At 44.8% G+C, this 287339-nt stretch overlaps 7 protein-coding genes, 4 long non-coding RNA genes and 3 other non-coding genes across 18 annotated transcripts; 9 read left to right on the top strand and 5 right to left on the bottom strand.

Moving 5' to 3' along the window:
* Window positions 1-63585: 63585 nt before the first annotated feature.
* LOC137479820 (uncharacterized) lies at window positions 63586-69573 on the bottom strand. Of its 3 annotated transcripts, none has more exons than XR_011002542.1 (3): window positions 69434-69573; window positions 65147-65437; window positions 63586-63849 (listed from the first exon to the last, which is right to left on the bottom strand). It is a non-coding gene; the product is annotated as an uncharacterized lncRNA (long non-coding RNA). The 3 variants fall into 3 exon arrangements; XR_011002540.1 differs by lacking the exon at window positions 69434-69573 and adding an exon at window positions 65943-66133; XR_011002541.1 differs by lacking the exon at window positions 69434-69573 and adding an exon at window positions 65712-65936.
* A 30881-nt stretch (window positions 69574-100454) lies between these two features.
* Window positions 100455-124170, bottom strand: SENP5 (SUMO specific peptidase 5). The gene is made up of 10 exons (XM_068200419.1): window positions 124022-124170; window positions 116688-118261; window positions 113477-113582; window positions 113196-113343; window positions 112517-112564; window positions 110531-110608; window positions 107110-107247; window positions 105340-105423; window positions 103891-103941; window positions 100455-103800 (listed from the first exon to the last, which is right to left on the bottom strand). The coding sequence occupies exons 2-10, from the start codon at window positions 117637-117639 to the stop codon at window positions 103690-103692; spliced, it is 1716 nt and encodes a 571-aa protein (XP_068056520.1). The 5' UTR covers window positions 117640-118261; window positions 124022-124170; the 3' UTR covers window positions 100455-103689.
* Window positions 124171-124477: 307 nt separating this feature from the next.
* Window positions 124478-256328, bottom strand: LOC137479821 (uncharacterized). Its single transcript, XR_011002543.1, has 4 exons — window positions 251550-256328; window positions 132474-132590; window positions 130432-130570; window positions 124478-125028 (listed from the first exon to the last, which is right to left on the bottom strand). It is a non-coding gene; the product is annotated as an uncharacterized lncRNA (long non-coding RNA).
* LOC137479813 (uncharacterized) lies at window positions 174878-182095 on the top strand. Of its 2 annotated transcripts, none has more exons than XR_011002539.1 (3): window positions 174878-177046; window positions 178715-178842; window positions 181368-182095. It is a non-coding gene; the product is annotated as an uncharacterized lncRNA (long non-coding RNA). The 2 variants fall into 2 exon arrangements; XR_011002538.1 differs by lacking the exon at window positions 181368-182095 and having other exon boundaries at window positions 174878-175066; window positions 176264-177046; window positions 178715-181343.
* Window positions 185101-191495, top strand: AHSG (alpha 2-HS glycoprotein). The gene is made up of 7 exons (XM_068200416.1): window positions 185101-185378; window positions 186720-186830; window positions 187973-188057; window positions 188898-189061; window positions 189346-189459; window positions 190255-190335; window positions 191173-191495. Exons 1-7 carry the CDS (start codon window positions 185175-185177, stop codon window positions 191446-191448), a joined length of 1035 nt encoding a protein of 344 aa, XP_068056517.1. The 5' UTR covers window positions 185101-185174; the 3' UTR covers window positions 191449-191495.
* FETUB (fetuin B) lies at window positions 195479-205329 on the top strand. Its single transcript, XM_068200414.1, has 7 exons — window positions 195479-195790; window positions 200105-200215; window positions 201603-201690; window positions 202219-202385; window positions 203207-203320; window positions 204240-204323; window positions 204805-205329. The coding sequence occupies exons 1-7, from the start codon at window positions 195569-195571 to the stop codon at window positions 205219-205221; spliced, it is 1203 nt and encodes a 400-aa protein (XP_068056515.1). The 5' UTR covers window positions 195479-195568; the 3' UTR covers window positions 205222-205329.
* Window positions 214328-225144, top strand: HRG (histidine rich glycoprotein). Its single transcript, XM_068200424.1, has 9 exons — window positions 214328-214608; window positions 217531-217638; window positions 218609-218696; window positions 219203-219369; window positions 220997-221113; window positions 222651-222737; window positions 223360-224071; window positions 224117-224275; window positions 224321-225144. Exons 1-9 carry the CDS (start codon window positions 214411-214413, stop codon window positions 224872-224874), a joined length of 2190 nt encoding a protein of 729 aa, XP_068056525.1. The 5' UTR covers window positions 214328-214410; the 3' UTR covers window positions 224875-225144.
* On the top strand, window positions 227800-244344 carry KNG1 (kininogen 1). 2 transcript variants are annotated; one of them, XM_068200418.1, is made up of 11 exons: window positions 227810-228107; window positions 230968-231078; window positions 232001-232085; window positions 234309-234481; window positions 236170-236277; window positions 238375-238456; window positions 238957-239123; window positions 240558-240665; window positions 241643-241732; window positions 243208-243367; window positions 243716-244344. In XM_068200418.1, exons 1-11 carry the CDS (start codon window positions 227913-227915, stop codon window positions 243901-243903), a joined length of 1467 nt encoding a protein of 488 aa, XP_068056519.1. In that variant the 5' UTR covers window positions 227810-227912; the 3' UTR covers window positions 243904-244344. The 2 variants fall into 2 exon arrangements, with proteins under 2 accessions (XP_068056518.1, XP_068056519.1); XM_068200417.1 differs by having other exon boundaries at window positions 227800-228107; window positions 243208-244344.
* Window positions 241524-251542, bottom strand: LOC137479822 (uncharacterized). The gene is made up of 2 exons (XR_011002544.1): window positions 251267-251542; window positions 241524-242723 (listed from the first exon to the last, which is right to left on the bottom strand). It is a non-coding gene; the product is annotated as an uncharacterized lncRNA (long non-coding RNA).
* Window positions 256329-260284: 3956 nt separating the features above from the next.
* Window positions 260285-267294, top strand: EIF4A2 (eukaryotic translation initiation factor 4A2). The gene is made up of 11 exons (XM_068200421.1): window positions 260285-260399; window positions 261265-261310; window positions 261403-261535; window positions 261789-261928; window positions 263068-263236; window positions 263422-263531; window positions 263657-263800; window positions 264200-264337; window positions 264628-264717; window positions 264952-265031; window positions 266488-267294. Exons 1-11 carry the CDS (start codon window positions 260371-260373, stop codon window positions 266630-266632), a joined length of 1224 nt encoding a protein of 407 aa, XP_068056522.1. The 5' UTR covers window positions 260285-260370; the 3' UTR covers window positions 266633-267294.
* Window positions 261642-261712, top strand: LOC137480306 (small nucleolar RNA SNORD2). Its single transcript, XR_011002801.1, has one exon. It is a non-coding gene; the product is annotated as a small nucleolar RNA SNORD2 (small nucleolar RNA).
* LOC137480304 (small nucleolar RNA SNORA81) lies at window positions 263848-264028 on the top strand. Its single transcript, XR_011002799.1, has one exon. It is a non-coding gene; the product is annotated as a small nucleolar RNA SNORA81 (small nucleolar RNA).
* Window positions 264422-264549, top strand: LOC137480296 (small nucleolar RNA SNORA63). The gene has a single exon (XR_011002791.1). It is a non-coding gene; the product is annotated as a small nucleolar RNA SNORA63 (small nucleolar RNA).
* Window positions 266800-280327, bottom strand: RFC4 (replication factor C subunit 4). Its single transcript, XM_068200423.1, has 10 exons — window positions 280142-280327; window positions 279492-279570; window positions 275040-275119; window positions 273764-273883; window positions 272751-272894; window positions 272338-272458; window positions 271767-271892; window positions 270143-270223; window positions 269118-269234; window positions 266800-268385 (listed from the first exon to the last, which is right to left on the bottom strand). Exons 1-10 carry the CDS (start codon window positions 280264-280266, stop codon window positions 268290-268292), a joined length of 1089 nt encoding a protein of 362 aa, XP_068056524.1. The 5' UTR covers window positions 280267-280327; the 3' UTR covers window positions 266800-268289.
* Between the last annotated feature and the right edge of the window lie 7012 nt (window positions 280328-287339).

Raw genomic sequence — 287339 nt, 5'->3', positions numbered from 1 at the left:
CTTGTTCTGTCCCTTTTAACCCCCTGCAGTGAACCCCTGCTACCCCACCGCCCCTCTCCTGCAATCGCTGTCCACCAGGCATAGCTGGTTCTTTCTCTATCCCTTCCCTAATGCATCTGACAGCTGCTCCCTGCACTGGGCCAGGTTTCAGTTTCCCCACGCTGAGGTTTTCTTGCACAGTCTGTTGCAAAGCAAGAGCCAGGGCTGTCTCGGCCGGGTGGCAGCGATGCTCCCGGCCATGGCCCGGTTGCCAGGTGGGTCACCCTGCTGGCCCCTCGTGGACACTCACCAGGACACTGGGGACAGGAAGGAAAGAATAGAGTCGTAGGAATCCGATTATGAACTGAGCAATATCACGTGCGGAAGAGCCTGTGGGGAAGGGGCTTCCAGGGCTATTTTCACCCAACGAAAGTTGCAATTAATTTGCGGAGGAAGTCGCTCAGCATTAAGAAACCCTCCAGGCAGAGTCCAGACCCAGGGACACACATCCCATTATTTTCTCGTTTAAAAACCATCTCGGTGGTGAAGGGGGCTGCTCTCCCCAGGCTGGCGCTAACGGGGAGCCAGGGGGGAGATGGGGAAGGGGGGAGCTGGCTCTGGAGGGGCAGGCGTGTTTGGAGAGGGAGAGGGAGCTGAAATTAACCTTGGAAAGCATTCAAATTAGACTGTGTAATAAGAGACCCACTTCTCTGGGTAAATTTGTTAGGATTAGGGCTCACTGAGCTGTTGAGGAGAATTCAGCATGGCTCAGAGCCAGGACGAAATGAAGCTCCTGGCTTGGTCGGCTGCGGGAAAGTCCAGGCTAATGGGCTTTGGTTCAAACTTTGATAGGAAAAAAATCCAGGAACAAAGGCACTAATTCTTCCAAAAGCCCTAAAATCTCAGTTTATACATTTCTGTTTATATTCATTCATAATAGATATACACAGCTGTTCTTATCATTCATATTCAAATTCCATATGCATCCTTAGCAGTTAGTACTCCTGCCTCAAAAAGAAAAAAAAAAAAGTCACGTGGAAGATTAAAGAAAACTGAAAAACAACCTGTCTTGGGGTGTGAATTCTCCCAGCATCTGTGCCTGAGATCAGGTCCTTGCACTGGGGTCCAACCTTGGGACAGAGGAGGAACCCACTACCAGCATGGGCTGGACATTTTAGGGACTTATTTGAGTCTCTTTGCCACCTGCCACAGACCACCCATCTGCTGAGCTTTCTCTGCCCTGGACAGTGAGGTGGCTGCCTGGGGTTCACCCTGTGCCACCAGTCCTGGCACCCATCAGCATGCCCATGTCCTCCCCAGTGATATTCTGTAACTGGAGAGGAGGGAATGAGCCTGACCTGCTCCCCATGGCGGGGCATCTGTGCTTACACTGCCCTGGTTGAACAGAAGGGAACTTTTCCAAATTCCATGGTTATAAGCTAAAAAAACCCCAAACCAACCAAAACTAAATCTGTGATTTTATGTTATTTGGTCTTTTCTTCTAAAATTTTTTCTCTCACATTCCAGAGGATCTCTCCTTGCTTCCTTTAAAAATTATCCCTGGAGTAAGGAACAAAAGAAAAAAATACATTAAAATCTGGATATCTCACAGAATATTTGCATCATAAACCTTATTTTTTGATCCCTGGAATTTGCTCTTACAGACAAATCTAGTGCTGTTGAGTAAAGCTCATTAGTAAGAACTAACTGCTAGAATGAGCAGCAGGGACATAGATAGCACAGATACTTGGAAGTGTTGTCACTAGGTTTCAGAGTTAATCCTGCTGAGAAGTTCCCCTCTCAACTCGGAGCTGTTGTTCTGCACATCCATGACACTGCTATCGATTCTTAGGATTATTAGGGACGGCTGAGACTCCATCCCTCTGCAGTGGATGTAACCTGTGGTACCTCAACGCGGACGGCGGGAAGAGCAGCAGTGGCACTAGGCGGCTGCAACAGCCCCTGACCCTCCTCCTCCTCACCTCTGCGCAGCGCGCAGGTGAGATGCAGGTTCTGGCACGGCAGGGATGGGGCCTGAGCCGTCCTGGGCAGCTCTAACCCGTGTTCCAGAGCCAGGAGGGGGGTGACACGCCCTGCGGAGCAGCATGCTGCTGCTGTATTTACATTCCAGCGTGAATTAGCTTCTCCTCTGGTCTCTCAGGCGTCCTGTCCCCGTCCCCTCCTGCTGCGCGTTCCCCCGGCTGCCGCAGCCCCTCCGTCTGGTTGAAATATCCTTTAATCGGGAGCTCATGTCTTCCGGCCGCAGCAGAAGGGGAGCGGCAGCCTGGGGACCGGGGACAACGGGAGCACGCCCAGGCAGGGGCCGTGTACCCCGGTGCGGTACCCAGCACGGTCTGTAGGGCCTGGGAGTGCACAGCTCGCACCAGCGCCTTCCCCCGCGTCACCTTGCCACCCAGGGCACAGATTTAACATCTGCCCCCCACTCAGGCAGTGTTTGGGTGCCTGTGAGACGTGAGGCATCATCTGAGAAGAAAGATCCCCTGTGGGCTGCAGAAGGCCGGCCAGAGGAGTAGAAAGCAGGCTCACCCAGCCGTCTTTCATTTCATGAACAAACACATGAAGACCTGGAAGCAATAAATCCAGAGCCTGGACTACAAAACCAAACACGGCTTCAGCTCCCCCTCGGAATAGGAAAGTGGGAGGAAGAGGACAGCCACAAAGCCAGCTGAGGAGTACGGACACCGTGTCCTCTCCTGAAACCATCAAGATGCTTTAATGGGGCTGCTTCAGGGTGCTCTGGCCAAAAATGCATTCCCAAAAAGCTGTATGGGCTGGTTCTTTTGTGCTGTCAGTCACCGTGCCCCAGGGCTGCATAGAGTATTCTTGGAAGCAGCCGGGACTGACAGGTCCCAGGGTGAGCAGCTGTCCCTCACCGAGCTGGGAGCAACAGGAGCAGAGCCCAGGGGTGCAGGGGGTGCACTGGGAGGACAGGCACCCTCCGGGTGCACAGCATCACCCACACCCCACGCTCGAGGTGCCAGCTCGTGCAGCAGCCAGAGCCCCCTGGGGGGCAGTGGGTCCCATGTGCTGTGCCAGTGGGTGCTGTCCTGGCTGCTGCCCCGATGTGGGGCTGCCCTGGGGGTGCTGCTGTGGGAGGGGGCTGCCCTGAGCTGCTCTGTGAGCAGGGCACCCAGCCAGGCATTTTCCCGGCTGGGTGCTTCCTGTCCATGGGTGCAGCATGGCACCCGGTGGCCAGGATGACTCCCACCTCACGGTGCTCCCTGGAAAAACAGCTGGGAGCCACCAGACCCTATTGCTGTCAGGTCTCCCCAGTCCAGCTACCTCACTCCTGCTGCCAAGCCCCGCACTGTCCCCCTCCCATCTTGCACCAGGAGCTGAGCGTTTGTGTTGCTGGCCCTGCCAAGACCCTCGGGCTCACTGCCACCTGCCCATGCAGAGGGAAGGACAGGTGTGTGCCCAGGCTGTCAGCATTGCCCCCAAACCAAAAGAGCTCACTTTAGGCATCCCTGATTCCCATGTAGCTGGGGACATCCCACCCTGGAGACTCGGGGAGTCCTGCTCCCATCAGCCTGGAGACCCAGGGAAGAGGAGAAGAGGATGGAGAAGTGACAGCACAACCAATGGGCAATACAAGCCATTAGTGGGATCCCTTGCCAACTCTGCACTTCCCCATGGTCAACCTGCAGTAATCCCAGCTTTTCCCACATCCCTGCCAGGTACAAGGGCAGACTGGGTGCCCACCATCTCCCTCCCCAGGACTGCACTCACCTGACTCGATGATCTTACAGGTGATCTTCTCCAACCCAGATGCTTCTAAGATTCTATTACTTCCCCTGGCAGCCGGGGAAGCTGCAGCAGCATCGGAGCTGCCTTCTCCTTCCAGCATTCGGGCAAACTGCTATTTGTAAAACAAAGGTGAAAACATCAAATCAAATGGATGAGTCAGAGAAGTTCAAAAACTGGGGAGCGCGGGGAAGGGGAGAAGCAGAATCTCCATCTCCCCTCCCACCTGCCAGCAGGCAGCGAAGCAGGCAGGGGAACAGGCAGCACCTCGCCTGCTGGCAGCCCATCACGGCTTCAAAGCGGGCGCAGATCGGATCGAGCAGCAGCCAGGGATGCACCGAGCAAGCGCTTAGCGGGGAAAGGAGATGGCTCCGATAAGCCAACGTGTGAACTCCCAGGTTTAAATTAACTAATGACTTCAGATGCTGCCGATAGTCTGCAGGGGATGGGGAGGAGTGATTTATGGGAGAAGATTAAACAGACTAATTAGGCCAGCTTTACCACTTAGGAGTTACCCAGTCAGGCTGGGGGCTGTGCCAAGGAGGACCCACTGTGCCCCAGCCTTGTGAGAAAGAATCAGGAGCAACTCCAGGCTCCCCTCGGCCACCCTCCCCCCACCTCCCCAAAGCCACAGGTGCTCTGGCAGCCTCCTGACCCAGGAGCATCCCTGCATGAGTGCAGGAGATCCCACCATGCACCCCAGCACTCGCCCACAGCTGCCCACTCTCAGGTGCAGACATGGGAGACTTGTGGACTCTCTTCTGCTGCATGACCTGAACCTCCCCAGTGCTTCCCAACCACAACAGAGGGTCCAGGGTCTGCTTGACCCCCACTGCTGTATGGCCACAGGACCAGGCGCTAACATGGACAAGGCACCACAGCTGTCAGGTCTCTGGGGTGAAGTGCAAGGTCAACAGAACTCACACCAAGGTTTACAAATCCCAATTACATACATGCCAAGAATCAGTGATTTCCAGTGGTTGGGCAAGCACTGAGCTCAGCCTTATGCTGCACCGACTCACTGCTCTCACGTGTAAGGAGTTGCTGTGGTCTCCGCCAGGAGAGCTTTTTATCGCGTTATGGGAAAGCACTTGGAGCTTCCTTTTCCAGGAGCCCTGGATATAATAAAAAGGCCTCCTCAGGCTTCAAAGCAGGAGGATTTTCATTGCTTCCTGGGCCAAGAACAAAGCACCATTGATCACAGCCAATAGTTGTCTCTGTCCCTTGATGTGCATCAAGCATCCCGTTCTCAGGCTTGGAGGGCTCGGTTCACAGGGATGGAGACAGGTTCATCCACAGCCATTGCTCCGGACCAGGAACACTCTGAGACAGGTTTGCCCCCTTAAATCTTCCCAGTTTCACCATGAACTGCCAGGGTGGCCATGGGCAAGGCATGAGGAGTGCTGGTGGCCTGACCCCAGGGCTGGCATCACTTCCCCATCCACCCACTTGGTACCTGTGAGACAACAGAGCGCTGCTGGAGTGCATAACGTGGTTTTCAGCAGGGATTGAATGCATGACTGTGTAAATAACACAGAGGTACCATGAAAACAGCTGTTTCCACGTTAAAATGGAAATTTAACAGTGACAAGCAGGAGCTGCAGGGGATGCAGCATGGGCTTCCTCCAGGAACCCGCACAAGTCGCAGCTTGTGCTGGGGCACAAACTTCCCACCATGTCCAAAGCCCAGCTCTGGGGTGATTCTTGCCCAGAGCGGTTCAGGGAATTTCCTGCCCCTTGGCCTGGGGCACCCACAGAGAGCTGGAGCCCTGCTTTCAGCCTGCTGCCTCCAGCACTGTGACATGCCCGGGACAGACAGTTGGGAACATTTCCCAGATGCCTTTGGAGAAACAGGAGTTCCTTGTCACTGCTATCAGCATGAAGCTCTTGGGCCCTTCCCCTGCCCACGCTGGGTCTGGGATGGGTTTCCTGGAGCTCTTTGTCATCAGTGCATGGGGACTGGCTGGGGGGGGCTCTGCCTGGCTTGGTGCCACCAGTCTCATTGCTGGAAATGAGGTTTTGAGAGAAGAAATTTCTGATGTCCCCATGGCTCCTATGTGCAATGCAAAGAGCCAGGCCAAGCAAGGCTGTGGTGGTCTCATGAGCCCCTGCCTGCTCCCCATATCCTCTGCTGCCAGACCATGCTCTGTTTTAACCACCTCACCCTACTTCCCTTCATGTTTGTGCAGAGACGCAACAGTTCACATGGGAAAAAAAAGAAATAAAAAGTCAGAGGAAAAAGCCTGGGCCCATGATGTCCCACAAACACCGCACCATTGTGGCTACCTGTGAGCTGCTTAGCTGTGCACAACATCACTGGCAAGAAATGACTCACTGCACAATATTTTTGTTTCCCCAAACCATTAATGAATTATTTAGGCATCCCTAGCAGTTACATGGAGAATGATCAACTGCTGCTCGGTGCGGGCTGTCTCAATGCCTGCCAGGGAGCAGCTTTTGGGGAAAGCAGCCCCATTGTTGTGATGCTCCACGTGCCTGAGCAGAGGCATGGCACTGCAGAGCTCTCTGCGGTGCTGCCAGCAGGGCAAAGAACGTCATCTCTCCCTACAAAGGCTACATCCAGGAGTAGGAGCTTTGTTCCAGAGCTGGAAGAGTGAAGTTCACCTGCTCCGCCTCCCCCAGCCTTTTCTTCCCTGCGACGTGCTCCAGGCACCTGCCCAGTGCCAAAACCGTGGAGAAACTCGGCACTGATTTGTAATGTGTGAAGGTAATCCAGTGCTGGAGCAAACGGCTGCACTGAGTCACAGCAAACCTTGGCTACCTGCTAATGAACATGGGCCTGGGATGTCTGAAACCTGCAGAGAAAGCCCTGGCTGTGCAGACAGGAGAGCTCTGGCTGCTGCTGACTGCAGTCATGAAACTTCACGAGGGTGATGCCTATTCCTGACAAAACAGCCCCTGCCAACACACACACACACACACACACACACACACACACACACGCACGTGCTTTAAATGTCTCATTGACTCAGTGCAGCCTCCTGGAGCAAGGTATCACTTGAAATCCTGCACTAGCACTACCAGGCACAAACTGGAGGCTCCTGAACCTGGGCAAACACCAGGCAAGGAGATATTCCCAACTACTCCAAGAAATACCTGTAATCCTGCAGATAAATGCACCCAGTGTGGAGAAGTGAGGGGATAAAAGCACTCTCTAAGAAAACTTCAGAAGGACAAAAGTCCTTTCATAAAATCGCTCTTCCTTGTTGGAAAGGCACACGGTGAGGATGGACTGCTGCTGCTCTGAAGGTGAGCACTGCCTTGCCTGGTGCCTCACTGCTGAAAGATGTGGGAGCTAATGGGAGAACCAGGGAGCTGGTGCTGCCCTGCAGCACAGGAAGGCTGTAGGGCTCTCTGCCCTCTCGCTAAGGAAGAAGGCTATGTTTTAAGGCCAAAATCCCCAGTAAGGTATGGGAAGCCCTGATCCTGGATGTCTCTTTTCTGTCAGTATAGTCAACAGGCTACTGATGCCAGGGGAGACACTGGTCCTTAGGAATCACAAAGAAGCTCTTGGAGCTTTCAGCTCAACTGTAAAGCATCTTCTTCCCTTCCCTCTCTCACTCTCACACCCAGTTTACAACCTCTGCTACAAACTCATCTTTAGGCTCATCCTGGACAGGCTGGAGGCTGCATGGGTGTCTGGGTGGGGGTCAGCCACACCAGCCACCATGGATGTTGCCCCACAGCAGGGCCTGCATTCCTTCTGACAGCCCCCAGCCATGCATCTCTCCTAACAATTGCCTTCTCCCCTTTCTCCAGCTAAGCCCCCTGCATGGCCTCAATTACCGGCAAAAATTTTCACAGACCATGGCTGCTTATGCCCTTCTCAGACCTGGGGACCATCACCTGCTTCCAGCTCCTGAATGATGTCCAAATTCTCTTGCTCATGGTTTCACAGCTGTCTGATGTCTCAGCCATCCCCAGCACTCAATGAGCTCGGCACACTCCTGGCCCAAGGTCCCCAGTCAGTATTTTATCTTCTGAAGTACTTCCCCTGTGCTGAAGGATGGGGCAGAAAGAGCTGAGGTGTGCAGGTGAGGATGGATCTGGAATCCATGCAAGCCTGAGCCTGAGTATCAGTGCCTGGGTGCTCAGACACTGCAGTTTCCAGAGGAGAGTCCCCTCCCCAGGGAAATCACTCAGCCCACTTTGGCTGCTTCTAGATCTGGCAGAGCACCTCACCTGGGCTCGATGGTTTGGGCAGTTAGACCTTTTCCATACCCCACAACTCCCCTGGCACTGGTTCCTCTGATGTCTCAGCACTGAAAGCTGAGACCTGGAGGGAGAGACCCCCTGAAAATGAGAGGGAGTTTGCAGACATCACCGCAGCCCCAGCTTCCCCTCCCTCATCCCCAGCCCCACTGCGCGTCATGTGGCTCTCACCCGCAGCGGGGCCCCAGACCAGAGAAACACACGCTTTTTGTCAAGGCTGGTCTCCTCATGTTTATTTCCCTTTGCCGTGGGAGCAATTTCCCCTTCCCACACAGGCAGAGACGGCCGTGGCCGTATCAAACGCGGCCGTGGGGATGGGGCCAGCCCTACCCCTGGCAGAGCCAGGCAGGGACGCGGGGCCGTATCTCATCTGCTGGCATGCAGCACGCAGCGCCTGCAGGAAACATATGTCACTGCTTAAACAGATCGTGAAAGCTTCAATCACTTCCTTATGGCGGAGCCGGGCTGCATTCATACCAACAGCCAGCATCTCCTGCGCCCTTTCCTGTGAGTGAGAGCAGCCCTCGGCCCCGTGGGGTGCTCCCCTGCCTCGGCGCTCCCCTGTCCCATGGACAGCTCCACAGGGAGCTGTGAAACACCAGCCGGAAAAACAAACCGTCTCTTGTCAGCACCTTGTTACCTCCCTAAGATGCTCCCCTCTGCCTGCAAACCTGCCCTGCAGGAAACTCAGGGGTGGAGCTCTCCCCAAATTCACAGTCCACCCCCAGGCTCCCTCCAGCATACTCGCTGGGTGCACAGCTGCTGTGTTTGGGGCACCCTGCGCTTGCTGGCAGCACATGGCCAGAACCCAGAACAGTCTCACTGGTCCCCAACCCCTCACTGACCCTTGGGGCAGCCTTGGAGGAGTTCAGTGCATTTCATGGGCATCAGCTGTGCATGGAGTACGGGATCCCCCAGCGCTGCCTGTCCCCAAGGAGCTTCATACAAAGCTTTCCTGGGGTGTCTCTTGGAGCAATGTCCTTTGGAGGGATGTCAGTCACACTGCTCCAGTGATGGGATTCTGAAAGCTCCCAGTGTCAGTAAATCAGATGGCCACAGCTGGCCCCCAGGCCCCATCCCCTGCAGCAGGGTCCAGGGCTGCCCAGCGGGTCCCTCCTCCTGCAGCCGTGGGTGGGTGTCGGTGAGACGATGCATCATCACAGCGTCTCTACCCTTACGCTTGGTTTTCTCCCGTGGGCTGGAAGTTGCTTTTTTTGGAAGAGATGCAGGCAGGAAATCTCACGTGGGCTTTGGTGATGAGACTGGCGGCTGCAGTCATCCAAGCCTGGCAGAAGGAGATGTTGGCAGCTAGGCCAGCCTGGCCATGGGTGCTGTTGTGATGGCAGACTACTTGCCAAAGAGCTCCCCCGGATTCTCTGCTGCCACCCTACCTTGCCCAGGGGTTCCCCTGTTTCCCCCCATCTCCCTGCAGTCTCCAGCCACCTCTGCAACACCTCTTTCCTGGATGGAGGGGAAGACTTGACAATAACATCTTCCTTATGTGCCTGCAACAACAGCCAAAATCGTTGGCCTTTCCTGGGATTGCATTTCAGTCAAATGCCCACACCCTCACGAAAGGAAAGAGCAAGACAAGAGTGTTATTTCTACAAACACAAACACCCACAGAGCTCCTCGCCTGCTGGCGATGAGGGCACACAGGCTGGTGCCATGTCTGTGCAGCTCCCACCTCCCCACACTCTGCTCGCCAAGACTTCACCTGAAACAGCCAGTTTGCTTAGGACAGTCCTCCTGCCTCCCTGCTTGGAAGCAGCACCATTCCTGGAGCCTTGCCCGCTGATTGGATCCAGCTCCCTGCCGCGGGATCACGTTTGCTTACCCAAAGCACCTTCTTGCTTGTGAAGGACAAGAACCAAATCCCAGCTCGACCTCACCCGTGTGATCCGCCTGGGTGCCTCTGCTCCGGGACCATGCGCTGTGTTAGCAGCCCTGGTTCTGTCAGTATTGGCAAATCCAATCCCAGCCAGAGCGCGCCTCCTGCTCATTAAGGAAGGGAGTAGTACCTGACAGATCCCTCCCTACCCACCTCTGCAAGCCACCCTTGGGATGCTGTCCTCACTCAACCGCTGTGCAACACATGTGGCAGCAAACCCATCCCCTGTGTGGCCGCAGTCTTGCCTGAGAGACTGGAGCCACCACGGCTCTGCCAGATCCTGTGCCTGCCCCAGGCAAGAGGTGGGGTGGCTGCAGCCCTATTTCACTGCTGCACACCCATCCCCTACCCAGCAATCCTCAGGGTCGGGTTTGCCTCCCGACTCCTGCTGCTTTAATGGGGCAGCAGGAGTGGAGCAGCCACCTTCTCAGCAGAAAGCAGTTGGTGGAGGATTGTTCAAAGGCACAAGACAGTTCACATGGCCAGTTCCTGCCATGCTGATTGATGTTCCTGAGGAACACAACTTCAGTCCAGTTCATCTGCTCCCTTTTATTTCCAGCACCTGGGAGCCATCTCCCTGCCACAGCAATTCTTGTGTATCAGTATCAAGTGCTTGGCTACACAGCTAATTCGTACAAATTAAACCAATTTTAAGGGGAAGAGGAGGTGCAGTTTCACTCCCCATAAACATTTTGCTATGTGGTCTACAACCTGTTCAAACCACATAGCTCCTCATGGTTGTAAACAACTCCCAATTGCTGGTTCCCAGCCTGTGTCTCCAAAAACATTTTTGGGCCGGACCCTCCATCCCTCCCCATCTGCCCACAGCTCCAGTCCCTGGAATTTATCAATGCTTAAAAATATTTTACACATCCCTGTAAAATCACACACATTTAAAGCCAGTTAAGGCCTGAATTATGGTTTAAGATGTTGTCCAATTTGTAAGCATCATAAAAACCTGAAATAAGTTATCGCAGAAATAACCACAGGGAAAAATTACTGTCCCAACTCGCAGCTGGGGAGGCCGTGACCCTCGAGCAGGAGCAAGCAGCTCTTGCTGTGGCTAATGCAGCCAGTGAGTGGGAGAGCTGCCTGCACTTTTGGGGGAATCTATTTTAACCATCAGGTTTGCCATAACCCCGGGCAGCTTTTGGGCAGTCATTGCATAGCTCACCTTCTGCTACAAGAGCTTCATTTTAATCTGGGCACAAATTTGTTAACAGCACAGGAGAGCCCAGTCACACTTCACCAGGGAACTCCATAGGTGCTTGAGGGAGAGAGGGATGGGGAGTTCAGGGAGGTGGTGTCAGGACAATCCACTGATCCTGACCTGTTTTGCAGCATGGAAGGAAGCACAACTTCGCTGACAGTTTTTTTTTCCCCAAAAGTATTACCCAGTGAGTCATGCAGGAGGCAATTATGCCCATGCAAAAAACTTTCCTGCCAAACCATACCAAGGTTCAGTTTCATATTCTGTGTTTGGCCAACCTGGTAGGGGCTGGTGAAGGAGTCTGCAGACCCTCAGCAGCACTAAGCACCAGCAGGCACACAAAATGGCTTCTGCCTTTCAAGTCTCCAGTTCATCTCTGCAAGGGACCATTGCCCTCTGCTACATGACCATTTTCTCCACCTTGCTTCCTTTCCATACATCATCCTGCTACATCTTGATTTTCCTCTGAAATCCTCGTGTTTTTCCTGCCAATTTCCAGAGAGGGAAAGCCACCACAGAGTAGGATGCACCAGTGTTCCTCAGCACAGGAAGGCCTCACTGGGTTCCCAGTCACCCTGAGGGTCTCCAGTGACACATCTGGGCCATTGGCTTCCCACCACCTCCATGCTGGCTTTGAATATTATGGATGTGCACAAATGGTGGGCCACGAAATTAAAGTGCCCAGAGAAAGACACGGAGCAGGACCCATGCCTGAGAGCTGCTCCCCTGCATGGCGGGAGCAGCCGGACGCCTTCCCTGTGTTTTGCACTCCCATCTGTCTCCAATGGAAGGCAGGAGCCCAGCCTGGAACGTGCTGATTCTTTCCAGAGCTGCAAAACGAAGCTTTTTCATCCCAAGGACGCAGGCTGCTCTGCAAGCTGCCCTTCTGCCTCCCTAAACTCCTACCAGATTTCACACTGAGCCTTCAAAGGGAAGGAGCTGGAGCAGCATCCCCGGCAGGCAGCACAGTGGGGACTGGCCAGCTGAGCCCCCCAGGGTTTCCATGGGGCCACTGGTCCCCAGGGCAGGGCAACAAGTTCTCATGGCAGAAAGGTGTTAACGAAGGCCAAGCAAGCAGGCTGCGGCTCAGCTGCTGGCAGGGAATCAGAGAGCCCAGGTCTGTTTTGCTGCCAGGTTATCAGTGGATCCATCAAGGGATGCCTTCAAGACGCCAAATCTATCAGCTCTCCCATATGGATGCCATCCACACTGAGCCATTTCCTGCCTAATCGGTATCAGCCCTGCTCCTCCCTCCCCAAAAATTGCTCTTTACAGCCTGCTGCAACTCTACAAATATTTTTACAACAGGTAAAAAAGGCACGGAACGCATCCCCCCACCCCTTCCCCCCAAGCCTCCCTGGGGGCATTCTCTGTGCACCACCACAACAGGGATGCAGGTGCAGGATGAAATCCCTGGCGTCCAACATTACTTTGCACTCTGAATTCTCACTGTGGGTCTGCAAATGCCCCCGTGGGTGTTGAAGGCATTGCAGGTACCCAGGAATAGGGATGCAGGTGACAGGGGCTGGACAGGACCTCCCTGGGTGCCAGGGCAGAGCCCCAGCCAGGGAGTGCCTTATTTACCAGCAGAGAGGAGTTTACCTTGCGAAGGTTTCTGTGCCTGATAGCCTGGGATTATTTTGTCTTTCATGTGGTCTCTAATGAAAGGGAGTCTGGAGCAGATGCAGATTTGAAAGAAAAGAGGAGGAGAAAATTTCTTAGCATAGGGTTTCGGTTCCCCTGCCTATAAACAGTGCTGACAGCGAGAGGCGGCAGTGATAAACACGTCGATAAGAGCCCAGCTAGACAGGTAATCTGGCACAAAAGGTCTGTCTGGAGAAGTTTAGGCAAAAGTTGCCACACGCTGTTTAAAAAACACAAAACCTCAAGCCCTGGCCAGTGCAAGTGGTTGCACCAGGGAATTCCCCCAGCTGCTTGGGCACAGGGTACCCCCAGGTAGGAGGGGGGTTACCCCATTACTAAACATGGTTGGTTTTCCTGCCTGGCAGCTGTGGGAATTCCCAGCAGAGGGGTTGTTCCCAGCAAATGAACTTGGCGTTCCCTCCACAGCCCCAAAACCATCTCGCTTCCTTGTCTGATGAGCTGTCACATATCCTTAGAGTTAAATGTCTTCAGTGCGCAGTATTCAGGGAAATAATTCCTCCTGTTTAAAGATTCATAGGCATAGGTGTTGGAGAGAAAAACAGCAGTTTCCCTTCCTTGTGGTCAGGAATTTCTGTAGAGCAGGATTGTTTTTGATAACAATAAACAGCGTCTTGGCCCAAGGATCATCCCACTGATGATACCATTCCCAGGGTCACAGGAAAGGAACCATAAATCCTAAGGCCTTGAATAAGGAGTGTAAATGTTTTAAGGCAGAAGCAGCAGGTATAAATTGTGCAAAACTTTATAAAAGCCACAGAAAATACATCCCTGCCACACAAGCAGCATAAGCCTTACACAACAGCCAGGATGATTCACAGGAGTGGAGAGGCATGAATCACCCGAGGTGGGTGAAACAGGTTTTTACCCTGTACCTGTAATGCAGAGCCAGCCCAGCTCCGGCAGGGATCTTATCAGCCCATCCTGCTCCCTCGGCACTGCTGCGTGACTTGACTTGCCAGCACCGGCATCACCGGGGTGTGATGGGAAGAGCCAGGGCAGGCTAAGGTGTTGTAGGAGAGCCAAGGAGGGCTTTCTTTTAGACCACCTGATGCCTAGCAGGGATAGCAGAGAGATGCCCATTATTTTCAGGTGATAACAACGAAATATTTCTACAAAGAGCCGTGCCAAAGGAGCAGAAACGGTATGAGTCTGGCCAGCACAAAGCTTCTGAAGTTGAAAGTGAAATACCCGAAGGCTCTGATGGCTCTCACTTGCCAAGTGACCTGGCTGCTAACAAAAGAGCCAGTGAGGGAAATAGCCTGCTCTCTGGCAGGCATGGAGACACGACTCTCTTTAGGGCTGTGAGAACTGAATCGGTGGTTAGAGATGAAGGTGCTCATAAGAAGCTGAATTTTAAAACCTGTAAATTAACTAAGTGAGAAAGTAGCAAGCAGTCCTGGCTTCCTGAAAGGAGTTCATGCTATCTATTTGCTGGGATGCTTTCTTCCATTGTCAGGAGGGCAAACTAAGGAGAACTACTTGACATAGTATGTTTGGGGTTTCAAAGCTCTTTGACAAGGGTCCCTTACGAGAGACTATTAAGGGAATTAAAAGCCTGCAAAGCAAATGGAAAAAGTAACACTAATGGTTTGAAGCAAAGAGGCAAAACAGCATATATTAATGAGGGCTACCTTCCAGAAGGCTATGGTACCCATGGGGAGGCTCCCCAAGTTTTTGTGTCAATACCACGGGTGTTAAAGAGATGCCTTAATGATCTGGAAAAGGAGAATGAAAAATGTCATAAGAAAAACCTGGCAGAGGACCCAAACTGCACAGAGTGTTCGGAACAAGCGAAGGCTACAGGGAACTTCAAAAGGCCTGAAAAGAGCTTGATGGATGGGCCAGTCAATGGCGGATGAAATCCAAAGTAGACAAATGCATAGTCATGCACGCTGCGAGGAACAGGCCCCACTAATTCAAACAGAATGTTAAAGCACAAAGGAACAGGAGAGATAACAGGGGAAACACTCTGGTGCCAATACCTCCATCGATGGCACCCCCTCATAGAAATCCCTCTTGCAGTGGGATTAGAGGGTGCCATGCTCACCCCTGGGTGCTTCACTTTGGCAGAGGCACTTCTCAGCCCCACTTTCCCCTGAAGGAGCCCAGGGGCTGCACGGGCACGGAGGAACCCTACCCATGGTTAGGCACAGGGATGAGTACAGATGAACAAGGTCTGTCAGGTGAGGCTAAGCATCTCCTCTGTCAGGAGCTGCTGAGCAAGAGCCTGATTTTGTAGGCTGGGATTGCCCTTAGCGGGGGTCTCCTCATCTCCCAGGGGAAGAGCCCAATGAGGCCTGCCAGGAGTTTATCCAGCTGAATAACCTGACAGCACGGTAAGGTGAAATGCCATGTCACTGCCCCCCACAGGGATCAGCCATCCCAGAGGATAGCTGCTCTGAAGCAGGCTGGGAAGGTGGGAAGTCCCACGCGGAGCCCAGGTTCAGTGGGACCTGCCGGTCTGGTGAGGTCCACACGGTGCCTGCCCCCGATGCTGTCACTCTCCTGGGACTGGGCGAGCTGCTTCTTTGCTCAGCTGGGGATGGTCCCAGCTCCCTGCTTCTTCCCTCTCCCTGGTGCTGCCCAAACCAGCGAAGAGGAACTGTGGAGCTGGGGCTGGACTTCATCAGCATTAACAGGTCCCATCAGCGGGTGCTTGGAAGTGAAAAAGATCTAAGGTGCCTTTGAAAGAGATGCAGATGTTGAGAGGCATCAGTCACTGAACTGGGGACCACTGTGGGGCCAGGGGGTGGCCCCAGGGCTGCGGGACTGATGCCAGCAGGGTCCTAACAAGTGGCTTTGACACTTGAGACACCAGGCTTTGGTTGGAGCTTTGCTTTGAGAGCTGGCACTGCAGCTACAGCACTGGCTTTGGGGAGCTTCCCATCACAGGCTGGGGAAGGCAGAAAGCAATAAATAAAACACAAAACTGGACACCACTGGGCAGTCTGGGGTGAACAGGGACCTTGTGAGGAGCAGATGGAAAGACCTGGTGGCAACAGTGCCAAGGAAGTGACGCACACGCAGCCAGGAGCTGAGGAGGGAGTGCTCATCCCCACAGGGGAGAGTAAGCAAAGACCCAAACAGCCTCGCTGGGTTTTTCCCATCCATTCACAGCTTTGTCAATGGTTACTTTTCCGCAAATAAATTCAATATTTATTTCCAACAAGTGGCTGGTGGGAGGTAGAGGAAGGAAAGACACTTATTGAATAATTGCACAACCCTCAAGAAAAGCCATAAATTACCCAGCTCTGTCACTATAATTTCCAGCCAAAGTCCTAATGAATCTTTCCCAACAATAGTGTAAGGACAGGTCTGAGAATGTATTGAACCATCTAAGCACTTGGGTAAGCAAAGCAGAGGCATTAATAACCACCACGAGACAGCCCACACAGCAGCGGGGACAGAGCATCGTGGGCTGCCTTCACCCCACAGCCTCTGCCACAGCCTTTGCTGCCCCTTCACGAGGTGAGGGCAGCTCTGGGGGTCACCAGCCCAAAAGAGCAATTGGAGGCTCAAATAGTTCAAAGGTTTTGATAATTACAGGCAAGAAAACTCAACAGCAGGAAGGCATCACTAACAGAGGCTGGTGCCTGAGGTATGTCTATGGGTAGCAGAGCAGCGACAATTTTGCTGGTTTACCCTGTAGTTTTGGTCCACAAAGCAATAGAAGATGAGAGGTTTGTCCACACAATGAGTCATGTTTCACCTCCAGCCTTCAGCCTAGCACATTAATGTAAGAGCAGATAAAAAATACTGGCATATTTTTTTGCCAGACAATAGCAAAATACAATAAAAGCTGCTTCTGTGAATTGCTTTTCCAGGAAGTGTTTCTTAATTCAAACACATCTTTCTGTCTTTTCCCTCAAACTCTTCCTGCAACCAGCAGAAGGGAAGGTTAAAAAAATAATAAAAATGAAGTACTGGGTAGGATGGGCAAACCCCAGCTCTCACCAGGATTACAGCCACCCCCACAACTGGGGCACACCAGCACCCTGATGGCCAGAGCATCTTAAAACCCCACTGTGCTGTGTGCTTTCACTTCACGTTTCACTTCTGCACTTCAAATGCTGCTCCCACGGTAAGGATTTAGTGCTCCAGCCGCCCTCCACCATGGATCACGTAATGCCATCTCCAAACCACCAGCACAGCGCTCTGCAGTGCTCACAGGACCCCCGTTACTGACATCCGAGCACTCCACCAACAGTAATGGATCTCAGCCTGCAACCTCCAGCTGAAGCAGGGAAGAGTTATTACTCCAGTTTACAGAGGGGAAACCACGGCACAGCAGGGTTGGCTTGCCCAAATCCACGGTGAAATCTGTATTCAGGCAGGTGAGAGGGATGTGGTTTTCTGTCTCTTGGATTAGCATCTTAATACCAAATATGCTGTTTCCTTCCTATCCCCACCGATGGCCTTCTTCCACCAAGGCTTTGGCCTGCCCAGCCACACTGGAGCTTTCAATCCAGAGGGACATACCCCAGCCCCCACTCTGCTGCAGGGCACAGACTTCCCTGGGACCCCGGGGGGCAGCTGGGAAGGGGGTCCCACAGGAGACCACAGCCTCCCATGAGCAGACAGATTAATGTTTCAACTTGTCTCGTTGTGACATTTCCATCTGGTTTGACAAACTAAACATTTGAGTTTGCAAATGTCAAAGTATTTCCATCAAAAATGTCGGTGGTGAAATCTGACATTTCATAATCTCTTTTTTGTTCCCATTCTACGAACATTTTTGATATTTCAACTTTGTCTCGATTTGAGAGGGAAAACACATTGCAATTTTTAACCTGTTTAAGCATTTACATATTTGTAACCTAAGCCATTAGCTAGGTCCTGTGGGCTATTCCTGCCAGGAATAGACATTGATGGTGGCACTGGACAGTCCCTCCATGAACCTTGGTTATTTACAGAGGGGGTTCAGAGTCACAGCCCACAGCACGCTGGGAAGCAAGCATATGAAGTTTCCTCATTCTAGGCTCCAAGCTGCATCCAACCTACCCTTCACCTCCAACTTCTTGCTCAGCTTTTTCATGGGATCATGCTGAGCTCCATCTCCAGGGGCCTGGGCAAGAGGCTTCTCACCCCCTCCCGGTGCGTTGGTGGAAGACGGAGCAGGAGTCAATGCAGAAGAGCACGTACCGTACAGAAATCTATAGTCAGCTGCATTTTGATACAGTTCCCAAAGTACCTAATTATGCAGCTCGGATTTCTTCCTGCTCCTCATTCCAGCGATAGCTCAGCCTGAATCTTTATCAGGCCTTGGGGCTGCACAGACTGAAAGGAGACATTCGGCTCTCCCCTCTTCCCAGCAGGATGAGAGGGCAAAGGTAGAAGGGCAACACACTGCTCTTGTCAGATTTGCAGAATGCGATGTCAGGGAGCAGGCGTCTAAGTGCACATAACACCTAAATAAATGCCTGGCTTCCCCACGGTGCTTGGGCTCTGCCGGGGAAGGCTGGTGTGGAGCCAAGCAGGCAGCTGCAGCAGCACAGGAACACGCTCCGAGGGGGTCTTAGAGGGATTTGGGAGAGGGACAGCATGCATGAAAATTGCATCAGAGCAACAGCTAATTGCCAAGATTAACAGGCTCCAACAAGTGAAGGGTGAGCACTTGAAGTATGAAGTGTTGACTGAGATGCAAGTGTTACCCACAGAGCCAAGTGGGGATGTTGTGGAGAGGGGAAGAGCTATTTTTGAGTGGTGAGGGGGCTACACAGCCTCAGAGGGACTGAATGGCCGACTGCCCCTTACCCGTAGCAGGGTGTGTGGCTTTGGTGGGCAGATGTGAGGAAACACAGAAAACGAGACCATGTTCCTCCGCCGAGGGGTTTGCATATTGGAGTTTTCTCAAAGGTAGGGTCGAGGACAGGCAGCAGCACTGCCAAGGTGCCACTGGCTGTTGTCAACAGCATGTCCTCACCATTACATCCCAAGAAAGGCATAGGAATGATGTTTGCAATTAGAAACTCGTGACCTAACCGGAGAGGCTTGAGCCACCAGGAGCAAGCAGACAGCAGGGCACAGGTGGATGCCTGCTCTGGAAAACCAGAGCCAGCTGCAAGAAAAATAAATACAGCCAGCCAGCTCCAATGCTCAGCCAACCCAGGGACATACTAAGTGCACAGTCAGGGAGAGCTGTGGGGTGGCTGCAGGAATTGGACAGCTTATGAGATAAATGAACACCGTGGCCAGGAGAATTTGTTGGTGTTTAAATTCAGTGAGGATGGACACAGAGGTTCTCTGGCTTTGGCAGAAACACCTGGGACCGCACACCTAGCACAAGGCAGAGGCTGATGATGGTGTGTGCTGCAAAAGGAGAGGAAGTGCCTACAAGAATGCCACCATTGTCTCTGTGGATGAGGGGAGGGAAGAAGGACTGCTGGGGCAAGGGCTGCAGCCCAAATCTAGAAGCAGCTTTGCAGCAAGATATTGCCATGAGGAGAGAGGAGATGGATGGGAAGTGCCTGGGAGCGCTGGGCAGGCTGTAGAGCACACAACAGCCTTGCAGTGGCAAAGCTAGAGGCTTTGAAAATCCTTCTAAAGGAGTCAAGGGAAAAGCTGAGAAGGAAATACAGAAGGAAAACCCAAAGAAAAAGCTAAAAGGAGTGTCTTTGACCCCAACCACCCATAGTGAGAATGAAGAAAGTGCCTGGCTCCCTGCTGAGCTCCCAAGGATCATTTGAAGATAGAGGCTCAGCTGGCATGTGCTGTAAGTGGCTGATACTGCAGCAGGATCAGGAGAGCTGGGCATTAGTGACCTGCAGAAGAGTGGTGCCCACGTGAATTTGTGAATTTCCCAGAGGTGCAATGCAGAGAGCCATGCCAGTCTGTTGCAAAAAAACCAAAGAAAAGGGAATGGGAGACATCTGTGTTTGGCTTGGAAAGGCAGGAGTGCTGTGGAGGAGGAGAATGATGAGATTTGCACCAAGTCCTGGAGGAAATCAGTGTGGGAACTGGGAGCAACCCCTGTTTTCCCCAGCTGGCTGGTGGCAACTTACAAGCACTTTCCCCGAAACCAGGTTTGGGGCAGGCATGATTCACAAACTAGAGGGAGATAAACTTCTAACAAACATTATTTGCAAACGCATCATTCAGCCAGCCCTGTTTCTAGGTTACACAGCTGACAATTTTGCAATGCAGAAAGAGAAAAAAGATCAAAACCAGCCAACATGTCAAGGAACATAAGCCACAGAAGACAAAACACAGGAAAAAAAAAAAGAAAAAAAAAAAAAGAAAAATACCAGTTTTCAAAGAGAAAAGAGAAAGAAAACATTAAACCATGGGGTGCCTGGAGATCTCCACCAGAACCAGGCTTGTCTTCCTCTTTACCAGGGCTGGGAAGTCAGAGTTAAAGCGATGAAAACTTGCAAACTCTTTGGGGTTGGTTAATGTAGGGCAGTGAACATGGCGCACAGCATAATGAGGCCCCTGTCATGGCTGGGTCCTGCTGCAGGGGACAGCACTGCTCTCCCTGTGCCTGGCATGGGCATGTCCTGGACTATTCACATGCACAGCAAACGGTTTGAACACAGCTGAGGTGGAAAAGAAAATGCCTGAATATCACTGCAGATATTCCCCCAAATGCATCTATGCATAATGCAGCAGCATTCAAAACCCAAATAAAACATTATAGAATATATAAAGAGTGGGATAGAAAATAGTTTTATATAAAGCTGTCTTCACATCCAGTCTGGGGGCCTTTCCAAAAAGATACACTTCAGCCAAACAAATGATGGAGCTCGGTGCAGGGATAACCGGATGAGGTTTAATGGCCTGCAAGAGGCAGGAGGTCGGGCTAAGTGAGCTAATAGTTTCTCCTGGCCTTAAAGCCTATGAATGTATGAATAAATCAGGGGAATACTTGTTTAGTTCCAGCCTCCCAGCCTGCAAAGTTATGGTGCAGCAGGAGGGGAGGGAAATTAGAGACAGGCAGTGGACACAGCACTGGCATGAGGAAGGGGATGAGGGAGGTTCGGGGAGCGCAGCACTGGAAAAACCCAAAAGCCACAGATGAAGATGCTGTGTTCTGCACAACGTGGGACTGACATTGGAGCTGGTGGACAGAAGGATTTGCTGCAGTGAATTCCAGAAGTGAAAGGACAGCCAGGAAAGAGCAGCAGCTGCTGAGGCAGGAGGGAATTTGTGCCTTGGGCCATGATCAGCCCTGTGGCCAGTGAGACCAGGAGGAGATGCAAGATGGGAGCACAGGACACCAGAAGAGGTGGCACAAGTCCTCATTCCCTAATGCCCATAGACATAGTAAGAAATCCCTCTGCCAAATACCTTGCTCTGATGTGGGTTGGGGCTGAGAAATCCCAGAATAAACATGGTCAGTGAGGAGTTGGGAAGCACCAAAAGCAGGGCCATGTAGTGAGTGAAGCCTCAGAGATAGCAGCTGACCAGTGGAATAAGTTGGAACTTACTAAATGTTCCAGGGAATATGAAGGGCTTTTAAAGATGTTGGGGAAAAGAAGCACTAGAGAGACAGAAGGATAATAATAAATGAGAAAGGGACTGGAAGGAATGAAGAGCTTTAAAATGGCTGTTGTCGAATTGCTTTTTTAAATTGCTCTTTAAGGTGATAACTAAAGAGAAGAGGCATGGTCAATTAGGAACTAATGAAGACCTTGTAAATACACTTACTGATAAAAAGCACGTAAGGGAAGCCCTGACAAGCTTAATGTGCACAAATCAGCCAGGGTGAACAACACGCATTCTGAATTATTAAGGGAATTCACTAACGGACTTAGTGAGCCTCCGCCACTTTAAAACCCACCACCAGCACTGAAAATAAAATTGCAGCTGGCCAAATTCTGAGCTGGCGTAACAAATCAGTGAAGGACCGAGGGATGGGGGGCGGGGGGGATGGTGGGAACTGCCAGAGAAGGAAATAAACACAAACTAAATTTAAAAATAAAAAGAAAAGGAAGAGACTGGAAAAGGACACTGACAATTAGTAGCCAGGAAATTTGTTTCATCTTCCAGGCAAGGAATGCCAAAAAATTGGGGATTAAGGAAAAGGCATTTGATGCTCTCGAAGGAGAGCAAAGCCACAAGCAATGCCAAGGATGAATTTATTAAAGGACAAACTAGGGCGGTCAAAGCCGGTTGGTATTTTGCAGGGCTTTGCACCCTCTCTGGAGGCAGGCACTGGTGGATAAAGCCTGGCAGGACACACAGCATTTCATCCTGTGTCTCATAGACAGTTCCTGGAGAAATTAACTGGCTCCAAAGCAAGGCCAGCTTAGGAGCCTACATGGCACAGCGGCCAGTGGAGGAACCAGCACTAGGTTTAGCCTTGTTTGGGGTGAGCACTAATGATCGAGAAGATAAATGGCAAAGTAATTGCATTTGCAGATGATGCTTAATTAGGTCACACTGCAAACAGCAATAACACAACAGGAACTGGGAAGGTTTGAAATACAGGTGGAACTGGGCGAGTGATGAGCTTGGAAGGATGCAGGGACCTCAGGGAGAAGGTGTCTTCAATGTAGGTGGAGGGGAAGAGCTGGGAGACAACCCTGGAGCAGGAGGAGGCTGGAAACAGATTAGGTGGGATTTCTCAATGGATCTGTCCTGCACTCTCAGGGCTCTGAAAGTTGTTGGGGTCCCTCAAAATCATGAGTAGCATGGCAGGGTTTAGCCAGGCCTTTTGCAGCACAAGGAGCACAGAGCGAGTGTTATTTGGGAGAGCTGTCAGAGTGCTCACTCCTGGGGCACCTCTGCTTCTCATCCGCCTGATGGAAGCTGACGTTGCATGAACCTTTCCGAGCAAACTCAAATTATTTTAATTTCTAAATCCAAACAGCTCCAATTATATCATTTCCCCTGTGCGAAGCTGGGTAATGCTCTCCCTCTGCTTCCCTGGCAGGACTAAGGCAGCCCTGAGTGCAGGCAGTGCTGTGGCTCAGGGCTGGTTTGGGGGTGCCAGGAGCTCACACCCCTCCTGTTCAGGGATAGCTCAAGGGCCACATTGGGCCAAACTCCAGCTAGAAAAGTGAGATGGGGTGATGGTGAGGTGATTTAAATACAGAGGAGTCTCCAGGGTTCAGTATCAGAAAAAAAAAATTAAAAATCAGGCTTGTCAAAGAAATTAAAAATCTTATGCATGAATATTCCTATCCACAGCAGAACTCTTTGGTTTTCCGCCTTTTGCTCCACACAGAGCAGCCTCCCTTGGCAGGCTCAGGGAAGATTTCACCATAAGGATGAGCAACAAACCATTTGGCAGTTACGGAAATAAAGGGGTGGAAAAAGCAATTGAGGAAACACTTCCTAAAGAGCTCTGCTTAACTAATTAACTGAGTTTCTTCCTACACTAGCCTGTTCATCTCAACTTCAGTGCCATCCCTTTGCAAAGGGTATATTGCACTAGCACTTATATATCATAATTGCAATTATACACCTGCAGCTGCCTTTGGTATTTTTTTCCCCCAGAAGGAGCTGTCCCCCTTTTCTCCAAAATTGCTACTGCCTCAGTGCCCTTTTCTCACCATTGTTTGACCCACAGCCCATGCAGAGCAAGCAGAGCAATCCCTGGATGCAGTTTCTGCCTCTCCCTCCCAGGCTCCCATGGCTTTTTCCACCTCCACCCGCAAAAGCCCCATCGCGCCCAGCATCACCTCTTTCTCCTCCCTTCCCCTTGCTGCCTTCTCTTCCATCCCTCCCTGTGCTATTTTTACCGGGGTGCCAGGCTCTCTGCTTCCAGCAGCTCACAGAGACTTCTCCAGCTCAGCCCGGTCAAATTCCAGGCACATTCCTTGCACCTACACTCAACTTCCCAAGCTAGTGAGGGGTTTCTGCCGAGCCGCCCCCAGCCCAGCCCAGCCACGCAGTCCCAGCAAACCTGGTCTCACACAGACAAGCCACGCCGGCTCTGTCACGCACAGGAAAGGCTGGCGCAGCGGCCACCACCTCTGGCATCCCTCCCCCAGTCTTGCCCTCACTGCCCTTTAGCACCTTCGGTCCTGCTCCAGCATCACCTGGCTGCCGGCAGCCCCTGAGCCCCGCACCCTCAGCACCCATCTGCAACAGCTGGGGGCAAGGCAGGGGCTGAACTGCTCTTGCTCCCACCTGGAATCCTTTGCTCCAGGAACCGCAGCTCTTCGCCACCATCTCCCTTCCAGGCTCCACTAGTTTGCTGGAGCACCCGCAATCCCCCCTCCCCCTTAGCCCCTCCATTTCTGGTTTAAATTCCCAGCCCCTTATCACATTACAAAGTAACCGGGGCGCCTCTGCACTCCTCTAAGCTTAAACACCTTTTATTCTCATTAAAGGGGGCTGTGCTTCTCTCCTGCTTCTCTATCTCCCAGTTAAAAGCCAATTAATTACTGTTGACTTTCCCAGCAGATGTTCTCGCTTCGGCACTGGTCGGAAACGCGGTGATTTGTGAACCGCAGGGCTCCGGTGTGGAGGAGTGAGGGCCGGGACATGCAGGCCGGCAGGGAAAGGAGCCCTTCCTAGCCAGCCTGCCTTTTGAAAAGGGAGAGAGCATGGCTGTTTATGAGAAAGTCACTGGCTGTTTTTCTTGGAAAGAAGCAAAATCCTCAGATAGGGGTAAAATCCTGATTCCACAGAAAATGAAGCAGTGTGGATTTCAGTTGGGTCTGGTCAGAGGTTTATTTCCCCTTGTACAAGAAACCTCTCATAAATCACCGTTCTCTCCAAGGGCTTTTCAAAGCAGTGATGCAAAACAGAACTGCACTGTCCGCCAAAGGCTGGCCGGCCCCAAAGCGCAGGGAAGTGGAAAGTAAGGGGAGGCCATCTCCACTGTCCCATTGCTCTGCCCCTGCCGTGTCCCCACCACCCTGCATCTGTCCTTCCGCCCCTGCAGGCCACCAAATACCAGCCAAGGGAAGCAGGGATGAGGAACAAATGGATGCTGGGGGAATGAGATGGGGGACAGCGATGGATCAGAGGGAGGATGACCTGGCTGTGTGCTCCAAGGGAAGGGGCAACAGTGCTGGGTGACGGGGATAGCATTGCCATGGTGCGTACAGGAGCACTGCTGAGCATGGGCATCCCAATGGGCATGGCCACTCCTATGGGCATGGGCATCCTGCTGGGCGTCCCAGAAGAATTTAAAGGGCAAGGATGTCCCAGCATGAATGGACATCCTGTTGAGCAGGTGCTGGGGCTGGCATCTTCACCACTGCTGGGTGAGAAGAGTGCAGCACACTATTGCAGAGCGGGACACAGGGGTATGGATTCTCCGCCAACAGGGTGCATGTCAAAGGCACCTTTTTCTGAAAAAAAAATGCTGCTGAAAATACTTGCAAACAGTGAAGCTCCTGGGCTAACAGCCATGCAAATCCCCCTGATGATTACAGTGACTTTCTAATATCGACAGAAACCTCTGTGCTAATGAAATGCACTGAAGTTAAGCAGCCGTGGAAATGCCAGTGTAAAGGAGAAAGGCCACCAAACAGGCACTAATGGAAACCCAAATCCCCAGAACGAATGGGCTGTGATTGGAGAAGAAGGAAGGGAACAGAGGTCTCCTGTGTCATTCTCCCTGGACAGTTGTGTGACCTTCTCCAGCTTTGACTGCGTGGTGCCATTGTCCTCAGAAGAGGGGGGCTTCATGGGTTGGGGGTACCAGTGGATGGAAGGGAGCACTGGGGATGGAACCTGGGAAGATATGGAGCAGTTTATCCCTTTGTCCCTCAGTTCTGGCACTCTGAGGTGCTTGTCCTTCCTGGGGAGCCTCCAGTGGGAGCCTCCAGTATGGCTGGGAAGTGCTGTCTGTGGAGGAGGTACAGCTACTCACAGCCCTGCCTGGCCCTGACAGGCTGTTTCCCAATGAGCTTCAGGAAGAAAATGGGATTTCAGCTTTTCTTTTTCATGGTAAATGTTTCTGATTCCACCAGCGATGTGTTCACCTCTCAAGTTAATAGGCAATAAGCAAAGCCGTGCCATTCTTGTTAAGGAGACAGAAAGGGTTCCATTTAAGTGCAATGTGCGAGTGACAGAAGCTGGGATGGGAGAATACCCCGGGCCTCCTGGCAGTGGTCTGGGGAGCTGGGAAGGGTGGTTTGCATTTTCTCTGACAGCAGAGGTAGGCTGTGGGCATGGCTGGAATATACCAGCACTGAAAATAGGGATTTTTGTAATTTTGCTGTCAGCTCTGCCAGGTGTTTGAATTGAAAGTGACCTCAGACATGGGTCTTCCAAGCTGCTCCTTCCTGGTTATCAGGACAGACCAGGCACCCTCTCCCAGCCCCACTCTGCCCTGCATGCTGCCACTCTTTTCAAGTGCTGGATCAACACAGCCCAGCACTGTGCTGATGCTGTGAACCTCATCTTGGTGGAGAGAGGCAAGAAATAGGGACTGAACCCCTTCAGACATCATTCATCTTCCCGTGTGGGCTGCAAGGTGCGGGCGGTGCAGCAAACCAGGGGGCTCTGTGCTGCAAGTACATTTTCTGTTGAACACTTTCTACTAATTGCACTAAAAATGTCCCACTGAGATGAGGGTAAAGGCACCCAGGCAGTCAGCAAGGACATGCTCAAATCAACTCATAACAAAATCCCCATTGCTGATAGGGCTGTCTTTTTAAATAATAAGCACGGGATTCTTCTTGCTTTATAAAATTCCATTTAAATGAGAAATTGCAAAAGCTTTCTGGCTCCTTTGATCATTTTTGAGGGTCCTTTCCAGTGTGTGAGAGAGACAGTGACTTGAAGAAAAAGGGGACGGTGCTGAGTCAAGGGAGGTGCTCAGTGGGGTGGCTGCACTGGACTCTCCTCACATTTCCAAGGAGAAATCCCTCGGCCATGCACAGAGCGCTGCCTGCTATCACACACATTCCCAGAGCCCAGCACTGCTGGTGCAACTGGTCAGCTTTGGCTGGCCCTGATCCCTGGGACTAGCTGGTAAAAGGAAAGGAGATATACAGGGGTACCAGGGGACTGCTGGTGATTACATGTGATGTCTGTGTCACCTTGGAGGAACCTCTGCAGTTCGCTCAACAAAGTTGAAAAGTGTCAAAATTTGGGTCCCAGCCTTGGCTGAAGTCATGGGTGATGGGAATGGGGCAGCACACACAGAGGCTGGGTTTTTGCTGCCCAAAGCAATGTCGGCATTCCCACATCCCCACATCACTGGACATCACCCCAGGGAGCCCCCACTGCCAGGACCAGCCCTGGGCTGTGCCAGGCTCAGCACTGCTGAGGACGTACAATGTCACCACCAAAAGCCTTCTCATTGCTGCGGCATGTGAGGGATCAGTTTCCCTACAGCCACGCACGTCCTTTGGCTTAAACACCAAAGCCCTGGCAGGTAAAACTCTCTTTGTCTTTTGTCTTTTTATTGAAAGGCAGAATGCACAGGGGAGGGAACGGTAGCCGGGTGTGTTCTAATGAACCCTGATTTCTAGCAAAGCCTTTAATAGTATCTTGGTCTTGTGGTATCTTGCTTGAAAAATTAATTCAAATTGTTTTGGATATAAGCCTTTTCACAGGGCTGAGAACAAGCAGAAGGATCTGAAACAAAAGAGAACAATAATATCTTGAGCTGGAAGGTGCTGTTAAGACCCAGCAAGGATTGGTGTTAGGCCTGGTTTTATCTAACACCTTCAATTAATTATCTGGGAGAGGGAACAAACAGCACCTTAATTAAATCTTCAAATGACATTACAGTGAAAAGGTGTTAGACATTTACAGGGACGTGCAAAGTAGAAGGAGGTGGAGAGAGCCTGGCTGACTCAGTGATGCCATTTGGGAGTAGGACCTGGGGCAAGCTGCATTCTCTGGGCACTCCTTTCCCACCTCTGCCTCATGCTGCATCCACAGAGATGAATGTGGGAGAGACCTCAGCCTGCCAGCTCTGTCCCCAGCATCCTTTGACCCCCAGGTTCCTGTGTGAGCAGGTTTTGGTGCTGCCAAAATCATCGCCATGGAGTGGCACCCGCTCCTCCTGCCTGCTGCCCCCGTGGCTATGCTAACTCCAATCACACTGGACCACTGAGGACTTGCACCTCCTGTGGCTGCTTGAGCATCTTTGAAACTGTGTCTGGGCTGGGTCTGCTCAGAGGAAGGCCAAAACCCTTCAAGCAATCTGTTTGAGCTGGTGGAAACCAAGGGAACTTAGCAGAGGTGCACCTATGGTCTTAACTGGAAATGTCATGTTTGTTGAGAAAGAAACCAAACTAAGGAATTTCTGGACAAAAATGTTAGTTAACTAAAAATTGAGTTTCCAGAGGAAGTTACATAAACATATTGGGGAAATAAACACACAGAATATTTCCAAGAGAATTAAGAAGAGCCATAAGAATTTCAGTCTAGAAATGAGAAACTAATATTGTGAGCATAAAGATTTCAGTTCCTTTGCAGTTCATACATTTTATAACAGAAATCCAGACATCTAAAAACCAAAATAAAACACTCCAATAACAACCATAACTCTGACTCTCTCTTTTTCTTCTTTCCTGGCACCCAGACAATGGCTTAGAAATGCATCTCATAACTCGAGCTTGGCGCCGGAAGTGACTTCTATAAAGTGGGATAATTAAGCAAGAGTAACGTGTTATTTTAGAAATTACATCCTCGCCATAACATGCCAGAGGAGGATGCTGGGCGGCCGCGGGCTGCGACTGCTGCTGGATCCATGCTGGCACCCTCGGCACTGAAGCCCTCAGTCAGTGTTTGCAGGGGGGCGTTGCCAGAGGCTCAGGATGGTTGCAGCTAGCCCATTTGGGAAGAGGAGGTACTGCTTAAATTGTGTTTCACTCCCAGATTCTCGGCTGCTGGGGAGGCCAGAGGGGAGGCCAGAGGTCAAAGCAAGGCTGCTCCTGGCGGACTGATTAATTCAGGCTGCGAGGAGCGGGGCTGCAGTGCTCTGGGATGACAAGCATTGACATCTCCCGATGCCTTATCCTGCTGCACTAAAGCTGTGTTTTGCATCTTGTATCTTGCGTCAGATGTATTTGGTGCGGTGTGGCTAATAAACCAGCCGCTGGCAATTCCCACTCTCCTTTTCCACTCCAGCTTTTTTATTGCTGGGGCTGTTGTCCATCTTTTACATCCTGGTGTTTATTTTTCCCTATTGTTTAGATTAGCTTTAACTTCAGGTGGACGCCAGGCTTTTGTTCAGGAAAAAAACCACAATCCCTTGAGCAGCCAGATCTAACAACATCTTGCAAGCACCTCTAAATATTTCAGGGAGAGAGTCTGTCAGGGTTGCAGGGAACGTCTCTGATCTGCTCTCATTCATAGTTTAGCACATCCCTCGCCTCCTCCCACCTCCCCAAGTGATTGCGCCTGTGCTCAAACACACACGCACCTTCCTCATGCTGAAAACATGTCAGCAGCTTCCCGCGAGGAGCTGGGCCAGCCCGGGCTGCCAGCTCGGCTGCCCCGGCCCTGTGGGGGGGAGAGGAGCAAGAGGAGAACCGCTGCCTCCAATTAATCCTGAGCAAAGTCCCAGTGCAGCCAGAGAGAGCTCAGATTTATCTCCCGACTGCCTGACTTGGCTTCTCTCCCCCAAACATTTGGCAGCGGCGGCTCTGGCGCGGTGGCTGGTGGAAACCCACAAGGGTCCGCCGGCGCTGGAGCCGCTCCAAGGAACCTGCCGAGGGTCCCTATGGAGGGGTGGGACCCTCGGGGCACCCCAGCCAGGGGTGCCCGCGCTGCTGTGCTCTGCTCCCGTGGTGTGCTGCTGCCTCCTCTCTGACCCTCCCGCTGCCGCCGGCAGCTCCGCCGGTCACCGCGGGCGCACGGGAGCCCAGCCTTGGCTGGGACCCACGCCAGGCAGGAATGCCGCGGGGAAGGCAACCCGCAGCCAGTGCCTAGCAGAAAGGATGAGCCGGCTAGTTAAGGAGGTGTGAAAATAACATTTTGTTTCAGTTTGGTTTGTTTTTTCCCCTAGTCCTGTTAAAAGAAAAGATTGGTGAAATCCCTGCAGCCGGGACAGAGCCAGCCACGCTGGCAGATCCTCCAACTTTAGAGCGAGGATGGAGGCAAGTGGTGCCTGGGAGCGACGCCGAGATGCTGCTTAACCTTGGAGATGACCCATCTGCCCAGGCAGCTTCTTCCAGCCCCACTGTGTGGGCACGGAGGGATAAAAGGATTCATGCTGCCAGCACAGAGCAGTAAGTCACTGAAAAAAGAAAAGGAGAAGCAGCAAAGGCAGAGGAAGATCGGAAAAGGGGTGGAATAAGTCCTGAGAAGAAGGAAAGGTGAAGGAGAATTTGGGTTCAGTGCTGCCTGGGGAGGCCTGGCAGGCTGAGCAAACCCACAGCCTCCACTGCTCAATTCCCACTGCGCCAAGAGGAACAGGATATCGCACGTCATTTGTAAATAAACCCGCGGCATCAAAGGAGCCCTGGTCTCCCTGTGCACCCATCCCAGCCCGCCACTCCGGGGAGAGCACACCAGTGCTCCAGGGATGAAGCACAGGGAGGCATCAGGGCTTTTGGAGGCTTGTTTACCTTCTGCACAAGCTGGTGGCGTGCCAAGGGGGGATATCCAGGTGCCTGGAAAAGGGATGCATTTGAGGAGTGGGCGCAGATGTCTGCACTCCTGCAGCCCTGGGGAGTGGTCAGAAGCGGCCCCGCGGGGGTGCCAAGCCATGCGGTGATGGCTTCGGGAGGCGCTCTCAGGATGAGGACCCAGGACAAGAAGAAACTCGCGGGTGCCACACGACTTCTCCGGAGCCCTCCTGCCACCGCACCCGCCCAGGCGCGCGGGACCGCGCCGAGGGAATCAGAGCTGCCTCGGCTCTCCGACTTCAAAGCTGAGAGGGGAACATAATGATGTGCGAAACGCCGAGCTGCCAGCTCCCCGCGGCCGGCCCCACGCTTCCTTTGGAGTAAATAATGCCGTCTAACGAGATACTTTAATTGTGTCACGCTAATTCCACGAGAAAGGAGACAAGATTGAGCATGTGCGCAGTCACGGTGGGTGCAGGACCCCAGCCTACAATGTCCCCCTCCCCACGATGGCCCGGTCACAGCGGGGCTGCCTCATGATGCTCAGCCAGGGTGTGAGTGATAGAGACTGCTCCAGAGACGAGGGAGTGACCGGCAGAGTTCTGTGCAGGGAGTTCCGCGGCTCCAGGGCACCCTGGGATGCGCACGGGTGGGTGGTGGAGGGATGCCGTGTGCTGGCAGCACAAAGGGGTGAGGGAAGGTGCTATCCTACATCAGGACATGCCACGAGGGTCCTTGTGAGGGGCTGGCATGCTGGGAGCACTGCCAGCTTGGGAAGCTGTGTAGTGAAGCCAGAAAGTGTGAAAGGGATAGCCCGTGGCTTGAGTTTGTCTGGGCTCCGTGGGCGTTCCCGGTACAAAGATACAGCGTTGTCCTTGATCACAGCGCCTCAGGGAAGGATGCTATCGAGCTTTGCCTGCCACTGAAGCCCTGCTCAGATACCTCAAGGTCAACCCATGGGATGGCTGCAGGCAAACACCAGCTGGGAAAACCCCAGCAGCAGGACATGCTGTGCTCAGGGCACAGTCATGTCCCCAGTGATGGGCACGGATGCTCACAGACTGAGCAGGAATGTGAGCATCTTCCAGCTCCCAGCTCACATCCAACCTCATTCTTCCAAATCTCTTTCTTAAATGAGATTAGAAGAGCACGAAGAGCAGAAATGTGTACAAGGGGTAAACCAAGCCTGGGAAAATCCCCCAGCGAGCCTGAGCCTCATGGTAGGTTTTGCAGTGACAGTCCCCAGTTTCCATCTCCACAGCAACACTGATTGATCTGGAGGTGCTCCCTGTCCCCTTGCATGGGCGTGCACAGCACCACGATGCTTCTGGGTGGTTTGTGGCCACTGTTATTCCTGTGGATTAGCATTTTGTTATTGTCTGCAGGCAGCCTGACCCCAGTCCCCACACTGGGCTGCCAGCTGGGGCTCCTGGACCCTGAAGCCCTCAGGCGTGACTTCAGCCATTGGCCACATGTGAGGAGGTGCTGAGAAGCCAACACCTGTGCTTATGGTGCACCCAGTCACCCTGGCCACTGTAAGCTCTTTCCTGGACATAAACCCTTTGTTTTCAAGGCTGTTTTCTCACCAGAAGAATGAAATAAACCAATGATTAAAAGGAAAAGTAGGAAAATAAATTGCACCATGTGCAGTCGTTTGGACACCCCAGATGGCTTGTCAGCAGGGTTTGACTTTCAGGTCTACAGCACAGATGGCTCTGAAGCCGGGGAAGAGCTGCTACCCGTCGTGTGCGGCAGCCCCCAGCCCTCAGGGTGCTGCTCCTCGGAGGTCAGGGGCCGTGGTTCAGCACCAGGGTCTCATAAGTCCCACCATGGTGTGCTCAGAAGAGGCTCCACTCACTCAGTGGCTGTTGCACTGGATGGGTGATGCTGTGACAATGCCCTGGTGCACTGTCTCTTGTGCTGCTCTGTTTGCACCAGGTGATGCCAAAACATTTTGAGAGCAATTCAGCCAGGAACCACTCCAAGAGCAGGATGTGAGGGCTGACTTTGGGCAGGGAGCACGGTGTTGCTGAGGGGACATTGTGCCAGGAGAAGGCTGGAGCAGTCTGGGGAACCTCAGTGGCCAAGCTGGCCCTTTGCTCCACGCAGTAATGATGACACGGAGCCGTCCTCTTCTCCGTGAGCCTGCGGCCCTCAGAGCTCCCTTCCTCCTTTTCCTCACAGATATATGGTCTAATTTGGAACAGCAACTCCTTTCAGTGGAGGCTGCATCCGTCTCTGCCTGGAACTGGCAGACACATCAGCATGGTGGCATCAGCACGAGACAGTAGCAATAATCATTAGCACTGGGACTGAGGACTCTGTGCTGGCAGTGATGCAGCATTTCCATTAGGAGCCTCATACCACTCTATTACTATGGCATTAGCAGGAACAATGCTGCTGCAGCCCTGGGAATGGGAGAGGATGTTGGCTGTGGTGGGGCAGCGACTCTTCACCAAAACTTCCTGCTCTGCTCCCAGCCAGGATGCAGTGGCAATGCTTATGTCATCACCTGAGGGGAAATCTGTCCCCCATCACTGGTGGGTCACCCTGTCACACAGAGGGTCTGTCCCAGTGTTTTGGCACTTGGTTTTGTTTCCTTTTTTCCCCCCCATCTCTGGTTTTCATTGTAAAGCTCCAAACTTTACCCTCCACTTCCCTGTGTGCAACAACATTTCCAACTCTCCCCTCCTTGGAGACTCACGAAGGCTCCAGGAAGAGGGAGGTTTGTGATAAACAGATGGGAAATAAGGAAAATAGTCAAACAAAGAGAGGAATGAGAAGGAGAAGAGAACAAGGTGCAGATTCCTGGCCACTGGGGTAGGAGGGGGAAGCGGGTGGATTATTACGTTAGGAGCAGCTTCAAACTCCCAATTCTCAGGGCACGAAACCTGCACAATTTAAAGTAGTCAAAACAAACCCTTTGCCGCTATTTATACTGGGGCTGCCTGCAGGCGGCAAAACCTTGACTCCATATTCCAGGCCTAATAGATTCCAGGTGTTTTCCAATAAACTCCCCTCCTCCAGTGAGAAGACTGAATAAGCTCCAGGCACCTTTCATTCCCTCATCCCCCTCGGAGCAGCCAGAGGGAAGGGTCTGGCCCCCAGGGTGACCAACGCAGTGGGGCATTCCCTGCTTCCAGCCTTCACTGCTGAGGCTGGAAATACAGGCTGGGAGCCAGGGCTGATGCTGCAAAAGGGGGCTTTGCTGATTGAGGGGCACAGGGCAGCTCTGGGGGTCACCTCGCTGCAGCCTGGCTGGCTCCCAGGGTGATGGGAGGGGGTATTCCATGCAACAAGTAGGGAGTGGGAGATGGGCCTTGCAGAGGGGATGCTGTTCATGCCTGTTACATCCCCTTCTCCCCTCCCCACATCATTATGGATTGCCACGGGATGTCTGCTGCCTCTGAAGGGGGTCCAGCCCCATGGCCCTGCTGCACAGTGCTGCCCTCTGACACCTTCAGCTGCCAGGTCCAGGGTAAAGGCTCTGTCCTGGCAATGCCTCACCCTGGTGCTGGTCACAGAACACCCTGGGAAGCACCAGGGTTGCTGGGGAGAGAGTGCCCACCCGCATCCCTGCCTGCGGCCCCGCTCCTGAAGAATGCTTAGGTCCTGCAGAGCAGCAAAATCTGCTTTTTAAAGCAGCTGAGGAGAAGCAGTGCTAAGCCATGCTCAGCATCAGGCAATTAAGCTGGTGACAGGGCCTGGAACAGGCTGTGCATTCCCTCTGCTTTCCTGCTGCTCTCCCAGGATGCTGGGCACAGCCAGGCTTTCTCCCTGGTGGGCCCCCTGCACCCTCCCAGCCCACCACAGCACTCCTGGTAGCATCTGAGAGATCAGCACCTATTCCCTGTAAGCTAAGTGAGGTTCATTTGCAGCTCCCCAGGGAAAGGTGCAGGTCTGGCTAAAAATGTCCTGTTTCACAAGTTACTCAAGTGGAATAAAGCCTAACCCTGGTACTCATCAGATTTACCCAGCTCTCTGGCAGGAGGGTGCTGGGATGAGGATACAATGAGCCACAGAAATGCGCTGCAAACCCTGCTCCTGCCCCCTCCACCTCCAAAGAGGTGTGCATGAAGGAGCTGGGAACCGCTTTTGTTTTATTCATGTCTCAGAGCCAGCAAAGGCCACAGGCATTAGCACTGCATTGCACATGGCAAAGGAAATACCCCATCAGTTCCTTTAGTGTGTGGAGGAAATTAGACCTCAGCATTTGAGTGACACCCACAGATTTAAGGACCCTGTACCTGAAGGACCTGCAGCATTCCCTTGCTGCAGCAGATAATTCCTCTCCCCAAAAAATATTTGTGCCTGAATTCAATTTTTTCCTCCTCCTTTGAAACCTCCAGCTGCGGCATCCTGCTTTACCTGCTAAGCTGGAGAAGCCTCTGCTATCAGATATCTTTCCCTGGTGCAGCTCAGGTCTCCTCTCCTTTGATCAACTGATTGGGATCCTTAAATTTCTCACGGTAAGCAGGTCTTGGGGCTCAGCCCTGCCACGTATCTCAGCCTGTTTCTGATCTTGTTACTGTATTCCAATATCCTTTGCTGGAATGAGGTCACCAAAATGGGACCCCTGCTGCTTTCCCTCTTGCCTCCAAAGCAGCACCCACCATGTGTGCCCCACATCCCAGCCCAGTGGCACTGCCATCATCTCTGTGGGTGGGAACCCCACAGTTTCCAGGCTGTGCAGCATCTCCCACACCTGGAGACTGCCAGAGCATGGCTGAGGGCTGGAGCAGGAGCCTTGGCACCCTCTGGCAGCTCTTGTACCAGCAAGGTGTGTGCCTGCTTCCGAAACAACCCCTGGTCATTGCATTTAAGATCAGGATTGACTTTCCTCTTTTTATGTGCCAAATTAGCCAATCTGCAGGGAAGCAGAGCCAGAGCATCCAAGACTGTATGTAAGGGACAGGAGAGGGTCAGGATCTGGGGCTGGCACTTGCAAAAGGGAAGTTGCTCGCTCTCCTGAGAAGGAAAAGGGGAAGAGCTGAGCCCCTTGGAGTAATTTTAAATGAAAGAAATAAAAAGAAAGTGCGGCAGGAAAGACAAATAGTTTTCAGGCACTGTGTTGGCATTTTGGCCTAATGACTGATTAATCTAAAGCAGAGTCTCGTTACGGATTCCTGGATGTCGATTGGATCAGATCATTAATTCCAGCATTCACTGACCGTGATTAGAAATCCAAACTGGCAGAGCCTGTGGGGGAAGGATTAAAGACTTGGGCCAGGAGGAGGGAGTGAGGTAGTGGGAAATGGGAAGGCATGGTCATCCCTGTGATGGGGGGAATGCAGTGCTGTCACTGAAATAGCTGCTGCTGTTGTCCCAGCACTGATTTGCTTTGCAGCAGTGGGAAAGCATCTTTCTATTGGGAATGAAGACTGTCAAATGCAATTCCAGGAAATCTTGATTGTATCCCCCAGAAGTGGGGCCAGAGACACTCAGACGGGTCCAGTGCTGCTGCTCAGAGGAGGCACAGCCCCAGAGCGGTTGCCATCCGCTCTTCAGCTGTCGGATGTCAACTGATTAATTTTGCCTGGGATTAATTAAAGATCAGCCAGCGACCACTGTGCTGGTGGAGGGGGCCGTGGTGACCTCTTCACCACAGGCAGTAGTGGGAAGCTGGGGTCAGTGACCTCCTCCATGGACACAGCCACCGCTGGGCCGGGCTCTGACCCCGGCAGTGTTGACCCGATGGCTGCCTGAGTCACATTTCATCCTGCAGAGACCCGATGCCAGGGCGGTGTGCAGGAGCACAGCAGTGCATCACCCCCATGTTTCACCTGGACACTTCTTAGGGGTTTCCCTCCACCTCAGTACTGGGTTTATGGCAAGTATTTTGCAAAGCTCTGTGGCAGCAGGCTCTGATGCTTGGCCACGGTGGCTGCAAAGACAGGGGCAGGTTGTGCTGGTTGAGCTGAGCTTGCCATGAGTGGGCACTGCCAGGCAGGCGCAGGTCTGTCTCACTGGCAGGTCCATTGCCAAATCATCACCTAGTTCAGGAACTGAGAATACTGAATGGAGATGTTTTGGGGAATAAAAGAGGCTTAGGCAGAGTCAGTGGAACCTGAAGGAGGTGGAAGGCAGCTGTTTGAGCAAAAGCTGTAGTAAGATGTACTGCACTGGTATAAGGTCCCCATGGGAGAAGTGCAGGTGAAATCCTGCTTGCTCAGGGTTTCCTTGCCATGCCCTGTCATTCCCCTCTCGGTCCCAGTGGGAGGATGCATCCCCTCCGTGAGGAGCCGTGGGTCCTGGCGGGACGGGGGCGGATGCTCCTGCTGCGAGGGGGGGGGATGGCCATGGCAGCCGTCCCCGGGGCCACGCTGCACTTCATGGCTGGAGCTGCTCTCTTCGTGGGTGAAGCCACCCCAGCCAGGAGCTCGCCCAGCCTGCTCCTCCTCCTCGCTGCTCCGGGGGCGGATAATGATAGCCCTGTGTTGCATGTGGATGTGAGCGCCTGGGAGCTGCTGCGGGACAGCAGCTGGAAGGTGAATCACTACAAAAGCCGGTCCTGCTGTCCCCAGGAAGAGCTGAACACCTTTGCGGTGCTTCACAGGCACAGGAGGCTTGAGTGATCGTTTAGCACGAATGCGAGATGCACCTTCACTGTGGTCTCAGCAAAAGCATCCCTGCACCCATAGACAGCTCACCCGCTCCTGCTGCGGCAACAACGCGAGGGGCTCTGCTCTGCCCCGAGCACAGTGCTGGAGGTTGCAGCAGCAAACACAGGCTGCTTGAACCCGACCTACTGCAGCTCCCAGGACCCTGCATTCCCATTTCCCTCCCATACCCATCCTGCAGAGCAGCCTGCCTCACTGCTCCCAGCCATCCCAGGTAAGACCCATCTCCATCTAGGAAAATTTCCAAGCAGAACAACCTGGAGCCAAGGCAGAGGAAGGAGACTGTCTCCCAGGTCCCTGCCACTTGGTCTCAAGAGGTTCACAGTAAAAATGATTGCAGTGAAATGAGTTTCATGGCATCAGCCAAGCCATGGATGCTCAGGGACCCCCCTGACATGCACATGGGTCCAATTTAGTAAAGCCTCTCAGATTCCATAGGAGCAAACTGCAATGCTTCTGCAGCGCTTCCAGCACCAGAGACAGGATCCAATCTCCTTTCCCCCTCCAGCACTCTGTGCCCAGCTGAGAGGGGACAGCAGACACTGTGCATGGGTCCCCGGGTGGTTTCCTGAAGCAGGTAAATGGGTGGAGGGCCCACGCCGCCGGTGGTCCCCAGGCTGGCGGGGAGACGCTGCATGGGGCAGCAGTGAGGGGTATCACTTACAGCAGGCAGGCACACAGGGTGGCTTGGGGTTCTCTGCTCCTCCGCAGAGCAACCTCCGTACAGGAGAAAAATATGAAAAGAAGGGAAAGAAAAGAAAAAAAAAAATCTGCACCAGAGGGAAGATTTGCTTGGACTCCCCAGCTGGGACATTACCACTGCTATTGCAAGAGACCCCTGTCAGAGTTTTACAAAGAAAAACTACCAGGAGAAATACATAACCTTTTCTTAACATCGGCAGCTCAATTAACTAATGACAGCAAAGCATTCTCCAGTGTCACCAGCCCCACTGACTGTGAGGAGGTGGGGGGTGAGGGGGGCCACCTCATATTTATACAGCTGCGCCCGGCCTTTGGCTGGGGCTGGCTACTTACGTTTTATCTCTGGCGGGATCTCTCCTGCCTCCCGCACGCGTGCGCGCACACATGCTTCTGAGAAGTGAGTTCCACTCTGCACAAGAAGGTTAACAAATACCAGACTGCCTCTAAAAATACCTCCTCAATCGATGCCGAGCATAAGCCAGCCCAGAGTGCCAAAAGCTGCGAGAAAGGGCATTTGTTCCCCACAGGATCACCCGTTTCTGTCTCCCCTCTATGCTGCCAGAAGCTCGGGATCTGTCCCTGATGCCCATCCCATCTGGGTGCCTCTAAAAGGCTGGTCCCTCCCTTACTCTCTGGCGAAAACCTCCATATTAAATCATTTGTCTGTGTCAATTGATTCAATATTGAGACGAGACTTGTAGCCACTTGTATCTAAATAGAATCTAAATTGTTATTACGGCTCCATAGTCGCAGCTTCTCCAGCGCTGTCCCTCGTCTTGCCAGCTCCGCTCTGCTCTAATTGCCTTCAGCACGCTGAAAACATGAGCGCCTACAATTTGCAGGGAAGAAATTATCATCACATCTCCTTTCAGATCTCACTAAATGCTGTTGTGTTTATTCATTCACCCTGTGATTGCTCCCGGGGCAGAGAGCAGCAGGCAGGCTAATAGCAGGCAGATAGCGTGCACTTCTGATCAGAGGCCAAGAGGAACACGAGAGAAGAGGGAATCCCATCTCTGCACGTGCCACAGGGGCAGCCCCCAGCTGCCGGTGGCTGCGGTGTCCCCTGCCTGTCTCCATCCCACCTGCTGCACACCGGGGACAGCTGCTCTGGTGACACAGAGCCCTCCCTCACACTGGGTTGGGCATTGCACAGGGTGTGATGGGCACTGGGTCCTGCGAAGCTGGAGAGGCTGTGACTCTTCTAATGATGGGGAAACTGAAGCGGGGAGGGCAGTGGAGGTGGCTGGGGTGTGAGCTTTGTCGTGGGGAGCACTGCTCCCGAGGCGTCTCTGCGAGGCAAGTTATTGCCAGGGCTGAGCCAGGGTGGAAGCAGCACTGGCCACAGCCAGAACAGCTCGCTGGCCCGCTGGCTCTCCTGCCAGGCTTGGCAAGTGCCCACCGTGCTGGGCAGCTCTGGCAGCAGCCCCGAGAAGGGGCACGGGCCCAGGCTGCCCATAAATCACCAGCTGCATGTGTGTCCCTCGGCTCTGACCTGGGCGGGCCGAGATTAATGGACTATCCGTTTAACCCCACTAGCCCTTAACTAGCCGTGAAGCACAGGAACAGCTCACCAACAGCACCGGTGGGAACAGTCCCGCTCCGTGGGTGGCTGGGGCGGAGAGGATGAAGAGCGCCTCTTTTCTGGAGGAAAGCTGCCTGGGAAAGTCATTCTCTCCAAGCAGGGGGGAGCAGCTCTGCCGCTTCTCCCCTGTGCAGGACATTTTTCATAATTACAAGGAAGAGCTCAGTCACAACAGCTCGACACAGCTGCAGTTAATACCTTGCCTGCTGCTGGCTTTGCAGCCGGTCCCTGCTCCACCTTCCGTTAGAGAGATGGACGGAGGACAGGGCATCTCCCCACGCAGTGCTTCCCCCGCTGGCACTGCCAGCTGCGTGCCAAGAGCCTGGGCAGAGGGGTGGTGCCAGCCCCTGCAGTGGGATGCCACACAGGGCCCCACACGGCTGGGAGGAAGGCATGCAGCCTTCGAGGGGCAATAGAAAGGAAATGCACACGGCTCCATCCCCAGGCCCCAGAAACAAGGGGCAGCTCCCCGTCCCACCACTCCATCCTCCCTGCTGAGAGCCAGCTCGTCTGCTGCTGCCCAGCATCAGGGTGAGCGTGTTTGGGGTTTCCTACTGGTTCCACTCCTGGCTGCTTCTCCAGCCTGGCACTGGTCCCAGCAGCACCCAGAGACGGTGTCTGCACCACAGGAGGAGGCTGTGCAGCAGAATAAAGGCCCCAAGGCAGAGCCCCGACACCTTTGCCATCTCTGGTGGTGACAATGGTGCATCAGAGCCTTGGCTGCAGTGCTGGTGTTCAGAGCCTCCCTACCAAACTTGCCATTGTGCATTTTACAGCAGAAAAAGGGATGGGAGATCAGCCTGGTGTGTCCTCAGCCTCCCTCACCTGTCCTATGTAAGGTCACACTGTAAAGCCCAGGGCAGGGGACTCCTGGTTCTGTGTTGCACCATAAGCCCCTGAAAGAATGAACTGTTCTGCCTGCCCAGCCCAGTTCCTATCTCCTTCCACCATCAATCCACCCTGCACACCCATCCATCTGTGGCATTACCCCACACCATCAGGGATACCTGGGGCAGGGTACCGAGGCGTTTTCCCCATTTTCAGCCCACAGCCCTTTAACACCATTTTGGGGTTTTAAGGCAACTGCTTCTCGGGTGCAGATGCAGTGTCCTCATCAGGACCAGGGTCCTGTTCCTGAGGGGAGGAAGGCTGAGATACTGTGCTTTGTACTCTGCTCCATCTTCTTCTGCAGCCTTGGGAAGACCTGAGGGGTGATGGCAAGGCAGCATCACAGCCTCACCAGGACCTGCAGGTGTTGGCTCCCTTCTGTGGAAGCAGCGCTGGCCAGCTGAGAGTGGGAGTCAGATGTCCCCAAAACCGCAGTGCTCACTCTTTCAATATTGTTATACAGGAAAATGGAGAGTAAATATGGATGAATTCACTATTACCCGTGTGAGATAGGATGTCGTATATTCACACGGTTAAGTAAAAGAAAGTAAATGGAAATCTTTATCACTATAGACTGCTGAATATTAATAGTTATTGTTTGAGTTGCTGCAGCATGGAAAAGTCAATTATAACCTAAGTGTAAAAACGTCCTGAATTATAGATAAACTAGGCAAGGATAGAGACGAATCTTCACCACACAATTCAAAAACTGTGATAAAAGGAAAAAAAGAACTATGATAAGAACTTTAAAACAGTAGTTGTTGAAATGCACTGGACAATTCTTTATGTTAGTTAATGCTATGAATAAACCGGGATCCTGAAAGGGTTAAATGCCTGCATATTAAACACTTGCTTTATTTCTGCAGCCTACACAGAGACATGGGCAATGGAGGGGAACTAACATGTTTGCATCTTCAGCACAAAGCCTGAATTTTCCAAACAACTCAACCCCCACACTGAGGCCAGGGTTTCTCTGCACTCTTTGGATAACCAAAATGGTCAGGTTTTCCTGAGTTTTCAAGGACTGAGAGTTGAAAATGCAAGGACATGTGCCTTGGCAATGGCTGCTGGGCCCTGAGTTTGTGGGGAAACCTTGCCCTGGGTCCTCCCCCATCCCTCTGCTCTTGGTAAGACAGGGGCTGCCTTTGGGATACAGGAGGTCACTGACTCCGAGCCTGGGAGGTGAAACAGAGCTGCTGCAGCCCCAGTCCTTCCTCATGATCACACTTGTGAGATCACACCATGAGGTGCTCCCAAAGATACACCGTGGAGGCTGGACAGGGCTTGCTGCACCACACATCCCTTTTTGAGTGGGAATCAACCCATATTTCCTGCATTTATATCCAGAAGAGACATATGGATATCATTGGAAGATGACTTTACACCCCCTGGGGACAGCCTAAAGCTGGCAGAGGTCTGGCGAGGGGACGGTGTGACAGGAAGCTGTGCTCAGCACACTGGGGAAGAGGGGCTGCGATTCCCCACACCACTGCAGAGATGGAGACTGGTCCCTTGCAAGACGTCACCATCATTTTCCATGACTGTTCCTGGCAGTGTGCAGGCACAGGAGGAGGTCACACCTTCTTCAAGTCCCTCTGGATCTCGCATCATCCCAGTCTGCCCCGTTGATGGCAGTGGTTTTGGCTGGTGTCCTCCAACCCTGCAGCTGTGCTAATCAACCACTCACCCCACCTGAATTTCCGTAGCCACAGGGAAGCCTTTTGCCCCGAGATCTCGGATGCCTTTGTGGCAGGAAAAGAGGTGAAGCAGGCGATCCCTGCCCCCTTGAAGGGCCAGCATCCATTGATCGCCCAAAGCAGAGGCTTCTAAATCCCATTAGCTGCACTCGTCACTGCTCCCAGGCGGTGCCAAGTGACCCGTTAGAGCAGGGGTAATAACAGCAGATTTCCAGAGCGAGGAGGTTTGACCCTACACCAAAGGTGATGTGCTTCCTCTTCAGTAATTAACCCGTCCTGCTCCCACCCCTCGCAAATGCTGCGTCATTATTTTGCAATCTGGATCCTTCAAACGAGTATCTCCGCTCTCATCGGCATCATTTATCCCTGGAGGACAGTGCTGGAGTTCGTTGTATCGGCATTCACAGCTGAGAATCGCTTTCCTGGAGGAGCTGAGAGGGGCAGGCTGTCAGCCGCTTCCCCCTGCCCCGGGGGGAGGCTGAGCAGGACGAGCAGTGCTGCCCCTGTGCTGGGACTTGCTGTGCTGATCCCAGCGGGAATTACAGGCTCTCTCCCCGCTCCTCTGGCCGGAGCTGCTAGGCTCGGTGCTGCCTGTACCTTCTGCTGGCATTGATGAGGGACTTGAGGCTGCCTGCGTTCTTGTCTGAAGCAGAAATGGGGCAAAGCCTTGGCTCTGGACGGAGCGATCCAAAGCTGTGGCTGGTGGAAGTGAGGAACATTTCCCTCACCAGCCTCAGCCCAGCTCTCTGAGAGCCTCCCGTGAGAGAAGCCAAAGGATGCCGAGCCCTTGTTGTCATCCCGTCACCATCCTCGGCTCAGATCTGCTGCACATACCAAACCCCACTGCTGAGGTTGCACAACTATTTCCATTAGAAGCCATAATTAAGGTCAAAAACTATTTCTATTATAACCCTGCTTTGCTCACTCAGAGCTTCTTGAAAAATTCTCCTTTTGCTCTAATTTTTTCCATGCCCTGAGCCCAGAGGCAAATTGGGAGTTAATGTTTAAATTAAGCCTATTGAGGAGCATCTGAGAGAAGCAAGAAGTACACTGTCCTGCTCCGGAAAGAGCCTGCATCCCCAAACCAGCTCCATGTCTGGGTCTGGAGGGGGGGCATTGCTAGAGCTGAGTGGAGGAGAAGCTAATTAGTATTAAGCTTGATTAATATGGGTCCATTGTTTAGACACACCCCATAGAGCATTTATATTAATTCCACACTAGCACTGCGCTGTGACCCCATGCACCGTGCTCATGTGAGGATATTTGTGTAGTCTGAATATTAAAATAATTTCAAATTAAGGAAATCTTGGCCCCAGCCCAGTGGGCAGCAGCCCGAGTCCCCTGCCCATGTGGAGAGCTGACACCTCTGCTCAGCCCCGAGTACCATTTGCAGACAAAAGATGAGCCAGAACAGGAACAATTCAGCCTCAAAGCAGCCGTAAGTGTTTGGGTCTGGCAGATCACCTGCCGCAGGTCTTTCGGTGCTGCAGGGTGGGAGAAGGGCTGTTAGGAAGGTTACACGCTTCAGAAGCAGACATTTGGGGAGATCCTATCGCTTCTGCTTGCTGCAGCACAGGGGGGTTGTTGCAATTAGTGTAATTTCCTCTAGGAATCTAAGAAAACACCAGTTCTCAAATCTGCTGGAATTCCTACCCTTCCAGAAAGGCAGGTTAGCAGCAGCCAGCCGGCACCCCCAAACCACCTCTGCTCACAGACAGAATTTGTGACTCATTAAGGCAACAAATATGAACAAGATCAATATCACCGTCTTGAACAACTCTAGGTACGATTGGCACGAAAAAAAAAAATCATCTGATCCGAGCTGTGGGAGAGAAGAAACACTCTGGGGCAAGACCCTGCAAGTATTTTGCTGGTACCAGGCAGAGAGGCGGAGATGAGCTGGTGTAAAGGTGTAAGGGTGTTTTTTGGAGGAGGTCTCCGTTTCAAGGGTAGTTTCTCCTCCCAGAGAGGCTGCTCAGAGGTCTCGGGTTGTGTGCAGGGACCAGGAGCCGGGCAGACTGTTCTCGTGTGCTTTAATCCCCTCCGTCTGCTCGCCATACGGGCTGCTGCGGCCGGCCCCGGCAGGGAGAGGAATGCTTTTGTTAGCCCAGCGCACTTGGCAGCCGGGAGGGATCGCTGGAAAGCAAAGCGGGCACTTAACGAGCCGCGTCCTTCCATTATAATTAAAGTGAGACCCAGAAATCAAAGCTGTTATCTGCCTGCCTGCCTGCCAGGCGAGACGCTGCCCTCAGTTGCTGCCAAGCCGGGGTCCAAGCCGAACCCATAGGCTTTCTGCCCTAAGGAATGGCTGTGGACATGGGCCAGGGCTGCCAGCGAGCCACTGGCACCAGCTGGTTTAATTCACAGGTAACCCCAATCCAGCGCTGGAGAGCGGCCGCAGGGTGGAGAGAGACCTCCGGCTGTCAGGGATCGACAGGGACAAGCTCCCCCCCTTTTCCTCCCAAGATTTCAGGTGCTGGGTCACCTTCAGAAGGGAGGAAAGCCATGGTTTTTTGGCAGTGGTTCCCAGAAGAGAGGTGCAAGCCTGGCTGTTCACATGCTGTCTTGTCATTCCCCACGGCAGGGCAGTGGGGTGGGCAGGGGGATGCAGCTGAGCTTTACCCTGCTCAGCTCTGTCAGGGGAAGCCTGACAGCAAGTTTTCACCTCAATTGCCCTAGAAGTTATAGGATGCATAGGATGAGGAAAGGAGGGTTTTAGCAAGGAGGACCTTCCCTGCCCAGCATCCCAGGGCATCCCACTCCCCACCAGGCCAGGACTGCTCGTGCACTGGGCTGGCGTCTCTGTGGCCACTGCAGAGACCAGACTCGGCAGGACCCTTCTGGTTGGATCAACATCTAATGGCCACAGCTGGGGGGAACAGCCGAGCTGGGGACGGAGGGGTGAAAGGGCAATGACTGATTCACAAACCACCCAGTCACCAGAACAAAATTCCCCTTCTAACAAGGCATGGAGCAAACAAATTATCTTTGTTGTTAGGAAATCTGTAAGCACTTAGGGTTATAATTACCATCTGTGGTTTTGCCATTCAGGTAAAGTAGCAGCAGCAGCGCTGATACGGGTTAGGCTCAACCCTGCGAGCTGCTAATCAAAACCAACCCCTTTGCCTTCAGGTTGAAGATGATGTCAAACTTGATTGAACGTCCACCTTTGATGGCTTTACCTGAGACCTAACAACATCTGTGTCCTACTCACAGTAGCTCTGAAAGGTAATATGTGTGAAAGAGAGAAGCTGCCTGCCATCCAAACAGTGAGCTCCAACTGAAACATCACAGCTTCAGGAATCAATAAAACACAATTCAAAAAAAGAAAAAGAAAAAAAAAAGAAAAAAAAGTGTAAACAACAGAGACCAAAGCCCAAATAACTGGTCAGAAGATTTATATGCAGCTTAGTTCAAATTTCTGTAATCTATTTAAATTAATAGCCACGTCCCATGCTAAATTGCTTCCAGAGGCCAACAGCTTCCAGGTTATTTCATTCTTTGCACGGGAAGTGCAGAGGGAGACCTTGCTGTGGGCTTAACTACATGGTACAACTCATCCTTTGAGGGCTCAAGTGCAGATATGGAAGGAGTCTGTACATGGCAATGAGCTGGAGAGGTCCCACTCAGCCTCTGCCCAGCACCTCCCTGCAGAGAAATGCAGTGGGAAGCAGGTTTGGTGTTGCTGTACCCTTGTATTTGCTGCACTCCTTTGGAGTGGGGACAGGAGCATCCTCCCACGCTCAGAGCCCATCCGTGCTCAGTCTAGCTGAGCACAGCAGCCAGCAGCACGAGGGACCCAGTCACCCCACCAAGGAGGTTCCCCTCACCATGCTGCATGCTGCAAAACTATTCAGGCTTGCCCAACATTTTCCATTTTAAGATCTTCCCTCAATTCCTTTTAACCATGCCAGCATTTAGTTTTCAAAAATAAGAAAAGCCCCTGGAGCTGGGGGCATAACCCAGGCCAGGAAGATTTCAGCCAATGTGCCAAATGAGATTCTGGAAAACAAAGATGGCAAATTGAGAAATTCTTGCAGCCGCTTCAAGGAGAGGCTTGAATTCCTCTGCATTTGTGGCGGAGCTCTGAATTTCCCTCGGGTGCTACAGCAGTTTTCCCAGTGATAATTCTTCCAAGTTGTGCAATATTTTAAGCTTCTGAAACTCCTCGGTCACCCGTGCTGAATGAAGAGCTTGCCTTTGCTGACTGCCATCTCAGAGGATTTATCCAAGCCCTAAACTGTGAATGCTGGGAGAGCAGAGCTCTCTCTGCTCTTGCACCTTGCAGAGGCTGAGGTGACTCCCATTTCATGGTGCAAACTCTCCAAATCCGAGGCAGGGAGAGAATGGAGAGGAAGACTGCACATGTGCCAAGGGAAAGGGAGGAATGTGCCAGAACCTGGTTGAGGAGGGCTGGGACTTGGCAGGGGCAAGAGGAATGCCCCAGAAGTGCCACAAATACTCAGGCTGGATCATGGGATCCTCAGCCTCCTGCAGTGGGAAGGCGAGGCTGTTTGTCAAATACGACCTCTTATTTGTGCTAGGAAGAAATATTTAATTCCCTGTGAGTGAAATTCCTGGTGTCAGGGCCTACAATTTTCATGAAACAGAGTAGCATCAGATCACCAAGATGGGAAGTTGCACCCAGCTTTCACCTCATATCTGTAAGCTTTTGAGAAGGAAGAAAAAACAATTCAGAAAGGTCTCCTCCCTCTCTCTATCACACACTTGGTATCTCAACACAAAACCCCACCTAAGCAGAGTTAAAAATCAAACTCATTCTCTCTACCACAACCCATCTCTGGCAGAAACTAAGCCCTGGGAATGAGAGCTCCAAAAACTGAAAGCAGGAAAATCTCCTGGAAATCATTACACAACCCAGGACTGTTGCGACACGTCTGAGGTATAATAAACAAGGTGCTCGACATACCAGCAATACCAATGCTCTGCCCTGCGTCACTGCCACCCACTTGCAGGAGACTTTTGTCTGTCCCCAAACCTCTTCTGAGCCTCAAGAGATCTGCTGAGATCTCCAGGCTGAGATCCTGCTCCAGTGTTATCCTGGTCACCCAGCCCCAAGCAGCCACCATCCTGGAGGGAGGTAACAGTCCTGGGAAAATGGGGTTGCATGGATTTGATGTTGCTGTTTTTCTGGGTGGGACTTCTGAGGTTTCACTGATACCGTTTCTATCTGTAAGCACAGTAACCACTCTTATTATAAATGGTAAAGGACCCTTCCCTGCACCTTGCCTGCTTTGGGGAGTGCAGAGCCTCAGACTGCAAACCCCTACATCAACAGCATCCCTCTCCCTGTGCCCAGATCCAGCACCACGCGTGCAAAAACTTCTCACCAAGGACTGAGAGGTTATCCCTGCTCCCAGTGCAGCTGCTCTGTATAAACCATGTCCCACAGATTATCATCTGAGGGCAATATTTTAACCACAAACTATTATTGCTTATCCGTTATAGAGGCAGGCAGGTGCAGGAGGCACTTTACACTGACTCATGAGTGTGTAAATTATGGCCGGGGGGATCAAAGCTCTCAGTGGCACCAAGAGCTGCCATTACTCTTCAGTGTTACCTGGAGATCTCCTGCAGACAACTCCCCCTGTTTGTCGGTGATTCCCCTCAGCTTTTTAACAAGCCCTTTCCCTAGGCATAGCTGCTCTTCCTGTTTCTCAGTGGCAGTGCCCTGGAAGGAGCCCTCCAGCCCCAGCCCCTGCCCAGATTCTGCAGCCATCAGTGCGCTGCTGATCACAGGCATTCCCCAGGAAGGCTCAGCTCCCCGTGTCCCCAAGGAACAGGCAGCTCACAGGCAGGAGCCTGGCAGCTTTGCAGTCCTCATTTAGGCACCGCTGTCCCTGAGGATGGGGGATGCCGCAAGTGCCCCAAATTGAATGTACACTGAGAGAGGGGGCACTGCCCCCAGTGCCAGGCTGAGGGGGAAAGCAGGGCACAGAGAGGCTTTGGCACCCTGGCTCATTGCTGTTACCAGTTCACTGGGGGAAGGGAGGTTTTGGGGACAGACTGATGGACGGATAAAGAGCACAGTCTGGCAGCCAGCCTCGTGCTGGTCATCCTCACACTCCCTCTTCTGCAGCCCCAGACACTGGCAAATGTCTTCCTGGAAATATTTGTAAAATGTAGGCAGCTCTTTTAATAACTGCCACATGGCATGCTTTAAAGAAAACCAAAAACCCCAACAGAGTGTCAATGTCTCTTTCAAGCTAATATCACGCTAATGCTGAGCACAGTGAGTGGTGCAAGAAGGTGGATTTACAGCAGAGGCACAAGGTGAAGCACTGAACTCCCTGGGTTTTGGTCCCAGCTCTTCTGCAGCCCTGCCTGTGCTGGAGGAGATGTCTGTGCTCACATTCCCGCCACACTGTGCCTCAGTTTCCCCAATGAACATAGGAGTAGAGAGGCTGGAACGCGTGTCCATACCCATCAAGATCTCGTGGACAGATGAGTGAGGAAAAAACACATTATTGATGAACTACTCTGGGATGTCTGTTCCCCTTATGGGAGCAAAGAATCTGGGAGACTGGGACTGTGCTCCTTCAGAATCTGATGCCTGGTGGTGGGGACAGTGGAGGCTGCAGAAAGCCATCTCACAGGATGATTCCTCATGACTGATCTTGGCCAAGGAATGAGTGAGAAGAGATGCTTCAGTCTCCTTTATCAGAGTGGGGAAAGCAGCAGGGTCCCAGCAGGGTCCCAGTCATGGCTTCCCCTGACCCATTTCTGCTGCTTCTGCCCCAGGGGCATCAGCTCTGCCTGGCACTCACCCAAACCAAGCAGCATCCCTCCCTGCCCTGAAGGATGGAGGTGAAAGGGAAGGATGTCACTGTGGCCAGGTAACCCCCAGGGGCTTGGAGAATGGAATGGAACAGAATAGAATAGAATATTGGATTCAATCCCCAAACAAGTCCCTCCAAGGAGCAATGGGAAAAAGGCTTATGTACTCTGAATGACCCTCTCCATGCCAGAGAACATCTCTCTGCTCTGCTCAGCCTCCAACACCAGGTGTCAAGAATCCCACAGTGCAAACACCTCTGTCCCGTTTCCCTGAAAGCTTTTCACACCATGTGCCTCCCTCCATGTTATAACACTGGCACGAGCCTCTTCATCCCATGTTTGTTAAAAGCATCCAAACAGGAGGTTGGTGCAGCTCCCAGCTCTGGGGTGGACCAAGACAGACTCACATCTTCCCCACTTTTCACATGGTCATGAGTGCGCAGCTCCAGGATGACCGAGTGTCACTGCCACGATGGCATTCACCAGCGCAGGGAGCATTTCCTGTGGGTAACACAGTGGCTTTGCTGGGCTTCCTAAGATTTGCATGTCTGACAATTCACACTGGGGAATGCTCGTACATTGATATTTCCAATATTTGGGTACTGTAAAGCAAGCACAGCTGATGTGGAGTCATTAATATGTAATAAATGCAACTCCACCGTGGTGCTTTGACAGCCACAGTTTTTCATAAGAGAATGACTCTTCTGAACGCATTTTAAACCCAAACAAGCTTTTTCCTGGCAGCTGACAGAAACTGGGTTTTTAGGAGGTTTCACTGGCGCACAAATCTTCAGGTGTGCCTTTGCTGAGGAGCCATTCACCTTTAAACCTTGACACAGGCAGGTCATGCAGGGCTCTAGGGGCACAACCAGGGCAGTGGCAGCATGGTGGGGGATGCAGGTGGGTGAGCTGGGTTGGGGGCTGGGGAGGGGTCACCCCACTACCCCCAGGTGGGCTGGTGGTGTTTCAAAAAGGTGTCCTGCAGCCCTAGCCTGCACGGATGGCACTGCCTACTTGCCTGGGATCCAGTGGGATTGTGCTTGGGATGCTGCTGCAAGGGTGGATTTTTATTCCTTGGTTGTTTCTTGTTTAATTCCAGAGCCCTGGTTTCAGTCTGTGGGCTGACACTGGATTTCAGTGCAGACATCAGGCAGCGCAGCTCTTCCCGCATCAGCTCACACCTGCTTCGCAAAGCTGCTCTCCATCCAACACACACAGCCTGTTTGCAAGCTCCGTGTATGTTTGCATAACCTCGGGCTTTTTTGGCCGGAAACCAGGCTTTTGGGAGGATTTCTCAGGCTTTCAAAACCCATCATGGTGCTGGGGCTGTGAGTACGTGTGCTCTAACCACACAACGTGACAGGCAGGAAGAAGGAGCAGCGGCCACGGGAGGGAAAGATGGGTCTGTCCAAGCTGTGAAAGCAGACTTTTTGGGATCACACCTTGCTTTTTTTCCTCTCCTCAGAGATATTTTCTTTCAAACATCATAAAAAGGTATTGGATATTCTTTCAAGGATGCCCAGGAGAGAGCAGAAGGAAAGGCAGCCTACAGCGTGGCTCTGTGGATAACTGATTGCTTTGCTCATTTTGGTCTGACCCAGAACAAATATGTTTCATTTTTCCAATGAGCTGGTAAAAAAAAAAATACAGTCCCCTTATTTCTAGTTTACTTAGAGCTGGTTTTTTTTTTTTTTTTTTATTCTCTTCTTAATGCAGGGCAATTTCAGAACAAAAAGCCAAAATCGAGACTTGAAAAATCACTTTTCAAGGTTTTCTTATTCTTGTCAATACGATTTTCCCCGTTCAGCCTGATTTCACAAACCATTTAGAGTCACCTTGAAACACCTTTTCTTGGCCCTTTCACTGCTCACCAGTCACCCTGCCCAGCTGTGGTCCCAGTGCTCCCCAGCCAGGGCGCCAGGGCACCCCAGCACCAGCAGCTCCCATTCAGGCTGTGTCTGGCAGTGCTGTGCTCCCCTCCGTGCCGGGATCGTGCCGGCAGCTCGGCTCGACGCCGTTTCCCCAACGAAAGATGCTTCAGACTAAAGCTGAGATGTGGTTTGCCAAAATATTTGACAACACGAAATGCTGCTTGGCGGGGTGCCAGAAACCCCATTTGAAAAGTGAAATTCAGCATGCTCCAGCCCCAGGAGCCATTCCCAAGTAGCCAGGGAGGGCAATGGCAGCACCTGGCCATGGGGATGGAGCAGAGGGCCCATTGCCTCCCATTTTGACCCTGCTGGAGCATGAGCATCCCCAGAGCTGTGGGAGGCAGTCTGCACCTCTCCTGCCCAGATGACAGGGCTGAGGTGATTCCATACCCAGGCACCCTCTGAAAGGGCTGAGGGAGTTTGCCCAAGATGGGGCATGGCCCTGGGGCAGCCTAACCTCCTCCTCCAGCAAGGATCCCAGCTGCAAACCCACCCCGACACAGCCTCTAGGTCCCACTGGCTCCAGCACAGCCTGCAGCTGAGGCGCCAGCCTGAGTGAATGAGCCCTTGCTGAATGCCAACGTTTTCCCCCACTCACAGGTGGCTCAGGGGGACTGTGCCAGGCTGTCAAATGGTCCTGGCACAGCACCATTCCCTGGTCCCTGTTTGGGAGCTGTGTGCCATATGCCCTCCTTGCTGCAGCTTTCACAGGACTCCCACCTGCCAAAAGTGATGGCTTGGGCAAGAAGCAGAGCACAGTGGGCAGCAGGGCTGCCATGGGGCAGAAAAACCCCCCTCATGTCACTAAAAAATGTAGAAGGGTCTCAAAGCCCCTGTGGCAGCAGGACAGGATGAAGGCCAGGGCACAGACACGCTGCTTCTTTCCTTTGTAACTCAGTCAGGATTTAACGCCGGGTAAATCTGTCACATGGACCTCATCTTTTTCCCTGCACCGTAAAGTGCTGAGCACACATCAGGGTGCTGTAAAACTAACTCATAATAAGAAATAAGGTCTTCCAGGATGAAAAACTAATGTGTTATCCTCAGCACAGGGAGAGGTGTGATAGAAATAAGTGGTATTTTTGGGAGGCATCCCCGCCTTTTCTGCACTTTGTTCTCCAAATCTTGCTGTGCCAGGTGTTGGGAACACCCATTTCTGCCCAGGCTGTTGCCCCTCCATTACAGCCCTCACAGGATGCCCAGAGCTACAGTGGCTGCATGGAAAAATGATGCCCATTGCCCTCCCACTCCCTGCCAGCCTTCCCTTGGAATAGCCAGGGCTGGTTTTTGTGCAAACCAAATACTCCAGCCTTCATTTGCATCACTTCATCTCTGTGCCAGAAAGAGAACAACAAAATTAAAGAGCAAAGCACAGCAGTAAATACAAATTTAAAAGCAGAGAGCAGCATCCCTGGCATCAGTAACACATGTCCAAGAATTCCAAATCCCAGCACAGAAAGATGGCGCTCCTGGAAGGAGGTAGCAGAAAGGAGGAAAGTCTTCTCTGAGATCCCTGAAGCATAAATCCCCGATTTGAACTATGAAGTAGAGCATTAAGATGGAAAAAAAAAAAAAAAAACCCAACCCTTTGCCAGTATGGTGATGTTCATGAAAAGAATAAATATCTGGAAGGAGAGTGGCTGTTATTGCTGGAATAACACAATCACAAAGGAACACACCGCAAAGAATTACACTGGAACTAAGAGGGATGGACGCTCGCTCTGTATGCAATTAGGCACAGCTCTGAGGCAGGGAAACACACATTTTTCTAGAAACACTGAGCTTCTCCATAGCGCAGAAACCACCTCCTGGATGGCAGGATAAAGTATTAAAAAAAAAAAAAAAAGAATAAAAGGAATAGAAATCTGCAGTATCATAACAGAAATCACAGATCAATGTGTTTGCCCTAGGAAATGAACAGATACACATCAGGACTTGGCAGATAAAGGAGTCTCCTAAGCAAAGCAGAAACAGCTCAAAAGGGAAGGAACAAAACTGAGAAGGAAGGAAAGGGAAGAGGGAGCGGGCTCTGGAGCAGACACCATCAATCTGCACATGTGGAGAAGGAGTCAGTGGCAGTACCTGCCTCCCGACCGGCAAAGGCTGTACATGCAAAGAGGGAGGACAAACAGCCCTGAGAAAATACAGATGATTTGCTTCCAAGGACTTTTTCTTGCCAAAATTTACAGGCCTGCAGTTCTCAGTTAATAGATGGAGCTCCCCTTAGAGCTTCTAATGGAAGAGGCTGAAATGAAAACCACCCGCTCCCTGAGGGAGAGGGGGGTCAGATCCAACAGCCCGTGTGAATGTGTTCTGCATCATCTCTGCTGGGACAGACCCCTGGACACCTCATCACACGCCCTGAGATAACGAGCTATGTGGAAGTGGGAATGTGGATTTTTAAATTAAAAAAGAAGAATAAACGGCCTAGCACAAAGAAATCATCATCAGAAGGAAATCCCAGTCTCCCGGCACGCCTCAGACGTGCAGGGTTTTGCTTCTTCCCTCCAGGACACCTCCTGCCTGACTGCTGGTGAATCCCATGGGATTTCTGTGCCTTATCTGCTTTCTGGGTGGAGAGGGTAAATCTGTTAAAACCGTGCAGATTTTGCTTTCCAGCTCCACTCCCCAGGAAAGAGCAGTTTCAGTTTGATTCCTGTCGATACAGGGTGGGGAGGGGAGGGCAGACCACCTCCCTCCAGGGCACCTTTCCTGAGGTGATGCTGCAGCAGGTGGACAAGGGGGCTTGGGCACAGTGGCCAGCAAGTGCCGTGCCTGCTGCAGCTGTTTGGAAGAGGCACCCACTGCCAGCACCAGCTCCAAACACACCGCAATCAATAACTGTGCCCAGACGGAGATGTGCTCCCAGACCTGCACAGGCTGGCAGGTAGCAAATGACACAATGGTAAAAAGAGGGACCCCAAGAGCTATTAAACACAATAGTCAGCAAACGCCTCCATCGATATTCTGGACACACAGCCTAACGCTGGCCATAAATCACTCCCGATCACACTGAGAACACAACCTTTGCAGAGCTGGCGAGGTGTCGTTCAGCTCCACGGGCAGCGTTAAATGCAAACTGTTTAGTTAACAGGATGACATATTTGCAGTTTGCCTGCATATGCCCCGAGTTGTCAGCCTGCTCCCAAACATACAAGGCAGTTGGAGTTCTGGCACCAGCCAGGGCACTGATGGATCCAAAGGGTAATGGAAAAGTGAGGTGCCACGGAGGAGCAAGGAGCAGAGCAAAACCCAACCAGCTCATTATCCAGGCTGCAACACCAGTTTAAAAAGTCTGCAAAATGGGTGTGAAGGGATTATCCTGCCCCATGCATGTCCCCAGTTTGCAAAGTCAGACCCCTCTGTCCCCTCCAACCCTTCTAACCCCTGTGGCCAGTTCTCTCCACTGAGACAATCCATGGGTAGCCCAGGAGGAGATGGGAAGGGGAGCAGGGCAGAGCAGCCCCCACACTCAGCTCCCAAGGAATGAGGTGACCATAACAGTGAATTATCAGGCCAAAAGCAGGTGAATGAGTTCCCACTGCGCTGGGACTAAACAGTGAGCTGCCCTCAGGAAAAACCGAGCGTAACCCAGGAGCAAAACCGACACACAGGACCCAAGGGCACGTCATGCAGGAGAAAGGCACATGCAACCATATATGTAGCATGGAACGTGCATATTTAATATATTTGCTTGGCAGATGGAATAACTTTGTTAACAGACTATTTAAATTCCTGAGGGGGTACCTGTAACTATTAGAAATTGATTTTATGAGCCTGTTATACAAACATTACACTTCAAGGTCTAAAGCATATTGAAATTCTTCCTGTTCTCTCTCAAACAGATGGTGCTAGGAATTTTTCTGAACCTACTCGTATCCATAAATACTACCCACCAATCCCTCTTGCAAGACAGAAACGATCCTAATTAGAACGGTGAGCCCTCACCATCTTTTCCTCATCACACAGTTACTATAAAAATGCTCCAGAATAGGACAGTTTTGGCAAACCTCTCCCTGGGCAAGCGGCCGTGAGTACTCCTCTATGTTTGTCTTGATCAGACAGAATAAAAAGGGTTTCAGTGCCTGGAAACAAGGCAGAGAGAAAGAGTGGGATGGCGACAGGAGTAGTCAGTGTCTGTGGGTAACAGAGGCTTAGAGCTGGGTAAGGATGAGGATGCAATGCCAGCAGCATCACATCTCCAACCCCAGGCTCAGCAACACACTCAGGGCTTCAGAATACATCAAGAAATTGTGGAGAAATTAATGTGGGGTGGTGATATTCACAGGAAAAAAAGGGCTCGAGGGATTGGTTTCTAAGGAAAAACTAAAAGAGCTCAATTTGCCAAGCTTGACTAGGCATCAGCCAGGAGCAGGCACTGGGGTTGGGAGAGCCAGAAGAGAAGCCACTGGTGCCCAGGGTATTTCCACACCACCAGGAGCTACCTTCCAGGGCATTACAAACAGGAGTGGGGGGATCAGAAGCAGGTTAGCCCTGTAAATACAGCCCTGAGCTCCTCTGGGAGCCATCCGCTTGTATCTGTGGCTTCCTCAGTGGGTGTTCAACCAGAAATGAAATTTTGCTCACTGAGATATCTTTCAGGGCCGGCAACAGATTCATTTAATCAAGCAGCCAGATTTGTTGCAGGATGAAATTAATTTTGTTCTGGGTAGGAGTGGAGGTAGTTGAGGGAGATGAGAGCTCCTATTCAGGGGAGAGAAACAATACTTGCTGCGATAAGGTGCCCGGCCTCGCAGCATGAATAGCAACTGCAGCTCAGATAGGCCACCGGATATATTTTTTTTTTACTATACTGCCATTCATGAACAACCCTGAGCTCAAATACTGCCATAAAGAGCATTCACTGAATGGAAAAAAATCATTAAAAATTGTGGCCTCTTCCTGGACAACTCAGCAACAGAAAGTGCCAGCTACATTTGTTGAATAAATTGCTTGCAGGGAATAGTTTTTACTAGGTCTAAATGGGATGAAATTAAGCGTAGGGGGATGAATGCCAAGTACCACAGAACTATTCCTGGGTGTGAGAGGTACAAGGCAGGGAGCAGCCTCTCCAGGCAGACCTCGACAAAAAGCCCTGTCCCTACCCCTGGTACATCCCTCCACCAGGCATCCCAGAGATCTGGGGCTGCTTGGTCTGAATTTGGTACTTCTGTGTCTCATCAGAAGGCAGAGGCTGGCCACTGGGTCAGGGATTGGGGCCACTGGGTTGAGACCAAGTGGGCATGAGACTCTGGGGGTTCCCTGCATGCCCTGCAACAGCCCAGCAGCAGATTTGCCCGGGTATCTCCCCACCAGTCCCAGCCCATTGTGGAGATTGCAGTGGATTGTTTGGATTTGGGAAGCTCAGAGGGCATCTCATGCACATGGGAGAGAGGCAGAGCTTGCAAGAATAAGTCCACCCTTCCCCTCCTCTGGTTCCCCTGCAGCAGCCATCTCCAGGCTCCCATCCTCAGTCCATCCTCAGTGTTTCCAGCCCATTCCCTGCCCTGAGCCCCAGGCTCAGCCCAAGGAAGCACCATGACCCCAAGAACACAGGCAGGCCTGACACCAGCAGCAGGTGAAGCTTTTCAACCAGTTATTTTCTAGGATTTCAGAGAAGGTTAGAGGAGAAGGTCTTATTAAAGGAGAGAAGAAGAAAAAAAAATCCCCAAATAATTTGCTTATTCCATCTGCTGTCTTGTTTGGTCAGCACAAAGCAGGGGTTATCACAGGCTGAGGGCTGGCACCCACTAAGGGAACATTATAAGGCTATTTCACAACCTCCATCTCCACAGAAGAGACAACGTTTTTGTCCCTTTAACAGCCATTAAGGGGCAGAGCAGCCCAGGGCAGGATGCTCACAGACCCCCAGCCCCTATGAGCAGGCTCTTTCAAGCCCCAGCGAGGCGATCCAGCCTGACCTTGTGCCATTCACATCCCAGCCCCACCAACACCTCCAGGACAAGCACAGGTTGAGCGAATACCTGCAGGGTTTCCCTGGGCTCTGAGCCGTGTGTGAAAGGCATCTGTGCGCTCACAGCAGCTCCGCCGTGCCCAGGGCGATGGCGCGGCGCAAATTGCCACGGACAGGGACAGTAACGCGACCCAGCAGCGGCGAAGTGAGCCAGCATCCTTCCGTCTGAGCGCACAAACGCATCGTGCCATGGAGCAGGGAGGTGACAAACCCTTGCCAGGCACAATGGGGAGGCCGTGGAGGTCCAGGCCTTCCCTGCAGGGAAGGGAAGCTCAAAGGGGATCAGGTTAATCAGCCTCAGGATGTCCTCAAGATTCACAGGGCAGGAGGAATGCAGCAGTGCTGCCCCAGTCCCACCCTGCTCTCCCCTGCCAGTTTACGAGCACAGAGACTGGGAGTCCTTTAGAAAGCAGCTGGAGGAGGATGGGTGCAGATAATTGTCAGAGGACCCTGGGAATAACAGCTCACCTTGAGCTATTTGGAGATTTTTGACAAAACACAAAGAGTCTAGTGAGCCTTGATGGCCTCTTGGAGCCATGAAGTGTCTCAGGGGCATGGTACAGCCCCACTGGCCACGGCAGGAATGGGACAGGAGAGACTTAGAGACTTTCAAAGAGCATCAAAGGTGCCCTTGACCTAAGGACTGTGGTGACTTCACATCAAAGAAGCACCACCCCTTCCAAAAGCAATTCAGCACCAGCCCCATCCTGCCCTGCTGCCACAACCAGATAAAAACTGAGCTGAAGTTGCTGTCTTGCTGCCTATCCCCAAATTTTCCTTATTCCATGGATGGCATGAGACCCTGAAACAGAAGGTTTCTACTCATGTCCTACTCCAGATGCCTCCAAACCACTGCTGGGGAACACTGATGAGAGGTGCTGGGCAAACCTGGAGCAACAGCACGGTTGTGGGTCCAAAAAATCTTCCCAGGAAGCAGAAGCAGTGGCTGGGGATATGCCATGGTCATGGAGCTGAGAAGAGTATCCAGACACTTCCTTGCCAGCCCCATGAGCATTTCCATCACTTTGGTACTGCAATTACAGAATCAGCCAAACGGTTAAAGAGGCTGGAGGGTTTGATTTAAATAAATAATAATAATTTAGCTTCCAAATTGCTCCCACACTGAGGTGCTTCAGGCTTTGTGCAATGCAATAAAAACCCTCTCTAAAAACAACAAAACACGCTAAAATGTTATCAGAAAAACACTACTCATTAAAATTAACAATTAAAACAAATTAGAAAGGCTCTACTGACACGGAGGGCGAAGGAGAGCATCCAAATGAGGAAAAATGCCTGGTAATTTTTAGTCACTGATAAGCAAAATAATGGTCTCATTTAGTACTGATTACCTAGAATTATTTAATTTTACTTCAAATTATTCAATTTTTGGTTCAAGTTACCTAGTAATTTTTAATTACTGATACATAATGCAATGACGAATGGCTCTTATTTACCTCTGTCTCCACAGAAGCGTGCAAGGAATCAATAGGCATTTCTGGCAAATTATTAAGCGACTTGATGAAATGACAGGAATGCTTTTCCCATTAGCAGGAGCTGCCGAGCCCCAGCCCAGGATGAGTGCTGGGGCTGGGCTCAGGCTGAGGGAGGAGAAGCCAGAGCAGCTCCAAGGCAGGGAGGCCTGGAACACAGAGCAGCTTTCGGGAAGCGACGGGGTCAGAGCTGGGAAAAGGCGAACCCACCCTGCTGCACTCAGGAAAGAGGCATGTGGTCCATTTTTAGCAGAGAGCAGGCTCAGCCACAGACTCTTGGCTGCCTCATTGATTTTTCCCTCTTAATGGAAACAACCTGCAGGACTGAAAATATTTGCAAACTGCTCAGGACAAAAAAGGGAGCAGCAATAACAACGGGGGCAGAGGGGAGGCTCTTCCAGGGCAGTGTCATGCTGTGCCCCTTTCCCAGCATCTCTAGGATGTTTGCCTTCCCCTGGGCATGCTGACTTTTTTTTTTTTTTTTTTAAATCCTCAAGCAAGAGCATTCCCTGGGTATTTGCCACACAGGGACCAGTCTTGTTAAAGATATGAGGGTGGAAAGGGTCAAAGGAAGAGGAACTAATTGTCCTTAACCTGTGCATGGATGAAAATCACCTCTTGTCACCTGCTGGAGAACTCGTGCCTCCTGCCAGAGCCAGGATTGCTCAGGCAACTCATCTAGGCAGGATTAGAGCTCAGAACAATCTTCATAAATCAGAGACAGAGCCAGGAAAAACAGGAGGGTGTTCACCAAGACAAGTGCAAGGTTCAACTGAACAAATACAGGGCAGAGGGGAGGAAGCCTAAATAAATACAGGGAGAAGCTGGCAAGGCAGCTGCTCTGCAGAAAAGAGCTGGGGGATGTAATGGATTGCAGGCTGAACACAAGGCAGGAGCCTTGTACTGTGACAAAAAAAAGATTAAAAGATTAAAAAAGGAGTATTGTTGGGAGATACAAAAAGAACATCTTGCCTCCAGCACCCTCCCCAGCCCTGTCAGAGTCACCCCTGTGAATATGTCCTGTTTTGGGTGCCACCCTGTAATGGAGTGGGAAATGAGCAGTGAAAGCTGGCCAAGGTCACTGAGGTCTGCCAGAAGTCTGCAAAGCCTTGGAGTGGGTGCCTGGCTGGGGTCAGCCATCCCCTGGGGAGGGAGATGGGATGTCCCTCAGGTGGAGGGATCCTGCAGGGAGGAAGGGGCTCATCTGTGGCGAGTGAGAAACAGTGGGCTGAAGCTTCAGGGAGGACAAGCTCCTTTTGGCTGTAATACCATCAGGAGTGAGCATCACCTCCATCCCGAGGGGCTGAGAAACCTCCCACAGACCCAGCAGGGGCTGAGCTGGTCCTGCCGTGGTGCTGGGCCGTAGCTCTGGCAGCTGCTGCTCTCCTCTTGCCTTCCCAGCTCACATCCAGCCACGTCTTGCCCTGCCCAACACCACCACGACTGTTTGGCTGCTGAAGTGTTTTCAGCAGTCACTCCTATTATTTTTTTTAAATTAAAGAAATAGCTGTGAAACACTTGATAAAAATCTATAGCTCTCCTCGCCAGCTTGCAGATAGAGTCCCACGACTGTTCATATTGGAAATTCAATTCCAATCAGTGTATTGGCAGGAAAGGATTAGGGTCAGTGCCAAGCACATTCGTCCTGGCCAGCACTTACATGAGTCTCTGTGTGCTCCACCAGCTACTCCAGCTACCTGCAGAGGGCCCATCTCAGGAGCTGGCTGCTGGAATGACTCCCTGTGGGGCTCTCATGCCAGCACCCCATGATGTGCCCTGTGGAGGGTGTGGGCACATTCCTTGGTGATGCCTCCACATGCCCAGGCTGTGCCTGCTTCCCCTCTTCCCAGCAAAGCTCCTGTGCAGATCAGAGAGCCCTGAGGCATCTGCTCTGGTCTCTGCTGCACAAGCGATGGGACCTGGTGAGCAAAACCTTCAGTGGTCCTTCCAGCACTGTTCCCTCCACCTTCTGCAAGGACCAGCCCTCATATGAGGATACATACGGACCACCTAACAACAGTAACCAGGATTTTGCACACAATAAGGGCCTCCAGGACCCCCTCCCATCACCTCTGGGGCTCTGTCCCATCAAGTCTCCCAGTCCAAGCTGCTGAAATACATCACAACACAGAGCTTGGCGTTCAGTAGAGACCAGGACACCATACTGCCTTTGGGCATGTGAAGGCAGGGCCAGGCAGAGCTGTCCCAGGCTAAGGCAACACAACAGTGAATGTCACATCAGGTTCAGGTGCCTCACAGTTAAGGAGATATTGGAAACAGAGTGGAGAATTTCAAGCAATTGGGGTTTTTTAGGAGCGTGAAGATAAATCTGAATAAAAATGAGTAAGGTAGAGGCATTACCCACAGGGTCTTATCTGATCTGGCATCCAAACCTGCTATTGCCTCCACTTCCCTATCTCGAGGAGCTTTTTAAATGTGCACAGCTACAAATCACACTCTTTCAGTTTAAGTGTCAAATTAAATCAAGACAAACGTTCCCCTGTTCCACATTTCCTTTGGTCCTTGGCTAAGCCCTGCAGCCCTTTCCCAAACCTCCACCTCCCACAACCTGGCACAACCCCAAGCCTTTGCCTTGGGAGACATCTTCAGCCTGAACTTCCCATCCCTCTGGCATGCAGAGCTGCTCCACTGCCAGCCCCTCTTTCCAGCAAGAAAGCTGCTGAAGACTTTTTGCAGAGGAGTTTTGATGTCAAACTTTTCCAGTCACCAGCTTTAAGCCCTTTACCAGAAAAAGTCAGGGAAGACCAGAGTTCATCTTGGCATCCAGTTCACTCCGCATCCACTGTCCATCCCTCATGCAACAGTGAAAGCTCTGCTGGGACAGACGGTGAAATCCAAAGAGCAAAAGCTAAAAACTGATAAGAAACTCATTTTTACACCAGCACATGATTTATATGTGGTACTCACTGCTATAAGATACGGCGAGGCAGAGAGTTTTGTAAGATTTTAAAGAAGATCTGACATTTACGCAGCTAATAGAAGATTCTGTAGCTCCATGAGTCAAGGTAGATAAAAGGAAGATGCCTGGAGGGAAGATAAGGCCATGTGCTTCGGAGCATAAGCTAATGACTAATAGCAAAAGACAAAGAAGAAAGCACCCCTGGGAGGCTGGGTTTTTCCTGTGTACCAGGTGTTTGCTTGTACCTTCTCTGAAGGTCCTGGCACATGTTTCTGCAAGATCGGATATGCGACGAGCTGCATCCCAGGCTTGCCCCAGGACAGCAACTCCCCTGCTCCTAAAATTCTAAGTTTTGTTTTGGTTTTAAATTAGACCCAGATCTCAAAGTCCCGAGAAGCCTCTGTCATTAATCCTCCTGACACACAACCTGGCCGCATGCACTGGAAATCATTGCTCAGGGGCTGGCAGCGCTCCAGGCAGAGGGGACTGAGTGCTGACTCACAGGGGCCCCAGGGATGCAGACACCGAGGGCAGGCACCAAGGATGTCATCATAGCTGTACCTGCACAGAAAGATCTTGTTTGAGCAAGAGCATGGTGCTGCTTGGACTCTGCCAGCAGCTGGAGGGACATGGGTGACGCTGGCAGGACAGACGGGTGCGTTGCTGCTGGGCCCCATCTCCACAGATGGGACTGCAGACCCCTGTGCACTCAGGTGCTCTCACTGTGGCACTTGCTGCAAAGCATGAGGCCAATGTGCCACAGGTCAGGAGGCACAGTGGCAACTCACAAGCCTCTCCTCTGTAGTAGGGTTAGGGAAGACATCACATATCCTGGGCTGGAGCTGAACCAGAGGCACAACTGCTCAAATGTACTGGTGCTGGGTGTGGTGGCACCGGGGCTTTGTGTTCACGTGCAGCCACGTACTCCCACATCCCATCTCCATGTTCTTCCACTGCAGCAGCACTGCCACAAGCCCACCTCCCACCTCTGCCAGACGTGCTGCTTCACTGCCTTCTCCTTTGAAACCCCTTGTGCCTGTACACTGACATCCGGAGCTGTCACTGGCCGCCTGCCGGCGCGTGCTCCGTGCCTCGGTCCAACATCTCTTACCTTCTCAGTGTTTACATGATCTCAGCCTCCTCCTCCCCCAGTCTGTCTGCGGGCTCTGTCCTGCCTGTCGGCACACAGAGCTCTCTTTGTACAGCTACTGTCCTCCGAGACACGGATGTTTAGGTCCCAGGACCCATCCCCTTCCCCTACATCCCTGCATCCAACCCCACTCCATCAGCCAGCTCTAGGGCCATTAACACCACGCAGAGTCCTCACCTTGAGATTTGTGGGCCCAAAGGCTCCTTTGTCTCCTGACCAGTGCTTCTACACAGAAGTGGACCCCATCTCTGGGATCAGCCTGCCACTCTATGCCTGGCCCAGCTCTGCAGGAGGCAGAGCTGTGCTGTCTGCACAGCCTCTGAGCGCTTCTGGCCATGGGGAAGGTCCCTCAGTTGCAAGATGAAGATGAAGGTCTGAGCACTGCAGGATGATTATTTCAACCCTACTGCTCAGACTTACCATGTTCCTTGCCTTCACTGCCACCTTCCCACACCTCCTTTTCCACTGTGGTGGGTCAAACCCGCCTATTGCCCTGCAGCTCCATGGCTGAGGTTGGGTGTTTTCCTCATATGTGCTGCCACTCTCCTCCTGCCTGCCCTGCCACAGTCCCTCACCCCACCCTCCAGGGCTGCTGCTCCCCCTCACACATCCCCATTCCTGGCAGGGCTGGTCTCTCCCGAGCTTCCCTACTTTGGGCAGGAGACAAGCTCTGCTGCAGCACTCCTAGTCTAAACAAAAACACAGGTACAGCACCCTGACCTCCTCCTCCTCCTCCTCCTCCTGGTGCTCTCCTCATATGCTTGTTTGTGCCTCTCCCAGCCACAGTCTGTCACTTACTGATGGTGCTTCAGCCTCCCTAATTCGAGACTGGGAGAACTCTGGGGAAAGATTGCTTTCTCTTTTATTTACATATTTCCACAGCACCCAGCAGACCCAGTCAGTGCACCAGAATACACACAGCCCCATCAGGAGCCAAATGGGTACTGGCTCCATCTCACACTTGCCTTCATGCCATCAGTGGTACCGCCACAGACCAGTGATGAGCCTACATTCCAAGGGCTACAAACACAAGAAAAGGAAGAAACCCTAAAATAACTCCCTCAGCCTGAAGCCGGCAGCACCCGGAGCCGTCGGGGAAACCCACCCCACCCTCCATGTCTCGTTAAAAAGGCTCAGCTGCCACTCAGCGGGCAGGACCCAGCTGTGAGGGACTGATGAGCCTTTTAGCATCCCGGCAGATTGCAGCGAGCGGGTGTGATTTGCTCCATCCTGATGTGGCAGAAAGTTGCAGCTGCGGAGAGCGCTCCGGCATTTGTTACAAAAAGAGCTCCCCAGCCTTTTCTTTCTTTCTTTTTTTTTTTTTTTTTTTTTTTTTTTTCCTTCTTCTGAAAAGCGAAAATGTTTGCTTCGAACAGCGTTCCGCGGAGCGCTGTGGTACCCGCCGGCTGTCCCCGCGCTGTCGCAGCCCTGGCTGCGTGGTGCCCATGGCCCTGCTGCCATCTTCAGGGCATCTCCCACCAGCTCCCGCTGGCCCGGGCTTGCGGCGGCTCTGCGGGAGGGCGTTCCTGGCCGCAGCTCCTCCGAGACCAAAGGCTAGGGGAAAAAAGCCAACAGGCAACTTGTGGAGGACTTTCCACAGCACGATCCAAGAATTAAAAAAGCTAAACAGATTTTACATATTAAGACTACAACCCTTTAGTGCAACATTAAAGACTATTTACTTAAGAGGTTGTGGATGTTACGCTGGGAAGTTTTCCCTTCCACAGATGCTCCGAGCAGCGATGGGAGAAGCCTGCGAGCAGCAGTTAGTGGTGTTTGATGGCGTCGTTGCTGCTGCAGCCAAAAATGCTCGTTATCCTCCCAAAGTGGATGTTTGTCAGTGCTGTGGTGATGGGCAGCTGGTCCCTGGGTGATGGCTGTGGGTGCTTTTCTTCTCCAAAATCACATGTTGAGGACACCTGTGGATTGTCACAAGCAAGTCACTGCCTTTATAGTTATTTACAGAGCTGAGGATCTGGAAAAGCATCCATCAATCTTATCCTGTGCCATTTTCCCAACATGACATTGCCCAACCTTTCCCTCCTCCTCGCTCCAGCTTCTCTCCTCTGGATGACCCTTGGGAAATCTGGAGGAATTAGAGATTAACAGAGAAAAATATTTCACCTAATCAAAAAAAAAAAAAAAGATATAATCAGAAGAGCTCGTTGTGAGCCCAGAAACCTGATGGGCTTTAAAGCTTCAAGTTTTCCTCCTGACCACAGGGAGCCGTTCCCACTCCTCCGATGGAGGCAAAAAGGAAGGTAACACCTCCTGCTAAATCCAGATAACCCCGTTCATCTTCTGCCACGGATCTCTAATGTTTTTACTGGAGAGAAGCCAAACACTGGGAAATCCAAGCCTCACCTCCAGCCCACTCTTGGGCCACCTGTGCTCATGTCGGCACAGCTATGACGGCCCTGTGCCGCCTCCCGAGCCGTCCTGTGGTTTCCTCCCACCCCAGACGGCGCTCCTGGAGCTCTATCTCCAATCCATTATGCTAAATGGGAGGAACCAGAAAGCCAGACTTTGGGTCAGCAGATTTTTCTGGGGGGGAAAAAACTAAAAAAGAGCAGGTTTGGCTCTTTGCAGACACACTTCCCACTACAAGAAATTGTGGGAAACCCCAGTGGTGCTGGGGAGCCATTTTGCCCCAGTTTTTTGATTTCTCTTCCCTGTCCAGGTCTGTACCTGCCACAGACCCGGTGATGTCTCCATGGTTTTCAAAGTTACGATCACCTGAAATTGTGTTTAGATGAGAAAAGCAGCTTTCATTAATGTCTAACATGTCCCCTGTGTGCCCAAAATGCTCAGAAAGCTGAAGAAAAATTAAAAGTCATAATGTATTTTTTTATTCTTATTGATTTTTAAGCCTATTTCATTTTGGGGAGCTGGCTTGTAATTTTGGAGCGCTTGTGGGATAATATAAGTACCCGAGGCCTCATGGCAGGATTGTACAAAGACTTTTACTCATGTTTTATTTTTCAGTAACCTTGATAGCTAAATACAGTCTCACGGAGAAGAGGTTTTAATATTCAGGCTGCCAAAAATAATTGCTTTTCAGTATTATGTGCTAAACCACCTGATGGGGCCACGGCACTGGAATTCACATGGGCAAGCTGGCCAGCACAGACCTCTAATGAAATGTGGGGACCAGCCACCCCATTCCCAGGGCTGCCCTGCTTTTTCCTGGCTTTTACTGCATGATCCTGGACTTACCACCAGAAAACTGGAATGTCGTGGATGTCGTGGCATCTCTTGGTGCTCATGGGCTCATCTGGCTGTGCAGGGTACACAGCAAGCCCAGCAGCTCCATATGCACATCCTTGCTCAGGAAGCCGTGCTTTAATCAAGGCTCTGGGATCCTTCCTTTGCTTGCCTGGGGCGGGGGGATTTTAACTCTAAACACATTAGAGTGCGAGATTGAAAGGTAACGTGTTCTCCCGGGGCTGCCGAACAACGGAAAGGAGCCTGGGTTTCATTTGCACAGAGTGTGCAGTGGGAATTTCCCTAATCAAATAAAAAGAAAATGAAAAACTCACTCTCTCCAAAAGTTTAATTCTCTTAATTACATTAATTGGAGAAACATAGGAGCCTCCTTTGCACGTCTTTCTTCTCTGCAGAGGAGAAGGGCTGCAGAAAGGGATTTCTCTTGCATGAGGGTGCAAGCTGGACTCGCATCTGCCCTCAGGATGGGATGGGGATGGAGGAGGCACAGCAGCGATGCTCTGTGGTCAACCTTGGCCCAAAGAGAGGCTGGATGATCCCTGTTCTGTCAGGTGACCTGTTAATCCCTGGAAAATGTAATGAGGATTTTTCTCCAGGCTTCGCCTGCTCCGGATTCCCATCAGGCATCAGAAGGGACATGGGGAGCAGAGCGACTCATCTCACCGCTGGCTTCTCCAAGGCGTTTCAGCAGCCAGGAGGTGGCACGTAGCCCTGGAGGGGGCTGTGCTGTGGGCTGAGGTCCTCTGTCAGCTGCAGCCATGGGCACCCCCTGCCAGGTGCTGCCCACCTGCACGGCCTGGCCCCACTGCCCCATTAGTGCACGGGCTCGTTTAACGCTTCCTTGGGGAGAGCAGGGAGGTGACATCATGGCGAGCAGCAGCAGAGAGGGGGGAGCAGCTTCCGCCCTGCTCTGCACAGCCATGGCCCCCCAACAGCCCCCTGGGACTCACCCTGTCGGCTTTAACCCCTTTGCTACCACAAGGAAGGGAGGAACTCGCAAAACTGCCGTGGTGTTGGATGTGTGTGCTGCCTGTTCCCACTGCTGGCCACCCTGAGCCAGGTGGGGATGTCATCCTCCAGTGGTGGGGACCATTCCCCACATCCTCACAACAGAGATGAATGGGACCAACAGCATAAATATATCAGAAATACCTGCAAATTTATATTTCCTAGCCCTACTTGGAAATCAGTGCTTTTGGAAAATCTGGAAGGAAAAAGGGTTTTGAACGTGAACCCACACAAGGGTTCCTGCTGAAAGCAGCCTGGCCCCCACTCGATCTGCCTCCAGCTTGCTGGAGGAAAACAAACACTAAAGTAGGAACACGTATTGCTCTGCTCTTGGGCAAAATGTCTTCTTCAAGGGTCATAATTCAGGTTTCCCAGGGCACCTGAAGGGCTCTGGGGAGGGTCAGTGTTTGGGTGAGCTGAGGAAAACTGAGCTGGGTTGGACAGCAGGATCCCCCTCTGCACGCGGTCGGCCAGAGGCCTGCTCCCCACTGACACTGCAGCAGGAAAGGTGACTCTATAGCTATAATTTTAATATATAATGAGAAAAGTCTGTGTTTACTAAAAAAAAAAATTAAAAAAAATTAAAAAAAAAAAAAGAAAATGGACATGGCCAGACCATTTGGCTGAATGCTTTTCCTTGGTTTAAAAAAAAAAAAAAAAAAAAAGGAAAAGGAAAGAGCCACCTTTGTAGGGGAGATCACGTCTGGAAAATTCCAGCCCAAATGACATAAGTTATGAGCAATTGAAAATTCGGATTAGAAAGGAACTGAGCAAAAAACCTCAAGTATGAGCATCAACATCCTGCTCATAGGTCCCCATTGCCTGAACAGAGGTCGGCAGTGGGATGGCTCCAGGGCACGCATGCTCCAGAATACTTTAGGGCCTGGGGAGGGGAGAAGGGGGCAGCCAGGTATAATCCAGAGCCTCCTCCTTGGGCAGTCAGTATCAGCAAAGAGCCACTCTGAGGTGACATGAATTACCCACAGCAAAACCTTTCACCCCAAACCCCTCCTGTTCCCTCCTGCTATCTCAGGGCATAGTCGTAGCTACAACCCAAGCTTGAGCTGCACATAAGTCTGAACCCGCTGAACTCCTGTTGTTTCATGCTGGCTTAGCTCAGCTGGGGCAGCTTTGTGCCAGAAATCTCCTAACTGAATTTACTCCTGGCTTGCTGCAGGTTGGGCTGTGCCAAGAAATGCACAGGTGCAAATTAAATCAATATACCTGGTGTGGGGAGGTGCTGTGGGTATCTTGGTGGAAGGTTTGCATGGCTGTTACCAGACTGGCTTTGAAGCCAAGTGAAGCTCAAGCACCGTGTCTTCCATTTCAAAGCAGCTGTGTGTCTGCAGGGCTTTGCCAGGCCAGCACAGCCATACCTCTGATGAGAGCTGGAAACACAACATGACACCAGCAGCAGCACCCTCAGAGTCCCTGCTGCCAGGGCACAGAGATGTGCCTGTCTCATGTGGCACAGCTGCAGGAGCACTGGCAGCTCTGTTGCCCCAGGGCAGGGACCAGGAGGGAGTCCTGCCCTGGCTCCCTGCTCTGCTGATGCCTGTTGCAGTACGTGAGGCTGGGTGCAGCAGGGACTTCATCTGGACAAGCTCCCTATGGGATCAGGGTAACACAGTGGCAAACCAGGTCCTGTGGGGACATCAAGCAGGGAACTGCTCCTTTTTCTGGGCAGGATAGGGCTGCTCTGCCTCAGCTCCATCCCATGATGCTCTTTCCCTGGCAGCACTGGTGCTGGAGATCCTCCTTCCCTGGGCTGCCATTCATGCCCCTCCCTCACTCCGTGTCCTAATCCTGTGTTTCAGTGTCATCGAGAGGATGAAGGTGAGAGCTCACAGTCCACCTTGCAAGCTCCCATGGTGGGAAGTGACCTCACAAAACTCTGTGCTATGATGTGACCTTGCAAGCCATGGTAGGAGAATACATTGAAGCCCCCATGGTGGGAGGTTCCCCCATCCAGGCTCCAGAGCTCTCTTGATGGGGCAGAGATGGGTCCATGGCTTGATTCCCATTAATGCAGAAGGTACAGCAGCCCCAGTCAGGCAGTGACAACCCCAGGCCCAGCTCAGCTCCTGCAGGTCACTGTGATGAACAAAACAGTGCCAGGGAGTGGGGAATTGTTAGCACAGCTCTGCTAACGTGACTCTGCTAAACATGACTTGGGGTGGTGTGGGACAGGGACCCTTCCTGGGTGACAGGGTGGGCATGGCCCCATCTCTGATGCTACCAGATTTGGTTACCCTGGAACTGATATGGTTCATGCTGCTTGGCTTCATCCTCTCTGGACAAGCTGTGGCCAACAGCCAGGCAACACCTGGGACTCTGAGTTTGATCCACTCAGGACAGCACCTACTCCATGGTGTAGCTACAGAGGATGGGATTCAGCTACCCAAATATATCAGTAGCTATTATATTTGGGTAGCTGAATCCAAAGGTGGGTGTCCGTGCTGCCTTCACAGCTCTGTCACAGGGATGATCCTGCCTGTGACACTGTGCCCTAAAGCAGGCAGATACCCACAGTGAGAGCCACCCAGTTCCCAGGCCCCGGCATGACGGGAACTGGAGACGTCCTTTGTCAAGTAAGGGTGCAGAGACCTCATGTGGGACCTAGGCCTTGGGCTTGGAGTCAATGAACCCAGCCACAGACTGTCCCAAATCTGTTTTATTATCTGCATTGTTTATGGGCACACAGACACGGCCCTGACGGCATGAGGGGCATTGCACCCCTCTGGCAGTGCTGTGCACACCCTGCATCAGCCCCAGAAGCCAGCACTGGACAGGATCCATGGACAGCATCACCCCCCTTAGTGAGGGCTGGGAGAAAGGCAGGATCGGTGGTGTTATTTTACTTAATTCATGATTAAATGCCCCCAGAAGAGTTTAGCCCTTATTACTGAGATATAATGGCCTATTAAGGGAGCAGCATTCCCTGGAAAGCAGCCCAGTGTCAGTGACTCCTTATTGCGATAAGAACTTAATAATCACACGTGGGGCGAGGACAGGAGGAAGCCACAGGCTGCCCATGGCGCAGCCCGGGGGCTCCTGCCCGCGGGGGAAGGGGGGTGATGGGAAGCCCCTCTGGGAGCTCTGCTGATTGAGAAGGAAATCCCCACGCTTGTAAATCTGTAATTCCTCACTAAATGCTTCGTAACGACAACAAATGTAAAGTAGTGTCAGAAACCTCTCATTTTCTTTTACGGTAAAGTCATGTCCTGAAGCCAAAGAAAGGAACTGGAGAAAAACTAATTGTTCACTCACTGTTTAAAATGTGCTGGTCTTCAGCATCTTTGCAGTTTCTTCAACCTGTTTTCCATGTCGTCCTAGGAGCAGGGTGGAGAGCTTGAGTCCTTAGTGTCTTCTACCTTTGTAATCAATTAATTTCAAATTTAGCTTTCAGGAGAAGGGACCCCCCTCCTCTATGCCCATTTCTCAGCACATCACTCCTAAGTGTGATGGTCTCACTTGCTTCTGGGTTTGTTATTGAACAGGGAACATTTTCTCAGCAAAATGTAAGGCTGGGCGATAAGGACTGGGCAGGAACTGATAGAGACTTTGCAGATCGAATATGATGTTGTTTATTTGACTATGATGTATATTTAAAGGTCTCAGTTACAATTGGCCCCAGGCACTCTCTAATGAGCTGCAGCTGCCTGGACTCTCATTAGCTTTAATGACATCTTCTCAGTACATTTTTCTTGGGGTAAGACCTTGTCCTCTCTATGGTTGTGCGCACACTAAAACCAAGAGACATCTCACCCTAAAAGGGCAGCCAACTCAAAACAGTGGAGCAATGATAAATGATGCAAGTGCCCAGAAGAGACAAACCTTTCCTGGAAGAGTCACTGTTTATTTAAGGCAAACTAAATGTAATTTACTTTGGCACGCCTTAGAATTAGCCCGGGAGGTATTTGCGCCAAGGCTCAAAAAGCGGGTAACAAAGTCACCGTGTGTGTTCAGCAAAGATCAATTTGCAATTTCCCTGATTTTTGCCATTTGCCTTACTCAATGGGCAACCATCTGCCTTCCCAAGAGCCACTTTCGGAGGCAGAAAAGCGGTGAGAAAAAAGCCTGGATTAGGGAAGGAGGTGAGAGCAGCAAACACAAGCCCCAGTGTTAGGCAGCACCTCGCCGCTCCTGCTGCAAGCCTGAGAGCTGCCGGCACTCTGGAGGCTGCTGCCTATTGATCCTGCCCCTCCATGCGGAGCCCAGGGCTCTTTTTTTCACTCTGGGTATGTCTTCTGGTGCTCTGCCCCTACCGCCAGCGGAGGCCTTATCCGACTTCCATCTCTTCTTCAGAGAATTGAGGGAGCAGTCATTAATCATCCGAGCTGTCCCCTCCGTGGGAGCACAATGGCCTTCTTTATCCTGCACTTCAACAGCCCTGACATGTACAATAACAATCAGCCTTGACGTATCTGTATTGCACCAAAGAGACTTACTCAAAAGGTTCTTTTGCAACATTTCGGGTTGTAGTTAAAATATATTGGTGTATTGTGAGGCGAGTGGTACAGATCATATCGGAGATGTATAAGGGTTTCTAGGTAGCGGGGCAGCATCTCGCAAACATTTTTTCTGGCCGTGTTGCTAACCCTGGCAGCGGAGGTAGAGATGGCTGGTGCTGGGAAGGTGATCCATGCTTTCATGGGGTGGTTTTCCATCCTGACTGTTTTCTTAGGGAATCTTTCTAACGGGGAAATTTGGCTGCTTCTGACTGAGACGTGCAGAGCTTAGGAAATTCCTGTCCCAAACTGAGTCCTGCTCTCATGACATGATGGATAGTAAAGCACCATCCCAGCAACGCTGGGAGTATCAGATTAAACTTGTATCTCCTAGCTGATGCCTTCAGACCAGTCCCACATAAAGGGGTTTCTCCACTACAGTGCAATATAGTGGAATTTTGGCACCCAAACCCCGTCAGAGATACAGAAGTCTGCAGAGCTGCTCATAGGATTTGTCTGAGGGAATGTTTGGATCTCACTGCCACCACCACACATGTGCACCAAATGTCCGTGGACACGGGGCAGGAGAAGACAAGCTGGGTACCACAGCTCCTGGGCATGAGGGGGACAAGGAAGAGGTCAGGAGAGGGGAAGGGAGACACGAAAGAGAAACGCTGATTGAAAAAGCAGCGAGCTGTCTTCACCCACATTTAGTCAGTTGAAAGTTGCGTTAGGAATTTCTAAGCCCTCCTTAAATTCCTGGGCTCCAAAATGCCACTGAACTAGCAGAGGTATTTCTGGACAAGTTGCAGGAGCTCCCAAACAACCAGGGAACACTAAGAAAATACAGAAAGATGGGGGTGGGGGAAATAAAAACAGGAAACAGGTGGGATTTACGTCTCCCTTTCCCCCCCTTGTTGTTTCACTACTTTCTGCGGGGGCAAGCTGCACCTCTGAAGCTCAGATTAAACATCTTGCTACAAAATAAAAATGCATCTGAGTTAACAAGCTCTGAGATTTAGGGAGACGCCACTCCTGGAGATACACGCATAGGTCACCGGGGCATTTCTCAGCTCTCCAGACCCCGTGGGTAACTGCTTTGCCCCTTCCATCCTCAGTGAAACCTAAGCCTTTCGTTTGCTCACAGCCAGGCAAGCTGCACTCGCTCAACTGTCCCAGCAGCTCCATTTGGCTTCACCGCTGCAGATCCAACACCCTGCTCTGCCTGAGAGCAGCTGGGGCTAAAAAAGCAGCAGTAACAGAGCAAATATTGGGATTATTACAGTTCAAAGGCCTTTCTTGGAATTACAAATTGCTTTCAGTCCTCTGTACTGGATAAATGGGTGGGCAAAGCAGCACTGGGGGAGTTGCAGGAGGGTGAAGCTGTCCTGGGACCCCCATGCTCTCCCTGTAGAGCTGCTGATCTGCTCCAGTGCAGGCAGACACGGCATCCCCGGCACCAAGTGAACCGTGCCAAGCAGAGCTGCACACACTGCCCTTTTGCTCTTATCCAGGAACCTATTTTTTTTAAGCACATATTTTCTGCTGGCTGCCTCCATGGACTTTTTAAAAAATTTATTTATTTATTTCCTTCTTTCTGAAGAAATGTGGGAATCAAAAAGCACACGGCTCACAGCACACAATGACCTGGCCAGTGCTGCTGGATCCAACAGAGCCAGAGCCAGGCTGTGGGCGTGCTCTGAATGGTACCATCCCCTTGGCAGCCCCACAAGCAAAAGCAGCTTTTCTCTCTGACACAAACTACTCCCAGGTCCAACCCCTCATTCTCACTCCTCAGTTCTCTCCTGACCTCTCTGTGAGCACCCATGGAGCTCTTGCTGCTGAGTGCCACAGGTGGATGTGGGTGATGCCACTGACTGAGCCGGAGGCCCAACAGATGCCTCCTACTTGGTCATGTTTTGGTGCACTGGTTTGATGTGTAATTAGAATTATAAATTTATCCCATCCTTCCTTCCACAGCCATGAATTACCCTGATCTCCTCACCAGGCTTTCATCATTTACAAGTGTTTGCAGGCATGACTGAATATGGTGTTGGGAGGGCTGCTCAGCCCTGGCCATGTGCCATCATCCCACCACCCCAGCCAGGGAAAGGCATTCCAAACTGGGAAAGGCACACTGTGGGCAGCTGGCAGAGGACAGGGAGAGGGTTTGGGTGAGGCATCCAAGGAGCACCAGGTGAGGATGAAAGGACTAATGAGCTCTGTCCTTCTCCTGCTGCGAGCTGTGGACCCAAGCAGAGACATTTCAGCTGCTAGAGACTTGCACATCAACATATCCATTCCTCCAGGTTTTCCTTTCCAGACTTTCCCCAAATAAAGGCTCATGCTTCTCTGCAGCAGGCTCAGGCCCCAGGCTTTTTATTATTTCCAAGGTCATTTGCTCTGCAGCGGGGCTGGAAAACAGAATTGCCTTTCTTGTGCTGTTTATGTCTACCAGATACACACTACTTGCTTTTTCATTTGGATTCATTTTCTGTGCTGTCCTGAGAGAAAGGAGCAAAGCAATTTTCTATTTACTGCAAAATTCCAACTGAGCAATTTTGTGGATCTGGAGATTGTCAGGAAGAGGTTACTGGACTGTGTACACAGAGGAGGAGGAGAGCAGAAGTGATAGGAGGAGTGCACAGAGCATGAGAGGCGATAGCTAAAGCTGTTTCAATCCCATCCCTGTCTCAAGAAACCTTTGCCTAAACACCCAAGACTGGTAACTATTACTGGATGTGTGAGTAATTCCTAGATAATTTTTTAAGTATTTGGAAAAAAACAATGCATAATGAAAACATTACGTTATTGTCGTGCTGCTGACACTGTTGGCCAGATTCTCAGCTGCTGTGAATCATGATCTCGCCTTTGACTTGAGCAGAATTATGCCTTATTTTTCCCAGCTGAGGATCAAATCCATTGGCCAGCACTCGTGCCACCTTTGCCTCACAGGTTAGAGCAAAGTTATGCCTAAAAAGCTGGTAATTTTGGTGATGCCTGCCTGTGGCTTGGCTCAGAAATGCAGCCAAGGCTGCAAAGTGCCAGCTAGAGCTGGCTGCTGTTGTGTTCAGCCCAAACCCGATGGGGTGAGCTTCGTGCAGATCTGGTACTGGTGAGGGCATGCAGAGGCTTTGCTGGATCCCAGGGATGGGAGCTCAACAAGGGCACGGCTGCAGCCAGGGAGCTGGGAAGTACCCGGCTGGCAGGAGAGAAGGGTAAACACAACTGCTTAGCAGTTTGCACATATAGATTAATTCCTATATGTTTTTTAGAACTCAGAATAATTTATTGTAATTACTGTTGACTGAGTTGTGTTTGAAGGAGGCAGTGCTGTTTAAAAGGATTTTTGAAAGGTATTGAATTGGGAAGCAATTACTTTTTTTTTTAAGATATGTTTAAGGATTATAAAAGTAATTACTGCCCTCAAGCCAGGATGTCTAATTATGTTAAACTGTGGCTTAAGACAGCACAGCTTTCAGTCTCTTCCTTGGGTGGCTCGTGAAGGAGCAGAGCACACGTGGCATGGCTGGCACAGGGCGTGGCACCATAGCAGTGCCGCAGCCCTGCAGGGACACAGGACAGACACGGGGGATGGACATGGGACCACAGGAAAGCAGGGAAAACTGGGTGGAAAAGGGAGAAAGGGAAAAATTGGGAGGGCAATGGAAACGAGGGACTGTGGGCACCATGTTGGCACTCCCACCACCCCAGTCGTTAGGCACAAACCAGCCCGATGCCTGCGGGGAAGAGCTTGCCCTTGCTTTGGGGAATGGGCACACTGACCCCTCCGGGGCCTCTTCCTGCCCTGTTTTTCTCTGTTTTCCTCTGGGAGCCCTTCATGAGCAGCAAGAGAGAAGTATGCGTTTATTTTTCAAGCTTGCCTTTTGACTCCAACTCCCCTCTGTTCTTCTGCCAACGTGTGAGAAACAAGTTCAGGTTTAAAAGGCAACCTGAAATGTGCATGCACGCACAAAACAGTTTTATTTTTATAATGCCGTGATTTATGGGCCAGCTTGGGGCAGGGGGGGATTTCACTGGTGATTTCTGAGCATTTGAAGGCTGCCCATAGCAGGAGAGACAGCCAAGATCGTACGTGCCAGGGATGTGGCTGTCACAGGCAGGGGCAGAGGGCAGCCAGGGCAGCAGTGGGAATGGCACAGAGGGTCTCTGCGAGGGCACTGCAGCTGGGCAGGGGCAGGACTGGGTGGAATGTGGGGAGGCAAAAGTGGGAACGAGAGGTGGAGCTGCAGGAGTGATAGGCAAAGCTATGCCTTAGAGCTGCTGGGATTTGGGCTCACCTGGAGGTGGGGGACCCAGGGGGAGGCGATTCCTCTGGCAGCTGAGCAGGATGGAGGCTGGCGTACCGAAATCGGGAGCCCTCCTTTGCCATCCCTCCCAGCACTCGGCTTTGGAGGTGTGCTCACACAGCTGATCGCACACATCAATTTTGAGTACTTTTCACCCGGCTGATCCCTCTCACCCCACACCTCCTCTCCCCCAGGCAGCAGCAAGCCAGGAGGCCATGGGCTGGTGGGGGCACACTCTCCTCTTCCAGCGAGTCTCTAAACAAATTCACCCCGTTTAACCCAAACTGTCAAGCGGCACTGACCCAGAAAAGGCTGCTCCTGGGGGGCAGCAGCAGAGCAGGCTGGGGCAGGAGGGAGGGCAGTGTCCCACTCAGTGCTGCTGAGCAGGCTGGGAGCAGGAAGGGAGCAGTGACAGCATCTTTGGCTATGGCACTGCAGCCCCAGGCACTTCGTGGTGCAGAGCTGCTGTCTCACGGGCACTGGGGAGATTCTGCAAGGAGGAGACGTGACGGATAATATCTGCTTTCTGGAAAGAGCAAGTGCTGCGCTGCCACGGAAAGCAACAACTAGAAAGCAAACCAGGAGCTGCCAGCGCTGGGAGAGGAACAGCAGGGCAGCTTCCAGCATCCCACGAATCTGTCAAGTGTCAGCGCTGGGTTTATCTCTGGCTTGGTTGCATGAGATAGACTGGGGAAAATTCAGTCCTGACACAAGGTTTTCTTCAAATACAGAAAATAGTTTATTATTATTATTATTATTGTTACTGTTGTTATTATTACTAGTGTTATTATTATTTCTCAGTCTGGCTCCCCAGTGTCTTTTGTGTGATTTTCACCCTTGGAGCCTGCCAGCTGAAATAGTCAGTGTGGTTTTTTTTCCAAAGCCACACGTGGAAGCAGTTCTTGGTGGTTTGGGTCCTTTGTATTCTGCGGATTATAAAAGGTCTCTCCTGTAAGTAGCCTGGAAAAGGAGAAGTACTAATTATTATTAACTCTGCCAAAGCCAATAATATCCTTGGGTAATTATCAGTTTACCCAATTTTCCTGTGAGCCTACTGTGTAAATACACCATTGTAAGAGGCTATTATTTCCTCCATGCTCCACCTCACCATAGCACTGATAGTTTTGGGCTTGTCACGAGCCTGTTGTCTTCAGGGCCGTTCATTTTGGTGGACAGGCACTACCAGTAATCAAATACAAGGCAGGGAATGGCACGACTTTATGTGCTCCTGCCACCCTTCCAGCCCAGCCCCTTCTCTCCACTGCAGCCTCACCAAATGCTGCTGAGCTCTCTTGCCCCAGCGGGGCCCGCTTGCCACCTTCGTGCAAAATCCAGCAGGATGCTCCCCAGGGAGCATGGCCACCCCTCCAGCCCCGTGGCAAGCGGAATGGCATGGCAGGGACCATCCCACTGACCAGCTGCCTGATCCCCACGCCTGGTCCCGATCCCAAGGATGACTTTCCCTGCCACGCTGAGGTGAAGCCGGGCATGGAGCCGGCAGGGAGGAAGCGTGTCTCACAGCAGGAGAGCCGAGCTGCCTTCCCTTTCATCGCCGCTCATTTATTTGGATTAGAGTCGGCTCTCTCCTGAATCCTTTGTTCGCTGTTTGTTATTCCACATGCGCCCAGTGCTGCGTGTTCATCTTTATTAGGTTTAATTGCTTCCCCGTTCTAATGGGATCTCACTATTCGCATACAATTGAAAGGAAATGTATTCATTAAAATAATTCTCCTCCTAACCGTTGTTTAGAGCTGGTGCTGTCAGTGCCACTCACCGTGATTTTCTCCCTGCCCACCGTCCCCTGCCGGACAGGACCAGGACACAGGCAGAGCTTCACGGGTGATCTTCTGTTAATGTGTACCACAGGCTGAGGGCTCAGGTCAGCTTGGGTGATGTTTGCCCACAGAGGAAAGGTCACATAAAGCCACCTGGCTGCTCTTCCTGCGAGGCCTGAGGCACATGTGAAGGGGCAACACGTGTGTGCTCCCATCCCCGGGCACCCTTCCACTGCCCCGGCTGCACCTCGGCCACACTCACACCAGAGCTCTCAGCCTTCACCTCCAAGGGGAAGGAATTAAATGGGAAAGTGGAAGAGAGACAAAAAAGCCAGGAATGCTTGAGGGCTGAGACCATGCTACAGAAAAGTCTCCAGCTGAAATTAGTGACAAGAGGTGGTTTCAGGCAGACAAGCCATCTCCTGAACAGCTTGGCTTCCTCCCTGGCACTCAGACCAACTTTTCCTCCTTATTTATTTCCTCCAACCAGCACTAGTTAGGGGTCTTTAGGGAACAGTTTAATGACCCTTCTTCCTCCTGGCTGTTTATGCTGGGCTCTCCCTCCCCTACCTGGGGCTGCTGAGGTACCATTGCCACTGTAGCTAAGCAACCTCCCCATTAGCACACTGGTGGCTCAGACCAGGGCATCTCCTCACCAGCTTTACACAATTAGCCCCTTAGTTTTTGGCTGCAGTGCCCTTCTCCTCCCCTCCCAACACCTCTGAACAGTTTGTTTCTGCAGCACTGTCCATTCAAATGAGTAGATCTCCCTTTCGATGAAAAAAAACCATCTCCTGTTTTATGACATTCCCAATCCTCTGTGAAAGCTGCCTTCCCTTGCCTGGCATATTTATGCCACAGTTTGTTAAGACCATCATGTAAGGCTAGGGATTGGAAACTGGCAGTTTCAGGGCTCTCAGAGCTGTTTCAGTGGAGATGGCCAACATGTTCTCCTTGTAAGTGATGCAGATGTGCGGGAGTTGTCCCTGCAAATGCAGCTAGCAGGGTCCTTTCCTGCTGGCCACCCCATGGGCTACATTTAAGTCACTAATGGCCCACGAGGGAGTATCAACTTAGACCAACACCACCAACCTCAAAAAAACCCTGGCAAAGATGAGCCCTGCCAGCATCCCCCATGCTTTTGTTCCTCTCCTGTGTCACCTCTGTGGGGTGGCTTTGCAATCAGCACAAAAGCTGAGCCCTTGCGATGTTTGTTTTCACTAGCAGGGTATTCCTGGACACCCCAAGGCTCCCTGGGTGCAGACACAGTCTTGCAGGTTTCCTGGAGCTGATCCTGGACTGGAGCTGGTCTGGGAGCTTCGTTTAAAATGTAAATGACTCGGTGTTGTCTAACAGCAATGGCATTAATGGGATGCAAGTTTGTGCTGCTAATAGCATCCTGCAGGACTTCTGAAGGGAGCGTCTGCTTTGTCTCTGCATTTGTCTGTCACACAAGAACATTGCCCAGGCCCCGGCTCCCAATCTATTAATATATTTCCTTAATTACGCTCTACAGAGTGAGTGCCAGCCTGGCAGACAGACTGCAGAAGCTCTGCTATCACTGGAAGTGCTCCTCTGAAGAAGACAGTGGTGACATCACAGGCAGGTGACATCAGCACCATGACACTTCTGCTCTTCCATCCGGCTCTGAAAACCCTTCTGCCCTTGCCCTGCCAGCCTCAGGGTGAATACAGATGGGGGCTATCAAGTTGGCCCCCGATTACAGACACGTGCCATGCTCCCCAACAACCTGCCCTGCACATCCTAACACTGGCATTCAGCTGCCAAGCACTGCCCCCTTCCCCCAGTGAGGGCTCGCCATCTATCTGCATTTTAGAAGTGCCTATCAAGCCCCAAAAGACAGTGTTAGACAGACAGTAACCATCTGCCTACAGGTCAAGTGCCTGTGACAGGCATCCTCTGGCCACTAAGACAGTGAGACAGTTTTGAGACTGTCTTCACAGAGACTCTGGCTGACTGCAGAAATCACTACCTGTTCTGTCGCTTTTTATTCATCCTTGGGATGTACTTGAGAGCTGTCATCTCCGTGAGTCAGGGGGAGGCTGAATGTCTTGCCAAAATGTGTGCTCGGGTAGCAAGAACGTGATGAACACTTAGAGCAGCCCCAGGAGCCCTGCCCTGGGCTGGGGCATTGTCCCTGGCACAGGTCACTCGCTCGCACACACAGCGAGGGGGGACCCCAGCCTCGATGGCCAGAAGCCCTCAGGCAGCACTGATTGCTGTGGCTACCAGGCCCTTGCAGGTAATGCCAGAAATGCCCCTGCGCAGCATCACTGTAAGCAGTGTGAGGTGTTGGTGAAGCATCGAGATGTGAACAGGGTGGGGGGCTGCTCTGCTGATGCTTTTGTGGGAGCCTTGCTGTTTTTCTGGCCAAGCAGTGGGACAGGATGTGTCCAGCCCAGGAAGGAGCTTTCATCTCTAACAGCCCTATGGAGCCGCAGCTGAAGCCCAGGTCTCCTTTCCTTCCCTCCCTGCCTTCTTCCCTCTAACTGAGGTTTTTTCCTGATGCCTTCTCTGCTTTGATGCTTCACTTCGATTCTTCACTTTGGACCCCTCATCCTCCTCTATTCCTTCTTCAGCAGAACAGAATGGTAGATCCTCCCTTTGCAGGAGGTGCTGGTGGTTGATCCAGGACAGTCTGACAGGTAGGAATTAGTAACAGGTCAAAATAAAGAAAAGCAATCACCCGTTTCAAAAAAAAAAAAAAAAAACCACAAAAAAACAAACCAGAAAACCCAAAAACCAAACCCAGAAAGGAACAATTATGGTACCACACAGCAGCATAGACAGCAGATTGAGGGAGGGACCATTCCAGTATGTTGGAAATACTGGACATTTCCAATATGCTCTGGAAATGCATACTGGCAGCGAGAGGAGCTTTTTCTCTCTTCCCAGTCATGAGGAGGGAGGGGAGCCAAGGGGAGAGAGGGGGCAATTCTTGTTCCAAAGAGAGTAAAATGAGATTATTATTTTTTTTTTGCGTTGTTCTGCACATAAACCTAACACTTCCTTTGAGGCAGTCCTCCAGGACTTCCCAAACCCTAACTTCATCAAAAAGAAGAATATTTAAAAAAACTAAGCTGTTCCACCAGAATTGGCCTCCTGAAGCCTATAAACATGAGTGAGATTAGAGGGGCAGAAGAGATGGGGAAACATGTGCCTGATCCTGCAAAGGGCAGTGGGCAGAGAAAGCAGGGAGTGCTGCTGGCAGGGAGATGGGGCAAGCAGGGGAAAAGCCTGAGAGAACAAGGGCCATCATCTGGGGAGGGAGACCTTGGCCCTGCAGGCAGTGGGGCACATCTCTGCAGGCATCATACAAACCCCTCCCCGCTCCTGGTGCCTTTGAGACAGCTCCCGAGGAAGGCATGAGGGCCACAGCAGGAGAGCCAGCAGCTGTGCCTCATCCTGTGCAGCACTGGAAACCTTGGCTGCCCCATAGCCTTGGGGTTTTGGGGTTTTTGACTCCTAATCGATCTTCTTTCTAAGCTTTACTCCGGTTACAAACCTGCATGGGTTGTCGCTTTTGTTGCTTTACTATTTTTTTGCTATTTGCCAGGTTTTTTTTTATTTTCCTGCCTTGTCTGACAGCCCTGTTCCCTCACTGGGGTGTCCCCACTCCCCAGCAGCACATGTGCTCCCCACCACTGGCACCAGCACTCGCTGCTGCCTTGGACAGATGTCTCCCACCAACCCAATGGTTCTGTGGCACCTCCCGCATTGCTGAGCTGAAATAATCCCCCAAGCTTTGTCAGGTTTCTGCACCACTGGCCCCACTGCAGTTTAATTAAGGCAAAACCCCTCCTTGCTTTAGAGATTTTCACTTACCAGTGGATTTCCCTAAGGCCTCGTCAACCGGAACACTCCTCTCTGCCTGCTCCTCCTCTACCAGCAGCGGAGCATTCCCTGGCTGCCCAGGGGGAATGCGTGAAGCCCAGATTTAGGGTTCCTCTGAAGGTATCTCTGTGGGATGTCCTGACACCCAGGGATGACCCTGGGTGCATTTGCTCATTGAACTGAGACTGGCCTTGTCCTAAGAAATTATATTTTTGGTCTTAACCCTGGCTTTGCCTTAGGCTCAGTGCATTGCAATTTAGCTCCTGTATCTACAAATGGCTTTGTGGCCATTGCACAGGCTGGAATTTGTGTTTATTCTCCAAAAATCTGTGGAGCTGGTGATGGCTCTGCAGCTGGAACAGCAGACAGGATTACCCAATTACCAGTTTTTTTTTTTCTCCACTGAGCTCGACAACAAGATTTGTGAAAAATTAAGAAAGGGCAATGCTCTTCCCTGCTTAGAGGAAGAATGAGAAACTATCTGCCTGCCATAGGCTTCCAGATGTCATTTTATATTTTCTATAAAAATTTATAGGGAACCCAGCTGGCCCTAGAGACACAGTGTGGGGAGCAGACAGTGAATTGCCACTTGGCAGAGGTGACCATGCAGCACGTGCTGGCACTGCTGCTGCCTTTCCCAGCCGGGGGTCATGGCTAAAGCAGTCCTGGCACCAGCCAAAGCCCCTGCCCTGTGCCAGGCTGATGGGGCTCGGCCTGGCCTCGAGTGGGCAGTGGGAGGGCAATATTTTGAGAGCAAGGTAAGCTCCTCCAGTGAGGGGCGGACGAGGCCGCCAGGCTGCTCCTGCTCTCCAGCTTTCCTCACTCCTCGCTGCTGCCGGACCCGGTGTTCCTCTGGCAATCCCTGGCAAGCAAAGTGCGCTGGAGCGGAGAGGGGAGCAGGATTGGCCCCTTCTCTGACTTTGTTTCGCACTTTCAGGAACATGAATTGCCATGGTTACCAAAGCCTGGGCTCCTCATTAGCAACACTTGCTCCCGATGTCAGATTAACCAAGTTGTTCCCTCACAGCACTGGCAGGAGCTGCAGCTGTTCCGGCGCCGTTCGCCAGCGCAGGCCATCGCTTCACCTGCAGCCACCACCCGGCTGCGGGACGAGAAAGCAGCCTGGGAGCCTGGCACCAGCGTGGGAAGGGAACCCAGCCACAGGAACCTGGCAGCGCTGTGGGAAGGCAGCAGCATGACCAGGGCACAGGCTGCTCTCCAGCGCTCATTCTGCTCTTTTCCCCAGATCCCAATTATTGCCTGTGTCATGTGGATGCCTTGCACCCCCCCTCCCCCCCTGAGCTGCAGGAACAGCCCGGCTTTCATTTTCCCTAACGCAGGCTGCCGGCAGAAGCGCCTTTGAAAGCACAAACCACATCTGCTGCTCATATCATTACTCGGCGATGGCTACACAGAGCCACGGCCATTGTGCCTCTCTGACCCCCTCTCTCTCTCTCCAAAGAGGAGCTATTTAAAGCATCCTATTGAACCATATCATGTGTCCACAGAGGAACTTCGAATGCTCCCACTATTGTACCGCTCTTGCTGGTGCCAGCTATGAAAATGCTGTTTGTGCACTCTTGTCAGCAAGGAGAGAGAGACTGCTGGGATCACACAGCCCCTGCCAGGGAGAGGAGAGGACCGATGGACACAACGGAGTGCTGGGGATGTGCCGCTCGGCTGGGCATTCCCGGGATGCTAATGGGGGGAAGAATCATCAGCTCATGCCAGAAACTCTGGACGTGACCAAATGCCTTCAGTGACATCAACATGTACATCGTTACCCCGGCGATGTCATGTCATCGGGCTAATCCCCAGCGGCGCGTAATCCCCTGTCACTAGGACAACACCAGCAGAAAGCAAACCTGGACCAATATCTCCTCATTTACCCAGACCTACCTAATCCCAGAGAAGCAAGTTAATAACATACATCAGCTCAGTATCTGCAGGTTTTTTATTAAACTCTTCGCGTAAGTTTTATATTATTTTCATCCTTGCCAAGTCAAGCTGCCCAGCTTCAGAGCCAGCAAGGATGTGCTCACAGGAGATGTTTCGTGAGCAGACCTCAGGCTAAAACTTATTTCCTCTCACTATCTGATAAACTCTTATTAATAATGAAAACATTTGTTTAAAAAATATAAAAAGTAGGTCAGATCCCAATCATTTTACAGAAGGAACAGGCTGGGAACAATTGACTGAATGATGTTACAACAGGTTGTCCGAGCAGCTCCTTTGGCGAGCATCTCCTCCTGGCATCCAGCGACTCCCTGGTGCTCACGGGGCCCTTCCCACCAGCACCTGGTGCAGCAGCCACGTAAGCCCTTACCCAGAGCTTTATCATCCCAGTGTGGATGAACAGGCTTTTCCTTACCCAACTGTGGTTTAATAAGCTTCTCCAGTGAGCGCAGATCTGTAAACAGTGGTATCAGTTATTCTGTCTGACCTGCAGCACAAAATTGTTTTCCTGCTTGTGAAGGAAATCTTCAGAGCAGAGCTGGGGATACACAAAGGCGGCTCCATGTAGACCATAAATAAATACATATCAGTGCACGTGCTCTTTTACTTTGCACGCCTGAAAGCTAGAAATAATGTCTGATGCTTAGAAGAAAGGAAATATTTAGTTAGGAGAAAAAGAGAGAGCTGTAAGAAAAAAGAAAAACACTATATATTTATTTTTTATGGCATAAGTGAAAAGCCTGTGCTTTCACTTTGTTGAATTATTTTACGCTGTATCTCTGGCAGAAATCGAGAAAAGACCTGCTCGCATCCAGCCCCTCAATTATTGCACCTCGCTTTTCCGTGTGCCAAAATGACATCTGAAGAACTGGCAGGAAGATTTGCCTCCACGTTCTCCCTTGCACGCAGGAAGGCAGCCCCGCCACGCTCAAAGGTGTTGGGAGATTTTGCAGCTTAGGTCAAAGGATGTTAATAAAGCACTTGAGCCTCCATATGGTATTTTGGCACTAAAATGTCAGCTGCTTTTCAGACACTGTACTTTAATCATTTCAGACAGGCCCCTTTTAAATGGTTTGTTTAGTTTGCTTAGAGAATAATATTTGTTATTTGGTTTTCAGAATGACTAATAAATGAACTGTCTTTGCTCAGGGAGAATAATGCCACTTAAGCAAAACCTGGTACTGCAGTTCAGAGCTATTTAATAAGAAATACCTGTCAGTGTCAGAATATATTTAGTGTGCATTAGCTTTGAAGAATTGCAGAATAGGTTTTCCCCTCGCTAAGTTTACTTTATGTAAAATGTAACACATGAACTGTGAATATGTGGACAGCAAACAGACTGTATCAATGAATTCAGCCTCCCCCAGAAAACGCTGACAGTGGCAAGAGAAACACCTCCTCACAGACACAACTGACACCATCAAAAGCGGAACGTGTGACAGCTGCCAAGGAGCCGCAGCCTCCCGCCTCCCTCCCCTTGTTTAAAAAACAAAATCAAATCCAAAATAACATGCTGTAGTCTATTTATCCTCTTGTTTAATCCTCTGGGAAAGCATCAGCATAATTAAATGCTTTTAACCTTTGGGTTTTAGCATGCGATCAGACAGCGGAGCAAGGAGAAGCCGTAAGGAGCAGGAGCTCGGCATTGCCGGCACTGCAGCACCCCAGCCCAGCCACGGGGCATCCCCATCCCGAGTGCCACCAAAGCACTGCCCAGCTGTGCTGAACCCACACAGGACAGGGCATTGTGACTTCCCAGCAGTTCTCCATCCCAGATCTGGGGCTGCAAACAGAGAATTTGCTGGACAAAGCCACAGCCACCCGGTGTCTATTATTCATGTGACTCGGCACATTCTTTCACAACCCAGGTACCGTCTCGGATGCTCCAGCCATCTGGGGCAGCTTCTTGGGAGGCTGGCAGTGGGTTGCATGAAAAAGCAAGTTATTTACTTAGAAACTGTCTCTGTGGCATCTTGACCATCTGGAAAGGATATGGAAATGAGACTTTTAGCGAGATGGAGCTTCTCAGCTGATAAATTAACCAGGCATCTCCAGAACTAGGTAGAGCTGATAAAAGTGAGCATTTCTGAGCACGTCCCAGCTTGCACACACATTTATAGGTGTGAGCATTTGCAATTTCCCATCTCACCTACACATCTGGGGACCTAAGTCACTCTCCTGCAAACTGCCTGGGTTTCTGGGCAAACAAAGCCTGACTTCAGCTGTAGAATTTTTGTGCAAAGAAAGGAAGGTCTAGGCAGGGCTGGGTTACACAGCTTTACCACCAAAGCTCTGCTTGCATCCCCAAACTGCCCCAGGGAGACCAAGCTCAGTCCTGCAGGGAGAGCAGGGCTGTGAGTGTCCTGCGACGTGGCTGGCCAGCAGAGCTCCTCATCCCATCGCAGGGAAGGTGAGGTGCAAGTGTGCACCCCAACTTGGTCCTTACTCACTCCCCAAAGCTACAGCAGTGAGCAGGAGCCTGGTGCAGTGGGGGAATAAGGCTCACAGCCTGTCACACACAGAGGAACCACTCAGCTCTTATGCCAGCCTCTTACTAATCAAAATATCATGCTAGGCTGGAGTGGATCTGGCTTCTTTGAACGTGAGTCACATCATTTGCTGATTGCCAGGAGAGTTCCCAGGAACTGGGGGCAGCAGGACAGAAATTGCAGCTGTCCTCAGAGCACTGTAATTTGTGCTGGAGCTGGATGGCTCCTAACCACCCCGAGACAGGGCAATTAAGGCTGGCTTCGAGCCAGATGCAGGTCGCTGGGATCAGAGTATGGAGCCCCAATTTAAGCACTGTGAGAACGGAGCCAGGAGACTGTACAGAAGAAGTTAGTGAAGTAGTGAAGTCCCTGGAACAGCCATCGTGCCTTTCAAATGCAAATGCCATCCTCAAGGAAAGTGTTTTGTTCTGCAGCCTCAGAGTGCTGACTTCTAATCACCGAGCAGAGAAAATACACCCAGGAATACTAACATGAAGAAAAGGCTCTGGGGGTGGCTCGGAGCAGGTCAGTGGTACAGGGAAACACATTCCCACCAGCTGAGTCAATCCGAGGGCATACACGCTCAGTAAAGCCCTGCTCTGTGCCCACCGAGGGTCAGAGTTTATTCGAGTGCCCCTGTCACACTGCATAAAATTACCTCCAGCTAATGCAGCCCTAACACTTTCCAAAATGCAGTCTAAACTTCCCCAAACCAGCTGAGGTATCTGGTACCCGTTGTCCTTTCAATATCATGTACAAAAAGCGATGTACAACAGCAGGCAGCTCCTCCATTGTCCGCTTCCCAAGTGTCCAAAATGGACAAAGTTGGACGGACACCTGCAATCCAATTATAACCTGGAGTTAATAGAAGTGAAACACCAACAGGGCTCTAGGAAAAGGAACAGCCCTGTGACAACTTCCACTGGGGGTGAGGGTGTTGCCAAATTTCCAAAGGATTTTTAGTTTCCCAAAGCTTCCCTTCATCTTATGGGAAGCATCAGCATCAGCCAGGGATCCTTCTGCCCTAGGATGGCGCCTTTGTCCCACACCTGCAGGTTTTTATGTGGGAGCTGTGGCTATGGTGGAGCTGGAGGTTGTATCTGGCTGCACCTATGTGAGCCTGTTCTCCTGCATCAGCATCAGGCAGGTGGACGCCACTGGTCCCTGGAGCCTGAGGAGACGAGACCCAGCACAAGTTTAGGAGCACCTGGAGGAGGCTGGAGCTGCCTTGGCGGAGCACTGAGCAAGGAACAATATTGCAGGGTGACACATATTTATCTCTACAGGGCAGAGGACTCTTTTGGAGAAGCCCTGCTGTGCCCAAGCCCTGATGATGGTCAGCAGACAAGCAAGTTCCTCATTTAAGGCTCAGTGTGGTCCGCAAGTCTCCTTCATACAGGTGCTGGTAACTCTGGTGTGATGAGGGCCAGCGGCAGAGCAGCAGCTGAGCATCTGTCCCCTGAGCCCATGCTGCAGCTACAGCCATCCACTGACGTTTTAAACATTTTTTTCTAAAGAAATATTTTTTCCCTCTAGGAATGCATCGAGCTTAGGTGTGCCCATATGGCTTGAGGAAACCCATGGGACCTCAGGGTGGGATTTACTGGCTATAATACTTTGTAAACATGCATGTATTTTAAAATCCATTATTCTATTTTGTTAATTGACTGGAAAAAGTGATGCATTAAAGCAAAACTAAGATCTAAGCAATGTCAGAATACCTTGGATACTCACAGAGCCAGCAGGGCTTGACGCTGGAGCTGGTGGAGGCTCAGCCCTCTGGCTACTGAGCCAAAGGCTCTCCAGGTGGACTCATCCTCAAACTGCCCACTGCAGCAGCTAGACAACATGGGGGAACAAAAGCCTCTTCAGTGGGAAATATCCCACAAGGCTCCATCCCGGGTCCTTCGTTGTGTTCCTTTATGAGCAGTGACTCAGGCAGTGTGAGATTTTGCCATCGATGGCGTTTGCTAAAATCATGACGCCCTTGGCCAGTGATGGGCTCCAGCTCCCTCTAAACCCACAAGTGCCCTGAATTTTTTCAGGAGCAGGAAAGGTCTGAGAAGAGACTCTTTCCCCTTTCATCCCAGGATCACAGGCAGCAGTGCTCACTTTCTGAGGAACAAGGGTCCTTTTTAAAAGCACTCCTTAGGTTTAACTCCCACAACATTTGTAAACTCTTTAAAGGCAGGAATTAACCTGGGTTTCTAGAAAGAGTCTCTGACGTTTTAAAGCAGCGTTTCAGAGCCAGAAATGATCTTCAAAATCTTCTGACTTCCAGCTTTGAGAGAAACACTTTTTTCCTTTGAAATTAGTCTAATTAGAAGATCACAAAATTAATTAAAATGCAAAATGAAATGCAACACTTTGCATCAGGTCAAATGAAATGTTTTTGCAAGTTTTAAAATGAAATCAGAGCTAGTTTTCACTTTGATTAAAGAAACCTCTCTCTCCCTCCCCAGGTTCTGGAAAACATAGACCCAAAGAAAATCCTCCTTTCCCAAACCTGCCCATTCCAGCAGGCAGAGGTGTACAGCTCTCCCTGCCCTGAAATATCACGGACCAGAGCTTCCACTTCACACTCAACCCTCTCAGCTCTCACCACAGGCACTTTGGCTGGATGATATTTTAAGTGCTCCTACTTGGTGGCAGCATCTCGTTTAAAATTAGCAGCACCCCTAATTGGGAAGGGGGAGCTCTGCCTGGCAGAAATGGCACTGCTGGCCCCCGGCACAGCGGGGGCAGCCCAGTGCCACTCTCAATAGCCATCACTGTCAGAGGTGGGTTCCTGGCCAGGGCTAAACTGTCCGCCCGTTTAAATATAGCAAACCCCAAAATGTCAGGAACTCTGTAGATGGCTGGAGAGCAGTGGCAGGGGGGAGGCAGGGCTCAGTGCTGGGTGCTGGCTCAGAACCAGTCCCTGCCACAGGCTGGGTCACTCCAATGTGCTGGTGTAACACCTGAGCTTTAATTGCCTCTGCTGTGGCCCTGTCCTGCTCCCAGCAGAGCTGCTGACACAGCCCACTGTAGCTCTTGGCACCAGAAAATACATTCTCCTCCGAGACCAAAAATATCAGCTCACTCTAAACATCAAGAGAGTGGCTTGTGATTAAGCATTTGGGGTTTTACAGCATTGTGAGGATGTAAAGTGCTATGTAAGTGATAGCTATTTTTACTGTGGTTATTTATTATGTGGGGCTGGTCAGTGCTGGGGTCCAGCCCCCTCTGCACAGCAGGTGTTCCCAGCACAAAATGCTGCTGTAAGGTGGGCCAGCCTCAGGCAAGCACCACAACAGCAGGTGGCCACGGTCCTCCTGCTCCTTTGGCAGGCTCCCAAAGGCAGGAATCACAGGGAGAAGATCCTTTTGACCCTAAGGAGGGTGGTTAAGCCCAGACCCTCAGAGGCATTCATGTTGCTAAACCCATGGGGGAACCATGGGTGCTTCCCCAGAGCAAAGCACTGTAATGTGGCTGCAAGGGGTGTATCCCTTGGGTTTGGTTTGGCTTGATGAACTTGGAGGTCTTTTCCAGCCTGAATTCTATGAATCTATGGTTCTATCCCTACAGAGTGGAGTGAGGCACAAGCCTCAAAAGTATTTATTTTGAGAGAAATACTCCATTTTTCTCCCCCCACCCTGTGATCTGGCCAATTGGCACAGCCAATTCTGCTTGTCCCACTGGGGTGACAGCAGGACCACGATCCCCAGCTCAGGCTCACAGCTGCTGCAGAAGGTTTGGATTTTACAGTTCCCTGCTGGCTCCCCTGCTCAGCTACCAGACATGAGCTCCCTGGGCAGCCTGATGGGCATGTCCCAGCGGGAGGGCAGCCAAAGCGGCTCTGCATGGAGGGACCAAGGAGCCAGGGCATGCATCACTCTCCCTGCAGCCATGGCATTGTGAATGCTCATTTGTGCCCTAACATTGCCCAGTGTCACTCGTGTGCTGCTGCAGCCCACGGGGTCATTAGGCCTGGAGGAGCTGGGACTCCCCTCCACCAGGCACGCTGCCACTGCAAATCCCACGCAGACATGGATACTCCAGCATCATGGCAGAGCCCTGTCCCTCACTGTAGCCATGTAACCTCCTCCCCAAATGGGATGCTGTGCTGCAAAGGCCCGAGGATGAGCTAAGCCAAAATAAACCCCCAGGCAGCTTCCAAGGGGTTAAGCACACCCACTCTCCCCTCTGCCTTTCCAGCCTCCTCCTGCAAAAGGCAAACAAAGAGGCTCTCCTAGGCCTGCCATAATGGCATTAGGGGAAGGGCGGAAAGAGATCCTAACTCTCAGCTCACATTTAAGCATACAAAAACAAACAACCAAAAAAAGGGAAAAGTTAAAGCCATCTGAAAGTGCCTCCCTCTCTCCCAGAAGAGTGATAAAGGCTTTTTGGCAGAGTGAGGTGGTGTTTATTTTGGTTTGTGTTGTGTTGCTGCTCTGACCCCCTCAGCTGTTAGCCGGCAAACTTGACAGCCTGATTGTTTTTACTGGACTGTGCCGGAGTTTTTCTCTTTGCGAAAGTGATCTGGGAGCAGTTTGCACTGATTGCACAGAGGGCTCTGACCAGGGCCCGTTGCCATGTCCTGCTCCATGCCCCGTGTCCCAGCCGGGACTGCAGCCGGGCCCAGCCCGCAGCTGGTTCAAATCATCACTTTCTTCCCATTTCACTGCACAAGGCAGCACTTGAAGATTTTCCTTTCTATTCTGCTGAAATGTGACTCTAATTAGATGATAACAAGGCTCTGACATTTTCTAATCGTAATCCTATCCGTGCAAGGGGACATTATTAAAACGATTAAAATTATTGATAAAGGGGAGGAGGGGTGCTCAGTCAGAGAACTTGGTATTTGGCCTATGGCACAGGAGGGGTGTCCAGGTCTGGGTGTGTCCCCTGGGATAAAGGCACCACTGTCCCCAAGGACATGCCCCTCTCTAAACATTTGCTTGAGGTACACTGCCCACAGAGCTGGAGGTCCTATCATGACCAGGACTTAAAGGAAAGGTGGCTTTGGAAACAAAAGGTGGCTTTCATGTACAGCTAAGGAAGCACAGCTTCACCAGACCTGAAATTGCCAGGGAGGTTCTGGACCCAGTGTTTTCCACACCCATATGTGCTCATGTGGAAGACACAGTGCAAATATCAGCATTGCACATGTGGCTTTTAGTCCCTCTTTTAGCAAGGTTTTTGCTCCATGGGATTGGCACGAGGGATGAGCAATTGTGCTCGCATCGGCTCAGGTGAAATCAGAGTGCATCATGTCCCTGTTCACAAGTGAGCAGTATTTTCACCTCTCCACAGGCAAGAGTCAGAATCAGACATGGAAAAGTCATTGAGGGCTGGAGTTTCTGCCAAGTGATGGTGTACAGGGCAAGATTTTACTTTTGCTACCTTTGAACCCATCAAGACAATGCAAAAGCATCTTTTCTCTGACCAGGGGACAGGCAGGTGATATCCTACACCCCTGTCCCATTTCAGCCATGGGCACTAGACACAGTAGCATGTGAGGGGCATGCCAGTATCCTGAGGGAGCCTGCTGTGCCACACAAGGGATGTGGATCTCAGCTGCAGCCTACTGAGCAGTCCACAAGCACAGGGCCAGGCCCTCCAGCACCCGTCTTGGTGGTCCCTGACTCGTCATTGCTCCTACAGGATCCCATTGATTTGTCAATCAAACATCCTTCTCTGCAGGGCTCTGTGCCCAGCTCTACATCATCCCTGTCTGGCATGGAGGCAGGCAGTTCTGAGCCAGTTTTCTGCTCTGGAAACCTCGGGAATCTCCCTCAGTGTTTCCCAGAATAGCCCCAAGGCTCCTCTAACTTCCTACAGCTGCTGCGTGGCAGCGAGCCGGCGGCTCCACCCGGAGCATCCCCCTCGGTGGTGGCAGGAATGTCGGTGGTACAGCCCCGGAGCTCGGGGATTCCTCATCCCTGGGGAAGTCCTTACACCTGCAGAGACCAAGGCTCATTTTTTAACACTAAAACAAACAACAGCAACCCAAAGGAGACAGGGACACGCAGGCAGCTCAGCCTGTGCACTGACACTGCGGACGCTTCCAAGCTCCAACACCAGCCCTCCTCACTCCCGAGGGCAGGGGAGACACAGCACTACCCACCCCAATTAGCCCACACGTTCTCCAGGATAAAACAGAGCACGAATTTTTCCAGGAGCATCTGTAGCCCTGCTCAGCATGGTCATCTCCAGCTGAGGGGGGAAAGTCCCCGGAGAGCAGGAGCCAGACTGGGTGGAGTGGGATGGGTCAGTACAGCCAGGACATGCCAAAGCTTGAGGAGAATCCTCCCCCAGCATTGGTTTGCAAGCAGGGTCAAACCCTCAATCCACAGAGGACCAAAGACCCCAGCACTTCTCAGAGAGAAAATCCCTCTGGAGCCAGCAAACTGTTTTCAAATAACAATTTATTAATCCAATTTACATCTTATTTCTCTTCACAAGCAGATCATAGTCTTCATGAAATTGCCCATTGCTAGAAATTATACAACAAATATTTTAGGATATGAATCTCCAGCAAACTGCCTGCTGCCAGTGCTATTTCCCTATGCAGGGTTGGAAATCTGAGCCGTGCTGACAGGACATGCAGCTCCCATAGCACGGCGCATTCCCCACAACAGAGGCGTGGTGCTCTCCCAGCCAGGCACCAACAGGCAGCACTTCTTAGCTTATAAATAAAAAGCTACAACAGAATCAACATTACAGTGCAAATATTCATGATTCTGAATTTGAAAATCACTTCCTATGAATAAGCCTGCATAGTTTGCATTAAAATATGCTGCTTCAGCACCATTCCTGACAGTGTACATGTTTGCTAGAACAGCCACACAGAGCAAACCTGAAAAGGTCAGGAAGGGAAAGGGAACAAATTTATTGAGGAATTGAAACATATGTTTGGTGCTGGTTTAAAAAAAAAAATCTGCTGCAAGTACATGGATGGTGTCTATGTCAGGGAAAGTGCACGATGCAGAGCTCACTACACAAGGACAGAGGTCTCAACTAATTGAAAAACTGATTAATTTTTACACCTGTGAACTTTGGTATTTGGAAGATTTTAATTTCTCTTTAAAACGGTGAAGATTCCTTTGAAAAAGATTTAGAATTCATACTGGAAACCCACAAAGGAGTTTTTAAGACTCTACCTTCTTTTTTTAATAAAATGTAGTTTAGATTTTTTTTTTCTTGGAAATATCTTCATTAAATAGAAGAAGAACTAAAGGGCATGGTAATATAATTCACAGATGATACTAAATTAGGATATATTGTACAGCAGTGCGGACTGAGAAATAATACAAAGGGCCCCAGAGAGATTGGAAACCTGGGTAGAAAATAAATGAGATTCAATTTGGAAAAATGCTGTCGATGCCTCTGGGGAAAATAATTTGAAACACGCGGAAACCTGGGAAGCAGGAATGGCTAACATGGAGTTTAAAACAATAACAGAGAGAAAATTGTCTGCAAAGCATTACGGACCCCCTCGGACGCCCGCCGGTGTCAGCAAAGAGGTTCCTGCTCCCCGCCGTGATGCCCTGGGGACGGTCACTGCTGATGGCAGAGGCACGGGCAGGGCCAGGAGGACTCATCAGCACAGCCCCAGGCAGTGCTGAGGTGACCAAACCACACGGAGGTGACCAGGGACAGGATCAGGGCAGGAGAATTCAGGTGTCCCGGGAGAACGACCAGGGCTGGAAGCCGGGACCAGCCCCTGGCAGGAGGGTGAGGATGCTCAATGGGACCCTGACAAAGGTGTAGGGGAGTGGAGCAAGAGACACAAGCTACATTTTGAACCACTGCCTCAGAGGATCTCCCAGCAGTAAAGATCAAAGGCACAAAGAGGTTTTGAGAGCACAGAACTCTGTAGACACATGTTCCTGCATGCAGCCCTCTCCTGGGAAGGAGATGGGCCGGGACCCAGGTGGTCCCTTCCTACCTCAAGTGTTTCCTCTCCTCTCTCTTTTTCCTTCACACTGGTATGTGTTTACCAGTGGATAAAATGAAGAAATGAGGAGCACAGACCACGTGTGATTATGGATCACATGGATTCATCGTGGCATGGATCATGGCTTCCTCAAATCCCCCTTCTGCCCCCAGCCCTCCACAAACATGTGCTTCCCCATCTCCTGGGACCACAATTTCAAGAAAATGAAGTGGGAGGATGAGGCTCCTCAGCTGCTCTTGCCTCTGCTTCAAGGGCTGTGAGAAAGGGGTCTGGTCCTGCAACGTGTCCAAGGCCCAGGGGCAGCTCCATCACACACCCAGGTACACCCTGGCTGTGCCAGGGCTGCACCCACAGCCCCAACCCTTTCATTCACACAGAATGGCACCAGGCCAGTCTACTGCAGGATAACAACTATTTTTTAATTATTATTTTATTTTTAAAGGGTTGGGCATTATTTCTCCAGGGCATTCAGAGCTCTGATCACATGTCTTCTGTATTTCAAGAAACCATCTAAGCCTATATATTCCAGATGATAAACTCCACCTAGCAATTTTCTCCTTTTCATTAAAATTATTTACACCAGAAGAACTTAAAACAAAAATCGATTTCAGGAGAAACAAGGGGGGACAGACCAAGGACTCTGGCTTTACACTGCTATTTTTTAGCTTCTGAAAGGCACACACTTCACTTATGAACTTGAGCATCACATATATATTTTAAAAGGAAACAGTAGAAATGCTTGTTACTGTATCCATCACTTTTTCTTGACCTTACAAAAAATAGATCTCATCAGGTAACAGCATTTCTGACATTTTGAAGTTGTTTTCTTTCACCTCTGGGATAGAAATAAAACCTTTAAGCATTCTGTTGAATGAGCTTTCAGAAGGGTGGCTTTGGAGACATCTAACCAAAAATCAATGCTTTTGTTTAGATAAGGTTGAAAGTATCCAAAACTTCCAATGAAGTCTAAAAAAATAATGTTATTTCAATTCTAATTCTAAAATAAGTTATCATTTCCTAAGAGCATTTCAAATTAAATGCAATTGTTCTTTTCTTCCAGATAAAAACTCTGGCATGGGAGTGGGGCTGAGGATGGTTTTCATGATCCTCCCCAGAGACATCCAGAGGCTCTTGGAGACTTCATCTCACATCAGAGGGAAGATGTTTACTTTTTTCCAGGACTATTGATTTTTAAAGACATCTCTGAAACAGTTGGTATCTGGATCTCACAAGAGGGGTACTTAGGAATGAAAGGGGTGGATGTACAACTGGCTCTTGAATTCCTTGGGAAACAGCAAAGAGGTTTGAAAAGGCATTTTCCCGCATACCAGGACTGCCACAACACATCCCCTTTCCAGTCAACACTGAGTTTGAGCCAGCAAACATTTAAACCTTTTGAGAAGAGAGAAATGAGGAGGCCTTGGGACCCCAGCCTTGTACAGCACAGCCTTGACTGCTCTCACATCATCAACAGCCAGGTATTTCAGAAAGGCCAACTTCAGGTGATGGATGTGGGAGTTTTAGCAGGTTACAAACTCAGAAAGGAGCATCTCTGTCTTCAGAAGACAGGGAACCCTTTGGTTACCCTCTGGTTGCTTAAGTGGATTGGGTCCCACAGTAGAACACCAGGTCAATCTTTAGACCGGAAGGAAGGATGGATTTATTTACTACATGTAAATATCTGCACATTTTGTCACACAGAAAGCTCATCACCTCATGCCATCAGTTTCCAGTCCAGCTCCCAAGTGTAGGGCAAGGTGATCTTCACCCAGCCCAGCTCAGATGGAACTGGGAAAACAGGGAATCAATGTTCCCATCCTTGCTCACCTGGCAAATCAGAACCCACAACAGAAGGGCGAGAGTTAGAAACTCTAGAATTTCAGAGGAAAAAAGCCACGCAAAACATTTCAAAAAGCTGTAGGTACTGAACCAGTAAATGTAAGCCCTTGCTCTCTCATAAATGGCTTCTGGAAATGCTTTCCATGGCTGTAGAGGCCCTGGACAATGAAAGGCATCGTTCTGTTGTGACCAGAACCTGTCACATTCATTATCTTGTACTCAGTCACTGCAAAATGCAAAACATGGTTTGACAAGTTTAATATCTGTATATAACCAGTTTTTAAAGTATATTGTTTATTTTAATTGCATACCATTCTTCATCCAAGTGCAGCCCAACAAAATTCAAGCTAAAAACCATCTCAAGGTTATGTTCACTTTTAAAAAAGTGAAAAAGCTGAGGTTTTGAATACAAAAATTGAACTATGTAATTGTTTAAATGAGCATTCCTTTACCATATCATCCTCCCTAGTAAAAAGTAGTGCCATTTTTAATGCAAGCAGCTATATTTGGTTACAAATCATGTTTTAGCAATTATACTACACAGCAAGAATGAACAACTCTGTAGTCTTTAATAAAATACACATGAGAAACAGGATCTTCAATTTACATTTATTTTTATCTTGCTTGTTCATTAAAAGTCTTGTTCAAAAACTACTTTGTCTTGTCCTTTCATGAGAGCAAAGCAAGGATGTTCTTGAGCCCAGCGTGGGACTCGCCTGTCCTGAGCAGCTCAGGATGGAGCTGCCTCTGCAGGTCTTCACTCAGATGTGGCACCACCAGGGTTTGCAAAGGGAAAGGGGCATAAATATTGCAGGCTGGGAAGCACTGTTGGAATTCAGGGCTGGGAAGTGGCAGGACTCCCCTCCCTGGAGAGGCAGCACCCTGATCTCAGCTGCATCAGTGGCCTCAGGGGGTTTGGTCATTCTCAGCCTCGCAGGTTTCTGTGATTTCACACATCCAGGACCTGACACGTAAGGAGGTGAGAGCTGCACCTCACAGAGACCCTGCCACCTTGCCTTCCTGATGTGTCCCACAGACAAACCAAGTACTCCTGCTACTAAAACAAGCCTGTAAAAGCAAAATTCATCTCATTTTAAAGCCTACAAAAGGCTGTAATTAATTCCCATTGGCAACAGACAGGATTCTTAAATCTACTGCATTTCAGCCCTTAATTAAGACTTCGCATAAAGAAAGGAGGAAGACAAGGAAGGACATAAGAATGTAAAATAAAATAACAGGGCTACATGGAAAAGAGAGGAACAAATCTCCCTCAAAACACCCAAGTGATGAGTAGCAGCTCATTATCCTCCAGAGCACCTTGCTCTCCTGCTGCCCCCATGGTTGGTCTGATGTCAGAAAGGATTCCCACATCAGCACATTTTACTCCCACTCTAGGACAGGCAAGGCTTCACCAACCCTGCTCCAGCAAGTACATTGACATTTTTTTATTAAAGATTATAATCCAGGTCACAAACTTGAGAACGATGACTTTGGTGGACTTGGCACCACAGAACTGGCTACCAACAGCCAGGGCAGCACCTTCAGAGCGTTCCCAACAGGCTCGCTCACGTTTGCCAAGCCAAAGCTTTCCCTGGACCCAGAACTTCAACAACTGGGACAAGGATGCTTCAGGTCACTCAACCCAAAAAATCCCATCAGCAAAGTAGAATAAAATGGACACAAGGGTGAAGACATGGCAGTGCAGTTCACTTCCCACCCACCACGGGGATTAGCATAATTAATGAAGTATTTAGAAGCTTTTAGAATGGGAAGCAATGCCACCTAGTGAACAGGATGGTGTGTGACAGACAGGGGACACCTCTCTGAAGGTTGGTCCCTGGGTGAGGTGTTGATGCAGCAAGTCCCACTCCTGCCCTGAGGTGAGCAGTGCTCTGGATAGGGCATCTGAGCAAGGACCGTCCAGGAATCCCAGCAGCTGCCCCCGACTCACCAGCTACACAAACACAAGTTCAAAGACATTTAACTAATGAATAATTTAAAGAAAAATACATTTTCAGTAGGCCATGAATTTAAATTTTCCTTCAACAAGACCTTTTAAAGCTGGAAAATATACAGCTCAAAAATGACAGATGGCTTTAAAATTAGAGATCAGATTATATGGGAATTTATAAAGGTATTGCAGAGAAAAGTGAGCACTGAATGTTACTAAATTTAGGGTAAAGCCTGAGCAGAGACCAGCAATTAAATAAAAATTCAAGAAAATGCATGGCCAGGAGGCTGGCAGTGTTTTACAGTGGTTGACAGCCACAGCACAGTCCCAACTCACTAACAGAGGGCAACCAGTTCCCATTCCTGTGCTGAACCATTTTCCATTAAAAGATGCAAATTGTGAGCAATTCAGACTCCACTGAAGATATTTGATGCAGCTGTTTTTTTGAGTTTTGGGTAGGGTTTTTTATCTTCCCCTAAAAGAATTCCTGGTTTTGTTATTTGCAAAACCATGTCAAGTTATAAGTATATGACCACAAATCAGACAGAAGTTGCTACTGATGTGGTTTCTCCCCCCTCCCAGCATTTGCCACGGTAATACAGTTATAAAAATAACAGTCATGATCTATGGTAGGGCAGCAGTTTGATCAGACTAAAGACCTCTGGTATGCAAGGCTTCTCTACCAAAAAATGTTTCGGCCAATTTGTAAAATTGATGGGACTCTGGAGTAACTGCACTGGAGCCAAACACTTACATGTTTGATACAGAGGGATTTTCAGTGGATTTGATGGTGGGTGGAAGGTGGTGGTGGGGGGGTTGGTTTAACACACACATTCTTTCTGCAACTGCAGTGCAGACGTCGCTGAGGAACGTGTAAGAAGACAACCACCGACGTGGCAGCGACACGCAACCAGGAGACACCACAGCCTGGTCAACTCATGAGATGGGAGCTGGAGCACAGCAGCACACGCTGTTCTGGTGGTCCTTGCGTGACATCTGGTGGCCAAAGAGTACCCTGGGAAGATCCATCTGACTCAGGCTGCACCCAGGGAACCCCCACAGCCCCCAGAAAGGCCATGAGCTACAGCCCTTCTAAGAACTGCATCAGAACTTAAATGCTCTGTCTCTGATGTTCATCCAGGTAAAATGATCAGAGAGTGAACTTGGGAGCTGGACCTTTATGGTCCCTCTTTTCTAAATAGCACTGATCCCCTCAAAATACTTCCCAGTCCCTTCTAAAGACTAGGACATGCCATCTGGGGACAACCAATTGCTTACAAGAATCTTAAGTGATCATTAATTCAAGGCATTACATTTCATTACTTAAGAATATTTTACTTGTATTCATGTTCTAAAGTAAAAAAAACATTCACCTGAAGATCCATTCACCAGAGAACAAAACCCAAAACTGCCAAAAATTTGGCTCTGAAGACTCTTTTCTGCCCATTAATAGTGAAACAGAAGCATTTCAGTATGCAAAACTGAGAGCACATCTCCTAAGCCAAGTGTCCTGAATGAAAAGGGAACATACTAATTTGAAGATTTACCCTAAAACTCTCTGTACTTCAGACTTCTTTAAAAACAAAACAAAAATGAGCAACCCCCCAAACCTGAAACGCCAAGGAAGCCAGACCTGAAAGGCGAGCTGGAATCTATTGGATTTGTGAGCATCTTCCCTTGGAGCAGCCCCGTATTTGCCTGGAGCAGCAACGCCTGCCAGCTCTTCAATGGGCTGGAGCTGCCAAGAGATGCTGAGGAGAAATTGTCAAGCCCCAACTGCCCTCAACAAACGTGATGTTCAGCTGAACACTGCAGAGGGAATTTCTTCCTTTGCTGCAGTTGCTGCCTGCATTAAGTTGATGTAAAATGCACAGGCTTGAAGCAAGACAGTGTCCCTTCGTGCAGAGCAATGATCCCTGCAGAAGGCATCTCTTCCCTGCATTCCTCTCCCACTCATCTCAAAGGTTTCCATAAACAAGATGGCTCCTTGTCTGCATCAAGCTCTATATGTACCATAAACATGACCTGACCCACATTATCCAGTTAAATACATCTATTTTAAAGCTAAGTTTCTGCTCTTCCTCCCACAAAACATTTATCACAAAGTGGTGCAAACAGATTCTCCAACGGATTTTGATCCTTCCTCCTCTCAGCCACTTCCCAAAGTTGCCTGTAAAGAGCCCCAGGTAACCTTAGTGTTTAGGTAAGGTCTGGAACCTCAAAGTGCCAGGTTAGGGGAGATGAGTTACCAGCAATGCTGAAATGAAATCCAAGAATGAAGAATTCATCAGAATTTCAGGCAGAAGCTGGAGCTGCTTTGCACATGTTCTGCTTACTTGTGTTGAGAGAAAACAAACCAGTTGATTTCTCAAGATATTTCACTCCGTTTACAACAGTTTTTAGCTCTATAGTTTGTAATATTACATACTCTGAAATGAAATTCAATCCCCAAATCCTTCTAGCTGGTTACTCATAAAACCCATTAAGTTCAGGCATAAGCAAACCAGACTCATCTTTTTCCCTCCCAGTGCCTATTACATATAAATAGTAATTATTGTTCCTGGCAAGGCTCTAGTGTCTCTTATGATTCTGTACTTTAATGATCTGATTTCTTAGTACTTTCCACTGAAGAATATATTTAACAAGCATCCATGTTTCCTCCTCCATGATAGGATTTTTAAATTATGAATGTAATAAAGACAATGATGTTGCCAGTCTCATGATTAATAGCTTAAAGAGACATTTGCTAAGCCTTCATTCTCTCTATTATCACAAATTCACAAGCTGTATAGCTTTGTAACATGCGGCAAAGACAAGATTTAACTCTATAGTTACACAGCTAAATCCACAAGCAATACAAGAAGGGCATTAGTGTAGTTTGATCTAGAAAAGCAACCTAAGTCCTATGCATTCTGTTGACAGATTTGTGTTTTTTAAATGCCACCTTAAAAGAAAGTGTCTAATGCAAGATTTCCACCCTTATTTATGCAATGGGTGACATCTCCAATCTTGTATGTTGTCAGAACTTAAACCACAGTAAGTTACATCACTGCGAGACAGAGAGCATCATTAGTGTTCAGCTCAAAGTTACTGAACTAATCAACTGGAGAGGCTTCTCCTAATAACACATCCTAAAACAAGCTGCTACAAACATTCCCTCAAACATCACATCGGTTGCTTTTAAAATTAAAATGAAACCAAACCACTGAAAGAAAATAGGGTTTATGGTAAAACTCAATTTTATTACTGCACAGGAACATGGGCTTCATTCAATGCAAGAGCACACCCACAGTGCACAGTCGTTGCTCAGTGGAGTTAACTCTGCAGCACTTTCCAAGGTTTAAATTTTCATGTTGAATTGAGTAAATGCTACAGTAGATAATGCCAATCAAAAGTCTGAGAAAGTAAAGGTAGGTTAAGCATTACGCTGGAGATTCAACACAAGCCAGCAGCTCTGTGCAGGCCTGTCTGGCTTGGTGATCAGTGCATGTGGAACATTCAAAATATCACCTTCACCCTCAAGAGAGCCAGGTAAGAAAAGAACAACTGCATATTAGACACCACAAAGGGCAAGCCTCCATTCTGCAAGTACCAGCAGCTCAGCAATAGGCATCTCTCTACTCACCTTGCAGAATCAAGGCCACACTCTGCATTTATTGATTTGTATCAGGGGCACAGTCATTTAAAACTATAGATTAAAGCAAACGAAATGGAAACTGCTAATTCATTTTCAATTCTGTTTAAGGTTTATTACAACTCAGGTAGCTTAAATTTGTCACGCACGAGGCAGAGGCTTCACCAGTTCTGGGACTATTTGTATAAATCAGCACAGCGAGACAATCTCTTTGGAACAAGTCGTGAAATTTAAGCATCTGCCAAACCAGTTCAGAGTGATTTATGAAAATCTGAAGATCACATTAATAGAATTGCTAACAGCCATAACTACATCCACATAAATGTGCCTCTCATAATAAAAACACTCTACATAGTTCTGAATGTTTTAAGAACTAGTAAAATGACTACAGATTATGAAGTCCATCTCCTTTAAGGCATCAAAGACATTCTCAAGGAGGAGTTAATTAGTCCAGTTTCACAGGATACACCATTACAGAGCCTGAGATTCTGACTGCCTGTGATTAATTTCAACACTGCACCAACATACTTTGCTTACATTAGATCTGTTTTCAATTTCCCCTCCTTTTTTTTTTCAGAGGCCCCTCACTGGTGTGTTCACAGCTGGAGACTCAAGTGCAACTCCTCTGAGCTGCCCCATAACCAAGTGGAACACTTGTCAGGAAACCTCTAGATGACAAGAAAGCACATAAGAAGTGCTTTCCAACATGCATGTTTCCCCACCCTGTTCCCCAGTTCACAAGGCAGCAGATTCAAATGCAAGCCCCCTCCCCTCAAACGATCTGGGACACACATGCACTTGCTTCAAAGCACCCACGTTCAACACAGAGCTCACAGAAATCCTGAGCTTTGGCTGACGCTCTGATAAGGGGATCGTGATTAAAGGCTCCTCACAATCTCTCATACAGAGCAAGATGGATGCTTACCAACCAGTAGTAGGCACCAAGCCTTAGGAAGCAACTGTCTGTACTGCAGTGTTCCAGCACATTCCCATGCAATGAAAAATATCCATCAACAAGGCAACTTGCACAGAAAAATAAGGGTCTTTCTTTGAGGCACTGAACCTCCCAGGCTGGTAGTCTCACAGGACACCTTTCAAGCTTCCTTACCAAATTGCTCAAGTTCTGAAAATAAAAGCAAATTGCTCATGCAGTTCTTTTTGTTCCACTCCCTTTCTGCCAGGAGTCTTACTTGAAAATAAAGCCTCACTTTCATGCACCCAAAGTGGCACCACCTCCACATCTCTTCCTGGCCACCCAATTCTGTGTATTCCTTCATACCAGGATACACATTTAGTAGCAGGTTATACTGAGGTAAGAGCTGTCCTCTGGGTTAGCTGTGGCCTGGATCAACTGTCCCACCCCATAAGCACTGGAACAATTCATGTGACACCAGTGCACAGAGAAGATGAGAATGGCAGCACTGGCTTGTATGTGCTACCCCACAGGAGGAACTGCATCCCAAGTTTCAGTTTTCATGCAAGTCACCCTGCACTGCTCACAAGCACTCACCTCAAGAAGATGCTGCTGTCCTGCCAGTTACACCTCTGGGAAACACAAATAAACCTTGTGCTGGGGGGTGCTCTGCACCATACAGTGGGCAGATCTATCTTGCCTGTCTGGGTTTTAGGTTCTTTCTGATTCATTAAGTTCCTCGTTTAAATTATCTAACCAAGTGCTTAAGGCTTTCCTTATCTTGCTAAATTAAGCCAGTCCTTGCCAGCTGCCAACAAGGGGAAGTGGGAACACGCAAGGATACTGCAGGAACTCCTTCTCCAGCACAGCAGTGTGCATGTGCTTCCACTTCCTGGCCTGACTGTGCTTGGCACTCCCTCCCTTCTCCCTCTCGTCATCTAGGACGGATTTGCACCTGGCTTAGCTCAAGTCTGAATTAATTTGCAAGGCAGGGAAGTCAAAGTAGTTTTCCTCCATCAGAACCAGGGCTGTGGATGGACACAAAGTGAAGCTGTGCAGCAGATGATGTTTAGCAATGAAAATACTTTTCCTCTGGGCTCATTCCTGTATCTGGCAGAAAAACACAGCAAAGACATTTGCCAGTGTAGCAGTGCCAGACAACAATCTCTTCAAACAGAAGTAGCTCTCTTCAGCAAGGAGCACATCACAGTTTACAGACCAAGGTGAAAGCCCAGCAGATCCACCACTCTCACTCACCCTTTGCCCAGCACAACAACCCTGCAAGTTCAGGGCTGGGCTCGTGGGCTCCCACCCCTCTGGAGCGGGATGACATCACCTCGCTGTGTTTGCACTGCACCCACCACAAGTGCTGCAACTCCCAACCAGACCCATCGGCGCTACTGGACACAGACAAAACCTGGGATGTTCGAGACAATCAAACAGCAGATGCAGCAGAAATTAATTAATTTACATTTGAACAAAAGCAAAAGCCAACAGGAGGTTAAAGACAACAAGCTTTGAAGACAGAGCTGAAGGGAGAAATGGTACATTTTCACTGCATATCGTGGATCTGAGAAATGACTCAAAGACATCTGAGATGTAAACAGTTACTGCCAAGGAGTTTATCTTACTATCTAAGCTGTGACTCTTCAGGGTCAGCTTCATACTTCTCCTTAATACACACATCATGGAGACTTCTGCAGCATCTAGGAACTTACCATCCATCTGACTGAGCACTTCTGTATTTTCTAATATACAGACAAGTGCTGAAGCTTTATTTGTGCAAAGACTGCTTTTTATCTATAGGGACAGGCTGATAATGACAGCCAGAGAAATGCTAACAGAACAAACTTTATTAGCAACTTCAACTATTTGAAAAAGGGTCTTCACAAATTAAAGCTGTAGATGACTTTAGCCACCCTAAAATGTGGTATCCAGTATTACACAGCCACAACAGGGACAATGGAACTATCAAATACATTCTAGCTGTTCTTTTTATGGCATTGATTTTTTTTTGATACATTCAAAGCATTATTGCATCAGAAAACATATCATGCATCTTTATTTTTCCAGACAATTTCACCTGTATTTGTCATTTCTAGCTACACCGCAAAGGTGCCCCAAATCTACCGTTTCATGGTTTTAGTTGCATGCTTTGCCTATATGCATGCTGAAATAATAAATATTAAATACAGGAACGTAAGAGAACCAAACTGACATTAGGAATAATCTATGGCAGCTCTGTTATGTTCTGCCAGTTAAAGAACTTTTAAAAGATTGAGGTAACAACAGTGGCCAACCACTCAGCTAAGAATCGCTCAAAATTCATGGAAATTTTCAGAAATTCAAGTACACAAACACCAGCTGCAACTTGTCAGAAATGCCAGAGAAATTAGGTTGGCTGCATTTTATTAGTCTATTAGCTGGCGTTCACACAGCTCCTTGTAAATCCTTTTTCTCACTCGGGGCATATCTTCCTGGGAGAACTGAAAAGGCTGGTCTAAGGCGAGGCACTTGCAGTACTGGGGAAAAGGAAAAGGCTTGGTTGAAAAAAAGCACATTTACTACATGAACAATACAGGCCATTGATTTTTAGATAGGAATACTCTTACCTGGAGCACAAAAACCCCACAGTCACTGTCATTTTTCTGTTGTGGAATGCACTGAAAGGAAAAGAAACAACCAGAGACACATCAGATCCTTATCCTTTTACTTAGTTAAATCCTTTTGTTCACTAACTCCTGCTTAAAGTCCAAAAGAAGATTCAGCATAAGGGTCAGTTGTCTCATGTTCAGAGAAGGCTATTCTGCAGCTCCAGAAACTGGAGTTGTAATTACTTGCTCTCATCCCAAACTTTTCAAGGTGACACTCAACACCTTGTTAGAAAAACACCTAATATTTAGAAAAATATATAGTGTAGGACAGAAAATAAATTATAAGTCTTACTTTCAAGTTTATTTTCTTTTAAGTGACCTACACAGAACAGCTTCTCAATTAGTTTAAATAAATGTTTGTACAGCATTATCTACTTTACACAGGACAAAACTATATCAGCAAAGTCACACAGGCCTAGAGGAAGATTACTCTCAACATCCATGCTACCAGCAGTGGCCTTCCTCCCCCAGCCACACCAAAGGGTTTCAGAGAACATGACAAATGGTTCATCACTAGGCAACAGGACTGAGCAAGGCAGTCTCAAATGATAACTTTCAACCTTCATTATTTCCTCAAACATGCTCAATTTTGATATGCAGAGCTAAAAAGTTCCAATCACTAGTGCTATTATGTCTCTGGCACTTGAAAAGGCAAAGTAATTGTTTTTTCTCAACTCCCAGATCTTCCACCTCACAGAATGCAGGAGGATGAACTGACTGCACAGGTTGTGCATGAGTGCAGAGAAGAATCATTTTATCATTGTATCAGCATCTAAAAATAAATCTGTGCAAGGAGGGAGCTGTTGGAAGTATGTCTAGTGTGCAATGACCTGTTTTATATCTTTGGAGCCATTATGGGATGGCTACGCAATTACATATTCCCTCATTTACACTACACACAAGTTATTCCCTTTTATTGTTGCCAGACTTTGTTTACTTGCGATCAAACGCAATGTGCCACAAACAGCCCTGGAGACCAAAGCCCTCTATCCACAGCAAACATAAAATATCAGCAGTAGCAACACCAGCCTGCTCCTTCCCTCACCAAAGCCCATCCATTCAGAACAGCCCTTTCAGGAGAAGGGGGGCAGCTGAGTGTCCCGCTCAGTCAGTCCTTGACCTTGTGTCAATATGGACACCAGCTGCAGGCTTTGCTGTGCACACATTTAATTGTCCAGAGAAAGGCTCAGATCACCAAGCCACTTGCAGAAAGTGCTAAAGCCCTGGTGGGAGCTGAATGACCAACAGAGCTGGAATTCCCATGCGTAACTACCTGCATCTCTCCCAGCACCCTCCATGTGGGCAGCATAAACCCATTTACTACTAGTACAAATATATGAATTTAGAAGCAGCTTCATGAAATCTCCCACAGAGTCAGACCCCAGGGCTCAAAGTGCTGCCATTTACCTTTGTCACAGCAGTCTGCCAACCCTGAAGGAACTCGGGGTGATTCTTCTCTTTTGCTTCAGTCAGCAAATACTTTCGAATGTTCTTTAAAGAAGAAAGGGAAAAAAAAGCAACATTATTCACCCACTAAAGAACAGGAGAGAAACAGTGACTGCTTGGTTGGTAACCATTTGACAATGAGGACAAATTTCAGGTGAGCATTAGGAGCTGAGCTAAAATCTAGAGGTAAAGAAATGAACTCTGGTGGGTACTGTGCCTTCTACCATCAAGGTTCATTTTAATCTATCAAGGGGAGCTCTAACACCCCTCAGCCATACTGTACACTGCTCTACTTCATGCCAGACTAGCTGTGGCACCCAGGGACAAGGTCAGAGTGCTCCCAGACATGCAGAGAAAAACAGAGCAGCCTGGCATGTGTTCTTTCCTGGCTTACTGGCTGACAGCAAGGCCCTTACGTTCAATACGACTGCATTTTCCTGCTGGAATCTCAGTACAAAACGCTCGAGTTCTGCAGCTAATCAACAAAGCTCCAGGGAGAGTTTTAGTGACATACAGGAAAAAAAATAGGCTGACACAAGCGAAGAGAAGGAAGCAAGATAAATGAGACTATGGTCTTGGGTTAAGCAAATCTTACTTCTCTGTAAACAGACTGGGCATTTATAGCACAATTTAAACACTGCAGCACAGAAATATTCACCTTAGTGTGTGGATCACAGTGAATTTTGGGGTATTGCTCCCCTCCTACCCCTAGAACAGGCAGAAATAAAATTTCCTCATGTCTGTGAGACACTCAGGTGCAAATGCCTTGCCTGGAATGGGATGGGAGAGATCAGGTTGCAAGGCTGCAGGAGACACTGTAGGGCAGCCGAGAGGGATGGCTGGTTCACGCTGCACGTTCTCACAAGCTAGAGAGCATGAGATCTCTTGCTCCCAGGACAAACATTAGCTTCATCCTCAGCAAATGCCAGCAGGCATACTATCTTCATTCAGAAGTCCTAGCTGGGAACTCTCCTGGGTACAATAATTACTACTCTTCTGTAAGCCAACAACTACACACAGTTAAAAGTAGAGGGCTGCTGCATCAAGCAAGCAATTAAGTTGACAAAATTAGCTTTTGTAAGAGGGTCATTACAATTTGCTAAGCCCAGCAAAAATTTCCTGGCTGTTCTTTATCAGGAAGACTGATAATTTAACTCCAGTGTTCAGGTTGCAGCCCTGAAAAGTTGCTGACTTCTAACCAGAGGCCACTACCCCGTTTCAATGCAGGACAAGGAAAAAGGCAACATGCTGTTAATAGCACAGTAACACATAAACCCCACTGGGCAACACTTTGGCATCTTCAGTTCTGTGCTCTCACCCAGGCAACCTATCCCCTAAAGGACCATTATTTATCATTTATCCTAAACACAAGTCCCTTAAGAGATGAAAGAAAAGCCCTCACTCTCCTTGGGGTGGTTCTGCTTCCCCATGGCACTGGGCTTTGAGCTCCTGCTTTTTGTGGGAGTGCCAAGTCAGAGTCACCAAAGCTGTGCTGATTACACGGTCAGGCTAATTGGGCAATAGGCAGTCTGACCTCAGCTCCTGGCTCTGGTGTGACCCTCGAGCTCTGTGCTTCAGACTCCTCAGCAGGACAGGCTGATTCTCATTTCATACACAGCAAGACAATGACAGACATACCACATTTAAAGTTTATGGCTGAACAGAAACAAAGGGGGAGTGTTTTGTTTAAGAAAACAATTCCGACTTTGCAGACACAACTGTCACTCTTACCTCTACACAAAACTTAAAATGAATGCCTTGGGAATCATAAAATGAAATAATTCGACTGGGGATGTTCACAGTAATGAGGGACCAATGGACTTCCAGGTGAATAGGAATTAACAAGAGAGTCTTCTTAAACAAGTCCACCTGGCAAAAAGAACAACATATATTACAGAGAGTTCCACAGGCGGAATACAGCAAAGCAAGACATTAACTGTACCCAAGTTTCCTCTCTGCCTCTCTGTAACTGAAATCTTCTTTTGCCCCCTCCACTCTTTCACCACATTCTTCACGTTTACCTAATACACAACTTATTAGCAGGCACAAAAATATAGTTACAGTCCAGAAAGTGGCTGAGGAACCTTGTACAGTATCAAAATTAATCACTACTGTACTTGTGACAAAAATCCTGTTTATGTTGCACTGCATCCATGTTGAAGTGGAATTTCTTAGGTAATGATGGCAATACAATCGAGCCCCAGTTTATGTCAGCTCTTCATCTCTTCAGTAATGACACTTGTCCAGTGTGAGCACCACTCATTTCTATCAGAGCTGCTGATAGAAATGAGTAGGTGACAGACCTTGGGGCTGTTGATGAGAAGCTCAACACACTACAGCAATGTGCATTCACAGCCCAGAAAGCCAACTGCATGCTGGGCTGCATCACAAGCAATGAGACCAGCAGGTCAGGGAGGAGATTGTGCCCTTCTACGGCTCTCACAGGAGACCCCACCTTAAGTGCTGTGTCCAGCTCTGAGGCCCCATATGTAAGAAGGAGGTGGACCTGTTGGATCAGGTCCGGAGGAAACCAAAAAGATGTTCAGAGGCCTGGGGTACCTCTGCTGTGAAGAGAGACTGAGGGCTTGGGGCTGTCCAGTCTGGAGAAGAGAAGGCTCCGTAGAGACTTTACAGCACCATCTAGTACCTAATGGGCTACAACAAAGCTGGAGATGGACTTTGGACAAGGGCATGGAGCAACAGGACAAGAGGGAATGGCTTTAAACTGACAGAGGACAGGTTTAGATTAGATGTAAGAAAGAAATTCTTCCCTGTGAGGGTGGTGAGACACAGGCACAGGTTGCCCAGAGAAGCTGTGGCTGCCCCACCCCTGGAAGTGTTCAAGGCCAGGCTGAATGGGGCTTGGAGCAACCTGGGATAGTGGAAAGTGTCCCTGCCCACGGCAGAGGGGCAGAACTGGATGATCTGTAAGGTCTCTTCCAACCTAAACCATTCCATGATTCTATGAAGAGGCTGTAATTACAAACACCCCACAAAACCAGCAAGTTTGCAGTGTGACCCCTTCTATTCTAACACAGGCTCTGGGACTTGCCAGAGAAAAGCAGAGGAGTGCAGAATGCTTTGGTGAACAGAGGAAAGGAGGGCAAGAAGGTAGAGCAGATTCATCCTTTCTCAAAGCTAACTTTGTAGCAGATGTACCGTGGTCACAGGCAAGCAAACAAGGGAAAAGGTCTTGAAGTACAGAACAAGTAGATCAGATGCAACACCCCCGGTGTCTGTATGGCAGATGAGCCCTTATGCTTTTGGAAGCCAGCCAAGCCAGGGCCTTTCATGATCTTCCTTCTCCTAGCTCCTCTTGAAAGAAGTGTCTAATTACTGGGGTTTTGGTGGCACAGTCCAGAAAATAAGCAAAAATAGAATCCTGAACTAAATGAACTCATCCTGTGGGAAGATTTCTAAGCTTTTTTCCTGTTTTTTTTAAGCACTGTGCAATTTGAACAGTACATAATTGCAACACTACTGGCAAGGGCAGGTCTTTTGTAGGAAAGAAAAGTCTATTTCTTGAGTAACAATGGGAAGTTGAAGAGACAAAAAGGTGTGGGCATCCACAGCAGTTATCAGCTGAGCCTGGCTCACAACAGTCCTTTGATTGTGACAAGCATCGACCCTGCTCCCACCTGCAGAAACTGCTTCCTGACCGGATTACAACACACTCGCTGCACACCGATCCATCACTCCTGGAGAGAAGCGCAGGGATGTCAGCCAGCAGCAAGCTGAGACCACAAAGGAAAACTGGAATAAGAGAAATGAACTACATCTTCTGTGATGTCCAGCAAAAGCAGAGCCACACAAAACTCAAGGGCCCTCATGTGGCCCTAGTTGTGGGATTACTGCAGGTGTACAATCCTGCAGCAGAAGAGTAGAAACAGGCAGCCAAAAATTGGCCTTTAGTTATGAACTGATGTACAGGAAGAGTGGCGGAAACCCAGATTCATTTCACCACGAGAGCACAGTCAAGCTCTGTGTCACGACAGTGAATCAGGAGTGCCAGCATGATGGGTGATCAGAAGGGAGAGACACTAACAGGAGCTTTGAAACCACTGCAGCCAGAGCCAGCACAGGGTATCCTGTATCCCAGGAGAAAACATTTACAAAACACGGTGCAATACTCTGGTGTGTTTAAAGAGCAGAAACAAATTCCCCTTTATTGCACATTACAGGAAGAAGGAGTCTACAGAATCCTTCCCATAGTAACGGCTTAGTTCTCATTCTTGCTTGAGAGATTCTTTTGGAATTCAAGTGTAAATATCTAAAAATTGTCCTGTCTCATCAGGCACCTCTCAGCAGCAACAACAATACAGATCCTGCTTCCAGAATCTACCTTAATTTCGGGGGTTTTTACAAAACTTGGGTTGCTGGAGAAAAGGAATGTTTAAAAAATAGTATGTGGGAATATTAAGCACTGATATTCCAACTCTCTTTAAAGAGATTTTTAATAAATTATATGAATAGATTTTATATTTGGATAATGAGTTCATCTCTAGCATTTCACAGATGTGTGCTATTTAAGTACTTCTGCAGAAAGATCATACATTCAAACATGGCCTTTGATTAGTCTTGCCTCATCTCCCATATTAGAAAGGACAAATGTTCATAGAAAAAAAAGAGAATATTTCTTTTTGCATTAGCTGTCCCTGAAAATATCACACCCATGATTTGGTGTGGGTTCTAGAAAGTAAGGTGAATTCTGTTCTTGTCAAGAGAACAACAGTCTGGCTTATTAACTACGGGTCTCTTTTTTGCTTTCTAGTTCCTGGTATGTGTTACTTGGCGTAACAATTTGATTTTGTCAAAGAATGCTAGGTTGAGATAAAAGGAAGAACCTGAATTAAGTCTGCTCTCCTGTAGATTAGTGTACCTGGCACTGTCAGGAGCAGTAAGAGACATTTCTTGCAGTTAAATTAACAACTTGCATGAACATACACAAAGAGATAACCTCCCATTGAAGATTTAGCCATTCCAAGTACAACATACCCATACTAACTTGAACAGTGCCACACTACTATTTTCATCAAGCCCTTCCCACTTTGTACAGCTCCTTTGCAAATAACACACTGTAACCCAGCTTCAAGTTAGTGACTAAGCCCAGACCAGCAGAATCCCAGCACTGATGGCACCATGTTAAAGGTACCTTTTTAGTCCATCGTTTTACCCCATTATATCCTTTGGTTACGAGCTGTCTATGAAAAAAGCTGTTAAAGAAATGAACCTAAAAAAGAGAGAGAGAGGAGCAATGAGCACAGAAATTTTCATGCACAGTCATTCCCCTTCCCCCAGGATAATTTATACAAAACAACTTGTAATGAGGCAATATTTAATGTAGGTTTAGAAACAGAACCCCAGTAGGGACAAACAGAGGCTTTGCCAAGCCTCAACTCTTACTGTTCTTCAGCAAGCTAATAAAATAAGCCTTGTTTCCCCTATAATATATCATGTGAGCCACTGCAGCATTTATATTTACATTTTTGTATCTCCAGGCATATCATGTTTAATTTTTTTGTTGGGGACAGACTTGGAAAAAAAACACCAGGACAAGGAGCTAGTTTTTGTAGTTTTTGTTGTTCTTTACGGGGGTCAAGGAAGAGAACACTGGACTGGAAAAGCAGGGGTGGTGGAGAAGGGAGTAACTTCTGGCTTTAGTTGCTGGAAGCTGAGACTCAGAAAAAGAAAACTGATCAAAACAGTTATGAGATTTAGTCCAACAACATTGTCTTTGGCATTCAGCTCTTATGACATGAACAATATTCTGCTATTGAGAAGTATTTTTAAGGTATGACTGATCCAATTGGTAAGTGAAAACCAACATTTATGACAAAAAAATGTAGGCTTATGCAAAAAAAAAAATAGCTCCAAGTTAACACTATTATTCCCTGTGCTTAGCTTCTTGCAATTATACTAACAGATTAATACAAATAGAAATCTGCAACATCTGTTTTTAATAATTCTGCTAGTGTAGAGGTGGTAGAAGGCTTGAGCTGTTACTTGAAAAAAAAAGTTAGAAAATTCAGCATCTGAGAACACAGTCTAATAGCCATTAGCTATGCCAATAGACTTCAAAACCACATTCTGAGGTACCAGCACAAAATCTCCCATGAGGATTTCAATTATGCACTAGGAAGAAAAAGCAGACACAAGCAAACAGACACAATCTCCAATACCTCTAGCCTAGCACACTCAGGAAATATGGAGAATACTAATGAAGAATCACCATCACCTCCAATCAAAGCAAAAACGCTCTTTCTTCAGAGCTTGAAGATTTTAAGAGTTACATTGTGCAGAGCTCATCTAAGAATGGCTTTGTTTGGTTCTTCCTTTGTGGTCTCACCTGAAAACTCTTCGGTCCCTAAACAGATGGGTTTTTATAATTGTCACTGCTGCAAATTTAGTCACAAAATGGGGGGTGTGTGTATGTGTGTGTGTGCGTTTTCTTGATTATTTTTTTTTGCTTTCTCTCAATTGCCACCAACAGTCAGGCACTGCAGTTGCAAAGCTGTAAGCATTCTGAGGAGGATGCACAAAACAGAGTCCTGCAGAGTCAATACTGCCAAGGAACCAAGCAGCTCCACACAAATTCACATTCACCAGGCAGGCAGCTGACACAGCTTGAGCTGTTACAGCCCCCACAGCTATGAGGTGGGCGGGAGGGTGAGTGCAAGTAGCACATGTGCATGTTTCAGATGCTAACACTCATGGTTTGTCATCTCAGCAGAAATCCATCTTCATCAAAAATTTCAGCTGAAACACCAGGCTGGTGAGCAAAGGCATGAATACAGCACTTTAGAAGCAGATAAGCTGGAAAGAAGAAACCTCTAGGGAAGCAAAGAGAGTGGGATGGGCCAACATAGGGCACGTGTCTTCCACAGGTACATCAGTGACATTAGGCTACCACAGAGACCACCTGCAGAGCTAATACAGTCAGTTCCTGAAACAAGAGCAACAGCACTGAAAAGGGAAAAGGAAACGTAGAAAATTTGAGCAGCACATAACAACAAATTATAATGGAAGCACTCAGGCCATCGTTGAGTTGAATCCTGATTCTACACCCAAAGTGTGCAAAGTTTCACCCTCCGCTCTCCATCTCTCATTAGGTACATTGGTAATAACAAAACCCCCTTACCTTTTCAGGGACCGCATCCATTACGAGTTCACCATACATGTTAATTATCTGGAAGAGTTAGTAAATAGTTAAATACATACATCACAATTTTTTAAGACCCAAATTCACAAGTGCCCATAAAACACAGGCCTCTACCCACTTAAATCAGCAATACGGAGAAGAGCCTTAAGAGCCACACTGTCTGAAGGACAAGCACTCTGCAACTAATAGTGGTCATCCTGGAGAGAGATTGTAACTGGCTGCTTGAAGTCTGCCCCAATCTTAAATGCAGTTTAATTCAATTTAAATCTACTAGTGCATGCCCTGGGCTCCGAAGCCTTCCTGTAAAAAAACAGCCAAAAAAGGCTGTGGGCCACAGTTTGCTGTTTCACTCTGTCATTCTTATAATCTGCTCAAGCTTGAGATGGGGAAAGTTACTAAAACCTATATGAGTAGCCACTATTTTATCAAAATAGTCCAACATCATTTGTTCAAAAGGAAACAGTCTAATTGTCACACCTCCCAGCTTCCAGACTTACTGCACATGTCACTGTAAAAGCTGCCTACCACTCCTTATACCTGTGAAGTGTAAAGTAAGGACAGCCCACCTGTAATGTCAGCAGAAGGTATACAACTAGAATTCTAATATAAATGGGCTAAAATGGGTTAGGGAAGCACATAAACACCCAGCATCTCTGACCTGGTCATTCAGCCAGTTCTGGCCTTCCAGTGTAGCCAAATCATCCATATCTAGCATGTGCTTATTATAGAAGACCCGGAAATTGCAAGTGGAGGTTTTTGGATGTTTTTCCCGATACTTCATGATTTCCCTGGTGATAAAAGGTTTTCTAAAACAGGATTGAAAAGGTAGAGAAAAATCAAGGCAAGGTCATGTCAAATGGATTCTGTTCTGCTAGTTGTTAGATAGCAATGCAAGTGATTTGCTCTTTACCAAGTGTACAATGTGATACTGCTACACACCTATGGGAGAAATCTTCATTAAAGACTTCTTTTAATCTTCCCATGACATCTTTTTCACAGAGTGGTACTAAACTGCCATATTTCTTCATAACTTCATCTAGGAATCCTTTAAATATACCAGAAAAATTAAAGTGCAAACATAAAAAAAGCTCCTGAGTTCACCAATCCAATAAAGCTCTCAGTTCTTACAGGTACAAGCAGCAGTCATTCTGCACCCAACCAACATGCAGCACCACCACCATACATGGCAAGTACATATTTAAGAAAAATAAGCCTTAACTGGCAACATAAAATAAAAGCGGGGGTAGGGGAAGAAGGACAAAAATAAAAATGCATGAATCTGATCACTCAGCTTCACAGGAAAAGATCAGCCCCTGTTCTTGCCATACACATACATATCAACAGCAAACTAATTATACCAGTGCTAGAGAAGAATCCATCCCCTTCCCTGCTTCAATTAGCATTTTAAATCATTTTACTGCAACGTGAACAGCCATCAGTTTCTGCAACAGGTTTCATTGAAAAGCCAGTATCCTGTCCTTATGGCAGGCAGAATGACTCTCCCCAAATGCAGGCAGCTGGAGCTGGCAGTGTTTGCAGCCTGCTCAGTTCCGCTGCCACACCACAGCGAACGGAAAAGACGCCAGACAGACTCCCAGCGAGTTTAACTCCTTTACCCTTGTATCCTAGGGATGGCATCTAAGGTGACACAGCCAGCCATGTCAGCCTGTCATTGCCCAGGAAAACACTGAGCAACCACACCAGAAAAAGATATTAACTTGGAAATAATGAAGAGATTAATGCTGGAAGAATTGAAAAACCTAGGAAATAGGCTTTTTTGTTTCTCAAACACAAGACTGGAACACTGGAGATATAAATTCCACACAAGCATCCAAAACCACTCTGCAAATGAAAGAGAATGGAGAACAGGATTTCAACACTTGAAAAAAGATCAAGTTCTCCAGCTCTCTGAAAATGAATTTTCAGATGCAGCAGAAAACGTGTGTTCTGTGTACAGAAAGCTGGTGTGTACAGAAAGCTGGATCGGAGATCAGAGTCCAGGAAAATTGCATTAATCTGAAGTCCAGGACTCTTCAGAGGCTGGGGTGAGATGGCAGAGCATCACTGGATAAGGCACTGTGTGCTTACTGAGGTTTTAAGAACATTTCCTGCAAACTTTCAAGATCAGGATAGGAAAAATCAAGATGAGAGAAAGACCGGACAGAAAAAGTGCCAGAAGATCAGCAGTAAGAATAAAAACTGAAGGAAAGAGACCAAGAAAAAACCCAAAATTCAATGAGCTGAGAATAGCAGTGAAGATGTAACAAAAAGTGTGACAGAAGGCAGGCAGGAAGGATTGAAGAACAAGATCAAACCTCAACGAAGCATTTTTCATGGGAAAAGAACCTTCTTGCTGCCACACTTTTGCCTAACAGCTTTTATCCCTTACATCTTAGTACACTGTGACAGGGAAGATGTTTCTCCCTCTGGCTAGAAGTCTAGCTAGACAATGCATGGGACTTTATGAGTGTACCTTATTCTGTTTAAATATGTAAAAATTTTAAAGGCTTTTTATTAATGCACAGAGAAAGGACTGTTCTTGTCATTACAACTAAGAGCAGCAAAGCTCCAGACCTCCAGCATTACTGACCTCACTTGGGCTGGTGTAACTCAAGGAAGAGAATACAAAGTTCAGCCCTGGGGCAAAATCAGATACCCATCATGAACAGGATTTACCATGGGGCTGTTTGATATCTAATAGCACTTCTGAATGCACCAAGCATTGCAGCCCATTAACGTCCAGTTCAGCTGCTGCAGAGAAATTCAAAACCCAAGAGCAGCGCTAACACTTGCACCTCCTTCATGTTTCTACCCCAGGAACTCTTGCCAGGTTAGCACTATCTTTTAGAGCGCAGTTAATTATTAACAACACTCCTAAACACACAAGAACTCCTGTACAGAGTTACACCACAACTAAAATTCTTCTTTACAGCTTTTCAGCTGAGAAAGCTCAGAAATACCATACTATCAGACCACAAAACATTAACCTTTGCCACCCTGATACAACCTTGGCTCTTGCCTGTTATAGAAGGACTACTTCTCTTTTTCTGATGGATAAACTTTAAAATTCCATTGCAGAAGTGATCTCTTCAGTGGGTTACCACAGTTTCTCTCAATTTCTCACACGGCGTCTGGTCCTTGCTGGATCACATAAAGCCAGTGACAGAGGTACACATCCCACACTAACTTACAGATATGGATGTGGAGAGCTAACTCCTCTCTTGAGGTTCACTGTCTCCTTCTTCACATTTTGCTTTAGAGAAATCAATTGCAAAGTTGAAGGACGAACAGGTAGGCAGAAAAATCAGAGCACATCAAACTTCAAACAATTCCTTTAACACTCATTGGCACCAGCTTTAAGTTTATGGGACTCTAAAAGGCCAATTTCTCCAAAGGAAGTTATAAGAACATCTCTGAAGTTACACTGATGGTACAAGATGGCACATCATGTTAGCCTACTACTCCTTACTCAGTCTGTAAAAAGAAGCTACACATAAATAAGACACCAATTTCTATTTTTATCATGCTTCTCTTTAGAGAGACTATCGAATACTGCATGCTCAGCATAGCACAAAAAAAACCCAAAGCCTTTTTGCTGAACCTTTGCTAAGACCAGTCTTTTTAAAAAATATTGTCTCATAGGATTCATTAAGCTTACTCTATGAACGATTGGAGAGAAAACTAAGGGACAATGAACAGTATTTGGCTGTTAAAACCTAAGTTTAAGTAATTTAGTGAGCAAGAGAAGAGAGTATAAGGGTAGAAGGAAGCATTAAAATACCTAGGATTTTCAAAGAACAAATTAAGAATAACAATTGTCAACCGGTTAAAAACCTGAACCTTTTGATTCCACATGATAAGACATTTCAAATTTCTATCAACAATTTCCTGCAGATTCCAATTAAACTACATTGTATTCTCTAAAACAAAATAATCTTAAAATAGCTTGTCAGATAAACATTCATTTGCCCCTCCTTCATGCAGCTCTCCTCTTTGCAGCCTCATTTAATCAAATGTTATGCTAAGTGACCTTTACAATTCAGAGTAAGAAACCATTTTTATACAGGAATTAACACAATATGTAAACTCCACAATACACACAGCAGTTTTCAGGAACTCCTGGATGCCCTAAGATATTTAAAAGTTATACCACAAAGCCACGTTGCCAACTGCTCATCAGCCACCCGGGAAGTTTTCTGACTGTTCCTTTTGCCTCCCTTCCGAGTTCCCGATTTCAGTCCTGTGCTTTCTGGTGATGGCTCCTCCAGAGGACTTTTACAATAAGGGTGATCTAGTAATTTTGAACTAAAAATGTCCAAGTTTAAAGAGCCTTCTACTTCCATCTGGCTAGAGCTGTCCTCATTCTGTGTCAGCTCCATGGATAAAGGTCCATTTGCAAAATTATCACGGACATCAGAATCCCGCAAGGAGGATTGCAACAGAGTCATTCCATCTACACCCACAACTTCCTTGGATTCTGCACCATCTTGATCTGAAACAGCAATTTCTTTTCCTGCCACAGAGACAACAATGTCAGAGCAATGATCCTCTTCAAGAGCCCCATTGGTCTCCACCTGGTGCAAGGTTTCTGCCTCTGGAGAAGCTCTAACATGCAGTTCTGGTGGGACAGCATCCACACTGCCACCCTGCCCTCTGGATTCTGGATCCTCAGAACACAGCTCAGCAGACACATCCTGTGTGTGGCAGGTCTCAGGGGCACATATTTCATTCTCCGCTCCTAAAGAATTGGGTGTATGATTGTTCATATCTGATAAGCTGTATCGCTTCCAAAGACGCTTACTTTTAGATTTCCAGGAGGAAAACAAATTACACAATCCACCTTTGAAATCCCGCTGAAGCGTTTCTTGATGGTCCCTTGTAACTTTCTGCACCCACCTTCGCTTGATTTTTCTTAATTTGCAAGTTTTGCCTCTTGCTCGAAATTTCGGGAATTTTATGATTCTATATCGAAACCTAACCATAGAAAGTTTCTTATGCATCATAAATAACAATCTCTTTTTTACAGTATGGTGGTTAAATTTGGACCTCTTCAGAGCTGTCAAGGGGCCACAAGTTCCATTCCACTCCCTTTGCAACAGCATTTCCTTTTATAGTTGTTTAAAACTACCAGGACTGTGTTGCCCTTATCATTATTGCTCTCCTCCACGCTATATACAAAACCACCTTTCTTTACAGGTAAGGCAGCACCTTCCAGCGAGCCACACGAGACATAATGGAAATGGCCAGAGATGCTATTGAGAACAGCAACAGTTTCAAATTCTTCAATCAAGGGATCTTCACTCTGAAAGGATTCATTGTTGAGTTTCCTTACTGCTTCTCCAGACAAGCTTTCAGCTTCGTGATAGGGACAGGCTCTTTTTGCTCTCAGTAGTTTTGTAAGGAAAGCTATATAATTCAACTGTAGATTTTGGACAGGTTTCTGCATTTAGAAGCACATCAGAAGCCCACCTGCTTTGGAGATCAAGTGTCTTCCTTCTGCACCGCAGTATTCTGTACAGTTTGTTGTGATTTAAGCTCACAAATAGCTGGGCACTCTGTCTTTTCTTCTAAGTTAGGAAAACTTGCTTTTTGAAGCAGTATTTCCCAAACTTCCCAAAACCAGTGGTCCATCTTCCAGATTGGGCCAGCAGCTGAATTCTTTGCCAAAGCAAATGTCTTCTATGGATTTTCATTTTTCTGCTGCATTATGATCTTCAAAAAGAGCTGAAAGAATAAGGGAATTGAATGCATAGTTATCTGGACTGCAACATAATAGCAAAACACTAAGGCACATCCCTCAGGCCACATGCCTATCTAAAATTCCAGCCCCCTCCAATCACAACCCCACATTCCCTAAGACATTTTCACTTCCAAAAACAAGGAAAAACAAGTAATAGCTGCAATGGTTCGGTGTGTAAGCAGGCTTTGCTCATTTACCTTCCCTAGGGGTAGAGCAATAAACAGGTAATTCCCACCCATCCCATGCTCCCCATATGTAATTCATGACTCTCTAGCCTGAGGTTAAACCTCTCTCACTGCCTACGCCTAGGGCAAGCACAGTTAACCAGCTTGCTACAAAAGGCTTTTGAAAAACAAAACTCAGAAGTCCAAGTTATCAACAAGTATGTGCAGGTACCCCACACCATCAGCACTGTACAAAGGAGCCCTTACTCTTGTGCAATAAATGTGAGCAGCCTCTAAATACACTTCACAAGCTCACACAGTTTTCCTTTAAAGGAACAGCAAAACACAAACACCCACAGAAATTTTGATTCTCTGACTAGATAAAGAATGACACAGTTTACTCTTAAAGTAAGTGCTCTCTATTTACAGCAACACCTCACTCAGCATGACACCACCACTATCAGCTTCTATAATCAGTGTTTATCTTTGCATTAACAAAGCAGTACCAATACAGGACAGCAGCTAATCATCTTTAAAACTTCTTTCCCCACTAAAAAACCTGCATCTCAAAGCGTTCAATAAGGATACAGCTGAGACTACACAAGCGTGTTAACGCCTGCATAGTAATATCTGTTTGTGTTGTGATATGTTTAACTTCAGCACGTAGCTAAAAATATTAATTAGAAGCTAGAAGAATCCAGAAATTCAAGGGGAAGGCAAGAGCAGCAAACACAACATGTGCACTTCATGCAAATTGTCCCAGCCTCACTAGGTACATCCCCTTCTGTATTTTACAAGTTTGTATTTTTCTCAAGTTCAGAAAAGGATTTTGTCCTGCCCCTCTATCAGAATTATTCTGACTTACAGACTATTATAGCAAGTTTTGCCTTAGCTAGGTCTGTCCTAATCCTTACACATAGGCATGTGTAGCTCAAAATAAAGGAGTCTATAAATAAACATAAAACATTAACAATTGGACTTTTAAGGAAAGTATGAATGACACCTGCAAAACCAGGTATTCAAAGTCTGCCTTAAGAAGCTCTTCTGCATTTTTCACTCTACTCATCTTAGACAAACAGCAGTTGGGATTTCTTTTGTGTGTGTGTGTGTGTGTGTTTGTTTACGTGGAGGAGTGAGAGGGGAGTGGAAATGCAGAAAGGACAAAGAATATAATTTATCACTTGGGTAAGATATTCCCATCACATAGAAAACAGTCCAGAATTCACTTGACTGACAATGTAGAAAGAAATCTGGCTACCTCCACTGACAGAGAGCACAGCTTAACAGTATTAAAGCATTGCAATAGGGCCTAGCTCTTTTGTAACCCTCTATTACTCACCACACAATTCAATTATCAGAAAAAATCAGGACATAACATCTCATCACACCGATTTTTTTGTACTTCCTCATCTAGCACTTCCATATTTCTCTACCCTAGATGCAATTTACGCCTGCTTTTCCACTACAAACTCTTATATGTCTGCCTATTGCAAAAACATTCCTATCCACAAAACATTCCTTGAGTGGCCTCAGTAAACAACCAAACCACAGGCTTGCTAGGACAGCTTATTCCAGACACATTTCATCCAGGTAAAACAAACAAACGCAGGCGAATCTCAACATTCTCAACAGAGCCCCATACACAAGGGGCTTCTGCCAACACAGCGAGGGTTCAGCACTCCAAGGAGAGCACAGCAGATGAAGGCAAGGGTTTAATCTTCTCAGGCTCTGCAATAGGTGCCACATACCTGCCAGCCTTTAAGAACACTCCTGAACAATTTGGAGTCATCACCTTTCTCCTTGCTCTCCCACAGCCAAACCCAATAGCCTCCACAGACACTGCCTCAGACATAGGAAAAGGCTCTCTGAATGGCCATGGAGTATGCAGGATCTGAAATTCCTACAGCTGCCACTGCTCTTCCCAGAGGAGACTGAACTCATGATGATAGCAGGAAAAACACTGCATCAGATTCTAGCAAAGGTAAATCCTGGTAATGAAAAGGACCCAAGGCAAACCTGAATGGAGACAAGATTGATGCCACACTTTCAACATAAAATAGCAACAGTAATGGAAATAGATAATTTGCTCATTGGTGTCATGAAATCCAGCTTCTTAAAACTGCAACAAAGGAAGATGTTAGGAAACCTACTCTACCTACCTTTTCTTCTGTTTAATTTTTAACTTAGACCATTTAAAATGCTTTAATTTTAATTTACAGGATTAGAAAATATTTAATGTTTGTCTGTGATGCCCACACAATTTTTTCCACATTATACAATTTTTCTCTACAAAAGTTTCTCCCTAAAGTGTAAATAAAGTTTGAGCAAACCATTTAATCCACACAAAGTTTTCTTGCCCTCCTCTCTCCCTTTTCAAACATGATCAGTTTTGAGTCTGGATCCCCTTAAAGTAAAGGCCTCCAAAGAACATTTAATCCCAGACCTAGGAGCTAAAACAGCTCACTTTTCTAACAGCAGTGTTACTTAGAGTGACAAAAGATGATCCATATGCAAATACTTAATTCAAGATGCTGCTTGAAGAACTTACTTTCCACCAGTGCTACAGGAGTTTACTTGGCACCATAAACCAGAAAGACAAAAGGACATCTTAGAAAAGGGCTGCTAGAAAAGGAACTGAAGTGAGCAATGTAAAACTAAAAATAAAGCAAGCACTGCCCAAAGGTTAAGAACTTGAAGAGAAAGTTAAATATGTGCCCCATTCATTAACAGAGATGAAAAACCTCTGAACTGAGGAACTTGCACCCCTAACAGAGTTGTTTGGCTAGTCAGTGGAGGTAGCCAGGTTTCTGTGGTGTGTGACTGCACAGGGATGCAGTACTACACCAGAAACCTCAAACTCAAAAAGCCCAAGATGTACACGTCCCAAACACCAAAAGTGAAAGAAATTTACCGTAACTCACCCCTTTAGCTGTGTTTGACATACCATCTGCAAATAGTTAAATATTAAAAGGCACAATCTCTTTTGCACTCGATGAAGACAACCCCAGACTATTACCTCTCTATATTAATGGTAGATTTTGATTACAGATTTGCTTTATACTCGAATTCTTAAAAAATATGTTTGGAACCACTCCACTTTCAGAATGCTTATCCCACGAGCTCTGGTAAGATACAAGCAAACATGACTGTAGCAACTTGACATTAAGCACTGCACACTTGCATGGGAATGAAGGAACATGAGGCCCTCGATCGCCTACAAGTACCAAATTCAGTGCACACACACACACAATTTTCCTTAGATCCATCAGCAGATCGCTCCATTTGCAACTTACATGGCTGCAACTTACATACCTTCTGAAGTTGAGTACTGTAAAAGATATTTCACATTCATCTTTCACCCATTACAAGCCTCTTAGTTTAACCCCTCATTAGTCCTTGGCAGTCCTATTTATTTTTGACAGTTTTACAGACCCCAGGTTTTAACTGAAAAGCACATAAATGGGGAAACAATCCCAGCAAATGCTGCTGACAGAATGCTACTAAAAGTTTCTAGCTGACACCTGAACTGTCAGACCACAGAAACCTTTCCTCCACACAACTGCAGAACAAAGCCGCAGCACTGCAGAAGAGCTGCTCCTTCCTGCTTAGATCACCACAAGCCATCTAGGGCTACATCAGGGTGCCCAGTGGGTCAAGAGACACATGGAAATTCTTCTGTTAAAGAAGCTTGTTTCTAAGAGCATCAGTAATGTAAATAAAGTGAACAGCTGTGAGAGCATGGCCTTGTGCAGGCAGGAGTAACTCATGCGTCACCTGCTCCCGTGGGAGGCAGTTCTTACAACACCCAGAGTTCAGCCTTTCCCAGTGGAGGTCTGGGCAGCTCCCAAGGACAGGAGGTAAGGAGGAAAGAGAAAGCCAGCCTGAAACTATGGTGTGCAGCTGAGATATGCTGTGCAAGAAGATGCCCTCCCTCCCCTAAGCAGGATCCAAAATTGGAAAGAGAGAGAGGAAGCTGAAGAAGAGTGTCTCTCTTCAAACCACCACGTGGCCAGAGCTAAGCTGATAAGGTCAGGAAGTCTGAAATTACTCAATTAGCACATGCAAAAGCAGACTGGCTGCACTGGCAACTATCCCCTCTTCTCTTTCTTTCCTGACCAGCACAGTTCTGTGAACTGTTAAGCAAACATTTTGTCCCAGAGGTGAAGCAAGCCCTAGGGAAAGGCACTTTGACACAACATAACTCATTAGCACAAGACCATACAGAAATAGCCAAAGTCCGAAGTTACTGACTCAGAGGAACACAGCAGGACATACTGCTGGTGACCTCATGGTCACTCTGCAAAGTTTCAACTCCTACAGTTACCATGGACTCTTCTCTCAACCAGCACTTCTGGGAACTCACAGTCTTACCTAGCTGGCTACATAACTACTACGTTTATTTCTGGCAAGATGATAGAATTTATTTACAGAAACATCCTCATTTAGGCTAAACCCGAGTAATGGAGATATATATATATTAGATAACAGAACTTTTAAGAGACATACTGTCACAAATCAGAGTTGCAAATTTTCTAGATTAAAGAACACAAACACCCTTTTCTATAAGCAAAGCATATATTTTTTAATCTTCAGGCTTTAGACTGATTTTAATGAAATGTCTCAAGCTTTGTCCCTTCCTTCCTGACTACCTCTGCAAGGCAGAAGCACAGAAGTAGCTGAAACAAAGTCCATCAAACTTTGCTGTCCAAGCTCTGTGAAGGAAACAGAAACTGGTATTTCATCTGAGGTCCTTCAATGCGTCTGAGGTCAAGGGTCTTCCTGATGCTTTCTGAAGGCCTTCCTTAAGAAAGAGTGTATTTCTACAAGTATTAAACATATTTTACGGCAGCTTTTAAAAATTACTTCTCTTCTTGTGTTAGCAACATGAAAAGACAAGATGAGGGTATTACCAAGGGCAATCCATCTCTCTTCTGAGCTGGAAGTTTGGGCTAGAACAAGTGGAGTTTGGAAATGAGCACGCTAGTTATACGCAGCCTTTAGCTGAGGAACACATCTCTGCTGTGCCTGTCCCGTGGCTCAGCACCCACAGCTGCTGCTGCTGAGCTCCCTGTCCCTCCCGGCCAGCACAGCTTGGAAGGGCTGAGGGAGAGAGAGCAAATAGTACTGGAGCAGATAAGCTCTGTGCTTGCATTGCAGAGAGACTGCGAGTCTCAGGGAGAAGACAACTTGAGGACAGAGTGGGGTCGAGAGCCCAATGACGGAGAAACAAAGCTCTTGCAACACCTGAAAATGCCCTTCTACAGCTTTCCAACCCCATCAACGCCCCAACTCTCAGAGCACGTAGTCAGGGAAGTTTCCCCGTGCTGCCCAGGGCACAGCGTGCCTGGATTCCCCCCGACTCCCGCAGGCCCGGTCACAGCCCCGCGGCAGCCCCCGGACAGCGCGGGCCGGGCAGGGCAGGAGGCCGGGAGGCCGGGAGGCAGCGCAGCCACACGCGGCGCCCCGCGGCCTCCGCCCGCCCGCCCGCCCGCGGCCCCGCGCTGACAGCGCCCGGGCCCCGCCGCTCCGCGGCCGCGGGGCCGAGCTCCGGGCGGGCCGGGACCGCCGCTCCCCGCTCACCTCTGCCCGCGGCGCCGCCCGGCTCAGCCCGGCCGCCGCCTGGGCCGCGCTCCGCCCCCGCCGCTCTCGGGCCAGAGCTGCGCCGGCGCCGCCGCGTCAGCCCTGCGACGGGCGGGGAGCGGCCGGGCGGCACCGCGGGCAGGGCCCGCCCGGGCAGCCGGCGCAGCGCGGCGGGGCCGGGCCGGGGCTCGGCCCCACCCGGCGCAGCCGTTCCCCTCCTCCCGCGGTGTGTGGGAAGCGCTGGCGGGGCACGCGTGGGGCCTGTGAGCCGCGAAGCCAACGGTGACACGGGCCCTCCCTGGTGCCCTGGTCCTACCGGGACCTCGGGGCCGCCGCTGTGCCCGGGAACGGCCGCGGAAATGAGACACTTAAAAATGCCAACCTGACTTTTAAAAATAAACCGTTAATTAATATCTCGGTCTGTGGAAGTGCTTCTCAAAAACCCAATTTACAAAATAAGAAACTCAACAACCTGACCTTTTAAAATAAGCCATTAATTAGTATCTCGATATATGGAAGTGCTGCTGAAAATCCCCAAATTAAAAAGTTCTGCTGTTAACTCTGGCCCCAGCAGTCTGGCAAAGCTGCTTCTCCTACGAGGCAGGGCTTGTTTCTCCATGTGCTGCCATGTGTGGCTCATCCAGCAGCTCTGTAGCCCAGTTCCCCTGCCTGCAGCCGGGGAAGGAGGTACAGGCCAGTTTAACTCCTGTGCTGCATTGTACAGAGACACCATGGAAATGGGAAGTGCTCCAAAACCATTGCATTTTTGTTGCTGGGTGGAGAAAGGTTACACTTCCTCTCTCACTCAGTAGCCCCTGTGAGGAGAAGCTGAAAGAATTTCTCCAAATCAAAGAAACCAGTGAAGCAGGGACAATTGGGAAACAACCATGTTGCGTCGTTTTCTGCTATGGCTTTGCACGAGGTGAACTATTTTGTGATCATGCAGTATTCATTATGCTGTGCATTCCTTCAGGAATTACAGTATCCAGCCTGTGGGTTGTGAAATGCTGTAACAAAGAAATTTTTAAAAAGAAGGGATAGAGAAGACAATGGGGTGATGCAACAAACAAAATGGCAAAGTCCATGCCAAGCTCAGAGTTGCTGGCTTTTATCTGTTTGAAAAAAATCCAGCCCCGCTCTCTTGTTAAATACAGTGCTTTCCTAAGCAACCGTTTGTTCTTCCTGAACAGTAAATCCAGCCAAAGATGGGCTAAACAGGTTCAGAGCAACAGGATGAGTCCTCTGGCCTTTATGAAACACACAGTAAACACGGTGCACAGGGCTAGGCTCAGGCTATGAAGTTAAAACAGGAATATAATAAATGGAAAGAGGATTCCTCCCCCAATCCATCTGAGTGCTGCAGAGCTCTCTGCATCTAACAGCACCTCTGCACTCACATCACAGCTTGACCCAAGTAATCATTAGTAGAGTCTATGCCAGGCACTTGAGACACATAAATGGGAGACCCAGTTCATGAGATCCTCTTAAAAAATCATATTTGACTTTTTAAATGTGGGGGTTTTTATGAGCCTTCTGGTTTTGCCTTGTGAGGATCAGCCTCGTCACACGTTCCTGCTTCCTCCCTGTCCGTGAGGGCTAATAGCAGATCTTTAAAAACTGGAAGCTGAGCTTCTCAGATGAGTAAGATGCCTGTAAACACTGAGGCTTTATGGAATGCCTGAAAAACATAAGACTTGTGAAAATGAATAAATAAATAAAAGCCAGACTTGGCAATGCTGACAGAAAGGACTGAATACCAACTGCATTACGGTAACATTTTTGTGGCCAAACTTGTAGCCTCAATGTTTTAATGATGGCAGCCTTTACTGCATTTAACAGAAGCCTGGATTTGATTCTTTCGGAATAAAAGGGCTTTTGAATGCTCTGTAAAGGCAGTTTCCTGACTTCATTGATCGCTGACACAAACACCAGAATTAAATCTCCTACATCTTGAGCTAAAGCAACAATCCCATTAATTTGGAGACCAGTGGGCTTGTACAGGAAGCAGTTGCTGGAAGAGGACATGTAGCATGAGCTGAACCAGTTGGCTGCTCTCTGCGTCTCATGTCGCCAGGCAAGATCAGGGCCAAGGTAAATCTCCATATAACCATGTTTTATTTGGAGGCTGCTAACAGCTAGTCTGAATTCATGAAGGAATGTGAACAGCCACATCAGGAAACACAGCAAGAGATTATTCGAACTGGCAGGGTTTAAGAAGGAAAATTAAATTTGCTCTTTGTTGTCCCTGCCTGTTTTTCCACTTCTGAATCAGAATAAAATGAAGGACCACTCCAGAGAACTTGCACATTCCTTCACATAACGTCAAGTTGTGATGTAAAGACTATACTGGCAGAAATATCTGTAAGTCTCAGCACATACTTTCATTAAATACATGGCATGGATTGTTGTTAAATTACAACGAAGTAAAAAAGCTTGAAAAAAGGTACATTCACAGCAGGCAAACTCTAACCTGAACATAATTATGTACATAATGATGGAATGTGGCTACTCCTTGGCCCATGTTTTGGAAGTCTGAAGTTTTTTCAGGCCATAAGAATTTTCATGAGGTTAATCCTTCTATGGCACAGGGGTACAAGAGGTGGGAAGGAAGCAATAATACAGCAGAGGTAGCCCAAGCTCCCCTGAGAGGAAACAGCCCACTACATAATCTTTCCTCAGTACTTCTAGCCCTTGCTTAGTTAATGAAGGGAATCTCAGTCAGCTGGAGAAGTTCTGCCCCTGCTGACCCTCCCCATGGCCACCCCATGTGCTCACACCCTGCCCAGGATTCTGCTGCCTCCACCCCTACTTGTTCGCTTATTCCTCCCAGGACAAGTGCACAGCAACTTCTGAAAAGAAGATGACTTCAGCATATCCCAGAAGTGAATCTTCTAGAATTTAAACATTGACTTCTGTATCACAATAAAGTAAAAGTGGCATTTCTTCTTCCCCCAAATTCCATGGACTCAGTAAAGACTAAGCCTTATATCACTACAGCCATGTAGATCCACACAAACCTTATTTGAGGGGCTGCCAATTTTCCAGCTGCACATCTTAGTACATGCAGTTACCCCAAAGCAAGGGCTGTCCATATAGTGTATGCAGCAAACTCCAAACTGGATTTGCAAAGTGACCTGGTTAAAAACCCCCAAACCCACAACATTTTAAAGGCAGACTTCTGATAGCTTTTTTAGGGCTACTCCATGGCCTGCACAATTCACCCATAGCAACTTCTGGCAGAGGTGGAGGTGAGAGCACCTCTGATATTTTTACCACTGCAGGGTGAGGCTTTCAGTTCCTCCCCTATGATTATAACCCAATTATAAAAATACAAGGAGAGCTTTTAAAGCACAAAACCACCACGACTTGCACATTTACTCAACTGTATTTAAAATATCTGTACTTTCATAATTACAACATTGACAAGGATTTCAGAGGGAAATCTAATTTTCATGGGGGAGAGAGAATGCTTAGCGATTGAGAATGATGTGCATTGACATCAATATTCTGCTCCACTACAAACTCCTAGAGTGAACCCCCATATATCTGGCATTTCAGGACAATGCTTCCCCCACAGTGGTCACCTCCTAGCCCAGGCTGCAGGGAACAAAATGCTCTTACTCCCTGTCCACTTTGTGTGCAAGTCAGAGTAGCTTGGGCCATCCTCAAGCAGTGAGGTGCAGATCCCCAGCCTTGTGCTGAGGCATGAGGAGCCACACAGCCCATCGGCTCTCCTGCGGCACTGATGGCTGCCCTCACACAGGTGGAGTAGTAAAGTCCCAAGTGATCCTTGCTGCTTTGGAGTGTGTTCTTACATCTCACTGACAGGACACAGGCACGGCTGCTTGCCTGCCCTGCTGGTATGTTTTGAAAACAAACAGATTGAAGTCAACAGGCCTGAGATTTAACTGCAAAAGGGACTGTGGTAGTGAAAGAAAGGCAGCCCTAACATAATGCTTAGCTTTGGACTTGGAAAATCCATAATTATATCTTGCTGTATGTCTGCACAGACCAAAGCTCACAGAGACCATGTATAGGCTATATTTAAATGAGCTATTCCAGGTACCACAGGTGGTGTCATCATGGTACCAAGAGAGGCTGCAGAGTCCACTTCTGAAAATATGCAGGTAACCACTGCTGTGCTCTGCAGCTCACCAGCTGCTCAGCAGGTATTATAAAGCTAGTTCTGGGTATAATTCCACATGTTTATTTAAGCAGTGAAGCCAGCAGAGGAATTTCTTGCTCCCTGTTACTCTTCTTTGCACCTGCATCTCTGTTCCCTTCCACTGTCTCCTCTTATGCCACAACAACTATCTATGAGGTTCGCTGGAAACTGAATGATTGAATTGATCCACATGGAGAAAACAAAAACAAAACAAACAAACAAAAAGAAAACAAACAAAAAAAACCACCCCCAAACCAAACAAAAAAAAAGAGAGAAGAGAAAAGCAGTACCCAACAGTTTTTCTCTAGAGTTGCATAGGGACCACCAGAGGCAGGGGCTGAAATGGCCAAGGCTGGAAGCATAGGTGGGAATCTCCCTGAACATGTATAAATGGCACTAGTCCAAATTGTGCTACAGAAAGAATAAACACATTTTTTTCTTTTCCAGTCAGCTGCCAGTATTCCTCATTAAAACATGTTGGTTGTGTTCTCTCTAGCAGTGACACACCAGGGACAAGATCTGGAAGAAGGCTGCCTCCTGGAAGTGCTGCTGCTGCACAGCATCCTACTGGTACATTTTGTCTTTTGCTTGGCAGCCAGACGTGGGACTTGCTTTTGACACTGTGCTGGCTTTCACTGATATCAGATTGTGAGGGGTTGTTTCATCAGAAACAAAAGAGTGAAATGGAATAAGGAATAAATTAGAAGAAGGACCAAGCTGTTGTTGCAATTCTTGCAACTTGAAAGAAAAAGAGGTAAAAACCAGCAGAGATTTGATTATCAGCTTCCCCAAATGATACTAATATTGTAATTACTAAACTTCTAAAACAGGATATAGCTACAGTTATTGCAGCACCACAACTGTACTTGGAGAAGGATACAGAACATGCACTGAAGGACAGAAATGAAGATGTTTCATTTGGTGAAAATCTTTGTTCTGTGGAGAGGCTGGAGAAGCTGAGACCATTCTCAGAGAAAAATGAGAGTGCTGGAGGGGCCTTCCTACATGTTTTCACACCATTAAAAGGCAACTGTGTTTATGGATTTTTCTTAGCCTGGGAGAATCCACTAGGAGAAAGTAAGGTCAAATGGGGCAATCAAAGTGACGTGGGGAAGGATGTCAGCCTTTCCCAGTGTCCTATGAAGACATTTATGCAATATCATCTGTATCTGGGCTGCCATACCTAAGGCTTTTGACACAGAATGAATTTTGCTTTTCAAATTAGAAATGACAAATAAAATACATTATTCATCTGTACTCAAAAAAAAGAAAAGAAAAGAAGAAGAAAAGAAAAAGAGAAAAAGAGAAAGAGAAAAAGAAAAAGAAAAAGAAAAAGAAAAAGGACAGAAAAAGCAAAAAGAAAAGATAATCTAGGCAGTATATTTGGAGCCTCGGCACTTACAGGAAATGTTTGTGCTGACAAGTTTGTTATTCAGACCTGTGCCCATTTTCTGAGTTAAGTTAGAAGTGAAAGGAGAATGCCCCAACCCAAACTAGGGGCCATTCCAACACAGGGACTATCATCTTATAAACATAGGCATGGCCTGATTTAGGTATTTCAAGAGATGCAGCAGAAGATCAGCACTTACTGTCAGCCTCTGCCTTGGAGACATCAGTTCATCCTGTGTCCTTGGACTTTTTAAAAGCCAAGCAAATAATACCCTGACCACACAGAGGGATCTGAAAGTGTTCAGACACAACCTCTGTTTCCATGCAGTCCCTGGATGATCTGTAGAAAAAGCCACGGTGCCACTGCCAAAAGAGCTGAATCTCTTTAATCTCTTCTGTATGTGTCTTTAAAACTGATGTAAACTCTCCCATTAGAGTACAATGAAAGATTCCTGTGCTGGGCTGAGCCCCAGGTGAATAAGGAACCTTGGTAGTTTGAAGCATCAGTTCATTTGAAAGGTATCCAGTGTGTCTGGCCTGTATGGCCAGTGACTGTAAGCACTTGAACTTCATACTGATGAATGTTGATTGGTTTAAGATAATAGATTCTTATTAGTGGCTGAGTCTAAAAAGGGAAAACAGCTTTTGTTGAAGGATTCCGTGTGCTCTTCAAGTATAAAAAAAAAACCCAACCAAACAAAAAAAACCCACCAGCAACACATAAACAAACCCCTAGCAAAACCTGTACAGTGTTACTGGAGTTGCTCTAGCACAAGAAATATCAGGGATCCTCCTGTGCTGAAATACAGTGGTATTAACCAAAATTGACTGTGTAAAAAAAGATATCCAGTCTGACTTTGCTGCCAGGACTTCTGAAATGAACAGTAAAGTATATCCTCCTCCAGTGGCAAGTCTACAAATCTAGATTAGATGATGAATCTTCAGGTGAAGAAACCATTCCTTCTTCATTCATTATGGACACACCCAGATAGCTCCTACAAATTAAAGGTGAGGCAGATGAATCCACCTTTAGTGAAAAACAGTTTCTTCCTTTCTTCCCTAATTTATCATCAAAGACAATGGAGAGACATCCCAATCCAGACTCCAGAGCTCCCAGCATGGGGATGTGATAGGACACTTCAGGTGGTAACCTCTGGACCCAGAAGATACCATCTAAGGCAGATGTTTACCCTCATGTACAGTGCAGTCACTGGCAAAGCCCAGCCAAACCCTGTAGCCAGATAATCCCCTTTTAAAAAACAGAAGTCATCTCTCCTGTACAATGAATATTTTCTTGAATTATGAAAACATTATGCCTGTTGTTTTGAACAAAATCCTAACTCATCCTTAGTTGACCTAGTTGACATTTTTAGTAGTTTCTCACATTTCTGCATTGCAGTGCTGTTAATATATACCTGCAATAATGTTATAAAGATCAAGGGCTCAGCTTGTTTCAAGAAGGATACCTGTAAATATTCCTGCAGACTATTATGGATAGTGATCCAAATTCTGCAATCACTATTCCCTGGATAGGAGGGAAAGATGTTCATTTAAAGCCTGTTAGACAATTATTTTAACTTACATTTCTTGAACACTTATTTGTGGTCCAGAAGATAATGTGATTTAGAATCTTATAAAAGTGTTAAGTTGGCTTAAGAAGAGCCACACAATGATCCCATCTAGCTAACATGTTAAATTGGAATAAAGTTGATTTAACTTACAAGAAGAAAAACCACAAAATACTCCAGATTCACCCCAGTGACCAGTGATTCACCCCAGGCTGAATTTCAGTTCAAGGAAAATTTTCAAAGTTACTGAAATTCTGGCTGTTGAGCAATTATTCATCTGCAGTTCTGAAGGACATTCTTCACATTCCCCACTTCTACTAAGAGCTAGTAAGTATAAAAACATGAAAGAAATAAGTAAATGAAATATTTGAGCCTCTTACCAAAACACACTAACAGCTAATCATAATGCAGTCCAGGAAGGTAGACTGCCATAATGTATTCAATAATGTGTTAAAGTTCCCATTGCAGTCAAACAAAATCTATGGTAAGAGATTTCTAGATAGACTCCAATTAATATCACTTACAGGAGGTCTTACTTTCTCTGTGAGGCCAGACCAGCTGGGGCAGCCTGTTGACTGACTGCAGGGATTTTCATCCAGCTCACAGTCAATGAGCAGCTGCTGCTTTTGGTTACTCTCTAAGGCTCAGCCGTGGAATTTTCCTTGGATGGAGGCCTTGACCACCCTAAAGTGGCAGGCAGGTTCTTGGGCTTCTCTGCTACTTTCTTGGCCAGGTGATGGCAGTTGGATTTAGAAGAACAGGTCAAATGGTACAGGCAACAGTAGGAAATGGGGCATGTTTTTCCACACGAGACTTGCAGAATAAAATAATGCCACTGCTACAAATTCTAACTCCAGTCTTTTCTAATTCAGATTATCTTTAAGCATATGAAATGCTTTGTAGCATTCATACTATGAGCACCCCACATTTGAATGCTTTTTTCACTATACAGTGTTCCTTCTTAGAAAGAGGAAGGAATCTCAGAGTTTAGGACTGGCATTGCTTCATGTGGTAACATACTGTGATTTAGTTTCCAGTTGGTAACATAGGAATAGTAATTCCCTAGCCAAGGGGGGATCCTGTGAAGATGAACATGGTTTAGGTATTCAGTTAGCAGAGATACCATTACTGAATGCACAGCTATCAGAAATGCTGAGAGGATCTTGCAGTGTTATGTTGTCTGTCCTATTGTCCCAATATAGTGTCATGGTAGGTGACTTCTAACCCTCTCCTAGAATATATTTACACGTGCCCTATTTACACAGCCTCGTGTCATCTCTAGATTTAATGTTTGATACCCTTCTTTTGATACCCCTTCTTCAGGACTCACCTGCACAAACAAATCTGCTTTCACACCTTCCCTGTAGTTACTTGAGATTCTTAAAGAGCAGGTTCCCTTCCCTTTTATCATTTCCCAGAAGCCCTCAAACAATTTGCTGTCATCGATCTGTCAAGGCAAGCAAACTCCGATGAGATACTTCAAACAGATCTTCTTCCTTTTCCTCCTGCCTGTCCTCTCTGAGCAGTCTGTACATATAGACAAACTCTAACTAGCTGGTGCCTTCAAAATGCATGTCCAAGTCTCTGTTAAAATCTGTCCCTCCTGCTCTGAAGCTGAATGAGTTGCAGAGCTTCTGAAAGGATAAGGCCTTGACTGCTGGAGTTTTAAAAACTATGCGTCCCTTTGATCCCTTTCCCAATATGCACAAAATACTAAAATTCTCTCCTGGATTTCATTACACATAAAAAGACATGAAAGTACAATTTGCTCCTTACTCATCAACAACTACCCATCAGCCTTAGCTCCAAGCTAGACTGTTCTGGCCACTTCAAGAAATGGTTTTGAAATTTCCATTTCCAGATTGCCCTGGCAGGTATAACTGTGACTTTGCAACAGCTACAGCTGTGTGTGCTAATTGCTTTCCTCTAAATTATTTATGAGACGTTTTTGACTGATGAGATTTCTCACGACGGCATGTGCTAACCATTGGCAGTGGGCTCCTGAAGTGGTGGGAACTCATCACCTGCCGAGCTGCAGGAAAGCCAGCTGTTAGCAGGCACTGCATCCCTGCTTTGCACTGAGCTGGGAGGGCAAGCTCTACCTGCTTTCAGCTCCTTTTCCAACAACTGCTCAGTAGAAATTTATGTGTAAGCATTATATCTGCACATAACACACACCCTCTACTTTTGGGATTAGATCAGAGAATACTGGAGACTGCCTGATTTAGATAAGGCAGAATATAGGGTGTCAATGACCTGTGGAAGACAATCCATTTCACTAAACAGGACTTTTCAAGCTCTGGTCCCAGAGGCAGCAGGGGTTCTGTAAAATGCAATTAGGACAGCTACAAATCAATAGGCTTAAATTCACCACATAGAAGGTAGCAGATTTACTGGAAAATTTTTACAAGATACATAAACTGAAAAAGAATGGAAAACACGACTACGGAGAGAACAAAATATTTATAATGACCCACCACTTTACCACTGCTTTTTCCTGGAGGGCTTATCTCTGTCATCCAGCTAAAAACTACTTTAAAAGCTATGTCTGAAGGTAACCATAAGCCCTGTCAGTTAAATAAAAAAACATTGTATTCCAGGGTCCAGCAATTTATGTCAGTATTTTTCTTTTCCCTTTCAGATATGAATAACTGATATGGAGAAGCAGTTGGAACCACACTGGGTAGAAGAAAAACTTCATGTCTGGAGTTGCAGGAGCTCAACAAGGAGTAGCCAGAGGAATGAAGCAAAGCAGCCTATTAGTATTACTGCTCACTATTGGTGCTGTGATTACCTTCCCAGGAGGCTTTCAAGGTCGTTGGGTGAGCTACTGATGTGACATCTTCACGATTTTCACAGCTGTGTTTAAGAACTAAGTTTAAACAGGATTCTCAGCCAAGCTCTAGATGAAATTGTGCACTGGGTATTTTCCTAAGCAGTAGTTTTATCCTGCCTGTTCCGTAAGTTTTAAACCCTTTGAATTTACCTTGTGCTCATTTATACTATATATGCCAGAATATTCAATGTTTTCTGTACAAAAGCGTACTGACCCCATATACAGGAGTTCAGACAAGAAAGAGACAGTGACAAAGGGGACTCTGTTGTTTCTCAGAGGCGAGCTGGTATTTCAGAGCCAGGTCAGATATTCCTGAGCTACTCTGCCCAGTGCAGCAAAGGTATAAACTGCATTGTTGTGGAAGGTGTGCAGAGGACAGCACACCATAATCCAGCTGTGCTTAAGGTCAGGAGGAGGAAGGCAGGGCAGAATGTGCCATTGCTCCTAGAGCACCCAGAAGTCTCATTTCCTTACTCCTTTCTTCCACACAGTGGAGTTGGCTCTCTGGCTGTGTCCTGTTCAGTAGGTGGAACTTGGGAGTCGAAACAGATGTCCCAGCTTCCAGGCCTGCTCCCTCAGAGAGGTGAGCCACGTGGACTCCTTGTACTTCCATGAAACAGCAGCCTGGGGATAAGGAGTTGGGCTCCCTACATAAGAAGAGGTGGAAGCAGAGAGGGGGAAAAACTGATGTTCCCAGCCACCCATCACAGATGCGAAAGGAGACAGGACAGAAGGTATCTGTCTGGATCTGACACAGACTAACAGCACGGCACAGGAGAGGCTAGAAAGTCATTCATGCCTCATTTCTCCCACCTGTAAATTATTCCTCCCCCTTCATCCCCATTGGCACATCATTATGAGTGCTCAATTAATTAACAGTTTAAAAGAGCTTTGAGACATTCAGATGAGATAAATGGATTATTTTTGTATTTCTGCTTCTCCAAAGTTGCGTGTATAAACACTGAACTTTTAAAGTCCTTCAGTGATGATGAAGATTTAGTTCCTGTTTATGGATGGGAAAGTTAAATCATGGAAGTGTTAAAGCACACATTTTGAGAAACAGCCTCCAGTTCCAAGACCCTACCTTCTGCATGTTCAGCTACATACAAACACAGCTTGCCTTTCACTCCCCATCCTACCTGTGAGCAGCCACAAGTGAAGACATTCACTAGAGATCTGGTGTTCAGGGTCCCAAATCAAGTATCTCAAAACTAAACCCTCTCTGGGAAACCTAAAAGAAAACCCAAGAAAACCTGTCTGGAAGCAGCACACTCCATTGCTCTGCCCACCACATCACACATGGCACCCTTGTGTTCGGCCAGAGCTTTGGAACAGCTTTGTTGCTGCTGGGGAGTCAGAACCTGGGATCAGACTTTGGGAAGTGTCTGTCACATGGCTCTCCAGCACAGTGAGTGTAAATCAATGTACTACAGGAGTGAGAGTTGCCCTGACCAAAACAATTAAAACTCTCACATAAAAATAGAACGCTGGAAGGAAAATCTGTCCATTCTGCACTATTATTGTGTTTAACAGAAAACCCAAGTTCCTGTCAAAAACAAGAGAATAGAGAATCCCCAGCCAGCTTTAATAGCAAGATCTTTTGAAATACTCAGCCATCTGTCACAGCAGGAGTGCTTGTTGTTCAGCCCTTCTGAAAAATTTGGCCTTTCTTTGGGAACATGATGCTTTTAAAACTCGGCTCTCAGGCCCCTCCTAGGAATCACTTCTTCCATGGAAGGTCCTACTCTTTTTGTATCTACCACACAGAGCTAGACAGAGCTGTCCTCAGTGCAGTGCAATGTGCCAGTAAAGCAGGTAGAGATGAACTTGAAGTGCAAAACTGGAAGATTGCCCTGAGGTAGCCCTAAATCCAAGGAAAGATGGGTAGGTTAAGTCCAGGACTAACTGTACTTTCATTTAATGTTTCTTATGAAAAACATTACAAATATATTTTAGCAAATTTCCAAATGCATATATCTCATTAAAGGTGACCACAGAGTTCTCCTTTCCCCCTCCTCTGATTCTTCCAGTCCTTTCTCTTCCTTCTCTCACTATTGTTGACACTTTGGCACGTGTGAAGAAGAGGTAACAAATGACTCAGCCATGGAATGAACTGCTCCATGCTCGTAAAATATTGTCAATAGTAAGACCTCAGTTTGGAGTGGAAAACCAGCTTCCAGACAGAGCTTTCTGGGGGTTAATAAAATCTGCTATACAGAAAGGAAAATCCAGGAGCAGGTGAATCATCTCATGCACTGGGAGCAGGCAAACAGAGACAGAATCATGCACAGCACTGCACTGAAACAGAATTGCCCTGTAAACACCTACATCTGGAACCTGCAGTGATTCTCTTCCACAGAACAAATATTTTAAAGCAATGATGTGAAAACAGCCCAGCAAAGCAGAGCACTAACCTGGACATTTGCCCTTTTCTCTGCTACTGTTGTATTAGAAGAACATGTTGCTGGTCTCCATTTTAACAAATATAGATTGAATTCCTTGTGGTTCTCTGGGACAGAGACAAAAAAATGTGTTACCTTCAATGAAGCAAGACCTCCAACAAGTCGCTGGGATATATAAGAATATTTTTTATTTCTGAAGTGGGCCAAGAAGCTTTGAAGTTACATTAATACCTCCAGATAGAGAGTCACACAATCCCTCCTGCTGCAAAGAAAACCTCAGTAAAATAGCTACATGAAAGTCAACAGCAAAATTCCCACCAGTTTCACTGTGAACAAGACTTCAGGCCATAAATCCGTTCTGTAAAGGGTTTCCTACCAAATGTTTGAAAATTATTTTTTCCAAAGGAAAAAAAAAGTTAATTGTTTCATTGTATTTTCTATAAAAAGCTGTAACCAAACATTTCATTTTAGATTGGGGTCAATCTCAGTCAAAAATTTTCAGTTCCCACACACATTTTCACGAAGCAGTGGAACTCTGTTGGCTGACATGTTCTGTTGCTAAACTGAACTGATACACAAGAGTTTGATAATGCCAGGCAAAACATTTTGAACTTTCAGCCCCACAAAAGAAAAACAAAATCATCACATCAAGGTTCTTCTCCAACCCTCACTCCCAAGTTTTCACAGTACAAATATATATGGTAATACTGCAATTTTTGAAAGGTATGTTAAAACTACAATTCACATCACAAATGGCTACCACCTGGCACAACCCTACCAAAGCTGACAAGTTACTCTGGAAAACAGAGCATAATTTGGAACAGAATTCACCCTCAATTTCCCAAAGAGCCCAACAAAACCTTTCTCTTGGCTCTGCTCATTCCTTTTCAGGAAGAGCCCAGCGGAAGGGAGGCAGTCAGTGTGGCTGCCAGTTTTGCAGAGTCTGTGAAAATCTTTGGAGACATGACCCCTGTTCTGGCTCTTGGATTTCCAACAGAGGACTCTAGTAAAAATTATCCTCTCCAGGGCCCCAACATCTTCACCCTTAACCTTTCTGAGTCATTAAAGAGTATTCAGCCCCATAATACAACAAATACAAACTTCCATTTGCTACATAAAAAGGAAACTTCCATTTGCTACAGCACAGCAACCTCAGAAGGTGCTGAAACATGAAGTAATGACCCAGACTTTGTTCTGCAAGGCTGAAGCCCCAGGACCTGAAAAGAACTTCAGCACTTGCTTGAACTTAAGCACAAACTGAAATGCATGGCTGAATAGGAATGGCCTGAGGAATTATGCAAATGCTTAGCTGAATCCGGGTCCAAATATGAATTAGTTTAAAAGATATAGAAGCAAGCAGTGCAATTTAATCATTTTTATCTCCTTACCAAGAATGCACAAGTTCTTACAGCTAATATTACAGCATCTTCTGCTGCTGCCAGAAGCCAAATGACCTATTCTTTAACAGTCAAGCTCTCCTCATTTTCAAACTGAAGATTAGTCCATTTATGCTGAACAGTGGCACAGAATGACAATTTCATAATACACAGATTGAGAGCTATTCCACTCACATGTCACATTACCGTGCCCTTTATCCACTGCACTACCACTTGCAATTGACTATCATGATAATAAGATGGAACTGCTTCTAATCTCCAATTTTGTATGTTCTGGGATGCTGGCAATTCATTATATACTGCCACAGAGTGACCAACTGGATCTGACCTTGAATCTGAACACAGAATCTGATCTCCAGAAAAAGTGGAGACATAACTTATTCATATGAACAGACTCCAGTAAAGTTACAAGAGCTGGGCACTTCCTTAAAATTCTGAATAAAATGAACCTCCAGCAATGGCACTGCCATGGGCAGCCAGCACTTCCCAGCAGACTCTCAGCACTGTCCACACGTGATCCATCCCATAAACATGAAGGCTGATTGTGAAAATTTTTCTACACATGACTAGTCCTTACTTCTGCAAATTACTTCTTCCATTCTCCCAGACATGAGCATTTTCAGGGGCAGATCCCACAGCTGTACTGCTAACAGGCAGAGCAGTAAGTGTCCAACATAGTTTCTAGTTTGCTTTCCTTGCAGGAATATCAGTGAATCCATAATATAATCTCTGATTATGTCACCATAGAAAACTAATGCGATACAGTAGGCTATCATAAGTGTTCCACACACTAAAGAAGTTTTATATTTCACTGTGATCTGAGAAGAAAGTGCATCGGAGAAAGTGGAAAGCAATTAATAAATTCTGCTACCAGAAGGAGGATTGTGGTAATTACAGCACAATTGTCATAGAAGATATACAAAAGAGCTCACTGAGAAAACATCCTAATTTAGACTGCACAACTCCAGGGACTGCTCACTAACAAAATACAGAGTATTTTACTTCTAGGTCACTGATTTCAATCGGACCTCAAAGGAAAAAATGACTGGAACTTAATACCAGCTGACAGTGGTGTGAAAGCTAGAGGGTGGATCTCAGCCCACTTCCTAGCAGATTGGAGGACACAACCCAAGTATTTGTGATTTGTGTAAGTAATACCGCTACAAATTCAGGCTGTGATTCAATGATACTGCAAATCCAGCTGTAGGACTCTTAGGACAAGGAGCTGATATGACACACACAATTCTGCCGATTCCAGCTTGTCTGAAACCTTTTGACAAGTTAACAGTGCACAAACAGGTGCTGGGGCAGATCAGATATCATTATGCTTTTTACAGCTGTAAGAAAAATCCAGGTTGTGTGTGCCAACCAGTCCAACAGGAATGTAGGTAAGTGCCCACAGATCACTGAGATCCAGGCTGCCTGGTCTCAAGGGTCACCAATCCATGGCCTCCAAGCTTCATCCTTCAGTGACAGCAGGTGCAGGCTGTGTAGGAGCAGGCACATCAGAACTGTGCTGTTTTACTGCTGCTGGTCACTCTCTGAACCAGAGACAAGTGAAGGTGCTGTCTACACCTCCGTCTGTCCTGTGAAAGGGTGGAGGCTGCCAGATGGTTTGCAAGTCACCCAGGGCACATAAAGCCACACAGGCATTAAATAGCAAAAATAGCGAGGCATTAAATGACACCATCCCTGCTGGCACCACATCCCTGCTCATCAGTGCTCCATTCATTTAAACACTTTAAAGAGAGCAGGGAAATAGGAGATTAGAGAGATGTGCTGCTGCCTTTGATAAGCCTGAAAATAGAAGCAATGTTTGTGTTAATCCTGTAGCAGTAATATAGAAAAGGCACGATTAACTGCAGTTGCAGGAACAGTCTACTGCAATCTATTTTCCCAGTGAATTTCTCCACGGAAAGATGGGTCACAGGGCACACCTGCAAAATGCATCCAGGCATTCATATCTGCATTGTGTCCATGGCCTCTGTTCCAACAGATGGTTGGCCAAAGGATTTCTTCTCCTTTTATTTTATTTTGGGTTTTTTTTTTCTGAACACACAGGAGCAGAGCAAGCCCTCCTGCCAACAGCGCAGTGAATGCAGAGCATTCAGCAATGAAAGCGTGACCTTGATTAGTATCTAATGTGTAAAAACCAGTTACTTTTCAGCACATAATAAAGTAGAAGAGTTCTGCTATGATCTGCCAGAGTTGTTCAAGCTGCTCTGAGGAATACTGTTGGATATGCTCTCTATACATTCTCTGCTTCAGGCACCAGCTAATCCCTGGTCCCTCCACCTAAGTGGTTTCTCCTGCTTCACTGCAAGATTGCTCCTAGAGAAGAGTGTGTACTGCTTATTACATAGCAAGCTATTCCTTAATCAGCAGCACAAATGTTAGGGCAGCTCCACCTGACTTGTACCTATAGATAGAAAATGCAGACAGCTTTTAGATTCCTTGTTTTCTGTCTTATTTTCTTTTACAATGATCATATTATGTAAGCAGTATCTATCCCGCATTGCTGCTAGTAATGGAGAGCAGTGAGCAGCCCTGTAGGTAGGAAAATAAGAAATTCTGGATCCACTGATACTGAGTGAAAATCTCCTTGCTGAATGTTCCCCTTAGAACTCTACACCTTTGGGAAAGAAGCCAAAAGAGGTTGGATTAGCTGGTGTGAAGGCTTGCAAGATCAACTGTAGCTTGGAAAGGCAATACCATCATAAAGGTGCTACTGAGAATAGAGGGGGATTAACATGGTGTTTGAATGGATCCACCAAGTCTTGGGATGAGGAAACATGAACAGTGTTGGCATTATGTGATTGTAATAAAATCAGGCTGATGATGGAGAGGGGAAAAAGTGATGCCTTTTCTCTACTAAATAACAAGAAAAGAATGCTGGCTAGAAGGCTGCAGTCCCTGTGCACACAGCCACATTTCACTGGAACTGCAGAGAAAACCCCCATTTGGGACAGACTCTGCGTTAGCAGAGGCCACAGAGGAACAGGAATCAGGAACTGGAGGTAGCAGTACAGAAACAGAATAAACCAAGGAGTTTCCACATTCTTTAAAAAACCTAGGGCACTCACAGGACAAAAGCTTCCCTGGGGGCATGGGAGGGGGGTTAAAATCTGTGCTTTGAAAGGGAAAAAATTCACAGCTTATAAAAAGAAGAGTGGGAATCACAGATCTGGAAACCAAATGCATACAGGGGCTGCACTCTGCCTGCAGGGGGAGGGGTGTTGCAAATGGGAGGAAATATTTTTGTGCTTTTCAGAGATATCTAAACCCATAAACCTACAGCCTTCGCTTCCACAAGGTATTCTGCACTCTCTCTTCCATTTCAAAGCTTATCTGGAGAGGAAAATGTTAAGTTGTTAGCATTAAAAAAGAAGGGAAAAAGTTAAGGTGTTTTTAATTTTAAAAAGAAGAAACTTCTTTATAGCTGCATAATCAGTTAAAAGTTGCCTGTGGTGTTATGTCCATGTGCTAAGTTTCCTTAGGGATCCACTTACATCTGCATAATCATCTATTTTAATTATATGATGCCATAGGGTATATGATACTGTATGGACAAGTAAAGAGACAAGGAGATGACAGTGGGACAGAAAATACAGCGGCCACATTTCCATCAGCAAAAATGACTGTTGCATGCAGTCATGAGCATGGGATAGAGGAGGAAAAGTCATGTGAAATGAGTTACTTCAATCCTTCAAATCCCTAAAATAAATTCCTTCAATCCCTTGTGAGGCAGATTTTCTCTCTCTTCTGTTCCACATCTCAAACCCCATATGATTTCCTACTCCAGACTGTGGCAATACACTTCAAGCCAAGGCATCCATCTTCTCCACACTATGATCCCAAGTGTCTGCCATTTCAGAAGCCCTCACCTCACAGCAACCCCCCCAATCCCAACTCAAAACCCCACCATTTCTCCAACCTCCCTGTTATCACTTTTACATATATAAACATTGACATTATCTATACAAAAAAAGATCAGGAACTTCTGGTATCTGAAGAATCCCAGATCACTCCTTCCAACCCTGAAATGTTCCCATTTCCTAACCTCATTTGCAATGGAGGTGATACAAAGAATGAGACTTGTTCACATCAACCACAGCAGAAGGATCTCCAAGCTGGAGAGAGATCAGGGGAATATGGCCTGTGCACAGCCAGATCTCTGAACAGCACATGCTGTTTATCACACCAAGCCAGAGTCATGACTGCATCTCTTCCTGGCAGATGAATCCTTTCTCTTCTCTTGTTTTTCTTCACCAGTGGCTGTTGTGCTCTCCCAGTACCTCTACAGAGACCAGAAAAGACAGTGGTAGGTACAGTGGCAGCACATCTGCATTACTCATTTCCCAGGGATCGTTATTAGCTGCTCTGTAAGCGTATGAAGATTTTGTAGTGATGGATTCTTAGATCTCTTTTTGGAGGTGAATCCCAGCAAATTACAGCACCGATGAAGGCACCAGGACCAGTGATGAAGCTGTCCCACCTGAGATCCTTAGGGACACCAGGAGGTGAAGGGTCTACCTGAAAAACAGAGCAAGGCACAGGGAGGAGTTTTCAAAAATTAAAATATTTCTAGCAGAAAGACAGATGGTGACATGGGCAGTCTAAAACAGCTGCCAGAGCTTGTCTTTCAAATGTTTGGTTCTAACTATCAGGACAGCACATCCAACCACTGAAAGTCAATTCAACAATATCTGGATTAGTAACTTCAGATGTTCTGTTACAGATTGAGAGAGACTTGAGTGGAAAGGAATTTCCAAGCCTGGAACTGCAAGGGCTCAAACTTAGTTACAGATTGAGCTTTAACTCCTGAGCACACTTGAACTTTGTTCTAACTGTAAGACAAAAGATGCAGAAGACAGAACTAAGCAGCTTAAAACAATGCTGTTGACATTCACCATTTAATAAAGAATGGTTTCACCTACCAAAGTGAAAAGATGATCATGCAAGTGGGTAAAATATATTAAACCAGGAAAACAGTGCTAGCATTCCCCATAAAGAAAATACTCTGTAATTACCAAGAGACAGGATATGGATAAGCAGTTTTCAAGAGGAAAACCCCTCTATCTCATTATACAGCTGCTTCATTCCTGCATTTTTTCCCTGTTCAACTCTTCACCTTTAATCTGCAATCCTCAGCTATGCTGCACACACCAAGAATGCAAAGCTGACAAGCACAGGAGGGCCTCCCTTATCAGCTTAGGATAAAAGCAAGAGATCGAAAGGATGGATTGTCTGTGATTTTTCATTGCAGACTGGTAGATATTTTATGCTGGTTTCAGACAGGCTAAAGATTTGGAGATCTGAAGATTCATTAATCTTAAAAGTTTTGGAAGAGTATTGGTAGAAAATAGCAGGTGAACTTCCACACAGGAAAGAAAGAAGTGCCATGGTGTGGCTGTGTGGCAGGAGCTGGGGACAGCAAGGTGCTGCCCTTCCTCCCCCTCACAGAGGACTGAGCACTCCCAGTGCTGGTAAGAGGAAGATGCAAATCAATGAGTCAGTCCTCTCTCCCCACAGGGATGCAAAAAAGGGTACGTGCAGGTATAAAGTCTGCAGTAATATGCCAGCAAAGGAAGTTTCTTCCTGATCCCAGTGACTGCCTTATGGCCTTTAGGAGGAGGATTTCGATTTTTCCTGAGGACAGCAGGTAACCCCAGAACACTGCTGAGCCGCTGAGGCAGGCAAGAGGAGCACAGAGGCTCCCAGGCCCTCTTCCTTGCTGTTTGAACAAAGCTCCTGAGTACAGAATAGACAGCTTGGTCAGGGCCTTCCTTATCCTCCCCTCCCTGCTGTGATCACAGGGAGCTCCCACTCCAGGCCTCTGATGTGTTGGCAGCCTCTATAATTTAGAGTAGCTGTGATTTATGGCTTGGACAGAGCCTGTACTTAGGGAGTACAGAGGTAGGGCTGGCCTGACCAGTATAACTGTGTCGTTGCCGGCCCTTTGTATTGATCCAATGAGTGATGGAAGTGAAGAATTCAACGGGGTTTGCTGTCTGTAAGGAACGGTGAAGGGACAGGAGCTGGGGTGGAGGCAGGGATTTAATGACCCCTCACACCCAGCACCAGCAGCCAAAAGTGTGATGGTGACACTGTATTGATGGGGGGAATCACTCTTGGTGACCTGCCTCTGCACCTCCGCTCAGTGAGGAAGGAAGCTGGAACAAGAATGAGAAAATTTTCTGAATGCTTCATCCTGCATTAATCACGTACCATATCCTTCTCCTCATCTAGTCTCAGGGGGAATGTCACAGGCACTGGAACAAGAGAAATGAGGGGAAGTTTACAGTTGCCTAAGTCTAAGAGAGAGAGGTGTTTGTGGCACACAGCATGTTGTAGCTCCCACTATAAATTCATGGGCAGATTTCCAACAAGTAATAGGGAGCCAAATCCAAACTATTCAGTGAAAGGCTTGAGCAACCTTTAATCAGACTCCTAATTGGTCTTTTCCTCTGTTTCAACATTTGTTTTTTGAGGAAACCAACAAAAGTTCCCAAATGAGCTTTTTAAAGTGCCATTCAGGATATAATCAGGTCTCTTTGAAAAGGGACAGCTCTAAATTTAGTCATAAATATTTAATACTGTTGTCTGCCAAATTTAGCAAATGGTTTTAGTGGGGACCTGTATTTATCAAATTACCACCTTCAAGACAAATGCTTATAAGGAATGCTAAGTCTTCCTAGACCTTATTCTGCTAATGAGGGCATGCCCCATCTTTTCCAAAACACCACTTCTAAGACAATGGTCCAATTTTTACATTACAGCCATGTCTGCCTTGTACTGGCTGAGTAGCTGTCATTTGGATTCCTCCTATCAACTCTGAATTCCCTTTCATCTAAGGTCTGTGTTATGTGATGGCAGCCCAGAGCAGTGACCTATGACTATGCTTGACTTCTTATCTCATGACATGTGGACTAACTTACAAATGCAGGTAATTAGTTAAAGACGTTTCATGACAAATTAGACTAATGGAATTGTAATGGTTAAATTAAGTCTTGGGGTCAGTTTTAAGGTCCCTTGTTAGGGGTGATAGTTAAAATGCAAGCTGTCAGACTCTGGGAAGTATCTTGTTTCTTTTAATAAAGAGCTTCTTTTGCATGTGAAAAGCCAAGGACATAACTGCTTCGATAGGGTCTGATCCAAGGGAAACAATCTGGTTGGCAGTTTTTGGATAAGTCCCCCAGTCCTGCCCCCAAACCGTGTCCTATAGGCAAGACGCACAGTGGAGAAGAGCAGTAAGTTGCAGAAGGATCAAAGCACACAACTTTGCACTGCTCTGAACACTAATCTCTCACTCTCCCCTTGCACCTTTCAACTGAAAATTTCATCTGACATCTTTCTTCGGGGAGGAAGTTAATTTTGCAAAATCAAACAGTCCAACATAAATTAAACAGATAAATCATGTCCTGTTATCCACATCCTTCCTCCAGAAGGAGTCTGCCAGGCTCTCCCTGTAGGCCCTTCTAACAACAGAGCGACTTGATAACTCACACGCTGCTAAGGACAAATGGGAAAGGAAGAGGCAACAAAATGGAAAACATTATTCTGCAATTTTATCATTCCCCGGTGTGCCCGTGTCTTGAGCACTGCCTGCAATTCCATTTGTGCAATCTCAAAAAGGTACATTAGAGAGAGGAGAAGCAACAAGAACATCAGAGGTACCAAATGGCTTCTGTAGCAGAAGAGACTTCATACACAAGGACTCGTTTGCTTGACAAACAATAGCTGAACTTGGACGTGATTGAGGTATTTAGCATGGAGTGGGATGGAGAAAGCAAATGGAGTAATTGCTCTTCTTACAATAAAAAGGAAACACTTTTTACACAGTTGGTAGTTGAATGTGGATGTTCACTGATGTAGAGTCCAGAGAAATAAGTGCATTCAAAAAATTTGATAAATTCATGGGAATCTAACAGCTACTACATACTGCAATTCAGATACAGCCTGGAGCTCAGGAAGTGCCTCCACATTGAGCACCAGAAGCTGGAAAGACATCAGAAAATGGAGTCCTCTCCAGTACCGTCCTGTGCTCTTTTCTTACACTTCCAGCACTGCGGTCTGAGGCAGGACACCAGGCTGGACAGGGCCTTGTTCTGACTCGACAGGGCCACTGTCATCAACTGGTCTTGGGTCTCTCCTCACTGCAGACAGCAGATTAGTCACAGATAAGGTTAAGCCACTTCCCTCCAAAGGCAGCCCTGACCTCTGATGGCCATGGCAAGGAACAGCTCCATTCAGAGCCGTCTGCTGCCCCAGGATGCGGCGTGATGAGGGCAGGAGTATCTCATGTATGTAAGTACATGTACATGTGACTGGGAGCGAGAGGAGGTCCCTAATTACACAGTCTCCATTTTTAACTCCAAGCACATGCTTTGATCTTTTCTTTTCCAACGTAAACACAGAGCAGAGCACAGATTTAGACAGACATCCCCTGCTGAAACCCTGCACTGCTCTCAGCCCAGGCAGAGAATGAGATGGCGAGTGACACAAGGCAGCTGTTTGCTACATTCCTGCATCCACATTCTCTGGACATAATGGCAAAAAGCACAGTGCAAGGAGTCCTAAGGAAGAGAGAGAGTAACATAAGTACTTGTGTTCAGATACCATTCCAGAGCCAGTCATGGCAACTCTGGCAGGCACAGGACCCTTCACTGCTGTTTACCTCGTGAAACTAGGATCAGTCTATTGAATTCATCTAAAAAAAAAAAAAAATCCAAGCCAGAAGAACAGAGCCCACTCTGATTTGGTACTTCTGCTGCTTGGTCTTCTGTCATTTAGGCAAACGTCCTCCCCAGTCCCATAGTGATGGTGGCTGTAGGAGATGGAGACCCCACAGTCCAGTCACAGTGTGCTCTCTGCCTGACATGTGGCACTCACTGCCCATGTGTGCCCCTGCCCCTGGCTGCACCTGGGGCAGCTTGCACAGCTCATCTCTGGAGCTCCCCAAGTCCCAGCCAAGACAGTGCTGGCATTGCTTCTCTTCCTACCCTTTTCTCCCAGCACACACACACACACACAGAGTAACTACTCAGACCTTTGTGCTTAAAAGGAACACTTAAATTATTAATGCACGTTGAAGGAAAATAATTATTCTTTAGCACACTTACTACAATTTTTCTCAGGACAAAAACTGCAGGGATGGAGAATTTAGGTGTTCAATATGGATGTAAGATACCAGTGAGATGACAGGAGGAAATCAAGGCCAACATCCACCACTCAGTGCCTTGACTTTCTGTATCTTTCATTTCCCTAATTCCTGGCATGTGTCATTCAGACTTTTTTCATATATGCATAAGGACCAAATGACACTCAAATGCAACAATTCTCCTCCACTAAAAAAAAACAAGATTCAAAAGCCCATTAATAGAACGATGCAGAATTCATTGCATTGTGCATCCTTGTAAATATGCATGCACACTCTTTTTATATCAGTTCATGTACGTGAAATAGTAATAAGTAGTAAACACAAAAATATAAAATGAGAACCCCACGTTATTACTACACTACAGTTCTTCTTTATGTGAGAGCTTTTAGCATTAATAGCTAGAGGAGAGTACACACAAGTCACTCTGAGTTGAGAGAACTCATTAAGTTCTACTGGTTTCTATTACAGAGATGGGACTATTTGGACCTTGAACATAAGACAGAAAGATGTGAATAATGATTTATTTGGAATATAAGAGAGAGAAGATACTTCCCATTAGTAGAATAGAAGCAGCTGTTAACTCTGTAGAGCATATATGTATTAGTTTGAAAAGTCTGCAGGTAGGGAAAATATTTCAGCCTCAAGTATCCTCATAAGACACTGACATACTTAAGCTGCAGTTTGCAATATGTTTGTAGAGTGAATGCTTGACAATTTTTTGGTTCAGTATTATTATACAGAAGTGATATCAGGATGGTGTTGTCAAATAAATTATTATATAAGATGCATAACCAATGGATATGATAGAAAAATTAATTTGAAAAATGGATAACATATCTAATCTAATCTAATATCTGTCTTTAGTTTTGCTCTGAGAGAGCCAGAAAGCAGGGCTATTCAAGAGTTTGCCTTTGGTAGAATACTTACTCAATCCTAGTAATAAAGGATAACAAACACTTATCTTCTTTGCTTCCACTGCACAAAGATACAGATATTTCCTAAAATAACTTTGATATTTCCATGTAGGATGAAGCTAATTAGATTCACAGAGTCACAGAAATGCTAGTTGGAGGAGACCTCTGGAGATCTGCAGTCCAGCCTCCCACTCAAAGCAGGAGTGCTGCCAACACCAGATCAGGTCCTCCACGGCTTGGCCCCACAGCCTCTTAAAAATATATAAAGAATATACACTGAAATTTCACAACCACTTTTGGTGACCTCTTCCAGTGCTACAGCACCCTCTTGATGAAGAAATCAAGCATGAGAAAGTCTGCTGAGAGTTGTAGCATCTTGTAAAAGACTAATGAAGGTCAACTAAATTTTATTCTTAAGAAAGAAGCTGTCCTTAAAAGTCTTGTCTCTCTGTTAATTCTCACAGAAAGAGTAGAACCCAGTTAAATAATAGTATTTACTGGCCTATGTCTATTTTAATCTCTCATCAGTGAATACATCTTCAAAATCACCTTCTGATGGTATGGAAATGTTCTCAGTTTTAACTGATGGAAGGAGAACTGAGGTGAACAGACACTGTGCATTCAATTACACAGCACATCCAAAACAAGGCTGGGAGCTGAATCCAGATTTCCTGTGCACTGCATAACTGAGTTAACCACAAAATCACTTTAGCGTTACTTAGCTTTCTTTTCCCACCAGCTACTGCAAAGGTAAGTTGCAAAAAGTTGAAATAAGTATCTAAGGGCAGCAGGAATGATGACAACCTTTGTCGGGATCTGAAATTTAGAATTGCCCTTTGTTACTATGTAAGAAAAAGCCATTCTTCCTTATCTCTGTAAGTATGGAGCTCACTCGGATCTCAGTCTGCCATTCTTTCACTTCATCTTCACTGAGATGGATCCTGCAGCTCCTCCTGGAGAATGTAAATCGAAGTCATTGACCGGCACACACATTGACTTTAGATTTCTATCAGAGTTCAAAGATGCCACTGGAACCCTTGAGAAAAGTTCAGTCTTTAAAGAAACACTTAAAAATGACAAGTGGTGATCGGAATGCAGCAGTAGGGGTGGCAAAAGCAGGGTTCAGTGTGTGTATCTACACTTCTAAAATGGATCAGCTGGAATGTCATTGAGTGTCTTCCCTGAAGAGCAAAAGAACAGCCAGGTCTCTGTGCTCACTTCCTATCATTTTATTCCCCATCATTGTTGTGCCACAGAGACAGTTTATCTAACAGTAGGAACTGACTTCATGGAATGAGGATTACTTCTGAGAATGGGATCACTCAAGCCCCCGCAGAGGTGCTATTTTGTACCTGCAAACCTTCTCTGCACTCATCTCGTGATAGCAGAGAGGTGCAGCTCCCATTACTATCTCTAAGCACACAGCCCCCTGTTAGCCGAGATCATGCAGTGCCCCTTTTACTGCAGCAATGTAAACATTTACCAAGAGAAGACAAGGAAATATGATCTGACACAAGAAGATTAAGCTGTATGGGTTTTTCACAGGAAGCCAAGTCCTTTAGCTGTCAGGTAGAAGCCACAGAGTGATGCCTATTGTTTCTTAAAGAGTAATTACTTCTGATTGCTTCCGAGTACACTAATTTGTCTTGATACAGAATGACAGCATAACCCAGAGCAGTGGATAACTGCATTACTTTACCTGTGTACAGGTTTTCTGGGGCTGGCAAGTCCACCTGTGCTGGTTTGAGCAGCACTAGAGCACTGCACTCACACTTTGCAGGGCTGTACCTACAGGAGCAAAACCTGCTGCCTCTGCCCATGAGGGGCAGTGCCCTCCTTGGTGCTGAGATGGGATCTCAGAAAACCCTGGCTGGTCAGGGATGGGGCTAGCTCAGCACAGCATTATGGAAAGGCAGAGGGGACTGGGAACAACTGCATTCTAGAAAGGAACAAATAAACTGGCTGTCTGACTGAATGATAGGACTGCAATTGCCGGTTTTCTGATCCGCTCTTATTCTCTCATATTCTCATATACATTATATATGCTACATATGCTGCTACCTGAATGCATTCATGCACCTATGAAAAGCATTTTGCTAATTTCATCCAAATAAATTGTTTTCAGCAGTACTCCTTACAAAAGGCAGGAATAAAGAGAATAGAGGAAAAACTTGCTACTTCACAAAATTTTTGGAAATGTCAGAATACACTGTGGGTGCCACCAAAAGTGCTGTTGCTCAGGGATGACTTTGCTATATCACAATTTTCCTTGTGGGCACAATCTTTCCTTGCAGGGCAGGAAGAACCCCTACACCAGTCAAAGAATCCTGGTTTGTCAATGCTTTGCTCCTTTGTGCAGTCAAATCAGGAAAGTCTAAAAATTTTGCAATCTGAAAGCTGAACAAAAGTTCAGGTTAGGTCACTCAGAGTGTTTTGTTGTAATTTTTAAACATTTTGTTTCTATTTTCATTTTTTTGTTTAAATCTTCTGATGTCAATTACCTTAAAACTTAGAAGTAGAAAAACAACAGTTTTGTCATTACCGACTGTTGTTTATCATAAATTACTCTGATCAATCAGAAGCTGCCCAGGACTTGAAAATCAGACCCACAGAGCTGCAGTGAGGGGTCACAAAACTGACCATCATGCTCCCAAATTTCATCTGTCATCCGGAAATTCAAAAGCCAGAGAAGAAGCATTGCACTGTTTTTCCCACCCTCCTGGCATCCCTCAGATTCTCCTTATGCCACTTTACAGCCATAGCAGCTCCCTGCTGCTCTTCACGTTTTCTGACACTTCTAATAATTCTGGTCTTAAAATTTCTTCTTTGCAGGGAGAACAGTGAAGGCATTTCAACATTTTTTGCAGATTCATTGCAACCTGAAAAAAAGCCAATGCTCATCTCACATTACCTTTGTGGTGGTAAAATAATTATTTTTAAGATCTGAGAGGGTTGGCTAAGTTTATCCTAACTAGAAGAATGCTCTCTTTGGCTTAACAGCCTGTGATTGTTCCCAGCTCCCCACTTCTGAGGCAAGATAATACTGAGTGTGCCACTCCTATGGGCTCCACCAAGATCTCATTATCTACTTTGATTCATTCTTAGAATTGTGGCAGTTAAAAAGCTTTTGAAGGAGTCCCTCCCTCCTAGGGATGGCTCCCTTCCTTTGTTAGCCTAAATGACTGTTTTCTTCACCTGATTTGTTTTTTCCTGAACCAGTATATAGGCTGGATTTCTGCAACCACTTGGAGGAAGGGGGAGCAGAGGGGGAGATGCTGTCCAAGTGGTCTCTCACTGATCATAGTTAAAAAAGCTTCTGTTTGACCTATTCCAAATTGTACTTGTGTCATGATGCTCTTGTCCCCAGTGCCTCCAGCCTCTCTCATGGGGGCACATCCCACTGTGCCAGACACTGCAAAGGGAGACAAGATCTCATGGCAAATGCAGCTGCACATAAATCTCTGGGGTCATCATGGGAAGCACCAGAGCCCCGAGAGCTGCACAGGGGCTGGATGCCAGTGTGTGGTGCAGGTAGAACAAAACCTGCCACTGGTGGTAAGTTCAGGCTGGTAAGGAATGAGGGCTCAACTAACAAGAGCTGCAGAGATTTACAGAGCTGATGGACAGGACTGGGTCTGATGGCTCAGCACACACCTGGTCCTCCATCATCCATCACCATGTCACAGTAGTGCACCCAGTCAGGACAGGGCCCAAGGCAGTAAAATGTCAGCTGCCTGCTCTCCCAAAGTGCACAGAAGCACAGAAAAGATCCCTATGACTGTGCAGACAGATTTTTGGAAAGTTCTCTCCATGTGTATGGATGCTTCAGGTGTGACCAAGCCAAATTCTAATTACAGTCAATACAAGCACCTGCCCAGCGTCCAGCATCCATGGGATAGCAGTCTGAAAGCAAATAGCATTTCAGAGTGACTTCAGTTATGTACTCTGCAAATTTTGCTGGAGGAACAAAGAAATTTGGCTCATGAAGGCATAAAGAGAATCTCATGTATAATTTTTAGTTGGAATTTATTGATTGAATTCTGTCTACAACCAGAACATGAGATCTAATTTTCCACTGGACATTAATTTAGAGAGTTTTCTGAATTTAAAAACAATAAAAATGAAGACCAAAATGTGACCAGTTCTTAAAATAACCAATAGAAAATTAAATAGCCTTAAAGCGTTAAAAATAAATGTGTATTTATGCTAGAAAAGATTTTTTTCAGATTTGAATTATGCATTGTTAAATAAAAAGAACATAATAAATGCCTCTCTTCATTTGTGTGGGCTTCATGATAAAAACAACTGATAAATAGGTCAAGATAAAAAAAAATGGATGCTGTGGTTTGGAAGTCAAGTTTTGTGTTTTAGAAGTAATAAAGTAATAAATCAGCATTAACATAAACACATTTACTCCTCCTCTCCAAAGCAGTTAATTGTTTCACGTTATCAATAAATATGTAACATTACTGATGATGTTTTATTTTCTTAAATCAACCCTGAAGTAATTCTATTGATTTCCACTGAGTTACCAAAGACCAGTTGAGACCCACTATGACCATTTAAATATATAACTCGGGAAAGCACCTTTCCATAAGATCTGTGACATTAGTTGCCATTATTCAGTGTTTCCAAATCCAGTTCTTCCATTAAAGTTATTTACCGGCTTCTTACACTGCAGTTTATCACAACCTTCATTATTCCCTCTAGGAGCTGCACTAAATCACCCAGCTGACAGCTCAAGTGATCCAGTTCCCTGACTGCTGGTGCTTCTAAAATAATCAAGGTCCAAACTGCCTTCTATAAAGCTTCCATTTAATCAGTGCTGACATGCACCTTAGATTGCACTTCAGGAGGTGCCAGGAGTGCCTCCAGGGCTTTGTGGCTTTATCACCAGGCAGACAGAACGCTGTTCTGCTGGCAGGTCACGCCATGAGCCCAGCCCTTCATGTGAAAGTCACTGCCTAGGAGGGGGATTTGCTTTACTACCAAATCTCCCTGCACCTTTACAGTTTTGACCCAAGTCAAGGAGGTGGGGAGTGGTGTTATTTGTTTTTACTCCAAGGAAGGAACAAGAGCAGAAAGCCCCTTGCAGGATGAGCCAGGTGACAGTCAGGACCAGGTACAGCCTCTGAGTCCTTGCCTGTGCATCATGGGTCCAGTCAAATGACTGTCGTGATGAGAAGCTGGATATTTTTCTTCTTCTGACAAAAGCAGTGTCAGCAGAAACAAGTTTCTTCCAGGCATAGTTCATGCAGTATGGGAAACTAGTTTGAAGCAGATTGGCAAAAGATTACTATTATTCTGCCAATATAAGCCATGTCTGCATTAGGGAGCTTCTGCCCCCAGTGCTCAACCAGTCAAGCAGGCCTGTGGATAGACTGGCAGATATACAAGGAAACTTCCTTTCTTTCACTGGTGCTAGCATGGATTTGTCCTGATAAAACTGTGAAGTAGATACTGGCCCTCTGTTCATTCTTTGGCGCTTAAACAGTTTTCTGAGGAGCCACAAGAGTCAGTGCTGTAACAGTGAGCCATAAAAACAGACAGAAAATATAAACACATCTGTCCCCATCTCCCATAAAAATTAACAGCATTGCACTGAAGAAATACTTCATAAAAGTTCCAGGCAAAAAATATATTATTTGAATGATTTTTAATAAAAAAGTGAATATTTCCCACCAAAGACTAAACTTCAAGCAAAACGATCTTGTCAAGAATCCAATTTTCCACTGAAAAGCATGATAGGCTCTCCCTTAATAACAATAATAACAATCACCACTGCCAGTGTGCTACAGATGGAGCAATGAAGCAAGAAAATAGCATGTTCTTTAAGAGAACAAGAAGAATAGGCAACATTGCCCTGGACACCGTGCTAATAGCAGTTTCTGATCTTGGTACAGCAGCGTTTCCTGCTCCAGAGCTACAGCTGACATGGAGCACTGCAGGCTGCTTTTCAACACCTTCACACTTGCTGCTCTCACTCGGAAAACTGTCGAGAGGGAAACCACCACATACTGCAGCAGGATGAATTTTAATTCCAGTTTTACAAATTTGCATCACAAAACATTGAAGACTGATGGGAGGAAGAAGATAAGATCAAGCAGGAACACTCACTTCTTCCAGCCCTTGTGCAGAGGGCTGCTCTTTGCAGCAGAGAAATGCATCAAAAACAAATACATAAATCAAGTTATATCAGTCTTTGAGATATAGAAAGATACTTCCAGCAAAATACACAAGATTTGGAGAAGAAGATGAGACAGAAAACAGAATTTTTTTTTCATCAGGCCCATCCTGGTTTCGATGAGGTACCAGCCAAAAGGCAGAGCTGTGAACAGATTTTAGATCTCAAAAGTCTTAAGATCAACTGCAAAGAAAAACTGATCAACTTACAATTATCTGAATAATGCTCATGGTGGTAACGAAACAGAGGTGGAAAATAGAGATATTTGGTCGCTGGCTTTTTTTTTTTCCTTTCTTTTGAGATTCCTCTATTTTTGTGCTGCTAAATCAATTGTCCTTTAAAATTATGTGCAAAGCAGGTACATTCTATGCAAGAACATATCCTTGCATGCATAAACTGAAAAGTTCTGAGTATCCCTGTGTCTGAGTCCGGGAAAATCTGTGCTCCACTGTGAGCAGAGACCTCACACCAGGGCTGAACACAGACCCTTCAGAGCATGCACTTACACCCACAGTGGCTGAAAAGTCAAGCCTCTCCCAGAGCTGCCTAGGAGACGTCTGAGGAAGGGCAGCTCTCCAGAGCTTTGCTACTGTGACAGAAGCCTTTGCATATTTTCAGTGCATGAACATTTAAGTAGGCCTGACATACAACAAAACCTTAGAGATTATGCCCTGGAAAGACTGCACAAGGATTCTGCAGGTCCCACAGATCTATGAGTGAAGGCACCGAAGCTGCTCTGGTGGCTTAACTCATCACAGGGACAGGAAAGGCACAGAGCATGAGGTGGCTGATGGCTTTTCCTCTGAAGACTGCAGCAGGAAGTGCTTGGCACCACTATGGGATCATTTTCAGGCTTTGCCCATTTTCTATGACATAACTGCTTTCTTTCTTGCTTCCTACAAAATTTAGATTCAGACTGTCTTGTAACCCATTTCACCTGTTGACAACATCAGTAAGTTGATGACTGTTTCCTTAGAGTATCCTGAAATTCAATCCAGCTCTATCTGAAAACAACAGGTACTTGCCCAGTGATACCAAGGGGAGCTGGGAGGTGCTGAAAGGGGAGGAGAGAGGTAGATTGCTTGGTGGATCTACTTTTAAAAATGCCTTCTAATCAAGGGAGAGGCACAACTGGTATCTCAGCTTTACAGATGGCAACAACAGTATAATTTGGGAAGAGTCCTGCACTGTGGTGTCTAAAAGTAGGTCTCCTGCAAAGAGGCTTCTACAGGAAATCTACATACAGTTAAAGACCTAAGTGCTCAGAAGCAGATACTCAGAAGTGGCAAGCAGCCAGAATTCCTCCTGAAACCACTGAAGTTTTATGGATGGAACTGAGGAAGCACTCTCTCCACAAGAGAAGTTGCTGACAATAAATCAGCAGCAAGTGTTGCAATTACTGCCCCACACAGTGTGATGCTTTGCTTGATGCTGCCTCCACAGAAAAGAAATTCTATTGATGGTGCTTCTCACAGTGGCACTGGGAAAAAAAAAAAAAAAACAAAAAAAACCAAAAAAACCCCAACAACAAACAAAACCAACTTCACAGCAGTTTTGGCACAAGGAAAGATCCAGACAACTGCCAGTCTGCACTTCAATACACAGTCCTGACCAGGAGGAAAATGACTCATGCAAAGTCTGGAGCAAGACATGGTATAATGCTTTCATATGGCCCCAGACACAATTATAATTCCTCCCATCAGCTCTTCCTGCTGACATCAGCTTTCTCATTGGTTTGGCCTAATAATTAGAAAAGTTCTTAGAACTTAACCAGAACATCATTGTTCCCATGGAAAACACCCCACTGCTCCTGTGATGGGAAATAGCTTTTTTCCTCTTTCCTTTTGAAAATTTTACTGCTGATCTGGCTAGGCCAGGCTCCAAGTCTAAGCTAGGATTCAGTGTGCTTTTACAACACTGGCTTCGCATCGGCATCTCCTACTGCTTCTGAAATCAGCCAGAGAAAATGAGCCTTTGTAGGGAGCAGGCAGAAATGTCCCAGAAAAACAGATGAGCAGCCTGGACTACACCCTGGAAGCAGAGCAGGAGGGGGAAAGGCTTCTCACACTGCCCTCCCTGCCCCAGGTCCTGTCCCCTGGCTCCAAGCTGCTGGGGAAGGCGGAACCCTGGTGCCATCACAAACCATCCAAAGGCAGCAGTGGCCACGGAGAGAGGAAGAAAGAGCAGTTAATGAATGTCACTGGAGAGAGCGTGAGCTGCTCCTGGGGCTCAGTGTGTGGTAAGCAGAGAGGTGATCAGAGGTAGCAGCAGCTAGCAGATGTCTGGCAACGCTGCTCCAAGGGAGCCCTGGCGTGGTGGAGACAAGGGAGGGAGGAAGGGAGGGAGGAAAGGAGACATGGCCCCCAAGGACCAGGGTGGATGGTCCCTATTTGCAGGAGGCTGACAGGAGATACTCCTGGAATCCCAACCCGCCCTTGGGGGAATGAATTGGGTCAAGCTTCTCTGGTAAATCCAATCTCCCAACTTCCCTGCAATATTTCCATATTTCCTCTTAAAGATTTCAGTCTTGACAGGCGCTGTCGTACTGTGACTGCTCAGGCAGACACAAGAGGAAGAGATGTCCTTGGAATACAGAGGAGGTAAGGGCTGGCCCTTAACTGTGTCTGGTGATGTGGACAAAGCTCCACCCAAAGCTGCTATGGTCACACTGTCTCAGCCTCAGGTGACGGTGGCATTTGGTTCTGTGCCTTCACAGGCAGGATTTTAGTGAGCTTCCACCAGGTAAGGTACGACTGTCTGTCAGTTCACTGTCCCATTTCCTTTTGCATGACGTTATAAGGATTTGGAGACTGGAGCTCCCAACTTTAAGATGGTAATAACCCTTTTGCAGCTTAAAATAAAATTTAAAAAAACAGTAAACCCAGTAGAGGATACAGTTAAGCAGTAAACCAGCTTAAACTCAGTAAACCAGCTTAAATTCAGTATGTTTCATTTGCTTTTCTCACCATCCATCATATCATCTTGGGAGAGCTGAAAGCATCTTATAATAATTTGAAGAGTGAGAATTTTCTGGAAGGATACTTGCTAGAAAATAGCTTTTTGACTCCTGGGCAACAGCAGTTTTACAAAATCACTCACTTTGCACACTTGACCCTTTGCCATCACCAAGGAATAGTTTTTAATATTCATTTTAAGGGCTCAATTTCAGATTCTTCCAGCCACGTAAGCCACACTCCCTACCTCAGCTATTCCACTAGAAGAGATGCTCAGACCATATTATGGATTATATATAGATCCATATACATGCCATACTGCTCTACAAAACAGGAGTGGTTTAAGGAGGAGCAACAGCAAAATTGAGGAGCAACCCAGCCGTGCACCACCTTAGCAGGCACTTTCAGGTGTAGTGACATGTTCTGTTCTCCTCAGCAGTGAAATGACCCCTGCCTTTATTATCACCTCTGCACTGGGGTGTGCTGCCAGGAGAGATGATCACCTGAAGGACAATGCTGTCACTGGAATGAGCCAGAGATGGGAATTCCTCAAGCTGGCATTGCTGAGAAATATTTTATACTGCAGAGCTTCAGACTTAGATTCATATGGCATTACAGCACATGGCTTTATGTGCCTGTCTCTGTGAGGAAAAAAGGTGTTCCTAACTTTTAATGTTGGAAGGGGACTCTTCCCTCCTGCTGTTCTCACTGACATGCTGGGTGTGCTGCTGTGCACTTCACTGAGTGTTGGTCTCCCTGAGTAGCTGATGTGAGTTTTAATTGAATGCACACAGGAATGCACTCACACTAACCTTACCCAGCAATACAAAGTTGAACTGGATGTGAGGGGCACCCAGAGAGCAGATTTTAGCTCTCCCTGTGGACAGCTGAATAGTTTGATGCATTGTTCCTGGGAATTGTGTGCTTGTTCTGATGAAGGCTGAGAGGGAGGATTCCTTGCTGGGCCACTTAACACAGCAACATTGATAGTGAATCATCAGAATAAACACCGTTCTTCAAAGTGGAGCACAGTTTCCAATTGTGAACACAAATTTGGCTCTTAATTTACTGAAGACATCAGAGAGAGAGAAAAAAGTTAATTCTCATGAAAGGCAGAAGTAGCAGCAGTCACCTGTAACTCAGCACCCAGGGGATCAAATCACTCTACAATTAACTCTCACAGTGCTCCTGCTGTGAGGATGATTAAGCCCTGATGCAGAAACTGAAGCATAAATGGTTGGTGTGCTTAAGACTCTGTACTGGGTCAGCACTCAGCCAGGAACAGGGCCCAGGAGTCCCAGGCCACCACCAGTGAGGGGTTACTGGGGGATGTTGGGCACAGACCAAAATTCATGAGTGGTTGCTGTCTTGGGGTACCTGCCACCGCCCTGCCACCAGATCAGCAGGCAAGCAGGACTCAGCCTCTTAAGGGATGATCTTTTAAGCATTCCCAATCCTATCAATCAAAACAAGACAGGTTCACTTAAAACGGTTTAAGTAATAGCTCTTGGCTAACTGAGAGGATTTTGTCAGAAGCAACTTAAGGACCCTCTTCTGAACATTTCTGCAAACAATCTGAGGATGTGATAACATCTGGCAGGAAGACACCGACAAACAGCTGGGAGAGGAGGAAAGACTGGGAGATAATAACCCTTTTTTCTAGCAGAATTGGATTCAGAGATGGATATCTGATCCTGGCTTATCACAGTATCACCTGAAGCACCTGGTAAAAAAGGTCCCACAGAGGAAAAGAAAGCTTTTTTGAGCACCTACCTAAGAACACCTCCTCTGGCCCACACACCAGGTCAAAATTTTGGCACACTAAACAGAAAAAACACAATTAATTAAAGTTTAGTTTTTGCTTGGCTTTGGTTTTGGCGTTTTGGGGGTGTTTTTTTTTTTTTTTTTGTGTTTGTGTTTTTCATGGTAGAAAAATAATCAGATATGCCATCTCTCTAAGCTTCATTTTAAGCTAAACTCTGACAAACCTCTCATACCCCAGAAGAAGAATTTTTACCCAGTCTTAAATTTATGCATCAGTTTAATCCACTGTATTTTTCCCACATGACAAAGCTTTAGTTATCCTGTAGATATCACATATTTTGCAGCAAATTATGGTGTCTTCCACTACAAAAGAGCACTGATAAGTAGATGCAGACCTATTTCTGGCTTTGATCCTCACTGTGTCATGAAAAAGTATTGATCAGTTAGTATCAATTAAAAAATCCAAACAGCAAAATACCCCACCAAAATAATTTTCCATGTAAACATTTCAGAAATCTTTGCTGTGTTTTCCTAATGCTGGTGTTAGTTAAGAATAACTCAGTGACAAACTGTGCAAAGGTGCACAGAACCAGGTCTTTTATCAGTATTGCAAAAGGATGTTGTCCTGCTGGGGGGATCAGTGAGGTTTTCTCCAAGGTCAGGAGTTTAGTGAGTGTAACTGACCCCACTCATGCTGCTGGGTAAGCTGGTTAACCAAGGTGAGGAAAGACTCCGTGAGCTCTCCAGAGGTTGCTCACACTGGCACGAAGCAGAGAGCTCATGAAGCCCAGCTACTGAAGTGCTCCGAGCCTGGTTTGCCCCTGAGGTGGCTGTGGAGATTAACACATTGTTTTTTCTCAGTTGACAGTGCCCATTTTCAGGATTACTTCTGAAAGAGTGGAAGGTGAAAGTCTCACAGAGACATTGAGAAGATTTGGAGAGCTGCAGCAATTAGAGCTGCCTTTCCTCATGTCTGGGAGAGCAGAAGGCTGGAATGGCTGTGGCAGCACAGCCCAGGGTAGCTCTGAGGTGCTGCTGTTCCAGTCACTCCCAGGAGGCTCCGTCTGTGCAGCCAGTGAGCTGCACTTTCTGCACTGAAGGGAGCCCCTGTTCTGCCTCATAGAGAGCACAGCTGGGGATGCACAAAAGGCAGCACCTTCTTGGGAGTTCAGCAACACTGAGAACTTTGAGAGCCATGTTTATACCATGAAAAGATTGATTTAGGGATGAGTTGTCCATATATCAGAGTTCATATGATGACATCCAAAATCTCTGGTCTGCAGAAAATCTCCTGTCTTAGGGGACAGCTCCTAGCTCTACTGAAAACATTTCAATCACTGAATTCATCACTTGGCTGTGCTAGCCCAGTCCAGGGCCCAGTCCCTCAGGTTGTTACTCAATCAATGCAGCTATCGATTTCATCAGGAGCCCTGTCTGCATCAGATCAAGTGCTAAGGAGTTCACAAGTTGCCAGGCTGATAAAGAGTTTCTCCATGACAGAGTGGCTCGCCTTGTTGGAGAGTGTGGCTCACCGATATTAACTGTTAGTGGGCTAAGAGCAGCAGAGATGGTGCATATGGTGTAAAACAAGTGATTTATTAGACCAACACGCTGCAGCAACAGACTGAAAGAGAAAACCCAAAGTGACATCAGGAGGTGGTAAGTGGGCAGCAACAAGTGTAGTTTTGCTACCATCTACATCCCTGCAGTCAGTCCACTTGTACCAGTTCAGAGCCTAATCTTACATTCTGTTCTGGCCTGAACCCTGCAAATCTTGGCACCCAGGAGTGCTCTCACTGAGCACTGAGAGATCACAGCCTGCAAACAGCTAATAAAGCAGAAAATGTTTTCAGCAGTAGACCTTGAACTAGAAAGCATCAATTCCACCATCCTTCCAGTATGATGCATGCATTTAAAATAACCACTCTTACACTTATACAAGGAGAATTGAAAAGTCTGACTCAAATTGAGGCTATGTACTCCTCAGGCAAAAAATGTGTCAATGGGGAACTGATTCCTCATCTCAGATTTTGTACCCTCTCAATCTGTTTTGTGTTGCAGTCTTCATTTTTAGCAAAATCCTAAAGAATAAGAGAGACATTAGTAGACTGCCATCAACTCTGACCAATTTCAATTCCAGCATCTGAAAAACACTGAGAGGTTATTATTTTGTTTCAGGGATTTCTCTTTCTCATCTTATATTTTGAATTCTTTGGGGTAGGGACCAGTCCTCTGAAGATTTCAGAAAGCACATACTGATTTTCAGACAGTAGTTGCTATGAGTATCATTGACTCTGGGATATTTCTGAAACTCTATTAATCTTTCTCTGAAATAGTCTTTCCAAATTATTCATAAGACTAAAGTATATTTAATGCCAGCAATATTTAACTGATTTAAAATGCATAGTTATGAATTTTTTCCTTTTAAATATATTTTATGCCTAAAAAAAATGTTTCTGTAGTATTTATGATAGTGAAGGACCACTCACACTTTCACAATATAGAAGTCTTGTCTTTGCACTGATTTATAGAGGTTTGAGATTGACCATGAAATGAAATTCTGGCTCCACACAAGCCAATGGCAAAATTTTCATGAAGCTCAGACTTGAGCCATGCCACACAGGGCATGTGTCTCTGTAATGTGAATGGTCTTTTAGATGGTACTGCATGAAGTAGAACAAAGGTATATTTAGAATAAATAGGTATCGTTATTTAATACTAATACTAGCACTAATAATATTTGGTAATGTAATTGCATTCTGCCCCCAGGAGTTCAGAGCAACTCCTGCTCACATTCCTGAATTAAGTGGCACAGCAGGATTACATATTCTCCCTCCTTTTCAGGTGAGGAGACTGAAGCTTACAGAGAGGTTAAGCAACTTGCCCAAGGCTATAAAAGAAGCCTGGAATATGATCTTCAGACATTTAAATATATTGCCAGCGGCTTAAGGGGTCTAATTTCTGAGAATTATAATTTTGGAGAGGCCCAAAAAACACCAGCAGAGATCAGATTGGGGGAATGTTCAAGAACGTCTCTCTAAAGCACGAGGCAGAGCAACACAGTGATTATAAATCTCTCAAACTGTGCAGAGGTCCGGAGCCAGTGGAAACCTTCTGAAAACTCTGGTCTAAGGCATCTAGAAAAGTGAATGATCTGATGAAGAAAGAACAGTCTTTTGTCATTCTAAAAATACCAAGCCTGTTCATCATGTGCACTGAGAGAAAAGTTCCTGTGTGAGACATCCTGAAGAGAGAGCTTCACACACTTTGTGCCTCTTTCACGCCTGAAAGTGTTTAACAAAAATGAGTTTCACTTTAGTCACAACTCTACCTACATCCAAAGCCTTAATGTAGAAGTGCTTACATACATTCTTTTATTCTTTACTGAACCAGGGCTGATTTCAGCTCATGAGATATAGTCTCCACTGAAATCAGCTCATTTCTTGCATTCTGCAACAGAGAAAATAATGAGGACAAAGACAGGCTCTTCTACACATTTCATAGAATGAATTTTTATGAATTTATTTGTTTTCTTTAAAGTGAGTTCAGTATATTAAAAAATCCAATATATTCTTTCTTTGACGTTCCACTTCCTTTGGTAGAAAGGTCTGACTGAAAGATGCTCCTCAAGATTGAAATAAGCAGCTCCACCAGACTGCCAAATCCTATGGGACTCGGAGTGTAAATCTCGGAGTGCTCAGTTGTGCTGCTTGCTGAGTTTACACCCTCTGTCAAGGCTCTCAGCCCCAGCCAGCAGTGCTGTGTTCCACCCATAAATGGCTTTAGAGCCAAAGCTCTCATCTTGAACAGCACCTGGCAAGGAGCTGTGAGATAGTGCACTGTACAGAGCCTCAGCACAATATCCCTGTGCAGGCAGCTCAGAAAACCAAGGGAACACCTCATTCTGCTTATGCTGACATTTCCACAGGCAGCATTACATACTTTCTTGAGATGGCAGTTCCCAATGAGCATAACAACATCCATATCCAAAAAGCACAGGTTAAGTGTGTCCAAGAGCACTTGCAAGCTGTGAGTCTTCATCAGAACAGCAGAAATTACCTTGTTCTTTTCCTCATTTTGAAGCAATTTTCTGCATTAACAGAGTTTTTTTTCTTTCTATTGATCTCCTTAGACTGTCCTTAAGGTTCCTTTAGACTTCAAAATTACTCGGGAAATTTGGTGTTGCTAACATTACTCTGTAAGTTAGGAATCTGAGGGAGTTTATTCTTTGTGCTGGCAAGCCTTCAAACTATCTTGATTTTATCAGCTATAATTCATGTTTTGTTCACGGGACAAGCTTTTTCTTTTGTATTATTTTGAGTCATCTCTGGAAAAAATCACCTCGCACTAAGACGTAATAAAATATGAGAAGAGATTATGACTTATTAAATTAAGCCAAAGCATACACTGTATTTTGGTATAGCACCATCCCTGGAGGGAAAACGAATATATTTTCAAATGAGTTCTGCTTCCAATTAGACAGGAAAACAAGTACCTAAATTTTCAAAGGAAACCAACACACAAGGTGTGCAGTGAACACAGGATACCAAAAATCCCAGCCCATAAGCAGCACCACAAAAACTGCTGGGTGCTGACAGTCTCAGCCAAGACTGGGGCTGCACAATGTTGTTTGTAATTTTTTGCTTCAGTCCTTCCCCTATAAATTCTGCTTGCACTGCGTGTATTTTGCTACGTGGGTGAATCTGGAAGAAATGGTAAAGCATTTTTCATAGGCATCATAATTCACACCTATAAACAGCTTAAGAAGAAAATGACCTGCTGCCTGTTGGATGTGTGCCTTCTATCACTATGGGCCACTTATTTCAATTATTTAAGTTTGCAACATTAAATGCTCTACCATTGGAACAAACAAGGACTTTAGTCATTGAATTTAACAGTGGCAGGATCAGGCAGGTATTTGCTTTCTGGCTCATGGAAAATGAAATAAGATTAAAACAACTCTCTGTTAAGCACTCAGTGCCCCAGTATTGATAACCTTTAAAAATTATGTCAAATACACATGAGATGGGAGATGACTCAGCAGCTCCTAGATTTTCAGAGCAGATGGAACATCGATGTCCCCATACGAGAGATTTCTGTACACCTGCTTCTTGCTGAAGACACTGGTTCCAGTCATGGAAGCACAGATTTTTACTGCAAAGCTGGCTTTGCTAATAACAAGTGTGAAATAAGGATATTTCTCAAGGGGATTTTCTAAATTTAAAATGCATTCTGCTTCTTAACACCTCCTATCCTATGGAGTGCTTTACCCTACCACAGTCTAAATGCAGTAATTAAGTGTAATTGTTACAACTGTCTGTGGCAGGACAAAAGTAATTGTCAGGGACCTGCCACATCTCCAGACTGTCCTGCTTCCAGTCCATAAGTCATGGCTGTGGGACCAGATAATTCCTCCCAATTCCCCTCTAGTTCCACTCCAGTGTATTTAACTTGACTGGTGGTACCATGACAAATGCTAGTTACACTCCATCTAACTCTCAGTTCAAAAAAAGCAGGAATATGCCATATTTCTCATTACACAGCCACAACAAAATCTCAACCGGCCCCACTGATATTTAACTTCCTTGATCCTTTTAGTTGTCATATTTGTTGAGAGGAGGCACAGAGTGATGTCTTGGATGTTAAGTTGAATGTTTGATTTCCCTATGGATTTTGCATCCTCTGTCCACTCATATCCAAAGCAATGGCCACTTCTTCCCTAAGAATAAAATTCAGATTCTTTGAAACCACTTATGCTGATCTGTTTTGGCTCTGTTACTTTGTTTTCTGAATTTTTATATGGAGTCAGTGACTATAGCATATAGCCAGGAATGATTTTCAAGGAGTAAATACTAGGGCTGGGAATTAATCACAGGACATTTGAGAAGGGCCACTAAGCTCTTCTCGTCTGCCATGAAAACTGTCTCTGCAGGGCTGCTGCCTCCCCACAGTGCTGGAACTAGGCACCAGAGACAGGGTCAGAGTTTCTCTCCTGACCTGGCCAATGTCAGGCCAGTAGCTGTTCTCTGTTCCCTGCCATGTCAAGGAGCTGGAAGCAGGATGTAGCCTTTTCCCTGTTTGGCACAAACACTGGTATGAAAGGGAGGAGGCAGGCTGGCCCATCTCGGTGCTCTCACAAGACCTTCTTTCCCCATGGGTACCTGGGGGTAGGGCTACAGGCAATACTGGCATTTGTGCCCTTCACCTCGTTTCATGAATCTTGAAATGATCCTGCCTAATAAATCTTAGTGGTAAATCCAATCGTCCGGCCTCATTTCATTTGTTTTGCTGCTCTGAGAATGGCAGGCTAGTTTTTCCTGTAACCCTTCTGAATTTCACACATTCCTTTTACTCTCAGAATTTATTTTCCCTGTGGAGTCTGAAGTAATCTGAGAGAGCAACAAACCACTGCACCATTATAAGCCCCAGTTTCTCTATCAGTGTAGTCCAAATATGCTTCTTACTGTGCTTGCTTCTGTAATAGAGGTTTGTACAAGCTGCCAGGCAGAGACTGATGGGAGACAAGATAAGTATTTTCTGCCCAGAAAACAAGAAACATTATTAGGCTGTGCACAGTTAAGAGGAAAACTTGCTAGGATTTAACTCCACTTGGGCAGTGGAGTTAAAGACAAGAGATGCCCTTGCTGCAGCACTCCACCATCACTGCTGAGGCAGCCCTGGGTGAGATGAGATAGCACAATAGTGTGGACAAAGAAATATTGGTCAAGGTTGATTTGGTACAAGTTCTTCCCTCATAAATGCAGAGAAATTTCTAATGTTCACACAGATTAAATGGACATTGCTTTAAGTCACATTTGGAAACTCCCTGCCTACCAAACTGCCTGTCACTTGGGCGTTAAAAGCAAAGTTCAAACGCATTTTCTGTAAGTCCAGTGAAATATTATTTCAGAGCTTTGGTGCTTTACTCAACAAAAACAATTTTCTCATTTTTTAAGGCCATGCCAAGTATTCTAACAACTGTAGCTACAGATCATGTAACTGAAAACCTTCCTAATGTGAGCTTGAGAATTTTTACTAGCTCTAAAAACAGCTGGTCATGAACATACTAGTCAGAAAAGAATACAAAACAAAACTAGTAAAAAGAGTGTTGATTGCTAGCTCTCTCACGGGTATTTTTAACCATTTCTTAAATATGCTTTGCCTGTCTAGAAGTGAGAATATTCACATTATTTATTTCACATCTATCTGGGAAAAAAAATCCCCTAAATTCCTAATGAAGTGCATTTGTGTTTGACCAATACTTCTAAAGTGAAACCTGGTGTATGTGCTTGCACAAAAAGTTTATTAATTTTGACTGTTCTAGGATGAAGCAAAACTCCTTGAAGACGAGCCCTAACCTCAAAAATGTTTTTGCACAGGTTTCAGGGATCTGTCTTCTGTAGCTCTGTGTATGCACAGACGTGCTGTGAGTGTAAAGGTGAGGCTGTGCATGAGAGAAGAAAGACCCTGACTCTGTTCATCCACTAAAATGGATAAGGATCCTTGCACTGATATCAGTGCTTTTGGTCAGACGACACCTCCAGGGACCTGGATTGATTGTTAGCTTTGATTTGAATTGTTAATGTTTTTAGTAAGTGGTACCTGGATGTAAGTATTGATTAGGAACTAATGCTGAACAAGGGCAATACAAAAATATGATGAAAATGTCAGTCACCAGGCACTGGCACATGGACTTTTACTACGTCTTTGCCAGTTATTGTGCACGTAAGCTGTGCACCCATTCACCGTGCCAAGCTGTATTAGACAGCTGTAAATGGTGGTAAACAGGTAAACAAAATGTGCCTTCTGTTGCCATCACTGCCACAGTAGAGAGAAGTGGATTTTTAATTTCCCAGACATTTCAATGAATAGTGGAAGGTTACTTTAAAACTTATAAAACAGGATGAAAGAATGAATCTGACATAAAGCCCTTCCTGAAAGGCAGGGACAGTCTTAGTCAAACCATTCCTGGTCGAAATTAAACCTGCTCTTTAAGGTCTTCATCTCTCTCTATTTATGCTGTACATGAACTGTACAAGCTGGCAGCAATACTGCCTTCAAACCAAAACATTGCTCACCTTATCACTAAAGAAGAAGAGGAGTCCAGTGGTTCATAATGGTTCACAAGAATTTGATTGACCTTTCCGTGGTTGCTGAAAGGAATTGCCATATTGCAAATCTGATTGTCTCCCTGTAATCAGTCCTCATGGCAATTTCAGGGGGTATGGCTAAGAAGAGTCCCTGAATGCTTGAAATCCAATAAGGATATTGATTAGCACTAGTGACCTCTGCCAAGAAAGGTCAAAGGGAAAATTTTCTTTCAACTTCTCATCAGCTTTTAGCAAATGAGTGCCAGATCCCATGCTTCCAGCTTAGCAGCACCATGGAAACCGGTCCAGGTGAACTGCTTCCCATTACAAAAATCTGTGTTAATCACATGCATAAGGATGATAGAAACGCTCCCTGGGCTCCCCAGTGCAATGAAACAATGTGACTTAATGACATTTGCAGGCTCTTATATAGAAAGGGAGGAAAGAATAGGATTTCCTTCAGAGATAATTAAGATAAGGAACAGAGACTTCAGTAGGGTAAAAAAAAAGGTTAAAATAAGGAGTAAAAATCGATGCTGCTGATCTCAAGTTTTGCACCTTGGCCTTTCACATCTTTGCAATAATTTTCAGAGTGCTTCCCTAGGATAGGCCAGAGAGAATTTTTTATGAACGCCTGAAAACGGATTTAAAATTCACAGAGTCTCATAACAACCGCCCTGCTGCCTGCCACTCTCCTCTGTGGTCGTTTCAGAGCTGAGAACTCAGCAGAGCCCGGCGGACTGACAGAGGGCCGTGACGGGGCTGCGGCAGTCGCGCTGGGGCGGAGGAGGCGCGGCCGGCCCGCCTTTGGCCGCGGGGATTGCAGCGCAGCGGGGCCCGAGCCCGCGGCCCGCGGGAAGGCGGCGGCACGGAGGGGCAGCAGCGCCCCCTGCTGCTGCCGGCGCGCACTGCAGCCGCCGCCGCCGCCGCCTCCCCGCTCCCCGAGCTCCTGCTTATTCATCCTTGGAGAGCCTTTATTTGTCTTGTAAGGCAAGAGGAATAAAAACAGAGGCCACTTAGGCAGGGGTTGTGACATCAACACTCAGGAACTCACAGGTGGATACACATTGCTGCAGCCAAAACACAGTCTGGTGTTAGAGAGCAGGGGAGGTGGAATAAATACATCCCCATGGCTTGGGAACAATTTTCTCACCTCCCCAGCAAGCAGTCACACAATAAATATATTTCCAACTCATGAAATGCGGAAGATTTATCTTTTATCACTAATTTAAGCTCACCGAAAAATCCAACTGGCTCTTTTACATAAGGAAATCAAATGGCTAAGTCAGAGCACATTCTGGTAAAAATCAGCATAGCTCCAGGGACTTCTACTCGGGTGGATCAGAGCCAATTAACTCTGCCTTGTGTACAGAGGTCTGATAAGTAAGCCTGTGCTGGGGATTAAGTCACCCAGAAGAGCACAGACAAGGCCAACTTTTATCTGCTGCTGTTTGTGAGCAAAGGTGAAAGGACAGTTGGTCAAGTGAACCAAACTGGGCTGGCAGCCAGCTGGTAAAACCTCAGCGGCCCGGGCAGAGTCACTCCATAATGCAGGTCTGCATAATGGGGACTACAACCCAGCTTCCCCCTCCAACCCCAAGCCATTTGACTTAAATATGTGTCCTCACTGGCACTCCTAAGTGACACTGCCTTGCCGGAGAGGCTGCATCCACATTCACATGAGTTTAAATCCATTTGCTTTATCCACCTGTGATGGCAGATCTCAAACAAGCCTTTGCACTAAATCTCAAGATTTAGCTATGTTATCAGCATCCTCCAACCCTTCTTTTTAAAGGCTACGTAGACAAATGTCTAATAGTTCTGCAGTCAGTGCACACCGACCTCCCACACAAGGGAGATGGAATTATCTCCACATTACCATTCCTCACCTCTGCAATTTCTCCTTTATTTTTGAGATGGCCATTGCTGGGTCTGCAGGCACTGGCACGTGCCTGGGGCTTCCCGATCACTGCACAATGCAGTAAGGGGGAGCACAGTAGCAAGTGGAAGCTTGGGTGAACCTCTCTGTTTCAGACAGACAGACTGTTTAATCTGTCCAGTGTTTACTGACTGATAATGACTGACAGACTGTACTGTTAAAAAAAAAAAAAAAGGCCTTATTTGCCCTTACCTCCCCTTAGTCTTGAATTTCCAAGAATAAAAGAGCTACTCTTCCCTAGTCTGCTGCTGTGTAAGGGACTCTGCTCACCTTAGAAACCTTTTCCTACACCCATCTCCACAGAAGGCTGTTCCTGAGCTGGGTGCCAGACAGGGGTATGGCACTGCAGATGTTCTACCAGTTCCCTGGGCAAAGGCATTCACACCTCCCTGTCCTGCTGCTCCTCACCATCGGACATTGAAATTCTTTTCCAGATGCTACATGCTAACAGTCCAATCATCTTGAAACCAGGCGAAATGCCCACACTTCCCTGTCCTCTCTTTTATACTGTTGAAGAGTTTACAGCACAGCGTTCCCAGCTATGTGGCTCTGCTTTTCTCTTCTTTCCTTTGTTACGTTTCATTCCATTTCTATTATTCTGCTTCTCGAGGTCACCTGGCCTTTTGTGTAGCATATCCTGATCCTCCTTTGCTAATGGTATCCTCCAAATGCTGCCAGCAATTTGCATAAGTGTCCCTACCTGTGTGCTGAGGACATGAACCGATATTGTAAAGCAGGATGTGTTTTAAGACTGACCTAAGATATCTGGGAAACATCCCTATCAGTTTTCCTCCAAGCTGAAGTGTTTCCTATTTATAGTATATATTTTTGTGTCTCCTCTTTAGCCAGCAGAATTGTAACATGTAAGTAACATCTTTGGTAATTCCCCATATAGCTGCTATTAGATAGTAAAGGCCTAGGAGATCCAGCACATTTTTCCTGACTATGAAAATTGATTATCTTAAAAATAGTAGTGTGACATGACCCAACATTATTAAAAGCTTGCTACATTTTATTCCACTTTCCTCTCTCTGTCCCTTCTATCCTTCCTCTCCTATTATTCTTCCCTCCAAAGTCTATTCATAAGTCTTACATGATACAGTTACAAGTCGAGCAATCCTGTTGTTACTGCTTGGAAATACAGGGCATTTTTTATTTGCTGCTCTCCAATCACAAGCCTGAGGTTCCACTTGCTCATTTCTCGTGCCCAGTCTGAAAGGGTTCTAGAACAAGAAGTGCCTTGTCCTTGTGCCCACTTCCCTCCATAAAAGTGTACAGATTTTGCTGGGCAAATACAGATTTTGCTGTGACATTTTCTCTCTTCCATCTCTGCCAATGGCTTTTTAGGGAAGTGGTAAGCAGTTTGTTGCTAATTCCTGTTATGTTTGGAACAAGGCTACAGATCATCATAAAATGAAAATATGCAGAAGGTTTACGTACCATTGTCATCAGGCTTAAATGGACTGGGACTGTCTCTTGGATGAACCACAAACGACTCATGCATGTCTGCAAAGAGGTGGCTCTTTCCAAGACTCACTCTATTGAACTCATACCCAGCCTTGGGTCTGCTCAGCTGCTGAAGCATCCTCACACAGGCCAGCAGTCTCCAGTACTGAGCCCAAACAGCGTGGGCTTGTTCTGGGGAGATCCCCCTTCCCAGAAAGGAAACCAAGCTCTGTTTCTTCTCCAGCACAGGACTTGCAGGCAAGACCCCTGCCACAGGCTGAGGTCACAAACTTTTGGTATTACTCCTTCTCCCCTCTCTCTTGCCAGCCAGGCAGTAATTTTTTGAGAAAGAATCCCACAGGACCTATCACCAGGTGCTTCCTTCCGCTAGAGAGGATTCTAAGGCTTTCTCCACTCATTCTCATTTATTTATAATATTTTTATATAGTTCTCCCTCAGACTTCTCCAGTAAGATCAGGCTCACCTTAAAGTATATATATGCATTATTTATCCCTGCCCGCAGTTAACTCTTTCAAGGCCAGTGTCGAATTTTTGCATGAGGTCCCAAAAATATAATAAAGAGTGAGTTAAAAGAGACTGACCGTGAACTTCTCCTTATTGCATCATAATGTGATGGTCTGGGTATTTACTAGAGAAAGAAAGTGGTTTGGTGTTGACTTAAATGTTGTTCATTAACTTATTTTCCATCTCCCATGTTTCAAACTATGCTGAAATACAGTATTTGTTCCTTTGGAGAACATGTTATGTAAACTTCTGATGAAAAGTAAATATTTTCTTTGAAGGAAATGTTTATACCTGATCCAGTCTGAAACATGGAAGCTACTATAAAGGAGCAAAGAAGGTCTCTTTATTCTGATATAATTCAATTTAGGTAAACAAATATGACAGCCAGTATCACATCAGGAGCAGCTTCCAGGCAGTCACTGGTTTTAAATCTACTGGGAAACAGATGAATATTTAGGGCTGTATCATCCCCTCTTCAATGGCCTATGTACCAATATGGTTGTATTTTTTTCTACAAGCTGTGCTTAGAAATATTCTATTTGAACAAATTCAGCATTCTTGTGCCTAAAACATGAATCCACACGCCTCATACGAAGGCCAGGAAAAACAGAATTCTTATCCTTGACTGCCAGCAGCTTTGAGTAGTCTTGTACGTCCTTCAAGCTAAGGCAGTGCTTGTTGCCTGTTGATCTCCAGTTGCTTCACCAAACAGGTATTCAGCTTCCCCAGTGTGGTGCCACCTCTGTTTCATATGCACAGAAACTGAAGCTGAAACAGCTGGTGCCTCCAACCGCCGCTGTAATGCCAGTGATAGTCTTGCTTTGAGTCGGCACTTCGCCCAAATGATCTCCAGAGATTCCTTCCAAAAATTTTTACGATTCGGTGACTCGACTGGTTAGATTATCCAGGTTCTCCTCTGCCGGCTGTTGTTTCCTGCGCAGCCACTCACAGGATCTGTGTTAACCCAGCTCCTGGAGTTAATCTGCCAAAGAACCAACCTCACCACAATGAATGATTCGTCTTCAGATGGCAGAACTCCCTGCACCACTGCACTGCATGGCTGGGTGAATGAAGGAGCAATGCCAGAGGAGGGTGAGAGCCAGTGGCCAGGAGCAGGGAATGGCACCTCCCCTTTCTGGGACAGTTAGCGCCTACATCAGCGCACCCGTAACATCAACCCGTGCCAGTGCCACTGGGACAGACGTGGGAATTCAGCCTGCTCCACGCTCCACGCCTGCCCCCTTCCCCGACCTGTCACGGTGCCACAGGTGTGGTTGAGTACCTCTGATGGACATCTGCCAGATTGCCCCGAGATTGCTGCCGTTGGGAGGCATTAGGCATGGATCCTGGCGTTTGGACTGCAGGCACGGAGCCGTGCCTGAAAACAGTTGGCAGGGGCAGTCCCTGAGCATCGTAATTAAAACCTGTTAGTAGCACCAGCTCTTTAATTTTCTGCCAGCACGTTCACCATCTTGCTGAAGGTACAAACCCCTGCATCCAGAATATGCCTCTGTGGGACATGCCACTTGTGCTTGTTTTCCACAGCTTTCTGAACACCGAAAATTTTAAGCATTAAGAGAGTTTGGCAGCAAGTAAAACGTTCTTAAGCTCATGCACAGCACCTTCTCTAGTTTCTAGCTACTCTGAAGCATTTTTTATTTGTAGGCTTGGGTTCTTCTGCCCCAATAGCTTATCTTCAAAAACTCGGTCTTATTTCAGAATCAGTTGCTTTGACCTTTGTAACACAGCAAACTTGAACTTCTGCTCTAAGAAAGCCTGTTCATCTCTTCCTGTCTTCTTCCATAAGCTTCCCAGAGTACTCTGCAAGTCTGTTTAACACCCGCTTGCTGTCTCTTTTGCTCTTGGTATACTTTCCATTCTGTAGTCCATTCAAAGTTGGCTAAACTGGTTCCCCAGCTCAAGTTTTCCTTTTGAATATCAATCATTCAAAAGCCTGAGTACAAACTTCAGTGTTAAGTATCCCACATTGTCCCTAGTCTGAAAGGACAGGCCTGTAAAGTTTTTTTTTAAATATCTACAAAACTTTACATGCTGGCTCTTCTAACCTGATTAGTTTCAGTGGAATTTAGTGGGCTTTCCTATTATTCCCTCCCACAATTCCTTTCACAGGCTTTAGTTGCTGAGACGTTTCAATTTGTGGCATCCAAGGTCATAAATATCCAAAGCTCTCCACTCCACCTGCCTGCTCTACCCAAGATACCATCCAGTCTGGCTCATCGCTCCTGTCTTTTTTCCACGGGCACTGTTGCACCTCCTCCAGTGTCTCCGGTAAATATAAACTGGAAGGGGACAGAGTGGGAACTGGAGATGGAAATGGCTATTTCAGAAATTATTCCTGCCCCCAAATAAGATATTTTGTGTTCAGCTCCAACTGCAGAAAGGGCCTTTGGACTGGAATAGGGGAATTTACTCCTGAATACAGTGCTAATCTGTTGGAACCACGTGTTTCTTCTCACAGAGAAACACTTCTTATGGAATTATTACTTTTTCTGGATTTATTAGGGGGCATCTTTGGGGTGAGGTACAGTTGATTTCAGAATGCAGAAGAAGCAAAGGGCATATATTTCTTACAGAGCAAACTGTCTTTTACTGACAAACACATATTGTTCCTAGCAGTGGGACCCAACTGTGACCAAGATCTGTAATCCCTATTAGTTTATTACTTAGAGATGCAAGGAAAAAGGGTTTTCCTCCCTCATTACTGTCATAATACAGCATAGAAATTGTCTATTTCCTACTGACTTAAATTTTCTTTTCAACAAAACTGAATAAAAATTATTTAATCATTCATCCTCTATTTACCTTTCATATCAAAGCAAAGTTAGCATAGGCAGCTTCATGATGCATGTAAAACAAATCCCAACAGAGACTATTCCAGGATTTTAGGGGAAATTATTTGTATCATTATTATTCTACCAGGCTGCCTGCAATTTTCATCTCAAACCCAATAAATTTCCCCCCCAGTATCTGCAATGACTTCCAAAATTATGCAGATGATTATTTTATTAGCATGAACCCAGATGGTAGACTGCCAAGCACAGTTACTGTCATTGCATGTAGCTCTCTGTACTGCAAGAATTACTAGGAAAACAGTGCATTTGGGCACTGGTTATATAGATTAAGACCAAAGCAACACTTACAAACTCAATTCAAACAAAATCAATAAAAGGTATGTAAATCATCAGACTAGTAACATTAGACATAATGTTGACGCTAATCTTTTCATGTCAGTCTAGCCCTACACTGAGTTGTGGGAAATGTCTGACAGGCTTCTGCCCCATAATGTCATTTCTCATTGACATTATTTAAAGCTGGTTCTACTTAAAGCTGTTCTTCACAACTCTTGCAATTTACTCTATGGATAGACCTTAGACCACACCTGAAAGACAAGGACCTAGGAGCAGAGCAGACTACAATAAACAGGGAAAAAACACACATTCACTTTAAAACATCATTTTTGTACCATGGCAATCAGATCCCTCTGTGACATTTGCCACACTAGACTGGTAGTGATGTTTATTCCAATACTGTCTTTTGTATAAATGCAATGTTTGTCTCTTCCTACCTCTGAGGAATACAGTTTGTAAAATCATTTTGGATATGAAAAGCACTGCGGGGATGAAGTACCCTGTGAACTGTAAGATCACTGAGTGCACACAAAGCCCCAGAACCGTGTGGCTGCAGAGAATGCTGTGCAGGGGTGCTGGATCTGCCGCCTGGTATCAGCAGTGGCTGATGAGCTGCCAACAGAGCCTCGCGTGTGTCAGCACCCATCCTCACTCTGGGGGCTTTTCAATTGCTGAATTCTCCCCTCCTCCTCTCCTTGCTTTGGTTTCTTACTCTGGTGTCCATCTCATCTCTGGTTCCTCTCAGCAGCTGTGGACTCCTCTTTCCTAACAATGACACAGCAGTAACCAGCTAGCCTCAGGTGTGTTTGCCTTTACTTAGCCCCCAGACTAAGAAGTATTTTATCCTGTCTGGGCCCAAGCACCAAATATGGACCGGAGATTCTTTCCCTCAGTGAATCCTGGACCTACCTCTCCTCTCTGCAGCACATTGTGCACTGCACTCTGACTTCCTCCACAGACAGGTCACTGGGGGATATGATGGCAGCAGAAGTCACCTGGCTTCCTCTGTTGGACTGTGACATGTAGGTAGAGAACTATGGCAGTGTTTACTGCTTGGGAAACTTCTCCCCATCTTCTTCAGGAAGAGGCAGAAGGCTACCAGCTTAACCATGAGGGTTAAGGCCTGCCCCAAAAGTGTGAAAGCATAATCCACAAGAACAGGAGTTAGTACACCAAGGAGACAGCAATCTGAATACACCTTACACTGTTTCAGAAATCTGTTCTCTATCTGTTCAGGCACGGGTGGGAAGATTGTATGTTGGTCTGGACAAGCTAGAAGCCGAGTGTTATATTAAAATCTGTGTGCCACAGGAGGCTTGTGAACACAGGTCTTTTGTTGAAATATATTATGTATACTATATCTGCAGATTGGGTTTAGCTTTACACCTTGATTCTTCTGGCACAGCTGTTCACATTAGGAAAGTCAAACATGATGACAGATCTGATAGCTGGCACTGTCTGATGCAAACATGGGAAGCAGGAAGCAAGAGAAATCAAAGAAGAAAAATGTGTCTCTCCTTTAATGCACAACAGCAAACACTCCAGCCCTATTCTCGCTGAAAGGAATTTGATGTCTCGGTCAGTGCTTTGCCTAATGAGCTACCAACATCAATCTGTCATCATCTGTATTATTTGAAATGGCCTCTGCTGACACAAGGTATATTCATGTACTGGCCCTCCTGGGCACTTGAGAGTTCAAGTCCTGGGCAGTTTATACCACACTGAATGATAATGAAGGGTAACAGAATAATCATTTGCTTCCTTCTCTCAAGGGGAGACAAGAATGTTGTTGCAGGGATCTCCCCCAGCCAAGAATGACTTTTGATTACAGAGCTGGGAATATGAGTTATTTGTTTCTCTGTGCACAAATAGTCTCCAGCAACTCTTTGCAACAGTGCTTTAGCTCTCCAAAGCACATGTAGCGCATCTGTCCATCTGTCCTGGCATTTCCATGAGCCTGCCCCAAGTATCTGACTCTCAAAAGCTTGAAGGGCTGTATCAAAAGCCAAGAAAGAGATGAACACTGACAATAGGTGGGAATTTCAAGAAAAAAATCCCCTTTTAGTGCCTGTCTTTACCTGTTCCTATGATACACACATAACGTTACACAATCATCTTTAATATCTTCAGCTGTACTCAGAAAATTACTGTTTCTGGAAATATCTTCTCAGTGAGATTTTAGATTGTAAGGTTTCTAACCAATACCCAGCAGTTGTTTCAAAACCTGAATCTTTAACTTGCGTCATTAGACGGAAGCTTCACACAAATGAAGCAAACAAATTGTCAAGAAACTTAATACAAATGCCAACTACTATATTTTTATTGGTTCAAAGTTTGCAAAAGATCTTGTTTCCTTTCAGAAAGTACCTGGGAGTTGCAACACCACAATCCTAGCCAAGCCTTATGCTCCCATATTAATGCACACTTAAAACTGCAGTTGAGCTACAGGTGAGTTACACAAGACAAATAACGTTTGACCCCAGTATTACCAACCTTTCTCTTAAGAACTCAAAGGTTTCAAAATGTATGAACAAGACCTCACTTCCTCTTCTACAACAAGTAAATATTATGTGTTCCCTTTTGTCAGTGAAAGCCTTTCATCCAGCCACCCCAAGGACAGTCTTATTTGCAAGACTTGTGTATGAACTACAGGATGGTTTCTTTGTTCCTCACATATTGCAAAATGAAGGCAAGAGTTAGGGAGGGGCCAGATAAGACTGTTTTCAAAGGAATGTTTCATACCAAACTGCTTTTGGTAAGTGAAGAAGATAAGACTGTCCCTAGAGTGGCATTGCCATGTGTGCTCTTAAAGGCAGATTAAGAAGATACCTATCAAAACAGAAATGTGGTAGATAAATTCACAATTTCAGGTGGTTTTCAAACATTTTGCCTTGAGAAGTTCTAATTTTTTTCAGTGTAAGTGCAGCAACCCATATAACAAAAATGGGTTTAAAAGTCATGTAACACTTTACTGCAGATAATGTGACAGGGGGAAGCTCTTCAGGCCCTGTGAGAACTCAGAGAGGTGATGGCCTCAAGGACAAGCTCAGAAGTGGGATTCTTTCTGAAGAGAGTGCAAGAGACACATCTGTCGGTGACAAGGCTGAATGGCTCAAAGAGATGGTGATGGCAGCATGGACAAGGTGAGATCCTGGTGAAAGTTGAGCAAGAAGATCTGGTCTTGGCCAGGGCCTTGCAGATGCAAGGAGAAAATTGAGCTTGATGTTCTTGTGAATGGGGAACCACTTGGAGAAATGATGAAGTACAGCTTTGCTTAGGGAGTAGAACCAATGGCAGAGGAAGTCATCATATGGAGTTCATCATAATATTAACATACTGAGCTACAGTGACAGATAAAACAGGGATTTCAGATGCATTTGACAGGAAGAAAATTATGCTGTAGATCCAGAGTAGTTGTGTTAGACAAGAGGACTCGAAAAGACCCAAGATCCCCTTCAAGAGACAGAAGAATGGAAATAACTAATGGAAAAAGAAATTTACTGTGACTAACAATGCTCCACAGAACAGCAGAGGGAACACGCCAAGGGCAAAGGCTGAGATGCCCAATACAGAGCCTTGTAGCCCCACCAAAGCAGTCCTGTGAGTTCACTTTGCCTGCTTTATTCATAAATCCATGAGTACAAAAGCAGTGTTCTGCACCAGCCAGTTACATGTACAATTTCTAACTGGCAACATTTAACATCACTGCTTTGTTCAGAATTTCTGGGCTGAATGTAAACAAAGCTACAGCTCTCCCTCCTCTGGCATAACAAAACTTAACAAATTCACAAACATATCGGGAAAAAGTGTTGGCATGCACCTTTGCATAGAAATGTGACACTGGATGTTGTTTTTAATCAGCCCATGATGCTCACATCATATCTCCCTCTCTGAGACCCTAAGGAGCAGGTCACCTGGGCACGGGTGTGTCTGCTCAGAGAGCCTCGTGTTTATTGCTCTTGACAGCCTGGGGTCCCTGTCTGCTGTGAATCCGAGGCTGTGTGAATTAAGCAGGGAAAGCTGTAAGTGTAGCTACTTTGTTGTCATAAAAGTCACCCGTACTTTATGTCTTACATGCAAAATTTCAACTCCTTAAGCAGGAATGTCTATATAAATTCTTTCAAACTGCACTGACTTGGAAAGACCCACTTCCCCTGTTGCAAATGTGTTATTAATATATTGCCTCCACACTATTAAATTAAAATGTCCCCCTCATGTTTCTGATCTTACTTCCAGATTTTTAGCCATGTGGCTGGAATGCAGCAGAGATTGAATTAAATGGGTGATTTAGGGACATGTAGCAGTAAAAAAACCAACAAAAACCCCATAGGACTTCATCATCTGCTTCACTAAAAATAAATAACTTCAATTTTTTAAGACTGTCTTTCTTGTCAGAATTATGTAAATCTCACTGGGATACTGAGTTTGTCATGCCCCTGAAGGAGTGCTCCAAGGTGAGAAAGGATATCAGTTTGCCATCCTCCCACCTGCCATTCCCTAGCCCTACCTGGAATAGTGTGGACCCTCCTGTCACTCTTGCCAGTGAGCCTCCACATGGAAACACATGCACTGCTTTCAAAACAGTAGCCCAGCATAAGTAGGGAACAATTTCATGTTCTCAGACTGCCACAGCATAAGGATTCATAAGAATGAATGTGCAGTTTTTTCTACAAAACTCAGTGGAAAGAGCACTTACCTACAGTGCCAAGAGTGAACTTTGTTTCTCACATCAAAAATATGTCATTGCAGCTAAGCATGTGGGAATCCAGAGAGCACAGCAGGCTTCCCTAACACTTGCTACTAAATTTCAGGGTTTAACTCAGCAAGGGAAGATAGCATGTGGAGTTATCATGTGGAGTTCTCCATCAAAGAGACTAACAGCATCATAGAACATGACAGCACCCAGACAAATTGTGCACTTATATCTTTAAAGATTCCTGTAAGTACAAGGAATTAATGTGGCATGTTTCAATTTGCGTTTTTAAACTGGAGCCATGTCTCTGTGGACACCTGGGTAATGCCAGGACAGTCACTGGCTCTCCCAGGGCGTGGAGCTGAAATTCCCTTGCTGTTCATGGAGATGGGGAGAGGTCAGTGTGACTGCAGGGCGTTTGTTTGCTCAGTGTGAAATACCTTCTTTCTACTTCTCATCCACTGTTTGCCCTGCGGTTCAGCTCTGCGGTCTCTTCCCAGGTATCCTGCTCTGTTTGTTCTAGGTTCTGGTATGAAGCAATGATCAGGGGAACACCCCTGGTGTGTAAGCTGGAAGAACAAACTATAGCATAAGAACATAAAGCCAAAACCCCCCAAATCCTTCCGCAGCTGCTAATCTCTCATTTCACAGTTGCCACCTATCCATCTCCAACACAGCTTTCCCACACCCATCAAATTGCACAGGAATGATTCTGAGAGAACCATGACATCCCTGCAGGGCTGAAGCAAAAATATCCCACTGTTTAGAGTTGCATGGCAACATAAATAACTTTGACCTCGATAAAAGGGTAAAAAAGTATAACAAATTTAGGAAGGGGGGGTCTCCCATACGAGGTCAGTGTAACACGGGGTAAGTCAATCAGGGGCTTGAAAACCCTCAACTCATAAAACTGCTCTTGTTACTGATTGCAACATCAAAACACAGAGCAGGGAAAATGCGGAAATGGGGAGGAAAATTTAAATCAATCAAAAACTTCACTAAGACAAAACATCTTATATAATCTTCCCACTGGGAAGAGAAAGAGAATAGACTTTCATGTAACAAGTGCTAGTTTTGTCAGTTGATGTACTTCTGGAAGGCACTCAAGTATTTCAGTGGCATAGACAATAGAAGAGAAAAATGAACAAGAGAGAAGGGAACAGAAATAGACTTGGTTAGCTTTGTCTGGGAGATCTGGTCAAAAATTTTAATTTCCATTTCAGTAAAAAATTCAAAATTCTTGACAACTTTTTATGCTCTTTCAAAGGAAAAGAAAAATAAAAGCAATACAGTTTTTTAAAAGAAACTCTAACCAGTGAAAAATATCTCTGAAATAATAATAAATACTAAAGCTGGAAGACTAAATTTCAATCCTCTCAATCTTCCTACATTTCTGATAAGTCCAGGAAATAGTCTTATCTAAGGTTTTACTGGCATCTGGTTTTCCTGACTCTTGGATTCCTCTAATGGTTTGAATACATCCTTCTACCCAGTGATACCAAACATTTTTACAGAATTCTATGTGTTATTTCAGATCACAGAATTAAAAGGGAAAATAATTATTTTCATCCTACAGTTAAAAGAAAATAAAGATTAACAGATTGAGATCAGCAAAGCTTACTGAAAAGGAATCTCTAGCTGGACATCCAGGACGAAAGGCTCCCAAATTAGATGCCATGTCTGCACACTTTATATCTCACAGTAAGAAATTTCTCAACTGCAAATAGCACAGCAAACTAGGGCACGTGGTCAGCCTTCCTTCTCTTAAAGATTCTAATATTTAATAAAAAGAAATTTATTTACACATAATATTCTACTATTACAACCTGGTAAAACTGTTCAGACTTCACAGTTTTTCTTCAGCCTGAAATTCCTGTTATAGGGACAATGGGGGACTTGGACTGAAATGATTCTGAGCCAATTTGCATCTGCTGAAGATTTACCCAGGTAGTGGAAAGGGGCCAATAAAACTATGCAAATCAATTAGTCTAATTTGTCTTGAGGTTTTTCTCAGACCTCTATGGGTTTTCGCACACTTTATTTTTAAATGCTGATTATACTGTCATTTAAGGGAGCAATATGCTGCCTTGACAAGACTGGTGACTTTCACTTTCTGACATTTTCCCTGCAGACATTTTCTTGCCTTCGCGTGCAGGTTCTGAGTAGGTGATGGCTATATAGGAGACAGCCCTGATGTTCCAATATCTTGTGAACTCGATGATCCAAAAGTAATGTACTTAATCAAGTGTAAAGCAAAAGGTGATTAAGTTTTGCAGTACTGTACAACGCCTGACTGCTCAGAAATGCATCTTTTGATGTGGTACAGAGAATTGGACCAGTTCTGTCTGCTTTACCAAAAAATGTCGGTTTAGTAATCTGAAAAGAGAGCCTCAGAAATCCCCACAAGTGTTTAACTTTGATGTGAAGCTTTAAAGAGATGATATTTATCTGTTTGCTTGGTTAATTTGCTTGAATTTTAAGCTCAGGAAGGTGTCAATTTGACATCTAGGAAAGTGGTTCTTTGCTTTTTTTCCAAATGAGTTTGAGCAGGGGCAGCAAATTTCCAATCATCACTAGTTGTTCCAACCATCCAACCAAAAAAAAAAGGAGAGAAAGCAAAAAAAGAAAACCATCAACTCACCTTTCCATTGTGGTTTATATGAATTATTAAGAACTGAGATTCAGTGAAGCCTCAATTTTTGAGCATAGAATCAATACTGTATTTTATATAACAAGGGCAGTAAACCCAGCTCGTTCTGCTTCCATCACAGTGAAGCCTTGTCAAGTCTCTCAGGCAACCTAATTCACCAGGGCCAAAGTCTCACACCACTGGTGTGAAAGGTGGATTGAGGTGGGTTGAAAACTGGCTGAAGAGCTGGACCTGGAGGTGCTGATCGTGGCACAAAGTCGAGATGGATGTCAGTCAGCTGCAGAGCCCCACAGGGGGCAATACTGGGGTCCAGTCCTGTTTGACACCAGCAGGGATCTGGATGATGAGCAAAACTGGGAGAAGTGACTGGTATGCCACAGGGTCATGCTGTCATTGAGAGGGACCATGGCAGGCTGCAGAACTGGCTGGCAGGAACCTCAAAAGTTGAGTTAGAATCTGAAATCCTGCACCAGGGGAGCACATGTAGGAAAATCTGCTGGAAAGCAACACCTAGCTGGAAAGCAGCTTGGCAGAAAAGGACCTGTGGGTCCTGGCAGGCACCGAGCGGAGCCAATGATGTTCCCATGCTGCACAGTGCCCTGAGCTGCACTGGGCAAAGCACTGCCAGCAGCTCTGGGGAGGTGATGCCTCCCCTGTATCCAGCACTAGTGAGGTCACACCTGGTTTCTGTGCCCAGTTCTGAGCTCCTCAACACAGGAAAGACGGGCACTTACTGGAGACAGTGTGGCAAAAGGCCACAAAGGTAACTAAAGTACTGGAGCATCTCCTGTGAGGAAAGGCTGAGAGAGCTGGGACTACCTAGCACAGAGAAGAGAAGGCTTGGAAGGGCCTGATGGATATAAATACCAAAAGAGAAACTGCAAAGGGATGGAGCAAGACTCTTGTCAGCGGTATCCTGTGGCAGGACCGGGGGCAATGAGCACAGACTGAAATAGAAGGTTCTGTCTGAACATCAGGGAACGCACCTTACTGTGAGGGTGACCAAGCGTGGGCTCAGGTTGCCCAGAGAGGTTGTGGGGTCTCCTCTCTTAGATATAATCAAAAGCCACCTGGACATGGTTCTGGGCGACTGTTTCAAGGTGGCCCTCCCTACTTGTGCATTGGGGTTGGACAAGGTGACCCCCAGATGTCCTTTCCAAAGTCAACCATTCTGTAATACTGTAATTCTGTGAAAGACTTGCTCACTTCAGTGGGGTTGAGATGTCACCTTCTGTGCAGGAGCCCGTGGGATTCAGGTCATTTCTTGTGCTGTAAGAACTATTTGCAGCCACTACTGCAAATACAGGACAATGTGTTACTATGTCTCAGGCATGAAAGAGAGAGAATAGATCTGTCCTGAGTTCAGTGAGGAGTTATCTCTGCAATTATTGCTTCTTCAGTGGAGGTGCTGTAAAAAGGACAGTCATGATGGGCCACAGGCCTGCAGGGAACTGACACCAGCAATCCCACCTCCAGAGGCAATAATTAGGCAGATGTGTGTCAGTCTGTACCCAAAAGGTGAAAGGCTCCTTTGTCATATTACCTGTACCCAAACTACCTGATTGTATTTTTAAACTCCTTTCCCAAACATAAAAACCAAACACAAATTTCCTCACACATATCACAAGTCACCCCGAACCTGCTAGCTGCCAACATTCCACATTGCACTGAGCATTAATAATGATGTGGGCACATTTCTCATCCTCTGTATGCCCACAAAGAAAGTTCACACAGTCACCAAGAGGGGAAGGGTTTGGGTAAGCCTATAGAGAAACTAAGGAGAGGTACAGCAGGCTTCAAAGTATTTCCTTTTTGTCCTGCTTGGTAAACGGAATATGGAATGTGACTGACAATGAAGAGGGAAGAAAGAAGATAATAAATCCTGTTTGCTATTTGAGGTTTTAAGTTGTTCTTTGAAACTGGAACCTGAAGTTGACTGAACTGGGTTATATATTACATTTAGGAATATGCAGAACTTGACTGCAGAAATGTTATACATCCTACAGCATTGGCAATTCTAAGTAGAAAAGATGTAACCTAAGAAGCTGAGTAATGACCATACAAAATTTCTAAATAATATTTTAAGTCCTTCACTGGGATAATTATATGTCACTCAGGTGAAAAACAATTTCAATCTGCACCTTGTGGAAGTTCATCTCAATGTTTCAGACCAAAAAAAGGAAAAGGGGAATGAAAAGATTTACAGGTTAGAAACTGAACTGTGCATTAACAGTAAAGAGTAAAACACTATCTTTCTAAATAAATTTGTTGTGATTCAAAAGATGCCCACAAGGAACACTTAAAGTGTGTTTTTGGGACACCAAACCTTTATTCTTTAATTGTTGCAGGCCAAAGTCAGGAAAGCAAATGATCATCCACACAACAGAACAAATGCCAAAAAACCCTGCTTCAAGTCACGGAAAAGAAACAAATCATGCTCAGACCAACTTTTTAATGTGAGAGAGAGAAAAACTCTTTATTTTCCCCATGAATCTCTTCAATTTGCAAATCCTAGCATCCAAAACACACCTCATGCAACACAACTGAAGCAATTAATCCAATCTTTTTAGTCTCTTCCCATTCTCCTTCTTTATCACATAATCTGTCCAACTGAACCATTTCTATTTATAGTGTTTCCTGTATTCACAGATTCTAGGAGAGAGAGGTATGACTCAAGACTGATTCTTTTCCCAAAACTTCTAGCCTCTCTCACAATATTGTGTAAGCTGAGGAGAAATACTTATTATCTAAAGTAAAAAAAACCCCATCTTCTTACTATGCTAAACTCCTTCTATTAATCTCAAAACTGCAGTTAGTTCCTCAGCTCTAAAAATGACAGCAGAGGTTCAGACATGTTAAAGCCAAAAGTGACCTTTACTGTTCTGCAGCCTGATCACTGCCCTAGCATGGATGGTAGGAACCTGCTCTGAAACCCCTGCAGGAAAACCATTTCTATTGGTTGAGCCAGCCTGCCGAGCTAGAATCTATCTAGCCAAAGTCATCTCACCTTAAATTAAAGATTGTAAATGCTGGACACATCATACATGCTTTATTTTGCTACATAGATTATTTTTTTTATCCCGTTACTCTTTTGTAAATATGTACACTGTGAATGTAAATACAAGATTGGATCCAGCATTCCAAAGCATTTAAGCAGCTAATTTTCCTCTATATCCTCCTTAAAACACTTTGTGCTCTTTAGGATCTTCTGCCAAATCCTCAAATCTGTACAACATATTCCAGAAACATTCCTATAAGATGCCTGCTTTGCAAAATAAAACTCCAAGAACTATTGGACATGTTCAGATTATTCAGAGAAAGAAAGAGCTGATGCAAAGGATTTAGGAACTATGCCTCATTTCCTATTCCAAATAAATTCAGTAGCAAAAGTTGCTATTCAATTACATTTGCTCTTGAATGTGATCCTTAGAACTACTTAAAATTCCATTTTCTAAATTATCATGCTACTGATCTCACAATTTAGATTGGTGTCTGGTGAGATTTGGGCCCCAACAGAATGTGTCCTGTTTACAAGAAAGCTTAATTAGCACTAGCATCTCTACACATTTAACAGAGGGGATCACATTCCTCTTCCATGGACAGTATTTGGTTGGTAGAAGTGTCTAAAAATTGTGTTACATTTTTGCTGACGCTTTCTTCTTAAGCTGCTTTAGCAGACTTCGCAATATCCTACCTGATAAAATTTACTTTGGCCAAAATTAATCAGTCAGCTTGATGTCCTAACATTTACTTTTCTCTTTTGTTGTTTGCAGTGCTTCTTGGAAATGGGACAAATATCAGGCGTGTGCTCATGTAAATCTGAGGTATGTACTATATAAATGAGACCCCAGCTCTTGCTACCTAGCTGCCATCTGAGCTGTATTCTTAGATCTTTATTTCTGAAAGGGATCAGTTTTCCTCAGGTGCCATGAAGGCACTAGTAGCTTTAATACTGCTTGTTCAGCTTCCAATTCACAAAGCTGTACCAGCAGCTCCCCCTGCTCCCTTGGGCTGTGATGACCCAGAATCTGAAGCAGCAGCTGAAGTTGCTGTGAATTATATTAATGGCCACAGTCATCATGGATACAAGTTTGCCTTAAACAGAATCGAGGATATCCGCGTGGTACCCCAGGTAAGTGAGGAGCTTGCAGGCAGAACACTGTGTTCCACTGGGGATGCTTGGAAATCACCAAGGGCCTGCAAGGGCTGTATCCTCACATGGGGAAATCAGCATGGCTCTGTTGATTTAAATGGGGCAAGGACACCTGGTAGCAGTGGAGAATCCAGGTCACAGGAATGTATCTCTGAAAGAGCAGAACAGAGAGGGGGAGAGACATGTTCAGGCATTTCTGTACTATGCTAGAAAGGGCTCAATTTACAAATGCAGCACATTTGCTAGGGCAGATCATTCCAGGTGCTGATCCATAAGCCCTGTAGCTAATCTGGAGAAAAACTGAGGATAATCTTTGAGATGCAGGTAATTACTTATTGGCTAAACACATACCTATGAAAACTCTATGCTATTTGTGATTTTGTAGTAGGCATTAATTTTACCTAATGTCCCATTGAGCTGCCAAGGGGTCTAAATGGAAATAACAGTGGCTTTTTCCCCCTAAGATCTATTGCCATCATTGTAGGCATCCAGAAAGGCCACAGAAAAGGCTATGAATACAATGTATGTGCCAATTCAGAATCTTTGATTCTCATAAAACATGGAAAATAGTCCCATGAGTGAAAACATGACGTGAGTGAGTGATAGACATGAGTGAAAATCCATGGCTGTTTTCTACTTGTTATGAAACAGAAGATACCAAAAGATAAGTTTAGAAAAGACTACAACAGACATAAATGAGATTAGAAGTGTGTCCAGAGTTACCCATACAAAAACACTGGTGACACAGCTTTGCTCATATTAAGGCTTTTACACTAAAATGACTTAATTGGTTTAAATGGAATCACTCATGACTCAAATATCAGAATCAATCTGGGACCTAGGGAACACAAGGAACTGTGTCCTGTGTTACAGATGCAAAGGAACTGATGCAATTCAGGGTAATTCCAATGGACTATGCAAGACAGGTCAATGTTCACTGGTGTTTGTTTGGTATCTGGTTATAGAAACATGATGTTTTTTCATCAAAAAGAAAGTTGCTGAGTTTTTAAAGCTATCCAACAAAACAAAATTAACTTAAGAGAACTGACTCACTACATACAAGCTTGACTTTCCCAAATTTATGAGCCTGTTCCTTATTAGCTGGAATAAACTCAATGTGGTTATCTTGACTTACTCCAGATTTGGAGTCCTGTTTTTTTTCATGAAGTTAAAAGTAAATACCTTTTCATTTGCTCTAGTGTATACCTGGAGCTACCCATGATAGTCAGCAACAGAGGAAGTGCAGCCCCAGGGAAGAAATCTGGTGATGTTTTGTGAAGAAATTACATCAATTCCAATGGTTTATTTTTTTTCTTTCAGGGGCCAAATAATGACATCATGTTTCTTGAACTTGACTTACTGGAGACCAAGTGCCCTATTCTCAGCCCTACACCTCTTGAAAATTGCACAGTGAGGAGCTTTGCAGAACATGTGAGTGCCTGAACACTACCAGCTGGGTCCAAAGGTGCACGTTCAATATGTTGATGCGAGAGGCCAGGCTATCACCATATTCCCAAGCAAATGTCATATCCCTGTAACAGCCTTTAACCACCCAACCACTTGTAACCTCCTTGCTGACTTCACTGCCTTCATGTCATGAAGGACTTCACTCCTGGATTTCTTTCATGTCCTGTTATCTGAAGAGGACAGATCTCTGCCAACATAACATCCCACACACAGTCCATGAATGCCGTGGGGCCTTCTTTAGGGGCTCCAGATTCAGTCAGCCCAGATGTCACTGCCTCATTGCAAACCACAGACAGGGCAGGCTGTCAATGTGTGCAAAAATACCCTTCCCTTGGCTACATGTGGGTTGTTACCTGGTGCAGTTCCACCAAGCCATCTCTTCCTAGTTACAACTGCAGATGAGCTATTCCCTTCAGATAGGGCTCTGCCTCTGAAGTAATGCTCAGCTGGAATTTCCTGGCCTCTGATATTTTGTTCTTATGTAAGTGTGATCCAGCTGTGAGATGCTTTCCCTGACCAAAGCAGTGGAAATGTTGTCTGAGCCTGCTGTTTCTAGAATGGAGGCCAATTCACAGAGCTCACTAAATATGAATCATGATCTACCTCTGTATTCATCAGGGCTCAGATTCTGTTTTCCATCATGGGGGAGGTAACTCTAACTGTTCCCTCTTCCCAGTGACTCCAGCTTTGCCTTTGACATCTCCTCCCTGCTGGATCATGTTGCTCACAGAAGGCAGCACACTCTGCTGTTACCATGGCCACTGACCAGCTGAGATTAGTGAGAACGTTATCAAACAGCTCTGTGGAAGGTCTTAATTCATAAGTATTAATGTTCTTTGCTCTATATGAGAGACAAGCCTGTACTAAATGTCCACAATCTTGCTACCCTGGTACTTTTGATACTTTTGAGATCCACATTTGGATCCAGATTTTGTAGCTCTGATCTGTCTTTTACAAAACCACAGACATCAGGACATGCCTAGCAGTGCCTTTGCCATCAGACTGATGTTGCCAGGAATGGTCAGCCAGGATTTATTCTTTTGAATTTAGTGGCCCTTTATCAGAAAATCCAACAATGTAACCCTTTGATTTTTGTCTCTCTCTAGGCAGTTGAGGGTGACTGTGATGTTAAACTGCAGAAGGTGGATGGGACATTATCTGTACTCGCTAGCAAATGCCACTCACATGCAGGTAAAGGCTTTGTTCTGTAGGTTTGAATCTAGAGGCTGGAGTATTTTTATAGCAGTGGTTACAGTTCAGTAGCTTTTCTGATTCTAAACTGCTGGGTATAAATATGGCATAAAGGACAACAGTTAATGGGTTTTCTAAATCCAGCCCCCTTTTCTGGTTTCATTCCTTTACAAACCCACTGTTCCTCTTTGCTCCTCTTTACTGTGACAACTAAGATACTGTAAGACTAAATGGGGAGCAAGTTCCAAATTTGAGTTTTTCAGTCAGCAGTTTAACCTTAAGAATTTGATTCCATGTTGGTCTGAGTTTACTTGTGCTTGCTGGTCATCAGAGTCCCATTGGCAGATGTAGCTTCTTTACTAAATCCAGTATTTTCAAAATTGCCATGGGAAAGCAGAATGTCTATTCTGCCTGCTCAGCACGAGATCTCTTTGCTCTGTATGAGATGTCTTCAGTGCTGCTGTCAAAACTGATGACTGAAATAACACACACAAACACAACTCCAATGAGGTAAAATATCTTCATTTTTCTACCATTCCTTGTATGAGCTGAAGCAACTTTTCACTGATGTCGTAGAGAGGTTTCCAGAAAGCAAATTTTCTAAAAACTGAGTAAGAACACATAAAATGTGCCACTGAAGTCCACAGCACTTTTCCTTGCAGAAAGATCTGAATGGCCAAGTCGTGTGACACACTGCCATCTATAGCCTGCACTGGAAAAATTCCTGCCACTTTAACTTGGGACAGGCTTTTAAACAGTGCTTTGTGTTACTGAATAGGCCTATAATGCCTTTCCAAACAATTTACTATCTGATCAAAACTTGATCTATTCCTCCTGCAGACTCCAGTGAAGACATTCTCAAAGTCTGCCCTGACTGTCCACTGCTGGTAAGTCTGAACAACACGGAGGTGTTAGAAACGGTGTCAGCTGCACTCAATGACTACAACAGCAAAACCACTGATTCTTATCTCAGACTCCTCGAGATTGGAAGAGCCAAAATACAGGTAATTTCTAGAGCTATGTCTAGCCTTTCATGTAAACATAATACTTCATCTACAGTAATTGTGCACTGCTACCTAGTTATGTTTGCAAACAGACACAATTTGCTTGCTCTAATTCACCCTCCTGATTTGCTTTTAATTTCCCAACTATTATGTGTAATTTTAGCCACAGGATTCCCTTTCACTCCAGTGGGAGATGAAGCCACAACATTTGCCTTTTATCTTTTCTCAGCAGCTCTGCAGTTTCTGAGTGCAAAGTCAGTCAAACATTTTTCCTGTTTTATCAGTATCACCCAGGGCACATTGTTGTTACTGAGTTTGCTGTGGGTGCCACGAACTGCTCTGCAGAAGAAGCGAAAGCCAACGTGGGGGCTTGTCAGCTGCTGCCCGAGGATCAGTCTGTGAGTATGGCAGCACTCCAGCCCCAGCCTCCCCAGCTCTGAGGTACAAAACAGCATCATGCTGGGATGTGCTTGCACTGGAGCAGGAATAGACCCCTGTGGGGATCAAAGTGCAAGGGATGTGTACCATCATGATATGTTTTTCAATGTATCAGTCTTAAAGCTATATCACACCTCTCTCTTTTCTCTGAGGTATCTGGACTGAATTCTCATGGATTTGAATACATTTGAAAAAGGCTTGAGGATCAGAGACAGAATATTTTTTAATGAATATACTATATATTATTGTTTATTCTTGAAATGAGCACCTGAGAAAATCAGGCTCTTTGTACTGGACAGTAAACAGTCACATTAAAAAAAAAAAAAAAAGCAGACTGTTTCTCCCTCCTACAAATCCAGTGCACTCAGTTCTGATATATATGCTCTTGAGAATTTTACTGTATACTTTACCATGTTAAAATTCTTCTGTTTCTGATGAAACTGAGTCCTAAGCAGTTTTAGGGGGTGGGAGTTCTTTACCTAGATTCTTATATATTCTTTCCTTCCCTCATATCCAGACATAGAAAGGATCTTACTATAGAAGAATGGAGGAGTTTCCCTTATTTGCTGCTTATGCATTTAAAGAGCTTTTTTTTTTTTTTTTTTGAGCCCAGCAGGCTAAAAACCAAGCACTTTACTGCTCAGATAAAACATGAGAACAAGTTGCCATTTCTAAATGTGCTGAAATTAAAAGTTCTGATCCAGCTTCCCTCTATTTTCTAACTATTTTCTCTTAACAATGTTCTGTTTTGCCAGAATTTTGGTTTCTGCACAGCAGTGATGGTAAAACGTCCTTCACAAGACCTTCAGGTGGACTGCCAGTTGTATGGACATCAGGTACCAGCTCCAGATATTCCCTTGCTTTCCTGGATATTCTAACCTACTGATACTGTTACAAGGCATCACCTTGAGTTTACTTCTTTCATTGTAGACTGCATTAGCCACCTGTGATAACTTAACTTTGTATCCTAAAAGCCAAGGCAAGGTAGCTCCTGATTATACCATGGATTTCTGTGCAGGGAATTAAGTCATGTCTGCCATCCATGCTTGACACAATTTGCCCTCTTGACCATCTGGGAGATTCACATGCCTATCAGGGCAAAGGGAACCAAACTCTGCTCAGCTAAAGGGATGGGGCAGATAAATGTGAAACAGAAATCAGCATTGCAAGGATGGAGGCTTTTAGTCCTTAGACATGACTGAATTCAGGGACCTTGTCCTGCACTGCTGTAGCAAGGGGAGGGAAACATGCACCTGACCTGAGTACTCTCCAGGTATTTTAGCCTAGATTTGGTCTCAGGAGGACTAGGTGGTGGTTGAACACTTCCCATGGACAACAGCTCTTGGTAGCTCAACAGTAATTAGCTCAGAGGTACATGAAAGAGAAAATGAGACAGCTGGTCTTGAATGTTTCATCAGCTGTGCAGGTGGCCCTGAAAGATCATATAGCACAGAATTTGGTCCTAATGATTCATTGGCTATAAAAAATATGTTCCTGGGCTCCTGTGCATAGGTTCCAACGCAAATTAGACTTCTGTGATAGTCAGGAACATTTGAACATGGGTTCCAGGCCTATAGCTATTTAGGAGCAGATTACCTAGTAAGGTATCAATCATCTGCACGTGAAAAGCCCCAGATCCCTGAAAACCAACATGATCTATTTTTATTTTCCAGCCTGGAGTTACCTACGCTCATCCAGGTCAAGACACATCAGCAGGACTGGCACCCAGTGCTGTAGGTGTCACAAACCATAATCTTGGGCTTTTCCACAATAACCCTGTTGCATCTGAATCCAGCTCTTCAGAAATTTTGCGTTCCATGCTCTCAGCAAAATCAGTAGCAAAGAGAGCAGTTGCAGAGGCTGCTCAGCATGACAAAGTACCTCGCCCAGTTGGCTTTGTGCCTCCTCCTCCTCCCTGCCCTGGGAAGATTCGCCATTTCGATATCTAGGCTGTGTTTCAGACATGCAGTGCAGCCAAACTGAGGGATCAGTGCAACAGCAACACAACACTGTGCAACAGACCACAACATCGGCTACAAATAGGTGAGAATGCTTGACTCTGAGCCTGAATGAGTTTTACCCTCCAGAGAGCAGGGCCATGGTCAGGGTCTTGCAAAGGCCTGCTCCAGAATATAGATGATTACAACATATAGCAGTAGTTTACTTTACATACAGGGATTCTCTAGTTAAAATACAGAAAAATATTGTTTCAGTGAAACTGTTGTAAGAGCTATACAACAGTTGTAGCTTTGTGACAGAAACACCACCTGAAAGGTTAGTTCACAATAAAATGTTCAAAGCTTTGCTACCTTCTATCTGCATATATTTTCATTTAGTTGTCAAGTATCTCCTTCACAGCATTATGAGTCATATTCTGGGCTCGATTTCAAAAACACTAAGCTCCTGCACTTCTCATCAGCTTCACTGGGATGTGTGGGTGCTGAGCACTGCGGAAAATCAGGTCAGTCCTCCCTTTTGATCACACACCAATAACATTAAAGAAGTGGCAGGGAAAAAAGTACTTTTCCCTTCCACCTATAATGTTTCCCACCATGTACCTACTTTTGATATCCACCAGAAGTACCTCAAAAATTTTGGACATGGCGCAAGAGCATCCATGTCTACGAAAAGAGCAGAAGGTCAGGACACTCTCATTGCTGGCAGGCTGAAAGCATCAATCCCTGCATCCAAATGCATGTGTATTGTCTGTCTTCCAGCAGACACACAGGTGCAGTACAGTCATGGGATCCTGCACGGTCTGTGTGCATATGAGGAAATTCCAGTTCAAGGGAATAAAAAATATATGACTGGCATGTATCTCATATAGCAGGACCCTGACAGGGATGGCAATTTACCAATATTGTAGCAGTCAAATCTTCCCTGAATTTCTGGCACATGTTAGAGGCAGAATCTATTCTAGGTAGAGAATTAATAAGGGGCTGGGGCCAGAAGGATCTTTACTGCCAGCCAGACTGGAATTCTGCAGGCCCTGGGGAGCAGTCTCAAAGACAGTCATGAATGTTTAACCAGGAACAGCACTTGCTACAAGATAATTATCATGCAGGCAGCAAAAAATTGCAGAACACATGTCATTTCTGAACTCTTTCAAATAACCTGTCCTGTACTCCGAGTTACAACCATCCATTACTCAGTAAGCAACACAACTAACACTTGCTCTTGGTGATAGTGCAACAGCTCACAATACAGAAAGTTTCTGCTCTGCTGTATCAATGAAAAGGGAAAAGTCATTGGCACTTGCACCAGTGCTTCAGCTGGGTGTGTAAAGAAAAGGAAAATCAGCCCAGACTCTATAAACCACAGCCTAATATGATGGCAGCACACTGCCTGTGTGTGTGCAAGCTCTGCCTGTGAAGGCAGCTGCTCTCACATTTCAAGCAAATGCTGAGTTTTGCAGGAAGCGTGTTGTGGGCAATTGCACCAGCCACAGCCAGTCAGCGGCTCAGGGAGTTTTTGCTTCTCTGTAGAGCAGTGACTCCAGTATAACCTGCATGCAGCCATTCCTTCAAAAAGTGTGAGTATTAAGCTGTAGAAATCTCTTAATGCAGTAAGATAGGACATCTTCCTATCTCATTGCATGAGACACAGTACAGGATTTAATGAAACTGCAACTATTCTGTTTTGCATCACTGTGACACCAGATACATGAAACTTTTCTAAACCAGGAATCACCATTACTAAACTATAGAAATTGTCTTCTATATATAAAATAAAAACTAATTTCTAGAAAAGAGAGTGTTTTCCAGGCTTAGAAAAATTTGTGATGGCAGAAACAATATTTATAGAAGGGATCCATGTCCCTTGAGATCCCTGAAATCCAGAAATGCTGCAGTTTCTTGTTGCCTTTCCAAACCACACAAAGAAAAGATATGTAGCAAAACATCTGCAGGCTCCATACTTCACAGATGTTCTCCTGTACCTGGTGAAACCAATCCCTTGTTTTCTAAAACAGGAAGAAAAAAAAATTCTCTGTGCATTCCACTTTGGTAGCTGCACTTCATCTTCTTTCTCCTTAACACTTGTCCTCTTAAGGACACATCATGCCCCCTTACAGATCTGTTTTCCATGACTGCTTTGAAGCAACCACTTTTTCTCCCACCAGTATAGCCCCATTTTCATGCACCTGGGCCTTACTAACAGATTCAGTACTTAACAATTGATTCTCTGGGCAATGAGACATATGAAATGGTGGTACATGAAATACAAATATCTCCTCCCTTGAAATGCAGCTTGAAGAGTTTTGCCAGGTCTGCATTGCTGGCTGACAACGTTTTTCAGCTTTTTCAGACGCTGTTTTGAAAAAGCTCATGTACTTCATGTGCTGCTTTGGCTGAACATGCTTGGATTTCCCAGCTGTGTCCATGTTTTGAGGTCAGCTACTTCAACAGAGCAATTTTTCCTTTCCAAGCAGAGGAAGAGTACAAAGAGCAGAGTCAGGGATATAACAATTCCCTATTATAAGAAGCACCGACACAGCCAGTACTAACTGGCACCCATCTCCATAGAAATGCCATGCACTGTAAGGATAAAGAAAATGAGTTATTATCCTTTAGCCGCAGGGGAAGCATCCCCAGGCACAAGGAACAATGGGAGCGGCTCTGCATTGCTGCTGCTGCGGTTCCTGTACTATGGCTACAGCAGTGTTTCTCAACATTCACCCCTTGTGTCCCATCCCTCTGGGACACAGTCCGTGCATTACCCCTCATCCAACGCGTGAGGGGCTCACTCTAGCAGCCATGTGTCCCTTCTGTCCCTGCTATTGGGGCTTTGCACCTCTGCCACCAAACAAAGTCTTCTTAGAAGAGTTTCAGCTCCAGTGCTGTTGCAGGTCTTCTGGATGTATCTATAATCCCAGCTTTCTATGGACATTCCCTGGGACACATTCTGCTGTCTCCCAGATGGTTTAAACACTTTTGGGCTAAGATTCTTTACACAGCCAGTAAAAAAAGTGGCAATGTAGAAACATCACAAACATCCAAACATCACAGTGGTATTGAAGAGACAATTATGCCCTTCACTTGCACTTTTTCTTCCTCATTCAATAGAACTTTCAAACTTGAAGGTACTTGGTGTCCCCCAGCAGAAAGGTGCACTCACAGAATCCCATGACAAAAAATGAGAGCCAGGGACAAGGTAACCCAGCTTCTGGTATCATTCAAGGTGAAATGCTGCAGAACTGCCCCTCAGTAGAGAACCAGTGACACTCACTGGGATCCTCCCCTAGTAATGGTCCCTGTCACTTCTCCAAATCTTCAAGATAGAAGCTACTTTGTAAAGCTATTTCCCCTCGTCTCCAGAATGGAGTTCCTGACAAGTTATTCACAAGGCACACTGCTGTCATTTCAAACTCAAGTTTCTCCAGGAAGAATTTGCTGTGACCCTTGAGGTGTGTCAATGCCTCCAAGGCTAAGGGGTAGCATTCAACTGTAGGTATCCAGATGAGTAGAAATGCTCACAGAATGAATCCAAACTGAGCTTTCTATCACAACCAAACTGACTGCATATAATAGAGTCAATATATTTGTTTAAAACTGTCACTTTACAAATACAAAGTGCAAAATCAGTCAACCTTGTGGCATTTATCCATTTTAAGTTCAAATTACTGAGACCTTTGTCTTCATTTTATTTGGCAGAAGAACTGGATCACTGACAGAGCAGAATTGGAGCCAGACCTGTTCTGCACATAGATTTATTCAAGCAAATCTGGTTTCTTAAGGAAGTAGCTTTGTATGTGTATTCTTATTCCTTGCCATGAGGTCAAAATTGCATGATCTGCCCAGTGAAGTCCAAATTAGAGATGGAAAGCCAGGAGGAAAAAGTGCTGTCTGGTCTCAGAGGGGGCAACAACACTTCTGTAAAACCTTGTAATCATTGACTTTGTGTTTACTGTTGCAGCTGTAAGTTTAAAGGTGATGGTCAGTATGCAATAAAAAGGGGGCACAAGTTTATGAAGAGACACAGCTCCACTATAAAGGTCCGTTATCTCGTCAGGTCTCAGCCCCTCCGTCCTGACCGACGACCCTCATCTGCAGCACTGGCTCTCTAAGCAGAATGGTTTGGCTTGCTTGGGTGCTCTTTGGCATGCAGGTGCTTTGCTCCTGCACTGCTGCCCCTCCTGCCCAAGGAGCAGGGGCTGCCCTGCTCTGCCCACCCTGCAATGACCCTGCAGTGGAGGAGGCTGCAGACCTGGCTCTCCGCCAGATCAATGCTGACCGAGAAGAGGGCTATGTACTCAGCCTCTACAGAATTGTCAGTGCCCTAGAACAGCCGCAGGTAAGTCACCCTCTTGCTCAATATATGCTCCTCCCTGTGTCTATTTCTCAGAAATATCTATTTGAATGAAGAAATACTTCCAAAGCCAAATGCAAAGCTCTATTCACAGGACTCCAGAGGCCATGTCAGCTTTATGCACAGACTAGAAACAATTTCATCACACTGTGGGCAATTAGAGAGCAAATCTCAGTCATGACTCTCTGCTGCAGGCTCTTGGAATAGCTCCAGGCATCAGTTCAAATTTGATATGAAACACCACTACTCTGATTTAATTTCATTTTACACCTTCCTCCCACTGCCTTGAGCAGTTGGAGTGCAAAGGCTAGTAAGTCAGAGTGTGTTTTGCACAAAAGATATGAGCACTAACAGGTGTAAACACATCCTGCTTGGGACCAAGGAATTCCTTCACAGACCTCCGAAAGATGACTCATTCTCCAGAAGAAATCTGAAACCAGTTCAAGGGCAAAAAATGCACTGGAAATACCTACAGAATATCACTTCCATTTCCTCAAGTATCGTATTTCTCTGTGTGCGCTTAATTTATGACAATTTTGTGCTACAATAACTGAATCTATTGGCACTAACTAGGGACAGCCTGAAATGAATTCACAAGGGCCTGCAGCAGATTAAGCACTATGGAAGCCTGCTGCTAGCATTCCCTGCAATGCCTGCTCACTTCCCATAAGCTTACCTGAAAGGCTTAGTTCTGAATGCTAAACAAAATTAGGCTCGTTGCCAGATGCTTAAAGATCTGTGCTGGCAAGGATATGACACTTCTTCCTGCTGCTCTTACAAGGACATGGCTCCTGCAGGCACACTGTGGACTCCAGCAACCCCAGATCTCACAGCTAAAGATGCTCTGCTGTGTTTTGTACTATGTTCTCTATATTGCCTTGCTCAGGTGACAGAATGTGCCCGCTGAGCAACTGGATCAGGTCTCTTCAGAATTTTTCTGCATGATGCAGGTGAGCTGGCCCAGAATCCGCATCACCAGGCAGGGACTTAGGTGCTCAGACCCCTTTCTGGGGCTATTTCATGGAGTTTGGTACTCAGACCGCTTCCTGGGGCTATTCCCTATTGACAACAATTAGAGCCCCCTATGACCACTCTAGAGTGCAGCATGGTGGGGGCAGACATGCTGCAAACCACCTCAGTTATCTCCCTACTTCTCCCTTCACCTGTGCCAAAGGTATCTCAACACTGGAGAATTTTGGTCCTTGGTTGTGATTTGTCTGTCACTCAATTTCCTAAAGACTTAACTTATTGCTTTAGAGCAAGCATACTTTGTTCATCTGGGTGTTTAATTTACTTATTTACTTTTGTGATTTCTTTTTTTTTTTTTACCTATTATTGTATCCTGTAAATAAAGTGTTTCAAGACATTGCAATAACAAACTAGACATTCTAAGCCTTTTGTCCCATGGTTGCTGCTGCTGGGACTGAGTACATAAGGAGCAGTACTTATGGGTTCATGGACAGTAACAGCCTTGTGCCACCTCCCAATCCTCTCAAAAAAATGAAGAAGGGGTTTTTTTTTTTTTTCCCTGTGCACCAGTCAGTGGTCCTTCCTCTCACTTTCTTAAGCAGTACTGAGGATAAAAACATTTTCAAAGTTACTTCAAATTTAAATCTGCCCTTAAGCAACCTGTGGTTCAGCTTTGCTCTAATTGAAACTAATGAGCCATCTGCTATTAACCTATATGCAAGTAGGACAGAGTTTGCTTTCATACAAGATACTCATGATTAGCTTCACTGACAGGCACTCAACCAAAATTACAAAAACATGCCAAAATATTTTATTTCTTTCCCTTGCACCAGGTCACCCTGCTGCCAATCTCTGGCTCCCAGTGCCCAGCACACATTGCAGCCTGGCACCTGCAGTGCTGAGGAAGGGATCTCTTTGGCAATGGAAAGATATACAACTTTTTATTCAATACTAAGCAGATATCAAAAGGCCTTTGCATAACGGTCTTGTAATGAAAATTAAAATAAGGATGATTAAATCTTCAGTGATCTGCTGAGCTCTGAATAAGCTCCAAATTATCCTTTCCCTGGGGGAGAATGATACATACAGAAGCAGGTAGACCAAAAGATGTGTAGATTTTGTAATAAACTTATCTGCTTATTAGAGCTGGTATTATACAAGAGACCTATAGGCAACAAGAAATGGTCTGCCCTGGATGCATTTAGTGTTTCTAAGATCACCACTCTTTATAATCAATATTCATGATTCAGCTGAGGAAACCCACCTAACACCAAACACATTGGATTATAGGAACATTTCTTTAATGAGGTATTTGTGTGTTTTTGCCTCCAGAATACCTTAACAACCAGTTGGAAAGCTCAAGTCACCAATTCCAAATATAAGACTCCTTAAAGATGCACATTTTTCTTGGCTATTTCTTCTTCATGTGGATAGTCTTAGTGGTGTCTTTTTTCTTATAGAAGTCATATTTAAAGTTACAAACTTGTACCAAATGCTGCACTACTCCAAAACACATTTTCAGCAAATAGCAATTACTCTTTGACTGGTCTTTGTGTTTACTGATATAAGCTGTATTAGCTACCATATTAGAGAGAATTATCATCATGGTGTTTAGATATCTCGTACATAAACAGAAAATTATGATTAGTCCCTTCCACAGAAGGATCTCTGCAGCCAGGTGTGGCCATATTGCTGTGCCACTGCACAAACAGCACTGCTGCACCTCTGTGTCACTCTTTGTCAAAATAACTTTTGATCTTTCCACAGCCTTCAAATTAAACCTCAGGATTAGTGTAAGCAGGCCCTGAGATGTCAGTGTAAGGCATTACCAGATCACTTTATAGAATACTTAGGAAAAAAAGATAATGTGAAAATACAAAAAATAGTAGAAAGCATGAGAAGTTGCATATGTAAGAATAGAACTAAGAGACAATGGTGACAAAACAATTTATTAATTCTTTATATTTATTTTAGTTTTGCCCTTTCATATTTAAAGGGTTTAGTATTACTAGTATACATGGTAGAGCTCACATAAAATCACCATCCCTCAGATCTCTGTAGGTGTGATCAGAGTAGTTTGTATCTCTCAGTCTGCTCAGAACTCCAGAGCAGACACCACTTAGTGGTTTTCTAAGCAGTATGAAGACAAAAAAGCCAACAGTACTCCAGCTTCATAGGCCCTATGGATTGACATTTAGTCACTGTTAAACAGAGGCCAAAACTAAAGCCAAAATGATACAGATATCAGCCCCAGACTTCCACAAGACTGTTGCCCCTTTAGAGTTTTCTCCACAGACCAATGAAATCAAGCAGGGATGAATGAACACTGCTGTCACTCAGTTTTGGTTTTTCTCCCCCTGCAGCAAAGACATAATCTCAGTCTAAACACGCAGTGAACGCTCACATCTAAGTTCTTTAGGTTGTATAAATGACAGCTGCCCTCTTTCCAGCTTTCCACTAAGGATATAAATAAAACATGATCCAGCTAAGCTGTATCCTTGATAAATATGCTGGAAAGGTGCTTACCCGTGTCTACAGTGGAAGCAGAATGAGGAGCTGCACCATGCAGCATCTCATCTTCCTGCACTACACGATGTAAGCACTAGATATACAGAGCTGTATTTTTAGTCCCTCCTTGTACTTCTTGCCTGGAAAGATGAGCCTGAATTGCTTTGTGCTGCAGTGAACTGAATAAAGGTTTCTGGACTTAAGCACAGGTCAGAACTGGACTGAAGCTTTATGTGAGTCTGAGACATCCATGTGACTCTGCAAGGTCTCTCACAGGACTCCCTGACAGCTGAGAGAATATTTAGGCTTCTCTATCAATGCAGCCTTTGCCTCTTCACAGCAAGTGCAAAGCATCCACACTTGAAGAAGACACTGCCCTAAGAAATAAGATATTTCTCTTTCTAATGCCTGCTGGGAATGTTCCATGTTAGCAGTTTTTTATTAGTTGTGGTATTTACAATCTCATTCTTATTTCAGGCAAAATAACCTACCTTTCAGATCTGATAATAAAATGCAGTTGACAGTGAAAACATCAACATGTTTAGTCTTTATTCTTGGGTTCTGGTTGGTACCAGAATCAGAAGAATTAAACTGACCAAAGGACTGTTCTTTATAATAAAGCTGGCTACCTGCATGAGCAAGCCTGTTCTAACAGGTCCTGAATTTCACCTGATTTTCCACTTGTGTCACAGAGATGTTCAGTTTTCAGGATATTTATGCATTCCACCTGTGTGTTTTCCATTTCTTCATCTCTCCTTTTTATGAGTCCCTACTTTGTTTGATACAAAATTGGGATGTGACCCTTTTGTTTCTTGCTTTCAGGAGATCACTGGTTCTGTCTTCTATCTCATCTTGGATGTAGTAGATACTGAGTGCCATGTACTCAGCAAAAAGTTGTGGAAGAACTGTAACACCAGACCTGCTCATTCAACTGTAAGGATTTTACTTTTCTATTTAATCTCACATACAGTGAGTTACTCAGGTACTACTGACTGCAAAAATCCTACACTTGCATTTTTAGTTGGCAACAAAGCTTAGAAAAAAATTGAAGGCCATTCTATAACATCCACAATTTTACTCTGTACCTTCTAGTCAGTTTATAGACTAGTAAGATTAATTTTAAAAAGTGGAAATTAAAAGACAGTTTTTGACCAGAGCTAATAAAGAGACCAAACTAAATAGCCATGCTAGGACACTATTTAGAATAATGGTTTGCTTTTTATAGCAACCCTATAAGAGTTTATTTTAAAGACAGCCTGTCAAGGAGGGAATAAAAGAAACACGCTTTTATATAACATGGGATTTTTTTTGTGAGTGAGTTTAATTCCACTTTTATTCTGACAACTTTGCAAAAATTGCACTGAAATTGGAGAAAAAGGAAATCTCAGCAAGATAAGCTGCAAAGACCGAAAGTGGTCCAAGACTGTTGCTACAGGTGACCAAAACTGCTCTGAACATCTGAAAAAACTCTTAGAAAATGAAGAATGACAAGAAACAAGGCTCATATATGTGTGTATAGATATATATATTAAAAAACTATGATTAAAATTTCCTGGACTGCTTCTAAGGCAAATCAATTTTAACTTTTCAATGAAAATCTAGGAAAAAATAAAAATAATTCTACTCGCTTCTCATTACAGTGTTTTCAGCAGAAAAAGGGCACAGAGCCTATATGGCCTATATGGCTTCAGTGAAGCCAAGAAATGCATGTCCAGAGGCCTTGAGCACACATGTAGGACTATCTAAGAAGCTCTCAGAGAACATACTTTCAACTTTTAAATATAAAAGCACAATGGATATTAATAGGTTAGTATTTTTTTCAGCCATAAAGTCAGCATTTTTTGTGTGCAAGGATGACCCTACTATGCCACAAAACTGATTTATGGTCCTTCCTATCACTCTCCTTATGATTATAGGGAAAAGGGGGAAGGTGGAAGACAGGTGACTGAATCCTTCTGAATTATCTCTGGGTTTAAACTCTCTGAGTTCCAGACATAGACCCAGGCCAGGACAGAGACCCAGGAGCACTCTGTGACACTTGGGCACTTCTCAGCTGCCCGAAGAGTGGCCCTGGTCAGGCCACCCAGCAATCAAGCACTGCATCTGTACAGCTCAGAATCACACCAGGGGATGAGCTGGCCTTTTGTTTTTAAATGAGATGCTTAGAAATATGCTTCATTGTCATTTGAGTATTAACAAAACTTTTGTATTGAAAAGAATTCCATAATTGCAAGAGGAAAAGAAACCACTCCTGTCTAGGTACTAGATGATCAGTAAAGGGTACAATATTAATTGTTTCTAAATGTTCATATTGTTTTAGGTTTATGGTCAATGCAAAGCAATTATCTATATTAATCAGGCAAGAAATATTACGCATCTGAATACTTATGAGTGCACTTTACAACCAGGTATGTCTTTAACATACTCTTTATAAGAGAACTGGAAAAATTCTTTGCCAAATAGCATTACTTTAAATTTTAAATGTAATTATGACTCCGCAGTTTCTTCATTAGCTTCAGCTGCCCTGATTTTCTCAAGTCAGTGATCATAAGGCCAGGGAGGTAATGCAGCTCAAAAGAGTTCAGTAATAACTGTTTTAACCTCTGTGACACTCAGCAGAGCCTCTATATGGGCTTTTACCCTCTGAACCAAAAAACATTTTTGTGGGTTTGTGAAAGGCAAGGAAAAGCAGCAAGCCCACTGTCAATAGCTTGAACTATTCCTTTGGTATCTGCCTCCACTGCAACATTTTTATGGGTCTGTAAATACATAAAGATTCAAAATTATTGAGGGGTGCAAACCTCATATTCTTACTCCAGGGGAGTAGAAGACAAGTGGGCAGGGTTGGGGGCACAGATGCATTTACAGCGACCTACACTGTCAATGCTTTTATGGTTATGCCTTCTCTAACGACATTGTTGTGTTTGAATAAAAAGTTCCAGGCAAATATATTTGGTCAGTGTGTCCCGACTGCCCAGTTGATGATTCTCCAACTAAGCCTGAATACTTGGGGGCTGCTGTCCGAAGCCTTGCCAAGTTCAATGGAGAGAGTGAAGAAACTCATTACTTCTCAGTCCTCAATGTCACAAGAGCTTCAATGCAGGTAATCCAAGGCTCATCTGATTTTGTTGAGCCCTCAAGAATCCTTCTATTCAGAATACTCCTGATCTTCGTGATCCAAGACTCTGATTCCATTTCTTGCAAAAAGAAATGCAGAAGTCAAGACAGATTTACTTCCAAAGTTCAGAAAAGCCTCTCTGTTAACTCTTTCTTCTTCCACCACCATGAATTCACAATTCCCTTAATAGAAAGTATTTAATAAAGCACAGTCATACCTTCCAATACATACCTGTAATTCACTGAATGAATATAAGCATGGTTTAGAACTAATTTTAGACTAACAGAGAGCCCATGATCTCATGGCTAAATACTCTTTGTTTACCACAGTATTATCTAGTCTTTCTAAATTCAGTATGTGTAGATAGCAAAGTTTTTCTTCTTTATCTAAACTGTCAGATGTTACTACAATATACTATTTAATCACTTCAATTTTCTAACCCAAATTTCAGAAATAGTAAAATGATCCTGTTCATTAAAACAACCAGAAATTGTCAACAAGACACTGAAGAGGGTCTTTGGCTATGTAGTTCTGTGTGGATGCTAATTTATGACAAAATCTAAAATCATTTCCACTACACCAATCCATGAGTTATTAAGATTGTGCACATATAAGAAGTAAAAATTGACAAGGCAATAAAGCAGCACTGGCAAAAAAATTCACTGTAACACAACTAACAGTACTGCCCAAGTATCACCTGTTCCTTCCATAGCAGGAGTTTTTAATAAATGTCAAGCTCAGTAGAAATTCTTTATTCTTCCTGATCCATGCACAAGTTCTAATTGCCACTGGCCTCTCATTTGCAGTGGGTCATTGGTCCTGCACATTTTGTGGAGTTTTTAATTCAGGAGACATCTTGCTCCAAAGATGACACGGTTGCTGACATCTCGATGTGTGAGCCACTCCCACCAGAAGTAGCTGTAAGTACATTTCCTTGTATAAACACCAGTTTTCCAGATACTATGATTCCTCAGCAAATATTTAGTATTTATCTCCTTGGCTCTTTGAAGAAAAGAACCAAAATCCACAGTCATCTTTTTATGGATCATAGATCAATGGTTTCTTGCAAGACTACAGACTGCTTTAGAATAGAGAGACATTTCAGCAAGAGTTCTGAATTCTTACCAGAAGTCTATAAGCAAAGAAAACAAAAAAAATACAATTCAGAAAAAGGTGGGGTAGCAATCACCTCACAAAATTGAATGAGTCTAAAGGATTTCCTCCAAAGAAACAGAGAGAAAATAAATCACTAACAATGCATGAAGAGTATATTCGTACTGCAATCAGGTCAGTTAAGGAAAACATATAGGAACTAAGGAAAAAAATTGTAAGATAAACTGGATGACTAAACAGGCATGTTGTCAAGAGGTAACATTTCAAGCCCCATCTTAAGTGAGATCCAAGCCATGATACCTATAGATGTATATACCTATACACAACTACTAGAAACAGCATTTTTGTCACAGTTCCTTTCACTAGTATAGCGTGAAATTGGTTCTGTGTGGAAAATTATATTATGTTCCACACACAACTTGCCTGCATAGGGATATTCTGCTGCAGGAGAATTTCAGCAAGCTGTTGTAGTTTGGCCTTAAGTAGCCAGCTTAGTTTTGCTATTGTGTTACCTAACCCTCCTTTGCAAACACAAGGCCTTTATCAAAACACTGCCTGCCTTTGTGAGGTTGCCAATCCCAAAATAAAAATTTGCCCAAGCTGTTTATCCCTACAAATACACTTAAAAGCTATAACTATTCAGCCTTTCATAATCACTTATTTTACAAGATAGGAGCTTAGTATCAGGCTCCTTGTGAAAAAAATGCTTGTACTTTCTTCTTACAGAAAATCGGTTTCTGCAAAGGCTCTGTAGTAAACAGTCGTGTGGAACAGTTTGTCACAATATCCTGTGAAATCTTCAGTCAGCAGGTATTTCTTAATCTAATCTTAATATTGCAAGAGTAATACTCTTTTACAAAACAAGTATTGAACTTTAGAAAGCCTAGCTATTTTAAAGATTTCTTATTCACAAAGATGTGCTTCAAGAAAGTGATAAGGCCAGATCAGGAAGAAATCTCTCTTGTGATAAAACAGACTGTTGTTGGGTGGATAAAAAGGCAATAGAGTGAGTATAGAGACAATCCTGCAGAATGTGTTCAGAATGCCCTACAATGAAACTGTAAATCACAAAGAGAATGCAAGGGGATATTACTGTAGTTACCCAAGTTTCATGCACCCATCTCCACTGGCACAAGAAGTAGTTACGTCCATTTATCCTTTGAGCTTCTGTTCTGTAGCTGGTCTTGGAGGACTAGAGATGCAGCAGATCCTTAGTGGGAAGGGTAATCTTCATATCTGAAGGAATTTGTAACTGCTTCAGTTTAGATAATGCTTATTCCTTGTTATTTAGGGTCCTGCCACTGAAGAGGAAAACCAGGAAGCTAATCAGACACCTGGAAAATCCATGCAGGATCAACAGGCTTCCCCTTCAGATGCCAATCCTTTTTCCCCACACCTGGAAAAAACAGTGGGCTGGGTTAAAATTCTACCCCCTTCAAATGAGGACATCACTTTCCATAGCCTAAGAGAAAGTCAAAATGAACATAAAGACAGAAAGCCGGCTCCTCCTAAGGCTGTAGGATCTGCCCACAGGTGTGATGGGGAAAAGACTCAAGTAAACAAACCATATTTAACCAAACCAGTCACTGGACCCATTATTCTCCCTTTTCCTGAAGAACCTTCTCTATCAGATTCATGTCCAGGAGAAGCAAAGCAGACAGAAGGCATCCTCCATCCTCTGATAAATAGAAAGCCTACCACCGTCTAGCCAGCACCCAAGCACCTCAACTATCTGCAACAAAATAACAGCAAAATAGCAACATGGTTTCCAATTTGTGCAACACCTTCAAATAAATAAATAGTTTGTTACAGTCTTCATCTTTGGCATTCTCAGTTTTACGAAAGCACAAGAACAGATTGGGAAAAGAAATTTAACTGAGGCATTTTCCAACAGAAGTATTTGGCTTTTAATTCTCAAATTCCCCCCATCAGGCATAGCATGAAGGAAAGGTAACTGTGCAGGATAAAAGAACTTGCAGGGCTGACACAGCCCGAAGACATCAGAAAAAAATAACCTTGGTAGCAAAATCTGCCAGGGCCCGGAGGGCGATGGCTGCTCCCCAAGGCATGGGGAGCATGGGGAGCCAAGTGTGGCAACCAGGCTGGCGGGCAGGGGCCCGTCCTGCGGGGCCTGAGCGGGGCGAGCAGGGCACGGCTCACCGAAGCAGCCGCCTCCCTGCCGGGGCAGGGGGCAGGCCTGGGGCAGGCCCTGGCCGTGAGCCGGCATGCTGTGTGTGGTCACGGCAGCGAGGCGGGCACAGCCCTGCGGTGTCGCAGTGGCCGCACGGTGTGAGGGACCCCGGGCTGCAGCTCTGCCCCTGCCCCTGCAGCTGCGGCACGGCCGCCATGCAGCAGGAGCTGCAGCCCCGGCTTTGAGCAGCTCCTGAGGGAAGCGGGGCGGGTCAGCCCCGGCCGCGGGCTCCCCCAGCACTGCCCGGGAGCCTGTGTCCCCAAGGCCAGCGGGGAACAGCCCCGGTGTGCTGAGCCTGGCACCAAACCCCCCGGAGCAGCGACGCTCCCGGGCCTGAGGCTCACCGCGCGGCACAGGGCGCGGACAGGGAACAGCACTGCAGCACTGGGTGGCATTAAAAGCTAGTGAGGTTTTGCTGCTTTGTGGGTAAACTTCTTATGATAATGGGAAGAGCTTAGCCTATCTTTTCATTCCCCGTAGAAAAGAGAGATTATTTTTTTTCTTAATGCTTCATACCTCACGTAAAGCACGTGGAAAAGCCTGGACATGTGTGAAGCCCCTGCACATAATTCTGGCTGGTGAAGAATCAAATCCAGGCGATTGAGATTGTTATGCTCTAGCGATGCTGCTGTGCAGGAAAAACAATGATTTTAAAAAATCAGCCTAATTCTTCCTTGAGATAGGTCATATTAACTGCTTTATAATAAAAGCCACAGGGACACTCGACAGCCTGCAGCCAAGAAAAATCGATTTCACTGAAGTCAGACATGGTAATTGTTCTGACAAAAACAAACATAAATAAATGAGAAGACAAGAAGAAAAAGAATGAACATAGGAAAGAAATGTCATCTGTGGCCAGGAGTACACCGATATTTGCAATAATTAAGGGGTTTGTATGAAACCATAAAGCCTTTTTCCAGTTGCCACCAGATCTGTAAGACCATTTGTTCAAAACAAAATCAATAAAATATTGTTTCTGAAGCTTTTATTATATTGTATCATCCCAAGAGATCCTGGAAAATTTCTACATTTAAAGAGCCTTCCAACAAAAAAACATGGTTTTGTCAAAGTATCCTGGCATTACGCAAGTTGATTAAAATATATTATTTTATTATTATAAATAAAATATAAAGTATGATTTTATTTTGAGTGGGGCCAAAATAATATTGAAATGTGTAGAATTAATATTCACAGAAACTATATTTGCATTTTCAGTCTGCAAAAATCTTACGAACATAAATTTGATATATGGAAGTAATTTAATTGCTTCAAGGATTAAAATTAGCTAAAAACTGATGTGTGAAACATATCAACTGAGCCAAAAATAATTCCATTTCAATCCTACATTATGAGAAAGTTCAATATATTTTGGTTTAATTCATTTCAGAGTAGAAAAACTTTCAAAATCAGATAGTTCTTGAAAAATCCTAAAATTCAAATTCTAACTAATTCTTGTTGCAGTAGGAGCTCTAGGCTGTGTCAGCATTCCCTTTTTTTATCAAGTCTTCGAATTACAGCATCTTGTTTTTCCCTGGGGAAGTTTCACCTTTGCCAGCTCAGGTTTCTCTAACACAACCAGCGTGTTCTCCTTCCCCGGACAGGAACTGCTGATCTGCCATGAGCCAAAATCTGGGATCCCAGGCACTGCTGATCTGCCACGAGCCAAAATCTGGGATCCCAAGGAACAGCTGATCTGCCACGAGCCAAAATCTGGGATCCCAAGGAACAGCTGATCTGCCATGAGCCAAAATCTGGGATCCCAGGCACTGCTGATCTGCCACGAGCCAAAATCTGGGATCCCAGGCACTGCTGATCTGCCATGAGCCAAAATCTGGGATCCCAGGCACTGCTGATCTGCCATGAGCCAAAATCTGGGATCCCAAGGAACTGCTGATCTGCCATGAGCCAAAATCTGGGATCCCAGGCACTGCTGATCTGCCACGAGCCAAAATCTGGGATCCCAGGCACTGCTGATCTGCCATGAGCCAAAATCTGGGATCCCAGGCACTGCTGATCTGCCATGAGCCAAAATCTGGGATCCCAAGGAACTGCTGATCTGCCATGAGCCAAAATCTGGGATCCCAGGCACTGCTGATCTGCCACGAGCCAAAATCTGGGATCCCAGGCACTGCTGATCTGCCACGAGCCAAAATCTGGGATCCCAAGGAACTGCTGATCTGCCATGAGCCAAAATCTGGGATCCCAGGCACTGCTGATCTGCCATGAGCCAAAATCTGGGATCCCAAGGAACAGCTGATCTGCCACGAGCCAAAATCTGGGATCCCAAGGAACAGCTGATCTGCCATGAGCCAAAATCTGGGATCCCAGGCACTGCTGATCTGCCACGAGCCAAAATCTGGGATCCCAGGCACTGCTGATCTGCCATGAGCCAAAATCTGGGATCCCAGGCACTGCTGATCTGCCATGAGCCAAAATCTGGGATCCCAAGGAACTGCTGATCTGCCATGAGCCAAAATCTGGGATCCCAGGCACTGCTGATCTGCCACGAGCCAAAATCTGGGATCCCAAGGAACTGCTGCTGATCTGCCATGAGCCAAAATCTGGGATCCCAAGGCACTGCTGATCTGCCACGAGCCAAAATCTGGGATCCCAAGGAACAGCTGATCTGCCACGAGCCAAAATCTGGGATCCCAAGGAACAGCTGATCTGCCATGAGCCAAAATCTGGGATCCCAGGCACTGCTGATCTGCCACGAGCCAAAATCTGGGATCCCAGGCACTGCTGATCTGCCATGAGCCAAAATCTGGGATCCCAAGGAACTGCTGATCTGCCATGAGCCAAAATCTGGGATCCCAAGGAACTGCTGATCTGCCATGAGCCAAAATCTGGGATCCCAAGGAACTGCTGATCTGCCATGAGCCAAAATCTGGGATCCCAGGCACTGCTGATCTGCCATGAGCCAAAATCTGGGATCCCAAGGCACTGCTGATCTGCCATGAGCCAAAATCTGGGATCCCAGGCACTGCTGATCTGCCATGAGCCAAAATCTGGGATCCCAGGCACTGCTGATCTGCCATGAGCCAAAATCTGGGATCCCAAGGAACAGCTGATCTGCCATGAGCCAAAATCTGGGATCCCAGGCACTGCTGATCTGCCATGAGCCAAAATCTGGGATCCCAAGGCACTGCTGATCTGCCATGAGCCAAAATCTGGGATCCCAAGGCACTGCTCCAAGCCCTCACACCGAGCACCATGGCTGCCTTCAGTGAGTCAGGGAACAGTGAGTCCCTGTCACACTTCAGGGATTTTCAAAACACTGGGTTTGCTCCTCTTTTCAGTTAATCACCTCACTTCTCACTTCTGCTGCACAGTTCTTTTTATTAACTGTTTGCATGTCGATTCTATTCTCACCGTGGCTCCATCAATTTAATGACACTACTGAGACTTTTATCAACATACACGACCAGATTCTTCCCCAAAAGTAGCACTGGGGAAGAAATCAGCTTCATTAACTGCTAGTCACAGCCACGAATACCCCATTTCACTCAGTTCCTTTCTTGACTGGGGCTCCGTACAACAGTAAATTGCACAGCCACAGTGAGTGAAGATAAATGGAGCGGAGTTGATGTGAACATAAGCAGGGGAAACTGGAAAGTCTGGATGCCCAGTTTTGAGCATTTCATTTGGATACCGTGTAGCCTGTTTTGCAGATGAGGCTCAGAAATTACATTTGAATCAATAATTTCCCTAACCTGGATTTGGGATTTGGGTTCAAAGACTTGTCTAATTTAAAAATAAACAGAAGGAGGGGTGTTTATTTGAGCAGTAACTGTACCTCCAGCACAGATCAGCGAAGCACCAGTGGTCAGTGCAGAGTCATGAGCATTTCCTTTATTTGCTGTGGCCACTCCAGCACAGAGGCCATACCCAGTTTCAGTGTCACCTGGGCCACCACCAGTGTTTGCCATAATAGAGTCCTGGTACTGATGTCCAAGATTAAATTCTTGAATTACAAGAAGGAGTCTGAAGTTGTATAGTTTCTGTGTTTCCTTTGTCCTCAGGACATACCTGGATACTGCAGCACTCCATATGGCATTGATATTATTAACAGCTGGTAGCATTTAGTCATCAGGACCTCAAATCCTGCAGCAGATTCAGCACCTTTATGCCAATCTGTGAGTGGGCCAGCAGTGCAGCATTCTCCCTCCAGTACACCCACATGGGCAGCTTGTCCCCACACAGTGACTCTCTGAGAGAGGAAATCATCCTAAAAACATACCCAGGTTGTGCTGAAACTCTCCATCTTCTGGCCTGGCCTCAGCTTCCAGGCAATATGAGCAAAGCAGCTGGGCAGTAACACACCCTGCATCCCTCCAGCCACACCCCAAGTGCTCCTCGCCTCCTCCCAGGACTCTGAACTGTCATGGGCTGCTTGTCCTTGTCCTGCAGAAAACAGGCCAGTGACACAAAGAAGCCCTTCATCCAGTACTGGAGATGAGAAGCAGATGGATTTGGGCAGACAATTCCCAATTCACTTTTCAATGTTGTTTTACTGTTTTTCAACACTTATTGATTTTATGATATAATATCATTCATTAATAACTTATCTGGGCAATATGTGGTCTAAAATGTGGTCTGATGTTTGTTTGAGCAAACATTCCCATTTCACATGAACAACATTTTTTATTCAGGCACAGATAAATGATGGTCAATGACCTCCAGGACTGTTGACATTTTTATCTGATATTTTCAAGCCTTTACCTCAGAATACAGGTGAGGCACCATGAATGCAAAAATAGGAACAGTAATATTCAAAGGAAACAGAAGATTTTTAAAAGCAAGACCCAGACATCACAGTTCTTAAGATGGGTTTTAAAAACAAGGTTTTTATAATAAAAGCTAAGTATAAATTCTATCTGTGGGACTTCAGAACCTATCTATTGCATACACTTCATAGTTAAGCATTTTTTTCTGCATCTGAGATGTAGAACTCCTTCTGACTCCATTCTTAACATCAAATTCTCAACCTCACCTTTTCCCCCAGCCTCTCAAGCCCCTCTACAAAAAGGTCAGTCTTTCAACATATCCTTACAGTCATCAATTTACAATTAGACTGCTTTTTTCCTGAAAAGCAATTTGAAGCCAAAGACACTGAGGACAAGACAAGGAATACTGACACCCTTTTTATTCCCTGTATTAGTCCTTGAGGCCTCCTAAGCAACAAGATTTCTGTAACTACGTAGTCAACCTGCTCACTTGACAGTTTGTCTCCTCCAAATAGCTTTTGAACTTAAGGTCTCTTTGAATGAAATTTGATAGACAAGGTGATAGAACTTCTACAAGTTTGATAAAAAAACTGGTGACTGGTAAAGAAAAATAAGCTGCAGGCAGAGAGGGGAAGCTGGATCTGCTGCTGTGAAAACCATAACATTGCATTTGCATTGGAAGCATCCTGTTTACACCCAGCAGATAAAAATAAGACATGTCACATTTACATATTTTTCTGTCCTACTTGGGGGCATTCCTGTTAAGTGCAGAGCCACCTTAAGAACTGCAAATCTTTTTTGGTTTTTGCATCAAGACCAATAAGGCCTGAAGGTCTGAGGAATTTCAGACTGAAAAAAAAGAGAAGCCAGCCCAGAATTCACCTCTAAGCAGCTAAAGCCACACGTGCCTGTGTTAGCAGGGCTCTGGCTTGGGAGCAGGAACAGGAGTGGCTGCAGAGCAGCACAGTATGAGGTGGGAAAGGCTTTGCTGCCTGCACAGGTGACAGAGCTGTGCCATGTGGTGACACCAGCCTGGGTGTGAAACACTCCTGCAGAAGGCAGAGAACAGTCTGCTCATAGCAGCTGTGCTCCCAAGAAACTAGGGATATCTGTAAATAATTACAGCTGTACTTTAGGAAAGGAGGAATTGGTTATTGCATATCATCTCCTTTATGTGTCAGCTCTCCTTCTCCTTTCCCTCTAGATTTATTATGCATTTCATACACTGTTTTTCAAGTAGGGAAGATAAGCCTCTTTGATGTGCTCTCCCAGTGCTCTGGAGAGTTTTAGGATGGATGTTTATTACCATATCCTTAAACTTTGAATGTGGATCACCTCTTACTGTTGCAAGTCAAGCCTTGGTAAAAGTCATAAATGAGGTTTTGATACACTACACAGGAGAAATTCCATGTTTGGATAAATATTTCTATTCCTTCCAGCAAACTATGTACAGAGATGGCTTCATTAAAGCAACACACAAAACTTAAAAGTAAGAAATATAAAAACAAAATAAGTTTTTTAAAAGATATCAAACTGAAGGAGAAGTGATAAAAATACATTATTCTGACTTAAATACAACCAATATTTAATTAACTGCTCTTACTGTGCCTGGAGTTCTCATCAATGCTGTATTTCAATAAAAGGGTCCAATCTTTCTTCTCTGAAGAAATCAAGGACAAAACTCTCTAGAGTTGGAACAGAATCTTACTTTACTTCTGCAGTCAATTTTGCAGGAATTGCACTTTTTCCATTGTTTATTCATACTGTTTCAATTTCACACATAAAATATACATTAGCTATGGTAAAAAAAAATTCTAAGTGTCACAATGTACAACCCAGAACAGAAGAGGAAAAAAAGAACAATCTGCAAACAACAGACAGCTGAGGGAATTATGTTATAAATCACCTAATCCAATGCTTTTCTTCAGTATCACTGCCCATTTGAAAAAATTAACAAGTATTGTAATAAATGAATTGGGGTGCAATTTGGAACACAGTGATAACAGGAACTTTGTTTTTAACTGATGGGATATATTTCAAATGTCTTTGATTATTTACACAACATTTATTTCACTGCTTTTTCCATCTTCTGGAAGAGATTCGGAGTAATTATAATGAAAAATATTATAAAACCAAGCCAAAGGAAATGCCCTGTTTCATCAGAACATTTGCACATCCAGCCCAGTATCCATCTCTCCCAGTGGCAAAAGGCAATTGTGGTTAGAAGAAGCTTGTGACCTGCCCCTCTCTGCAAAGCATTCCCCTTGTGCTTGTCCAGCACCCAGAATCATTGTACCAGGGACATTAAAGGACACTCTCCTGCTGAGTCCTTCTGGTGTCCAGGTGAGGACCTGCTGCCCGTGAAGTATTCTACGCAATTTCTGCCCCCAATGACAGTATCTGCATCCAGATCTTTCTGTAGCAACAAATTCCACAAGTGAGGGGACTATTTTTAACCATTTTAAATTTACTCATGATGGTTTTTGGTGCCCCTGGTTCTAATATTGTAAGATGTTCCATTTAGCTTATCTGTTACCAGAGAACTGTTAAGTGTGTCCTGAGCTAACTATGAATGAAATAAACTGCTTCAGCTCGGTTCATTTTAAAACATGATTTCTTAGACAACAGACATGCTAAGAGATGGAATTTTTTAAAATAAAGATTAATTAAATGAGGTAATTCTTAAAGATGATTATTCACTCTAGGTTTCTCAAAAAAAAAAAAATTAAAAAACCCTTCATGGTCAAACATGTAAATCCAAGTCATAGAATCATAGAATGCTTTGAGTTGGAAGGGACCTTAAGGATCATCTGTCTTCCAGCCCCCAAGTCAATTATACAGCCAGCACCTTTTCTGTGAGAAGCTAATCCAGTCTTCACATCAACCTAGATTGGGAAAATTCCTCATCTGGGTCTGACCTTGTAATTTTGGACTCACTTTGCATTTTTGTATTTTCTTATTCAGTGTCCAAATTTTGTATTCCATCTTCAGTCACTCCCTGACAAGCAATTTCTACCTTTTAAGAATGTCTTAAACTATCCTGAATAAAAGATTTTGAATACACTGAGACAACATCTCATCCTTTCTGCTTAGGAGAGGATATTGGCATATCCTTGAAAGATATAAATCTTACTAGGTACTGCATTATTTTATTAAATACAAAAAGAAAAACTACTAGCAATTCTCTAAAGTCTATGAAGGCTACCACAGCCAAAAAACCACACAAAACTGCCCAGGTTGAGAATGTGAAGGCAGCTTTATGTAACTTCTTGCCATACCTAGATTACACAGGTATTAGGCCAGTCAGTCCCTTTCTGAGTACCAGTCTGAAATGATGTAAAGCTGATAGAAATCTGCTCTAAATTTTCTTGAGCAGGAGGAGTAGCAGGTACTCACATAGCAGCTACAGAGCACCAACCTGCAGTGCACCTTGAGCTATATCCCTTTTCCACATCTGAGTGAATTCCTTATTTCCCATTCACTAGTTGCCTGGTGGTTGAGGATCTGCAAAAACAGGGATATGGACATAGCCATAATTTGACCACAAATATTTCAGCATATTTTCAGTTCAACTGTTTTAATAGTAAACAGAAGACCAAGATTGTGTCATATCTGCAAACATAAACTGGACCTTCTTACTGCCAGGCTCAGCCTTACACAGTTAGAAGTACTTTCCATGATAAAGCACCATTGCACAATGTCTGCCTAAAGAATCATAAACGGGCCCTTTGATGGGTAGCTCAGAGAGTATTATAAAGCCCATTTTCCTCAAAATCTGCTCAATCACTATATAATCATTTACTTGCTGTTTGTAAATGTTAATCCAGGGTCAAGGTAATGGCTGTCTGACACGATACCTAAATTTATGTAAAACCATGCCCTTTTAGCATTCATTTATAACTTTCGTGGGCTGCTCTGATTTAAAAGCAGGCTGGCTTTATCAGGGCATGGGCACAAGTGACCAAACACTGCAAACAAAATGCTGCTTCTAGCTTCAGCTTTTTTTCTAACACTACTGCAGTGCTCTAATGCCCAAAATGAAATAAGCATTACACCTGCAGACTGTAACACCATTGAAACAGATGCAGGAGTGGCCCTGGATTTGGTCAACAGGCATCGCAGAGATGGTTATGTTTTTGGTTTATTCCGTGTTGCTGATGCACATGAACTACATTTAGTAAGTATGAACTTAAAGGCTGATTTACACAAGACTGTGATTTTTAAATAATGAGCCAGGTCATTAAGAGCTTATGTTTATTGCTTTACTAGAACAATGTTGATGTAATCCAATGAATCAGCTGTGATTTACACCACCTCTGTATTCATTTGTGTATGATTTATTGCACGTAAACTTGATATCAAACAATGCTGAATGGCCTCTCTTCTCTTGGCCAGCAGGATGTTTGCATACAAGATGCTCTGAACAGCTTTATACTGCTCTGGAAATTAATCTGTTCTGTCTGCTGTCTGGTTTCAGATGTTATACCCAAAATTTATATTCAGAAGGTTTCTTTATTCCATGAATGTCTAACATTAATTAGACCAACGTGTTCTGCAAGACTGGTTTTTTGTTATTATCTTAATTTCAGAGATAGCTGAATAAACTGGTGGAAAGGGAAAAAGGCAAAGGAAGTCAAAGGAGATGCTACTCTGCAAAACAGGGGAGGGACTGGATAGAGAATCCCTACCGGTCATTTTCTATCTCCTTCCTATTTCTATTTTTTTTTTTTCCCAGAGAAGATACATAAGCCTTTCTCAATGACTGCTGAAATGCCAAAAAAAAATCAATAGCAGAAAAAGCAATAGAATAAAAATGTCTTTAACTGGTACAAAAAAGAGACCAAGGACAGGCAGATTTCCCAATCCACCTGGTAGCTTTTAGCTGCTTGACTATGAAACTGGTATCCAGGCACACATGCACCATCCCAGAAGTCTCAGTATGGCAACAGAAAAAACAGGCTAGATTTTGATGGAGCTGCTCAGTACTGCCTGTACAGACAAGAACAGGTTCAGAAAGTGACCCAAAGCCCAGGTTGTCACAGGTCTTCAGGTACACCTGCAAAAAAACCTGATGGATTTTTTTGCTTTTCAAAGAGAAGAATGCAGCAAGTTATACCATTGGGCTGTACGCAGTAGCCAGGCAGTTAAAGAGCTTCATCTAGGAAGGATCTCTTCTACATTAAGAGATTTAAACCCTGAAGTCTCCTGTCCTTGAAGAATTCTGCTGCCATGCAGCTATGTGTATGCCACCCCTCTGAAGTGGTACCACCAGGCAATAAGACATACAAAATGCATTGAATGAATGAATGATAAAAAGCAAAGTTGTGTCTAAAAAGAAAAATCTCAGTGTTTCTACATTTTAAGCAACTATTGACTATATAAAGTATAAACCATAACTTGGAATATGGACTAGTGCTGAGGATTCAGACTTCCAGATGAATGCTAGAAGCACTAGATGACCACGTTTATGTTTTGCTTTGTACCCTTAATGAATTTTGCCATCTTTGCAGTCCATGGCCACAGCTTCAGCTGTCACACAGTGTCTACAAGAACAGAAAATACACTTCTATCTGACTGCTAAAGAATCCTCCCTGTAAGGTCTCTGTACGTTCTCAGACCCAGAGCCACCAGATGAGATCTCCTGCACACTAATCATGCACATTATCCTGCAAGAATTTTTTTTGGTTCCACTGCCAAGATAACATTAAGAATATGTATATATTAAAAAAAAGGACGAAAATATTATTTTTATTTCTCCATGCAATAGCGTGCAACAGATTTATCATACCAGCCCCCTCAGAAACCTAAGCAGAGCAATTCCAGCCAAATCTCTGCTGGGTTTACACAGGAGTTCTAGAAACATAACATACTCAGGTATCCACAACAAAACAGTTCTGGACATGTGCAGAACTGTAGTGAGCAAAATGCTTTTAGAATAACCAAGAAGATACAATTTTTTCTCCAAGAGCTATTGAGCAGGTGAACAGAGGAATTTTCTACTGCATATTTGAATGTAGGCACTTAACCCCTATTTTAAAATTAGAGACAATGCTAAGATTTACAAATATTCCAAAACCAGTGCTTAACATGCCATTGGTGGACTCTCACTAGTGAAAATATTACACTAGACTGCAGCAATTCTTCAACAAGGTCTTATCTATAAAGAAACACTGAAAAAGGAACCTGAATGGATGGAACTTCATAAAGCCCAAGGACACTTATTCACAGTGCAGGACATGTTTTCATCTAAACGACAAAATAAAATACATATGTGTTTATTCTGAATGTGCATACAAGGGCTGAATAAAGTTTAAATAATCCATTCCAAAACTGTTGCTGTGGGCCACAGAAAAATTCTTAGCACCACATGCTATTACACTGCCATCCAAATTCAAATTTTAATTCTCCTAACACCTATTTGCTCAGGAGACAGAACATACTAGAAGAGTTTCAGAGTTAAGGATTCTGATTGGGATTATTAGAGTTTTGTTGCATCACTCCCTGAATAAACTGAGCAGGAAGCAAAGTACTGAAAGAGTATCTGGTCACTAAGGTAATTTGAAATGGATGTAGATACATAATTGGCTCCCTAGACAACTGATGTCCTAATAGAACAGTATGTTCTATGGGAAAATCAGAAATGGGAATGGCAACCTCTTAACACTGGCATTTTCCTACTTGATGAATGTCACATTAGCAACAGACACTTTTCACAGGTTATCAACAGAAGGATAAGAGGCAACAGGTGTAAGGTGCAGGAAGGGAAATTCTGACTACATCTAAGACTAAAAATAATAGTGGAGAAAGTTGTTAAGTACTAGAATGGCCCAGAGATGTTGTGGAATGTCTGTCTTGGTGATACACAGAATACAGTTGAAACTTTGAAGTTTCAGTTTTGCCTTGAGCAAGTGGCTGGGCAAGATGACCTCCAAAGGTCCCTTCCAGCCTGAACACTTTCTATGCTTGTCAGCTCTGAAAAACCTTAATAGAGAACTGGAGAAGCTTCATTAAAGATTAAACATAGTGACCTCAAAAAAAAGTTTCTTTCAGATCGAACTTTTTGTCTACAAACTCTTTTTCACTTGCACTTCTCTTCCAGGGAAATTCAACAGTCCTCTACTTAACTTTGGATGTGCTGGAAACTGAATGCTCTGTCTTATCCAGAAGACACTGGGAGTCCTGTGAATACAGTGACATCTATCCAATGGCAAGCAGTGTCATCTGCACTAACTCATACACCAATAATGCACTAACTTGATCTTCATCTGAACTGCCCAGAAATTTGTGTCACGAAATCTCTCAGTGAAGACTGGGCTTTAATGTGGTTCATTCTAAACCAAAATCTATCTAATTCTAGAATGTTAAACATATGCTAAAGGCTTGGGAAAGGATTGACTCTTCAATTAAATATAACTTTATTTAATTTGCTGTCTCAAAGAAACTATACTCCACATTCTATTGCTTGTAGCAGATCTTATGTTTTAGGGGTAATTTGCTGAAAACTAAAGGGCACTAGAAATTATTTTTAAGCATATTCGTGGTATATGAGGCAGAAATACCAGTGGTATATTTTGTCAGTTTTCTTTCATAACATTTGTGGTATGACAATGTGAAATATTGGTAGTGTCATTACATGAATGATATACAGCAATACCTGTCCTTTCTTTTGCACTCCAGTGATGACAACTCCCAGTCCAAAACTTTATTTACATAGGAGTTGTGATACTGTGACAAAGGACAAAGCAGAAAGGCCAGGAGCAGAGAAGAGAAAGCATTTATTCTTTTTTTTTAATGGAGAAAATGAATGAATGAAAAGGTCCATCCACTTTTGACAAAGATTTGTGTAACCTGGTAACCTGGTATTCTAACCTTCCCTGTCATCTTGTCTTATCCTACTGTAAATAAGTATCAGGATGACTAAGAAAGCTGTTTCAGTTTTCCATTCTCTACTCAACCATGCAAATAAAGAATTAAAATAAAAGTTCTTGTAGAGAAAGATCCCATTTTGTCTGAAGACAAATTTTGAGTGGTACCTGATCAAACATTCCATTAATGACCACATCTGTTATTCTTAAAGGTACTGCATATTAAAAGGAGGTATAATTTCTATGATCGCCTACATCCAATTAAATCCAGGGAAAATAACATCATAATCATGTATTCTTTTTTCCTCTCAGGACTTTGGGCAATGTAAGATTATCACATATACAAACCATCTGCTGAAGAAACCTCAACTATGTGGATTTAATTGTACATTAAGTCCAGGTAAAATAACCACTGCTGTAAGCCAAAGCATACCTCAAACCAGCCCTTGTACCAAAATCTGTACACTACCAGTGTATGGAAACCGTAACAGATCCTTTCATCTGCTTGTAATTCATATTTTAGATAATTCAAATGGAATGTTAAGAATGAGTAATAGAATTAAGGTTACCCTACTCCTCTAAACCAGACTTTATTGACGTCAGCTGATATCACCATTCCAGTCCACCAAAATATGATAATGAATATCAGAACAGATGTAAACTTAGGAAGACTGTACATTTGGGGTGGTAAGATTCTAAGGTGATTTATAAGAATACTAATTTTCATGGGTTTGGGTTTTTTCACATTACAGAACAAACCCTTATTTGTGGAGTGAGGGACAGGTGTTTCACTTCCAAGGAAACGCTGCATTTAAGTTTCTCATTATGAGTTCACATTAAAGGCATGGTCACACTCCAATAGTATTAATATCCACTTTAATATTAGTCAATTATCTGTTTTCACAGTTCCACCTGACTTAGTAGAGTGCAAAGATTGTCCTGTGAAACTTGAAGCCTTAGAAGTCACTGAGCAACATAAAGATATTGCTGCAAAAGCCCTGAAGAAATTCAACAGTGAAGGTAACCACACAAACAACTTCGCTGTGGATAAAGTTGAAAGAATTTTAAAGATGGTAAGTGGCATTTTCTCCTAGAATTACTTAGAAATGACACAATTTGTGAGCAACTCCAAGACCGTGGGATCAGAACTCAAAACCTTCTAGGATTAGATCTAAATTGAAGGCTTGTTATCAACTTCAATTTAGGTGTGTGAAAGCAAAAGGACTTCTCATTTGCTAAAGAACTATGGCAGTGTGATGGCATTCAGAATTCAAGGCCTTCTTTGTGTACATATTTTAATTATGACATACATGACATACATGAGTTTATTTACTACTGAGCAGACTTCGAGATGGACAGCCATGTATTATTGCAGTCACACTTTTGTCAGTTGCAGACAGATGATTTTTTACTCTTAGAATATTTAGCACATGGGTACAACCAACAGTGAACATGCTCAGCATCATCTTGACTCTTCCTGCAGAGCAAAGCAGCACTCTGAGGAAGGGAGGTGAATTTGTGTTGTAACTCTTGAAGAACTTCTGTGTCTGGTAAATATCTCCATATCTAAGTGAGGTCAACATGAAGACTTATCCTTTGGATGATTTGAAGTGTATTAATAACAAAATTTCTTGTTGGTAGATGCTGGAGACTTTCACTCAAACAGCACGGGATCATTCTGCCAACACATGTGTCAGCTCAGGACACCTCTGTAATGAGGTCCCATGGCTCTCACCATAATACAGGTTGATCTTGGAAACTGCCTAAATGATAGCATGCCAAACCCACCTCCCTGCAGCTTTTAATATTGCTCGGAAACCTGACAGTGTCCCACACTGGAGCCCTGTGCACATTGTATCCCTACTGCCATTTAGAAAGGGATTGTTTTCACATTGTCTGGGTTCATTTGTTTCTCCCCAAACACTTTGTTTTCACACTTCACCATCTTCAGCTACAGCAACACTTTACATTGTACCACTGGATTTTAACACTCAGAAACTATGAATTACAATGAAAATCCATACCATAAAGTATGTGCATGCACTTTTAACCAATTTAGTTAAACTAGTGAAACTCGTATATGCACACATGCTAAAGACACCTTCAACACAGACTTGAAATAAAAGTACTGCTATAGTTGGAAATTAAAATGAAACACCTCTTTATGGATTTTAATAGGATCACAAAGGCTTTCTCCCATGTTCGTATGGAGTAAGGCTTTCTCCATAACTGATACCCTTGACAACAGAGAAAGCAACATTATCACAGTAACTGGCAGAATTTCACCTCAAATTAACATCAGCACTCTAATACTATGTACTCCCATCACTGGAAATGGGTGATTGCCATCCAATAGATCTCTCTACTTTCACAGAAGCAGCAGCTCAGTTTAGGGAGAACACTCTAAGGACACTACTTCCTAAAAACACAGGCTATAAAAGTAACAGATTTTATAACACACACATACTAAACAAAGAATTAAAGCAAGCATTCCTGGAAGCTGTAAGGGCGTGAGATATAAATTATCTAACCTATTTTCCTTGCTGAATATGTGTATGTGCATGAACATTTTAACAGGACAGGTAAGGAAAGCTTGAGGTAGATGGGATTTTGACAATGAGATGATGTATGATTACTCTGAAAATTACAAGACTTTAAGTACACCTAGCTACCACTTCTTCTTTGACCTCTTGGTTTCAGACTGCTTCCCGTGAAGGCCACATTTTAGGATTCTCTATAAAAGAGACCAACTGTTCAAAATCTATGCAGGAAACAGATCAGGCATTGGAATGTGATTTTCTGCATGACTGGCACGCTGTAAGTAAAGTCTTAGAACGAGAACTGATATAGGGGTGGTACTGGGAAGACTCTCCCAATATATTTTCAAGTGTTTAGTATAAGCACGCACCCAAACTCAAAACTAAAAATCCAGCATGTCCAAGCCCAGATCCTAATTTTACAGCTGCTCTATTATCTTTTGTAAGGAAACAATCTCAACTCTCGAATCTTAATGTAACTGGAATCTGGCATGTTAGAGGCCTAGAGTCTTTCAGGTTGTATCTGGCTTTTGGATTCAAATTGTGGCCAATCCCTAGCAAATCATTCATGTGATGTCCATAAAAACTTTTACACCAATATGAGTCATAGATCCTGAAAGAAATATATGCCTTATGTAATCCCAGTGAGCTCAGGGTCACTTTTTTCTCTGCTGCAGAAGAATGGAGAGTGGAATAATTCAAGGTCATCTGCAGAAAACTATCAAAGTATTCTCTTCACCCCATTTTTCCATTACTATTATAGTCTACTCCAAAGAAAGAGCTAGGCAAGAGCTCACAATTTCAGAATAAATTATTTCCCAGAAATGAAATTGAAATAATGAAATAAAACATGGAAAAAAGAAAATATGTAAAACTTCTGGTTTATATGGTTTACATCCATTTTGGTTTGATGGTTTACATCCGTCACCTTCTCTGGTTTTCTATATTCCAGAAGACTGGAAAAGGTTGTAAATTAACTGGTAAGGCAGCCACAAGTTCACTAGAACAAAGCACAAGGCAGATGGCAATAGAGGGTCTGAATTCTGTTCTCAGTGCTGCCATGCTGCTGTTTGTGTGTAAAATGCCATTACCATTTGCAGTCACTGAGCGCAATGGGCTACTAATGGCCCAAACAAATATCAATACAAAGCACCCAGTACAGAGAGCACACACGGAACCCATCACCTTAGTTCTGTACTCTTTCACCTGAACAATTCCACACACAACAACTGGACAGCAAGAGAAAGTCACAGCACAGAGGATGCTAAGGGAAGTAATGCAAAAAAAATCACAACAAATTGCTTTTTAAAAAATAAATTGAAGAAAGCTCTGCCTTGACTTTTATCTGAAGCAGCATAGCTACACACTGCCAGGTTTTGAGAGCTTTGAGCAGAATTACAGAATAGTCCAATCTGAACAGATGTTTGACAAGCAAAGACAGAAAAAAAAAAAAAGCAAGAAAAATCAGGCACCCAAGGGTACTAATTTTGGAGGCATTAGTGGCTGGCCAATCTCTTAGACATCAAAAGGGAAATGAGATGCAGAGCAGTAGCCCACTAGGTGCATGTGGCAAAGTACATGTAAAGTGCATCACATGAAGAGTCAAGAACCTTCAAAAACTGCACATATATTAATCACTATTAATCACTGGCAAGCATTGTTTGGAAGGCTCAGGATCTGGCTAAGTTGTGTCAATATACTTAGGTGTCAAAGGAATAGTCTAACTTGTAAAATGTTGAACATTCAGTAATTTGTATTAATTCCATCACAAGAACCCAGGTGTGCATTGTGGTTTTTTTCCCTTGTCTTTTGCTTAGCACACGGGATTCTGCAAGGCAAGAATTATCAGTGATGCAGATGAAGCTGATGGAACAGACATAAGCTGTGAAATCTACCATCCCTGGGTATGTACTCGGTTATGGACACGTCTCTGGCTGTATCCTCATGCGGGTTGCAGCAACCTTGCTTAGTCCAGACTGGCAGATGAACGTAACATTTATGGAAATTTTCTGTTGCCTGGGTGTGATGCAGCACGTCAGGACAGACTGACCTGCAAGTCCTAGGTCAGTCAAAGGATGATCAGAATTGAGCTGTCCCTACTAATCCTTCCAAGTGTGTCTTCTCTCAGTTTGATCACTTGATTAAGTGAGTAGAGATTGGCAAAAAAGTTCAAAGGAATTTTAGAAAGCAAGGGGAGGGGAGATGATCTTTATCATATCTGGTATTCCAGTTTATATCAGAACAGCTACTCCAGTGTGGATTTGTTTTGTTTTGATCTATCACAAATACTTCTCAGCTGGTTATATAATTTCAACATGGTCTAGTGTTTCCAGCAGATTTTCAGTAACTTGGTATTTTATTATCTTCTCCTCCATCATGAAAAATACAGATTTTCTTCCCTTAAAGATCATCAGAACTGTGAATGCAAACCTGCTAACTCCCACCTCTCTCTTTCTCATCAATTTCTTCTGCTCTATCAACACCTGATTAATACTTCCTCCCTTCCTTCCTTCCTTTTATAAACAGCACCATGGCTGTGAGCAAAGATGGAAACATTCAGCTCTGGGACATCCACACAGACATCCCCACTGTCATCATCATTTTGGTCACAGACATCACCATAAGCATCACCACAAGCATCACCACAGACATGAATGCCCCCCCTCTTCTCAGTCCAGACCTGAAGACCCTGAGCATAACCCCAAATCCAGCAAGGAAGATCAAGACAACAACAAAGGACCTTCTTCTCCCCCTCCTCCCCATGATGAACCAGATCATCACCACCCTACTGCACCTCCTCATGGACCAGATCATGACCATCCTCCTCACCACCATGGACCACCCTGTCCTCCTCCTCATGAACCAGATCATGACCATCCTCCTCACCACCATGGACCACCCTGTCCTCCTCCTCATGGACCAGATCATGACCATCCTCCTCACCACCATGGACCACCCTGTCCTCCTCCTCATGGACCAGATCATGACCATCCTCCTCACCACCATGGACAACCCTGTCCTCCTCCCCATGGACCAGATCATGACCATCCTCCTCACCACCATGGACCACCCTGTCCTCCTCCCCACCATGGACCAGATCATGACCATCCTCCTCACCACCATGGACCACCCTGTCCTCCTCCCCACCATGGACCACCCTGTCCTCCTCCCCATGGACCAGATCATGACCATCCTCCTCACCACCATGGACCACCCTGTCCCCCTCCCCATGGACCACGTCACCACCACCATGGGCCACCCTGTCCCCCTCCCCATGGACCAGATCATGACCATCCTCCTCACCACCATGGACCACCCTGTCCTCCACCTCATGGACCAGGTCACCACCACCATGGGCCACCCTGTCCTCCACCTCATGGACCGGATCATGACCATCCTCCTCACCACCATGGACCACCCTGTCCCCCTCTCCATGGACCAGGTCACCACCACCATGGACCACCCTGTCCCCCTCCCCATGGACCAGGTCACCACCACCCTCCTCACCACCATGGACCACCCTGTCCCCCTCCCCATGGACCAGGTCACCACCACCCTCCTCACCACCATGGACCACCCTGTCCTCCTCCCCATGGACCAGGTCACCACCACCATGGACCACCCTGTCCTCCTCCTCATGGACCAGGTCACCACCACCCTCCTCACCATCATGGATGGCACTGTCCCCCTCCTCCAGGACACCCTCCTCATCACTGTCATCACTATTACAGACATCATCACAACAAGACAACCATATCAGGAAAGCATTTTCCATGCCACGTAACAGGAGCTGTCTATCGCATCCCAGTTCCAAATCAGCAGGATTCTCTCACACCTCCCACTGCAAACTTTCCTGAACTATTCCAATGTAACCTTCACTTTTCCAGCACTGGCTCAAAACTAAAGGAGATGGCAGAAGCTCCAGGCTTTCCAGATCATCCTACACAATCAAAATCATGCCCTGGAAAACCCAAACTTGACCTCCCAAAAATTTTGCCTTTATTTCCTCATAGCCCTGTAACAGAAAATTCTCCTATATGACCTCAGAGAAAGATGTTCCCGGCTCAATAATTTCATGGGCAACCACAGTCCTACAGTCAATGAAAACAGCACATGGAGAAGTGGGAAAAGCATTCTGTTTCTAGGAAGGAGAATCACTGAAAATAATCATTACGTATTTCAACCTGCTTCTTCGTCATGGCTATCTCAAGCTCCACTGTAACTGAAAGGCTCAGAATTCTGAGTCCCTCAGATAATGTGAATGGGTAAAAATCTCCCCAGAAAATTATGCTCCTTCAGTTCTAACAAAAAGGAAAATTCTCTAATAATGCAAATTACCATCTAAAATATTTCTTTTTTTTCATAATTCATAATTATAATGTACTTCTCCAAGGAATCTGACCTAGAGGAAATTGGACTGCTTTCCATAAAAAAGTAATCCATAACACTACATTCATGCTTTATAAAGATTTATAGAAAAATAAAAATGCAAGCTTTTTTTCTTGACACAGTTGCCTGTTTTGGTGGGTTTTTTTTCCTACTACACATAATTAGGTATTAGATATTGAACTAGAAATTATATTAAACTATTAAGCTTTTTAGGTATTAAAGATCCACAAAGCAAACTCTGGCATAAATTGACTAATGGTGTTTGGGTTAGCTCTGTTATCTAGAAGGGTTCTGAGAACAGTTAATGACTTGCTGTCTCACTGCAGGGTGGCCTGCACAGGTGCTTCCATTGCTACAGCTGCTGGTGGTGATACAGAGAAATATTGCAGTCAAGGACAGCCCTTCTCAAATAGTTCATAATTGCTCTCAGGGGAAGAGAAAAGCAGATGCATGTAATAACTCTTTCATGTAAATGTTTTCTTTATTGCTGAACCTTCCTCACTGGAAACTGAGCTGGGAGGAGCAGGAAGAAAGAATAGCGGTGCCTCTGTATACTCCAGCCCTCATCAAGGTCAAGTCCATTCAGACTGTCCAGGGACCAGCAAGCTGGTTCACAACAGCTATGTCATCAGCAGGAATATGGGATTCTCAAGCTCAATCTCAAAAAGTTAGTAATTTGATCCCCCAAATAGCTTTTTAATTGCATAAAGTGAAACACAGTGCAAAGGCCACATTGTAGAAAAAGAAACAAAATGAGGACTCAGTGTGACTGAGTGAAGATTGACTAATTTTTAAAAGCCTGTTATCATGTATGAACAAACTTATTTCTGGTGCAGTTTATCCACAGTCTCTAAAGTGCATTTTCTTTAATCAAAACTTGTAACAAGTGTGGTGAGTTTGCCCTGGCTGGGTGCCAGGTGCCCACTAAAGCTGCTCTGTCACTGCCCTCCTCAGCCAGACAGGGAAGAGAAAATGTAACAGAAGGCTCATGGGTCAACATAAGGACAGAGAGATCATTCACCAAATATCCTCAGGCAAAACTGACTGGACTTGGGGAAATTGGCTTATTACTAATCAAACCAGAGAAAGAGAATGAGAAATAAAGTAATGTCTTTAAAACACCTTTTTCCCAGGCTTAAATTTACTCCTGATTTTCTCTACCTTCTCTGTCAGCTGGTGTAGGGGGATGGGAATGGGAGTTGCAGTCAGCTCATCATGTGTTGCTTCTGCCCCTCCTTTTTCCTCAGGATAAGGACTCCTTACACTCTTCCCTTGCCCCATTGGAGGCAGTCCTTCATGAACTGATCCAGTGCAGGTCCTTTCCATGATGTGCAGTCCTTTAGGAACAAAGCGCTCCAGCCCAGGCTTCCACAGGGTCATAGCCTCCCCTGGGCATCCACCTGCTCTGGTGTGGGGTCCTCCATGAGCTGCAGGTGAATCCCTGCTCCACCACTGACCTCCAGGGGTTGTAGGGGCACAGCTGCCTCCCCACCTTCTGCTCCATAGGCTGCAGGAAAATCTCTGCTCCTCACCCACAGCAGCTCCTCCCACACGTTCTTCACAGGCTGTGGGATTTGCATAGCTGTTTTTCTCACATAATCTCACTCTTCTCTTCCCCATTCTTTCCTTTTTTTTTTTTTTTTTGGGTTTTTTTTTCCTTCACCACTATGTTATCCCAGAGGCACTACCACCAGCACCGATGGACTCAATCTTGGCCAGAACTGGATCCATCTTGGAACTGACTGGCATTGGCTCTGTCAGACGAAGGAGAGGCTTCCAGCAGCTTCTCACAGAAGCCACTCCTGTAATCCCCTGCTATCAAAACCTTGCCACACAAACGCAATACAGCAAGAAACAGCTGGAACACAGGAGCCAAGGCAATCCCAAGATGTTCACAGACCCAAAGCAAAGCTATTTGGTGCCACACAGGGGAGACAAGCACCAGTTCTCAGCCATCTCTAATCCTGGCTTGACCAGACTCAGGCGATAGTGTTTAACCCTTTGTTCTCATGTGACACATATCTGTAACAATAACAAAGCACTATGATCACTGACTAATCCTTAAGCCAGGCAGTCTCCACATGGCAGCAGAGATGGACTTCCCAGTAGGACCATGAAGGACAAGGTTTATCAAGTGCTATTGAAGGGTTTTGTGCCATTCAACCATGTGCACGCGTCCAAAGACTTTTCAAACGTTCTGAGTACTATAGTTCTCAGAACTGTTGCAACCTGAACACTAAACAGATCGATAAAATTTACAAGGTTGTTGTCCAAAACTTCATTACTACTGTGACCTTCCTGGATGTTTTATTTAAGCCTTGTAAAATTCATTCTCAGTAGCAGCTTAGGTGTTAAGAAGTCAGAAAGCTACAGCCACTTCTTTCTCTTTTGCTTTACTTTGCCTAAACTGGTCCCCAGCTGCAGCCATTTATCCTGTTATCTTGATGGCAGGTGGATAACCTTAGTGTCATTCTGGTGAACAAACAAAGTTTATTTAGATAAACTCAGAAGTTTATTTGCAGTATAAACAGGGTATGATGAGAGCCAACCAACCCCAGCAACCCACTCATTCTGTTTACTTAACTACTGCTCCTGAAAAACAGAAGAGGTGACTAAAATCCTGTCAGGCATTCCTTTTCCATTTGGTTCTTAAAGATCCTTGTAATTCAGGGGCCCTTTTTCATCCAGTTATGAAGGCCTTCATTGTACTAGTACTCTGCTGTAGTTTTTTCTCTAGCAGAGCCATTCCTCTTGCATTTGAGTTTTCGGACTGTGATGACCCTGATGTCTTTAAAGCTGTTGACGCAGCACTGAAGAAATACAATGGAGACAGAGCAACTGGTAACCAATTTGCTCTATACGTGGTGATGGAAGCCAAGAGAACTGTAAGTAGATTTTGCAAAAAAAAAAAAAAAAAAAAAAAAAAAAAGCTGGAATTGTTTATGCACTCTGAATCGGCTTATCTCCATCTCATTTGTAAGGGGGCAAGCATGACAGCAAAGTGTCTACCAAAAATGTTTTAAAAAAATCAAAGTGACTTGCACAGTAAGATACTTGTTCCCCTGACAAGCAGGGGTGTATATTATGTTTTTATCAGCAGAACTCTGTGTGTTGGTGAATTGCTTACTAATGTAAGGACTAAAGAATAGAAAATTTCTATCACCAACACAATTTGTCTTACTATTCCACTCTGCTCTCTTTTTTCTTTGTTGGGAATTCTACCCCTTTCCATCATCTGTAAGGTTTTCAGCCCAATGGCAAAACCACACTTATAAAAAATATTAATATAATCTTGATTTGGGAAGAGCTGGTGCCGCACATAAAGGAGAATCACCTGATAAAGTTTGGCAATATTCTGACTTGTTTGTGAATACTATTTGATTGACACCAGTCCTAAGTCACAGATCTATCTAGAAGCAGTAGGTGGTATTGTACTCAAATAGGGTGACAGCTAAAATTACAGAAGAAAGAAGAATGCAACATGATCCTTTGCCTGGAGTCCTTCTATATAGTCTTAATCAAACAAAAGAGTATTTACCTCGGAGAGGTATACAAAGATGGTATTACCATAATAATGACAAGCATTATTTTACATGAAAATAACATTAGCATTTTTTTCCACTGGATTGGATTTTCAGATGTAAGCCACAAGAAATCCAGTGTTAGAGAGAATATTTTGCACTCCAAAATCACAAGACACTTTTACCCAGACAGAAATTGACCTCAGAAAGGAGCCATGCATTGCTAAACACAGCAAATTACCCACATCTCCTGGCACCTGCCCTCTTGTGTTCCTGTTTACACAGGAGATTTTGGCATGTGGAGACAAAGAGTAAAATCAGAAAACACTTTATATAATTAACATTAAGTAAATGAATAGTCTCACTGAACATTCTTAACGTTCTTATTCTTAACAACAGCCAAATGCAAATATCTCTGTATCAGAGCTGTAGTACCACCTACCTTCCTTTTGCTGGTGTTCCCAAAGGAGAGATAGAAGTTTCAGAATTTTATCTTAAACAATGCTATATTTTTAAGAATACATATTTATTGCAATTATTATTCATCTTTCCTTCTCTAGATAGCCATTTTTCCTTTTCTTAAAAGATACATAGTGGAAATCAATTATTACTTAGAGTCATTGATCAGATTATGATATTAAGTAAAAAACAGAGAAAAGGAATCTACAATTGAAATTTCTTCATATTTGAGGTTCTTTTTCTAAAAAAAGTACTGATTTTACTTCTCACTAGTCTCACAATGTTGAATGCATTAATTAAATAGCTGGTTATTACATATTCATGTACATTCATTATTGACAAGGTAATAAAACATAAAAGCTTACCAGTGAAAGACTAAACCTGCCCCAGTTAAAGGCACAGTTGTTCATAATAGTAATGTAATGAACTAATAACAAATAATACAGAAACAATGTCTTTTCTTACTTCGCTTACTTCCTGAGCTGATTTATTGCAGATTTAGAACACTGTAGCAGAGAACAGAATTTGGCTCTTTTTAAATCCCAAATAGTGTAATCTGATCTAATTCCATAAAAGTCAATTTCTACCTGTTGAGGACTAAGTCTATTATATTTTTAGAGCTCCTTTTATCCTTTTTTACAAGTATTACATGAGGTACCTCTACACTTCTTTGTACCTATAGCAATACACAACAGGAATTAAGAGAAGGCAGAATATAATTCTGCGTCTGCTGCATCAGTGTAAATATGCCAACCACATCAGCTCAGCCTCATTTTTTGGTAGCACTAAGGCAAGAATTATAATTTAATCCTCCCAGCAGAGACAGAGAAAAATAACTGGGTATTTTAGAATAATCGGTGCTAAACTACAGCAGCTGCCTGTTTGTATTTGAAAAGTCACATTGGCAGAGCATTTTTAGTGGCTGTAAAAGGTTAGTAACTTCTGACTTTATATATTCTCTAGAGGATGAACCACAAACCTTACAGTGTTGTCACTGTCACCTGTAGGCACAGGCCTGCTACCTGGTTTATGGCAAGGAGAAAATACCCACTACTGATTTACCAAATTCTGAAGTACTTACACTGGCCAGGCCAAATTTTGCTTAATGTTTTTTATTTCATCTTATGGGATTCCTGAGGCTGTCCTGCCCTGCAGCCAGGCCTCCAATGCCTGTAGAAAACCGCAGGCACTGCTCAAGGCTGTCTCCAGAGCACATCTCTGCTCCCCCTTCCCGGGCAGGCTGGGCAGCTGAAGTTCCCAGGTACCACTGAGCAGAGGCTGTTTGGGCACTGCCAGGCTGCCTCTGGGCTGCCAGGGGAGCTGTACAGAAAGAAAGTGGACGGATCTGGGAGAAGGCCAAGAGTGAGAGCGAGGGAGTCAGACAGGAGCACAGTCCAAGCTGGTAATTATGCTAACTAGCCAAGCAGCCACCCAAAATGGCTTTTTTGGAGTACATTTGAATGAGAGTATGAAACGTAACCACTTCTCTTTGGTTCTAAACCCATTGGTACTACAAGTTAAAATGAAGCCAGTTAAGCATATTGTATGCTTTATACCAATAAATTGTCATTTTAGGTATAGGCTAAGTAATATAATTAGGTAAGTTAATATTTGAACTACCAAGATCCGAGAGGCCAGCACCTAATGGGAACCACACTATAAAATTTAAGGTAACTAAATAATAGTATTTACTTTTTTTAAACTCTTATCTTTCCACTTGGTTTATTACCATGCAAATGATGACATGTATATTGTTTTAATCCAGGCAGGACCTGACCCACAGTTCTATGTGAAATACAGAATACTTGAAAGCACTTGCACCGCTGAGGAAAACAAACACTGGCAACAGTGTCATTACAAAGTATCTGCAGAGGCTGTAAGTATCTCTTCTCTTTAAAAGTTCTCTGTGCAGAAACATAAGGACCAGGACCACAATTGCCTGGGGAAAATACAGTAGAAAAATTAACTTTTTTTGCTGTGTTGCTTTAGAGAGCTTATAAGACTAAAGTGCAGAAATGTTTACAACCCCAAAATTAACCATTATTGTCCTGAGTTTTCTGGTACAATCCTGAATTTATGCAGAAAGGAACATTTCAGTGCTTCAATATGAAGGTTCACGATAAATCCAACATAAGATTTGTGCACTGTGAGAGTGTAAGGACTGTAAAACTTGGTATTAATTATGTATCATGGAAACTTGCACAACCAAACGCTGGCATGGAAGCCACTGTGGCAGAAATTTTGGCAGAGGGCTTTCAGCAGTGCCAAGCACAAGCCTCTGGCTTGTGCTGCCAGAGGGCACCCAAGGGAGGTACAATGGGGACACACACTGCAGGGACACTGCACATTCCCAGGGCATGGCACTGCTCCTTCACACAGTGCACAGGAAGGAAACATGGTGACAATATGATTTGAATCTCTGTGAAAGGCCATGGTCATTGCTGCATACCTCGTACGAGTAGAGAGGAAAATGGATAAATGCATGGTTTATACAGCCTTTAGTCATGGGTATGTGTTCATTTCCATTATTCTGACTGTAAAGTCTTTAGTTAATCAATGCACATCATACAAATCCAAAGCATCATTTAAGTCATCTGCTCAGTTTATCCCCTATTTTCCTCACAATCAACAAAACTGATCCTTTTTCAGTAACAAAACAGCAAGTTAGACATTACTACGAATATACACGTGAACCTCTTCCCCAAAATCAGTCTGCAACTGTCAGCTGTGTTCAATAGCTAAAGCACTGTATTTTTATTTAGCAAGTTTCAGACAATTGTTGCCATATGTTTTTGCAGAAAACAGGAGAATGCACAGCTCGAGTTCATATGAATGATGCTGATAAAACAACTAATGTTTCACAAGAGTGCAAAATTTTCTCAGGTATGTAATGATTTGGGATAGCTTTTAACAAATACATTTACAAATAAAAATGGAATATACAATACTGAGACTTTCAGGTAATTTTAAAGGTAGAAGCTCCTTATCATGCTAGCCAGACATTTATAAATAATTTTTTGTAAGCAATTATTGGTTAAAGAAAAAATTTCACTTCACTGTTATACACATATAGACTAAATCAGTGAAGCACAGGCAGTTTCTGCCCAGGGTAATAAAATTCAGCATGTATGTGTAGTAAGTTTCTTCAAGCACTAGAATTATGCCAAATTAAAATTAGTTTGCTTAAGACCAAAAGCATACTAATAACTTAAGAGACTGGATGCAACTTGTCACAATTCAACTTTCTGTCCTTACTTTTTTAAACATAAAATTATCTGAGGAATTACTGGAAAATACTTGGTATGACAAAATTGCACCTTCATTTTCTCCAAACTGAAAATTAATGAATTCTTGCTGGTAAAGTTTACCAAAACAAATATTTACCCCAAGCAAGAAAATAAAAAAAATTCATTTACAAAACAGAAATCTGGCAGTGATGTAATTATGTAAGAGATGGATCTTTTACACCTTAACAATAAGAAATGCTACATTTTTCACCTATAAGACACTCATATGACTTTTACATTCAAATAGGAATTCTCCTTATTAAAAAGAAATAACATTGTTTTAAAGATTTCCAACTGAGATCTCTGTGCCTGGTGCTCTGAAAGATATACCCAAGCTCACTTTAAAACATCCATCGAACTATTAACTTCAGAAATATTCTCCCCAATTTCTGAGATGTTGGGCAGCCGGTATATGCTTTTTGTTCCTAGCTATCTTGTTTAAAGCTGAAATGGCTTTACCTACAGTGTCCTTCTAGGAACTGCAGTGCACAAACTCCATGTTCTGCATTGAACAAATGCTGCATTTGTAGGGCAATGGTGACACCTAGTTGCCAGCAAAAGTTGTGTGAATCCCGCAGAGAACATGGGAAATCTGCATTTGAATCTTTGCTTAGAAAGCAAAAAATCCCCATATATAAATTAAATTAATCAGGTGTTCAGCCTAAGGAACTCATCTCTTCTTACCAAGTTATACCAACTCTGGAAAATAATACACGTTTGTTCAGCATAGTCCTAATGAAAGTGCTGAGACTGCAGCTGGTCTAGAAGAGGGGGTGCTGTTGGTTCATTATCTCCTTTGTGACTGCTTACTGAAAACGTGGTCATACTTTTCTGTAAGGTATCTATTTGTCATTACTGAGTCAACATAAGACATACTTTGGTCACACCTGACAGATGAGGGATTTCCCCACGGTATTGGTACCACACTGTTCAGCCTCTTTGGTGCAAGAGTTTGATCTAACTGACCCTGGACTGGTTTCCTGGCTGGTGCAAACTGGCATAACTTGCTTTAAGCCAGTTTATGCCAGCTGAAGATCAGGCACATAAATTTTATTTCAATTCCACAGAGACCACATATTGTCCCACTTCCATTCTCAAGCTCACTGACTTGTGAAATTAATTTATGTGCTGAACTATAAAATTAATTTATGAAAATCCAGTCCATGATTACCAGAAAGGAAAGAGAGTTAATAGGATTAGTAGTAGGAAACAGGAGTTTGAGCATCCCTGTCAAGCTTGTCTATTCACAGCCAGTCCAGCTGGTTTAGCCTGAAGGTAGCACCAAGTGGTAGCTGGCAGCCACAGTGACTGGTAGGGACAGCAGAAGAGTCCAACTGCAGTCCCTGGGGCACTCAGAGTCACAGCAGCTCACACGGGTGAGCCCAAACACTTCTGCTGAAGTCCCCCTTCTGAAACGCGGTGAGGACAGCAAGCAGCTGCACACTGTGGGTGAGCTTTGAAGAATCTGAAGACCATTCCCTTAGCTGTAGCCTCCACTGGCTCCCTGAATGAGTAATGTACCTTCCTTAATGGTGTCAAAACTACACGCAAGATTTTTCTGAAATTCAGTAATTGCTGGAATGGGGCTTACCGCCAAAACCACGCCTGGACCCTAAGGTAATGGATGGCCCCTGCCACCACAACCAGAGCATGTTCCTAAATATAAAAATGTCTTTGTAGGCCTTGAAACTGGAATAGAGGGTTTGCTTATCTCACCAGTTAAAAGCAGGAAATGTTCTTGCTCACTCCCAGATAGGAAAAATGAAAACCTAAGGCTGTTTTGCATAATGCCCTATGTTTTTTGGTTTTTCTTTTCCAGATGTGTCAAAGATAAGACTTACTGAGGCTCCATGTCTTGGATGCTTTCATCATATATCAAGTGATGGTTCAGAAGTGTCAGAAATTCTGAAAAAAGCCATTCAAAAGTTTAACAAGCACAGTGATGAACTTGCCCTTTTTAAGCTTGTGGAAATAAAAGAAGCTAAAAGACAGGTTTGTGCATTATTTTTCTCTACATTTTACAGAAATAATCCAACCCAAAGCAGGTACCTTGTTTGTTTTGTGTGTGTTTCTGATTTTAAGGCATACAAAATGCATATAGAGGGTAGACTCAGTAAATAATTATCTTAATTTATAAGGAATCATTAACAGTTACCTACTGGATTTTCAGAGCTCTCAACTGATAGTATACACTTTTTTTAAAATCTGCCGTTGCTTCTAAACAGTGTTTAGCACCAGTTTACTTGCATTCTCATCTGGCACATACAACCTGTATCATCTCAAACCCTCCTGGATATTTCCTTTGGCCTTGCCCTGAGGCTCCAGCAGGAGCAGATCCCTCCTAGGGGCTGAGCCAAAGCTGCCAGCCTGCACAGATGTCTCTCACACTCACCAGCCTCTCAAACAGCAGCAGGCATCTCTGTTTTTGCAGGCAATAGGGCCCATTTGTCAGCAGCTGCTATGTGCTATAGGACAGGTAAACCCCACCTAGGAAAAATGGGTAAGAGAACCCAAAACCCCAGCATGCCACTTGCTGCAAAATTTCTGCTCATGGGAATATCTGCTTTGCAAGGAATGACTACTAAGGTTGCAGAAATTCTGTGTCATCTGGTATTTCATGCAATAATTCCTTCCCTGTGAAAGGCTCTCCTATGGATTGGTGTGACACTGCTAGAAATTAAAGTTTCTTATTTGGTTTTTAAGTAGTGTACAACCCAACAGCAAACACAGACCCCTTTCTTTGGACCTGTGTATATTTAGTAAGCCAAAACGAAACTTCTGATCTCATGTCAGCTTGACTCATGATTTAAACCAGACTGTCCTTGTTATATTTACTGATGGCAGCAATCCTCTTTGCTGAAAGACAAACTTGCACAACATTTAAGCCACATGGCAAAGTGTTGCAGACAGACTGCAATCCAGCAGCTGGAAAGAGAACCATCATGTCACCTCTGGCAAACAGAGAAAGGTCAGAGCGCTCCACTTCAACTGATCTGGGATAACAAGTTCATATATTTGATTGTTTTTCCTCTTTAATACAATGTTACCTGGCCCAACACTATGATTTGGAGAGGTTTCATGGCTGAGAAGAGGTAGCCACTGTTAGGAAAATGGAACAGCTTCCTGGAGAGAAAAATTTTAAAAAGGGTTATGAACCTGGACAAAACAGTGTGTGTGGGAAGGTAAAGCCCAGGATAGACACAATTATGGGTAGATGATAAATGCAGAACACTCAACAAAAAATGATGCCAGCAGTATAAAGTTACATTATTCAGATAGTGTTTTACTGTGTCCCGTGCTCAGGAATGCAGGACTTGCCAGGCTGTGTTACTGTAGTCATCGATCTAGTCCAGCTTCCTGTCACGGGCAGTAATAACTAACAGATCTTTGGAGGAAAGCTCAAGAGACCCAGCAGTGTGAGGCTGCAGGCTTGCCAGAAGTGGACACCAAATACAAAGTGCACTTCTAATAAAAGCAGGACTTAGTTTACATTTTGTACTGCAAGGACAAGATGGTTTTTTGCTGTCCACAAACAATCTGTGGCTTAATGAGTGCGAAGTGATTTGATAGATAGAAGGCACTAGATGAGTAGTTTTGCTTTCTTTGCTAACCTCATGTAATAGTTTAACTTTCAAGTTTGCATTGTTTTACATAATATATAACCTAAATATCTCTTCCAGGTGGTAGCTGGATGGAATTATGTAATTAGATATGAAATTGAGGAGACTAATTGCTCCAAAGACCAATTTCAAGATTTAACTCCGGAATGCAAAATCACTTCTAGAGGTGTAAGTAATCTCAAAAATCTGTTTATCAAGAAAATATCACATTAACAATTAATCACTGAGATCTGACTCAAGAAAATACTTATAGTCTTGCTTCATTTCACAAACAAAGTTTAAATCCAGTCTTACACATAACTGTTTATGTAACTGGGACATCCATGTCTTCTGAATCAGTGACTAAGAGGACCACTGAAAGGTTTACAGATTACACCACAGAATCGGACCAGTCTTACCCAAATAATAAATCCCTTGAGAAGTTTTTATCCAGGTATTCCAGGAGTTACTTATGTACAGCCCAAGAAGTGATAATTATAATTAGCAAAATTTCCAGCCTAAGACATATTTTCTCAGAAAAGTCAGTAGCTGAATTATTACTTAACCTTTACTACAGTCCAAATAATAGCTTCAGAAGAAATGTATTAACATAATTTATACATAATCCAGCTAAACAGTGCTGCAAAACACAGGTACTATTTTGGCTTCACTGACCTGGAACTGAAGGAGCCATAATGAAAATAGAGGCTTCCTTTCTCAACTGATCTCGCTGAACCAGCTCATGAGGGCTTCACAAAAACAATTTTGCAAATACAAGGCAGAGGGCAGGAATGCAGAGTCACTATGAACAGTGGTGGGAAATGGGAGGGACAGAATGGCATCCATTTCAGCTGTTAAGGAAATGCACCATTGAGTGTTACTTTCAAGAGCCTCTCCTGTTCAAAAATTAATCCTTGTACATCTCAAGAATGTTTCAGATGTATTGATCAAAAAAGGAAAGAATGACAGCACTGGGAAATAACAGAAGCGTGAGAGTCGGACTAGCTGAAGCAAATCCCTCCACTACCCATGTGCCCTTAGACCTTAAGCAAGTTACTTCACCAGCTTGAGTCTGAGTTTCTCCAGCTGTCACCCAGAGGTGATGACTTCCGTCACCTCACCTACTGCAGGAGCACTGCCTCACTCACATACTGCTTTGGTCACACAGGCCTTCTGGAATTAGATCATAAGCACTTATCCCCTGAACTTACCAGTAGATCACTGACAGATATTAGAATACCATGTTTCAAGAATATTCCGCACCTTGGAATGACCAAATTTCAAGGAAGTTTTCTCATACCTTTATTTAGCTCTGTACTATTAAACTTCAAATGGGAGGGCCAGAATTGCACCCTGTATTCAACACACATATGAACCACTGAGCTATACTGGTACATTATGTCAATCCCTTTAACCTGGATAATAAGCCTTGACATTATTCTTCATTAGTTTTTCTAAAATACTACTAAGTAGATTTTTTATAATTACATTTTCAAATAACTGTCATGGTCCTAAGGTCTGAATTTTAAGTCTTCCTTCTTATTTTATGGTTAATTGGGTTTCTTTAGTCTTTGATAAAGGATTTCACCAAAACCTTTCTTAAAATCTCTGTATATCAAGAGATCTCTTTACCCACCTTTGCTGATGCTTTGTAGAACTTTGGCAAATCTGCAAAATATGACTTCTGCTTACCACAAAACCTCAGTTTTTCCTGGATGTATTCATTGCCCCTAGTTCTTTCCTTATTACTGTTTTTAATAACTGGAATGGTGGAATTGGTTTGAGGCTGTATAATCTTTAAAAGAACCCCACTATCAATATTTCTTCAAGCTTTAAGATATCAAGGCAGTTTTAAGCAAGTTATCTACCATGGTTCCTTTAGAAGACCTGAGAAAATACAAGAAACTCAGTAATGTTTGATTTGATAATTGTGTAATTTTCTTTTTAGTCTTTAGAGTTTGAGACAGAAATTCCATGATGTTCTCCATAAAATATGATTTTGGCTTGTAGACATTCTCATTTTTTTCTTTAATGAACACATATAAATAGTTCATTTGGCTTTTCTTTTAGGGTGTTATTTTCTTTGAGTGGTCCTTTTGAACTCTGATTATTTATTGCCACAGACTGTCTGTTGGAGGGAGGAAGGGAGGGAGGGAGGGAGGAAGCAAGGAAGGAAGGAATTATTAGAAGCATGCTTGACTTATTCTGTTAGCAGGAAGGTATTAGGATGTGAGTTTGTTCATTATTTCTAAATAACAAGGACCTGTTTTGCATTTTTGACTCCAGCGTGTAGCTAAATGTGAGGCCAAAGCATTTCAGAATCTTCAGGCAGAGATTGTAGATACCGCCAGTGACTGCAAGCTTCCAGGTATGTACTGGGCACTATCAGTTTTGAAAGTTCCACAGTTTTCAGTGTATGTATTGTTACTTTTTTCTCCAGCCCATCTGGACACAGATATTGTTCCATATAGTAAATGCTGCATTCTCACCCATTCAGACTAGATTTTATTCAACACACAAATTCACTGCCAGTTACATGCACCTCTTGTTTCATCCAAATCAGATCTTTCCATACATGTAGCTGTTCCGTCTCCACATTTTCTGGCTACCTACAACTGGCACATGCAATTCTTGTTTCTACAAGAGAACTGTTGTTAAATGTCCCAGGTGACAGTAGGTGCTGATGTTCTTTTAGATAACCAAGATGTGATATTGCTGATCATATAAAACTCAAATATATTTTCTTTTCATTTCATAGACGCAAATATGAAGAGTTCCAGAAAGCAGAGCTTTATAATTGTTTTTCCCAGCCTTTATCTACATTGAACCTTATGTTCCTTAGATCTGAAACCTGTTGTTCTCTTTCAGTTGAAGAAACGGTAGTTGCTGCCATTTGCCCAGGTTGTCCAAGGACGATCCCAAATGACAGTCCCGAACTGAAGGAACTACTGAAGGTTTCTACAGAGAAGTATAATTCAGAGAGCAATGATGACTTCTACTATAAAGGTGGAGAAATACGATCAGCGACAGTTCAGGTTGGGATACATCACAGAGATGAGGAACAAACATGACATTATTATTGGCCTGAGCTGAATGTTACCTAAAGTTTGTATTTAGATTTGAAATAATGTTTTTGTCTAAGTGCTGATACATGAGGTTACTGAAATATCCATGCAATTTTTCTTGTAAAATCTAATCCATACTGGCTTGCATTCAAAAATTTATTGAATTTTCTTGAATGTTCTTTTTTTCTTAACACAAAATGATTTTAAAAGGATGTGAAGAAGGTTGGCTCAGGGCATTTGATTTCTGTGTATCTACCCTACTTTTTACATTCGTAACATACCTTAGACTTTTAAAGTATAAAAGTTTTATTAGACGGGACTACTCCCTTGATCCACCACACCAATACTCTCCACGTTATTTTAAGCAGTGTCGTGTCCACGCTACAGTTGTTGTATGGTCCAAAATGAGGCATTTTAATTTCCCTTAGAAATATGTTATTTCATATACTGATTGTGCTGCCAATAATACTCTAGCTAGATTCAGAAAAGGACATCTGTGCATAACTTAATACATACAGATAAATAGAACTTGATAAAGGACGAGGAATCAGGGGGATAATACTGGTCAGTGTTTGCATAAGCCTTGTTTACTGTCCCAACACAGCAAAACAGAAGTTTAGGATAGAATTGAAAATTTGCAGTGGAGTAGTTCAGAAAATACTTGGTCCTAACTACTCCTGAGCATGAGGTATCACTGGAGAAGGCACTAAAAGCACACCAGAATTTTTCCAAACAGCTCATATTATCTTACTGATAATATCTGTGCCTTTTCTTCTTTCAAACTTTTTTCTTCCTTCTGACTTTCCTGATCATGACTGATATTAGCATGCATACACATTTAAAATAGATTTCAGGAAAATAGAATTTCATGTCTTGCCTGAAGTCCCCGAAGGAAGATATATTATTTCAAGCTCTGTGAAAAATACTATGAGAACTCATAGCAGGCACATTCTTGAACCCATGCAGTTTCTCTCTTTAATGCGTTTGGCAAATAGGTTCATTTTCAACTGAGCCTGTTCATCACACACTTTGTTTTACTCACATTCCACTTTTCTGACATCGTATTTGGCTCTCTACAGTGCTATCACTAATGATTTCATCTGTTACTAATGAAATTACTGCAGACATTTAATAACTGTGGGCCCAATATTATTCTGACCTTTTCTGTTTCCTTCAGCTTCAGTGATAGAATTTTTGAGAATAGGAACTGGAGTAAATAAGTTGCTTGATTAGAAGCAGATAAGTTTAGTGCCAAATATTTTAATATTGTTCTTCACATATGTTGGTCCAGTGGTTAGGACTTGTAGAATTCAAGTAGTATAAGCTTGTAGAAAATAATCTTTCCTGTGAAACCTTTTTAATAAAATGCCTTTAGTGCAGAAAGCTTTCTTGATAATTTTTCAGGTGGTTGCAGGAAAAAAGTATCGAGTAAAATTTACAGTCTGGAAGACAAACTGCTCTAAGAGTGAGTTTGAAAAACTTAATGAAGACTGTACAGCCACATCAAACAGTGTAAGTAATGATAATCTTGCCAACTGTAATGTTTCTTATGGACAAATTCATTTGCATCAGAAACTGGAAACGCTTAAGTAAAATCACATCCTGGGTTCTGTTACCTCTTTCAGTAAACTTTTGTTCCAAGAAGAAGGGCAGCTTTCACTGTTTGTAACCCAAGTTAAGAAATCTTGAAACTTGAACTGCAGCTGCAGGATCAGTGCTTGCTGCAAAACCAAAGGAACTTTCTTTTGATAATAATCAATCAAAGAAAGGAGAGCAGAAGGCTGCTGCCAAATGAAATAGCTGCAATACTCCCGACTCTGTGGACTTGCAGTTAAGGAAAACATGAGACTGAACTGTTACTTGTGAGCAAAGGAATGACATTTCTGGAGTGCGTGCCATGCTGTTGATAGTGAGAAAATATGCTCTGGACACTGGAAAGGAATGCTGATAGGGCCAGAAACCATTGGCACGGAGGTTGTTTGGGGAGAGGGCCTTTATCTACCATCTCTTTTCCCACCATATGAACAGTGCTTACCTGTGAGATTTTAGAATTTGTTAGTGCAGCAGGCACTAAAAAGAAAAAAATAATGCTTTATTTAAATTTCCCAATTTCCCAATTTTTGGTAGAAGAAACACCATAAATAAAAAATATTTCTTAGGAATATCATTCAAAAAATATTTCTTGGGAATATTATGCAGTTAGTGCTCCAAAAGTGATGGAGGTGAAAAATCCAATTTTCAAGATTTAATCTGAAATTCAAATTCGAATTAAAGTCTTCACACAGGCATACTACAACCTTGAAAAGCTAAGCTGTGATGTGTCCCAATACAGAAGTGTCCATCACTAAGACAGATTTCATAAACACTCGGTTAAACTTCCAAGGATTTTAAAGTATTATTTTTAAAAAAGTTTCTTTTTCAGGCCCGAGTCTCTTCCTTTGTGTCTGAAGTTTTGTTGCCTTAATGTGTTGATTTTGTTTTGTTAACAGGCATCACTGTCATGTGACGCACAAATTCACGTGATCCCATGGCAGGACAAAATCTATCCCCAGGTGAACTGCTCTGAAGAGCAGCAAGTGGTAAGATTCTTCTTCATTACCCATCTTATTAAGCAGAGTGTAGGACAAAGGTAGTCAATAAATTATTTATCCATTCCAAATTATCCCATATTTTATACAAAAAACAAAGGAACACAGTTCTTTTAACAGTCTCATTAATGTCACACTCTTTTCTCTCACCCTCTAACCTCAACAACCTATTACCTCAAAGCAGTTTCACCACAAGGTGAGACGATGGCCAACAAGGTGATCACACAAACAAAGACACTGGGACAGGGAGAAGTTCTGCCTGTTGCCTGCTCCTCTGCATTCTCAGTTAAGCTCTGGAGCATCAAGCCCCATCAAATCCCCCAAATTGCTACTCATACTAGGTTTAAAAGCTGAAATAAAAATGTATTTGCTGGCACAATAATTACACCCTACCAACTTCCAAAGCTCTGTGAATCTTTCCATATGAGTGGAGTGGCACCTGCTGCAGCTGTCAGTCTCTGCACAAGGATCTTCCAGTTTCTTCCTACTCAGCTCCACGATGGACTAGTCCTGAATGCAAGTCAGTCTGAAAATCTCACAATGGAATACAAATATTTTTTATTATCAGATATTTCTGAGGATTGCAGAGACTCCAGTGTGACACTGAATAAAGACAGATTACCCTGCCTTCATAACTAATAACTTCACTGTGCTCAGCACCTTCCTAACTACATATTCATTTGTTATGTATCAACTAATGTCTCTCCTCCCTATTTTCACTACAATATTTTATCCGTATCAACTTTCAAATTTAGCTTCAACTCAAATAACTCTGATTTGCAGCTAGACAATGATCAGAGACTTGGTGGAGAGAAACTCGTGTTGTAGAGTGACTGTACACCATGCATTCACAGCCTTTGTCTTCAAGTTGAACACTGATGAGGGAGTAGAGATGACTCAAAAACAACAGAATGTTTGATATTATCAGCTTTAATCTCTGTGTGTTATTTCCAGGCAGTATTCTGAAATGAATATGCCAAATCTAGAAGTAAAAATTTGAATAGTTACATTTTATACAACAAAATTACACAGATCTTCTGTATATTCTGCCAATGATGGTATTCAGAGAAGTGTTAACTTTCAGTATAAATTGGTGCTATACATGGGAGTGTAACAAGTGCCAGGACATTTAATCCTAGAATCCAACTGTATTGTTCATAAATTAAAACCAGTACATGTGTTTTGCTCTCTGTAGTATAATTCTGCTCTTACACTGACAAAACTTCAGTGATAATCAGAAAACTTTGGAAATTTTTCTTTAGCTGCTAAAATACTCCAGAATTATTTGGAGGATGTTTATTTTTGTATGCTTATCACAGAAATGATACTTGTTTAGTTTAGATTTTAGTTTAAAAATTTGCTAAATGCTTCATGTACTGCAATGAGCCAGCTTCTGAATTTCCCACATCTGAAGCAATTGTTCTGTTTCATGTAACAAATGTGGCTACTATTGCAATGTTTTTTAGGTGTTCTTTGCAAGAAGGCCTCCTGGATTCACACCTTTCCGGAGCGCTTTGACGCTACGCCAGCCACATGCAGTTTCATATGCTGATAAAAATGAAGGAGAAAGTCAAAGCCCTAGCACAGAAACGAGGAAAGACAATGGACAGGAACCAGAAGGCGAAGGTGAACCTAAGCATAAACACAGGCACAAACACAGGCATGAGCACAGGCATGGAGTTAAAAAGGATCATGACAATGACAAAAGGCATAGGCATGACATTGATTGTGGGCGCAGAAGTGGCCATGGGTGTGGGCATAAAAAACACAGTAAAAAGAATAAACATAAACATCCAACCCCCAAATCTTCTGAGGAGTCAAACGAAAGGGGTTTTAATCAAAATGAAACCCTCCCATCATCTAGTGCTGAAACAGTGCTGGAGCTGGTTAGTACAGGGGTTGTAAGGGAGGAAACCAGTAGACCTGCAGAGCCACTAATTGTTCCTGATACTTCTTTATTTGATGGGTTGCCAGATCGCCCAGAATCTCCTCGCCCCAGATGTCCTGGAAAACCATGGAAACAACTAGTGGGCTTTCCAGCCCCTCCTAGCTTTCCCAGAGAATTCACAAATGAGGATCTCTTGCCTTCTGCAGCAGAAAACATCGATCCAGCTACAGAAAACAACGAGGAAGACTTTGATCTCGCAGATGCTTTAGCATAATTCAAACATTGCAAGATCCTTTTCAGAAATGTTACAAAGAAAATAAGAAGAATACTGCCTTTTGAAATGTATAAAACACAAAGAGGCAAAAGCTCATATTCTGTTAACTGAAATACTCAAGTAGGTCACCAGCACTTCTGGGGACCTAAGACCATATGGCAATACTGTGTATTTGCATATATTTGCAAATATGTAAATCTGTGTAACTCATCTGCCTCAATTTTCTATAAACACAAACTTAATCACCGCATCAAGTCTTACTGTATTATATTTAAAACAATGGCAGAAAGAATTTTGCAGATTACATAAAGAATCTCAACCAAATATGGGTAAAACAAGACAATATAGAACAAGGGTGCCTCTCTTTGATATGTGAATTTTTTTTTCTCTAATTTACTGGACTGGATCATTTAAAGAACAAAATAAAACAAAGGAACCTTTTTACCTGTTAATTTCTTTAAACAAATCAATATTGCTACCAGTCTATCACTAGCAGTTGTTCTGTTGGATGAGATAACAGGGACAGCTGAGAGAATCCTAAATGAAGCAGGTTTATTATTCCCTATACATATTATGTTAACTTCCTAGAGAAGCACAGTGATTGCCAGACTTTCATTCAGCAGAGATGCACAAATACTACAGATCAGATGACAAAATTATGAACTCGTGAGACACCTAAAATTTGTATGCCTTCTTCCATTATTAGGTTGTGCATAATTTTGAGACTGGACAGATTTTTCTATTCTGGGTATCTTCCAAAGGTTTTTGGTGCAATGTATTAGCTAAAAGGCACCAAATATTTCTTGTGAAATAAAGTGTGTTTTCCCTCTGTATGGATGTGAGAACTTATTCACCTGAAAAAACCCAAAACCCACACAGAAATAAATAAATAAATACTTCAATGCCAGATAAGTTCACCAGTTTGAAATGCTACTCCATCCTATAAAGAGTTAGTGACACAGTGAGGTCCTACAAATGATAACACTTCACTGATTTTGTTCTAAAAGACCACATTACTTGAAACCACAGTGGAAATGCCCTCCACCACAGCTGCAATTCTGCTCATCCCAGCTGCTAGGATTGCTGTTGCATCAAGACTTTATAGTCAACAGCTGGGAATGGGTCCTTCTGTGTGCTGTGCTTCTACAGTCAGTGAGGAGGAACTAGATAGGGGAGGTCTACTCAGAGAAGGCAAAAGAGATGGGAACAGGATCAGGAGTCTTGGCATAACAGGCAAAGAATGATCTGCAGAGAGGCGATAGCTACCAAGAAAGGTCAGAAGACACAGAAGTGGAAAGAACAGAGGCAGGGTGGCATGATATGGCTGGGGTGAGAAGAACAAAAGAAAAAAAGAAAATAGCAAATTAGTGGTAAAAATTGAAACAGAGTGAATGGGATGGAAAAGCGGGTGAAGGTACAATCATCAAGGAATTATAAAAGACAGGAACTCAAGAAGGGGAGCAAGAACAAAAATAAAAAGCAAGAGAGGGGGTCTCTCTGTTTGTGCAGGAGAGTCCCCAACACATCACAGAAAAGAACTCATACTGCCTGAATCTAAGCATTCCCTGACAGTGTAGACAATACTGTGCTACTGCATAGCACCTCCCGTTCTCAATGCCTGGCTCTGTTTTTCTAATTGCATTAGAAAATTCATTAGAATGTATTGAAAAAGTAAGGAAATCTAAAATTAGAAACAGTGCCTGTGAGAAAAAATTCAGCATGGTTGTGTGCTTCTGAAATTTTTTTTACACGGTATAATTGCCACATAGGGATGGATGGAGACAGACAGATATCTATCATGACTGATGGTATCAGAACCATTATACTTCTTTTCTTTCTGAAAATAATCATTCAGAAGTCATAAAAATTAGCTGAAGCCCAATTTTAAAGAAAGATACAGTAACAATAACCCCATGATCCATCACTAATCAAATCCAACCTTTATAATTCATTCCTTTCCTTGCAACATAATATGCAAAGGCTATCTTCTTGTTTTGACAAGAACTAAACTTAACAAAGCTATGCCAATGAAAGCCTTGAGAGTTATCTTTAGTTCTCTGCTTCTTTTCTTCTGAATATTTGATTGGTATGATTTTGGCAGTAACTGGAATCTCTTTGTGTATACTGAATTACTAACAGCTCAAAACAGTTTTTCTTTAAATAACAGTAGCAATTTAATAATTAATACAAAATTACAGTAAAGACATAAAGAAGCAAATATAAGGAAAACAAAGTTTTTTTTTCCATTTCCAGTCTCCCATATGTGATAAAAGGACCGTCACACTCTTGATGTATTCTCCCCACAGAGCACACATACACAACCTCGCATAGTGAGACACGGGACTGAACTGTTGTTTACCACGTGCTATAGTGATGATGTGAGGTTCCATCATTAACACAAAGATGACAAGTCCAATTTGTTTATATAATTCACAAAACTAATTACTTTTAAAAATCATTCTGGAGTAAAAATCAGTGTTCTGTGTGTAAAAATTCTGAAACAGAATGTTTAGATATTTTTGGAACAGAACATTTCCATTCCTCATTGACATGTTCCCATAGAAAGTTTCAATTATCACAAAACAGCACTTCCAGATGGAAGAAGCTGCTGTGAGAAAACTCCTGACCAGGCCTGTTCCTGCTCAGCTGCTGAAAAGCTCTGTAAAACTCCCAGCTTGTCCTCCTGCCGGAATCACGCTGGAGCGCTTTATCCAGGCCCGCAGCGCCTATCGAGCACTTTCCTCCTTGGCCAGCAGATGGCACAACTTCTGTCACGGGGCTTACGATCGCCAAATGTTGTCAGGTTTGTCATCGCCAGGGTTAACACTCAGCGTTTCTTCTGGGTGAGTAACACTGTAGCTAAAAACCACCCCATCCGTGCAATCTGTTTTAAATATTAAGCTCTAGCAGTAGACTTTCGATGCTTGCCAGTTACTTACTATAAGCAAAGCATATAAATAACACACTAAATGGAATTCCATTAACATGAAAAATAAGGCCTACTCCTGCACTCTTACTGATATGGATAATCAGAACTAGGAGTCTGGGATATGAAAATATGTTTGAATTAAACCTCTGTTTACTTGTACTGCTGACATCCAGAGCCACATGATGGCCATTCTGCAGCTGTCTGAATTAAATGTGCCCCCTCCCCTGTTCATTCCATCTGTGACAATAGGACAAAACACATATTTTAACTGTCCATATGAAAAATTCCTCAGCTTTACTATGGATGGACTGTTGGATTTTTGCCATAATTCAGACATGACCTTTTCATCACACTCAGCAGTTTCAATCATCCTCCAGTGCTATGTTCACACAGTGTAAGCCACGGGAGAGAGCTGTGCAAACACCTGACATCAGAACATGTGAAGCATTAATGATGAACACTGCTTTTTGATAGGATGTAAGAACCCATTTCTTTCCTTGTTTTCTCAGGTCTCTCAGCCAGTAAGATAATTGCTCCCAATTTAGGAATAACAGCTCTGGGGATAAATGAGTCTAAGTGGCTACAGAATTAGAAATGACACTACTACATGGCCATTGTAATGTAGACAGAGCTGTACCAAATCCAATGTACAAATTCCTCATACATTCTTTAAAAATAACAATGGGGATAAATATTTTCAAATCTGTAACCAGCTACTCACTCACAATTGCGAATTCTGCTGTGTTTACAAGACCACATTAGTGTAATGCAGCTCCCAAAGTTTTAATTAAGCTTTATGTGCAAGTTCATTTGGGAAAATGTAATTAATAACACAATGTTTCTACTGCATTCTAAAATAAGAGGAAGGGTGCATTAAGGTGTAAAGAGTGAAGGTTTTTCTAGTTGGGTAAGGCATCTTGCTGTAATGAGTACTACTAATACTGCAGCTCCTGCAATGGTTTCAATATGCTGCCACTGAAAACTCAACCATAACCTTCAAAGAAGAAACTCCTAGCACTATGGAGTAACAGGGATTAGAAACTTCATAGTGATTCCTTTCTCTTCTGCCATGAATACAGATAGTGCTGATCTGTGGGTTGAAGATCAGGCATTTAAATACTTACCTCACTCAAATTAAGCCACAGAAAATCAGATTTCCTTGCAGAATCCAGAGTCACACCAAAGGAGTATATTTGTTTTAAAAATGCAAAGACAAAATATATTTATGAGAGGCCATGTATGAATTTGGTGGATGCTTCTCCATCTTCCACTGGATGCACTTATCACAGGATCCAACAGACCATTTGGCTTGAAACAAAACAAATACTATAGTTTCAGTGAAAATCAAGGCAACAAAACAAGTCTGACTAAGGCAAAGAATGAACAAGGATGTATTTTTAACTGAAACTTAGATTACTATAGGAAAACTCAAACAGCTGGGCTAGACAAGAATTGAGGATTGTTGTTTTCAAGTTGGGGAACATAATGCTTATCAACAGAATATCAATAGGAGCATGTTTAAAGAAAGACTTTGTCCTACATGCCCAAAACACTATAGTTCAGTGCCTTGAAAAATCCACCAGGCACAGGTAAAGGAACATTGCTTTATTTCTTATTCTAACTGTTAAGCATGTCAGCAGAAGTTAATTTCTTGCCATTTAATCCAATAGAAAAAAAAGACTAATGCCATAAAACATTATGAAGAAATAAATCTACTATAATTGAATTATCTTTCTTTTATGTGCCAATTGTTCTACTAGCTGTATACTGACTAAAAGAGTAGTAATGCTCACAAAATTAATAAAAACAAAGGGGTATAATGGGACATAACTCAGTCTCTGCAAAAGAAAAAAAAATCAGTTTGAGAAGGAATCCAGAATTCAGACTGATCATTTAAGCAATCTTGTGACTGCTAAACTAAAATCTCCCGTTTGAGTGCAGAAGCCTGATTTTACATTTTGCTGAGAAGTCTGTGCTCCCATTAACCTTAAATAGTATTATGGGTACTCAGCATTTCAAAAATCAGGCCTTGGACCATTCAGCCAAAGCCTATCATGTGGAAAGCTGATATTACCTGGGGTGGCTGAGATGGAAATTGAGCAGTGCAACACCTCAAAAAGTTAATTATGGACAGCATTAGCCATCAAAGAAGCTTTTATATTTTACAGTGTTTTCAGAATCGGTGCAAGTCCTGGCATTAACTACAGCAGCACTAGTGGCTTAAGAGCTTTTTTTTCTGGCCCAAATACAGAGATTAGAGTGTTCTGGGCAATGTTTGCCATACTTCCTTTTTCTCTTGATCACTCCCACAATATAAACCAGGTGGAAGACGCAGGCAAACCAAGCATAAACTACAAGATCACCTATTTCTTTAGAATTCAGTACAAACATGAGGACAGATTAGTAGATTTACAAACAACTCCTCTGTCTTGTTCAGCTTCATTAAGTTGCTTTTCTATCATAAGACAACCAAGATGCCTCTGAAACTTTGACTCAAGTTGATAGATCTGTGGGTTGTAGCTGACAGTTCAGCATAGGAACAGCAGCAATATGAAGATTATAATGTGGGTGAACTCTACTCAAGATATTTCTGTATCAGCACTACTATAGCTCTGCTCTTACTCACTGTAAATACATACTAGTCACCATCAATCCATCAACTGGAACAAATAAATGTTCATATTATTTGGAAATTTATGAGAATAGCTTGTCATTTAGCAACATTGTGCTCCTGCCCACCCCTCTGCCAATGAAAAACTATTACACTGATCTTAGACTGCAACACTAACCATCCACTAAATATTTATATAAGGCAACTAAATTTTTGTCTGGATAGGGCCCACCCATTCCTTGTTTAGCACTTATTCTACAAAGAGGTGTTTATTACACAGTCATACTTGTTTGAATAATCATCTCATGTCTCAGAAGAACCCAAACTGGTTTGACTCAGAAGTTCAGTGATCTCTTCTGAAATGTAGCACCTAATGCTCTGTGGAAATTAGTCCTAACACAATTATTCACTCAGCAAGGCATTATCAATTGTTTAGAGAAAGAGACTAAACCCCTTGCTGACATTGAACTAAATCACCATCACTTGTACTGCCAGGGGATGCCTTAGTCATGGATTAAGACTTGAACTTCACATGCACTGGCTCAGAGGACCCCCACAAACCTTAACAGGATGTTTCAACACCAAGTGCACTGGGGAACAAAGTAAATTGAAATAATGGTTCTAAAGAATGCAGGAGAACTTTCTGTAACTTACAAGTTTGACAAAATTAAAATCAAAAACGATTCTGGCTAGTAAAAATACACTTGAACATCCAATTCCACATGACAAACTTTGAAAATGGAAACTTATGTAATACATAAGTTTCACTGGGTGAAACTGGGTGAGATTGATAGATCTCACCCAGTGCAATACATACCTGGGAAATGTATAAGCTGAACTCTATACACTCAAAGAATAACAATTTTGCAGTGAGAGATGGTAATACTAAAAATAAAAATCTGAATCCCTAACATTTTGCAGCCTGAATTACTCAGTCTTACTATCAGGCTGCTATAGGAAAAAAAAATTCACTCTGACCCAAACTGCAAACAGACTACAGGAGAACAGTCAAACACTATTTGATAAATGGTGATAAAGTGCAAAACAAGAAATTGTGAGAAAGGGCTGATCTATCCAAGCATACTCAATAACACAGCAAACAGATGGTTAAGCAATATCAACACAGGAGTATCAACATAGCTAAGTCAGTGTTCTCGCTGCCTCCACAGTTTGTTTTATTCTCCTCAAGGCCCCACCGTGCAAACATGGCAAGTGTGCTGGGTTTGCTGTGCAGGGCACATGGGTTCAGACACCTCAGAAACGTCCTAGTGACTGCGAGAAGGAGCAGGTGAAGGACAGCAAAAATATGTAACATAATAGATGTAGAAGCAGCAGCAGCAGCTTTTGCATAAGTGTGTTGCAGATAATTCTGTAATGATATTGAAGTCTTAAACTACTATAAAGCTCACTCCATTAAAGAGATCCCACAGAAAGCATGTCTGATGTTGGTTCTATAGTCAGTATGATTGAGTATCTAATATTATTATTTATTTATTATACATTTCCACCCAAAATACATCTACTTATATAACAGAAGACAAAAGATCATTGATAAGAGGTTGATAACACATCAACATATCACAACAATCTTACCACAAAAAACATAATTTTACTTGCATTTTGAAAGGTTTCACAGCACTGCACAGCTGAATGTATCAACTGAGAAATTTTAATACATAAAAAACACATTCATGAGCTCAAGATTATGCTGAATTTTTTACTACCATTTGTTCTTCTTGTTTATCTCCCTACTGAGTTTTTTCATGGCTGTCTTTACCCAGGGTAATAATGTTAACGCCCAAGTAGTATCAAAAAGCAGCTACCTTGAAGCAGCAGTGAGTATTTTCTAAAGGAAAAAGTCATTCTTCTCCCTCCTTTCTTTGCAGCATTTCCTCCTGAAAGCATGGGAGTGTGCTTGCTTGCTCATCACTCCTGCTACCCTAAACAACTGAGATAGCTTTGTTCTGCACCAGCAGTTCTGCTCATGAACACTGACACTGAATTTCCTTTTTTAGACAGCAAGGACGCAGACTTTCTTCCTCTTCTCCCTCCCCCTGCCTCGCCTCCCCTCCCCCTCCTACAGTCTTTGCTGTGCCCTCATCTTACCTTCAGCAGCACAAGAAATCCATGCTGCAGGTTTTTTTTTCCTTGTTAGCAGCTCTATGGCAACAGCAGTTCTGAGGCAGCCGTCCTTTACCGTTCTCACTTCATTCTCCTTCCCTCTGCATAAAGACACACAGTCTGTTAGCCCAGGAAATCAGCAAAGACAATTGTGATGTGATGTAAATTAGTAAACACAATTCCACAATTATCCAGAAAAAAGTGTGTTCCAGGGGGTACAAAATTGTATTCCCAGAAGAGATGAATATTAGCAATGCAAATGAATAATACTAAAAAGAAATCAGAGAAATTATTCTGGGTAATTAACTGTAAAATCATCTTTGCGATAACGCAGCTTTCTTGGACAGAAGGGTGAAAAAAGAGAATTCTGAGCTTAAGATATACACAGTACTACATTCAAATAAAGTCCTCTAAGAATTTGTCTTTTTTGATGGAGTCTTTATTTGTTATTAGTACATAAATTAAATCAGTGCTTTGTTTGTTAAAATCCTGCTGAAATAAAGGCAATAATGGCATAAAAAATCTTGTAGTCTTGTAACCCAGGGGAAAGTATATACCAGAATACATTCAGAAATGTATTTATAACACAAACCTTAGAGAACAAAAAAGCAACAAAAGAAAAACTACCAGTAATTGGGTAGTTACTGAGTATTATAGCATCTGTCTGCTTCAAAATCAGGATTTTCCTGATTTCTTACTTTGTTACTTCTAAATTAATCACAACAATGAGCTACAAATAAATGCTGAATATGACAGCAAAAAACCCAACTACTTAAGACTCAGAAACAATTATTAGCAGAAGCTCTTTAATCAAAGCACAGGATAAAAATACTTTGAATAAAGGCACATACATTCTCTCTATATACTGCAAAAAACTGCCAGTATTTTATAATCTAATCATTTTTATCACATGCACAAAATAAATCAATCAATATATTCCTGCAATTCAGCATGAACTTGCATTTCTCTCTCCTGCTGTGTAAAGAACAAAGGTTTCTGGCCACTGCCAATTGCTGTGACATGATGTGTTAAAGTGCATGTCCTCGACTGGCCCGAGCAACACCTCAGTTACTCCTGGCTGAAGTAAAGGGATCGCCTGCATCCAGTCTGTGCTTGCATCAGCCCATGTCCACACTTGCTGGAAAATGTGGAAAACAGGGGCAGCTGTTCCTGGGCACAGCCTGAGAGGAAAACATTGAATTCCTTACTAATCCAGCACCTCACATGTTCATTTTTGTTTCATCTGGCAGTATTCAGTTGGCATACAAAATAATATAATATAGAGTCCTAGGATGGGTTGAAGCACAAACAGTTGGGGCTAAGGACTGGCCTACAGAGGCTCCCTAGCACCAAACAGAAGCTCCGAAAACCAGAGCAGTTACATTTAGCAGCTCACTTTGCACTTCAGCTTCATGGGCACACAACTGAGACTCAGCCACAAGAACAATATGCATCTCTAACACTGTTAAAGAGAAAAGCCTTTGAATAATTCTATTTTTCATCCAAAAAAATCTCAGAAGGATTAAGAAACTAAACAAATAAAATTATTAAACAAGTCAGAATGTTGATCTTGATTCATTTTTTAAACTTTTTTTAAACTTTTCCCCACCCTGAACTGGCTGCTTTTCAGGCTGAAGCATAGATCGCAAAGCAATCAGTCCCAGCTTTACAACTTACAAATTTACAAAAAGAGATTCTTCAAAGAGAGATAATAATTTCCATTTTACAAGAGATGAAAGAAGGGCACAAAGCTGAAACTACTCATCTATAGTTTCACATTGTGCCAGTATCAATGACAGAAACAAAACTTGGGGAATCTGAGCTATAGTTACTTGAAGAAATGAACTGTCTCGATTTTCTTATGAAAAGTAAAGCTCAGTAGGAAACTTTCAGTTTATAGAAATTAAGATTTACCTTGAGGCCAATACTTCCAATCACACAGTTCATTTTATTAATGACAAAGTATTTAGCTTTATTGTCAACTTTTACATGTTACAACAAGCTCTATAAACTGCAAAACACTGTTGTGGAGGTTAAAATACTCTAATAGAAAAGAAACAAGAGAATTCAGTTAATATCCAATGTTGGATATGGACAGAAAGCGCTTCTGTGAGGGAAAAATGAAATTATTTCGGTGATGTCTTACTGCTTAGAGATGTACACATTTGAAGCGTTCTGACAATAAATACAGCGTATATTACAGCCTGTAATACACTCAAAGCAAAGCTCTCTGTGCAGTGCTGTATCAGCTGATAACACCAGACATTTTGTTGTCACTAATTTGAGGTAGGCCCTCATACCTCACAGCGCTGCACACACACTCTGGAAAGCACAGTGTGTTTGTTCTGATGTCCAAAAGTGTGATTGGGATGGGGACAGACGGAGTCACATGGCTCGTTGCTATCACCATTCAGGACACAGGGCATCTATCAAGGTGCACATATCTACAGCATACATTAGAGATTAGTACTTTTTTACCACTGATGGGTCCCGTGAATTTACCCCTGTAAAAGTCAAAGAACTGCTTGGCCTTTTTGGTGTTTTCATCTTGGGTTTGGTTCCCATGCATTACTTCCTCCTACTAAGCACATAACACTCGGCGTTTTTACCAATAAGGAAAAGTACTCAAGTTAAATACAGATGTAGGTGTGCCTGTAGTGGCTGTTCCAAAACTTAAACAACTGAGAACAGCAATTAAAAAACTCAAGCAATATCAGTGGATTGCAAATTTGTATAATCATGAGAACAAACAACACACAGAGATGGTTAACCAATAGCAGAAGGAAAAGTTTTCTTCAAAATAATGCACAGGCTTATATTTACCTTTCTCTCAGAACTGGAAAAAATATTCTTAGCCAGTTGTCTCACAGAAATATATGACATGCAGTATTTCATGGCTTAAAAAATTAATGTAACTACAACTGTGTCAGGGTGTTATCATCTGCCACCTGGTTCATCCCCCAGCATTATTTATTTTGTAATATAAAGAACAAACTCTACCCTGAAAGTAGCCTGCAACTTCTATCAAAGATTTCCAGGCCTCCTTCCGTTACTGATCCCCACATTCTTCAAGGATTTGCCCATGCATAACCTCTGAGACAAATAATATCACCCCCACATTATGGAGAAGAAAAATGAAGTGCAAAAAGAGTTCTCATTCAATGGCAAGTCTAATAAGTATCATCTGCTCAATTTTAGTGCTAAAATTCCAGTCTGTGGTCACACTAGGAGTCCTTAACACAACAGAGGAACAGAACTAAGCTGATTTCATGTCCTGGGCTTGACTACAAACCTTGAAAACTTGGAAACAAAGAATCTAAGTGCTCAATCAAGAAGAACATTCAAGACGTAAGACTGTAATTATTGAGTTTTATAGCATGCAGAGGCCTGGATGACCACAAACATCATAGAAAGAAAAGCATATTTCTGTTTCAAGTATTTAGGTTAAGATTTTATTGTGCCAACATTTTTCTTATTACCAGAATTGTTACTAAAATTACAAGACCACCATAAGTGAGTCCATATGACAATTTTCTTACGTTACACTCATTTAAAGAATTAACTGTAATTTACACACTTCCACTAAGAAATTAAATACTGACTTTCTAGAATTAACCCTAGTTTTTTATTAAAAGACCAACCAAATGCTAACCAAAGTAAAAGGGAGATTTTTCACAAATTTAAAGTTTTGGATGAAACTATACCCACTAATAAAAATAAATAGCAATTAACTTCCCTTAGTTCTTTAGATTTTTTCACCCCCTGGGAGAGGGCTGAGAAACCAAGGCTCCTCTGAGGGCCCAGAGCACTTCTGCCACTTCCTTTTCAGCAGCAGTTTACAAGACCTGTCCCACTGTATACAAGAAACACCATCTTTCTTAAAAATTCAGCAAGAACTTCATCATTCCAGAGTAAGAAATAACTAACAATTAACTCCAAACCTCTGAATGTGGGAGGGTCACTACGAGTCTGAATTTAAACTCCAAACTCTAAGAGGAGATTAATTAATGGATGAATAACTTGAAAGATTAAATTCACACAACTTTGCTGTTTCTTAAAAAAAAAAAAACCAAGTAAATTAGTCTTAAATAGTTTAACAAATTAGTACAATAAAAAATCTAACTGGGAATGAGAAAACTGAAGCTAAGAAACAAAATTCTGAACAACTGAAGCAGGAACACTCCTTGGAGACATGTGCTCCAAGCAATTAGGAAGCACAGGCCATAAACCACCCCACAAACATTTCAGACAAGTGAGTCAGCTGGCCAGCAAAAGGCCCCATCCACCCCACATCCTCTGCACAAGCCTGAATATCTTGAATATTCAGACAGAGCATGTGGGGCAATTAAATCAACCAAAGCAGTTTAAATCCCACTGCCTTTCCATAGTGCTTGGCACCTAAATAATTTAAGCATCTTTGAATATGTTCCTTATTGGCCTAGTGCACAATTATTCAGTGAGACAGAACTTGGGACAGAGAGAGGAAATTCTGGATGTACTTTCAATTCACTCAACAGGGACATCACTAAGATTTCACAACACAAATTTGACTACAGTTACAAAGACTAAAAATATCTGTCAAAACATAACAAAGTTGTAAAATAACTTTAGAAAAAGGATGACAAAGCAGGCCTAACAACCCAATGCACTAAAGTCATCATAATGTGCATTTCAGATTACACTGAGATAGTACAGAATACAAAGACAGCATTCTCAATCCATTAAAAACACTGTATCTTATACATTCTTATTGTTCAGCTTTTTAAGATTGTTCAGCTTTTTTAAGATTTTTAAGATTCAATGGAGTGACCAAAAATGCTTGCTAGCATTAATGACACCCTGACTGCATTTAAATAACACACATGGGACTCCAGGAATTTGGACTTTCTTTCTCCTCTGGAGGTTTTCCAGAACCTATCCACTCCTACATCTGAGGAAGCATGCTTTTGTTTAGGCAGGATCCTTTGGGACTGCTGAACTGAAAATATCACTTCTTGCTAGCAACACCCTAACAAACCATCTTGATCCTTAACATGACCTACTGTGAACAAACTCTGTCTGTTTACCATCACCTTCCTTGCCCTGCCAGTCATGGCAATCAAATAATACACATTCTGAACCCTAGCACCAGACTTAAAAATGCAGGAAAAGAATTCTGGGATCTTGCAGGTTTCCTATGAAGTACCTGGCAGTTTCATGGCAAATTCAAATCATGCCATGAGATTATTAAAAGGCCATTTCTGAGATTTCCTAATGCAAACTGTACATCGCCTTTGCCAGAACATTGGTGAGCAGGAATTGCTCAACTGGAGCTCAGTTTCAGGAGGTGTCAGCTCCTACTGCTTTCTTTAAATACGTCACTCCTTACTTCAGTCTGCATGAATAATCACTGGAAACCCAGCTGCTAAACCAGCTAGTCCATCTGTTACCCCTGGTAATAAACATATTATTATGTTCACTCTCACTAAAGAGCTCATGATTCACTGGGATTGTCTTTTTGGGAAACATCTACAGAAGTATAGTAGGTGCACATATATATGTGGCTGTGGACCCTATCTTCAGCAGCACAGACATATTATTTAGTGTCTTCTTGGTATCCCTTCTGCCTGAAGATAACATGAACCTGGTCCTTGGGGAGCAAGTTTTCAGATGAGGTTGCTTTAAAAGCTTAATCAGATTTAAAGCCAGGGGATCGCAAGAAATCCCAGTGTCATTACAAGATTTTTGTCAGTGGCAAAATCTGACCTTTTGGTATCTCTCAGTTTGATGCTTCCTGCTCAGAACACAAATAATTCCAGGCAGAGTATGGCTAACACTGGCCCAAAAATACACAAAGTAGATATGAACACACATGAAAAGGCTGTTTGCACTACTGTAACCAAAGAGATATTTCTCAAATATTGTACAGAGGTTTTAAAGGGTATAAAATGTAGGATTTTTTCCTCTAGTGCAGTTAGGGGTCATTGCTAATACAAGAAGCCCAGATATCTTGTTTCATAAAAAGAGAATACTGATTCTGTGTTTCCAACCGCTTGCTTGAAGTTTATGAAACAAAATTTTTTTCATCTTTTCATTTGGTGAAAGAAGTTGATGATTTCCACTATAAGAAACACTGGGTTCCTTTTCTCATATATCTTAATATACAATATGGATGTGCAAGATCCATATAATAAATGCCTTTCACGTGGGAACTGATGATTTGTTTCTTAAATGATAATTTCATTGTTCCAGTCATACACCACTTGAGGCAAATAGAGCATCTGCCAAGGGGCCACCGGACTGAGGAGTGTCACTGCATTAAAACAACCATGAACCTGAGCAAATAATGTGATCAAATAATTTGACCAAATTCTGCCAAACTCTGCCACGACCATGTGACTGCAGAAACCAGTCTGCTCACAGGCTTTTCTTTATATTTAAGCATTAGGTGAATCAGAAATGAACAAAATCCTCAGAGACAGAGATATTTCAAGATTCTTGATAAAGGCCAGTGACCAGGAGCTCAGGGGACCTGTTTGGCTCTGTAGTTGCCCAATGCCAAGAAATCCTGGCATTTAACTGAGAGATCCCCCACTATTTTAGCCAGTAAATTACAATACCAACTTTAAAAATTGTCCCTCTTGATTGAAGATAATTGTTAAAAATTTTCAAGGTGTTTTTGATTATTTTTTTAGTAGAATGAAGTTTGACCAAGCATTGTAAAACAAGATTTGCAGCAAGCTAGAGCAATGAGAACAATTTCTCCGTAAAAAAAAAGCCAGGAAAGCATCGTTAGTAGAAAACTGTTGTCAAATCTGAACACTCAAAGTGATCTGAATACCCAGGCAGTCTGAAATGACACTGATTTCTTTATTGGAAAAGATAAAGCAGATACTTGTTTCTGAGATGCCATTTCAGGTCTGTGAAGAATGATGGCTTACCTTCCTGAAATTCCCACGTGTCTGGAAATCTTTTCCTCTCAGATTTGCAAATCTACTAAGACTTAAATGCAGTGCTTGGATAAAAACATTCATCAAATCAAATTCAACAGCTTTCCTAATAAATATTCAAGATCCTTAACAAATATTCAGTAGTGTTATTTCTCCATTTAGACTCAAATCACTTTTAATGCAGAAGGAAATCTAACTGTGCTAGCCCAAAACTGTGTTCACATTCTTTCTTCAGTCCATCCTGTTTGGTTTTCAACCAGAGGTTAATAGTCCATGCAAACTGGCATCATTCATTTAAAAGGCCTCTGGCTATTGTTGTGTGTCTAGCTGAACTGCAAACACAAGAAATATCCTCAATATTTTCTACCCAGCAGGGGTGGACAGAAAGAACTTGGGAGCATTAGGATAGGCTGACAGTGGAGCTGCATTTATATAATTTTGCTGGGATAGTGGTAGATTGTACTATTTCTACAGAAAATATTGCCCCGGAAAATGCTACCATAGGAAGATTTAATGTTAATACAGTCTTTGAGAGGTTCCCTTTATGGATATTCTAGATGGTTCTAGACAATTTACAATATTCTAGACAAGTAAATGGCTGAGTTTTTCAAGCACTGCATTTCTTCATATATAATCACTATGGAAACAGATTGCAAAGTGATACACATAAACCATACAAAGGTGGCACAAATTATTGCTTATAATTGATATTACTTGCCTCCATAAGAAATACTGATGAATAGATTAGATTATTGTGAAACCTGAAAAGAGCATTAAAATGATCGATATTTTTTCTACCACAGTAGAAAGCGACGGGCATGATCATGCAGTCGGTTTGCACAGTAACAGTTCTCTCAGTGCTTTCTTTTGGACTGCACTAACCTTTAAATCACTCTCGTCAGGTTTTTTTTGGTGTACTGCGATCTGCAGCACATCGCAGCACCGCGCTTTCGGCAGCACCCCGAGGACCACCTAACCTGTCTCCTACGAATACTCCTGCATCCCCCTCAGGAATGACCCACCCTTAGCGCCTCGGGACAAGTTTGCAGCATCCAGCCACGGGCCCGCCGGCCTGCGCTGGGTGTGAGCCCGGGGCCGCGGAGCCCTCAGAGGCGCCTCCGTCTGCCCCCCCGGCCTCAGGGCCTCTCCGTGAGCTCCCAGCGCTGCCCCCTCATGACCAACGCTGCCCCGGCTCCGGGAGCGCAGGGGGAGAGCTCGCGGTGTGTGTCGCCTGTCAGGGAGGAGGAGGAGGAGGAGGCGGGAGCCATTTCTGTGTGCGGATGGGGCGAATGCGCTGCCGCCGGCCCCCGCCCGAGGAAGCCTCTTTCTCTCTCCTGTTACCCCCCGACTCCGGGGCTTTAAAAACAACCAACACGGTGGGGAAAACGCGACCACGAAAAGGGGCCGCTATGCCGCGCAAGCCGCTGCCACAAGGCCACTCGCTGTCCCCTCAGCCCGGCCCAGGCGGCGCCGCCATTCCCCCTCCCGCCCCGCGCTGCAGCAGGGACCGGACGGGAAACCCCGTGCGCGCGGGGGGGAAGCGGAGACAGAGGGAGGAAGGAGTGGGGCGCTGTGACGCACTCAATGGTGCAATATCCTTCCGCGATCTGACAAAAAAAGTAGTTCTATGTTCCACATAGCCTCGTAGACCCAGAGGTACATACACAACGTTCGGATTAACTGAAGAATTCGCGTGGCGGGAATCTCTTGGGGTACAGGGCTTAAACCGGAGAGATTCTTTCTTTTTTGAGTGTGGCATAAGGTGTATATCCATGCGCGGAGCAGAGAGCAACGAGTCCGGCAGCAGGGCGGGTATATAAGGCGGGCGCAGGGGTGGGCTTGCCTTTTCAGTTGAGGACAGAGCTGGTGATCGGAACATGTCAGGGGGCTCCGCGGATTATAGCAGGTATGGTAGGGGCCTGGGCTCTTTCCACATTCGGGGGGTTCGTGGGTTATGCGGGGGCGGCCAGGGAGCGAGGAAAAATGGAAAGAGGTCGAGGGGTGGGAGCCGGAGCGCCCTGGGGGAGGCAGGGCGCTGTGGTCAATCAGCCCCGCGCCCTGGCCCCTCCCGTTCTAGACGTTTCGGTCCCTGCGCTCCCCTTGCTCGCGGTGCAGCAGCGGTTTAGCTCTAGTCCTCGGGGCTCGATCTTCGTTGCTGGCTTTCTTAGCAGTCCAGTCAGCCTTAAAAAAGGACTTTTTCAAAATTAATTGGTATATAGGTGTGTTGTAGTTTAAACGTTTAAGTGCCTTTCTGTGGATTTTTTTTTTTTTTGACATTCGGTTCGCCCCGGGTTTTCGGGCCGCGCTGAGGGCCAGACCATTCTATTTTTTTGCGGGGGGAGGGGAAGCCCCCCCCCCTCCCCGCCCCACGGGCGATCGCCCGGCGCCGTCCGCCCGCAGCGCCCGGTTTGCGCAATCCCAGGGGTGGAGCTCTCGCGAGAGTTCCTCGGCGGGGCGGGGCGGGGGGATCCGCTGCAGCGCCGGGAGCGCGCCCGCCCCCATCCCCCCACCCCCATTCGCGCGCCGCCGCGGGAGCGCGCGCTCGGTGCGCCCGTGCCCGCGGCGTCGGGCCCGGCCCCGGGAGCCGCGCACGGGCTCCGGTGGCGCCCAGGCCGCTGCGGAAGAGGGGTAGGAGTTTGTCCGCTGGCAGAAGCTCAGAGCACCTGCTGGAATGATCTGTCACGGGCCCCGCCGCTGTCCTAGCCGACGTGTCAGCTCGCTTCTGCGTCGTGGTGACTCCTGTGCTAACAGCGTGTTCTCTTTCATGGCAGAGACCATGGCGGCCCAGAGGGAATGGAGCCCGATGGTGTCATCGAGGTGAGCACTTGGGAACTGACCTGAGAATTTAATCGCTGGTGGACAGGGGTATTGGATTTATTTTTTTTATTATTGTTTTTTTTTTATTACAGAGCAATTGGAATGAGATTGTTGACAATTTCGATGATATGAATTTAAAAGAATCCCTTCTAAGGGGCATTTATGCTTATGGTTTTGAGAAGCCTTCAGCTATTCAGCAGAGAGCTATTATTCCATGCATCAAAGGTATGCAGTAGATCCATTAATACTAACATCGGATAATTAGGAAAGCATTATAAAATGTGCATACTGTTTTGTTGGTGTGTAGTAATAATTTCAGTCTTCAATGAACAAGTGATATGATGGTACACCATCTTTCGGGACTGACCTGAAATGGAGAGACCTCTTTAGTACTGATCACTTACTTCAAGGGGAATTAAGTAAAACTAACATGATTGACCCATGTGGGAGCAGTAAATGTGTATCCTACTTTTTTTAGGGTATGATGTGATTGCTCAAGCTCAGTCAGGTACTGGCAAGACAGCCACATTTGCTATTTCCATCCTGCAGCAGTTGGAGATTGATCTCAAGGAGTCCCAGGCACTAGTATTGGCCCCTACCAGAGAACTGGCTCAACAGGTATTGATAGTGTAGTTTAAAAAAACAAAAAACTTTTGTGTGTTGCATAGGTTTCAGGTTTCACAACTGTGAGACAACATTACCAGATTTCCTAAGGGGCTGTAATAAATATCCATTCAGAACCCTTTTTGTGTGAAGTAATGGGAGATACGAACTGGCTTCTGTCCCACAAGTTGTCTGTCTCCTTAAAGAGCTGATTAATAAACACGGAGGGTGTGTTGGGGCAAGGGTGCAGGAGGCAGCTGCTATGCTATGTGTAAAGTGAAAGGAGCATCTTCAGGAGAAAAACACAATTACTAAAGCCAGTGTTCTGAGTGGAAACAAAAAATTCACTTGTTTGGAAGCTATTTGAACTTCAATGCAGTTGTGCAACATGAAAACTGCAGTGCACATTTGGTTCCTTTTAAATGGTTTTGTATCTTTGTATGTTTTCCTGACGACATAATTGCATGTCTTTCACCTTCAAGGCTTGGTATTCTGTTATGCTAAGTGGGTGTGTGGTAATAACTTCGAGGACATTTGAATATTTAGGATAAGTATCGTAATAAGGGGTCTTAAAGTGCAGTGTTGAACCAACTGACAAGATGACAAGTAGAAAACTTGTCATCTTCAACTAGACTGAAATGGCAGTGCTGTGTGACAATTCTTCAAGGTAAAGCTGAGCATACTAAATCAGACAGAAAACAAAACAAATGGAATAAGGGCCTTTTATCAGAATGTTAGGCCTTAGTTCTACTCTAAAGCTGTTGAGGTGAGGCTTGTTTTAAAACCTGGCTTGTAGTGGTGCCATTGGAGAGTGTTCACAGAAGAGTGTCCAAGTGCTTAACATGCAGGCCTGAGCAGCTGAGTGCTGCAGCTCACTTCTGGTGCCTCTGCTCTCAGCTTAGTAATTGTCCCATGGCAGTCAGTCAGTCAGCAAGTTCAGCCAGTAAGAAAAAAGTGTAACTTAACTGTTCCTCTGGTTTCTCGTTAGCAAACTGAGTTATGTGAAGTTGGGCAAAGTCTTTCTAGCAGCTCTCAGTTCCAAGGGCTCCATAGCCCTTATTTGGTGTCCTGGCTTCCAAAGTCCATAAAAGCCAGTGGTAATGGGGCTTAAGCTTTATTGTCCTACAAACTACTAATGAAAGGTTCTGTTTTAGATTCAGAAGGTAATCCTGGCCCTGGGAGACTACATGGGAGCAACATGCCATGCTTGTATTGGTGGCACAAACGTGCGCAATGAAATGCAGAAACTCCAGGCTGAGGCTCCACACATCGTGGTGGGAACTCCAGGGCGTGTGTTTGATATGTTGAACAGGCGCTATCTTTGTAAGTAAGAACCTCAGTGTGCTCTTGCTGATAAATTTCCAGTGAAGGCCTCATACCCACTAAGAGCTTTAGTGTATTCTCATTGTAGAGAGTTGTGCTGGAAAGCTTAGTAGTACAGAAGCATAATGCTTGTAAAGGATTGTGTATTTCTGAAACTTCATGAGATGTTTCTCTTTTTCCAATAGCACCGAAATGGATCAAAATGTTTGTTCTGGATGAAGCTGATGAAATGTTGAGCCGTGGATTTAAGGATCAAATTTATGAGATCTTTCAAAAACTAAGCACAAACATCCAGGTAAAAAAGCTTTCACATGGTAAAGTGATGCATGGAGATGTGGTTATAGTGTGGCTGAGAACTGAGTCGCACAAATGAAAATTGTTGTAATGGGGTATGTGCTAACACAGAGTAATATATTTTAGGTTGTGTTGCTGTCAGCTACAATGCCAATGGATGTGTTGGAAGTGACCAAAAAGTTCATGAGAGATCCCATCCGTATTTTGGTGAAGAAGGAGGAGCTGACTCTGGAGGGTATCAAGCAGTTCTACATTAATGTTGAGAGAGAGGTTGGTATTGGTTGTACTTGTTCTGGCAGGAGGAGTTAGGTTCTCTTACCTTCTTGTTAAAGCACTGTGCTAAAATTGCGGAAACGAAGGCTGAGCTTTAGTTTCTGCAATAATGCTAGTAGAGTAAACGCAAGAAGAAGAAAAACTATGCACTAGATCAAAAAGGACTAGGGTGGACCTCTTTCTTAATGTCCAGTGTCCTGTGTCTGAAGATTTGGTGCAACAACTGATGCAGAAACTTGACTTAGTTTCCAGGTTATACTGAATGTAGTTGTGTGCCAGAGTAGGCTTAATAGGTTGTTGTATTTGAGTTCTGTTTCTTGATTGAAGTTTTAGTGTTGTGTACTGAGCTGTCATAATCCTCTGTCATGATGTCCTGATGATCTTTGTTCTGCTCAGGAATGGAAGCTGGATACTCTCTGTGATTTGTATGAAACACTGACCATTACACAGGCTGTTATTTTCCTGAATACAAGGAGAAAAGTAGACTGGCTTACGGAGAAAATGCATGCCCGGGACTTCACAGTCTCAGCTCTGGTGAGAATTGCTGCTTCCAATCACTTCTGAAATGCTGTGTATTTACTGGAAAAGAAATGGTGATGAGGGGGGGATATCGGTGAGAAGCAGGAAAGTTATAATATAGCTGTGCAGTGCTGTATTATCGTTCCCCCTGCTTAAAGTGAAATGTTTCCTTTCTATCCCTACCTGCTTCGTTCCCACAGCAGGTAGGGACGCTGGGATTCATACATGCCTTTGTTCTTTAAAGAATATTCTGGTTTGGAGCATTGGGACTGTACTAATTGCAGCTTTTTGTTTCAACTCTCCAGCATGGTGACATGGACCAGAAGGAACGGGATGTTATCATGAGAGAGTTTAGATCAGGGTCCAGCCGTGTCCTGATCACTACTGACTTGCTGGTGAGCATTCTCTTCCATTGAACATGTTCCTGTTACAGCCTTGCCCCAAAAGCTTCATAATTGAGTGATGGTTTTTGTAACCTGAACTGTCAGGAGCTTTTTGGAACAGCAAAGACCATGCTCCACTATGTACTACACAGTTGTAGTTCATAACTAATGATGTGGTTGACAAAAGCCTGAGATAGATAAATTTGAAAATAGTCCCTAACTTGAAGACTTGGTGTTGCTTTGCAGGCTCGTGGCATTGATGTGCAGCAAGTGTCCCTGGTTATCAATTACGACCTGCCGACCAATCGTGAGAATTACATTCACAGGTCAGTTGGTTCTGCCCCTCAGTCAGTCCCTGTGCTGTGCTGGATGGGCACTGGCTCACACCCTCCTCACCTGATCCTGTAGTCCTCACCACACCAGGTGTTAGCATCCATGCATAAACTTCTCAGAGCTAGCAGGGAACAAAACCACTTGTGGATTGGCTTTAAAAAAGCCCTGCATTGAACAGCAGTGGTTCTAAAACAAGGGAGGAGCAGAACTTTTGAATACTTGAAGCAGTGGGAAAACTTAGATATGTAACAGATTCAGTGATGACTGATGAAGCTTGTAGTTGTGGGGAAAATGCCAGCAACTCAACTGCCTCTCTTGTCATGTAGGCTGTGACATATGAGTGTGACATCATTAGTAGTGCAGCATCTTGACAGCAGGGTCAGCTTGGTCTGGGTTCTAGCTGATCTGGAGTTGTTGCTGCTCGGTGACAAGACAGACCTTACTTACTCCTAGCTTGTAGGGCTGCCTTTGCTTGTGGAGGTTCAGCTGTGTCCGTGTTTATGTGTGCCATGCTTGCTCTCGGTGGCTCCTTAGTGGGATTCCTCTCTGTGGTGTGTGTCTTCTGGTAGCAATTTGAGTTTGTTTCCCTAGGTTTAGTTAACTGCTTCTAGTGACTGTCCCTAAATTAAGTAAACTGTGCTTTGTTACTTGATGTAAAAAAATACAGGAGTCCATAGCAGCAGTTGATGACACAAGATGGTGCTCAGAAACGACGTTGACGTAATTTAGGACGTGGATTCGTAAGCGGCACAGTTTGAATAAAGAGCGAGTTGGTATTTATTTATTTATTTTGTCATGATTATCCCCTAAGTTTTGTGAGCCCTTTCTGTGTATTTAGCTCCTGCTGGCAAGGTGCTCTATTGTGCAGTCTGTAGGGAGGTGGAGCTCACGGTGGGTGTAACTAAACCACATGCACTGATATGTCAGTGACTGATGTGGGCTTAAATACAAATGCTGAACTTGGATTTTACTCTCAAAAGAAAACCAACAAAAACCCTAAGTTTTCCCACTGGAAACAGTTAGGTTGAATTAAATTCTGAAATTAAGTGTGCTGTTCCATGTTATTGGATAAAATTGGATTAACTTGGCAACAGCCCGATTGTTAAATAGCATGTGCTCTGTGCTTGGGAGTAAATGCATGAAGGGTGGGTGCATAGTTGAACAGAGGACTTCAGAACACAGCACCAAGCATTAAATGAAGATCTTACATTGCAGCCAAAGAGTAACCGTGTGTGCCCTGCTGCCTGCCATGGAATGGACCTGCTGTGCTGCTGGCACCAGCTGCTGGTTTTTCCTGACCAGATGTGACTTGGCTGGCAGCTGGCCCTCTTAAGGCAGCATAGACTGGCCAGTGGCAGATAAGAGCAGCAGTCAAGAATGGATCTTGCAGACATGTAAAGCAGATGGGTGAGGCTAATGTGAGTGTAAATGTGTTTTCTTTTTGTGCAGAATTGGCCGGGGTGGCCGTTTTGGCAGAAAAGGTGTGGCTATCAATTTTGTCACTGAAGAGGACAAGAGGATCCTGCGAGACATTGAGACTTTCTACAATACTACAGTGGAGGAGATGCCGATGAATGTGGCTGATCTCATTTAATCCCCGGGATGAGGTGGTTGTGAATCCAGTGCTCGCTGTTGCTGAATAGGCGATTCACAACGCGCATTGTGCTTCTCTCTTTGGGGATATATTGAATCTTGTCTCAATGCTCATTACGGATCAGAAATACAGATTTTTGATAAGAGAAGCGACTTTCTGTCGTGAGCTCTTGTGGGGAAGGCCATTGGCTTTGTCCACTTTAGGGTTAGACTGTTGGGGTTGGGTGGAAAGTCATGGGGTCTGTAAATTTTTTCTTTATTAGAAATTTATTTCCTAGTTCCATAGAAGTGGTTGTATTAGATGTTCTTTATCATTTAATAATTTACTTATGGACTAAAAGATATAAGTGCTGTATAAAGTCAGCCAATTATGTTAAACTAGCCTACCTTCCTTTATTGTATGTACTTACACCTCAGATTAAATTGGAAAGGCCTTTCAAAATCTCTAAACTTTTATAAGAGCATTAAAATGCATTTTTGTTTCATATGTATTTATTCAATAAAGTATTTAATTAGTGGTAAGTGTGATCTGGACCCTGTTGCTAAGCCCCAGCAAGCAAGCAATCATACTATTGTCTTAGTTAGGGTTAAACCCAGTAAAATTTGCCATATTGCACATGTCTTAATGAAGTTTGAATGTTCAATAAAATACTTCTATATTCACTTAAATCGTAAATAGTTGCTTCTTGGGTTGAGGGGAGGGTGACAGCAACCTGCCCTGTCTCAGGGTGGGAGCTGAACTTGGCAACTGCTGCAGCCTTGTGCCCACAGCTCCTGTACTTTGTCATTAATTGCAGGGCTGGTTCTGGACTCCAGAGCAGGTGAGCTTCAAGTGCCAGCGTGGCCTTGCGTGACCAAGCTCTGGGGTGCTGCACCTGCATCCTTAAAACTGAATCACCCTTTCATCAGCGTAGAAAAAAGGCTCACTTAATAATTGGTGCTGGCTTGATGAAAAAGCTCTGCACTGCATCATTTATGCTTAATACTGATCCAAGGGTATTTTTTTTCCCAAGCCATTCTAGAATGAGGGACAGCTGGTCAAAACAGCATCTCTGAAAGAGTATGTGCCAGAGATGCTTATCCAGGTCACAGCTTCAAAAATAGAGTGGTGACAGGAAATTTTAAGTGACACCTTTCAGAACATGACCTACCCTTTGCTGAACATTTTTCTCTTTGAGAGCTTGAATGGAATAAAAGTTGCAATATGTTTACTAGTAAAGAGATTTTTTGCTATGTTTAACCCTAAAGGATCAGATACAGGATTGTGGAGGTGTGGGCTGTGTTTAGTCTGAAGCTGTGTCTTACAGGGATGTAATCATTTTGCCAAGTCCAAGCCAATATCGGCTACAAGAACTAAGTTTCCTTCTGTCTCTGCCTGCAGCTGATGAAGACTTTCTTCATCACTCACTTCTGATAGTTTGTTTCCATGTGTAAGTGCACAACAATGAACTGCACAGTAGGAGCATTACAGACACCTGTGCTCTTTACCCAGTGTAAAAAATTGAATTAAATATTCCAGCCTCAGGTTTTCCAACTGCAGTGCAGTTCTTTTATTGCAAAAAAAAAAACCAAAAAACAAAACCAAAACAGTACAAAAGTACACAGGTCCCTGCTCTGAGAGCCCCGGCCACTTCTGGAACAAAGGGCTGCTGGAGGAGTCAGATGTTCTGTGTGAGCTGCTGCATCACAAGGGCACAGAGACTCATCAGCTGCAAGAATTCATCAGCACCATCTGCCAGGCACTTGTCCACTTCCTGCAGAGGAACAGAGAAGGGAAAACTCTCTAAAAATGGCAATGCTCAAGGCAGCTGTGTCTTGGGGTAGAGTGGAGAACAAGAAGTTTGCCAGCTGTTTTCTTAATCAGCACAGATTTCTCCAGCACCCACATCACACCCTGCTCCAACTGGACAGGGAAGCATCAGCGCTCCAGCCTCTCTCATCCCCTAGAGGAGGCCACCACGTGAAAGCTCCAGACACAAAGGGGTGTGGCACTGGCCCCTTCCAGGAGCATCACTGCAGGGCATCCACACCACATGCCTGGCTGTAGTGACTTTAGCAAAACCTCCACTGCAGCTGGCTTTCCTTCTTCATCAAAAATGGAGCAACTTAATGAATCTTCTCTTTTTTGGAAAGGCTTATTTTATTCACCAGAACAAAAACTTGCATTTTGCAGCTCCTAAGTGTTTTTTAAGTGCTGACCTATTCTCATCTTAATTTTCCCTTCCACGTTATATTAAAAAACCCCAAGACAACCAAACCCACAAACCTCTTGATCAAATCCACTAGAACAACAAAATATGGATAATAGTTCACTTAACTAGATTTCAATTCCTTCTCATGAAATTTCTCACGACAGAAGTTTACATTCTACCAAGAAACATTCAAAAAAAAAAGTCACCAAGTACTTCTTGGGAGAGACTGTGCAAACAAAAATCAATCTGTAGAGATTCATGTGTTTTGGTTTCTTTAACTCAAGCTAGACTTACTGCAAGTTTCTCAACTATGGCAGATTTCTGCTTGTCGCTGTAATCTTCGCTCTCCACAATGGTGTCATGCAGCTGGTTTACAAGCTGAGCAACAGCAAAACCCTCATTGATGAGATTCTGCACAGGGAGAGAGGAAAACAGAAGTAATTCAGCAGCAGAAACACCACGAACTGGAAAGATATTCTTGAAAAATTCTGTCTGAACTGAGAGACTGCACTGCAATTTAATATGGAACTTGGACATTGTAGAGGACGATTCAGTAGCCTGTGCACAGCCTGCCCTGCACCCAGGCTGGCAGTGACCCAGCGTGAGCACCTCGGACAGGCTGCACGAGCAAGGCAGGCACAGAGCAGTGGTTCTGTCCAAACGTGCTTCCAGCTTCTGACAATTTACATCTCGGACATTTTATGAGACATTTAAAACACTTAACAACATCCACTGAACCTGTCCAATCCTATTCTAAAATTAGGAGGGTTTGGCATCCACAGCATCAGATGGCAGTTTCACAGCCTTCACATCTTAAAGGGCCATCTACTTAGGACTTATTTTCTTCATCTGGTCATTGCTAGTCTCAGGAATTGACAGATCTGTAAGACCAAACCTTTTTTAATAAGGTAAAACCCATGGCAACTAAAGACAGCTTTAAAAAAAATAAGTAGTGCCCAGCTACAAAAATGTCAAGTGTTGAGAACAATGGTCAATGAAGCCATTTAGGGAGGGAGAAGTTTATGAAAATAGAAACACTGTTGGTGCAACCTTATTTTTCTGTTCAGCTGAACAGATCTACTTGCCATCAGTTTAACCCAAGAGAAAGCCAGAGTCACATTGGTAGGGAAATTTATTTTCAACGTTGACAGCTCTTCCTCAGAAGGGAAAGACTGGAGTCCTGACTGGTAAAAGACACTTCCCAAATGTGCATCCCAGCTGACTGAGGCCAAATGTTCCTCAGCTATAGCCTGGGAACAAAGGATTCACAGGGCTTTGGCTGAGAGAAATACCCAGGCTAAGCACTAAGAGAACTCTACCTTTGCCAGTGTTTCCAGTTTCTCAAAGGAACCACTCTGGCAGCCCAACAGCAGTTCATCAATTGTTTCTTTAGGGATGACCTGTAACAAGAAGTGACATTTCTTAAACATAAAATCTGTGTTGATGCTTACAGAAACAAACTGTTCATGGCAGAGGCCATTTCAGGATTTCATTCCTCTACACACCCATCCACTTCTAGCAAGTAGATGAGACAGAGTAAATAAATTTTTAAAATGAGAACTAGGCTGTGATATTTGTCCTGTACTGCTGATATTAAAAGAAAAACTGTATCATGACAATAGACTGTCAAAGTCACCTTCCTAAATCCAACTGCTTATTCAGGACACTGACTAAGAGGAGGACATTCTTCAACAGTTAGATCAGCCAGTGCTTTCTGTACCATTCTACACCTAAACAACACAGCAAATAGGTTTTATTTGCAGTGACAAATCAACGGCATCCAAAAAATGCCCAATGCAACAAGATCAGACAATAAATCAGAAGGAAAAAAGTTGACAGATGCCATTATGTCACTCTGTGCAGAGAAGAGCTGCCCCTTTCCCCCTTCACTCATTGTCATTCCTGTCAGCTGAGTGCCTGGACAGTTTGGTTTCAAGGCTTCTTTATGAATCTCTTGTACTAAGGTCACTCCAGGGTCACGGAAGTTGTGAATGACCAAGAACTTCAAGTTTTTATGAACATGTAAAGTTGGGTTCCCTTGCTTTAAACAAGCATTATTCATTCAATAATGGAATGTCATGCTTCTCTTTATTATCATTACAATCAATTGCTACCAGGTTTCAGATGTCTGATATCTGTTCAGATACTGTTTTACAGATACACAAAACTGAACAGTGACTTCACTATGAAAATTGCTTAAAATTGTTCTGCAAAACTCTGCACAGCAGCAATTGCCTCTGGTTTCAAAGTGAGAACCTCCCAACCCCTACAATGAGCTACAATGGCAGCATCTTCATGGGAAGTGCATCCATCATTAAAGCCCATCTGTTTTTCAGCTCCTAATCTCACTTTCCCTTCTTCAGGGGTGTTTTGTTGCTATAGGAACACCTTCACACAAGTTTTATTAAATGCATTTTTTCTCAGGTTTCTCCTGTGCCTTTCAGCATTACCCATGTAATTCTAGAACAAACCACTGCTGTTTCATTAAAAAGCAGGATCCACGCAGATCCTTGTCACTGTGAACGTTAAGCTGAAAATGAGCTGCTACTGAAAGTCATTTTCCTGTGGTGCTTCCAAACCAATACTGCAATGACCTATACTTATACATACAGACATATAGAAAAGCACCAAAAATGTTCTCATCTACTCTCCCACAAAAACCCTCCACGGTTTGCATTTATGGGCAGATTATTTCAACTTCAGTTTGAATTATAAGACTGTTCTACCGTTTTCCATGATTTACAGAAGTTGCTAGAAACCTGCTATGTAATAAGTGTACAGAATCAGGCAGTCTTTCAAATTCTGGTAGACAGGGCATCATTACCATGCTGCAATACTAGTGAGTATAAAACTATTTTTAACCCAACTTTGAGCAATGGTAGATAGAGGTAGGAAAAATGCTTTCCAGAGTAATTTCAGGAGAAACTGTAAGGCACTGCTTACCCCAGCAATTTCAGTGATTATCTTCTCTGTGATCTCCTTCCCTCCCATTAGGCGAGTGGCACTTTGAAGAAAAGTAATTGCTTTTCTTAAGTCTCCTTCTGACACTTTTACCAGGTATGATATTGCCTGAAAAATAATGTCAGAAAATGCTAAGTTAAATGTTCACTGTTAATTAAAATCTAATGCACTATTTCAGCAGTTACTTTAAAACACCAAGTAGTGCATAAAGCAGATTGTCTGAGCCAAGCACAATACACAAGTTACAAAACAACCTCTCTACTAACACAAATGTGTGCTGGCAGTTTGAGAAAGAAGCCCAGTTTAATGCCAGTAGACTCAGCAGAGAACACAAAGCCCTACAGTTTGGCTTCAGTTTTCTCTGGTGGACATTTCTCTGGTTTTAGGATGACTTAAAATTCACCTCATCTATGGAAGGAGAATAAATGAGTTTAGGTATTTTATTTCATAGAATTGAGCAGCCTGGAAAAAGTATGCTGACTTGGCCTCTTTCGCTGCCATGCAATTATGCACTGGATTAAGCAGTAAAATTACATGACAACCACAAAGTTACCTCATTACTGATTTTCACATGTTCCTTCTCAGAAACATCCAACAGCCTCTGCTGTTGGATACTGTCGGACAAAGGCTTGAAGCGGAATTTGGAGCATCGAGACGTTAAAGGTTCAATTATTCTGAAAGAAAGAAGGACAGAGGCAAAGAATGCATGGGTCAAGTTCTCACAGACAAAGCTAACAAAGGCAGAAAAGGTTTAAAATAACCTTAAGGTTTAAATAACCCTAAAACTGCAACATTGTAAAAATTAAAGGTGAAATCTAAGTATTGTTTTAGGCTCGCATGCATATAGTGACATCTCTATTAACTGAAAACTATGAAAATTAGATATCAACTTTTAAGCAGGGAAAAAACTAAAAGAGACTAAAGACCAGACAGCAAATCCAAATAAGCAACAAATTCCAGGTGTACCTGCTGATGTAGTTACAAATAAGACAGAACCGTGTTGTTTTAGATTCTTTTTCCATTGTGCGTCTTAAGGCTGCCTGGGCTGCTGAAGTCATAGAGTCTGCTTCATCCAGGATCACAATTTTAAAGGGAGGACACATTTTACCACTGAAAAATTAGAAATCTGTTATTCAGCAGACGTGAAATGCACAGACCAAGGGGAAAAAAAAAAAAAAGAAAAACATACACAGAGAAATCACTGCAAGTAGCAAGTAATATTTTACTTAAGCATTTATCCTTGAAAAATAGAACAGATTCAGAGGATCAATTTTTTTAAAATTGTTTTGTGATTAAAGACTAATACTTGCAATAAAGAGTTCCCATATGAGTTCCCATAGAAAGGCCAACACTTGAATACTGCAAAAGTCCTCTAAAACACATACTCCTGCTGTAATTTGCTTCTTTTAACACTTCATGTAGCTCTTTTTTTTACAGGCTTCCTGATTCCCTGAACTCCTAAGAATACTCAACGGACTGATTTCAGTACACAATACCGTACTGGAATCAGTCAGGCTGTCTTGGCATGCAGTTTATTCCTGCTGCTTTCCACAGTCCATACACAAGGCTTGACCTGCACTGAGCTTCCCATCACCTAACACCAGAATCCTTTTAGAAACCAACACCCATATTGTGGAAATTCCTGCAGATTAGAAGGACTAGGCAAAAAACTTCTGGCACAATTTACCCAAATCAATTTTTCTATGGTAGTCAGACAACATCTGCAAAGGCAACAACATGTGCCCAAACCCAGAAGTCTTGACCTTGTGGAGTTTTTGCTGTCTGCCTCCAATGCTAACAGCAACAGTAAAAATCCTCCTGGGTATTCAAACCCCCAGTGTGAAATTCCATGAATTAAAAGCTCAGCCACAGCACTGTGTTTTGCCAACTTCTGGGCAGTGCTGACCCATCATTTATATTAGAAACAAAAACAACCACATGCTTTGTCCTAAGCAGGAGGGGTTTGATCCAGCACTTACTCTGAACGGCTTCCAGACGCCGTTAGCTGAGCAAAAGCCTTCACTTTTTCCCGAATCACTTGTATCCCACGCTCATCAGAAGCGTTTAACTCAAGGACTCTTTGCCGGAATAAATCAGGCCTGCAAAATTTTTATTACAACACGTTAGCTGCTAACCCTTGTAATGATATGTTATAAAATATAACAACAACAACCCTTCTGGCTGTTTTGAATGGCAGGGAATATTTTTATCAGCATGACTAAATAACATTGTTAAAAGCCACTTAAGCTGAGATCATAAAATGTTAAGTATGAATTTCCATTAGATACTTTTAGAATCTCCACCCAGGCTACAGAAAACAATGAAGTATAAAATTATATCAGTTAAACAGGAAAAAAAAAAGTAGGCTTCATATGTTCAGAGCCCTATATTATCTGCCTTTTTACTTACAGCCCATGAGCAATGTGAAATAACAAGTAAAATGCCACAGTACAGTCACTAGCAGTACTACCAGAATGAAATATCCAGAAAGTATAAGACATGCAGTACTCACCTGCAGTACTATCTATACTCAGTTTTAAAAAACAAACCAACAATGAATACACTGGATTTTAAATCCTGGGAATTAAAGTGGACTCACAATGTGGAGTTGTCTTCCTCCTACTAAAGTAGAAGTGGTTCTCTCCGAAAAAACAGTGAGTCAAAGATGAAAGATGACAAATGGGATGGGGGAGGTATTAAATTCAGCATTACATTTGATCATAACATCAAACCACCTTCTCATCCATCTTTTGCTTATAGAGCACTGAATTTACTACTCAAAAACTCCCAAGTGTTACAAGTGAGTTAATTTATATATACATGCTGAATTTTAGTCTAAGTCCCAATGCTACTTTCCAGACACATTTCAATGGTGCATAACACAGAGATTAAAAGTCAGACATTTTATGAAGCACTTAGAGATCTATGTGTACCTAACAACTTACTAAATAAACCATAAACATTGGGATTCCTTTACAAAGTTGAGTAAATTATATGCAAACCATATTCTTTCCATACTCTTTGTTAGGGGGTTACACAGCTGCCAGTCTGTAGCACACTGGTAACAGGAATTGGTGACTTGTGACAGGACAAACGAGAAAGAAATCTGATGTTAGAGCTGAATCAGAATATGAAGTTATTCCTGAAAAAGTGCTGGGAACTACCTAAGAGCAGGCTATGACCACAGGCATTTCATCACATGATTAGGAGACATGTGACAGTTGATTACACTGAAGCAACTTGATTCCAGCTTACCCAAACAGTTCTCTAGCAGCTGCTAAAATAGTGGAAGTCTTTCCAGTTCCAGGTGGGCCATAGAACAACAGATTGGGAAGCTGAAACAGCAAGGCATCATTTGTAAGAAAAGGAAATATAAAAAAGTCCACTAACAGGAAAACCTACTGACAATCTGAGCACCTAACAGAACAAAAACTATCTGTTCCTCACAGTAAATAATGGCAAGTCTTTCTCTTCTGGTCTCTAAAGGAGGACAAACAGTTGTTGTTTACAACACAGCATGAACAAGTGTTATTTGGTGGCACCATCCCATGTTCTATTCAAACTGATATTCCAATCTATATTTATTTTTATATATACACTCCAGGGCATGTCTGAGATCACTAAAGCCTACAGAGCCTACTATTCTGATTGCAGTAACACCCAAATTTATCCAAGAGTGGCCTTAAACTGCACCAGCAGTGCAGATGAAACCATCCTTTGCTTTCTCAGCTCCTCAGCCTGCCTTGTCCAGCCACGCTGAGGATTCTGTGCTGCCACCAGCTGCACTGCAGGGAGCAGGGGCAGCTCGGAACGCTGGGCTGCAGCGAGGGCAGCGCGGACACAGCGACCATGGGGACAGTGCCACTGACTCACTGCACTGCACAGCCCCAGCAAACTCCTGCACCCATCCAAGGAGTTTTCAAAGGTGACCACTGGCATTTCTTAAGGAAATTAGGTCAATCGAGCTTTAAAATAATTTAATTAATGACCTCAGCATGAAAAATACAACTGCATTAAGGAGCTATGCTGACACAGATCAAGAGCAGCACAGCAAAGACTGCAGCAGTAGGATGACATTTAGAAGCACAAAGCAAGAAAATCTCTCAGTTTGAGAACATAGCTAAGTATCTGCTAAATATCTGAAATTCATTAGATGGAATGAAACATAAGCCGGTTTTGTCTTGTCTGTCAGAGGTGCAGTATAAGCCTGTGTAACATAGTGGTCCGAATCATGCACTTTTAATGCAGATGTAAATTAATACTAACAGGTAATGAGCTGCACACAGTTCAAGTCATCCTTAGACAAGGATAATGAATCCAAACTGAGAAAAGTGATTAAAGGAGTGAAAAGCCTATCTTATGAGGAGTGACTTTTTGAAGAGTTTGATTTAGTTAACTCAGCAAAGCAAAAGCTGAGAGGGAATGACTGATCTTCATAAATACACCTGAGCAACACTAAGAACAAAGCTGGCATGAACAAAATTTGTACAAGCCATGACTGAATTTTGGCAGAAATCAAGAAGCTTTCCAGCTGACATAGAAGTGATAGTTTTCTATATTACTATTTCAAGCAATCAATTTTATAAATTATCACTTTAAATTGCTGTCTTTGACAATAGGGGATATTCCACTTCTATATTCTTAAAACACAAATCCAAAAGTTCCCTCCAACCAACAGCAAAAAGACAAACCTCTCAGTCTGACTTGATTTCTAGCCCATAATAAGCATTCTATTTTTAAAGAGTCAACTAAAATTAGATTAGAGAATTCTATGCTGAATATAGCATGTAATGCAGACAGAACGGGAACAGCAAACCCTAAACCACTCAAAGAACAGAGGAAAAATGTAGGAGTACACAACCCATAATCAGAAAAAGAAATAGAGACAATCAGTTTGGTAACAAACATCCCATTTTAACAGCTAAGACAAGACACAGTGCACAGACTCAACTGTGTATGTACCCTAAAAGAAGAGACAGAAGAATTTCAAATTTCAATCCATTTCTAGTAAATAAATGAATTCCAAGTTTTGCCTGCTCCTTCTGCCAAACAGTTGTTGCTCGTTTCCCTAATTACTAATAAGCAAACAGCATCCCCTACTAACAAACACCTTTTCAAGTTTAGATACCACAATAGTATTATCCTCCTCTTTTGTGACAGCCAGAGAGATGGAAAGTGTACTGAATGACAGCTGAAAATTCACCAGGCTCTGTGCTAGGTTCGCCCATTGCAAGGGTAGCTGTTTGTGAGGAGATTCATAATTTCATGCCTCTGTGCTAATTCACACACTACTGTCCTCAGAAAAAGCATAAGCAGGTAAAAGGTTTTAATTAGAATGCCTCCTAATTCCATTACACCACAACTTTATCACTGTTTCTGTTTCAACCTCATTTATGCTGGATTCTCACTGAAGTATTTACACCACTTTTCACCAAGCACAACCTAATCCTTTATGTAACTGTGGAAGTATTTTTAAATAAACTGCAACCTGATCTGGTTATCCATTTTTCCATGCTTGCCAGGAGTAAGCAGGATACCTGCAGGCATCACTCTGCTCATGGGAAAGCTACCTCATATGGTGCAAATCTCAGATGCTTTTCCAGAAGTTTCAGTACAAGTGAAGATGGAAATTGCAATGATAATCCTGCACTCTTTTCAGTTATTAAGGTATCATGAAGCAAACGAAAACTAAATAATACCAAGACTGTTTTTAGTTTCTTTGCCAAAAAACAACAACAAATCAACACTGCTGGCAGACAGAAACCAGTTTCTTCAGTTCAAAGCCCCTTGCATTCTGCTGTCCCCAGTTTATAACAGGATGATGTGTGCTCTTATAGATGGAGGTATATTGGCTATACAAGTCACGTATTAGTTATAGGGAGTTACAAGTCCTGCTCCATTTAGCACCTCCCAAATCAAGGCCCACAAATACAGGCCAATCGTCAGAGGACTGACTGCATTTCCACCAGTATGGTTTAAATAAAGCACATTACCCAAACCTACAGCATTGTCACAGCTGCTTCTTTGATCTCACCAGATCACCAAACTCAGTAAGAACCTCTGCAGTAATGTGTACTTACTGAAGTAAGTACTAGCCTCCTCAGAGTTCAATGACACTTTTTCCTGTTTCACAGAATGAGTCCTTTCACGAAACTAATAAAACTGTCTATTTTTATTAGTTTCAAATATTACTGTCAAATATTTTAAAGTACTTGGATGATTTTGTTCTCAAATGCCTTGCTGAGTTTGGGTAGCTATGGAAAAATACAGAGCCTCTAACCATAAGGAGGAATGATAATTTGTCTTTTCAACTCAGGAGGCCAAAAGTCAACACAAGTGCACTAGGCTCAGAATCCAAGAAACACTGCTGATCCACAAGCTGTAGGGTTTTAAATAACTGTTGCTCAAAATAGAACTTCCCAACCCATCACCTAAGCAATGCTACACAACTGATACGTCCAGACAGAATAGGTGGCAGCAGCTCATTTCTCCTTTGCCGTTAACAGTTCCTTCCTAATTACCTCAACCCTATCAATACTGTAATCCAGCAGCATTGCTGTTGAAACACAGATTTCTGGGGTACCACATTACCTGACAAGGTCACATTACAAGAGCATTCTCAAAGCAAACGGAACGTGGAGAAAGGAGCTAAAGAAAGCAGCACAAATCTTTCGCAGTTGTGTTGTACCAGTTTGATTTTGGCTTCATCCACCCAGACAAAGAAGGTATGTCTGTTTTGCAAGCTTTGATTAAATTATTATTTTCAGAGATAAAAAGACTCATATCACTGCAGAGCAAACCAAAGCCATAGCCCATGAAAACAGATAGATTTTGAAGACAGGTGTGATTGTTCTGGGTGAGGAGGAAAAAAAGTCTCAGTATGTATAAAAGAAGGAATTGTTCAGATTTGGAAAAAAACAGAGCCATCTCTTGGCTACGTACTTTATTTCTCCCTTCAGCCCCTTCACCTCCACATCAGCTGCTTTGGAAGAAATAACCATCAAACATACCAAATATTTCCTACATTTTTATCCAAAAGCAAATGCAAGAGTAAACAAATGTAACTACAAATGCTCTGCTCATCTACTCTCTTAGGACACACAAGCCAACCCTGCAACTGCCATATTTACCTTTTTAAAGCCAAAGAGACTTACTTGGAAACTTTAACCCAAAAAGTTTAGGAATCACTATCCAAGCAGTAATCTGGCACTCATAAATTAAAGTTCTCTCATCAACCAAAATTTTTAGTGTTCAGTAGTTTCACAGAAGCACTGACAGATCACTGGAAATGTTTAGGAGTAACTGGCAATTCAGACCTGTCTATGAAAGAAAAACTTTCTCCTCTTGTCTTAAACATGAATGTCACAAGTACTAGTGGAGTAGTAAGTGTGGAGACAACAAAAGCTTTTCCAGGTTTGAAGCTATTAACTAGAAGTTTACTATTTGAGCTTTGCTAGAAAAATTCCAAACTGCATCACGGAACTTACAATTCTATAGTGTTCAGATGACTGGGAATATAAGAAGCTTTGCACATATATGACAACAGGATACCACACAGGATATATCATGAGGAAGTCACTTAGCCTGTTCATTAAGTACTACTGTAAAAACGATCATTGCTGAGCTGGAAAAGAGAAATTTTTGTTACCACTGACCCAAGTATCTGTCTAAAAATGCTGACTAGGTAGATGTTACCATTACACTCACATCAGCACCTTCCAGGGACTTCTTCAGCACAGCTACAACTTCATCCTGGAAGGCAACTTCATCCACATTTTTGGGACGACTAAAGAAAAAGACATTAAATAAAATTTATTAGCTGACAAAGTTTCACAGGAAAGCTGAAATTGAGAAAAAACATCATTTCACCTTCTGATTACATCAGGTACTGAAGAATTACAGTGAACTCTGTACTGAAGAATTACAGTGAAATCAAAATCACCACAGGAAGTCTAATGCCTCTGGTGTCTATTACTGAAGTGATCTCATTCCTCAGGAAGCCGTTTGTCTTTTTCTGTTGTGAACACCTGTCTGAGATGTTTTTAAAAGCAGAACTGCAGTATTTTACCACTTTGCAAAACCACAGCATGAACTGCATTTATGCACCAAAACACACCGATGAAACAGCACAGCTCGACACGGCCAAGATTTTCTGCTCAGTACCAGCCCCAGAGGGCACTTACAGCACCTCCCAGTCCCGGAGCTCCCCCATGACAGGGAAAGTTAAGCTGTTCTCCCTGGTGGGGACACCCACACCTGCGACCCCCTTTTGCTGTGCACCAGCAACTCCCCACACCCTCCAGAGCCAAACCCGCCACTCCTGGCCAGCGCTCCCCCTAGCCCAGAGCATCGCTCACTATTTCTCCACCCAGGGGATGGGTTTGGTCCTCTTGCCCTCCGCGCTGCTGCCGGCCGCGTTCTTCTCCTTGGCAGCGACGGGCTTGGTGCCGATAGAGGCCGGGCCCTTGAGGAAGGCCTGCATGGCTGTGCCGGGCTGTGCCGGGCTGTGCCGGGCTGTGCCGGGCTGTGCCGGGCCCCTCACGGCCCCGCGCAGGCCCCGCCGGCCCTTCCCGCCAGCCCGCCCGCGCACGGGCCGCTTCCGCCCGCCGACAGCCAATCACAGAGTGCGGCGGCGCCGGGGAGGGGGCGGGCCCGGGCGTCACGGGAGCGCGCGGGGCGTGGCGGCGGGAGCGCGCGGGGCGTGGCGGCGGGAGCGCGCGGGGCGTGGCGGCGGGAGCGCGCGGGGCATTAAACCCAGGGGAGCCCGGGGCTGGCCGGGGCTGTCCCGGGACAGACATTTGGGCCTTTATGGGCGTCGGTGCTCAAACCTGCTCCGGCCCTCGCTGCTGCCGTGCGAACAGCTCCCCCAGGTGCGCAGGCTCAGGGTTATTGGGGATGGGGTGAAGCGAAAGTCAATCCTTCGTGTTTTCCCATCATTTCTAATGACATCCATCACAGCTAAGCCAGGGAAAAAGTAAATTCAGGAGTGTGACCGATGTGACAGGTCCCTTTAAATGACGAGAAAACATCCTGGTAGATATGGCAGTCGTGATGAACGCCCACGTTTCCATGTGCTGGGTGGCTGTAGCTTATCCTTCCAATTGCACACCAGCTTTGTGGGAAAAACCATGGAAGTATTTCTGCTACCAGCAGAACTGTACTGTGTGGCTGCAGATGTTCCGCTGCACTGTTTTCCCTTGCCTACTTGTGAAAAACACCACTCACTTGGTTTTTAAAATTTTAACAGTTTAATAATAAAAAAATAGTTATAAAAATAGTAATACAATTAGAGTAATAAAAATTTAGAGTTAGGACAATTACAAGACAATAAAAAACCAAAGAATTACGGACGTCCGGATGCTCTCGGGCACTTAAGCCCGATAAGCATGCTTTGTGAACAAAGGAATAACCTTTAAAAGCAACAGCCTGTTGCATATTCATATATCCCATACATGATGCATAAATTCCTTGCAAATTAAGAACTTTTCTGGTTTTTGTCAACTTCTTCCCCTTAATCCTGGTGGTTCCATAAACTCGGAGAGAAGGAGGAAGAATGTTTGTCTTTTCCGATAAAGAGGCAGTAATTCTTTATGGGCCCCCATCACTGCCATCTCTGTGCGAAGAGTTTCTTGATTATCTCATCTCTTGCTTGAGCTAATAAAAAAAGCCCCACATACATAGGTTCTATTTTAACTACAAAACTATATTTACCATACTATTAAAATGTTAATGCAGCACTTCTAATCAATATAACATAACACATATAGTATTCAATTCAATGAATTCAATTGCGAAAAGCCAATCATAAAATATGCATTTTTCACACTACTCCTGGGCACGAGACACAGACAGAGTGGCCTGGGAAGCTGCAGTAGTGATCCCCCAGAATAGACCCTGTGGAAGTGAAAAGAGACTGGAAATGGTCTCTATGGCAACAGAAGAACAGCCTTTGGAAAGAGAGATGTAGGAAAAAATGTCAGCTAAAAATACATAAATCTGTCAGTGAGTCAAACCTGCAATTCGTGTCTGGGCAATTTTAAATAAGTTGTTTCCTTTCATCTGGCATTCTTCTACTGAAGAATGAAATCCAGATTGTAGTCTTAGCAAGAAGTGCCCACACATATAATTACTGAAGTTGTTTTGTTCTAGATGAAAATGCAATGATTTTTTTTTTCCTACTGTGATTATATTTGGTACTTCCAAGTCGTGGTAACAAATGATTTCTGAAATCAGTTTCTTTCTGCAATTGTATAAAGCTTTGCTGTCTCTTTGAAGCTTTGTTCTATTTGTTGATCTCTATTCAATCCACTCTCCTTAATGGGGCCACCTCAAATGTACCTTGCATTTCACATTTTGTCAACTCTGGATGAGCCTGAGATTCAATTCAGCAGTGGAATTTACCTTCTTCTACATTAACTGAACTTCATAACACAACTTTTAGTTTCATTACCTTAAGAAAAATTTTAAATTCCAGAAAGGAATAATGAAGCCCAAGCTTCACTCTCTTCCTCCCTGTTTTTTTTTTTTTCCTCTCTCTCCCTCGTATATATAAGGAGTGAAAATTATGCTTCCTCTATTCTGTTGAATTGCATTCACTCACCATCTTAAGGTCCAACAGATCAAACTCAGTTACCATGTCCTCTCATTTGCTTCTGTCTGGCATTTTCCATGGAAAGATTGTTTTTTACACCAGCCTAGTCTGTGCTTCTTGAGCTGACCTAAATGGGGACCCTTCCCAGTTGCTGTGGTTTAACCTCAGCCAGTAACTAAATCCATGCAGTCCTCACATACTTCTGTCCCTCTTGTGGGATGAGGAGGAGAATCAGAAAAAAAAAACCAAACTTGTGGGTTGATATAAGAACAGTTTAATAAATGAAACTAAATAAAATAGAATAATAATACTGAAGATAACAAGAAAAATAGCAATAATAATTGTAATGTAAAGGAGAGAGTGAGAAATAAAACTCCAGACAAGTGTTTCATTCCCAAGTGATGACTGTTGCCCAGCCCATCCCTGAGCAGTGATCAACCCCTCCTGGCCAACTCCCCCTGTTTATACACTGAGCAAAACATTCTGTGGCATGGAATATCCCTTTGGCCTGTTCAGGTCGCCTGTCCCAGCCATGCTCCCTCCCAGTTTTTTGTGCCCCTCCTCACTAAGCAGAACATTGGACAATGTAAAGTCATTGACTTTGGGTAAGCATCCGTTTCCCATCAGCATTATTCTCACACTGAATCCAAAAAGAAAACCAAGTCTATCCCAGCTGAAACCAGGACACCGGACTTATTGAGGCATTTGCAGATGTACAGCCACAGAATGAGGGTTCAAGAGCTCATCTGACAGAAAACCAATGTGTCAGGGGCTAGTGACAGTAGTAGGGCAGGAGAATTAATTAGGGGGAGGACATTTGCCTTTATAAGTTACTCTGCCTGCTGCCCTGGAGACCTCCCCATGCCTCCATCAATCTAGACCTCCAGTCAGTTGACATGAAAGCTTCCTGCGAGATCAATTTAGGGATTTTTATGATGCTGAAAGAGGACAAGTGGCTTCCTTAAAATAAACTACACAGAGTTCATAAAAGTAAGCTGGGCCTAAAAATTACAGAATCACTTCTGTTCAACAGCTTTGTCTAAAATTCAGGCTTTGCTTTAAAAGAGGAAAGAGTTGAAAGAAATGAATGCAGTAAAAATAGACATATAGATTTTTGTAAAGATTTAACAGCAAACAGTTTTCTCCTAACTCTTAGCATTGGAAGACATCTGCCAGAATTATGTAAGCAACACAGAGCAGACTGGCACTGGAGGTTTTCACTGTCCAAGCTGCATGAACAAGAGAAGGTTCAAAGCAACATGGCAAGAATGTTGAAGGTATCAATGGGCTTCTTTTTTTTCCCCCCTTAGATATAATAACTAGGACAGCATTTGTCTCAGCTCAGCTCAGGTAACTGTGGGATATGATCACTGCATAAAAGCCATGGCTAAGGTGGATACTGCAAACAGGAAAGTATCCATTCCTTCTCAAGACACAGGAATCAGAGGCCTGAAACTGAACCATCAAGATTCAGATTTAAAACCAAAAGAAGTAGATTTTTCCACACAATGCATATTTAAATTGCAAGTCTTGTTACTATCAAACTTTATGGCCATCAAAATTATAAGTTGATTTAAAAAATAGCTAGACAGATTCTTGAAGAAATAGAGTATTAAATATTATCAGTCATATGCAGATTTAAGTTCAAAAAGTCCCTGAACCAGAGATCACTGCAATCTGTCAGGGAAATACTGGAGAGGGATAATCTCTTTAAGTGGCCTGTTTCATGCACTCTTTCCTGAGGGTATATTAATGGTCCTGCTCACAGATGAGCCACTGCCCCAGCGTGTGTCAGGACACTTGTTCTGGAGCACAGAAAGTGAATGATTGATGTAAATGGTGTTGACAAAGAGTTTATGATTGGGAAAGAAGAGAGGAGGAGGAGTAGAGAATTGTGCTAAAACTATTGTTGTGTCTTCAGTGGCCTGTTTTTGTTCAGAATAGATTTTACAAGGAGATGTGCTCCTTTTCAAGTAACTGAAACAGCATCTGAGGCAAAGCAGGTCAGGCTTTGCAGAGCTTAGGTGAGAGGCTAAGTGTGAGAGTAGAGCCTCAGGCATTGTCAGGGGAGCTGTGTGTGGAGAAAAGTGTTCCTGCAAGTTTTGGCAGAGAAGCCCAGATTTGTCACAGGAGCTGACCAAGAGGCCAGCAGAAAGTTGAGAACAGCAGAGAAGCACCAGCACTGTGACTCTCTTAAAAGCCAAGCAAAAGCACTGTTGGCTGAAGTGTTCCAAATAGAATAAAAATAAGAAAACTTAAAATATGAAGTGCTATTTTCCTTTACTATGTGACTGATGTTCCAGAAAGGAAGAAGCACTCTGGATGCCTTCTTTTCCTGTGAATCAAAGAAGTATCTGACTCACTTAACAGTTTCTTCTACTAATGGACATATGCTGTGGTTCTGAGGTACTGCCATAGCCAGTCAGAAGTGGTGGCAGTGTAATTACCTTTCCCAATTGTGCCAAAAGTGTTCTAGTTCTTCCCAGCAAGTTACAGAGTTGCAGCCTTTGATACAGGGATCACTCAGTCTAGAGACAAAGGGGGAAGGGATCTGATATCAAAATAGTACCACGGATTTCAAAGGAAGAAACTTGGTAAAGGGATTCTAAACTTCTCTGCTATTCCATCAGCCTGGCTATTTTTCTGCTATGGAAATGTCTTCAGATGCACTCTGTACACCAGAAGGTTGTGATCTTGTTCTGGAAGGAGATTTTAATTAAAAACTAAAAGATGGGTGAATTTGTAAAGGTTATGTAGGATTGAGAAAATGGAAATAATCAAGACAGTGAAGAAGATAGGCTAATTTCAGGGATGGATCTCATTTCAATTCTCAATGGCCCTTCAGGCTTAGTTGACTAAGTGTTTTTAGTGACAGAAGGAAGATATATAGCTATATAAGATGAAAAAGAAGAAAAGATATTTTTTCCCCTTTGAGTTTCCCCTTATACGGGTCAGGCCACAGAGTCTTATAAACACTTTTTGTTAGCAGTGTGCAATTTACTGCTTACTAGAATTGCTTACAATGCTTTGGCCTCAGATGTTTGATCCAGGATCTAATAAAGAGCTAGTGATTTATCAGGCTGTCATTCTATGGAAAAGTCAAATTGTTTTGCCTGTTGGCCATCATCTTAGCAGTGGAACCATGGTGTTTTCATAGCCCCTGATTCTATTTTCAGTGAGATCCCTGCATGGAATGTAAATCATCATCCTCTGTACCTCTACCACATGTTTATCAGCAAGGGCTTTTATCTTTCAGAGGGGAAGTCAGTATTTATTGTAAAAGTACTGGCTCAATTTCACAAAAAAAAATTCCCAACACTGGAAATTGTTACCACCTCATTGATAGACTAAGTTACTTCAGCAACTTTCAACCATTCCTCAAGTGACAGGGCTTTCATTGCTCTGTGTCTCCAAGAGATCCCTATAGTCTAGGCTTCTATTTTTTCCCTTTCTTACCTTGAGTTTGTGGATCACCCATGCTTTTGCAATATTTTTGACTTCCATCCAGTGGCTCTTCCATTTGGGAATTTGTAATGGCAATATACACAATGAACAAACAGTGGCCTTTTTCTAATGCAGGCACCACTGAATCTTGGCAGTGTAAAGAAATTATCCTGTAACTGGTAAAACTAATGGAGTTTGTTATCCCATGGCTGTGTCCTGCTGCCCAAACCTTCCCACCAAAATTCCCCCTTTTTGTTTGTTATCACTCACATCATAAGGCAGGGACAGCACCGTAACTTGGACTGAATCCCATTTAGCCTTGGACTGATCCCATGTAAACCCCCCACAGTTTAAGCTGGGCAGGGAGCAGCCAGGATTAATTAACGAGTCCCTACTGCATCCTTCCCCCTTTCAGACATTGTGCACCTGGCTGAATTTCAGTGAACCTGTGAGAATTCCTCTCTCCTGAACCGGATTGCAATTGACTGACAAGTTCAAAAACTGTTGAAGGTGTGCTGGAAAGCAGATTAACATAGCAAGAACAAATAATAAGAGAAAAGGGATCTTAAAATAGCAAATATTCACAAATCTGCAGTTACTGATGCTGAATAACAATGTTGTATAAGAGCATATGGTCTTAAAATAGCTGAGAATTAATCTAGCTAGAAATTAGACAGAGGCTCTTAGTTATCCTTGATGCTCTTGAACAGCCTTGCTGTAGGAGTAGTGAGAGCAAATCCTTTACTCTGCTTTTCAGTGCATTTACTTTATGAATGGGCTTATGCAGTGTCTGGGCCTGCAGAAAAAAAAAATTAAAAATCATGTAATTGTCTGGAAACATGATGACTTTTCTAGTGCCATGTTCCTACCTGCAATCTGTGACCCTTCAAGAAAAAAACAAAGCATCCCAGACCTTTCAAATCCCCCAAAAAATATAGCTCGATCAGTCAGTTTCCCACATACTTTTTTCCCCCAGTGATGGCATCTCTTCCCTGGTTCGGGGAATCCTTTTAACATTAGTCAAGGTCTTTGTAGTTCGACCTTTACTGCCTAGATAGGCAGTAAAATTGGATCTCAGAAAAAAAGGGCTTTTGCTTTAATCCCAAATGTTGCCTGGTGGGTGGCTCTGAAGTCATCCTCCTCATGCTTTCAGACAGAATTGCTGTTAAACTAACTGAACAGAAGTATGCAAGGAACCTCTTGGCATAGTTGGTCAGTCATCCAAAAATGAGGACAACAGCACAGGTACTCAGACCGGCTTTCAGGTCAGCCAGCTGATTATAGGATTTTCTCTTCACAGAGGTAAATCTTTTTGCAACAGCAGGACAGCCTCACTAAGTGTGCTGTAAGATCGGACAAGCCCACAGGGATGTTTTACAGCTCCAGCTTTGGGCATACATGTTGTCGGGTTCTTTGGTGTGCTTGGAAAAGTGGACTTAAGCAAAACTCTATGGATGGGTAGGGTTCTGGATTTAGAGCTGAAATAATTCTGTGGGAATAGAGCAGATCTTACAGGCAGC

The sequence above is a fragment of the Anomalospiza imberbis genome, chromosome 10 (genome assembly GCF_031753505.1).
Source record: "Anomalospiza imberbis isolate Cuckoo-Finch-1a 21T00152 chromosome 10, ASM3175350v1, whole genome shotgun sequence".
NCBI classification, from domain to species: Eukaryota; Metazoa; Chordata; class Aves; order Passeriformes; family Viduidae; genus Anomalospiza; species Anomalospiza imberbis.
This window is presented reverse-complemented; position numbering and strand designations above follow the sequence as displayed.

Excerpts from the sequence above, each read along its gene's own strand:
- SENP5 (XM_068200419.1), bottom strand. The coding sequence starts at position 117,639 with ATGCTGTTGCAAAGGGAGTGGAATGGAACTTGTGGCCCCTTGACAGCT. Across the intron at positions 103,942-105,339 it reads GGCAGACTGCTGTGACAAAG|TGCATTCCACAACAGAAAAA; the intron begins GTAAATGGCAGC and ends TTTTCCTTTCAG. Across the intron at positions 103,801-103,890 it reads GTGGGGTTTTTGTGCTCCAG|TACTGCAAGTGCCTCGCCTT; the intron begins GTAAGAGTATTC and ends CCTTTTCCCCAG.
- AHSG (XM_068200416.1), top strand. The coding sequence starts at position 185,175 with ATGAAGGCACTAGTAGCTTTAATACTGCTTGTTCAGCTTCCAATTCAC. Across the intron at positions 188,058-188,897 it reads CAAATGCCACTCACATGCAG|ACTCCAGTGAAGACATTCTC; the intron begins GTAAAGGCTTTG and ends TTCCTCCTGCAG. Across the intron at positions 190,336-191,172 it reads GCCAGTTGTATGGACATCAG|CCTGGAGTTACCTACGCTCA; the intron begins GTACCAGCTCCA and ends TTTATTTTCCAG.
- FETUB (XM_068200414.1), top strand. The coding sequence starts at position 195,569 with ATGGTTTGGCTTGCTTGGGTGCTCTTTGGCATGCAGGTGCTTTGCTCC. Across the intron at positions 195,791-200,104 it reads GTGCCCTAGAACAGCCGCAG|GAGATCACTGGTTCTGTCTT; the intron begins GTAAGTCACCCT and ends TCTTGCTTTCAG. Across the intron at positions 200,216-201,602 it reads CCAGACCTGCTCATTCAACT|GTTTATGGTCAATGCAAAGC; the intron begins GTAAGGATTTTA and ends ATATTGTTTTAG.
- HRG (XM_068200424.1), top strand. The coding sequence starts at position 214,411 with ATGCTGCTTCTAGCTTCAGCTTTTTTTCTAACACTACTGCAGTGCTCT. Across the intron at positions 219,370-220,996 it reads TTGAAAGAATTTTAAAGATG|ACTGCTTCCCGTGAAGGCCA; the intron begins GTAAGTGGCATT and ends TCTTGGTTTCAG. Across the intron at positions 224,072-224,116 it reads TCCCCCTCCCCATGGACCAC|ATCATGACCATCCTCCTCAC; the intron begins GTCACCACCACC and ends CCCATGGACCAG.
- KNG1 (XM_068200417.1), top strand. The coding sequence starts at position 227,913 with ATGAAGGCCTTCATTGTACTAGTACTCTGCTGTAGTTTTTTCTCTAGC. Across the intron at positions 228,108-230,967 it reads TGATGGAAGCCAAGAGAACT|GCAGGACCTGACCCACAGTT; the intron begins GTAAGTAGATTT and ends GTTTTAATCCAG. Across the intron at positions 231,079-232,000 it reads ACAAAGTATCTGCAGAGGCT|AAAACAGGAGAATGCACAGC; the intron begins GTAAGTATCTCT and ends ATGTTTTTGCAG.
- EIF4A2 (XM_068200421.1), top strand. The coding sequence starts at position 260,371 with ATGTCAGGGGGCTCCGCGGATTATAGCAG. Across the intron at positions 261,536-261,788 it reads TATTATTCCATGCATCAAAG|GGTATGATGTGATTGCTCAA; the intron begins GTATGCAGTAGA and ends TACTTTTTTTAG. Across the intron at positions 263,237-263,421 it reads GTTGAACAGGCGCTATCTTT|CACCGAAATGGATCAAAATG; the intron begins GTAAGTAAGAAC and ends TTTTTCCAATAG.
- RFC4 (XM_068200423.1), bottom strand. The coding sequence starts at position 280,266 with ATGCAGGCCTTCCTCAAGGGCCCGGCCTCTATCGGCACCAAGCCCGTC. Across the intron at positions 273,884-275,039 it reads GCTGCTAGAGAACTGTTTGG|GCCTGATTTATTCCGGCAAA; the intron begins GTAAGCTGGAAT and ends AAAATTTTGCAG. Across the intron at positions 270,224-271,766 it reads TAATCACTGAAATTGCTGGG|GTCATCCCTAAAGAAACAAT; the intron begins GTAAGCAGTGCC and ends TTCTTGTTACAG.